Source organism: Pelobates fuscus, chromosome 11, assembly GCF_036172605.1.
Source record: "Pelobates fuscus isolate aPelFus1 chromosome 11, aPelFus1.pri, whole genome shotgun sequence".
Taxonomy (NCBI): Eukaryota; Metazoa; Chordata; class Amphibia; order Anura; family Pelobatidae; genus Pelobates; species Pelobates fuscus.
Window position 1 is genome coordinate 23,141,331 of NC_086327.1, and position 288,358 is coordinate 23,429,688.

The 288,358-nt window shown below is 41.3% G+C and overlaps 3 protein-coding genes across 3 annotated transcripts; 1 reads left to right on the forward strand and 2 right to left on the reverse strand.

The window, feature by feature from the left end:
- Positions 1–5,147: 5,147 nt before the first annotated feature.
- CD79A (CD79a molecule) lies at positions 5,148–28,022 on the reverse strand. Its single transcript, XM_063437108.1, has 5 exons — positions 27,896–28,022; positions 14,514–14,840; positions 13,548–13,666; positions 7,820–7,882; positions 5,148–5,957 (listed from the first exon to the last, which is right to left on the reverse strand). The coding sequence occupies exons 1-5, from the start codon at positions 27,960–27,962 to the stop codon at positions 5,844–5,846; spliced, it is 690 nt and encodes a 229-aa protein (XP_063293178.1). The 5' UTR covers positions 27,963–28,022; the 3' UTR covers positions 5,148–5,843.
- Positions 28,023–80,966: 52,944 nt separating this feature from the next.
- On the forward strand, positions 80,967–160,870 carry ARHGEF1 (Rho guanine nucleotide exchange factor 1). The gene is made up of 31 exons (XM_063436255.1): positions 80,967–81,147; positions 111,450–111,511; positions 121,199–121,270; positions 121,732–121,845; positions 124,041–124,160; positions 124,896–124,938; positions 128,869–128,974; positions 129,501–129,641; positions 134,648–134,677; positions 135,220–135,322; positions 135,562–135,652; positions 136,323–136,358; positions 137,445–137,627; positions 137,810–137,921; positions 141,964–142,142; positions 144,328–144,471; positions 144,581–144,663; positions 145,148–145,273; positions 146,500–146,614; positions 147,601–147,701; positions 147,959–148,033; positions 152,921–152,996; positions 153,196–153,363; positions 154,578–154,665; positions 155,102–155,212; positions 155,480–155,541; positions 155,843–156,001; positions 156,091–156,267; positions 156,805–156,938; positions 157,067–157,146; positions 159,137–160,870. The coding sequence occupies exons 2-30, from the start codon at positions 111,485–111,487 to the stop codon at positions 157,139–157,141; spliced, it is 3,051 nt and encodes a 1,016-aa protein (XP_063292325.1). The 5' UTR covers positions 80,967–81,147; positions 111,450–111,484; the 3' UTR covers positions 157,142–157,146; positions 159,137–160,870.
- A 4,274-nt stretch (positions 160,871–165,144) lies between these two features.
- ERFL (ETS repressor factor like) lies at positions 165,145–222,995 on the reverse strand. Its single transcript, XM_063436114.1, has 6 exons — positions 222,803–222,995; positions 179,490–179,561; positions 175,733–175,967; positions 171,470–171,647; positions 167,348–167,462; positions 165,145–165,680 (listed from the first exon to the last, which is right to left on the reverse strand). The coding sequence occupies exons 2-6, from the start codon at positions 179,551–179,553 to the stop codon at positions 165,145–165,147; spliced, it is 1,128 nt and encodes a 375-aa protein (XP_063292184.1). The 5' UTR covers positions 179,554–179,561; positions 222,803–222,995.
- Between the last annotated feature and the right edge of the window lie 65,363 nt (positions 222,996–288,358).

Sequence of the window (288,358 nt, forward strand, 5' to 3'; positions counted from 1 at the left end):
GCACTGTGTCTCATAAAATCATGATTTTACGTCAAGAATTAATAGAATCTAGTAATTTTATAATAAGACATGGAGGCTCATATTATGCTTGTTTAAAACTGTGAAATGACTGTAAACCCAAAATGAGTTGTTTGACCAAAAAAAAACTGAATGGAAAGTCCAATCAACAGCCTTGAGAAGGTTTTCCAAGTGACATCCTAGTGAGAAAACCTTGGATGCCATCGCACCCCTGGTCAAATATAATTCAAAAACTGAGCTACCAATACCAGCTGGTTCCATAGTCCACTTCACCGACCAAGCTAGAGCGACCTTGGTAACGGTATCACAGGTAGCTCATAATGTTAGAAATAATGCTAGAAATAGTTCAGAAATAAAGATTTTTGAAAGGAAGACGCAATGCGGATATTTTACCTACAGAACATAGTGTAATTGCCAACTGTCAGCATTCTCTTTCATCTGTTTTACTGAGGATATGCTTTGTATTCCTGGAGACCAGACAAAGCCTAACCTTCATCCAGCCATGGGCAGCCTCATTGGGGAAAGAAGGAAGGAAATGGCATAACCTCCTGGGTTGTGGCTCTGGAAGCAGATGAAGCAGAATCTTTGTGTCCCCGGAAGGAATCATTAAAATAACTGCTGACCAGATGGCCCCTTGGTCTTCCAGCCCTACCAAAAAAGTTTGGTACAAAAACTTTATGCATGTTAAGAAATACACAAAAGGAAGGACGGTGTCATAGTTCTGATCAGGTCAGATAAGAGACTTATACCGGGGTTTAGTTTAGGTTCTTTATTAGAAAGCTTTGACATGGTTAGTCTTGAATAATGAGAGTAGCAGGACTTAAAAGGAAGTGGAAATAATAAAGACAAAGTGAGAAAGTAGAACCTAATAATGTAATTACAGGTAAGTAAATTGAGGGCTATAAAATAAAGAGTTTAGACAATAAGCCTCAGACAGATTATAAAGTAACAGGAAAACATACAAGTGAAATTATAGGCAATAGGAAGAAGGAGAACCTATGAACGAAATTATAGGCAACAGTAAGAAGGAGAACCTATAAATGAAATTATAGGTAAGTATAAGGAGAGATAATTGAAAACAATAGTTAGGCAATATGCCCTAGACAGGTTTAAGGTAACAGGGAAACCTATAAGTAAGATTATAGATGAATCAAGATAAGGAAAACCTATAAATGAAACTATAGGTTACAGGTAGACAAAATACAACTAGACAGAACTAAACAGAAATAGAAAGGCAACAATAGTGCTCTAAATAAAATACTCAATAAAATGCATAACATTTTCATAGGATATAATGAAAGCATGCTCACTGCTCTATGATATCAGCATTGGTGGTATGATCCCCACCAAGGATTCTTTGGAGTGGAAGGTGGGAAGTAATTAGATGCAAGGTAGAATTAAATGAGAATGATAATAAAATAAAAGGTAATTTGCACAGTATGCAAGTATCCTTAAAATCCTTAAAATACAATCGCCAAAACCCCTCAATTACTGCACCTTCTAGGGTGCAAAAAAAACTGAAATAAGTATAAACTCCTGCAGCTACACGGGTTCTATTAGTGCCTGATACTGATATCCTTTAGCACCTTCATGGATGCTAATGGTCTAAGTCCCTGTATAAACAGCTGCAATGGAGTCTCCTATCTCCTAGTATACATAGGTGAACCCAGGGGTCAAGTCCTGGGGAAAAAAAGTGTGGGAACTCACCCAAGATCCACGCCCACTGCCCCCCAAAAAATAATAATTATACACTCGTATGCATATATAAAACACGTGCACACACACACTGACAGGTGCACACATACACACTCACAGACACACACATACACTCACTCACAGACACACACATACACTCACACACACTCACAGACACACATACTCAGACACTCACAGACACACATACAAACACACACTCACACCCACAGAGACACACACACACATACTCACACACTCACACACACACCCACACCCACACGCATACAACACTCACAGACACACACATACTCAGACACTCACACATACACTCACTCACACACACTCACTCACAGACACACATACTCACTCACACACAAATATTCAGACACTCACAGACACACACATACAAACACACACTCACACCCACAGAGACACACACACACATACCCAGACACCCACACACACACACACTACACTCACAGACACACACACACATACTCAGAAACTCACACATACACTCACACACACTCACTCACAGGCACACATACTCAGACACTCACAGACATACATATACTCAGACACACACACATACTCAGACACTCACACACAGAGACACACACACACATACTCAGACACACACACACTAACTCACAGACACACATACTCAGACACACTCAGGTTATTTTTTTTTTTTTAAACTGACTGACCAATAACCTCCTGGAGCTCATAGCTGTCCCTGCAGATTGGCCATCCTATGGGCTGTGCTGGGAGCTGGCTGTGCACTGGAGAATCAGTCTGCTCTGCCATGATGCTGCTCATGATGATGCGGCTGATACTGTTGCAGGTACTCTCTAAGGGCACCTCTGCTCAGCCTGGGCGTCCAGCGGGCACTCACTCAGCCTATGCCTTTCTCACTCTGTGTGAGCCTGACACCTGTCCCTGGGGTCCAATGGGGCTTCAGTGAGGCAGGCAGCTGTCTACCAGTCAGACGCGGCGAGGGAGCTGTGTTCTCAGAGCTCTGCTCCCTCGTGCTGCGTGGGCTGTCTACTGATGCCGGGAGCCGGAATATGACGTCATATTCCGTCTCCCAGCATCAGCAAACAGCGTGTGAGGGAGCAGAGCAGGGAGAACACAGGTCCCTTGCCGTGTCTGACGGGTAGACAGCCGCCCGCCGGGGTAGGGGGGGTCCATCAGGTGGCCCCCCATTACAGGGGGAACACAGGGGGGGCATTTGGGGGCGTCATTTTTTGCCACCCCCTGGTTAGTGCCTGCAGGGAGAACGGCGTTCCTGCTGTGAAAAAATACAGGAACGCCGTTCCCACGCGTTCCTGTAGGTCTCGAGCCCTGGGTGAACCCTAATGTATAGCTGTACCGGTGTAGCTGCAGGAGTTTATACTTATTTCTGTTTTTTTGTAATTGGGGGCTTTTGGCAATTGTATTTTAATAGACTTTAAATAAGTGGATTTTTTGCAGGATAAGGAGCAGCATATATGCAAAGAAATAGGCACTTTTAAGCCTCCAGATAATTGCTAACTTTGATTACTGTCTTACCTAAGCTGTGTCTAAAGCTACTTACCTTCTCTCTCCTTCTATCTCTCCAGATCTTCCAATATCATCTCGCTTTGTATACTTATCTTATTATTATTACCCTACTTTTCTACTCTAAAAAATCCCCTGTACTATCATTACAGCCAATTGACAATTTAGGTGATCTCTCCCTATTATTAATACTGTTGTTGTTTTTTTTTTCTCCAATTAAATTCCCCTCTCTTTTTTCAACGATTGTTCCAGATTATTTGGATATTGTAATTAAAGTCTGTTATATCATTGAATAGACGGTTAAGTGGTTATCGTTTGCTATATTGCAGCAATCTTCTCACACATTGTTTACTGTTGAAGACATTTCATTTAATCAATTACTTAGTTTTATGAAATACCAAACCAGGGATTCTCACATGAGGTTTCCCTGATTTATATCTTTACTATAAGGGTTAAGCCCTGGGTGGAATTGGTACCATCCCCACTGACCAACCCCCGTCCGGGATATTCTCGGTATAGTCGTGACTTGGTCTATTAATTTTGAAATGCGAGAAAGATCTGAAACATATGAATCACTCCACCAGCAATCACCAGGTTATATATCATCTCTTCACATCAACCCTGGTGACTCATTCCATTTTTATATTTTGCATCATGAAACCGTTATATAACCCATGTTTCAATTTCTCACATGTTCTTGAGGATTCCATCTTAATGTTGCAGTTAATTACAGAGAAAGTTTAGAAAAGACTACCCATGACTACGTTAAGATTATTATATTTATTTTTGTTAAATTTCAAACAGCAAATTTGAACAAAAACTTGAGAAAGGATAAGCAAACATTTTGAAAAACAGTAATCTGCTAAAATTATTTAACAACGATAGAACTCTGTTTCTCCATTGGCTATGCAGATTCAAATTCAAACTAAATTATAGGGAATGAACGAGGAGAGCAAATTGTACAAGATTGCAGTTTAACCCCTTAAGGACACATGATGGAAATTTTCATTTCAGCACTCTGAGCGTATTTAAAATGGACAATTTTTTTTACAATTTTCTCCTTTCACCCAATAGAACAGCATGGCTTACTTAATAAAGAGCAGGAAAGGGAAAGTTAATTAAATGACACTCCAAGATATAAAAAATCACAGTTTAGTAGACATACCCGATTGAAAATATGCACGCATTTAATTATCCCTTTTAAAATTGGAGGTATTTGTAAAAAGAGCTTGCATAAGCTGCAGAACTCCCGCCAGCAGCCTTTGCAAGACCTCCCCTCCTAACCCCGCCCAGACTTTCTGTGGCGGTCCAATCACAGACATCTTAACCCCTCAAGGACACAACTTCAGAAATAAAAGGGAATCATGTCGGAATATTTCCGTCATGTATCCGTAGGGGGCTAATGCAGCTCAGTGAGAAGTACTTTAAGTAATTGTTGCCTCTTGAGTTTAGCCCGACTGAGCTAATCAATCAATACGTGACAGTTATCTGATTGACAGCAAGGGGGGTGTAACAAGAGATCAATTTATAAAAGTACTGGTTTCTATTTATTTTTGTAAAATGAAAAAAAAGAGGACACAACATTCACACATGAAGTATTTCAACAAGCTAAAGTGCGCTAGAGGTCTGGAGTGTCCCTTTAATCCATCATTTCATTAATAGGATTATTTACTAAAGTGAAAAATCAAACTGAATTTGAAATGTAAAGTAAAAAAAGACAAACTGCAAAAAATCTTCAAGTCAGTAATGCGTCCAGTCCAGGTATTCTGGCCTTCAATTTTAAATTCACTTTGAGTTCACCTTGAATGCTCACTTTGGTCAATAACCCTGTTAATTTTGACTGGGCAAGATGGGTCAACTTAAGTATATCCGGATTCACAAGTGTTTTTTTTAGAGCTGAAGTGCACTATTTAGTTATCTAGAAATGTTTAAATATTATAAAACAGAAAAATAATTCATTATCCCAGATATTCAACGATAGAGAAAACATATTATACAATGTTAATAAAGCATTGTCTAAAGCATATCAGATAATACCAAATGCTACTAAGTAGTCAAAAAAACTTGCTATTATCAATCAAACTGTACAATGTTACTAGACTGGAAGAGTGGTCAAGCATGTGTTGAGTTACATGGTACTGAAAAAGTGTTGATAGGACTAAACAAAGTGTCTGTGGACTTCTGCTTCATGGGCACTGGCTTAACGCAACAAGTGAATGTTGAAAAATCTAGATTGGTTTTACATTTTCATAATTAGCATATTTACAGTCTGATTTGATTTAGCTTACTAACCATACCTTCTTAATGTAAGACAGCTTATTTACCTGAACATATATCAATATTTATCACTACTGCAATATCCATGTTAATAAATGAGACTTCTTGGGACTTTAAGGGTCAGAACTGTGAGGAACACATAATAGAAGCAATGCACACCTGGCTCAGAAATATTTACATTTCATGTCCTACAGAAATACCATTCTTGGTTCCATCTCCCAATCACTAAACTGTGATTTCCCTGTAATCATAAGTGCCCTGATGGCTCTTCTGTTCTTCTAATTTTAGGTTCTATGATCTCCACTCTCAAGAAATCAAGGCTTTTCCAGCTGAATGTCAGAGGCACGCATCATTCCCACATCTTCATAGGTGGCCTGTAGACCACGAGAAATATCTTCATACATTGAACATTCATCGAGATTCAGTCCCTGGAAGTGAGAGAAACATAGCCTCATTATGCAGAACAGTACAAACATCATGCATATGAAGATTCATATTACCTAAACATACAAATACACTTATAGATTTTCACGTATGATCATATTAGCAATAAACAGTGTAACAAACACTTCACAGGCTGTGGACATAATTCTGACAAAATTATTACTGCACTGATCATGATGATGGAAGCTGTCATTTAATAACAGCTGGACGAGAATAATAAGGATTAAAAGATAAGCACCATAACCACTAAAGACTTCTGGAGCTGGCCCACAGTTCTGCATCAAACTTGGACCTGAAATCAGGGCCGGTGCAAGTATTTTTGCCACCCTAGGCAAAAGTAAAGTTTGCCGCCCCCCCATGTGACATCACAATGCCCCACCCATATGATCTGCCATGTTAACTAACGCCACTGCTGCAGTGCCGCCGTGTTTACATTAAAAGGCCTGCAGGGACAGGCTATAGACACCAGAACCACTACATTAAGCTGAAGTAGTTCTGGGGACTATAGTGTTTCTTTAATGTGAGGCAAATTAGAGATTAGTGCCACGAATAATATGCTAGATTGCCTACTTACAACCAGATGAGTATGATGATGGGCTCTAGCTGCAGTCTGGCTCCACTGGTTTGGTGTAGAACAGGCTCTCTGAAGGCTATTTGTAACTGTGGTCACAAAAATCAATGTTCTGGGAGAACGGGAAGCAGCTCCATTTTTTGGAGCCCTTTACACAGCTCAAGGTCTGGGTCCCGGGGTCCACCTTCATGTTCCACTAATGAGTTTGTTCACAGGGGGTGGAGTGTGTAGGGGATGTCCTGATATGTGTGTAAGGAATGCATTGTGTGAATCTGTGTTTGTATGTGTAAGGGCTGCAAGGTGTGTTTCTGTGTATGTACGGGATGCAGTGTGTGCGTCTGTAAGGGGTGCATTGAGTGTGTGTAAGGGGTGCATTGAGTGTGTGTAAGGAATGCATTGTGTGTTTCTGTGTGTGTAAGGGATGCTTTGTGTGTAAGGGTTGCATTGCTTGTGTGTGTGTGTCTGTGTGTGCGTAATGCATTGTGTGTGTAATGCATTGTGTGTTTTTCTGTGTGCAAGGGGTGCATTGTCTTTGTGTGTAAGGGGTGCATTGTGTGTGATTGTGTGTGTGTGTGTGTGATGGATGTCAATCCCTCCCCCCTCCCTAGTCACTCTCTTCTCCCCCCTCTCCCTCCCTTGTCACTCTCTTCCCCCCCCTTGTCCCTCTCTTCTCCCCCCGTGTCACTCTCTTTGCCCCCCTTGTCCCTCTTGCTGTATTGCCACAGCAGAAATTACACTATCACATTGTCAATTGTAACATATGTCAATTTCTTCCATATTTGGACTACATTCATTGACTGAGATGTAGTGACTCTGAGAAGCTGGGGAATGGGATCAGGTAGCAGATATGAAGAGTAGGACCAGAGTAGGATTAATTACGCAATCCTTGGCAGCCACCATGGCCCGGGGCTGAGACTGGAGCCTTGAAACTATGATTTTGTTTGGTTCCAATTGGATAATCTTCCTAGGGCCCTGTGGTATCATAATCCTTCTCAGAAGGAACACATCTTATTTGGTAACCCATTAGAATTAGTCAAAAATATAGATATGAAGGTGAGGTGTGAAGATAAAATCTGCGGGGAAATGACCAATAAGCAACATTGTTTTTTATTTACCCAATCCTGAAGTCGTTTACTTGTTTCGCAATTGGTGAGCCCTTTGCTGCCCTCTAGAGTGTGATATTAATGCGGGGGGGGGAGGCTGTAGTAAATGGTTTTAGATGAACTTTCTCTGTATATACATGGTTTTTGGTCTATGGGCTATTTTATGTCTCACCTCATACAGATTCTCTCCTTCAGGGTTCTTCATATTCAATGTCTTCAGATTTTCCCAACGCTTCTACAGAAAGAAAAGTCAAGAATTTTTTTTATTAAATATGGCTTTTTATCACCCTGTTAAGTCACCTACAGTTACAGAGCTGCCATACTTCACTGGACACACAAATATATGTATATGTATTTTTAATTATGCATATATAACATGAATGTAAATGAATATGTATGAAAATATGTAAAAAGGCTATTCACTAAAGTGTGATGGGAACTTAAATTAAATCTCAAGATTTAGTCCAAATGTTCTAAACTGGAAACATTGACATCGAATAGGAGGAATTATGGAAGTGGAGAAAAAGTCTGTTAGTTAGAAGTGAATATGAATTAGAGTAATCAGGAAAGGAACAAGGGAACAGAGATGAGATGATAGATTACCTTATGGTAGCTGGAACCCAGATGTGGAGATGAGCACACCCGCACTAGTAAATTATTATTTTGGAGACTGAAGTTTGGACTAACTTCTAGAAAATTAATATTGGTACAAGGACTGGACATAGAACCAAAGGCACAGGACTGCAGACATAGTAAACGTAGCCAATAGTCAAGACAGGCAGCATAGGTTCAGGATCGGTAGACATAGCCAAAGGGTCAGGGCCGGCATCACAGGTTCATAGTCGATTATCGTAGCCAAGGGTCATGATGTCAGTAAAAAGTTCCAAAGTAGGTTAACAATCCGAGGGTCAGTAAGCCAGGAATCCAAATATAGATTCATGCACACAGGAACGCTGAGAAATACATAGATCAGAGCTGTGTAACAACTGAGTAGAGAGATGTCCATCTAGTGGTGTTTTATAGGATACCAGAAAAATGCAAGCTGGGGAGTAGTAGTAGGATCAGTAGCAAAGACAAATAACCCGTCCTCGTTAGTAAAGCCATTTTCACTATTATAAATAAGCGTGCACATGTGGGAATGTTGCCAGAAAAACATGCGTGTGCGTAACTCTGGACCAGTTTTCTAAAACAGAAGTATGGCAGACTGACATCATATCCACTGCAGATGCCTACTGTGCCCTGTTTGCCCTGCCCAACCCTGGAGCTCTAATCTAGAATGGGGGTGATTGCCCATCCTCACCATTCTGTAGCAAAGCCATAGCAATTCTGTAACAAGATGTTAAGAAAACACTTTACTTGCAAAATGCCTCTTCCTCCATTATATAAGTAATGTTCATACTTTTTTGTATTGGAAGTTTTCAATAAAAAGCTTCATTGTTTTGTTTTGTTTTTTAATTCACTAAACTGATTTTCTTTAATTTTTTTTAGCTATGGAAAGGGCATTAATTCAGTTAGTGGCTGAGGATGAAGGTAACTAGAATGAAAACTGGGTTTAATGCAATATCACTTATCTAGCTTAAAATTACACTAAATTCACCCAGATCACATCATCTCAATAAAGTGGTCTGGGTGCAAGGGCCCTGTCCTTTTAAACCTGCAATGTAACACTTTGCAGTTGTTCAGAAAACTGTAATATTTACATTGCAGGGTTAAAGGGATCCTATAGTGCCAGGAAAACAAACCTGTTTTTCTGGCACTATAGGTTTAATGGGTTCCCCCCCTTATTTTGGAGCACTTCATGCTTCCTTCCACAGACAAGGTTTATGGGGATGCTGACTTCTTTTTCCAGCAGGACTTGGCACCTGCCCACACTGCCAAAAGCACCAAAGCTTGGTTCAATAACCGTGGAATTGATTGGCCAGCACACTCTCCTGACCTGAACCCCATAGAGCGAGAATCTATGGGGCATTGCCAAGAGAAAGATGAGAGACATGAGACCGAACAATGCAGAAGAGCTGAAGGCTGCTATTGAAGCATCCTGGTCTTCCATAACTCCTCAGCAGTGCCACAGGCTGATAGCTTCCGTGCCACGCCGCATTGAGGCAGTAATTGCTGCAAAAGGGGCCCAAACCAAGTACTGAGTCCATATGCATGCTTTTACTTTTCAGAGGTCCGATATTGTTCTATGTACACTCCTTGTTTTATTGATTGCATGTAATATTCTAATTTACTGAGACTGTGGATTTGGGGTTTTCATGAGCTGTAAGCCATAATCATCGCACTTATGACAAATCACGGCTTCAACTATCTTGCGTCTATCTCATAAATTAGTTTCCCCTTTTACGTTGCATTACTGAAATAAATTAACTTTTGCACGATATTCTAATTTTTCGAGTATCACCTGTAATGTCCTTAATTACTCTAGTGGCTGTCTTCAAGGTAACCATGACAGCCAAAAACAGACTTTGTCGGATCTGGCAGGACAAGGATTGATAAGGATTGATGATGTTGTGAATAACTGCTTAAGAGTATCAAACACTAAATCCTAAACCATTGTTGTATTTTTAGAGATGATGTGATCAGCTGTATTAAATATATGATGATTTTTATTTATATAATACATTGTTTAGAAAAGTTTGCACAGTCATTTTTGGTAGATGTTGGCAAGTACAGAATGTTTTGTGCTTTGCTGTTTATATCTTCTAAGAAGCAATAAATCATACACTTGAAGAACACACTTTCCCTGCTTAGCAAATAGTCTGCGGTTTCTGAGACACGTTAATAAACGTTGCAATAGGTTCTTGGTTTTCATCTAAAGATGGTGAGTTTACTGTAATGGAGGGGTGAGTCAAGGGTCAGTAAAACCTGAGTGCCAGTGTTTTTGGTGTCCCAGGTGGGTCTAGCTATATGGAACACTCCACAGACATACAATGTAGCATTCAGAAACACAAAATACACTCACACGTCTCATGATACACACATTTTAGGCATAACACACTGGATGTCAATCTTTCTAGATCAGCCCAGCACTAGGCTGACATGGAGCAGTTAGACGGAGGTAGACCTATGACTAAGAGCTTATCTTGACCACAAAATGCACGCGGTGGAACACAGAATGTTTTCTGTGGAACAAAGAAGGTTTTCAGAGGTGCAGGTGGAACACAGAATGTTTTCAGAGCTTGTATATATGTTGTTAGTGTCCTACATGGGAGGTTTTGTGTTTATGTATTTAAAACTAAAAAAATAATAGATCAGGGTTGTGCACTAAACATTGCTTACCTAGATTTCAGTAAAGAACCCTCAACTATTTAGGTAGGATAATGTGATTGCATTGAACACCTTTCTCTGGCTCTGCTTCTTCTCCCCAACTCCTCTCTGTTGGTGTCCCACAAGGTTCAGTCCTTGGTCCCCTTCTGTTCTCCATCTATACTGCCTCCCTTGGTAATCTCATTAGCTCCTTTGGCTTCCAATATCATTTCTATGCGGATGACTTACATCTATCTTCTGTCCATATTCCCACCTCTGATGCTCGCCTTCAAGACTTCTCCAGGGCTGCACCGTTCCTGTGAAACTCACTTCCCTCCTCCATTAGATGCTCACACAGTCTCCACTCTTTAAAAAAATCATTAAAAACCCACTTCTTCATAAAAGCGTATCAATTAAACTGTTAATAGCTCCCGACTGATTCCTCTCTTGTCATTAGTCTAATACTATCCTTACCTTTTGTGTCACTTTACCCCACTCCCTCTAGCATGTAAGCTCATTGAGCAGGGCCCTCAATCCCTCTGTGTCCAACTTGCCTGGTTACAACTACATGATTGTTCGTCCTCCCACTGTAAAGCGCTACAGAATTCTTTGGCGCTCTATAAATAATAACATAATAATAATAATAATGTACTTGTTTCATACTCTGTGTTCATTGAGTCCCTGGAGAGAGCATTAGTAGCACATTATTCAGGAGGAGAGATGATAAGACGTAACACAGAAAGGCAATGATATGTCATGATATATACCCATCTCTCTGGTAGAGTACAGGTCATCACATTTTCGTTTGGGCTCAAGCCCCAGGTGTTTCTAGCACCCAGCAAGGGTTCAGTCTCTAGAGTCATGGGGCCAGATCTTAGAGGACTCCCATGAATAATTTGAATGTGGATGGGATTTTTATTGGTAGTGGTTCCAATATATTCTCAATAAAGCAATCAATGACCTGTCAAATATGATAGGAAATTGCCAGGATAACTAGTTCACTCCATGTAAAAAAAGATGTCAGGTAAAAAAGGGAGCTAGTAGCGAGGAGCCACGGAAGAAGAGGAGAGAGTAGTTTGCCTGCAAAATACTTCATTTGATGCCACAGATAAACGCAATGTGCCATCGCATTCCACAGGGTATGCCTTCCTGGATGTAAGGTAATTCAACGGAACTTTATTTCTGCTCTGTCAGAAGACCTAAAGTACTATCTATAGAAACAGAAGTAGCCAAAGGATGTAAGAAAGAGGCAGGAGAGGTATAGACAGGCCTGCTCAACAGAGGACTTTCATTGCTGTCCCCCTCCAAGCATCTCTCTCTCCTACACAACTGGCTAGACAGAAAGATCAAACCCTCCAGCTACATTCCCCAATCTACAAAACAAAGGTTTGCAACATTTTCACAATTGTTTTGCCAGAATGAAGCCTGAGAAAAAGACACTCAATGAAAGTTATCAAATAATGAGTCTGTATCTTGTGAAAATGTATTCCAGTTGAATGTTGGATTATCTGTGTGCAGTAGTTGATGGGCTCAAATCTGAGGTTTCCTCTCTAACAAAGAAAGATAAATCAATAGAGCTTAAAAGTCTGTCTCAAAAATATGCTGGAACATTACAAACATGCAATACTGTGCTCTCCGGATAAATTCTCAGTTTTAGGATGATCATAGTTCCTCAAGAAAAAATAATAACAAGCTCCCAGAGTAGTAGTCACAGAAGTCCATTTTATCTGTTGCTCATGAAAGATCTGTAAACACAGTCTAGGTTTAGGAAGGTAGAAAACTAAAATAAAGACTCAAGAATTCTGAATAGAAAAGGGATGAGATCTCTGGAGCAAATGAGCCGAGATGAGTTTGTCTAGTGGTGTTTTAAAGATAAGGGTTCCAGAGTGATTCATGACCGGGAAAAGGTATTGTGGTTAGCAAGGGCATACAACCCAGGATTACTATTGAAGCATCGTTCACTATCAAGGATCAGCATACACACGTGAGAATATTCCTGAGTGTTTGTGAGTCCTGACAAGGGACACGCAGCAAAGGGATCAGTGTAGAAATGAGAAGGTTATAGAGCAAATGAGAAGATTATAGAGCAAGTGAGAAAGTAAGGGTGAGAGTCAGCGAGTACGTAAAACAAGGAGAGATTGGAGAAACTGGAAGACCAAAAAATATCAGGTGGACACTAAAGACAGAGTGACAAAAAAACACAGGAAAGTGAAAACATGCCAGAGAGAGGGGGAGATCATTGAGGGGTGGGGGATAAATCATAGAGGATGTAAAATGAGGCTCTGAACTGCGTGGGGAAGAAAATTGACAAAGTTAAAAATATAGTGTAAGGCAGGGATTGCAGAAAGAATGAAGGAGACAGAGGAGAGATGATGAAAAGGAGAAAGGCAAACGAGAAAAAACTGAGAAGCAAGAATCAAGAAAAGGGAGACAGTTGATGTTCTGGAATGTGTGTGCGTGTGGTGATGGGCAGTGTATGTGCTTTGGCTGATACATAGATAGAACACAATGATTGAACACATCTAAAGAGATCTAAAGTTCACAATTCTAACAAATTGCCATATATTGTGCCCACTAAATTATACTAAACAGATGCCTTACAGGGGGATCCTTAATATTTTAATATATGGTTAATGTCATACAATATTTAATACCTTGTACAACAGGAAGGTCCCAGGTATGACTGCACAGAGCAGGAGAAGGACGCCTTCAGCTGTAATGAGTCTATTCTTTGTGGCTTCACCGAAATTTAAGAAGAAGTATGGATCAGATTCTGCAATGTAAATATGTTTAGTACACTGCTCAGTGTGAAACATATCTTCGAAAGAAAAAGAAGAATTTGCAGTCTGCCCAGATTAATATTAGCACAATGGTTTTCACAAAGTGTAAATTATAACAACATACAGTGTTCTTATTAATTATTAATTTTCAAATACACCCCGTTTATAGTTTCGGAGCATTTTCCACATTTCATGCTGTACTGTGCTGTTTTCTACTACAATACATGTGACGTTCTTTCAAATTCATTATTACTACACTCTTGCTATCGGGGTTAAGCAGACAATTTTGCCCAAGGACCAATTCAAAAGATATAACCCATGTCTCTTTGTGGACGCATCTGTAATGCCTAATTTAAACTCTCAAATATCTCATCAACACTAAGCCCAAACAATCCCTATCTGAGATGTGCCAATGGAGTGATCCCCATACTTCCCCAAGCATCCCTTTAGATTAATATAATGTTAAATTATAAAAAAAAAATGTGCAGCTGAAATATATGGCCATATTCTTCATCCCTAATGAAATCTGACAGATTTTAAGGCAAAATGCTTGTCGTTTACAGGTTATTTTACAAGATTCTACATAAGGTCTTTTGAAGAATACTAATAAAACATAATATCATGGGTGCATTAAGTTTGCTGGTATAGTTGTCATCTTTATTTATGAGTCAATATCTAATTGAACCATTTCACCATTCTCACTCAAGGCTGATATATGCCAACCTACCTATTTACCTTCTCAACCAACCCATCCTTACTCAGCCACTCACCCATCCTCTGCCATCTCCATCACATCACATAGAGTGCTATTCTCTATCACTCATGCTGCTTGGTACTCACCTCTCACTCTTAGGTACGTCCCGCATGACCTATATGTCTTGTTGTTTGCTGTCACTGTGCACATATACAATGCTTTGTCATTCAGTTCTGTGTGTTTGATGATTAGCGATTGCGTTGTCATTTCTATTTTCATTCTGTCCGTGTAATTCATTTTCTCTTTAACGTTAATACAAGTCGATCCATTCTCACAACGCTTGTAGCGAAACCAGCTGACGTCATGGTTAACATATGGACTTTTTTGAAATTTGCACCAAAGTTCAACATCATCTCCAGCTGTGACTGAAACTGAAGTGGGGACCCACATCATCTTGTGACTCCATACCTGCACTAAAAAAATAGAAACGTAGCAAATAGTAATGTTACCACAAGGACAGCTTGATACATACTTGGCTCATCTCTGATACAAACAATCATTTTAACCACACATGAACAAAAACGAATACTAAACATTATTGTTTATTTATTTATTTATTTTAAATAATAGATCGTTTATTTATAAATCTGGGTTCCATAATATCACATGATAGATCAGGCATTATTCATTATCTCCTGGGGTGCTATAGATCAGTGTAGGTCCACAGTACTGCTTAAAATTACACTATAAAGATAACCGATAGTCCCACAACCCCTCCTCTAAAATGTAAAAAATACCCACAACATTTTTTAAATGATTTCTTTTTTTTTTTATGTATTGCACAGATTTGTAAACTTTGTAAATGTCCTGACTACAAAACCCCTGTCCTGCCCCCCCTTCTACAAACTCCTGTACTGTCCATTTTACAAAACCTCTGCACCCCCTTCCCCAAATCCCCTGTTTAGCCCCTCTTATAGCCCTCCTTTTAGTTTGAGGAAGCAGTAATTCCTTCTTGCTTCCCCTAGATGAGCAGCAGTGACAGCAGTTGGTGGGTGCCATGTTAAGCCCCACCCCCTGCCAAAGTACAAATCCTCTTCCCCGTCTACAAAATCCCTGCACACCCCACACACCGTCACATGCAGACAGTCACACATACATTCACAGGCAGTAACATACACAGTTACAGGTAGACAGTCACACACACACACAGTCACACACAGACAGTTATAGGCAGTCACGCACACAATTACAGGCAGATGGTCACATTTACACACTTACAGGCAGGCAGTCACATATACACAGTAATGGGCAGCATTACACAGTCACAGGCAGACTGTCACAGGCAGACAGTTACAAACACACAAACACAGTTACTGGCAGACCATCACACACACACACAGCCACATGCAGACGTCGCACACACAGTCACAGGCAGTCACACACAGTCACATGCAGCCAGTCACACACACACATAGTCACATGCAGCTAATCACACACACACACAGTCACATGCAGCCAGTCACACAGACACATACATACACACACACTTATTTCTCTCACTTACTGAAATCCCTCGTTTATGGAGATTGTATGTATATTTTGTGAGTTATGAGTATTGTATAAAAACAGAAGGGAGGATTTTGCTGGAAAGAATGGTGTTTTACTGTATTGTACGTGTTTGATTGGCTGTTCTACAAACCCATGTGTGTGGTACTTTGTGTGTAAAACTTGCATAAAAGAAAGCCCTTTGGTGCTGATTAAAAGAGAACTACTTGACCCTCTAACTTGCAGCCTTGACTTGTGTTTGTAGGAGACAGCTATAATCACTACAGGGATTGCTATGCTCTGCATACTCCCTTAGCTACTGAGTTCTTGTAAAAGCTCTTGTTCCTGATCCTGCTTCGCTCTACAGAAGGAAGAGGTTCACCCACTGGAACCTGGAGCCAGGTCATGGGTCCAGTGTGGATAGCAGACGGCGAGATCCCAGCACAGCAGCAGCGGTTCATGGAGTTTGCAGTATTTATGGTGTCTACGGTGCTGATGGTCCTTTGGTGAGCGCTAGGAGCATCCTTTCTACGGTCCAACTTTCAGCTAGCCTGGAGGTAACCATAACACTGTCGTCCTATATCCCTGCTCCCTTTTTCCTCAAAGCTTCTGGAAAGACTTGTCTTTACCCGTGTGTCTCATTTCCTCAATTCCAACTCTCTCCTTGACACTTTCTTTTATGCAGGTTTCCCTTAGATAGGACCATCTACAGGGTTTTACAGAACAACCAATAACACACGTACATTACAGAAAACACTCCTAGCAATTACACACAAAATCCTCCCCCTCTGCCTGTGATATAATTATGGTACACAATGCTTAACATAATTATCACAGGCAGGAAAAATACAGTTTTTATACATACACTGTAACTTTAAAAATATACGTCCAATCTTCATACAAATTACATATTCAGAATCAGCACAATTAGATGAAATATAAACATAACACACACACAAATCCCTCCAGTGGATAAAAAGTTAGACCGACGTCCTTTTATGCAGAAAAATGACTTAGTCTCTGCAGCTGAAAATTCACTGTAGGAGAAGGTAAGGGTCAGCGGTATTCGATGAAATGTGTAGCCGATTTCAGTTCCATGGATTTGGCTACACACACCGCTGACCTCGTTCGAATGAACAAAGATGGCCGCCGCCACGTGTTGGTTTGCACGAACTGCGGCCACCCAGCGGTCGGCAATTTACCTACAGCAGGCTCCCAGCCTGGGAGGTAAATTGCCTGCGCACTTCCACTTCTGGGTGTTCCGCCTGTGTGGTACTTGGTTCAGTAAGCCCCATTTACAAGTTATTTTACAGGTCTGAGGACATAGTCTTAAAGGGGCATTGTTCACCAAAGTCACAATATGTCCCCAGACGGTTCTTAAAGAGCCATACACACCCAATAAAAGTCCACAAGTTTTTAGGGGCACAATCTCCCAGGGGCCATAGTCATGAGGAATAGGCTTCTCCACAACCCAGGGAAGCAGGGCAATTTGTCATTTAAAGGGCCAGTTACAAATGGCAGTTTGTAACACTGATCCTCCTCTTTTGCTCTCCCTTCACGTTTGTGGTACTCATATCAGTCCATCCTTGCAAGCGCACTGTCTTGGCGTCATACTTGACTCTGGCCTCACCTTTGAGCCTCACCATGCCGGCCCCCCTCATGCCGGCCCCCCTCATGCCGGCCCCCCTCAAAAGCTCCCTGTACCCGTGGACCATACAGAGCTTGGCCACGCTACAACAGAGGTAGGGGAGGGGGGGGAGAAATAAATTGACAGGGGGAAAGAAATTGACGGGGGGGGAGAAATTGACAGGGGGGAGAAATAAATTGACAGGGAGGGGGTGAGAAAGAAATTGACAGGGGGGAATAAATTGACAGGGGGGGAGAAATAAATTGACAGGGAGAGGGGGGAGAAAGAAATTGACAGGGAGGGGGGAGAGAAAGAAATTGACAGGGGGTGAGAGTGACAGGGGAGGGAGGGGGAATGAGTGGGGAGGGGGAGGGGAGAAGAGAGTGACAACAGGGGGAGAAGAGAGTGACAAGGGAGGGGGAAAAGAGAGTGACAAGGGAGGGGGGAGAAGAGAGGTACAAAGGGGGGGAGAAGAGAGTGACAAGGCAGGGGGGAGAGATTGACATCCATCATACACACACACACAATCACACACAATGCACCCCTTACACACAAAGACAATGCACCCCTTGCACACAGAAAAGCACACAATGCATTACACACACAATGCATTACACACACACACACAAGCAATGCAACCCTTACACACAATGCATCCCTTACACACACAGAAACACACAATGCATTCCTTACACACCCTCAATGCACCCCTTACACACACTCAATGCACCCCTTACAGACGCACACACTGCATCCCGTACATACACAGAAACACACCTTGCAGCCCTTACACATACAAACACAGATTCACACAATGCATTCCTTACACACATATCAGGACATCCCCTACACACTCCACCCCCTGTGAACAAACTCATTGGTGGAACATGAAGGTGGACCCCGGGACCCAGACCTTGAGCTGTGTAAAGGGCCCCCAAAAAATTGAGCTGCTTCCCGTTCTCCCAGAACATTGATTTTTGTGATCACAGTTACAAACAGCCTCAAGAGAGCCTGTTCTACACCAGACCAGTGGAGCCAGACTGCAGCTAGAGCCCATCACCATCCTCATCTGGTTGTAAGTAGGCAATCTAGTATATTATTCGTGGCACTAATCTCTAATTTACCTCACATTAAAGAAACACTATAGTCCCCAGAACCACTGCAGCATAATGTAGTGGTTCTGGTGTCTATAGCCTGTCCCTGCAGGCCTTTTAATGTAAACACGGCGGCACTGCAGCACTGGCGTTAGTTAACATGGCAGATCATATGGGTGGGGCATTGTGATGTCACATGGGGGGGCGGCAAACTTTACTTTTGCCTAGGGCGGCAAAAATCCTTGCACCGGCCCTGAGCCTCACATCCAGTATTTTGCCAAATCATCTTAAAAACATATCCCGCATCCGCCCCTTTCTTACGCAAGATGCTACCAAGGAGCTTGTCCATGCTCTAGTAATTTCCTGCATGGATTATTGTAACCCTCTCCTAATTGGTCTTCCCAAAAGCCGTAATGCACCGCTACAGTCCATAATGAACGCTGCTGCCAGACTGATTTTCCTCTCTAGTCGGTTCTCTCACACCTCACCCCTCTGCCAGTCCTTACATTGGCTTCCTGTATGCTATAGGAGTCAATTCAAGGTACTAACTCACACCTATAAAGCACCGAACAACTCTAGTCCCTCTTATATCTCTTCACAGATCCATAGGTATGTCCCTTCTCGGTCTCTCCGCTCTGCCCGTGACCACCTCCTGTCCGTTGTCCGCACCCGTATGGCCAACTCGCGCTTGCAGGACTTCTCGCGGGCGGCTCCCTTCCAATGGAATAGCCTGCCTACCGCCATCATACTCTCCGATAGTCTTGCATCTTTTAAGAAGTGCCTTAAAACCCATCTCTTTAGGAAAGCTTATGGACTCCCAGACTAACCTTTACCTCACATACATGTCTCTTGCTCTCTCCTAAAGGGCAGCCCACCTTATTTGATTGCTATTTCCTGTATTAATGTGTTTTATACCCCACCTCCTATAGAATGTAAGCTCGATTGAGCAGGGTCCTCTCCAACCTATCGTTCCTGTAAGTTTTTTGTAATTGTCCTATTTATAGTTAAATCCCCTCTCATAATATTGTAAAGCGCTACGGAATCTGTTGCTAATAATAATAATAATAATAATAAGGCTTAAAATTCCATGTCTGTGCTATTAGCAAGGCCTAAAAGTTACTTGTGAAGTAATAGACTCAAAGCACACCTTGGAATGTTGCAGAGAAAATATTTATTTATTAAATAAGTAAAATTAAATACAAAAAAGCAGGTTATAGGCGCTCACTAAAATAGTTGAAGTATACGGCAGGACTTCCCAATACCTGCTCATAACCAAAAAGTGCGAAAACAGAGTGGTAAACCGCGCCACAGAGGAGTAGAAAATAGTAAATTATAAAAATGATAAATACATACATATAGGGTATTCCAACAGTATGGCAGTGGATATATACCTTGAGGGAATACAAATATAAAACAAATAATAGTGCAATATGTCAATGTAAAATATATATATATATAATATAATGGAAAACCAGTAAAAAGGCTAACTCACACTTTGCAGAGCTACTAAGAGCTCTGCCGTATAGCGCCTGGACGGTATAATCCCCGTCTTGGGATAGAGGGTAGTATCCAAAACTCCACAGCCGTGCATAAAACAGAAACACAGATAAAATCCAATGGTATAGAATGTATAATAAATAATATTAAAACAAGAAGTAAGTATCCTACTTAAGATTTCCAGAGCAATGACTTGCTCTGGTGATGAAAGCTTATGGTGGGATAATCCCCACCAAGGGATATAAACAGGATCCAAAGTGCACCAGGAACAAAAAGTGAACCAGGGAGAGAAATAGGAAAAAAACTGCAACTTTATTTATAAAAATATAATATTTAAATCTAAATAAAAGTCCAGCATTCAGTCTCCCACAGTACTTAACGCGTTTCGCCCGAATAAGGGCTTCTTCAGAAGTTATAATATCGGTAAAAGTCCGTCCAGGTTCTTATAGGGTTTGTTGATAATTCAAATGTAGTCCGATGTGTGCACTCTTCCTGCTTCCGGCAGGTCGCGTATGTCAAACGGAAGTGACACGCGGCCCGCAAGGGATGATGGATAATATAGTCCATATGCTGCTGTTAGCACCGGTAGTCGCGTACGTCGCTAGGAAATGACGTCACGCGGCTCGCGGTGGTTATTGGGAGTGGTAATTTTAGTGGCTAACAGCAGTATAATTCGGCAGATATAAGCGCTCAGTCTCCAAGAAAAAAGAAAGGGTTATAAGAAACCCATATTTATCAGTACACAATAGTAATATATAAATATATAATATAACACATATATATTCTATGAAGAAGAACAAATTAACAAATCATATTTAGTTTAATTTAGTATTGTTCATATACCTTTTGCTCCCTTATATGCAGAGCCAACAATATACATAATAAACTCTTTTTAAGTTGGTCTTCTAAGGGGAATCTCATATACTTATATATGGAGATATGTTTATCCAGAAATACTTAAATTGTTATATAAGGGCAACAATAAATATTGATGACAATATACAGTGGCATAACTTATGAAACCAAAAAGGAGCATATATAATACAGATGTGAAGTGTACATAGGAGAGGTGTGTATTAGAATTTAAAATTATATAGATAAAATATTATTAGCTGTAGAATGAAGTTAGTATAGAAAAAATATTGTATAAAAAATGAACTAATAAAAAATTCTTTATAAAAAGATTAAATACATCCACAGATATAAAGTGCATATATATATATAGGAAATAAATCATGCAAATAGCCACGTTTACCCAGGCACTAAAGTGTTCACTGTCAGGGCCTGAGTTAGAGCTCAGTGGGCCTGGTGCTGACAATTATGATGGGCCTAATTACAGAATCTTATTGACAGAAAACACCGAACCAGTCATACCTCTCAAGCGTCATATACAAAAACAAAAACACAAAAAACTTTTATATTGTGTATTTTACCTATTAAAGATTTTTTGGGGTCACTTTTTATTGTGCCAATTATCTTTATATACACTTTATTCTCTGAATTTTTACCTGGCATTTTCTACTCCTGGACTCCAAGCAATCCTCGGTGGGGATTATTCCACCTACGCTATCATCAAGGAGCAGTTAGCCTGCTCCATCCTGGTGAGTAAAATTTTATTTATTTTATTTCTACACTATTTTATACAGAGAGCACTATTGGTTGTCTCTTTTATTCTCTTTGAGTGACATCTACCCTTGAAGAAAGGAAGCTGCCTTATATCCCATAAGCGGGGATCAAACCGCTGTACGCTTTCCATACTAGAGCTAGCTATAGCTCTATCAAATGTGAGTGCAATATTATCTTTTTTTGTATCATCTGTTATACCCTAGTGAACATATTACACTATTTGGTCATCTGTTTTATCTTTTCATATAATTGGATTTACCTGGGAAAAGACAGCGAGGACATTGTTCCTGATCCAACATTGTACAGACTATTTTACCTAAGGAAGATATATTCAGCTAAGACTTTTTTTTTTACTTTTTTTATTTGGACCTTTTCTTTTATTTGGACTATTTTTATTTATTGGTCTTATCTGGCGCAGTTTTTACTTCTTTCTTTTCTCTTGTTGTATTTTAAGGGTCTTGAGGGATTCCCTTTTAAAGTTGCTGCCTTATCTTGTTATTAAGCGCTAACCCTCTCCTTTTCTTTTTGTATTAGATGACTCTTTACAGGAAGTGTTTATGAAGGCTGTGCAAGTCACATGCAGGGAGGTGTGACTATGGTACATAAACAAAGTGATTTAACTCCTAAACTGCAGCTAATTGAGTAGTGAGACTGCAGGTGTGTGATATATACACCAAAATGGCTTCATTAAGCTAAAGTTGTTTTGGTGACTATAGTGTCCCTTTAAAAGTTAATTACATTGAAGGTATGGGACAATTCCATTATTGATTTCACTGTGAGCAATGCTTATATTGTAGGTGTCCCAGCACAAATAGGATGAGAGAGAACCTCACTTTTGATCTCTCTACCTAAGTTGGTTTGCCATTTGTTACCAATGTCCTTCTCCCTGTGCCTGTGTAAGGTGAGGTCTGGTGGCAGACTGAAGGATACGGCTGTCACACTGTTGTAATAGGCTGTTGCTTTCAAACAACACTGTATATATTTAGAAGCAGTGAGAGGACAAGGGGATTCTGGCCAAAACTTATGACTTGCAGGTGATAACTGGAGAAATTCTGAGCCCTGTATGCAAAGTGGAGAGATTTTTAATGATAAATCCTCTGAATCAGTGGCGGAACTACTGCGGTCACAGTCACTTTCAAGTTAGAAATTGGTCGCATTAGATATTGTAATCATTTGCTGCCATCTAGTGGTCACATTTTATATTACAACATACAAATATTGACATAGTTAATTGGTTATATGCAGTAAATATTTAAGGTTTAAATTGATAAGACTTACACAGGGTTATAAATTCCAAATTGTAGCAATACTTAGTGAGTTGAGAGCTACTAATAATGTTAATGTCCAAATTGTAAAAATAAGGTTAAAATAGCCAATTAGAGCCAATAGTTGAATTAGAGAAGGGGTTAATCTAAGCTCCCTGACATTTCAGCAATTTGAGGTTCTTGTGGTGCCTGGAGGTGCCTGATGTTTCACTGTGAAAAACTGCACTTACAGAGTTTAAAGGGGCAGATCCCCAAAAGCACTCCAGGCTGTGTGACGAGTGTGTCTTCTTTTATTCATTTTACAAAAAGTACTGCTTTTATTTGCAATCTAGATTTCAATTTGCTACAATTCAGAGTTTAATGAATAACCCTGAATATAAATTCAAAGTGAATACTTGGTCATGTTTGCTTAGCTGAAATTAACTTTGGTTGTTTGTTACATTATTTGAATTACTAGGTTGTGATTGCCAGGGTTGTAAGAATTCAGCGAGAATAATTAACTTTTTTCCATAAATTTGATATACACTGGCAAGGATACCAGGAAGGGTCTGGGACGACTATCCAAGACTCACTGTAATTAAAGTGACACTGTCATAAGACATTGCTTGATGCACTAACTAAAACTGCTATGCCTGGTGCTGACAATTTCTTCAACAGTATTGTTTGTTGTTCTCTAGTTTCCTTTAATGGGAATAATAAATTAACATACTTGTAGCTAACTTTTTTTTTTTTTCTGGGGCTCATTGATCACTTATCTATCAGGGAATTGAAATACGATATCTGCCTAACAGAATGCTAAGTTGCTATTACTGTAATATGCTATCTGCTGACCTGTGTCAGTTCATTCCAGGTGAGGGTTTGAAAACTGATGCCTACCCCCACATTAAGAAATTAGACCTCTGTACGTTAGTTACAGTTAAAATGAAATGATTAGTGCCAATTTAAGCACAGGAATGTGTGTGGTGTCTTTAATAATGCTAGCAACTTTGCTACTGTCTACTGTTGATGTAACAACATAACATTTCACCAGAGGAGGAACATGGGAAAGGTAACTCAGGATGGGAATAGGGGCACCCAATTGTCCCTATTTAGGAGAGACAGCGCCTATTTTGGTCCCAAATCCCTCTGTCCCTCTTTTATATCCTAAGGTCCCTCTTTACTAAGAGCTCCATATTGTTAATGTGTCTGAGTGTATCACAGAGCTCCATATTGTTAATGTGTCTGAGTGTATCACAGAGCTCCACAGCATTTGGTGTAATATGTCTATAAACTCCAATAAATGTTTTTAGAAATCAGTCTGTGTAAATACGATGCATTGTTCTTGTTCTAAATGGCATCTTGGTTGCATACATTTTTATTTTTTTTAAGTCATCTATTTTTTTCAGAAGAGCAAACTCCTGGCCACACCTACAGTCACACCCCCAACATTAAAGTGTCCCTCTTTGTCCATTTATAATGTTAAGAGGGGGTGGTGCCTTACCATCATAGCAAGCAGATGGACGCATTTTGTGAGTGCTCCTCCGCTAATGCTATATCCTGCAATTTATTGACCTCAGGCACTCTCATTAATCACCCTTCGGGACTTACCCACATTCTGCAAAACACTGTGTGCCCTGGGCAGGGTCCACAAAGCATAAACTGCCAGTAGTGGTGGGAGAGGTGGCAACAAGGCCTCAGAACGCAACCCTCTTTGCTGCCCCCCCCACCCCCCCGCCTTTGGACCGGCGGGGGTTATTCCGGTTCCCACTAGACTAAGCTACTTACCTTCCCTGCTGCTGCTTCTTTTACCGCTCCTGCTTGTCTCATCGGCGGGGTGAAATTAGCCAAGATGGTGGATGTACTCCTTCCTCGTGGGCAAGACCTGAGCCTTACACAGCATGGACCAACTGAAAGCTCATTGGTGAAGCTGAAACTAATATCTGCACGCTTCTGGGTGACACAGGAAGCAAGATTTATTGCATCGCCCTGCCTGCCTTCAGAGAATAAGCAGAGGGGCGAGAAGCATGGAGAGGGTAGGCCTCTTCAGGTCTTAGTAACATCTTACAAACATCTGCACTCCTAGGCCACAGGTCGCAAGGGGTTGCACCCGGAAGCATAGTTCACACAGGCAGAGAAATTTGAACCCAAATTTCTGTCAGTGCCCTGTCGTGGTTTCGACTAACTGGTTATCCGAGAGTGTGTTCCTGATTGCGTTTTTTTGGTATTTGACTTTGGCTTCGTTTTGACTTCCCTAATTTCTGGTATCCTTGACTTCTGGCTTTCCTCATCATTGTGTCCCTTTCTGTGTCCCTGTCCTCGACAAGTATTTTGACTATTCTCAGGTACGTTAAGTCTGGCCATTCTAAGGTCTCCTTAAACATTATCCTTAGTCCTAGGTATGATACTATTCTGTATGCTGGATCAATTATAATCCTGACATTAAGCCTATTAGTTTGTTTCATCATTTTTATTCTGTTGGTGGCGGTAACCAGGCCCAGACTGGCCATCGGGCAAACCAGGCAAATACTCAGTGGGCCGCAATGGCCATGGGCCGAGGCTGGCCCTATGAGGGACCACTGTCCCTTCACGGTCCACAGGTAACATTTGTGCATCTTGGGCCTACCTGTCTCCCTCTCGCGAGCTCCGATATTATCAAAGCGTTGCCATTGTAACCCGCTGCAATGTTCTGTAATATTGGCGCTTGCGAGAGGGAGTCAGGTAGGCTGGATTCACAAATCTTTCCTCCCTCCAGAGAGGGAGAAGCATGGTCTGTACCCTGCAGAGGTACAGACCAAATAACCTGCCGGCTGGACCACCAGGGATCGTCATCAGCATGCTGCTCTCTTCATACCCCCTATTAACCCACTATACCCCCTGCTTCATATTAAACCACTACACCTCCTGACATCATACCCCCTATTAACCCACTACACCCCCTGTCATCTTACCCCTATTAACTCACTACATCCCCTGCTATCTTACCCCTATAAACCCACTACACCCCCCGGTCCCCATTGTATCCCCTATTAACCCACTACACCCCCCATCTTACCCCAAATTAACACACTACACCTCCTGCCATCCTGTCCACTATTGCCACAACACACTCTCTATCCACCTTATATACACCCTCTGCACTCACATACACACTACACACACTCGATACCCCTTTAAATACACACACTACACCCCCTGCACACTCTATATCCCTTATAGACACCACACCCCCATGCATTCACACACACACACACTCCATACACACACTACTCTACATACGCATACACAATTAACACGCCCCCTTTTTGGCCCCACCCCTCACTGTGGGTTGCTCTGCCATTAACTGCCCGGGTTGATTTTTCGTCCCAGTCCGGCCCTGGCGGTGACGGAATAATTTCCTGAGATCCAGTGGTTCCCTCTTGAGAAGACGTATGGCTAAAAAGTGCTGTACTCAGCATGTTTATATCTAACTTATATCCTATATGTCTGGAAAGCCCCTCTTATTTTACAAGTTTACTTTACACTCTCTGCCTAGCATGACCACCAATGCTTTATCTAGTCACCCTTCATGTCAAAAAAAACGTTTAGCTTACTGAATATTGTGGGATCATACAACAGATCTCTCTAGATTTACCTGCTTAACACGATGTTAATCTCTTTTACATAAAATTGTGCAGTTTTACTGCAGCCATGCAATTGTTGTTTCATGGCTTACGTTGAACTTGCCATAGCTGTTGTGGCTCGGCAAGTTTTATGTAATGTTCAAGCACATCAAAAATAAAGAATACCAAAAAAATGAAAACAAGTGTTAAGAAGTACGCAGATAATTCCAAAAAAATTGAGGTTCACATTTAATTTTAGAAACTAAACTTTATTTTCTCCTACCCACTCCTGCCCACAAAACATGACTATAGTGAAATATAAGGTAGGTATCAAATAAACTGTCACCTGTAACCCAGGGCAGTAAGTACCTACTAAATAAAGCTCCTAAAATGGACCTTCACAATGTAAGTGTCCTACCAGGAAAATAAAATATCTAATAAACAGTGGGAGGGTTCAGATTACCATTCCTGATAATTGGTCTACTTTCTGATGTCTTCGCTGCACAGTCTCCCCGGGGACTTAGTACATTTGCAGAAAATGTCACAGATGGTTCAACTTCCTCTTTATGTTTATCTTAGTGTGGAAAGAACTGCCTGATAATAATAATAATAATTTGATCTCACCTCCTCTTACACTCCCACTTCAGGAAACAGTTCTTTTAAGATATATTATCAAAACATCATGGCTATTGCACATTTCCATTATGTAAAATAAATAACATAGCAAATAAAATCAGTAAAAGATATACAAGAGATAATAATTGAGAGCTGTAATAAAATAGCAGCACAGCTGTCCTGAGACGTAGACTCTAGCACGTAAGGAGTATCCTCTGGAAGCCAACAACACCACAAATGTCCTAATGAGAAGACCATTTGATACTATTTGACACAAGGAACATCCTCTACTAAACTGGACCATAGCTGACCTGACCAGATTGATCACCCTCTACCCACTGGGATCATCATTGTCCTGATAAAATGACATAAAGACTGTTCGCTAAATTTACAAAAATACATTATTTGACGAGGAGCTTGTAGAGCATAATGACCATCCTTTCATAAACTGAGTCCAGAGATATCCTCACAAAAAGGACTCTGGAACATGAGGACAGTCCTTTAAAACCTAGGAAATATTAGTCCTCTGATGAACAGACTCTAGGGTGCAAAATAAATGTCCTACAAAACTATCTTAATTAGAAGGCTGTAGCACACACTGACTTCAAACAAATCTGACTGTGCTAGCAAAACCAGGATACTTGGACCATCGACAATTGGTTTTCCTGAGTACACACTCACCTGGGAGAAGGAGTAGAAGGATTGCAATAGGAGACCACCATACGTAGTTTGCTGGGATGTGCTGCATTGTATATTTGGCCTGTGCTATCACCCAAGAGCTGAAATCTGGCAAAACCTCCTGCACCCTTCAACTTTCTCGACACAGAGCCCACCTGCTGCTATGTTATTTTTGTCTCTATTTGTGTGGCTAGTAGGGAGGGGTTTCAAGCAGGAGTTCCACATCACTGCATCACAGAACACAATGCAGTTCAGAAGAGATTTACGATTTGATAATTTGACCTTAAATACAATATATAAAAATATTGTACAGCAATGCAACACGTACTAATTCTGCACTACTTAATAGTTATTTTTTGTATCTGTTGACCTGGAGAGGTTTATGAACATTCTACAATAACCAGTTACAGTCTGTGGCCACAGGGTGCAAATATTCAGAATCTGAAGATTAGACACAGAGAGTTAGAAGATATGTCAATCAAAGCATTCAGAAGGCCACAAAGCACATCCGGGAATGGTATGGTCATAAACAGTAGACCTGGTTCTTTTTTTATAATATGTATAAGGTGAAGAATTTAAGTTAGTCATTAAGGAATTTACTCACAAAACAGGAAATGTTTCTCATGCAAATTTGCAAAATTAAGGCAAAAACAACAAAGTTTAAACTATGGCTGAGTTTAAGAATTCTTGGCAACTCCTCTGTTTTAGTATAAAGTCCCCACCAAACATACTCATGCGAGATAATTTCACAGATCATCTCCCGTCATAAACAGAGGCGGCTCTCTAATTAGGCGATTTAGGCGGCCGCCTAAGGCCTCGCGCTTATGGGGGCCTCGCGGCCGCCTAAATCACCTTAGGGCAGTGTGACAGGTCGGGTCCTCGGTCAGAGACCGAGGACCCGACACAGGAGGGGGCCCGGCGGCTTGCCCTTAATGCCGCCGGGTGCGAGGCCCCTCCTATGCCTGCCCGGGAGAGAGCCAGCCTGTCTGCAGCTCCGCCGAGCGCAGAGCTGCAGACTGAGTGGCTCTCGCGATCTCAGCCAATCAGAGCGTTGCCGCGGGTTACCACGGCAACGCTCTGACTGGCTGAGATCGCGAGACTAAACTTACCACGTGGTCTGCAGCTCTGCACCCGGCGGAGCTGCAGACCGTAAAGGGAGCCCACCGGACCACCAGGGAAACAGCCTGGCCACCCACTGGACCACCAGGGATCCTAAGGTATGCCTCCGCTCCCCACCCTGCCCTCCTACCACCCTCTGTCCCAGCCCCCACACCACCATTGCCCCAGCCACCCCACCACCACTGCCCCAGCCACCCCACCACCATTGCCCCAGCCACCCTCTGCCCCAGCAAGCCCACCACCACTGCCACCCCACCACCACTGCCCCAGCCACCCACTGCCCCAGCCACCCCACCACCACTGCCCCAGCCACCCTCTGCCCCAGCCACCCCACCACCAATGACCCAGCCAACCCATCACCACTGCCCCAGCCACCCCACCACCACTGTCCCAGCCACCCTCTGCCCCAGCCAGCCCACCACCACTGCCACCCCTCCACCACTGTCCCAGCCACCCTCTGCCCCAGCCACCCCACCACCCTCTGCCCCAGCCACCCCACCACCCTCTGCCCCAGCCACCCCACCACCAATGACCCAGCCAACCCATCACCACTGCCCCAGCCACCCCACCACCACTGTCCCAGCCACCCTCTGCCCCAGCCAGCCCACCACCACTGCCACCCCACCACCACTGTCCCAGCCACCCTCTGCCCCAGCCACCCCACCACCCTCTGCCCCAGCCACCCTACCACCACTGCCCCAGCCACCCCACCACTACCCTGTCACTGTCCTCCTACCACCCCCTGCCCTGTCATAGTCCCACCTACCGCCCCAGCCACCCTCTGCCCTCTGCCCCAGCCACCCTCTGCCCCAGCCACCCTCTGCCCCAGCCACCCACTGCCCCAGCCACCCACTGCCCCAGCCACCCACTGCCCCAGCCACCCCACCACCACTGCCCCAGCCACCCCACCACCACTGCCCCAGCCACCCTACCACCACTGCCCCAGCCACCCTCTGCCCTCCTACTACCCTGTCACTGTCCTCCTAGCACCCCCTGCCCTGTCATAGCCCCCCCTACCATCCCAGCCACCCTCTGTCCTCCTACCAACCCCTGGCCCAGCCACCCTCTGCCCTCTTACCACCCCCTGCCCCAGCCACCCTACCACCCTCTGCCGTCCTACTATCCTATGCCCCCTACCATCCCCTGCCCTGTCACAGCCACCATACCAACCTCTGCTCCCTACTACCTGTACCCTGTCACTGCCCTCCTACCACCCCCTGCCCAAGCCACCCTCTGCCCTCCTACCTCCCCACTACCCTGTTACTGTCCTCCTACCACCCTCTGCCCCAGCCACCCTCTGCCCTCCTACCACCCCACTACCCTGTCACTGTACTCCTACCACCCTCTGCCCTCCTACCATCCTATGCCCCCTACCATCCCCTGCCCTGTCACAGCCACCCTACCACCTTCTGCTCCCTACCACCCTGTACCCTGTCACTGCCCTCCTACCACCCCCTGCCCAAGCCACCCTCTGCCCTCCTACCTCCCCACTACCCTGTCACTGTCCTCCTACCACCCTCTGCCCCAGCCACCCTCTGCCCCCCTACCACCCCACTACACTGTCACTGTACTCCTACCACCCTCTGCCCTCCTACCATCCTATGCCCCCTACCATCCCCTGCCCTGTCACAGCCACCCTACCACCTTCTGCTCCCTACCACCCCGTACCCTGTCACTGCCCTCCTACCACCCCCTGCCCAAGCCACCCTCTGCCCTCCTACCTCCCCACTACCCTGTCACTGTCCTCCTACCACCCTCTGCCCCAGCCACCCTCTGCCCTCCTACCACCCCACTACCCTGTCACTGTACTCCTACCACCCTCTGCCCTCCTACCATCCTATGCCCCCTACCATCCCCTGCCCTGTCACAGCCACCCTACCACCTTCTGCTCCCTACCACCCCGTACCCTGTCACTGCCCTCCTACCACCCCCTGTCCAAGCCACCCTCTGCCCTCCTACCTCCCCACTACCCTGTCACTGTCCTCCTACCACCCTCTGCCCCAGCCACCCTCTGCCCTCCTACCACCCCACTACCCTGTCACTGTACTCCTACCACCCTCTGCCCTCCTACCATCCTATGCCCCCTACCATCCCCTGCCCTGTCACAGCCACCCTACCACCTTCTGCTCCCTACCACCCCGTACCCTGTCACTGCCCTCCTGCAACCCCCTGTCACAGCCACCCTACCACCCCATACCCTGTCACTGCCGTCCTACCACCCCGTGCTTTGTCATAACCCCCCTGCCCCAGGGGAACCCTACCACCCTCTGCCCCAGCCACCCTCTGCCCTCCTACTGTCCTCCTACCACCTCACTACCTTGTCACAGCCCCCCTACCACCACCTGCCCCACCACCCCCTGCTCCAGCCCCCCCACTACCCCTTGTCCTGTCAAAGTCTCCTACCCTCTCACAGCTCCTCTACCCTGTCACCCCACACCCACCCAATCACAGCCTTCCCACACACACGCACTGTCACAACTTTCCACCGCACACCTTGTCATTCCCCAACCGGACCCTATCATTACCACACACACTGACATCCCCTTCACATACACTATCACCATTCCCAAACAGTTCAGACCCCACACACTGCCGCCCCTTACACCCAGCCAAACTTACATAACCCCTCCTAATCCTGTCACTCTCACCCACTGCAACCATACAATACTCCTTGCTTTGCCACACCTACCCTATTGCATTAACCCCCCCCCATCAACCCTGTCAGACTCACCTTCTCTTGCACTGTCACACTCACCCCCCGACCCTGTCACTCATCCTCTATCAGTCTGTCCCATTCACCCCCTTCACCCTGCCACACTCACCCTATTACATAAACCCTTACAATCCTGTACTCCAACTGTGCAACACTCACCCCAAACCCTGTCACACATAGGTAGACAATGCCAGATACACTCATATATACATATTCCGGCACTTATGTATACACGACTGCAAGGCTATGTAGCCATACCCCTCAGTCATGTATAAACGATTGGCATAATTGCTAATTAAATTTGTTTATTGCAAATTAAGTTAGTTTGCATATTATGCCATAACTACAGTCAGAGAGATCATAATGCGGCGGCACAGGGAGCCGCTACACTGCAAGCCTCTGAACGATGAATACAGAGACTAGCTCTCTGTATCCAGCGCTGCAAGCTCGTCCTTAAATACAACAACAGCTCCTTATACACACAATGCAACCCCTATTTTTAACTTTAGGTGTTAGTGGGGGCCTCAAGTTTGAGTTTCGCCTAAGGCCTCACAAAGTCTAGAGCCGCCACTGGTCATAAATGCCCAGACAAAATCACATAATACCGTAGATCACCTTTAAAACAATCTTATGCTTCAATTACTCAAAAAGCTAAGGAAAAACAGGAAGTTTTTTTAGAAAAGGTGCAAGACCAGAAGAAAGACAAGATACACCCATTGTTTTTAACCCAAAACAGATTTCATGGTCTAAAATCTCCCACAAAAAAAGAGACCCCATCCCAAAATAGAGGTGAGTGAAGCCTCCCCGCCATCAATAGTCTCACAAAGAGGGATTTAGAATACCCGGAAGGTATATTTAATATCTCTGGGGAGACACTCACTAAACAAGAACTAACCCTCCTGTCTAAAGGATTCAAATGTGCACCAACAGCAGGCATTACGCCTTTTGAGCTGTTTCTAGATAATTTTTGAGGAAACTGACAATAAATAGGTTTTTTGGAAAGCAAATCGACGAATCTTCAAAAAAACTGGATAGAGAGGACATCTCCCAAATTTCAACTACTCGTCAGATTATACACTCTAGTCTAAAAAATAAATCCAGCTTCTATCCTTATCATGAATTTGATTTAGTACAGGCCGATTTGGATAAAATACCCACTTCTTTTTCAAAATCCAATATCACTAGAGGGGAACAGGAGGCAATAAAGAGATTAATGGAGAATCATAACCTTGTAATAAATGAGGCTGACAAGGGAGGGAGCACAGTAATTATGAGTACAGAGGGAGGCCCACAATATCTTGGATGACTCTAAGACCTACAAAGTCCTTAAAGAGGATGCCACAAAATCTTTTTTTGGGAAAATTGAGGAGTTTACTTCAGACAGGGTTGGATCAGAACATTCTTTCAACAACAGAATTTAATTTTATTTGAATCCCTTTTTGCAAACTGGCTTTATTTTATTTATTTCCGAAGATTCATAAAAATCTGCTGAATCCCCCAGGATGCGCAGTTATCAGTGGGATTAACTCTTTATCATGTAACCTTTCAGCGTATATTGATTTATTTCTCCAGTCCCTTGTTCTATTAGCCCCCGCACATATTAAGGACACGAAAAACATTTTACAGGTCATACAAACAATGGAGTGGAAATCTTCTTACCTTCTGGCTACAATGGATGTTACATCCTTGTATTCCAATATACTCTATTCAAAGGGTCTGATAGCCGTTAGGAAAATTTTGGAAGCACAGAGTGATTTATGTAATATTCAATAAAATTTTTTAGTTAAATGTATTGATTTTGTGTTTACTAAGACTTATTTCTGGCTTGATTAGATTTTTTTTATCTGCAGCTGTGTGGCCTCTCCATGGGGACAAGATTTGCCCCGAGCTTTGCCCATTGGGATTCACTGTACATCAAGCTGGGCCCTTGTCTCAGGGGGACTCTCGTCCTATGGCGATGTTACATAGATGACGTTTTAATAGTATGGGAAAGTTCGCCTGACAGTTTGTCTTCTATTATTGGCTACATAAATCAAAATGACTATAACCTCCATTTTACTTCTTCCATACACGAATCGCAGATTTACTTCTTTGACTTAACCTTATATATGAAGGAGGGTCAATTACACACAAAAACGTTCTTCAAATCTACTGATTGTAACACAGCGATTGACAGTAAGAGCCTGCATCACCCATTATGGTCGGAAAATGTCCCTAAAGGACAAATGACAAGAATTAGGAGAAATAGTTCTGATCTAAAGATGTGTGAAGAACAGTCAAAAATAATAAGAAACGGATTTTTGAATAAAGGTTATGATCGCAAAAAAATGGAAAGAGATGAACTGAGCATAAAGAACTCAGACAGGTCAGAATTTCCCGCAGAGAATAGGAATAAATACAACTATCCATTCAGAAAGAATACATTTGAATATGCCTTTGTGACCCAATGCAATGCCTATGCTGAAAGATTGAAAAGGTGTTCAAAAAACATTTGCACAGTCTTTAAAGGATGATATTTTAGGTCAAATCCTCCCTGACCGTCCAGTCATGATTTATAAAAAAAAGCATACATTCTTAAAGGTAAATTAGCTCCGAGTTTACTCCCAGAAAGAAAAAATACAATTCAAAGAATGGTAACAACAGGCAAAAATAAAAATGAAGGATTCTATAGTTCTATAGACAGCCACTGGGGGCAGACTTAGTGAGGCAATGTAAAAATTGCATTACAGCACTAAATGCAAAAGGGACACTGCACCCAGACCACTGAACTGAAGTGGCCTGAGTGCCTAGAGTGTCCCTTAATCCAAAAGACGGCTAATTTGAAGGTATTTCTAATTTCAAAAACTATTTCATGACTCCAAAGTAGCAATCAAATTTACAACTTTATCTCATCTTAATTTTGCTCATATTAGCTATTATAGTCATGAATATAGTGCTTTGTCTAAAAAAATGCATTCAAACAATTGTTAAGACATCTTCTGAATTTGATCAAGCAAAAAAAAAATCGACATCTTTACTGTTCTTACTGCAAAGAACGCCTCTTGCTAGTGTAGGTAAAATCTCCATTCTTTAAGTCTCAATATAAAATTGATAAGGAACAGGTCATGTAAGAGTTGCTTATACACATATTAACAATATTTGGAGCTACCTTCACACTTCAATACTAAAATGTAATAATATTTGGAGCTACCTTCACACTAAAATACAAAAATTCTCGCAGCCAATTGCAATGGAAGATAGCGTTTCTTCTAAGCAGAAGACTGAGGCCTACCGAGGGAGGCAGCGGAGAAAGGCGGCCGCTTTCCTGCCAGATGCACACATCCAACAGTAAGCTGTGAACACCCCCCCCCCCCCATGGACCGGTGGGGGACATCCCAGTCCCCGCCAGCTGAAGAAACCCGCACCCGGCATTAACTTAATAACCCTGCGGTCTCCTCAAGCAATACAGGGGTGGGGGCCACCAAAATGGCGGAAGCGTGCAACTCAACCCTGCGATCCACAGGGCTTCTGCACTCTAACAACATCCTCACCCGACTAGACAGCCACTTTCAAGCATTTTGGCAGATACTACTAAGCAAAATATGCCCACCCACATCACCACAGCGCCGGGAAGCCCAGCAGCATAGCCGCACAATCAAAGGGCAGACCGGAGAGGTGAGAGCCGAAGGGCACAGAAGACACCCTCGGGCCAAGAAACCTTACAAAAGCTTGTTCCTCCCACTACTGGCCTACCTGGGCCAAAGGCCAACTGGGGCGCAACCCTGAGACATCGCCCACGCTGGAGGAGGGCTTGCCCCCCGCACCCAGCGTCCGACAACCAGGACCCCCCACCATTCCTAAAAAGAGAGAGACACGGCCCCTCGTGCAAGCCGGGTCTGTGGACTCAAGATGTCGGCCTCGCTACTGGCCTGGGGCAGGAGGGTGGCTTACCCTGTTCCCAACGAGCCGCCTGCTCTGATCTCAGCCTTGCTCCCAACGGCACCTACCGTGAACAGAGGCATGCTGCACCAATGCCTAACAGGGCACTGCCCAAGGGACTTACCCGGAAAGCAAAGCCAAACCCAACTGGAATCAAAGGGTCTCAACCTGAGACAGACTGTTAAAATCCGGGACCATTTTCAAGCTGCAATCTTGACACGTTCCCACCGGACAGGCATTATAGTACCTAACTAGCTGGTGGTAACTAACTGAGCTGCCTATAGCCTGCAATAACACATGATGCAAGTCCAGTAAAGTAATTAAATAAGCCTGTATATATTTCTAGCCCAGCAAACTACATTATGCCGCTAGTTTAATGCTATGCTTGTAGACAACGCGATAATATTTTCAGCCAATTAGGCAATGTTCAAACGTCTCTAGTAAATACCATATATGTTGGAACCATAGCATGTTTAGCGTAACAAGCAGGATGACCCTGCCGTGACCCACACACTAGACAAGCAAAACTAGTCTGTACTCAGTATGTTTAAAAACTTTAACATGTTACTAGCCTGTTTTGCCTTTTAGAACAGCTTGTTTCTAACATAAAATATAAAAATGTGCCGATACTCTTATGCCATGAATGTTCATCTAATGTGGTCAATATCTTTCTATTTTGCCGTTGCGGCATTGACCAACGTTTTGATATTCCCTGCACAAAGAAAAATAAAGACCCCCATAACAAACACAACCCATAGTTAATACATTATCAGAATTCTAAATGAAAATCACAGGATGTGGTTGACTTGGTTTTAACTGCTCGCAAAGAGATGCTTAGATGGAACACAGGTTCTGAGTGCAATTAAACATGTAATAATGATAGGCACTGAGCTGTTACCAAGCCTCTGGTGATGAATGGCAAATCTGATAAGAACATATTTATATAAACATATTTTTTCATAGAATATCATTTACAATAAAAAAAAAAGAGGAAATACGGAAGAAAATGACAAGAAAACTATTTGCAAAGTCTTTGCAAACTGCTCTAGTTAAAGGCAAGAAGAAAAGTAATTTCTGAGATTTAATTATATGTTCGAGATTACAGTTTTTTTTAAAAAAATTATTTGTGAAGACAAATTTTTTATTTTAATATTTTACTGCATAATGCTATGTTTTTGCTTTCTGTCACATGTATATATTAGAAAATAAAATTAAAATTATAAAAATAAAAAAAATAAAAAAATATAAAAATACATTTTCAAATTGCATATTTTTGTAAGCGTTTACAAATGATATATTTTTATTTTAAAAAAATTACAAATAATACTCTACATTGAGTCCATGAGGATGTCCCTATTCCATATGAGTCTTTCCCAAAAATTTTCTTTAACCAGGTGGATATGGTAAAAATAAATATGGGTAAGACTGAAAATTTTTATTTATTTATTTATTTATTTATAACATATTTCACCAGGATGGATACATTGAGATTTCTCTCGTTTTCAAGTATGTCCTGGGTCTTTGTCCAAAAAACATTGCATTGTTACAATAGAATACAATATTACAAAAATACAATATACAAACTATATATATACACACATATATAAATTTAATACATAACAGGTAATACATATATTCAACCATGACAGATGCATTCTGTGCTGACTGAGGAATATTGTAATGGGTAGATTATTTAAAAACTTTACAGATACTGAGGCTGTTGATGAGGAGGACCAGCAGTTGCTAATTATGGTTTTAATTACCACTATTTAAACAATCAGTATCCAAAGCTTTTCACACTTTCGAAAAAGCTTCACAGTGAAACGCGTCAAGTCGTGGATTTTACCTTATTTGATTTTGTCTGTATATTTGCAAAAAAAGTGAGTTTTCGTCATGTATACTTATACAGAACCCAGCTAACCTACTGCTTCCTATTGTGTCCAAAGCGGGGACGATTCCACCGCACTTTTTACACTCAGAGAAAATATTTTGTTCTGAAGTTTGTAAGTAGGAATATTTCTACAGGTATTTAATTTATTAAATGTATCATAACATTGGAGTTTTCTCTTTTTACAAATATATTGTTCCACGCTATATCTTCAAAATATTTATCATCACTTGTCAAATACCATCTGCCAATATATCTAGGGACAGGGATTATACCGCCTGTGCTGATGTCTTTGAGCTTTGATTAGCTCTTAAAAAGGTGAGTAGGTTTTAGACATGCTACATATTATTTAATATACTGTATTTACACATTCATTGCCCTGTGCTTCCCATCTGTGTTTTCCTTTCGAGCACACTCCTTATTCAATTTTGAACCACTTCTCGATTGTATGTATGTATTATATATGTTACATTTCACAAAGGTGCTATATAATAATTTTTAGCTATTTTAAGAATGTACGGTATGTTATTGATTATGTCACATCTCACATAGGTGTTGTGTTAGTTAGGGGAGGCTCGACTGTTTTATTTATTTTTTTGTTTTGTGTTGGGACTCGTAAGCTTTGCTATTAGGATTTTCTTGTTACAGTTAAAAACAGATCATAGGATCTGCTGGATCAGTATTTAAAAGGGGAATTACCCATTTATGAGAAAAGATCACTAAAGATTGAGAGCTAGTTTCACAAAGTATTCTTCAAAAGAAAAAGAAAAAAAGTTAATTGAAGGAAATTAAACAGATTGGTATGTTGTTGCTTTTACCTAATCTGAGGGTTTTTTAATAGTGCTCCAGTTTTCTGGACATTTGTTTTTAAATTTGGAGTTGTTTGGTGTTTTTACATACACGTGAGAGACATACACGTGTAGCTGCTTAAAAGGAATCCCACGTGGTATCATAACAAGAGAGCCCCTGTTTCACAGTTTATAATGTTTGTGAATGCTGATTGACCAGAGAATTACAAACAGTGAGAATTCCAAACTGGAAGGAGCATTTGACTTTTTTTGTTCTAGAATGTAGTAATTCCCTGGACAGTAGAAGATATAAATATTTATTGTATCAAAACCTCTTCTGGTTATTCTCCTAATATGACTGTAATAAGGGTCTCTCGAGCGATCCCTCATGCCAGTTCAATGAATATCAGATTCTAGTCTCTGGGGTTTAATCACCAAATGTTAGTGAATTAAATATGAAAATTAAGCTAAGACTAGGTTAAAATAATTTATTTTAACCTCAATCAATTTTAGCATTTAGAGTTTAGAGTGAATAACCTCTGATCCAGAACCAGCACTTAATTCAGTATACCGCAATACAAAAATAAAGTGGCTCAATCCTCAATTTCCAACAGAGCACCGCAATTATGGAATAACCTTACGGACACAATCAAATCTTCATCAAACTAAAATGCTTTAAGAGATGGCAGCATATCTCAATACAGAATGCACATGCAATCATGGTTGACTATATTTCTTACCTGTTCTGCGTTAAATTTATATATGTGCAAATAAATTTTTATTTTTTTTATATTATATTGTACCCTATAGTAACAATGCAGTGTGTGTGGGCTCAGAACATACTTGAAAACAAGAGCAATCTCAATGTGCCCTTCCTGGTAAAATATTTTATAAATAAATAACCCTGTCAGTGTTATTCTGATAATCTAATTTCAAGAAATTACTTTTAATTTGCATAGCTCTTTAGCAGTTCTGAAGTCATACCTAAAGTCAACCACTAGAGGTCACTGTGCTTGCATTTTTGACTAATCGGATAGCGTTCATTGAGGAGCGGCTATCTCCTCCCCTACTAGGAAACTGATGGAGGTGTGAAGCTAAAGTACAGGAAGTTTGTCTTTAATTGTTTTAGGAGGCTGGGTTACAAATCAGCTCTTCTGAAAAGCTATTTGTTACTGATCATGATCAGGAAGATATATAATTGCAGTCTGGCTGCATTGTCAGTTAAAAGCACTTTGTTTAAGGAACACAAAGTATGCGCTGGCCACCTCCCTCCAGACTTTTTTCATAAGGCATTCTGGGTAGATTATATACCGGTATTAAAAAAAAGAACAAAAAAGAAACATAAATAAATATATCAAAAATATAGTAAAAATAACATTTAAATGCCCACATTTTGCTGCAAATCACCAGGACCAGTAGCATTTGTAGTGATTCTGGAGAGACCAGGAACTGGCTGGAATTCACAGCCAATCACGTTCCTTCCTTTGATTTCAATGTCTGATCTTTTGTCTTTAGTGGACAGCAATAATATATAGGGATAAGAGCAGCTTAGTACGGCACCTAAAAGGGTCAAAAAAAGGAGTTTTCTCCATGCAGCTGTATATATCTCTCAAACTGCTGTTACGAAACAGTGGTATGTGCACGCAAAATTTAGAAAAAAGGTCAGAATCCCATCTTTATTCAAAGTGCCCTCAAGTGCTGCAATTTACTGAAGGACATTATCAAAACCAGACATTTTGGGTCAGAGAGCCCCTTTATCAGTGCATCGTGCCCTTGGTGCATTGCAGCCTTAGTAAGGGCCGATATGGCTGTACGAATTCTAAGCAATCCATAAACCACACCAGCTTCTCATTCATAAGAAGCTGAATAGAGAAGCACTTGCACAAGTGAATGAAAACCAGCAGGATCTTCTGTTAACTTGCACAAGAGCTGATCATTTAATTTTTTTTTCAAAAAAGCGGCACTGTCACACGTACTCACCAATCGCTTCCTTTTCTTTTCCCCTTTCCTGCTCTGTCTTACTTTTTAAAAATTTTCCTCTATTTCTAACAGTTCCTACTTTTTCTTATGTATTTTTCCTACGCCTGACTTTCTTAGACGCTGGGCGGCGCTACAGAGTCAATCTCAACAGCCGTCACCAATGATGGCTACAGGGAGTTGGATCTCTCTATGAAGGATCCAGAGGTCTTGCTGGATCCTCCATAGACCTCAATTCAGTACAACAGTGACGTCGGCTCCTGGCACGTATAGGACTTCTTGGAGGAAGATGGCGTTGAAGGACAGGTCCAAGTAAGTAGAACTCACCTTTCCCTGCCTCCCTTCCCACGGCCACCAGACCCCCAGCAGCGATGTCACCATCAGAGTTCTTTGTAAATTCGGCAAAGTCCCTAGACGGTAACAGTACCACTTTAATATAGGAGACACCGCTGGAGTATTAGTGCATGCATGTGTACATAATAGCGTATACTTTCCATTGGAAAAATTGCCTAGAAACTATTGCACATCAGCAGTCACCTATTATATATTTCTAATCCTATTTGAAGGGAAGAACAAACGGGATTTTGCCTCATTTTAACTGGTGTTTGCAGAACCCGGGTATTTTTTTGTTCGCTGGTTTATCTGTCATGTATACATGCATTGTACCTTATATACCTACGCTGTCACTTTAAATTTGACATGAATATTTTTAAACAACCATTAGGCTGAGAAAGGGGAAGTGTATTCAAATAATTTTTATGTTGCCAGGGGTGCAGTTGCTGTAAGCAAGAACTATCCAGTAAGTTTGGGCAGAATTATTTATTCATTCTTTATTAACTAGGTTTAGAATTGTGGGAAATCAATAAAGAATTTATGGCAACACAAACAACCATATTAAAATCCCCAGCTTGCCTATTTTGGCATATGATTTACAATTCTATCTTCAGACAGTTATTGGCAATTTCTAATGAAAGTAAACATTCACATGACGCTAAAGCAAAGGTTTCTTGTCAAGTCCCTAAAATAGGGATACATAAATTAACGGTAGGGGTATAAGATATATATACTGTATATACATTCATAGGAAGACATTGATTTCCAGTATTCCTGTTTAGAAAGGGGTATGGTTGGGGAGTTATACCATATAATAAGTGTTATATTTCTCCGAGTCTCCTCCATATCAGACTACAACTAAAAGGCACACTATACTCACCAGAACAACAACATTTTAATGTAGTTGTTCTGGTGTGTATCGTATGTCCCTGAAGGCTTTTCAATGTGAAAACACCCTCTAAAGGCAGTCACTCAGATGGCCACTAGAGGTGATTCCTTTGTCAGTACTGCACAATGTGCAGCGCTGGCGTTCAGCTTCTCCGCGCTCTGCATGGAGGAGCTGAACGTTCCCCATAGAGATGCATTGATTCAAAGCATCTCTAAGAGGAGATGATGACTGGTGCAGTGTGGCGTCTTTCTGCGCATGCACAATAGCCTTCCACTACTTTCCTAAGGAAAGACATTGGATTGGCTCAGATAATCAAGTTTGGTGATATTAGCCATGGAGGAGGCAGCCACATCGAGACTTGCGCGGTGTGGTGAAAAAGGTGAGTTTGAACTCCTTTTCACTGCTCTGAGAGGGGTGCCAAGGACCTAAATGGTGTTTTTAGAACTATAGTATCAGGAATACATGTTTGTGTTCCTGACTCTATAGTGTTCCTTTAAATGCTGTTTGCTGTAGAGGAGGCTGTGTGTTTGCACAGCTAATGTGTACTTGTATTTTGCCACTGCAAGCACAGACAGAGGTCATAGCTTTGTGATAAGCTTATGTCACTCAGCTGACAGCTAATTTCTCTTATTTTATGGGTATACCATAGACTTGACACAGTGAGGGAAAGGGAACAGTCGAAGTGTCAATTTTCAGATCAGGAATATGGGCCTAAAATAGGGACTGTCCCTGCTAAATAGGGGCACGTGGATGGCATGTGGCCGATTAGCAATTGTAACCTATTTGCATGAATTATATAACCTATCACACAGGTTTCATTAAGTCATGTAGGTAGATAACCTACCTACTACATTTCCATGAGAGTATTTAGTAACAAACACAATGAAACACAGGGACATAACATGACATAATGCTGACATCACAGATTACAATAGCAACATAGTAATTGTAGCTGAGAAAAAAACATAATCTACCAGGTTCAATTTAGCACAAATCCCCCTGCCTTACCATTGATCCAGAGCATATCCAACAAAGCCAATGAATGATGCTTCAATTTTCCATCAAAAGGGGGGAAAAAGAGAATTCTTCCTTATAAAACGAGGATTGGATTCCTTGCTACATCGCCATTATACATTATTTGGTGTGTAACATCGCCGTTATACATTATTTGGTGTGTAATAACGCCATTATACATTATTTGGTGTGTAATAACGCCATTAAACATTATTTGGGGTGTAATATTGACATTATACATTATTTGGTGTGTAAAATCGACATTATACATTATTTGGTGTGTAATATCAACATTATACATTATTTGGTGTGTAATATTGACATTATACATTATTTGGTGTGTAATATTGACATTATACATTATTTGGTGTGTAATAACGCCATTATACATTATTTGGTGTGTAATATCGCCATTAAACATTATTTGGGGTGTAATATTGACATTATACATTATTTGGTGTGTAAAATCGACATTATACATTATTTGGTGTGTAATATCAACATTATACATTATTTGGTGTGTAATATCGACATTATACATTATTTGGGGTGTAATATTGACATTATACATTATTTGGTGTGTAAAATCGACATTATACATTATTTGGTGTGTAATATCAACATTATACATTATTTGGTGTGTAATATCGCCATTATACATTATTTGGGGTGTAATATTGACATTATACATTATTTGGTGTGTAATATCGACATTATACATTATTTGGTGTGTAATATCAACATTATACATTATTTGGTGTGTAATATTGACATTATACATTATTTGGTGTGTAACATCGACATTATACATTATTTGGTGTGTAATATCGCCATTAAACATTATTTGGTGTGTAATATCGACATTATACATTATTTGGTGTGTAATATCGCCATTATACATTATTTGGTGTGTAATATCGACATTATACATTATTTGGTGCGTAATATCGACATTATACATTATTTGGTGTGTAATATTGACATTATACATTATTTGGTGTGTAATATCGCCATTATACATTATTTGGTGTGTAATATTGCCATTATACATTATTTGGTGTGTAATATTGACATTATACATTATTGGGTGTGTAATATTGACATTATACATTATTTGGTGTGTAATATCGACATTATACATTATTTGGTGCGTAATATCGACATTATACATTATTTGGTGTGTAATATTGACATTATACATTATTTGGTGTGTAATATCGCCATTATACATTATTTGGTGTGTAATATTGACATTATACATTATTGGGTGTGTAATATTGACATTATACATTAATTGGTGTGTAATATTGACATTATACATTATTTGGTGTGTAATATCGACATTATACATTATTTGGTGCGTAATATCGACATTATACATTATTTGGTGTGTAATATCGCCATTATACATTATTTGGTGCGTAATATCGACATTATACATTATTTGGTGTGTAAATGAAGGCATTAGCACCGTGTACGTGCTCTTTCATAGCAAGAAGTAGGTCCAGATTTACATGCAAGACATTCGCTAGAATATTAATAATTCAGGCAATATTCCACACAAACACCTCGTTAAAATAGGTAACATTAAATACAAGAGGGACATTTGTCCAAGTCCCATGATATAGATACCTGTGAAAAGTGGTAAAAGTGGTTTAATCACCAATGGAATGTACCTTCTAGCTCTTCTGGTTTCCAAGGTAATTACTTTCGTTTTTGAACTTTTGCATCACTTGCAAAGAATGCCACAATTTAAGGCTTTTAACCTTTGAATGATTGTGATTGTAACTGGACTTATTTCAGAGTTGTGGCAAAGAAGGACCCACCAACAAGCCATAGTTTGGGAATATGTCTAGTGAAGCACAGTAGTCTTCGAGGATTCCTCACTAGGTTCACTCCTAAAAGCAGCCCTATTATGGTTTTATATATATATTCCCTTCCACTTGTATTTATTTATATTTATTTTCTTTAATTCCTTGTGCTGGATCTCAATATCTGGGTGCAACCAGTTTGTTCTATTGTGTTGTTGACGTTTGTTGATTGCCCCTCTGTGGGATTGATTTAATTTATTTTACTGATGGATTGTGGGTAAATTTAATTGCCAACTGAAAGAGATCTTTGCTTTAAGCTCCTCCCATTGTCAAACTTTGCCACCTTGACCTCTATATCTGTGGAAAAGTAGTCTTTACATTTCCTTATTTATTTTGAAAAAACGAGAGCTCAGGTTAAAAAAAGTGAGCAGATTAGATTAAGTGAATTTTTGGTGACAGAGCCCCATTAATGTCTGCAACCAAAATAGACAATCTCTCGTTTCAATTGAAGTGAAATACTCTAATTTGTTGATGGCCATTCCAAACTGACATGTAATGCCTCTTTTCCACTGAGCGGATCGGTTCGGTTCAGTACGATTCGCTATTTTGGGTGTTTCCATTATGAAAGTGGTCCATACAAGCGAACTGTACCAATCCATTCAGGGTCCTGCTTCAGATGTAGGGCCATAAGAAATGGAACGGTTCGGTTAGGGCGGAGCTACTATACAATCCATTGATTGGTGGACAGGAAGAGCATTTTTTCTAAACCCCGCATGGCCCTGAAAGGTCTGACTTGCAGTGGAAACGCTCACCAGAATGGGCTGGTCCGCTCAGTGGAAACGAGGCACAAGTGATCAGAATTGCAAAGCAGTCGTACATTTTTAACCAACAAAACAAAACTTAGAGAAACATCCAGAGACATTTTAACTTACCTGTGATAAAGCAGGACTATTAAGACGTTATAGCCAAGAGGTGAATCTTGAGAACAGGTTCCAGAACACTGGTTTAGGCATGCCTATTATGCCAGCTTGTGTAGTACTCCAATGCTGTGCCCCCTTAAACGCTGGAAGAGCTAAAACCATCCACTTAAAATATTTTAAATGGAATTATGAATCAGGATAAATCTAAATTGTGATCCCCACTCGTTTTCACTGACTGTGTCTCATTCCATGGATCAGAGATGAACTCTAGACTGTAAGTTGATTTGCACAACGCTGCATAATATGTTGGTGCTCTATAAATAATGAGAAGCAGGCTAGTCGTTTTTGATCCTGTACTTTGCACATCGGAGAGATTAAGGTCTGTTTATGCATTATAAAACCGTTATTTACGGGGAGCAATTTTTGTTAATATTTTTTTATAATCGAATCCTTATTGACTCTTTTTACTAACCTCTGTTTCATAAACACAAACTGAAATGAAACCAATTTTGTTTGTACATTGTTGAAGAGGAAGTTAAACAATCGATGAACGTTGTGTGAAGCCCTTGTTTGTGTAATGATTCTCATTCCCATTGTGTTATTGAAAGGTTTCACGGCTGCTAACGACTCAGCTTCAAAGGGTGATCAAAAATCCCAATATATCCCCAATGTACTCAGGATGATAGGCAAGAGAATCTAGATAACACTGGTATTGTACGAGATTGACAAATTAACGAGCAATCAGAAAGCTTGATTTTTAGCAATCTAGGTAATATTAATCTAGATAGGATAGGGGAGGAAAAGAATAAATGTTTTGCTTGGAATGTCTGGATTTTAAGGGCATGCAATATTTAATATTATTATGGTAATAATCTCCTAAATGTAATATGCATGTGTGCATGAGGTATGAAAAATATAGTTAAATGTAGAAATTCACACCATTATAAGTACCTCTGTCCCGGAACTGAGTGCAAAGGACCTGTCAGTCATTACAGAGAAAGCAATGTAGAAAAGAATCCAGGCACTCCAACGAATTTCAAAGAAAAGGCAATTTTATTGGAACCAGGAACCAGAAAGCAACGTTTTGACCCCTTAGGGCCTTTGTCAACGGCCCTAAGGGGTCGAAACGTTGTTTGGAGTGTCTGGAGTGCCTGGATTCTTTTCTGCATTGAAATTCTATATTTTGGTCCTTTTTGGTACTGGGATCCGTTAGAGCACCCTGAATTCCATGACGAAGGGTTGAGTGCACTTCCACCATCTACATTGGCTATTACAGAGACAGAAAAGGAGAAAAAAAAATACAATGTTTCTGTTTATCCTCCTTAAAGGGAAACTATAGGTACCCAGACCACTTCAACTCATTGAAGTGGTCTGAGTGCATATTCCCAGGTTTTCAATGACTGCAATTATTACCTTTATAGGTAAACTCCACTTTGTGGCTGACTACCAGACAGCCAGTAGAGGGATTTACGGGTCGTTAGGCGACTTTTTGATCCAGCGTCATCCGAAACCCCGTAAAAAGAAATTGAATGATGCTCTCCCATGGGGCTGTTCTAATGCAAGTGCAGCCAGGGGAGGAGCGGAGGCATAGTCCGAGTCACCACCTAGGGACATCGGCGCTGGACTCAGTTAAGTGACAGAAGGGGCTTTCAGGGGTAGAGGGGCACCACAGGAAGCTATTGTGTCAGAACAACATTGTTTTCCTGGCACTACAATTTCCCTTTAAAAGCAAAGTGTGTCCTGGATGTGCATGGACTGAACTCGATAGGGAGGTCAATTGCTAAAATTGTAATACAGGTGGCCCTCACTTTATGATCAACCTGTTTTACGACCGTTTGCACCAACAACCTGCTCTCTAGCATGGGGATTGAATGGATTTTCTCCAAACATAGATTTCAGAGATTCCCTGTGCTCGTGAGCTAATCTATGTTCAAGGAATTCCCCTGAATGTAGACCTGCTCTCTTGCGCGAATGCATGCTAGCGCATCCTCACTTACCTACAATTCGTTTTACGACCGAGTTGTAAGAAGGGAACTCGGTCGGTAAGTGAGGACTGCCTGTATTTGTTTTAAAGAAAATAATGCTTCACATGAAGAAAGAGTCAACACATGTTAGAGGGGATTTTTTTTTTTTAATTCAATGGTATAATGGTTCTTTTTTAACATGTGTATTTTAGGCAAAAAATTTAAACTGATTCAAAACCTTAAAGGAACTTTAGCTTGTTGAAGTGCTTCACGTGTAAATAGTATGTCCTCTTTTTTGTTTTTGTTTATTAAAAAGAGCAGTTTTCAATACAAAATTAGAAAAGTTAACCTTCTTACACCCCCCGGTCCTGTTACTTCCTGGTTGCTTGGTTCCGTGGAACTAATCTCAATAGACAGCAATTACCCAGACACCCTGCCTTGCAAAGACTTCTCACTGAGCTGCATTGGGAAGTATGCGATTGGACAGCCACAGAAAGTCTGGGCAGGGTTAGAAGGGGAGGGCTGGCAAAGGCTGCAGACACACACACACTAACAGACACACACACTAACAGAGATCTACAGCGTTTTCAAGCTGTTTATAAATATAAGTCCGTTGATAAAAAATATATAATTAAATGTATGTTTTCTTTGGGGCGGGAGGGGGGTACGAATTAAACGGTGATTTTTTTTTTATTTATTTAAAATGAAACTGGTTTTGTAGTTAGCATATTATATTTTAGTGTAGGCGTCTTCTTATCAGGTGTAAGATGCCACAGTCTATATTTATGTCAATGTCTTCCTCTGTAGATTTGTCAAAGTGTGAGCATGACCCATTAACTGAGCCAAGCGGGGGCTTCATAAAGAAACGCCTAAATCATCTACTTTCATGTCAGAAATAAAACAAGATCCGACCTGCAGAGATTCCAGACAATACAAGGTTTCAGAAATATAAACCTGTCATATATCTAACTCTGAGACTGCATGACCTGCTCTGGGAGATATTTAACCCTTTCTCACAAAACCGTACAGCTTTTGGGTGGCACAAGTGCCTGGCCCTGTGCCCAGCAGATTTCAGGAATGCATACTGACGGCTTAGAAGCATACCATCACAGTAATGGAATTTAGCTTAGGAGGAAATGATAAACTAGGATGGTTCAGGTTTAATTTGTTTCTGCCGGTTCTCCCATACATTTGCCGATGGCTAGATGGTGATCGTTGTTGTACTAGAATGGAAGAAAACACACGGGAACTCTGCATTATTTTTCACTACGATTTATTCACCATTTATAGTCACCAAAATCACTATAGCTTAATGTAGTTGGTCTGGTGAGTCTAGACAGTCCCTGCAAGCATTTCAATGTAAACGCTTTAAATTACTGGCTACGGGCACCTCCAGTGGAAGTCACTCAGATGGCCACTAGAGGTGCTTCCTAGTCCAGTGCTGTACAGTGCACCTACGTTCAGCGTCATCACGCTCTGCATGGATACAGTGAGCATACCCAGAGCACCTGCCTTGCAAAGACTTCTCACAGAGCTGCATCTGGATCTCTGATTGGACAGCCACAGAAAGTCTAGGCGGGGTTAGAATGGGAGGGCTTGCAAAGGCTGCAGACAAGCGATCTGCAGCTTTTTCAAGCTGTTATTAGCTTTACCCCAATGGTATATATCGACTAAAGAATTTATTTATTTTTTTGTTTGTTTATTTATATATTTCAGCAGGGAAGTGCCCCTTTAAGCTTTAGTGCTTCCAAATGATTAAATCTCTAGCTATATAAAGAGTCTATGTTTGTTATAGTAGGGTTCTAGAGTGTTATCTAAGGAATGTAACAATATATTATATAGACTGAGGTCATTTAGCACAACTGCGTATTAAGAAATGCATGTTCTGGGTGTGCCTCATTTTACTTTTTGTAAAAATATGTTAGAAAGGGATTTCAGGGGATAAAGGGCAGACGAGTGTAATTTAGAGTTAATCAGTAAATATTTCCTTTCACAATAGAAGAAAACAGGACTTTCCCACCACATGTGACGCATAGAGGCCCTGTAACCACAGTCCCTGCAGTGTCTATCTGTCTTTGTGTTATTGATGTATGGTTAAAAGACCTGTACTGAAGACACCTATAGTGTCTGATTCAAGGAAATAATGGGAGTGTAATGACGATCGGACCCTGGCAATACACAGTCATTAATTCTGTTCTAGTACCAACAGGCATAGTATATAAAGTTGCCACATTTCCTCTTTAATTATAATGATGGCATTTACCAGTTCACTAATTAACCTAGATAATTATAAACTGAGCTAAGGGCCCAGGGCTTAGACGGGGGTCATGGGTCCCGAGAAGATTCCTCCCAACATTTCTAGTGGACAAAGACGGACGAGAATAATGTATCTTATATCCACAGACTGATTACTAAACACACTTATCATAGTTTAAAGACACATTATTGGCTGTATTATTGTTGTGGAGCTTTGTTAGACACTCAGACACAACAACAATATGGAGCTCCTAGAATGTGGACCCAAAATAGGGACTGTCCCTCTTAAATAGAGACACCTGGGAGGTTTGCTATTCTTGTCCACAAGAAATAAAGAGATATCCCTGCGTGGAGAAAGTGGCAGAGTTTTATATTTTGGGGATGGAGCTGTATACCTCTCTGGGCAAACCCATAGACCCAGGCTGAAACCGGCAGTTTCCAAAGATGAAAGATAGTGCTAGATTATTTGTTGCAAAACCCCTGACAGTTAAATGCCAACTAACCCCAAATAAACCAGACAGGATTAATATACCGTGATAGGTAGGTAGTAATCTATTGCTGCATTTATGGGAAGGGCAGTAAGTCTTTTTAAGCTCACATGTCCGATCATCATCTTTTTTTTTTTTTTTCGGTGATTCTCTAGACGTCCTCTCCAATTTTTATAACGTTACTGTTTTACTTGTCCCTATACACAGCATAACCACCCTTATCTGTTTCCCATTGTGTTATACCACAACTTATCACACTGTTCCTACTTAGTGCTTCCTCCTACATAGCAACAGTTATATTGACAATTACATGGAAAGTCGCTCTATAAACAGACAGCTGTGTAAGTATTCAAACAGGATACAAAGTTTAGACTTAAATAGCCTTTTTGGGAAAAAAAATCGACAAACTTAGCAATTTATGTTTATCTAAATATCAATGCATTGCTTAGTGAATGAACCTCTAGGTCAGGGGTAGGCAACCTTTTAGCAGCACTGTGCCAATATAGGATTATGATGTCCCGTAGCATGCCGGTCCTATTTTTTAAATTGAGGTTTGTATGCTGCTGTATTCTGCTTGTGTTATTTATACTGTAATTGCTTTGTATCGTTGTATTTGTGCGTATATGAGCTATTATATTCTATATGTTCAGGAGTAGTTTGGTATCGTGTATGATACATGTGAATGTGGGCTGTGTATGGGGGCTGCTTGTGGAATTGTGTGTGGGGATGTATATGTCATTTTGTGTGTTTGGTAGTGTGTATGTGTGGGGGCTGTTTGGGTTATTGCATGTGAGAGGCTGCATGTGGGGTTGTGTGTATGTATGTGGATTGTTAGCGGGTTACGTTTGTGCGGATTGTATGTATGTTTGTTTGTGGGCTGTTTGTATTATTTGTATGAGGGGATGGTTATTGTGCATTTCTGTGTATATCTAGCAGTGTGGGTGGCTTCCCTGGGTTCCAGTGGGGACCAGGCTGGCCAGGTACAGGTCAAGGACCGGAGCTGCAACAGCAGCTGCAAGCTGCTCTACTACAGTGTTGATTCCCATTCACGAGTGCTGGGAGGAATTGATCTGAGATCACTTACTCTATGTGCTGCAATGCATAAATTGAGGATTGTCCTTCACCACCTTTTCGTATTAGCAGATATCTGAAGTTTCACTGGGACTCCTGATAGGCCAGAGCCTGTTTGGCTCTAGCAGCCTTGAGTGCCGTGCAAAGACACCTTGAGTGCCGTGCATGGCACTAGTGCCGTAGGTTGCCTACCCCTGCTCTAGGTCATTGAGTAGACTTGCATGGGAAGGATTAAGGTTCCACAGGCTTTAGGCAGCCGCCATCTACTTATGGATGATGCTCCATCACCCCTAAATTGAGTTTTGTTCTAACTTCAACCTGATAGTAAAAGAGGTCCATCTATTTTAGAAGTGTGGTCCGAAAACGGGCATAAGATTATGTATTATTCAGTGTATTTCAAAGGAGAAATTACGATGAACACATTTGTTTTCTGTACACGTTTTAGGTTTTTTTGGCTTTTCTTCAGGAAGCTGAGGTAAATGATGGACAAGATTCCACATTGTGAGGCATTTGAGTAATCCTTTCCAATAACAATTTAGCAACTTTTCTGGATACCTTTCAGCATCAAGGGTAATGTAGTTATTGATCTAGAGCCAAGACGGAATGAAGACTTGCCTGCAGCTAAATAAGTCCCTTTCGTCCTCAGTTGAACAAGGCCTTATTATAGTGAACAATATTTTCTAGAGAGAATTAATAATGTTACGAAGTAAAGGTTAGTTGCATTTAGACATTTATAGAGTGCTTTTAAGCTGTGTTTGAAGCAGTGATACACTGTGTATACACATGGTAGACAAGTGGTACCCCACCAAGCTATGACTGCAGTAGTAGAGAGTTGAGGTTCTAGATGCCTATGGTAGAATGGCGATTATCTTCCCAGATTGCCTGCAGTAGACAGGAGATGTTCTATGTATGTTTGTGGCAGTGCTGATATACTAAAGGGTTATTCACTAACACCAAATTTTATCGAATGTGATATGAATGTCAAAAATGAGACTGAAATAGCCAAGCTGGGACAGTAGACTGAAATAGCCAAGCTGGAGATTGTTTTGTAAACCTGCTATATTAGCTTCATTTTTGTAATTACATTTGTTAGAATAAAGAGTGAATAACCGTGTTGGTGTTCTTGTTGGAAGCACCAGGGATAAAATGGCTGTAACCCGGGGCAGAGAAAACGGCTCTCTGATCAGCTGTGCCTGCAGTAGTAAGGTGGAGCTGTTTAGAATTCCATAAATAGTTATTCCGGCAGTAAAACAACAGTGCTCTTGATATATGTTCTGCACTAGAATGCTGGTGTTATGTGATTAGATATTGTTGGAGTAGAATGCTGGTGTTCTCAATAGATATTTCTGCAGTAGACTGATGGTGTTCTGAATAGATATTTCTGCAGTAGAATGATGGTGTTATGGTTAGATATTTCTGCAGTAGAATGCTGGTGTTATGGTTAGATATTGTGGCAGTAGACTGATGGCATTCTGAGCAGATAAATCTGCAGTAGAATGATGGTGTTCTTCTCAATATATATTTCTGCAGTAGAATGATGGTGTTATGGTTAGATATTGTGGCAGTAGAATCATGGCATTCTGAGTAGATAAATCTGCAGTAGAATGATGGTGTTCTCAATAGATAATTATGCAGTAGAAAGCTGGGGCTCTGGACAGATGAGTCTGCAGCAGAGATTAGGTTCTTTAAGCTTGCAGTTGAGGTGGTTCTTTGAATTAATGTGTTAACCCCTGCACAGTGTATAGAAGCGCCGGCAGTAGACAAGTTGTGCTCTAAACAAATGTAAACACACAACATTAAGTCCTGCGCTCAAACACTCACTACTCCTGGGCAGCAAAATGAGACAGAGGGGGGATGTTTTTCTAAACCCCTGCACACGTGTTAACCCTTTCCCTTTCTGCTGAAAGAAGCAAGGTGAACTGTTAATGTAGGCCTTGACGTGTCAGGTGAGCTTACATCTAACGGCCATTGTTGTTACAAAATAACCTCAATTTATATAAATATGCATTGGGTTTTGGGAAGAGTTTTTTACTGTATGTACTGGGGCTGATGCGTGCTATGATCGTTGCTGCCACCCAGGAGTAGTGAGAGTTTGAGCGCAGGACATTTTTTTGTGTATTTGTATTTACTTTTGTATCACACAGCTATGTTACAATGCTGCTGCTCAGCCTATATGTTCCCTATTAATTGTTAATAAGTATGTAGGAGTTTGGAAAAATACCCCTCTCTGTCTCATTAGAGATTTATTTGTCTGAAGCTAAAGCAAGCAAGGTGAATTGTTAGTGTAAGACCCACCTAAGAGGTTTGCTTTGACGTGGCAGGTCGGAGTTAATAAATAACCTCTAGGTTTTTTTTAAAATAAGTGTAGGGATTTGGGATAGTGTGTAAGTAACTTTTGGTTTTCATTCTAAATAAATGTATCTACACTAGAATGGTGGTATATTGAGACCAATATGCTCTCTTGAAGGTGCTCATACTGGGTAATCTTTGTTATAAACAAACAAGCTTGTGTCTGTGTGAATTGAAATATGCATTATCTCTGGCCTATGACGATATTTTGCTGTCTACAGAAGTTAAAAAGAATAATAGAGGGACGACCGGAAGAGCAAGATGCATTATGGGTTCTTAAGGGGAATGCCAGCACACAGGCTAATATAGCTAAAACAGAACTAGGGCAGGGTCACAGAGCCCAACATGAACATATAATTAGCCAGTGTCAGGATACTAAAAGTTAGTAAAAACATAATAAGTCAGGGCCAGAAATTAGGGTAACGAGGACTAGCCAAGGTCAGAGTCAGCAGAATCAAAATCTAGGCCAAGGACCAAAGCCAGTAACATGATGTTATTCCAAGAGTGTGTTCTCAAGCTAAAAAGAACTACAAAAGTATAGAGAATGATGAAACTGCAATTCCTTTAGCACATCCAGTAACATTTTATTCCATCTCAGTAGCCAATCCAATGTTTCCACCCATTAGGTTCTTTTTCATGCCTGGGTCACAAGAGTAAAAACACGTTTTACAGATAGAAGTGATAGTGCACCAAACAGAAAGGGCCATTATTTGGTATTATAGCCAGGGAAACAATGTGTCACATATTATTGTACCCAGAACATGTGCAGAGTTGTGAATTAATCACGTCTTTAATTATATATTAAAGAAACAGTGTGGGCACCATAACAACTTAATTCAAATGGAGTTGTTATGGTGCCAGGAGGTCCTGGCGCTGGATTACCCTAAGGTATATTCTTCATAACGGATCGGGCAGCATTTGAAGAATTCCAGAAAGCAGAAGAACAGGGGGGGGAAGCGAGCTGGCCCAGACCTTGGGGTTAAACTAGTGTGTCAACTGGTGCCCATACATTCTGCACCTTGTCATCTAGCATAATTCTTGGTGTCAGAGCCAGAGCCTCGGACTGGACACGGGTGATAGGCTGAGAGCTTCAGCTAATGCTTTTAGCATATGACTAGCTTCTCATAGAAAAAAAATGCACAAGAAAGGAAGAGTAAAGGAAAAGCATTACATTCTGTTTGTTCATTTATCAATTAAAGGGACACTCCAGGCACCCAGACCACTTCTGCCCATTGTAGTGGTCTGGGTGCCAACTCTTAACCCTGCAATTGTAATTATTGGAGTTTTTATAAACTGCAATAATTACCTTGCAGTGGTTGTACCTCTAGTGGTTGTCTACCAGACAGCCACTAGAGGGCACTTCCTGGTTTCTAGCACAGGAAACCTGTGCTAGAGCGTCGCTGGACGTCCTCACGCTGTGGGAGGCCCTCCAGCGTCGCTCATTTCCCCATAGGAAAGCATTGAAAAGCATTTTCAATGCTTTCCTATGGGCAGCGCTAATGCGCATGCGCGGAATTTCCGCGCATGCGCATTAGGTCTCCCTGGCCGGTGGGCGGGATCAGTCTCGCCCACCGGCCGACGCAATCGGAGGGAGGAGCGGCGCGGAGGAAGAAGTAGCAACGTGGGACATGTTGCTGCCACTGGTAAGTAACTGAAGGGGTTTTCACCCCTTCAGCAACCGGGGAGTGGGAGGTGGGAGGGAGAGGGGACCTGCAGTGCCAGGAAAACTGATTGTTTTCCTGGCACTGGAGTTTCCCTTTAAATAATGACAGCACTAGACTATTCTAGATCCCATGTAAGAAATACTGACAGGCAGGTCCACTAGAAGAAGACAGTGACAGACAGATTCATGACAAGAAAACAATAACAGGCAGGACCACGACAAGAAGACAGTAACAGACAGGTCCATGACAAGAAGAAAGTAACAGACAGGTTCATGAGAAGAAAACAATAACAGGCAGGACCATGACAAGAAGACAGTGACAGGCAGGTCCACTAGAAGAAGACAGTAACAGGCAGGTCCATGACAAGAAGACAGTAACAGACAGGTCCATGACAAGAAGACAGTGACAGGCAGGTCCATAACAAGAAGACAGTAACAGACAGGTCCATGACAAGAAGACAGTAACAGACAGGTTCATGACAAGAAAACAATAACAGGCAGGACCATGACAAGAAGATAGTGACAGGCAGGTCCAGTAGAAGAAGACAGTAACAGGTAGGTCCATAACAAGATGACAGTAGCAGGCAGGTCCATGACAAGAAGACAGTGACAGGCAGGTCCATGACAAGAAGACAGTAACAGACAGGTTCATGACAAGAAGACAGTGACAGACAGGTCCATGACAAGAAGACTGTGACAGCAGGCAGGTCCATGACAAGAAGGCAGGCATGTCTACTAGAAGAAGACACTGAAAGGCATTTAGTAGCATGAAAAAGGAATGTCTGTGGGTATCAATGGTTTGCCACAACCTGCACACTGCAAGACAGGAGAGTTGTGCGTGGGAGCTGGTTTGTGATGACAAGATGGTGCTTTGAGTTTCCCTGATGACAGTTAAAGGGGCAGTGTCCAGCCCACGTACCACAGTCACTACATTTCCATGCAAATCCACCTTATCAACTGACTGCATTGTTGCTTCAATTCATTGAATCATAAACACTTTACACATGGTCTTCCAGCAGAGTTTCCAACCCATTCCTAAAAAGGCACTGACAGGCCAGGATTTCGGGATACTCATAGATGACTCAATCAATATGACTCAACCACTAATTAATCACCTACGCTCACTCAGGGATAGACACAAATCCATACCATTTGGCACCCTTACTTCTACAAAAGAACTGGAAATAAAAAGCTTCAAACACAACATTCACAAATATTATATATTGGGAGTTAGTTAGTCAGTATGCATGTGTATATTTATATGGTGACACCCCAATACATAGGTCTACAGAGAATGAATTCATTGTTACATAAGCTACATACCTAAAATATAGGGAGATATAAATTGAAGATGAATGATAGGGCAGGCAGACAAGTGCCTATTAGCACAGCCCCATTAAGAGAATGCACATGCAAGGGTGACTGTCACCCGCACTTGCCAGCCTCACCCAAGGAAGCCCATGTGAGGAGCTCTATTAATGTGCTCTTGTGTAGAATAAATGGCTTGTCCAAAGTGTGAAAGTGTCTAATGATGTGCTGACGCACATTCCATTAATGGGGATATTCATTTGATCTCCCCGTTGTGCTGAACGTTCCTGGAGGAAGTCTCGCACCCAATCAGACTTTCTCCATTATAGATTAATATTGTGTTTATACAGTGCAGCCCTTGCCCTTGCCAAACAGTCCTATTTTTCCTCTCTCATTAGTTCATGTTCCCGCAATCCCAGGCGTCTCTTTGCCACCTTTAAGTCTCTTCTTCGCCCTGCTGTGGCGACCCCCCAAACTAACCTTACTGCTGATAACTTTGCATGTTACTTCACTGACAAGATTGAACAACTAAGGAAAGAATTCTCCCTTCCTTGCCTTTCTGTTTCTCAACCACACATAGATCATGCCTTTCCTACCCTTCAGACATTCTCCCCAGCTACTGACCAAGAGGTGGTTGCTCTTCTTTGCTCCTCTCGCCCCACCACTTGCCCACTCGATCCTGTCCCATCTCACCTTATCAGATCTCTCTCCACTTGTCTCGTGCCTTCTTTAACACACATCTTCAACTGCTCGCTCTCTTCTGGCATCGTCCCTGCTGACCTTAAACATGCCACTGTAGTACCTATACTAAAATGGCTTCCTGTATGCTATAGGAGTCAATTCAAGGTACTAACTCACACCTATAAAGCACTGAACAACTCTAGCCCCTCTTATATCTCCTCACAGATCCATAGGTATGTCCCTTCTCGGTCTCTCCGCTCTGCCCATGACCACCTCCTGTCCGTTGTCCGCACCCGTACGGCCAACTCGCGCTTGCAGGACTTCTCGCGGGCGGCTCCCTTCCTATGGAATAGCCTGCCTACCGCCATCAGACTCTCCCCTAGTCTTGCATCTTTTAAGAAGTGTCTAAAACTCATCTCTTTAGGAAAGCTTATGGCCTCCAAGACTAACCCCTACCTCACATACCTGTCTCTTGCCCTCTCCTAAAGGGCAGTCCACCTTATTTGATTGCAAATTCCTGTCCTAATGTGTTTTACACCCTACCTCCTATAGAATGTAAGCTCGATCGAGCAGGGTCCTCTTCAACCTATTGTTCCTGTAAGTTTATTTGTAATTGTCCTATTTATAGTTAAATCCCCCTCTCATAATACTGTAAAGCGCTACGGAATCTGTTGGCGCTATATAAATGGCAATAATAATAATAATAATAATAATCTCTTAAAAATGGACACCAGAGAAAGCAACCGGTGGGGCGTGAGGCCTAATTCAGGATTGCCCCACTCAATCCGGGACTACTGAGAGTTATAGAAGTGGTATTTCACATTCCCATGGATGAAAAAATTAGGAAATGGATCTTTGTACTATAAAAAATGTACTCTTTTTATTGAATGGATATAGACAAGTGTAAAAAGGGATAAGTCCTAAAAAGACTTTTTGATTGAGTGAATTTTGTTAAAATGCCAGGGTTAAGGGGCAGGGCTTGGGCAGGGCTTGGACACCAAGCTGGGCAGTCGCAGCTAGCTCGAGCTCCCGAAATAATCTGTATTACAAGTAATTTAAGGGGTGTAACTACCATGCAATTCGATTCCCAGTCACTGGCACATACGCTTGGTACTGCCTGGGCAATCTGGTACTGGCTCCAGACTTCGCCACTCTAGTTGTTCGGTGGCTAAGGCCTCCAGCTTATTGCGGCCTTGTGTAGCCTCGACGGGAGAAAGGGACGATCTCTCCGTCTGGAGCTGCCCAAATCTACTTGCTGACTATAAGAGTCCCGTACTCAGCCCCCCTCACCCTCCCCAGGCCGGTGGGGGTTATCTGGGTCTTCACCAAGCGCTTCTGGATGAGTCTAAAAGCTGAAGCAGTCATCGAGGTTGGAGTAGCCCTTTAACATTTTATTTACAAAAAAGCAAACGTATTCTGCACTGTACACAGGGAAAATGCTTTCGAAATTCGAGACAAGCTGAAACACATGAAAACAGATGACATGGGGAGCTTTTAGCCGTTTTGTTTTATCTTGCTGAATATTTTTTTTCAAGCATATCCATCTGTGTAATGCACAAATTTTCCATTTTGGTGTAGGCTAAAAATAGCTATGTGAAATTGTTCTTCAACCGAGTGCAACTCCCCAAGGTGACGCAGCCTTTAGAAATGAAATAAGGAATGATTTGCTGCATCTTTTCCTTATAAACTACATTTCTCTCCAAGAATTTCTGTTTCCAGCAGAATATTCACTAAACACAGATTTGTAATGTGTTGTCAACTGATTTGCAGAACCTAGTCCAAAGTAGCATCGTAAGCAAAAAAAAATAAAAAATTGCAAGATCGCCATGTGTCAGCTCATGGCTTAGTAGGTAGACACATTGATATTTTTAACTTTTCAGTGAGAAATGTGGAGAATTTAAAGGAAAAAATTTAATTGAAACTTTCTTCAAAATAGATATTTTCCGGCTTGACTAGTCTAGTCTAAAAAAATAAATCAGTTCCTTTGTTAGTTCTCCAAAATTCCTGGTTTAGTGAAACAATTCTGATGGTTATTTTACTAATCTGTGAACTGTGGGAAATTCACAGGGGATTTCAAATCCTAGGCCAGAATAATTGAACTGACAATTTAGCTGATGAGAAAAATATTTCCTATTCAGCTATTTTGACCTCGATTTTAAATTCACTTTGAATTCCTAAGGATTGACTATTATAACACTGTCAGGTTTATTTACTAAAGTGACAATTCAAATTGTGCCAGAGTAGCTGACCTGAAAGCATAACTGAATTAGAGAATTATTCCAGTTCGGCTATTTATCTTAATGAAGCAGTTTTGGTGTATAGATCATGCCACTGCAGTCTCACCATTCAATTCTCTGCCATTTAGGAGTTAAATCTCTTTCTTGGTGCAGCCCTAGTCACACCTCCCTGCATGTGATTACCCTTTCTTCCTAAACACTTCCTGTAAAGAGTCATCTAATGTTTACACTTCCTGTATTCCAAATTCTGTTTAATTTAGAATTTCTCATATCCTGCTATGTTAAGAGCTTGCTAGACCTTGCTGTAGCCTCCTGTGTGTGATTAAAGTTCAATTTACAGAGTAAGAGATAAAAACTTTTGAAACTTTGTGAAAATGAAAACCATTTTGATTTTCTGCAGGCTGTGTCAGTCACTGCCAGGGGAGGTGCACCTAAGGCTGTATAAATGAAACAAAAATGATTCAACTTCTAAATAGCAGTGAATTTGAGCAGTAAAACTTCAGCGGCATGATCTATACCAGGGGTTCTCAACTCAGTCCTCAGGACCCCCTACCAGTCCAGGATTTGGGGATTACCTGGGTGTGTCTAAAGTGTTTAGAAAAAGGGAAAAAAACACCTTAGACTCTAAAATTTTCCATTCGCGAACGGCGAACGCAAATTTCCGCAAATGTTCACGAACGGGCGAACTGGGCGAACCGCCATAGACTTCATTGGGCAGGCGAATTTTAAAACCCACAGGGACTCTTTCTGGTCACAATAGTGATGGAAAAGTTGTTTCAAGGGGACTAACACCTGGACTGTGGCATGCCGGAGGGGGAACCATGGCAAAACTCCCATGGAAAATTACATAGTTGATGCAGAGTCTGGTTTTAATCCATAAAGGGCATAAATCACCTAACATTCCTAAATTGTTTGGAATAACGTGCTTTAAAACATCAGGTATGATGTTGTATCGATCGGGTAGTGTAATGGCTACGCCCGCTTCACAGTGACAGACCAAACTCCCCGTTTAACGCACCGCAAACAACCGCAAACAGTCCATTTGCACAACCGCAAACTCCCCATTTGCACAAGGTTGGATACCAAGCTAGCCATGTCCCGTTCCTTGTCCTCACTGATGTCATTGAAGGTCTCTTCCTCCACCCAGCCACGTACAACACCAAGGGTCCACGAAAGGTGACAACAAGCCCCTTGGGACGCCTGCTGTGTTTGGTCTTCCACCTCCTCAAAGCCACCTTCCTCCTCTGACTCCTCTTCTTCAGACTCCTCTCTCTGCGTTATTATAAGGTGTGTTAAGTAGTACTATTCCTATCAGTTGGTCCTCCTACTTCAAATTTGTGGCACTGCACGTGTAATCTAATGTGCCACCAGATAGGAGTGGTGTGTTAAGTAGTCCCCCTCATCAGGCCTTTTTTAGTCGAATGTATTGCCCACTGTCAGTCCCTTCGGGATCCATCCCTTATTCATCTTAAAGGGAAACTCCAGTGCCAGAAAAACGATCCGTTTTTCTGGCACTGGAGGGTCCCTCTCCCTCCCACCCACCAATCCCCGGTTACTGAAGGGGTGAAAACCCCTTCAGTCACTTACCTGGGACAGCGGCGATGTCCCTCGCCGCTGTCTCCGCCTCCGCGACGCTCCTCCTAATGATTACGTCGGCCGGTGGGCGAGACTAATCTCGCTCACCGGCCGAGGAGACCTAATGCGCATGCGCGGAAATGCCGCGCATGCGCATTACGTCTCACCATAGGAAAGCATTGAAAAATCATTTCAATGCTTTCCTATGGGGTTTTGAGCGACGCTCTAGCACAGGAAACCTGTGCTAGAACCCAGGAAGTGACCTCTAGTGGCTGTCTAATAGACAGCCACTAGAGGTGGAGTTAACCCTGCAATGTAAATATTGCAGTTTATGAAAAACTGCAATAATTACACTTGCAGGGTTAAGGGTAGTGGGAGTTGGCACCCAGACCACTCCAATGAGCAGAAGTGGTCTGGGTGCCTGGAGTGTCCCTTTAATAAAGGTGAGGTAATCTAGACTTTTTTGACCTAGGCAACTTCTCTTCTCAGTGACAATACCTCCTGCTGCACTGAAGGTCCTTTCTGGCAGGACACTTGAAGCGGGGCAGGCTAGAAGTTCTATCGCAAATTGGGATAGCTCAGGCCACAGGTCAAGCCTGCACACCCAGTAGTCAAGGGGTTCATCGCTCCTCAGAGTGTCGATATCTGCAGTTAAGGCGACGTAGTCTGCTACCTGTCGGTCGAGTCGTTCTCTGAGGGTGGACCCCGAAGGGCTGTGGCGATGCGTAGGACTTAAAAAGCTCTGCATGTCCTCCATCAACAACACGTCTATAAAGCGTCCTGTCCTTGCCGGCGTGGTCGTGGGAGGAGGAGGATTACTTTCACCTCTTCCCCTGTTAGATTCCCGTTGTGCTGTGACATCACCCTTATACGCTGTGTAAAGCATACTTTTTAATTGATTTTGGAACAGCTGCATCCTTTCCTTGCAGTAATTCTGTAACATTTCTGGCACTTTCTGCTTATACCGGGGGTCTAGTAGCGTGGACACCTAGTACAGGTCGTTCTCCTTCAGCTTTTTTATACGAGGGTCCCTCAACAGGCACGACTGCATGCACTTGCACAAGGTTGGATGCCGAGCTACTCATGTCCCGTTCCTCGTTCTCAGTGATCTCACTGAAGGTATGTTCTTCCCACCAGCCATGTACAATACCACGGGTACCAGATAGGTGACAACGAGCACCCTGGGATGCCTGTTGTGGTTGGTCTTCCTCCTCCTCCTCAAAGCCGCATTCCTCCTCTGACTCCTCTTCCTCACAATCCTCTTCCAGCGTTGCCGCAGGTCCAGCAAGCGATGCTGATAAGGCTGTTTCTGGTGGTGATGGTGACCACAACTCTTCCTCTTCACGCTCATCTACGGCCTGATCCAGCACTCTTCGCAGGGCACGCTCCAGGAAGAAAACAAATGGTATGATGTCGCTGATGGTGCCTTCGGTGCGACTGACTAGGTTTGTCACCTCCTCAAAAGGACGCATGAGCCTACAGGCATTGCGCATGAGCGTCCAGTAACGTGGCAAAATAATTCCCAGCTCCGCAGAGGCTGTCCTAGCACCCCGGTCATACAAATACTCGTTAGCGGCTTTTTCTTGTTGGAGCAGGCGGTCGAACATTAGGAGTGTTGAATTCCAACGTGTCGGGCTGTCGCAAATCAAGCGCCTCACTGGCATGTTTTTTCGCCACTGGATATCTGCAAAGTGCGCCATGGCCGTGTAAGAACGCCTGAAATGGCCACACACCTTCCTGGCCTGCTTCAGGACGTCCTGTAAGCCTGGGTACTTATGCACAAAGCGTTGTACGATCAGATTACACACATGTGCCATGCACGGCACATGTGTCAACTTGCCCAAATTCAATGCCGCCAACAAATTTCTTCCATTGTCACAAACCACTTTGCCGATCTCCAGTTGGTGCGGAGTCAGCCACTGATCCACCTGTGCGTTCCGGGTGGACAGGAGTGCTGGTCCGGTGTGACTCTCTGCTTTCAGGCAAGTCAACCCAAAGACGGCGTGTCACTGCCGTATCCGGGATGTGGAATAGTACCTGGGGAGCTGGGGGGGGGGGTGCCGATGATGTGTAGCAAGATGCAGCAGCAGAAGAGGACTCAGCCGAGGAGGTTATGGAAAAGGATTGAGTAGGAGGAGTAGAGGAGGTGGCAGCAGGCCTGCCTGCAAGTCGTGGCGGTGTCACCAACTCCTCTGCAGAGCCACGCATTCCATTCTTGGCAGCCGTCAGCAGGTTTACCCTATGCGCAGTGAAGGTGATATACCTGCCCTGACCATGCTTTGCAGACCAGGTATCAGTGGTCAGATGGACCCTTGCCCCAACACTGTGTGCCAGACATGCCATTACTTCCTTTTGCACAATCGAGTACAGGTTGGGGATTGCCTTTTGTGCAAAGAAATTTCGGCCGGGTACCTTCCACTGCGGTGTCCCAATAGCTACAAATTTTTGGAACACCTCAGACTCCACCAGCTTGTATGGTAAAAGCTGGCGGGCTAAGAGTTCAGACAAGCCAGCTGTCAGACGCTAGGCAAGGGGGTGACTTTGTGACATCGGCTTCTTACGCTCAAACATGTCCTTGACAGACACCTGACTGTGGGCAGATGAGCGGGAACTGCTCAAGGCGAGAGACGGAGTGGCGGATGGTTGAGAGGGGGCAAGGAGGACAGCAGTGGTTGACGTGGCTGAAGATGCTGGACCAGGAGGAGGATGGCGGCTTTGAGTTTGTGTGCTGCTTGTACTCATGTCTTGATCCCATAGGCGTTTGTGATGTGCGATCATGTGCCTTCGCAAAGCAGTTGTACCTAGGTGGGTGTTGGACTTCCCACGACTCAGTTTCTTTTGGCACAGGTTGCAAATGGCATCGCTGTTGTCAGAGGCAGACACACAAAAAAAATGCCACACTGCTGAGCTCTGCAATGACGGCATTCTGGTGGTGGCAACAGCATGCGTTGATTGGCGTGCTGTCTGGCTGACCCCGGGTGCCGATGCATGCTGTCTGACTGTGCCACTAGCTCCTTGCGACGACCTCCCCCTGCTTCCAACTCGTCTCCTCCTCCTCTCTGTCTTCCCATCTGAACTTTCCGCCTGTTCTTCTTCTCTGCTAGCGGGCACCCACGTGACATCCACGGACGCATCGTCATCATCAACCGCTTCACTTGTATCTGACAACTCAGCAAAGGAAGCAGCAGCGGGTACAACATGCACATGCTGGCAGGCAGGCAGGCAACTGCAATTAGATTACACAGGGAAAAAAAAAGCAGACTGATGTTCTAGCCCTAAAAATGGCTTTTTGGGGTGCTCTCCTTACAGCAGAGATCAGATGAGTCCTTCAGGACTGTAGTGGACACTGAATACACTAGTCTAGCTATCAATTTCCCTATTCAATCAGCAGCAGCACACTGTCCCTCATCTCACTAAGAATGCAGCTTCAGAATTAATCTAAAATGGATGCTGTCCAGGAGGTGGGAGGGTCTGCTGCTGATTGGCTGGAATGTGTCTGCTGACTGTGAGGGTTAAAGTTTACTCAATGATGAGGAATAGGGGCGGACCGAACATCGCATATGTTCGCCGCCCGTGGCAAACGCGAACAAGCTATGTTCGCCAGGAACTATTCGCCAGCGAACCGTTCGGGACATCACTACCCCTGATCTATACTCAAAAACTGCTTTGTTAAGCTGAAGTTGTTCTGGTGACTATAGTGTCCCTTTAAATTTTTCATTTGCTTTGAATACACCTTGAATTCTCACTTAGTGAACACCCTTGTGTATATTTCTGTCTTATCCTACTTCTCTTACATTTTCCCTACTCTTAATTAGACTTTTTCAATCTATGGGCTTTTTAGCTACATGTGTTTTCTTTATAAAAATGAAGGAAATTAATTGTAGGAGAAGGGCTACATTTCCCTAAACTGTAACAGGAATATTTTTACAAATCTATTATGAATATGAAAAATTTGGTAAATAGATTCTGGTAAACATAATACATGTAGGTGACAAGATACCCTTCAGATAGGTAAACAAATTCACTCTCTAGATTGTGCACAGAGAGAATTTTAATTCAACTGCTTCCAAGATGGCTGCCGCAATGGACTGGAGCAAAAGACTATTTAGTTTTTTTGTGTTTTTTGGTTATCAGCCTTGTGACGAACCCTGCTGCATAGGCCTGTATTGCGGGTTCATCTGTTCTCCTTGGATTCGTGGATTTCCTGTCCGTACGCTGTTGTTTTTACGTTTTCTAAAGTACCGAGTAAAACTACCGAACATCGGCCACCCAGGAGAGGAGTGTGCGGCTCATTAACACCTTGACCACAAATTAGAACGCTGTGGTTAGCCGCAAACACCTCTCCATTCCATCGTACGGGTGGTCGTCGTTCGTATGCCGACCACGAGGCGGCGGCCATTTTGGACACGAGGCGAATCAGCGGTGTTCGGTGCGAAACCCATGGATCTAAAAACGGACTCTTTATCTACCGAACACCGCTGGAGACGGCCGTCTCCCCTCCTATTCCCTTGGAGGCATACGAACCCTGTTCCGTTCGGGGGTTTCCTTCATCCGTAGGAACTTACCCAGATAGCCGTCCCATGGAGTCATTCGTGTACCGAAGGACTTATGAGAGACTTTGACTCCATGGCGATTGGACTGTGTACTTCGGATCTGAGCGCTATTCGGTAGGAATATGCCCTCAGATTCAGGCTATCTGGGGATACGTGACACGAACACTATGGATTCGGTACTTCGGATTTTATGTATTTTATTGCACTTTTTGTGTTTGTGTTTAAAATGGCGATGGTTCCTATCCTCGGAGTTAATTAGGTTTCTCCCTAATTATCTCCAGGATAGGAAGAGATGTATTATGGGTAAAATGGGGAGGGCTTGTGTTATAGCCACTGCGATTGGCTACTGTTTAATATATTTTACAGTCTTCCACCAGGTCCCCTAGGGGAGTGTCTACCTGGTGGAGACCTGCATAAATACTGGGCAGGTAGCCCCCATTAAACACATTCTGCTTGACCTTCAAAACGGAGCTTTGTCTCGTTTGTGGAGGGATTGACTATTGGGACAGCGTTTTCGTTTATTTATAGCTGTGGAAGGATTTCGAATGGATTGCTGATCGGGAGTTACCGTGTTCGTATGCTCCGGTCGGGAGTTTTATGATCGGTTATGCTGGAATTGCATTTCTGGAGAAAGGGGAATATCGACTAAACGGCGGCTTCACTCTCCAGGCGGTGAGTGTCGTAACAATTGGTGGCAAGCGACGGGATGAATCCCACCGCCCTGAAGGCCAGCTACACACCCCGGATTGGAAATGCAATATGAGGAGTTAAGGCGTGCTACCCTTAAAGACATTTTGGAGCGCAGAGGACGATCAGCGAGCAATCTCAAGAAAAGAGAGATTATTGCTATATTGGTGGAGATGGATACAGCACAGGGAAGGGAGATAGCTAATGTGCCTGGCCTGCTGGATCTAACACCCGAGGAAATAGCGTTTAACCGGGCAGTTCAGATAAGGCTGGCACACTTTGGCCCCAACCCTGCAGCGGATATTGTGGTTCAAGTACAAGCCGCAGTAGCAGCACAACAGGCGCTCCAGAGAAGCGGAGCTGCAGCAGCAGAGGTACCCCATAATAACAATGGGAAGAAAAAGGTACCATTTGCTGCTTTTAAAAACTTTATTGAGACTGAAGGAGAGATAGACGGGTTCCTGGCGGACTTTGAACGACAGTGTGCTTTACACCAGGTGCCCGCAGAAGAATGGGTTCCTATCCTCTCTGGGAAATTATCCGGCCGGGCCAGTGAAGCTTTTCGGGCCATCCCAGAGGAGGAACTCACTAGCTACCGGACAGTAAAAGATGCCCTTTTGACCCGGTACGCTGTTACCCCTGAGGCGTACCGGAGGCGATTCCGAGACAATAATAAGCAGGCTGGTGATTCCTATGTGGAATGGGCATGCCGGGTACACCGCACGGCAACCCACTGGATGGCAGGGTGTCGAGCGGTAACTGGGGAAGAGGTGCTGCAAGTGTTCCTGCTAGAACACTGCTTTGACAAATTACCTGCAGGAGTTCGAGAGTGGGTCAGGGACCGTAAACCCGCTACCTTCCATGAAGCTGCTCGTCTGGCTGACGAATACACTGATGCCCGTAAGCTCGATCAGACAGCAGCCAAGGTCCCTGCCCGAGTGGAATACAAACCGGCAGCACCTCCAACCACCAACCTATATCACCCCCCAGCACAACGTACCCCCGCTATACCGCCAGCAACCAACCATGGGCAGTCAGCCCGATTCAACAAACGGGGTTACTCCAACCAGGTCCAGTGCTTTGGGTGCAAGCAGATGGGACATAAAAGACCAGAATGCCCTTTAAACCACACCAACCAAGCACCATCCTGGAGAAACCCAGCCGGCGGAGCCCAGCAGCCACCTCAGCCTTCTGCTCACTGCCTTGAGCAGGAGGAGTTTTGGGGTTTCCTTCACGAAGCAGACCCAGTTCACGCAGCTCAGCAGGACAACCGCCAACACCACAGGCAGACCGTTAAGTTGAACGGGAAAGAGGTCACTGGTCTAAGAGACACCGGAGCTACTATGACCTTACTTCAAAAGAACCTGGTTTCGGAACACCAACACACCGGGAACACTGTGGCAGTAAGGGTGGCAGGAGGCGCCGTGTTCCGTCTGCCTGTTGCCCGGGTTCATTTGGACTGGGGAGCGGGAGCTGGACATGTGAATGTGGGGGTTATGAAGGACTTGCCTGCCGATGTTTTGCTGGGAAATGATTTGGCCCCTCTGATTTCTGCCTATGCTACTATGGGGCCTGGCGAAGCCAATCCCGTGACTACCCGTGCTCAGACCCGTGCTGCTGGAACCGGCCCACCTGCTGCTGAGACCCAGGTAAGAACCGATTCCCCGACTGACACCCCAGGGCAGACGTTAGCTAGTTGGGATTCCCCGGAGGAGTTCGGGAGGGAAACCCAGACAGACCCATCTCTCCAGAGGTATAGAGGCAGAGCAGACACTGGAGAGGAAGGAGCAGAGGGGGAGCGGTATGAGTGGGTGGGGGACAGGTTATATCGGATCCCTAAGCCGTCCCAGAAAAGTGTTGCCCCTCCGCCGAATCGACAGCTGGTAGTGCCCGCGAAATACCGGCGGGAGATTCTGCGGATAGGGCATGATGTCCCGCTAGCCGGACATCTAGGGTCCCGCCGCACAGGCCATAGGATTATGCAGAACTTTTTTTGGCCAGGGATTAACCAGGCTGTGCGGATATATTGTAGCACGTGTGACACTTGTCAACGGGTAGGGAAGCGGGGGGACCACCCAAAAGGTAGGCTTATGTCGATGCCTATTATTGGGGAGCCCTTTGCCCGCATAGCCGTTGATATTGTGGGTCCACTGGCCAGGGCTAGTCCATCTGGTAAGAAATACATTCTCACCGTGGTGGACTATGCCACTCGCTATCCAGAGGCAGTAGCGCTGTCTAACATAGAGGCAGAGACAGTTGCTGATGCCCTGGTTAGGATTTTTACCAGGGTCGGGTTCCCTCAAGAGATTCTCTCTGACCAGGGAACCCAATTTACCGCTGTGCTCACCCAGCAGCTGTGGAGGGTATGCGGCATTAAACCGATACTTAGTTCCCCATACCATCCACAGACTAACGGTCTCTGCGAGCGATTTAATGGCACCCTCAAACAGATGCTGAGGACCTTTTCTGACACTTGCCGAGACTGGGAGCGATTCCTGCCTCATCTGTTGTTTGCCTACAGAGAGGTGCCCCAGGAATCTACTGGGTTCTCCCCCTTTGAGCTGCTTTATGGGAGAAGGGTCCGCGGACCTTTAGATCTCATTAGAGGCCACTGGGAGGGGGAGACAGAGCAGGAAGGTACCCCCATAGTACCGTATGTTCTGGAACTTCGGGACCGCATGGAGAAACTGTCTCTGATGGTAAGAGAGAACCTCCAGGTGGCCCAGGGGAGACAGAAGGAATGGTACGATCGGGGTGCCCGACAGCGAGTATTCCAGGTTGGGCAGAAGGTACTAGTGCTCAAACCTGTGAAGGCGAACAAGATGCAGGCATCTTGGCAGGGCCCGTATAAAGTATTAGCCCAGGTGTGCGATACTACGTACCTTATAGCCAGCTGTTCAGATGACAGGATCCAGCGATCCTGTCATGTGAACATGCTAAAGGAGTATCAGGAACGACCTGAGGATGTAGCCGCAGTGTGTGCCCCCGCTGCAGACGACACCGAAAGCTTGCCCTTACCCGACCTATTAGCCAGAGGTGCCCAGACGGATTTGACTGAGCTCGTGCAGCTAGGGGACAGGTTAAGCCCCGCGGAGAAGGAACAGGCGAAACAGCTTCTGTGGGAGAAGCAGGCGACGTTCTCCCAAGAACCCGGCTACACTACCCTAGCTGTACATAAGGTAGAGACCCCTGGACAGAACCCCTTACGACAGCCCCCTTACCGTATCCCTGAAGCAGTCCGAGAAGGAATGCGGAAGGAGATAGAGGAGATGACCCAGCTTGGGGTCATCGAGCACTCCGATAGCCCTTGGGCCTCCCCTGTAGTCCTGGTGCCTAAGAAAGATCGGACCACCCGGTTCTGTGTGGACTACAGGAGGCTCAACGAGCGGACCACCACTGACGCCTACCCGATGCCACGGGTAGACGAATTATTAGACCGCATTGCCAGGGGACGCTACCTGACCACCATAGACCTGTGTAAGGGCTACTGGCAGATTCCCCTGGCCAAGGACGCCATCCCCAAGTCGGCCTTCGTCACCCCCTTTGGCTTATACCAATTTAAGGTTATGCCATTTGGGATGAAGAACGCCCCAGCTACCTTCCAACGGATGGTGGATAGGCTCCTTGATGGCTTCCAGGAATTTGCTTGTGCATACCTGGATGATATTGCGATCTACAGTGAGTCCTGGGAGGAACACCTAGTACACGTAGGGGTAGTACTGGATAAAATTCGGGCCGCTGGCCTGACGTTGAAGCCAGAAAAGTGTCATCTAGGTATGGTTGAGGTACAATACTTGGGTCACAGGGTGGGGTGTGGGAGCCAGAGACCAGAGCCGGCCAAGATAGAGGCAGTAGCGAACTGGCCCACACCTATCACTAAGACCCAGGTATTGGCCTTCCTAGGGACTGCAGGGTATTACAGACGCTTTGTCCCCGACTATAGCTCGATAGCTAAACCCCTGACAGACCTGACTAAGAAGAACCTCCCTAAGCAGGTCCTGTGGTCTCCAGCTTGTGAAGCTGCGTTTCAAGCACTTAAGCAGGCCCTCGTGAATGCCCCTGTCCTGGCTGCCCCACTTCCTAACAAACGTTTTCTCGTCCATACAGATGCTTCCATGTATGGACTGGGGGCTGTGCTAAGCCAGGTCGGGGAGGATGGAGGAGAACACCCTGTCGCATATCTCAGTCGAAAGCTGTTACCCCGGGAAGTGAGTTATGCGGCAGTGGAGAAAGAATGTTTGGCCCTGGTCTGGGCATTGAAGAAATTGAGTCCCTATTTGTATGGACAGGAATTTTCCCTTATCACGGACCACAATCCCCTTGTTTGGCTTAACCGGGTCTCGGGAGACAATGGTAGACTGTTGCGGTGGAGTTTAGCATTACAACCATATAACTTCACCATCAGCTACCGACCCGGTAAGCAGAATGGGAATGCAGATGGATTATCCCGGCAAACCGACGTCCTTGCTACTTCCTAGTCCGGTCATCCCCACGTTGACCCGCTAAAGGGCCAAGCCGGGTCTGCCGGAGTGTTCCACAAGGGGGGAGCCGTGTGACGAACCCTGCTGCATAGGCCTGTATTGCGGGTTCATCTGTTCTCCTTGGATTCGTGGATTTCCTGTCCGTACGCTGTTGTTTTTACGTTTTCTAAAGTACCGAGTAAAACTACCGAACATCGGCCACCCAGGAGAGGAGTGTGCGGCTCATTAACACCTTGACCACAAATTAGAACGCTGTGGTTAGCCGCAAACACCTCTCCATTCCATCGTACGGGTGGTCGTCGTTCGTATGCCGACCACGAGGCGGCGGCCATTTTGGACACGAGGCGAATCAGCGGTGTTCGGTGCGAAACCCATGGATCTAAAAACGGACTCTTTATCTACCGAACACCGCTGGAGACGGCCGTCTCCCCTCCTATTCCCTTGGAGGCATACGAACCCTGTTCCGTTCGGGGGTTTCCTTCATCCGTAGGAACTTACCCAGATAGCCGTCCCATGGAGTCATTCGTGTACCGAAGGACTTATGAGAGACTTTGACTCCATGGCGATTGGACTGTGTACTTCGGATCTGAGCGCTATTCGGTAGGAATATGCCCTCAGATTCAGGCTATCTGGGGATACGTGACACGAACACTATGGATTCGGTACTTCGGATTTTATGTATTTTATTGCACTTTTTGTGTTTGTGTTTAAAATGGCGATGGTTCCTATCCTCGGAGTTAATTAGGTTTCTCCCTAATTATCTCCAGGATAGGAAGAGATGTATTATGGGTAAAATGGGGAGGGCTTGTGTTATAGCCACTGCGATTGGCTACTGTTTAATATATTTTACAGTCTTCCACCAGGTCCCCTAGGGGAGTGTCTACCTGGTGGAGACCTGCATAAATACTGGGCAGGTAGCCCCCATTAAACACATTCTGCTTGACCTTCAAAATGGAGCTTTGTCTCGTTTGTGGAGGGATTGACTATTGGGACAGCGTTTTCGTTTATTTATAGCTGTGGAAGGATTTCGAATGGATTGCTGATCGGGAGTTACCGTGTTCGTATGCTCCGGTCGGGAGTTTTATGATCGGTTATGCTGGAATTGCATTTCTGGAGAAAGGGGAATATCAACTAAACGGCGGCTTCACTCTCCATGCGGTGAGTGTCGTAACAAGCCTCATATGCAAATAATGCAGGTTCTCTTTGGAATGGAACAAGTGAGCAAAATCATTTTGAGACCCGACTAACCTAAGGCCAAACTACTGTGTTTCTCTAAGCTTTTCCCTGTTCTTAGAGATCTCATAGTCTCTGTTTTTTGCTATGCATTTGTTTAGGCTCTCCCTAAGCTAAAAGGGTAATCCAGTGGATCCGGTGTTTGCCGGGCCTAGAGGGGTATTATTTATACCTTGTTAACGAGGACAAAGAAAGGTCAAAATAATGGTCTGGGGTTGCTGTATTTCCCGTGCAGAGACAACCTGCCGTCACTTGGGATCTGGACTGAGCTTATGGGTGGGATCAAGTCTGATATGCAAATGGTACAGGTTCTCTTTGTAATGGCACAGGTGAGCAAAAACTATTTCGCGACCTGGTCGGCGACTAACCGAAGTGCAACACTTTTGCTTTTGCCTGTTCTCATATTCTGTTTTTTGTTACACATTTATTAGCTACATGGCTATCAATTTATATAGATACAATTAGGAACACAGTAAAACATCACTGTCCTATTTGGCTAAACAGAGTCCATTTAAATAAGCTACACCTTTCTACCATCAATACATTTCTTTATAAATAAACTCACTGAGGTTTATTCATTAACCCCTTAAGGACACATGACGGAACTATCCGTCATGATTCCCTTTTATTTCACAGGCTGTGTCCTGTGTTCAGCTTAATGAAGTGGTCTGGGTGCCAGGTCCAGCTAGGATTAACCTTTTCTTCTATAAACATAGCAGTTTCAGAGAAACTGCTATGTTTATAATGGGGTTAATCCAGCCTCTAGTGGCTGTCTCATTGACAGCCGCTAGAGGCGCTTCCGCGCTTCTCACTGTGATTTTCACAGTGAGAAGACGCCAGCGTCCATAGGAAAGCATTGAGAATGCTTTCCTATGGACTAGCTGAATGCGCGCACGGCTCATGCCGCGCATGCACATTCAGCCGATGACGACAAGAAGGAGGAGGAGAGTCCCCCGCCCGGCGCTGGAGAAAGAGGTAAATTTAACCCCTTCCACCGCCTAGAGCCCAGCGGGAGGGGGAACCTCAGGGTGGGGGCACCCTCAGGGAACTATAGTGCCAGGAAAACGAGTATGTTTTCCTGGCACTATAGTAGTCCTTTAAGGGGTTAAACAGTTAATTGAGGTGCATTAAAAACGGCATTTTAAAAAGTAGGCCAAATTATTTGAATAGATTTCAATTCACCACAGTCCACTATTTAGGTAATGATCACCATTATATTCTATTTAAAACTTTTCTCCCCCTCTTCCTATGTCTGTCCCCCCACTCCCCCTCTCCCCTCGCTGTCCCTCTTCCTTAGTTCCTAGGGCTGTCCTTTTGTCATTCTGTCACTAATGTGTGTCTTTCCTTCTCAGTGTGTTCTCTCGCAGCCTTCATTTCCGTTTTCTGTTTTCAAAACTGGAGGGATCCCTAGAGAATCCCGAAATAAACCCTTTTATCAGCAGCGCTTGTGACTGTGCCTCAGTCTAATTAACAAGCAGACTTTATACGGCAAAGTAGTAGGCTGTGGCTATTTAACCCCTTAAGGACACATGACGTGTGTGACACGTCATAATTCCCTTTTATTCAAGAAGTTTGGTCCTTAAGGGGTTAAGCAAACTGGCGCATTGAGTTTTTCTAACAATGCTATTGAGGGGGGGGGAAACAAAACAACAAATTGACAGTTTGGTTGTCAGCTTACCATAACTCAATATTAGAGAATACACCCATATAAATGTATTAATGATTCGTCTTTGTACTACCTCGCCTGCTAATTACATTTTCAAATTATTTACCTACAGAAGTCACCATTAAAGTCTATGGGGATATTTGTAGATAAATCAGTTGAAAAGCTTTTCTAACAGATTGTGTTAATTCGAAAAATTTATACAGAAAAATTAAATTGAGGCCTCAGTGTGTCCCTTTTACGTTTCGTGGAAATTGTTGAATAGGTAGGAGACCTGGAATGACTGGATATTAAAAAAGTAAATTAGTGTGAGGTTGTGGAATAAACATCTGCATTCCATAGAATGTTTTCTTTGTGCTAGCAGAACTGGTTGAATTTAAATGTCCTTTTGGACACTCAGCCTGTGCAAGAGGATATGTATTTGGACAGCCATTACTGCCTTATTTTCCTATCAGTTGTCAATAAAATAACAATATATATATTGATAGGTTCCTTTGGCCAAATGGCCGGTGTCCAACTGCTGATATCAGGACATCAAGTGCTCTCCAGATTGAACACCAAGAATTGACAAATGATAGGGTCAGAAATTGTATTTTTTTTCAAACAGGGTAGCTAAATTGGAAGCATAGCAGACTAAGAAAATCTTTGCAGGTCGGCTATTTTGGTCTTAAATTTGAAATTCCCGAACAACCTTGAAAAAGATGAGTACGTGTGGGTACATTTGGATGAAAAATACATTTTACGTTTAGATAGATTCCCTGCACATCACCTTATCTGCTGAGATATGTGACTGTGCATGACATATCTCTTACTTCTTCAAAATTAAAATAGTCACAAAAATCACTGACGCCCTTGACGCACATTTCACAGTTGTAAAAAGTGAATAAAAGTTGTGTATTTCCCATTTACGCTATCCAGCCAACTCTTCACAACAGTGCGCATCAGCTAGGCCAGGGATAGGCAACCTTCGGCTCTCCAGATGTTATGGACTACACCTCCCATGATGCTTTGCCAGCATTATGTGTGTAAGAGCATTATGGGGGATGTAGTCCACAACATCTGGAGAGCCGAAGGTTGCCTATCCCTGAGCTAGGCCAATATTAAACCTATTTTCAACAACATAAACCTTTGCGGCTTTTCCATTCTTACACTATCATGCAGTTTGTTTACTATTTATCTGATGATATTCTGTGTATTTCAAGTCATTATATTTGCTTTTTTTCCCTAAACAAAAATAAAAACAATATTGATTTATTAGAATGTATACAATGTTTACATGCTTAGTTTTGGTTCATCGTATTTATCCGTATAATTAAAAAAACAAATATAAATATTTTTATAGAGTTTGAAAATCAGGCTTTATTTAAATGAATCAATGAAACACTCCATAATTAATTATTATTTTATTATTTATATAGCGCCAACAAATTCCGTAGCGCTGTACAATGGGTGGACTAACAGACATAATGAAATATTTTAGTGATTTTTCTCAATTGTTTGATATAGATCCCATCCTTTATCGGCGACTGCCCCCGACCATGGTTTCATACCCCTGGTAAGTTGCCGGATCCTGCCTTGGAAGTCTGTGGTATGTTGGATGGCTGTGTGTGGGCCTATCATAAAACAATATATAAAATACAGGTGATGGTGGAATGGCAATGTAAGGACGTATACATGATTGAAGCTATTTGGAGAGATTGAGGTGATGAGTTTGCTAAAACTTTGCCCTGTCCATGAAAGGCAAAACACAAACATGACCAGTTACTAGTGTCTGTGTGCTACACTGTCACAATAGAGTCTCAGTTTTGCTACTGAAAAGCAGAATGTGGGAACAGGTCTGAACCAGTCCTCTCTGCTCCATATATTTTGACGCTGTCACGTGACATCTACATTTGAGTATTAAGTACACCAGCAGCACTCCCACTCTTTTTTGAAGGCCTACAGAGCTGCCACAGCTGTGGAATGGCTTTTGATTTTTTTGATTTACAACAGGATGTACCAGTTCTTTTCAGGCACCAACATCTCCCGTCTCAGATATTGACAACTGCCTCTCCTCTCTACACCCCGGCATCCATACCACATGTATCCTGCCATTAAAATATTCCATACATCTATGATATGTATCCTGCATTTTGTGGGGCAGCCTTTAAAAGGTGCACAGAACCCTCGGAACCTTTGATGTACCGGCTTGTCCTCTCTGACTTCAGGTTGTGTTTTGGTTATAACGACATGTGCCCAGCAATTTCTACTGTAGGCAGACAGATATAGACATCTTGTTTTACCTATTTCTGATTCTTTATACTCATTAGTTTCAAGATCCTTTTTTGGGTGGTCTTTACTGCCAACTCCAGATGCTTATGTCTACTGTTTGTACAAAGTGGGCCAAAATTCAGAGTAGGGGTTGAGGAGTCCATAACTTTTTTAATAATGAACTAATTTTGAATGATATTACATACAATGAATGCTGAACATATGAAGATTTGTTTGACTAGGTACAGAAGATGACATATTTTAAATAAAATCCATTTACCTTCTCACAAAGTCAGGTTCTATTGATTCCATTGTTCATAATATAAGTTAATGTTTGAAGCTCTGGAGCTCGAACTTCTGCCTGATAACTTTCTTAGGGGTCATCCCACATCTGGCGGTGCATTTGATGGGGTGCAGTTGGCGCTGATGAATTATCCGTGGATTTCTTGTACCCCAGAAATGACAGTTTTGCTTAATAATGAAGCCATTTATAATGATGGCGGACTATGGCGTTACAGATATCCTTCCTGGACTGGCTAAGCCTTATGGGAAATAGCATCCAAACACCCAAAGTGCCAAAGATAATTCAATATACTCTGTATTTCTCTTCTTGCTTGTACGGATGGGTTAGAAACATTCTTATTTTTTCCAGTTTTTAATGCAGGATGAAAGGATTTTAAAACATGTTTGCAGAGTCTAGTTGCAGATGGGGTCTTTTAGGCCCAAGAGAACAGAAACACAAATACTAATTTTGTAATTGGGTCCAGTCTAATTCTATGCTCCCGAAATATGAACTCTCCATTGAGGCCTCCATCTTAAAAAGAACACTATAGCGTTAGGAAGACAAAATTGTATTCCTAACACTATAGTGTCCCTCAACCATAAACCTGTTGTCTGCACCTCCCTACCACCTGTGTGTTGAAAGGGTTAAAACAAAACATTGAAACACTTACCCATTTCCAGCGCAGAGGTCCCACAGTACTGGCTCTGTCTCCTCTGACGTCAGCAATGGGGAAAAGCTAATGCGCATGTGTGTCGAGTGTGGCTCGCGTTAGACCTTCCCCACAGATAAGCATTCAATTCATTTTTTAAGATGCTGGCCATTCTCATGCACAGCGTCAGGACATCCAGCGTCGCTTTACGGAGTTAAACTCTCTGGAAATGCAGGAAGCGCCTCTCGTGGCTGTCTGGGAGACAGTAGAGGCAGTCTTAACCCTGCAATATAAACACTGCAGCTTATCTAAACCTGGGACACTGCCCCCAGACCAATTCAATGAGCTGAAGTGTTCTGGGTGCCTATAGTGTCCTCCCTGCCAGTCACTGGCAGTCAGCATACAGGAGAGAGGAGAAATGGTACAATGTTTCTATTTCTAGTCTTCATTTGCAATGTTTGTCCTAGTTTTGCCTTGTCTGAACTGGATTATGGTGTCATTTAGTTAACTTTTAAAGCGGCACTGTCACTGTTTGGGTAATTTTCTGAATTTGCAAAGTCCCACGACAGTGACATCGCTGCTGGGGGTCTGGTGGCCGATCAGAGAAGCTAAAGGTATGTTTTTCTTACCTGAACCTGTCCTTCGCAGGCGCCGCCATCTTAGGGCAGCCTGGTCATCCGCAGCACGGACATCACTGCCGTATTCTCGCTCATGCGCAAGGGGAACCATCCTACATAGAAACAGCCAATTCCCTGCAGCCGTCACTGATAACGGCTGCAGGGACTGACACTTAATCTCCTCCTTGTGTCAAAGAAAGTCAGGCGGAGGAGAAATACAGAGACAAAGTAGTCCCAACTTTGTCTCTGTATATCTCTGGGTGGAATTTCGGTGGAATTCTAAGACAGTCATAAAAAGGTATTTCATGAAGATTCTATCTTTATATGAAATTCTAATTGTCAAGGGGGTGTGGGGGGTAGAGGGGATAACAGTGTCACTTTAATACAAAATTCTAAGAAAACAGAGCATCTAAGGGGGAAAAAAAAGGTTAAAACAAGTTACAGGTGATTTTCTATGTTTTCAAAGATGTAAATTCCAGACATGACAGTTCTCCTTTAATGCTTTGGCTGGCTCTCTGAAAATCTGCTACAGAATTCCAGCTTGAGAGACGGATTTCAAGCATCCTAAAGAACATCTGTCTAAGATTCTACATGTCTACAATCCGGATTTGTCTAGCAGTGTCCGTCTGTTAGCGAAGGCGAGATCAGGTCAAAGACTACGGTTCTCCAGAATTAACAGCGTCTACAATCTCAAACCTCAGCCAGTATTTGCATTTGTGTGATTACGACATTTTGCGTTGGAATATTATTTACATTAACACCTACTGGAGACAAAAACCGTGTGCTCAACACTTTAGAAACAGGATCACTGTTGGCAGTGGAAGCTTACAGATAAAGTAAACATCTAAAAGAATTGTATACATTGACAGAACACAGCATGCTGGGTACGTGACCCATGGCTCGATTGGTCCAGGGTGTCCAAATGTGGCCTCCCCAGCTGCTTCGGTTGGTAAACATTTCTATACAACTCTCTACCGACCAAACAACAGTCGTGGGCCATGTTTGGACACTCCAAAGAAAGTGTATTAAACAGGCAAAATAAGTAACATTAATGGTGGTAGATGTGTCTGCACCAATATATGCATGTACATCAGGGGTAGGTAACCGAATATCCACCAGCTGTACGTTGATGAGTTGATTTGTGTTGTGCCACCCACTGTCCGATGCTCAGGGTTATGTATGTGCATTATTAAAAGGGAAATTGTCACTTTTCTAGCAATTACACCACTGAATTGAAAAAACAAACAAACATTCAATATGACCTACTTGGGTCTTACAGACTTCCAAGGTTAATTCACTAAAGTGAGAATTCAAAGTGAATTTCGGATTTTAGGCCACAGTAGATGAATTGGCAACATACCTGACCTAGTTAATTATTCCAGCTATTTTGCCCTTGAATTTAAAATTGACTTTCAATTCTCAATTTAGTAAACAACCCTGTTAGGGTAAAGTGAATTTCAAAATAGCTGAAATATAGCTAAAACTCTGTTCCAACACTGGTTATTTTATTATTTATATAGCGCCATCAAATTCCATAGCGCTGTACGGGAACGGATGTAAGGGAAAGCATGACATGGGTAGCAAGGGTGGTGGTGTGTGTATTTTGTGTGACATAGAGGTGTTTGGAGTGGCGGTGCTGGTGTATTTTGTGTGACTGAGGGGTGTATATGTTTATATATAGCTGACTTCAGACTTCCAATAGGCACAGAATTTACAATAGCCACCGGGAACTTTTGTTCTGGGATGGCTAATGACACCCCAATGATGCTGCCAGAGATGGAGTCTGTATGTACAGTGCTTCAAAGTAAAGCTCTACACATATAGACCCCAAGCACCATAACCACTTAAAAAAAACCTGAAGGTGTTATGGTGCTTGGAGTAACCCTTTAACGCACTGCATGAGGGATGTAATGGTGTTTATAGATTATGGTTATATTATCCACCACACATTAAGAGAAGATGTATGGGGTTCCCATATTACAGCAGGCCCATTTTCTTGGAAAATTATCCCTCAAATTGCCATTCATGTTGGGAGGGAACAGGAGGGGCCATTTTGCAGAGTACCTCCATATTAACAGTAGTTCTATTTGTCTTCATAAAATTAAATAACTCAATAAAAATGTGAGCATTATTTCCTTGAGATGCCAGACTTCTTTTTAGCAGGTGGCTAACTGGACATTCTCCGCACCTGACACCAAATTATCTTTACCTGTCAGAATAATTATTTCTGGTTAAAATAGGGATTTTCCCCGAGTATTGTCATTAGGAGGCGCATTCGCATCTCAGTCCTCTGAATGTTTGCACCATAGTAAAATTGCACTTTTGTATAGTGGTGTTATAAATATTTACAGCATTTATTTACTAAACATCAGACTGTAATAAACTGAAGACTATTGCTAATTTCATGCTAAAATAGTCAGGCTGTGACTAAATGGCGAGTTTACCAAATCAGCCAATTTAAATTACATTTCGCAGTTCGGTTTTCAACTCACCGCAAATCTGTGTCTAATGCATTTTTACCGCTCTTTCTTTTTGTAAGAAAGAAAAAAAAATTGTCCTGTTTCCTATTGTACAGCGCTACATACTTACAAAAGTATTATCTAATAAAAAATAAATATATTTTAAAAAAAGCCCTGGTCGCTATATCTGCTCCATTCTAAAATATAACTCTACATCGGTGACAACACTCCCACTTTGGAATAGTCAGGTGTCCAGTTAGGCAGTTATGGTGCCAAGTGATGGCGTTACAGCAAAGATGTACACTCACCAAATGATATTACTGAGGTAGATATGGCCTAGGTTACTTGGTGGAGGAGTCAACACATGCCATTATTGTAGCTACTGCAAATGATTATTTATAAAGGCACCACCGTATTCCAGAGCGCTGTACAAGGTGTAAATCAGACATATAATCTAATTAAAATTAGTTTATAGTCTAAACGGAGCATAGTAACACATTAAAATTTGGTAAACATACGATTGGGTTATTGTATGTATGTATGTATGTATATATATATAAATAAAAACTAGGTTTGCCAGACCTGCCACATGACTACAATGTAGCTCACCAAAGTTGTGTTTATGGAATTCTGGATAACTGTAAATTCTCAGTATTTAACAAATAAACTCCTTTGAATTCTCGACAGATCAGAATGTAGTGGCTAACCCTTGGGATATAGCAGGTTTTAGCCCCCCAAAAAAGGCAAATCGGGGCCATTTGCTAAGTCAGCCATGTTTCCAGCTCAGCTAGTTAGTCTTGGGAGGGTATTGTCCTACCTGCTTAACAGAGCACGCTGCGGCCATGTGGCACGTTTCGGCCAGCAGCCCTTTCTCTATAGTGGACAGGGAACAAGTACCTTATCAACACCCAACATGGAGCTCACCCAGAATTAACCCTTTCATCGCCATACTGGCCCAAGAGGGAGAAAACAGAGAGAGCTAAAGAGGAAATCGAACCACAGCTATATCCCTCCCTCTGTGCCAGCCCTGTCTAGCTGGTTCTCTCACATTGACTCTCCCCCTCCCTCACCAGACCCCCCCCCTCCCTCACCAGACCCCCCCCCCCTCTCTCTCTCTCTGTTTCCCTCCCTTCCCCCTCCACTGAGTTCTGAGTCTCTTACTCCCTCCCCTGGTCTCTTTCTCACAGTTCTCCTCCCCCTGCTGCAGTCCCACCCTCCAAACACACTCACACTCACACAGCCCTTCCTGTCTCCCCCCCTCCCTCTGTACAAGGCTGGAGTTTGGTGACAACTGGAGACTAGTGTTGGGACTTTCTCACCCAGTTAGAGACCTACATGATCCCCCCAGACTGAGCCCCCCCACCCCATGTGCAGAGGACCTGTGTGATCTTCCGGGGTGCCCTGTGCACAGGCAGGAGGTAAGTGGCTCTGCTTTCAGTGTAATAGACTACTTTTCTATGCAGACTTGAGTGACCACAAGGAAGATCCCTGGCTCTTGTACTAACTACAACTCCCATGATGCATTGCCAGCATTGAAGCTGCAAATCATCGAGGTTATTGTAGTTCTACAACAACTAGGAGATGTAATCTCGCAGCAGATTTCTCTTGCTCAATTTTGGGTTATTGTTTGACCATACAGCCTTAATACATGGATCCCCTGTGTGATCTGCAAGTTTTCCATTTCATTAGCTAAACTAATGTAGGTGCACAATAAGTGTTGTAATCTGAACAGTAAGTGCAAAGTTAATAAAGTATAGCAGTCACCAGTGGACTGTTCCTGCTGGCTATGTTGGTCACCATAGTGATTGCTCTACGTTCTAGAACTCTGCACCACTTTCCAGATGTTGTTATTATGGGGAATCTCCCCTTTTGAGTCCTAACTCTGGATTTTGGGCAAAGATAACCTCCCCGGGACCTACTTCGAAATCAGAGTAATCTGTACCTTTCCTGGTTAAACACTTTGTTATTATTATTATTAGTAGTATTATTATTATTATTAACTGGCTGAGATTGATGGGTCTGGCAATAAATCAGGAGGCTCAGTAGGAAGTATTGCCTCACCGGAGGTGTGGTGTCTGTTTTGTACAAGGCTGTGTGTATAGTCCTCCCTGTTTACGTTTAGGCTATATAAAGAGATTGTTGTCTTTTTTCCCCAGGTATAGACCTCCTCCCAGTCTGTAACTTATTAATGTGTAATCAATAAGTAAACTACTTGGTCTTCTATGGAGTGGATGAGATTAGGGTTTGCTCACTTTCTCTTTGTACGTTCTCACATTGCCTATGTTTACCTTATGCTGATACTGACATGCTGTCCCAGCACTGCACCCAATCTTATAATCTCTTGGTACTGCCTCTTCCTTAAATTAAACAAAGTTTTACCCTCCCGACACTGGGCATCAAACTTCTGTCTTCTACCAGCTGTGGCACAGACCATCAAACCCAACTTCCTATTCAACCCTGCTTTTTTTTGAGAGGGTATCTAATCTTAGGGCAGCGCAATTCCTATTACGCTTGTGTTAAGCAGCTGCTCTCCTTAATTCAGCCATTCTCCCATCACTGATATGCTGGGAGAACAGCTGGTAAGGCAGAGACGGTGTAATTTTTTCCAGCTAATAACCCATGTAATGTTTGTACCAGGGCGGCATTAAGACTCGGACTTCCAGATTACTTTGTGTCATTCGAGACATGTTGAGGTTTTTTTAATGCGCATTGGATGGCACAGTGTGACATCATCCGATGTGAGGGATTTTGAGGCCCGATCTCCAGCACAACTCCCTCAATACATGGTTTATTGATATTTGTCTTAGTGATACCTAGTAGTTGTGGTTTGATCAGAAACCTCAAATATATCTGGGATATATCTTGACTGAATGAAAACATTACAACGCAGCTTCTCAGGAAATACAGAATATGTACTTTTCGCAAATGCGTTCGGAAAGAAGACAATATCAGTTTATCATATATTCAAAATGAAAAGCAATGTTTTGGACAGACAGGGTCAGGGTCTGATGCATTTAAAAAAAACTTTATGCCACAAATTGTGTAATTTCTGTATGTAAACCTGAAAAATGAACTTTGCTTTAAAGCAGTGTTTCCCAGTTAGTGTTGTGCGGAACCCTAGGGTTCAGCGAGAACAAAATTGGGGTTCTCCTGCGATTTGCCTGTCGGATGCCCCAAGCATTTTTATGGCGACCCAATGGGTATCACTACACAGGGGTTCGGTTAGGCGCCGTGGGTGTCTAAGACCGCGACTGGACCCCTGCTGTATGGGATGCTGGGAGGAAGTGACAGCGCTTCCCCCCGAGACAGAACGCAATGGCTGGAGGAAGAGCGGGTACGCAGCGGGAAATGAGTAGCTGCCGACCTGGTACACCTTCCTTAGCCAGCAGCACCGAAGGAAGAAAAAAGGTAAGTTAAACATATGTGTGTATGTGTACCTGTGTCAGTTTGTGTATCTGTGTGTCAAGGTGTGTGTATATGTCTGTGTGTCAGTGTATCTGTCAGTGTATATGTGCCAGTGTGTGTGTCAAGGTGTGTGTATCTATCAGTGTGTGTATCTGTGTGCCACTATTTGCCAGTGTATGTGTGTATCTGTGTGTCAGATAAATACACACACACAGATACACACTGACACACAGATACACACACTGGCACATACAAACACACACACACACACACCTTAACACACACAGAAAAATTTATTTGGAACCCCTACTGTAAAGGATTCTGCACCCGGAATGATTGGCAACACTGCTATGCTGGCACTAGGGCTAAATATGCTAAATGGCTGACTAGGCAGCAGCCTATCTACAAGGGGTGTCTGCCCTAAGTACACCTGTGCATTTTTTTTCCTTTTTAAGATATAGTTATTTTCCTTTTTCACTTTCTATTTAGTTATTTGCACATCGATGGAGTGAGAGCCTTTTTCCCCCCTGATTTTGTGTGTGCCCTTCAAATCAATGAGCAAGCAGCTGAGAACAAGATTTTTTGGGGTATCCACTGGCTCCTGACAATTCTGTACCTCTACTTCAGGTATAAGTCCAGCCCCGACTGGCCCTGACCCTTTTTACCCTCATTGGTATTGCCTCTAAAGCTGTCCATTCTTTGTAGATGTTGTGACATAGCCAGTTATACAGTATCTTCTTTGAGCTACCCCTAACACGCTTACTGATCTCTAGATTCCATTGGCACTCTGCCTGACACTCTCTCTTTACTGCTTTCTTTGCACAGATTCCAAATCTACCCCAACATTCCTCTCCACCTGGCAGCACCTCTAATTCTCTCTCTTCATTCCTACCCACTTGGCAGCGTCTCCAACTCTTTCCATTCGTTTCTCTAATACTATCCCTTCATTCTGGCCCATTTGGCATGACGTCTAACACTTCATTCCTCTCGACTTGACACTGTTTTTAACTCTTTCATTTCTTTTCCACTCTCTTGGTCCTGCCCTCTAACTCTGTCACTTTACTATTACTCTTAATGCTGTCAAAGTTGGTCCACACTGGTGGTATCATGTTCCACGTACCTCACTTCCTGATTAGGATTATAGAAACACTCTTAACACTATAACTGCCTTCTGTAGTTCTTATGGTGCCATGAGTTCCCTAGTGCTGTCCCACTGTCCTATAAAAAAAACAAAATTTTAGTTTTAACAACCTACCTGGGATCCCTCAGGTGCCATGAGACACACACCCTACATCCGTGATCCTCATGTAGGAGAATCCAGTTAACTATACTTGCCTAAGCTTCATTACGCAGGACTGAGCGCATTGGCCATACTGAACAGTACAGATAGCTGGCTTCTCCTGGTGGAGAAAACATGATGCAGTGGACCCAGATAAGTTGTCAAAACAATACTAAATTGGTTTGATAGTTTGCAATGAGAGTACTCCTGGCCCTGTAACCGTAGTGGTTATGGTGCTTGAGGTTTGTTATTTTACCTGTTGCCAAGACTGGCCCTGCTTGTGTCTCTTGCTAGCTGTACTTATCACTTTGAATCTGCAGCTTTTCCCTTGTCATCAGCAAGGCACCTACCTACCTGTGTACTTGTGTCCTTTTAACTTGTTGCTAATGCTGCACTCCCCTGTGATCTGTCACTCAGCTCCATTGGTCCACTTGTACCGCCTGTATCACTCACATCCTCTGTTAATGCCCTGGCACTTTAACTTTTCTCATGCCTTCCATTCCTACCCTTACATATGTCTCCTCTCACCTCCTCCCCTCTCTCCTCTGTGTCTCCCGTCTCAGTCCTTGCAAGTCTGTGAACCCTGTGCCTGCCCCGGTTTCTTCCGGTTCCTTCAATGTCCCTTGGAACCCAGAGTGTTCCCAGCTGGTTTCCATTGTCCTAAATAACTAGACAATCACATTAACCCTTTTATGTAGCTATCTCTGAATTGGTGTATTACAGTTAGCTGTGAACTTATCAGCCTGGTTAGTTATGTCATAAATAACTCTTGATAATTAAAACATCAAGTTAATCTTCAATGCTGACACCAAGAGCTAGCAATCCTATTTGTAATTTTATGGGAATGTTTCAGCACTTTACATGAGTGTATTGCATGAGGGTATTAAAATAAAACTGTTTTAATTCCAGTTTCAATATCTCACACCCTTTGTGGTGAATATACACAGCGTGCAAACAGGCTGACGGGCTTCGTAAAGGCTCTGTTTGTATTTCAGCTGCTAGACAGCATGTGTCGGTGATGGCCTTGTCAACTTAGATGTGTCATACTACATTTCCCATGATTCTCCTCTAGCCTACATTTTTTTTTTTTTTTTTTTTATTCTTTATTTTGGTCACTCAGCATGTGAATAAGAATCAATACAATATGTGGGCTATCGCCCTTAAAGTTCACATACAATAATAATAGTGTTGTTAATGGCTGGAACATGGCGCCACGCTGAGTGAGTTTTTTTTTTTTTAAAACATGTTAGTCAACGAAATAATATAGCAAAAGTACATTCCCCTGGACACATGTATAAGGTATACTCAGAAGTTGGGCTATCTAGTGTTAGCTTAGGTGCTCCAGGGAGCGGGGGTGGCCCCCTCCGGGGATTCACATTAGTAGGTAAACTGAACCATCTTGGTTGGGGGGGGGGGGGGAGATACCGGAGCCGGCGTTATATTGCATTTCTCTGTCTGATATCCGTGCTTAGTGCGGGCCCTTTTGCGTGTGGCTCAACTATGAAAGAGGGAGCCTGTAAATGGGGTGGTACAGTGACCCATTCTAGCTGGGCTGGGTACGGCAGGTTAACCCCTTAAGGACACATGACATGTCTGACACGTCATTATTCCATTTTATTCCAGAAGTTTGGTCCTTAAGGGGTTAAATAAAAATTGTGAAAACATAAACAATGTGCTAGCATAGTAACCAACAAGCAAAATAACGAATATAACATAGTATGTATAGTCACTGAGTGTGGTGGCGGGATCTATGGCATTCTACGGGATGGAGAATCGTCCTAGGTAGGCATAAATTAGCTTTTCAATAAAAATCTGTATTTAGTCAGTTTGACATTAACTGTTAACACTTCAGAAAGAGATGCCAATAGCCTGATTTTGCTAATTGAGCCTTGAACTGGCTGTAAGTAGGCCTTGTTTTTCGGTTCTGCTCTGGCGGTATTTGCGAAATACAGATATGACTTGGCCCTGTTTTATGCATGTCTTTTATGTTTATAGTCTTCACCTTGGATGCTTACACCAGCAGTTTGAAGCATCTAAAGCCCTCCTGAAACTCAAGTGTTTTTCTGCTTGGAAAAATAGCATATTGTGTCTTGCACTCTATAAAAAGAGCTGTGGGGCTACTTCCTATTCTTACTGAAAAGGTTTGCCGTTTCCTGGGCATTATAACCAGCAGCTTGACAGTGAGACATTGTGAAATCTGTGACTCTTTTTTTGGGGTTAGTTTCTTCAAAAGTCTGCTTGCTTAACCCATTTTTAACAAGAGGTTTAGATGCCTTGCCTAGACCGTGGCTTTGAAAGAGTTACAGCATAAGAGCAGTCGTTAAGCTCCGTTTTAGAGACTGTCTGGTCTGTCTGAGCCCAGAGAAGTAAATTATTTGCGTTATAAAACATATACAATGTTAATGCTATGAGTACATTTATACAGTGAATTTGTTCCGTTAACCATGTACGTTAGTGTGGCTGTGTGCGATTTAGACCAGCGTTTGTAAATATAAAGCTCTCATTCTGAACAGGATTTCAAATCCCATTATCCACAGCCAGAGATTTCTGTTATGCTTTAGTGCTGGCATGTATGCAGGATGTTCATTATTTGGGGATATCAAGGCCAGTGACGCGATGCAGACAAGATGGCGTTATGAGAGATCTGTGCCTTCTATGTGGAATGAGGTTTCGGTTACATTTTCTGTTGGACAGAGAGACCTTATGTGGGAAAGCATCATGGGAGAAGTAGTCCCACCGCAAACGCAGAGCTACCTGATATTTAACCCTCTATTAGATTGTCGTTATAAGGACTCCTGTATGACCTGGATACTAACACACCATGAATATTTTTTAACGGGTTTGTAGATCTATACCTGGAAAGAAAACACAAATTTAACTTGTGTTTGCGTGTTTTTTTTTTTTTTTTTTTACTTGTATATTAAATAATGATTTGCAATAGATGCAGATCTAGTATGCGCAGCTATTGCAAGCCCTCTCTATCGTTCCTGGCACAGAATTTCTCATCGATGCCAGGAAATAACCAACCAGAGACTTCTCAATGAGGTCTATTAAAATTAATTAACAAAAGGTGCTCTGCGCATGCTCCTGCCTTCGGATTTTAAAGCAGGTTGCTTAAGGGTGGAGCTTTAGAATAAGATACAATTCTTACGTCCTTCCAACGCTACGACACTTCTGGCAGTTTTGCGTCATCAGCTGTCTGTGTGGAATCTCGTTGTTCTGGGCATGTTCGTGATTTCACAGGCAAACCCTTGGAAGGACGGAGGCTACGGTTTCCCACGGTTGCCATCATGGATACCCAAAGAGCACGTCCCCAGGAAAGAAGACCATTAATTGTGTTTAATGGTTCTACTTAATAAATGGAGGAAGATATTGTATAATATGCCAGCGTCTCTTATATCTTTTCCTTTATATTCAATCAGCCAGTTTGTGTAGGTGTTTTTTTTTTTCCATTTGGCTTCGACCGTGCTTTAGTGTTCTTTTTGCAGAAGCCGTCCTCATTTCTTCTATATGACATCTCGAATACACTGTTACAATACAATGATACAAACTGTATACATCCTGACTGCCCTGGGGAAGATCAGGTTTTATTGAAATGTTTGTCAAACAAATTCAACCACATCATTTGTTGTTTTTAGCTGTACCCAATGGCACAACTACCTAAACAGTTATTTGTTAATTGGAGATTAATCAGAGAGCTGCAAATTTTAGACATAAATAGCACAGTTTACTAGCTCGCTTGTTGTGGCCTAAACTTAAAATTGTTTTGTGTGTAGCCAGTTTTCAGAATATACCTGCAATTTGCAGACGTTACACAGTTTTGTCTAATGGAACTGGAAGCCAGTTCGATGTGTTTGTTTCGGTAATGGCTTAGGGTGCCCAGGGTTTTAACTATGACAAAGCTCCGTGTATCGGACAGAATCATCCAGTGGTCGTAGGTGCTTATTCAAACTCTGCTTTGAAATATATTAACAGTGAGGCAAATCGCCCTCCAGGCATACAGACAAAACTGGCTGCCGTCATTTTGGCGTGTCAAGATGTCTGACCCCACAGTCAGACAGTGGTGTCAATAGTGTGCCTTTAATGTTTGGTTAAGATCCTTGATGCTGGCTATATGCTCTACTGCTGTATTTTAGCTGTGCTGTACACTGTCAGTTGTGTGCCATTCGTGTCCTGAGTATACCCAGGCTGTGTAAGGCTTTCAGTGGAACATCAGTACTCCACTCAACATCTGTGGGGCACTGTTGGTGCCCATTGAGGACCTGTCTCTCAGGAACCAATGCATTTGTTGAGATGACAATATGTTGGCGTAGGGGCCAAGCTGTTGACCTGTCTTTTAGCTAATCCCTGTGTAATTTAATATATTGGGGGGCCCATGGGTTCGTAGGACCCTGACCTTTTCTGAATCAGTAATTCTCTGTTCCTTTTGCAGTGTAGTCACAACATGATATTTAAACACTGCCTCCCATTCACAGGTGGTCATATTTTCCGTACAGAGGGTAATTATTTTCCCAACATTGAGAGCAGAGGAAGCAGCATGTAATGCGGTGCGGTGGGAGAATGTTAGCCTTTTCTATGTGCAACACATGCCTGCCTTTACAGTCCTGCAAGTCTACACTACTGTTGTCATGTGTGTGTGCTGCACACCTGTGTCTGACATGAACAGGCCCGCGTTCATTAGCTGTAGACTGACAGTCTCTCACATCCGCTTGACTTTTCTCGTCTTAACCCCTTGGTTTTCTTATTGCCTGTGTGCGCCTGGAAACATTTGGCTGTGCTGTTTGGAGTTAAAGCATGCTGTCATGCAGCATTTCTACTCTGTGCATTAATTTACGGCACATCTCTCATTAACCCACTGAGTGCTGCTTAGAGCCTTAAAGAGGCGCTCTTTGAAAAAAGTCTCAATGCATCATGGGAATTGTAGTCCCATAACATCTTGGACACCACCGAATGACAATATTGGTCAATATGTAGCATTCCACTTAAAAAACAAAAACAAACAAACAAAAAAACTTTTTTTTTTAGTAACTTAGAACATTTAAACTTTTTTTGTAACTTTTTCTTAAATTTTTTTTCACATTTCCTGTTTCCTGTGCTGAGTGCATATTTTTTTCCCAGCATGCTTCAAATTGGAAATCTCGTTTTTAATCTTTTTATTTATTTACTTTTGTAAAATACTTTCTGTACTAGAAGATGGTCAAACTGAGTTTTATAATAGAGAATTGGGTGTGGGGGATGCACTCCATAATAATGGAATAATACAGAAATATTTTTTTAAAAATCCAACTTTTTTTTAACCATTTTATTTGTTGTTTTTTTTTTTACCATTTTTTTTTTTTTTTTTTGCATTATATTTTCTCAGCAAAATAGTTTTCCCTATTTAATCACATACAGTTATGCATCATACAAAGAATATTGTTTTGTTTCTTAACTTTCTTGTGTTTGGAGTGAATGTGTGAGCATTTGTATGGTATGCACATTTCTAAGCTCGCAACGAGAAGGCTGGTCTGAAAAGCCCATATCCTCGAATGTTGCACAGACGTATGAAATGCAGTTCAACAAACGAGAAATTCAGGAAGTGAACAAACTCATCAAGTAGTTAATTTAAACAATTCTTGTACATTTTTACGAGATATCTAAAACTCCTCCGCACATACCGAAATATTCCTGTTTAAACTCACAAGGGGTTATTCACTACACAGTGAGTTGGAAAAAAAACAACCTCTATTTCAGCTAAATTTCCAACTTTTTTCTCTTTTTTCTTCGGAATATGATAGTGATGCTGCTAATGCTTTTTTTCAAAAAAAAGTTTAAAAGGACGCAAAGTACCATAACTACAACGTATTTTCACACTGGCATTTATAACGCGCCAACATATCCTACAGTGCTGTAAAAGTGGTTTAAAAAGACAGTATGATATAAACAGACTAATTCAAAAGGTAAAGAGTGGTTATGGTGCAAAAAGTTTTTGTTAAACTAGACCTATGGCTTTTTATAGATCCCAAAATCCACACTGATGCTGCCGAGCGATAATGCTGAATTTTCTCTTCCTTATTAACCGTGCAAATTTGGGGAATGATTGTCTGGAAGCGCTTATCAGGGTTATGTTGGCAGGAGCAGAGGTAGCAGACTTTGTATACAAAAAGAGCCCCATTTTTGTCAAGCCACTTGAAAACAGTTTGACTACAGCTTAAAGGAAGGCACCCAAAGACTGTTTGCACCACAACCACTGCAATAAACTGTAGAAGTTATGGTGCATAGATTGTCCCTTTAAGATAAAATGTTCGCATGACACTCTGAACTGGATTTGCGATTCTATAGTACTTCTTAAAGGGGAAGTTTCACAGGATTGCAGGATAAAGATATGTGGGTTTGTTCTTTTCATTTTATGTTTCACACTTCACATATTCATATTTGTTAAACATAGTGATAAGTAACCTCATACTAACAATCCTGGGAAGTGACTTGCCCCTTTACATTTAGAACTAAATATGGAGATTTAAATCCAAATTAAACTACTATAATATTCTGTTATTCATTTTATCCAAATAAAAGTTGTAATTTTGTTTAAAGGGACATTACGGACACCTGTAGTACTTTAGCTTGTTAAATAACTTTATGTATGAAGTGTCTGTCCTCTTTTCATTTTGCAAAACTTCATGGTTAGGACAGTTCGATGGAACTAAACTCAAGAGGCAGCAATTGCCCAGAGAACCTGCCTTGCAAAGACTTCTCATTGAGCTGCATTAGGAAGTCTGTGATTGGACAGCCACATAAAGTATGGGCGGGGCTAGAAGGGGAGGGATTGTAAAGGCAACAGACCAGAGATCTGCAGGTTTTGCAAGCCTTTTTAGATGAAAAATTACATAATTAAATGCACGCATGATTTAATTTGGGCTATATCTGCTAAACAGTGATTTGTATTTATTCTGTATTGGGGTAGTGGAATGTTCCTTTATTTGTGTTTTGTGAATACATCTCTTAATTAAAGTTGTTATAGCGATTATTATTTCACCTGCTTCTAGTGCAATTTTCCCATTAGAAATGGAAGCTGAATGGGACATTTGTTGCAGTAGGTTTTTTGTCTTGCTTGAATAGATTTGCTTTTGGTGTTTGTGTTTTGCTTTTGTTTGGTTTTTTTTTGCTACAATGTATTAAGCTAATGACAGACCGGATTCAATAGAAAGCTGAAACACTTTGAAACAAAATAAGTGTGCATAATGTTCCCATTTACAAAATATAGGTGGGCCAGGATTGGCTGAGCTTTTTTCAGCATTTCCTGGTCTGATAGGCGTTCACTGCAGGAAAGCAGACACAAGTAAAATGTCAGTATCTTATTTGTCTTTATGTGATTTTTAATTGTTGATGTGTTTTCAATAGAATCGACTAAATAAGTGATTAACATGTTACAGACCACACTCTAGCCTGCAGTGTCCTTGTAATAAGTTTATGTCTTTCCACGATATGCATTTATCGATTTGTATAAACAGGGCTAAAGCGAATTCTTGTAATGGAAAAGCTAACAGGAAATAAACTAATGGTTTAACATTACATGATTTACTTTTTATGAGAGAGCTCTTAATTGATGGAGTTCAAGGGGCAGGAAAACGAAAGAAAGAAATGTAAATTTTTATTAACTTTAATCTGGGCATGATTCACACAGCTAGTCTTAGTCGATTTACAGAGCATTTTTACCAAGGGAGACAATATTCTCTCAAAGCTTGTTTTTCACCTGGCTTTTGAAAATATATTTACGAGTACAGCCTGTAAACCTGTCGGTAGAACTTTATTGCAATATCTTTTTCCCTTCGTTGGACAGATAACTTGCATTGATCATTTTTGTTTTCTATTCTTGTTTGTTGTATAACCTGTTGGGTTTTGCCTTGAGTGCTAACACATGGCATAAGGTTGTGCTCCCTGTAAAGTTCAGACACTAAATAAAATTATGTTCTATGGCAATCCATCATAGACTTTTTTTCCACTTTGGGATTTTGCTTGCTATGAACATTCTTGTTTGAATAGGGTTACTATGGCTCCTTCATCCTCCATAGTAACCTTGAGTTTACGTAGCAACGGGTACCCAAATACCAGGGGACCATCTTGGATGCCTTCTGTCAAATTTCCTTCAAGTCCAACCTAAAACCTTATTTTTTTATTTTATGTTTGTGTGCATGATCCGTTTTATAGCATTTTTTCTGAAATCCTTGTGGTTCATGAAATTGCAGGAAAGCTTTGCACTAATATATCATTTAATTTTTAGCATCAGCATTTTTAGCTTTTGTAGACTTTTTTCACCTGTAAAGTATTTATGAGCATATTCATTGGTGATTTAACAGAATTGCAAGGCATCTTTTGGAGGTAATGATATATGCTGCCATAATATTATGATAAAGGACTAATGGGGAATTAGCACTTTTTTTTTTTTTTGCTGCTATGTTAAATGGACACTTTAGGCATCCAGACAACTTCAGCTCAGCCACTAGGCTCGCTTCCTGCTTGCTAGGCAACTTAAGGTCTCCTAACTGACGCTGGACATCCTCATGCTCTGCATGAGGACATTCAGCGTCCGTGAAATCCCCGTAGGAAAGCATTGATTCACAGCTTTCCTATGGGAAGGGCTTTATGCGTTTGCCGCGCATGCACGTTAGGGGACCATCGAAAGAGGTGGTAGGAGGCGGAGTGCTGACCCAGTGCTGAGGGACAGCGAGGCTGGGATCTGGTAAGTACATAAAGGGTGTTTCACCCATTGTTGGCCGGGGGGGCAAGAGGGAGGGGGATGCATGAGGGAGCTATAGTGTTAGGAATACAGATTTATGTAACACTATAGTATCCTTTTAACTTTTGGAAATAAAATTAAAATTCAACAACTTAACTAAAGCAGATCAATTAATTCTTTAGTTCATTCACTAGTCCACTTCACAGCAACAGATGACCTGTGGCTGTACCTTCTGATATCTGACAATAGCGGTTGCTTACGTGGCACTCCAGAGGGTTACGTTCGGTTGACTGCGAGCATTATAACTGCAGGCTAGGTTTAAAATCCGCAGGACAATTGTCTCCTCCATTCTGGATTACTATCCAAAAGAAACATGATGTTAAACAGATAAAGCCTATTTGAGAATCTAAGAAGTGAAGTGATTATTTTTTAATTCATTTAAAAAGGAAACATAAGCAGCGAAACCATTTTCCCAAGTTAAATTACACTTGTTAAGTGCTTTTGAGTAATGCAATAAAATATGAAAGATTTGTGATGTTTGGGTAATTGCAGAAATGGTCACCGTGCAAATGTTATCGAGGAATTGTTGAAAGGATTACAACGAAAAAACTCCCAAAGCATAGTCCGGCTGCCAGACAGCCTGCTTGATTTAAAGAACTGCTAGGCAGTTGGCATTTAATCATGCTGTCTTTGCAGGTAAGTGCTAGTAGGGAGGACCAGGTTAAAGGGAACCTCTGGGCACCATAACAACTTAATCTTTAACAAGTGGTTTAACCCTAAAAAGCTGAATTTAGCATTGTTTAGTTTTGCCTCTCTCCTTCCGCTTTGTTCGAAGCTTGAATCGGGAAGCTTTGGGCAGGACCTCAACTGATGCTCTAAGCCAATCAGGAGCTCTGTATTTACAAAATGGCTGGAGAACAATATGTGAGCTATTCAAGCTGTTTTTGTAGATGTGGAGCTACTGGATTGTCTTGGCGCGTTAGCTGAAGCTCTAAGCTAAGACTTCCTGATTCAAGTCTTGGGCAAAAGCAGAAGGGGAGGGGCAGAGCTACACGGGGCTAAAGGTAAGCCAGCACCAGGGACCTCTTAACACCATAACTATTTCATTCTTATGAAGTTGTTATAGTGCCCAGATTTTTATTTTTTTTTAAATAAATATTACTACTGTTCTTGGGTGGCGGGGATGTTCAGTGGACCAGTAATTGTAAATAGTTATTGACTAAGTCTGAAGGGAAGGAGAAAGGGAAAGACCAACATATATAGATTCATGGGTAGCAGAACAATCAAAGCAACGTGGTTATAAAGAGCATACTACTATTAGAAATACATATTTAGAGCAAATGTATTAAATGTAGTTAAATTCTCATGACATTCAGTATAAAACGGCATTATGACATGTAACACTGATTACATGCTTACTACTTAAATTTTTATACACGGTTCTTTACCCACTCAATGTAAACGGATGCTGATCACATCTCGCGTGCATATCTCATCCAATGACAACAATACACTGCCAAAGACATTGAATAACACTGCTGCAAACACAACCCCGCTCCTACATGGTATGTTAAATACATTACTTTCTACAGTTATTGGTTTTCTGTTATTGTTCTTATTTAACTATAAAAAACAAAAGTACAGCCTAGTGATAACTTCACTGGCCACTCCTCAGATAGCTGTTCGAGATCCTTCCTGGGTCATGGCTGCTTAAAATGCATCCAAACATTCAGTATCTCCACCCTCTGCATGCAGACATTGAACTTTCCTCATAGAGATTCATTGTTTCAATTCATCTCTATGAGGAGATGCTGATTGGCCAGGGCTGTGTTTGAATCATGCTGGCTCTGCCCCTGATCTGCCTCCTTGACAGTCTCAGCCAATCCTATGGGGACGCATTGTGATTGGATCAGGCTACCACTTCTGATGATGTCAGCAGACTGCTTGTTTTTTTTGAGGCAAACAGCATGCAAATCCACAGCTTCTGGCTTGAATGCAGTAAGATTTTGCTATATTTATGGAGGCATGAGGGGCTCAGGGGGGGCTAGATGGTGGTTTTAACTCTATAGGGTCAGGAATACATGTTTGTGTTCCTGACCCTATAGTGATCCTTTAATATTTCACCTTTTCTTGAAACTGTAGCTTTTCGATGTACAATTAGGGATATAAAGTTTTGTCATTGCCATATTGCTGACTGCTACGAGGAAGCTTAGTCATAAACAGATACCACGCGGCAAACCATTTTGATCAGTGTGAACATAGATACATGTCTCATGACAAAGCAAGAAAGTAAACAAGAACATTGTATAAAACATATAGTATGGTAATACTGCTCTGCTCTCATCTCTTTGTGAAAGCTATTTATATTTTTGTTATTTGCTCAATTTTTTTTTTTTTAATGCATTATGCAGAGTGTATATTAAAAAAGCACTAAATTAAAAGTAATAAAATAGACACATTTGAAATTCCTGCCCAGGATTTGCAATGAGCTCTTTCCAAAAGTGACTGATGTTTATTTTCTATAGCAGTGCTGTGCTTATCCTGTAAGCAGTGGTCTGTGGGCACAGCAAAGGATTCTGGGAGCGGTAGTGTAATTCTGTTGTAGAACCCGTCATGACGTGTGCTGCAGTATATTCGGAGCAAAGATTAAAGTATGACCGGAAAGGGGAATGGATGATAGGCACATAAAGCAAAAATGAAATAAAAAAAAAAAAAAGCACTCATGGGAGGAGCTGGCAAACAGGGCGAATTACCCTCGGTTCTGTAATATGGGCAGACTGGCAAAAGGGGGTTGCATGCTGCATCCTCAAACTATTCTTCTGAAAATGAAAATAGTGGGAGATGTTGAAAAGCCCGTTTGCACAGTTCTGCAGAAGTCAGACAGCAGGTAGGAATCGTTCGAGGCTGGCACTGTGTGGGTTTGTGAATGGCTGGTGTCCTGTACATTCAGTGCTCTCCAGACCTGGGTGGACCCGTTGGGTTATTTCCCAGTAGACTGTATTATCTAAGGCTGACCAACCTGCCAGAATACAGTAAGTGTTTATGACATCCCCGAGGTGTTTGTCATTGACCACAGGGTGAAATGAGACATTTATTATGTCAGTGGTTGGAACAGTCCGTGAAAACAGAGTCTGCGTCTCTCAAACACGCACAGCACAGATCTCTGAATGCTTCTTCATACTGTTGAGGGGACATATGATGGCACACCTTGCAACACCAGCAGCCCCATCTGTCCAACCTAAGTATATAGCAAGCTCCGTGTGAGTTGTATCATCCATACGGACACCTGTGACTTTCATGTGCAAAAAAAAAGTCCTTTTGTTTGTATGTGCCCCTCATGCAAAAAGTTGCCTATTCTCCCCTGGACACCACGTTGATCTCATTGTAACCGACACATTGTCTGAACTGGCCCTTTAGACTTTTTCATCAGATATCATTTGCAAAACGAGCGGACATGTTCGCCACATTGCATACCTTGCTTCATGTGATTCCACAAACGATGCTATGAGGACTTGCTGTTGAATTCACCAATCCACTGGAGTTGCTGTGCCTATATTTCGGCATTGAGATCCACAGCAAAGCCTGCTAGTGGTTTGCTAAATAAAATTACTATACATTAAACTAAAATCTTGAAATTGGGAATGTAAACAATCTATGCATGCGCTTGCAGTTTTGAGAAACGCAATCTAAACACCATGGTATAAATCACAGATCGGAATGTTGGCAATTGAATTCCGAATGGCAAAATCTAGTCTAAAATAGCTGATCTGGCAAAATTCTCCAGTGCCTATATAGTCACAACTCAGCTTTTTTTTTAGCTCCGGTTGTGGCATTTGAAATTTAGTTTGCGATCATAAATAATTTAGTGAAAAGTCATGAACAGATTTGTTTGACAGATGCATTGACAAAAGAATATTAAACCCTTTAATTGTTCTGTGTAAATTACTCTGCTGTGAACTGGTACTATCAGAAAGTGTGTGTGTGTGTGTGTGTGTGTACACATATATCACACATATGGTGATTGGTTACATTCAGTTTTTGCCTAAAAACTGCGCTTGGCTTATCATTTTTCTCCAATTCGTTTTAGTGAATAGAGACCCCAGTAGGGATACTTGCTGTATTATTATTTACATTATTTGTCTTTAAAGATCTTATTTCTGCTAAATAACCCCAACCCGACATTCTTCCTGCGTTTTAGCAGGCGATAGAATGTATAGAGAAAAGCCTTTATATATTTATGTAGGAAGCCTTTTTCCTTGGGTGTACGTATTGATTTTTTGCTCTCCAGTAGGTAATGGGAAACCTCTACAATACAGTATTATACTTGTACACCAAAGAGAAAATGAAACATTAACAAGATGCTCTGGGCACTTGAACTACAATGTAGAACATTATTGTATATAGAACACACGCAAAATGGTTAAACAGATGCCTCAAGCAATTGAAATGCAACCATGCCAATCACTTTGATATATATATATATATATATATATATATTTTTTTTTTTTTGCCTAATGCCAGATGCCTGGTAGCTGAAAAATATCAAAAGGATAAAAAAAAGCAGATGGCGCCCAAAACACATAATATAGTGCTGTTATTATTGCTATTAAAAGCCATTAGTCACTGAAACAATGCTCGTGCCAGTGGCAGTTTTTAATAAAAAAAAATGTTGCTCCCTGGGTGAACGAGGGATGATGGTGCCACAAATATTTTAGTAGTGGCATTGTATTTCACTTCTGTTGGAGATCAATGCGGAGTGTCCAAGTATTTGTTTTTACAGTGAAAGGAGAGGGACACCATGGACTGGCTGAAATATTGTAGCCAGCTCCTGGTTTAAGAGGATACCCTTAAAGGAACACTCCAAGCAATATATAAATAATACATAAATCAATTTTTGCAGCATAGAACTTCGTTCGATTTTGTTTTAACCAGATAGATTAGCTTTGAAGCAACTTGAAAAGTGTTCTACGCTGGACAGATCAATTTGTCGTCAAACATAATGATTTATATATGATTATATTGTATATAATTGTATAATACCTGGAACAAAATATTGGTCCGCTTAGACATCGATGTCATTTTATTTATCTAAAAGAATGAATGTCTGAGTTGACTCCGCTAGGAACGAGCCAATGACACTAAAGTCTGAATAGGCTCTAATGGTGGTGCATTAATCAAATGAGCTGATCACATACATAAAATGCCTATTCTTACTTTAAAGCTTTTATTTTATTAATGTCTTTGAGACAAGTAGGGGGTTTGTCTTAGCCTTAAGGTATGCATATTGGAGGAATTCACTAAACAGTGAATTATGGAGAGTTGGAAACCCAATTTTCTAAATAAAAGCCAAAATACAAATATTTAAAACATTTCTAGAAGGCTTATTATCAAATATTGGAATTGTCACTTCGACAAGTGAATTTAAAATTTCAGGCCAAACTAGTTGAATCGGAACAAATTCTGCTGTATTTTGACTTCAGCTTTTTTATGACTTTGTATTCGCTAATGTGACAGATGCACTGTACTAAGTACCTTTCCGTTTACTTTACAGCAATGTAGTCCGATAAAATCTGAATGGCCTTTCTAACCAAAGGAGACACAGATTTAAGCACCAGACATTTAAAAAAAAAAAAAAAAAAAGAAATACATTCAGATCATTATAATTCTGTGAAATTCGCTCTCAACATGAATCTAAAAGCTTCTACAGTAATTTAATTTGTGGTCAACGTTTGATACACTAATGTTTTTCAATATAATGGCCTTTAAAAAAAAAATAAAAAATATTAAATAAAAAAATAATAATAATATTTTAATAGTTCATTCTCTCCCTAAGTGCATTAGCTATAAAGTAACTATGAGGTTTTCTTTTTTCTTTTTTCAGCTAATTGTGAAGTATAGCTGTGTCTTTGTCAGTCTCGTACATCCATTGGCGTCCCCCGAATAATGTGGTCGTTGCCGCTGTAACAGTGTCAGTCTGTTACGAGGCATGCAGCCTCCGTGGGCCATAGAATGGTAGTTTTGTGAGCTGGCTGTAATGTAGGGCCTGGGTGTTCCAGCAGCCTCTGGGTGGATTGGCAACCTGGCCATCTTAAATTACCTTTTTCCCTTTCCTCTTTAGTCTCTGAGAGGGTTTTGTGCTCTTACAGACTGTGTATTCATGATGGGGGTCAGACCAGGAGGGGCACGGGACACTGAAATAACACACACATAGTGTGGACATTGCTCGGTGACTCACTGTGCTCTTGTGTTTGTGTGTCACATAGTGTCTGTAAGGCAGCCTGTGTGTTCCACGTACATACAATGGTTAGCGTGTCAGTCTGTCAATTTACTTTATGCATAAATTGTGAAAATTCTCTGGGTATTTTATCTGCGCCTGTCCCATAAGTATAGCTCATTGGTTTCTGTTAAATTCACCGCATGTCCATTTGTATTGTTGATATGGTGTGCATTCATTGGTGTTATGTCGTCATATGGAAATAAAATGTAATCTATAATAATTTGAAAATAGTTAAAAGTACGTTTATCGCGGTGCAAGTTCCCAGCTCAATGTTTTTTTATTATTATTATTAGTTTTATTTATAATTCTATCAGCCAGAAAGGCTGAGATGACCTTGTTGGGAAACGGACCTGTGCTTTTGAGATACTGCTGTTGGTGCACTAACCACTCAGCCATTTTACTGGCTTAAATTGTTACCACCACAAGCAAATATTCGACCAAATATTTAGTCTGTGAATCCTAGGTTGGCAGCACACACAGCCACTACACCCCAAATGATATGACTCCATTCAGCCACTATAAATATATTTGATGCTGCACGTATGATTCGGAGGATGTTGGGTACCAACATCGACAATCTGGACATTTGCAATTCCCTTGTTTGTTTGTCTGCAGTTTTAAATTCATGTTCCACGTTGTATAGAATATGTCAATCTGTCTCGTTGATTTGTCTCGTTCACATGCTCTTTGTGTTTCAGCAGTTTCTATTTCGGGTTCGAGTTAAATCCCTGTGTGTATGCATGAGCTCTTTGTTTATACATTTCATATACTGTATAGACATTTTTTTCCTACTGAATCTGGCTGAGTGCATATCTTTGTATACCCACTTTGTCTAATGATCCAAAAAATAAAAAAACACAAATGAAATGAAATTACAAACAAACAAACAAGAAGCATGACTTGAAAGTATAAATTGAAAAAGGCTGTCCATATCAGCCTAACGGTGGTCATGTTCGGCTTATTCCAATAAAACGTCTGCAGTAAGATGCAATCTCTGTGCCTGGACTCTCTCTGCATTTGTAACAGAAGACGAGCGGAATTGTCCCAAATGGATACCTGCTGTTTGTGATAATGTGATAATCTCATTGCTGCAGCGAGATCTATTTTAAAATATCTCCATGAAATTGCAATTCTAACTGAATTTCCCAGCTACAGGGAACAAACTGTTTTAAAAAAACTACCCTTAATGTAATAGCCAGGTGTGGGAATTATTTAAGAGTGGGGTATATCCGTCGAGTGATAAGTGAGATTTAGGGTAGCATTAGATTGATTTAAAAGTGTGGGACTTTGGGTTTAAGTTGTATTTCTTTGGTCCGTATCGGGAGAATTGAAACAATGGAGTGATATATTGCAGTTTGGCTGTCTTATGTTGCATGGACATTTTCCTGATTTCAACAGACAGACAAAAAAAAAGCTAAATTTGACTGTATTCTCTGTCGGGTACTGTATGTTGTCTTTAGTAAGTAGTTTTTGGTTTTAATTTATTGATTGTATAGTGCTTGCCATTCGGCGTTTAGACCCCTCACTGTTGGAAATAAAATACACAAAATAAAATGAACTAACCTAAGTAACAAGGATAGTTTTTCAATGCATACATTTTGGCCTTTGAGTTGAAATTTACTTGAAATTCCTGACAATTAAACACTGTGAATTACTCTGAGTTATTCTCTTAGGTAAGTTCAAAGTCAATTCAAATGGAATTTGAATTTTTAAGGCTGATATAACTGAACTGGAAAACGTAGTGAGCAGGCCTGTCTTTCTTGTCACTAAAAATTTGTATTACTATAACGAGTATTTTCATGTTAGAACTCAAACGTAGTTTTAAATGTACTGGTTTAACAATTAATTTACTGTCTGTGTTTAGCCACCAAAACTGACATTGTAGAAAATTCAAGAGGAAATTTTGACCGAGTTGTAAAACTTTTCCAAATTCGTAGTTTTTGCCTAAAATTTTCAATTTTCCACAATTCCTAGTTTAGTAAGACTGAATGACTGATCTGCAGCTTTTTAGTTACTTAAAAATAATCATTCAAAAAAGACCTTCCATAAAGAAAGACAAATAATCACTAGACGATGTCCGTAAATGCGAAGGGCATGAAGTCTCCTAAGAACATTTTATTGGTTTTAATTTGGGTTTTATGGGCAGAGTCATAATATTACCGGTTACCTTAATTTAGTCAACAGATTCCATAAATCTCTCTGGAAGGAAGCAACGCCTAGAAAGTGTCTAAATTAAAAAGAGGAATTCAGACGGAATGAATTAGCTTCTACTAGCCTGTTAGCTGGTCGTTGCTTAAATTAGTAAGCCTTTCCATTTTGGATCAAAAACTTTAAAGATGTAAGTTTTTAAAATGCTGTAGAGTAGATCATCATTGGAAATATGAAAAGTACTTAAAGGGACATTATAGTCACCTGAACAACTTTAGCTTAATGAAGCAGTTTTGGTGTATAGAACATGCCCCTGCAGCCTCACTGCTCAATCCTCTGCCATTTAGGAGTTAAATCCCTTTGTTTATGAACCCTAGTCACACCTCCCTGCATGTGACTTGCACAGCCTTCCATAAACACTTCCTGTAAAGAGAGCCCTATTTAGGCTTTCTTTATTGCAAGTTCTTTTTAATTAAGATTTTCTTATCCCCTGCTATGTTAATAGCTTGCTAGACCCTGCAAGAGCCTCCTGTATGTGATTAAAGTTCAATTTAGAGATTGAGATACAATTATTTAAGGTAAATTACATCTGTTTGAAAGTGAAACCAGTTTTTTTTTTTCATGCAGGCTCTGTCAATCATAGCCAGGGGAGGTGTGGCTAGGGCTGCACAAACAGAAACAAAGTGATTTAACTCCTAAATGACAGTGAAGAGCAGTGAAATTGCAGGGGAATGATCTATACACTAAAACTGCTTTATTAAGCAGTTACCTAAAAGTAATTTAGGTGACTATAGTGTTCCTTTAAACCAAATGAAGCACACACTGTGTATAGGGACCCCTATAGACCTAACAAAATGAAATGGCATCAAAAGATGCAGGAAAACAGGTTGTGAAAGATAAAACAAGAAAGTATAAGGAACAGATAAACCAGAATAAAATATAATGTATATAAACTATAGTAAATCATGGGGTTTATCTATCTGTCTTATAAAAATAAATGGTGTTGATCGATCCTGGTTATTATGAGTAAGTCTTCTAATTTAGTGTCACTCTTTTTGTCCGCATTGAGTAAAATGGGGGCTCGTTTTGATCAGTAGTTGTTTTGACCACATTGGCTTGATCGGAGACTCATTTTGGAGGTTTGTTTGGGAAGTTTTCTTTTTGTTTGTAGTTTGTATTTCATGCATTATTTATTACGTGGTATTTCTGTTCTGTAACAGGCTGATCCTGTTTTCATATCTAGTTTTTCATTTACGTAGGACATCTCTGTAAAAAACAAGACTTACAATCCCTCAATCCACGAACCTTTGATTGCATGTTTGTCAGACTCCTGTCTCCTTTCTTGTCTGCCCAGGTTGCTATTCTGATGTGGGCTATGGTACTGCACTTATGAAAGAATGACCACTGGGATGCTCTGTTGGAGAATGTGCTAAAAGTAGTCTGTGCTTAGCGGATAAAAAAAAGCAAGGAATAGTGTGTGTCTTCCCTCATACTGAATCAGAGAGCTGGGACCCATTCATTACTGCCGTTGACGCAATGTGGAAAGTGGCAGACCCTGGCGTATCAGGGCAGAGAGAGTTAGTGTCTATGTATGTGAATACAAACATCACATGCATATACATTGTAAAAGTACAATATTGCAGGGCTACATCAAGTCCTACATAGCAGGCTTTAAAAGCAACTCGGCAATGCAAGCCAGGAGCATCCATGTTACACTAAACAAGGGCTAAATGTCTACTTGCCTGGACTAATGAGAGGGTAAATCCCTGATCTTGTCACTGTACGGTACAGTGTATTTTGGGAGGAGCGCATTGAAAAATATATATATTTTTTAATATTTGTATTTTATTAGCATTAATACATATAGCTTTTCCATTATTTGAATATCACAGAATAGACATAAATCAAAATACTGGGTATGGGTGTAGTTCACCAAGTAACGCGCTCAACTCGCTCAGAACGGTGTTTGATAACTCATCAGATGCCTTACCTATGTCAACGGGTAACTAGAGAGATTAAATGGTTCTGATGCCGAGGTCCCTTTAAGGCCTGGAGGACAGCCTACGGATTGTTCCCTCAGACAGTCTTATGTTAGGTCTCAAGTTGCCCTCTCTGTGGTCAGTGGCTGTTTTTGGACTGCTGTTTTTCCGCTCCGGACAGGGTTTGCAGGTCTAAAGCCCTGAAGAATGGTTCTGTATCTTTGCTGGATGTAGGGGTAAGCGTCTCCTTCCCACGGGGAACTATTAGGTATCCATCCGCTCCCAAGCGTTATCTAATGGACAGGTCATGGAGTCTCTTGGCTTCTCCAGGAGAACTGAGAATGAGAGATCACTGTATTGCACTGTGCCTATGTCTCTGGAATGGTTTAGAATGGCAGACCCCTACTGATTCTGTAGCCGACTTGCGGACATGGAATGTCGAGATGACATGCAGTGTCTGAGCTCCCTGTGAGGCCCATTGAGGCAATCAGCCTCTGTACAAATGGGAGCAATTCCACCCCTCCAACCTCTTTGGGTATGTCCCTTATGCGTATATTCCGTCAGTGGTGCCTAGCTTCCAAGGAGACCACCGTTTGTCTCAGCTGCTGGATCTGGCTTGAAAGCTCTGCCAGCTGTCCCTTGGTCTCCCCTAGCTGGGCATCATTCAGGGTCTCCCTCTCCTGTAATGGCTGTACCCTCCTCTGTACCTTCCCTATCTACTTAAGCCTGCTGAAGATCTGCCTTCCACACCTGCCACAAATCCGTTAGGTGCCTCTTGATGTCACCCTTTGTGGACGGTGAGGAGTCATCATCTGATTCGGAGGATTGGTAAACTCCGCCTGGGCGAGGTTAGTCAGGGAGCTCCTCATCCTTATTTAAGTCCTCCGAGGCCTCTGGCCTGCACTGGGCCTCAGGCGCCATCTTGGTGAGTGTCAGCTGTGCAGGCCTTTTGAATGAGAGCCTGATATCAGGCAGTTTGTGTGTCTCCGGGAGCTGGTTCCGCTTATTTTTTTGCCCCATAGCGTCGGCTGGTGGAGGGGTGCTAAGTAGCCTTCAAAAAGGTGAGTTTACTCGGTTTTAGTGTCTTTTTATCAGGGCTTTATCGGAGCCCCACAGCATTGTGTCTGTGTGGTGTCTCAGCCGGCCACGCCTGGCATTGTAAACTTTTTAAGATTTATGGAGACATCAAGAACTGCTCAACCTTTAATTGGATGAATACTTGCAAAAACAAAACATACCGGGATATAATTTCTAATTGGTGGGGTAATAGCTGCTTGATCCAAGGAGACATCTGACTGCTATTTTGGGTCAAGAAGAATTTTTTTCCTACTTTGTTGCAAAATTGGAAGCGCTTCAGACTAGGTTTTTTGCCTTCTTTTGGATCAACAGCAAAAACATATGTGAAGAAGGCTGAACTTGATGGACGGAAGTCTCTTTTCAGCTATGTAACTATGTAACCTTCAAGCTCATGGGTAATGCACAGAGAACGACCCAGGGACGTTATGCATGTGTTTGGGTTTGCTGTCTAAGCTCTCCTTTTGGGAAGCAGCACACAGGGCCGCCATCAGAAATTTTGGGGCCCCTCACACAGCTCAAGGTCTGGGCCCCCGGGTGCCCACCTCCAAATCCCGCCCACAGGAATACACACACAGACACACACAGAAAGATACACACATACTTACAGATACAAATACTGCAACAGACATACACACATACAGGCATACTGGCACACACATACAGACACACACACATGCATAAGGAGATAGAGATACTCACATACACACATACTGACACACATACTGGCATACATACATACATACTGACACATACATATGTACTGGCATACATACACATGCTGGCATACACACAGACATACATAGACATACTGACACATACATACTGACATACATACATACACACATACATACTGGCAGGCATACATACATACACATACTGGTTGACATACAGACAGACATACATGCATACATACACATATACACACACACAATTAACTTTTCAGCCACACTCCTCTTCCTTACCTTTGCATTGCAGGAAGGTGGCTGGGGATGATGGGCAACGGCTGCCTCGCCTCTCTGCCTTCAGGCTGTCTCTCCTCCTTCCCGCGTGGAGTAAGCTGGGAGGAAGTGACCGGCCGTCACTTCCTCCCAGCAGCAATTGCGTTACGGCTGCTTTTTTTTTTTTAAAGGGGCGAGGTCGCGCTATTACAGCACTGACCGGGCCCCTGAAGATAATAGGACACATTGGGTGGCCCTAAATGCTTTCTCACTTCCTATGTATGCTGTCTGCCAGATACAATCATTTCAATTAAATTTTCATGGTACCCAGGGTGTTTCTTGCAACATAGAGGATACGTAAAAATAATATTAAAAATTCCCAAAAATGACAATATTCCTTTTGTTTTAAATGTGTTTACAAAAAATAAAGACATCCTTATGTTTACTCTCTTCTAGTTCTGATTAAATTTGGCATATTGAATATAAATTCACCACAACTTACTGCGTAAATCATTAAAGACAATTATTCCCTAACCGTTGAATTGTGTAAAAAATAATTTGGGAATTGAACGTTTTGGACCAAAATATATGTGCTGGAAAACCTGTATGAAATGCAGACTATTCAGTTAGTCTGCACTAAATAGGAAAATTCTCCTTTAATTTTTTTTTTGTCCTATTTCTCAGTTCAATAAATAAACCCCAATGTGTTTCTTCTTAGCCAGTTTACCAAGGCCATTTACTGGAAGGGGCTGGGTCACATTACTGACGAGCAACGCAGAGGTAGACATGTTCTGCATTTGAACAGATACCACAAATGTAGCTTCGAGGATGTGTTTGTGGTAAAGATAGCTTCTCCATGTAACACAGATGCCAGAAAATAAATATTGCTGCATTGTTATCTGTTTCATGCACCACTATATCTTCTTGTGTTTCCACAATTCCTAGCAAATGGATATTCATTTTCAGAAGAGGAGGAAAAAAAAAAATCTAATTTTTGAATGTAGTGAAATCTATCCCATCCCTACGCTACGCACAGTACAGAAGATACGCGGTATTGTTGCCCACAGCTATCTGTGTTAGATATGCTTGTAGGACCTGTTTTATCACAGATTTCACAACAGCACAGGATTCTGGGAAGACTCATGCAAATGATTTTCTTGAAGAGAAACTGTCACTTCTCTGATAGTGACAGTGTGTCAATCCCTCGCCCCAGGAAACACTATTGAAACATTTACACGGATGAGGAGTGAAGCGGAGGTAAGTACAGAATATCTGCACAGCACCTCTAGATGTGGGTGATGCCATTATTCATTGTTCCGTGATTGTGCGGACATTCTCTCATTAGCGCGCTGGGATTTGACACCATTCACGTTTCAGGACGACTGTGTGTACCCATGCAGCAGACAGACAAAGTATGGAACACCTGTTGCCATATATTCCCACTACACACACGCCCTGCCATCTTGAACAAAAAACATCATTTTGGAGCCCCAGTTTTAGAAATACAAAGCTGTATTCTTAAAACTAGTGCCCCTCTGTGCCCCCCCTTTATCCCATGGCAATGAAAGGGTACAAAAAAAACAAAAAAAACATTTAAAACATTGACCTGATTCCTGCACCTCTGCGCCACTCTATCTCAGCCTCTTCCAACGAAGAGGAACCTGATGCACATGCGCGTCAAACACAGTGCGTGCATTAGTCCTTCCCCATAAGAAATCATTGCCTTAATGCTTTCCTATGGAATTTTGCAAGAGGCTGGATGTCTTCATGCAGAGCATGAGGACGTCCAGAGTTGTTCCACGGCGTTAAACTTAGAAGCGCCTCTGCTATTAGCGGTAAATGTAAACATTGCAGATTCTCTAGGACTGTAATGTATTACATTTCAAGGTTTAACGGTATAGAGACTCCGCACGCAGATAACTTGAATGAGATGAAGTGGTCTGGGTGCCTGTAGTGACCCTTCAAAGCAGCACCATCACTTTCTTTGCAAAACCCGAAAAAGATGCTTATATGGTAGTGGCTGGGAGGGAAGTAGTGATTATTATTATTGGCGTTTCTATAGCGCCAACATGTTCCGCAGCGTTTTACGGTTTTTAAATGGGGATTTTTGAAAAACAAGTAATTAATACAAAATTAATTAACACAGACAGCAGTGGAAGAAGGCTCTGCTCAAAAAAGCTTACAATCAATGAACGGGCTTAGTTAGAGAAATAAACTTAGAAACTTAGTTCCTCCGTCTTGCCATCAAGACTTATTCACTATAGAGTGATTTAAAAAAACAAAAAATTATAATTTCTTTTTTTAATACAGAGTGAATTCGAAGCGAGAAAGACATTTTAGGGTGGAAAAAACTGTGTAACAGTGTAACTCAAAACATAGCCTTGGATGTGCTTTCTAATCTAGCTATTTTGAGCTAAATTTTTTAATTCACAGAAACAAAACTTTAGTAAACAAACAGACAGAGGTTAACTCTGATTATAAACTTGCTCATGTTTCCTGCATTTCCAAAATAAAGTTTGTTGGGGCGTTTTTGTTATTTTGTTTCTATTGCATTGTACAGTGTTGGCTCTTGGGCCTAGTAGTGGTACTTTATAAATCCCTGCTTGTATCCCTTCCCCCGACGCCTCCTAAGGCCTTAATATCACACTTGTGTATGTATTGTTGCCACGGCTGGCTGTGTTTGTGCGGACCGAGTGTGTGAGTAACTCTGGCTGTCTGCCAATGGGAAGGGGAGGCATGGAAGGCGCAGACAGAGGGGTTTACAATTGAGAGACTGGCGGGGGCTGGGCAAATACCTGCTTATTACAGCTTTTATCTGCACCTAGTGCACTGCATAACTCCCATACTTGTCCTCTCTCAGCAGGAAATTCATGGTGTCAAGTACACAAAATGTGCAAATGTTTGTATGTGCAAACAATGTGTGGATGTGCCTGTGCTTACTTACCAGAACACACTTTTTAGTTACAATTTGGTTTCTGTTCCTGTGCACTCCCCTTCCCCCCATATTTTTTTCTTACACTGCTGAATAAATACTGTACAGTCTAAAATATCCGTGGTATGCACATAATATAAACTCTATAATTGTGAAATTTTAGATTTTTTTTTTGTAATCTGTTGCTATAGAAAAACACCCATCAAGTGTCATTACTGATGATAAAAAAAAAAAATATATATATATATATAAATGGAGCAAAACACTTTATTTCAGATCCATCTTCAGATTTATGTCTAAAATATCAAATCGTTTAGAGGTTCTGCATCACTACTTAAGGCACTTCAATACAGAATGTGCTTATTTCTGTGTGAGAGGTGCACCTGTGGATACTTTCTACGCAAGTCACATCAAGCGTGAAAAAAATAAAACCTTTTCTGCTTTTCGTTTAGAAAAATAGCCGATCTTTGAAGCTAGAAGACAAAATATAGGGCAATGGATTTAAACTAAAAACAAACAAACAAACAAACAAAAAAAGGAGATGATGTATAAAGGGATTTAAAAAAGTCTGAATATTTGTTTTTCTTTAAAGTGGTACTCAAGCAAGCAGGTACTACTTATAGTTTTTGCAGAGTAAATGTGGAGGGATAATTTGAAGAACATTCAAGCCGTTTCTGTTTGTTTTTGATTCTCCCTATAATTAAAGGGATACTCCAACTCGTAGTCCGACTGGCACATTTTTACAGCATCAAACATTTTCTTCTGGGGGCGAAACAGGAAATTTCTAAAAAATGCCAATTTCAACACAAAATACAGAGGTAGCGGCAAGGCATTAATACCTCCTTAGTCTTCCTACGAATTATTAGACTTGATCTGTTTTAAATAGAAATTTGGACTTTGCATTATTTGTTAATGCAATGCTATTTCTTGCTGACAGCTGCTTCAATAGCTAGGACCGTTGATGTATTTCATTCGTAGAAATGCGTAGAAAATCCGTCTACATCTGCCAAGCCAACTGTTTAATGTGCGCTACTATTTTAAATAATTAAATATTGCATTTCCCTGCTGTTTAGGCACAGCGCACAAAATAGCTTTTTGCCCCATGATTTTTCCTGTTCCTAAATATTTACCATGATAATATTTTGTCATGTAGTTGTGATCGGTGGCTAGGGGTTAATTGGAGGTTTAGACCTGTGATATTTTAGGCTTAAACGTTTTAAAATTATAGAATGAAAATTATTTTAAACAAAAATAAAATACGGTCATTGCTGAAGTTATAAATGTCGCATTGAGAACCTTCTGTTTGAATCTGTTTGAAGTTATCATTGTGGAGTCCTGCATCCTATACATTATACATACTGCAGAGCAGCACTTTTAATGTAAACATGGTAGTTGTGGCATTTTATATGCTTTTATGGTTTAGCCTGCTCAGTTTAAAGCATAGATTGGAAATCTGTCAGAAAACGCTGTGTTTTACACTGCAACTCCCATTATCTTCAGCGGGATGTGGCCTGTTGGGACTTATACACCAAATGATCAGATCAGATTTCGGGACAGTTGTTTTCAATAACTAATTTACAGCCAGGGCTGTATGTTCAGTTCACGAATGTTAACCCAGCACCAAAACAGTTACCACAGCCTTGGCATGCGAGGGCATGAAACGGGCAGCATGTAACTGAGCCAAGATCAGACGGCACATTCCAATTCTACCCTCCTACTCGGACACAACAGCTGGTATTTAGCTGTGTGTCTGAGGGAGAATGGGAAGGGGGGGGGGGGGGGGATATTGTCCCAAGAGTTCGCACCCTGAGGCTTTGCTGCCTCCCCTTATCCAGAGGAGGTGGAAGAAAGGTGGCAGTAGGGGTGGGGGCCTGCTTGCATACCTGACATTCCTTTCCACCCTTTGCTCTATTCTCCCATGTCATTAACTTGTTGGCTATTTTACTCAGTCATCCCTTCTATCGCACTTATCACATCTCCCCCTCTGCTGCCTAATCTCCAGCATGTGATACTATGACTACCAGGGGCGTAGTTTGGGCCTCTAGTGTTTAATGACCCCTGCTTTGGTCAGAAATAATCTTCTCTGACTTAGAGCCCTTTAAAGCCCTGGTTACACCACCCGTAAAAGTTAGTCCTCTACAGTTTTGCGTTTCTGCATGCTCCTTGGTACTGCGCTGTGTCAGACGCAATTAATTGAGGACCAGTTTAGACACATCTGAGCAAAATGAGATGAAGGCTTGCGCTTCAAAGGGCCCGTCACAATGAAGCAGACAGCTATGTAACAAAATATTGGCCAATTCAATCTGTGTAACAAAATGGCAGTGCAGACACAAAGCCACACTTTGAACGCTCCTAGCAGGCTGTTAGCAGAATTACTCACCAAAGTGTGAATCCAAAGTTAAATTAACATTTTAGGTCTAAATATCTTGAATGTCACATTCTCCAAGTCAGGAGTGTTTTCAGTTTTCCCATTTTGCCCTAAAATTCGAAAGTCCCTTAAAATTCCTGAAAAATTCAGGTTTCAATCAATAACTGTGAAATTTTAACACTCCGTACATTTTGCATGTGCCGTGAGGTGCCGCTTCCCTCTGTACTGTCAGGGTAATTCGTTAATGTGTGAATTGTCGGATATTCAGGGAGTTTAAATTTTACGCTAAAATATCTGAATCGGAAAAGTCATCTTTGTTTCCAGTTAAGCTATTTGTACTTAAAATGTAAAATTTACGTTGGGCTCCTGACGATCTACAGTTTAGTGAATCCTCTGCAGGGGTAGGCAATCGATCTGGCACTCCAAATGCTGGAGACAACAACTCCCAGAATGCTGACAAAGCATCAAGGAAGACGTGGTCTACAACATCTGGAGTGCCGAAGGTTGCCTTCCACTGCACCTAGTCAATGTATAGCTTTTTTAAATTCTATTCTTGATATATTTCATGATATAATTTAACATATTCTAATTCTCTCTTCAGGTCTCTGAAAGGTTAACCTCTGCCAGACAGACAACATGGACCCAGAAGATGGTCATTCTGGGGTGAGTTATGTCTTACACAAAGAGTAATAGACAGACAATTACATGAATTGACCCATCCATTAGGAATCCCTTCCACTTGATGCACTCAGTGGCACAAGCACGTCAATTATTTATAGAACATTCCATTCAGAATTCAGGCTTAATCTTTATTTATCAAGTTCAGATTTCCCAAAGAGAGTGGATAGTTCTCTCTACTAGCTTTAAAAAAAAAAAGTTATTAAATGTTCATGCAGTAAATTGGACACTGTTACATACGGCAATACACAGTTTGCTTGATTTGTGTTTTTATATGTAATTATGTAATATCGGAGTGTTATTTATGAAAATATTCCATGGAGCTATAAAAGAAGAGTTGCAGTCTAGAGATGACAGTTTAGCCTGGATCTTGCAAAAAGCTACGTTTCAGTATTCCTGATGAGTTCCAAGATTCTGGTAAATGGCTTGTTGGTTCACCATGAAAAGCTACAAAGAAGTCCTTTGTGACTAATCAGTGAGGTAATCTTTGCTTATTCTACCAAAGGGGGCTGTGCGACCACATTTAGACAAACACTACATTTATATGTTCCTGGTGTATAGTTAGGCCTAACTTTGTGGCTTGGGCCCCAATCCAGAAACACAAAAAAGGGAGTAGCAGATATTTATGACCGTTCCAGAGAATATACTTAGACTAAATCTAAACGAAAGCTCTGAAATGTTCAACTTTATATATCCAACTTATCGTCATTGCTGTCCTAAGTAAGATGGAAAACCTTAGGGACAAATAGTCCATTCTGAGCAGGCAAACTCACCCAAGGAATTGCAGATGTTATTACAATGTTGACCTGTTGACGAAAGAACAGATTAACCGTCTTGGATCCTACAGTGTAGCATGATATTTGAGGTTCTTCAACTTTTGTGGTTGCCTTGAGACCATGACCTCTATACAGGGATGTATTATATTGCTTCTCACTACAGCTTCTATATCTTTACTACCATAGTCTGCAAACATGGAAACCTTGAACAAGCTTTTGAAATAAGTCATTATCTTAACCTGGTAGTTTTGTTCATCATGAATTGTCCATCAGGTCAATTGGAATAAAATTGTTCCCTTATCTGCTGTTGGCACAGAATCCTTGATAATCACAAAAGAGCAAAGTAATTTTGGGATTTCCAGTGATCTGCATCATATTTATTTGCCTCGGATCGGCGATACAAACTTCAGTTGGAGATGAGGGAGAAAGTACTGATGGATTTATCAGGAATGATCTACAACAGGAGACAACGGTCAGATGTTTAGTTTATCAAAGACTGGAGATCAACCGGCCTACTTGGATGGATTACCCTGGTCTACAAGAACACTCAAATTGAGTGTTTTCTTGTTTGTTTGACTTTTTAAATGCCTTGGATATTTTGGGCAAGTTCATAATGAGATAAGTGCAGAAGATTGGGATATTATTATCTTATGAAAAATCTTTGTAACCCAAATCCTTCTAAAGGCCCCGGGACTAGTGTTTTTTTTTTTTTATGGCCACCAATACAGCACTGCAAGTCATCTGCTAATCGAAATAATCAACAATAGGATTATAATCTCAATAGAATCATCTCAATAAAAGTATCAATTACTGCTTGTGAGTTAGCTGACTTTGGGCTATTGTTCCCGTCACCCACTAGCTTGAAATAATGAGCGCGTGAGCACTCTGCAGCTTGGCAGACTGAACTTCTCCAGATTTCAAGTACGGTATACATGAAAGTTTGCTGTGTTTATCTGAAAGATTGGAATGAAACCGGAAGTTCTAAAGGTAATTAGATAAAGTTGCAGAGTTGAGGCGTTATTAACATAGAACTCAACTTCATGTGGTATTAAGGAAAAAGAAGAACAAAGCTACTTTGGGCCTCGTAATGTTTAAAACGTGCAATGAGAAATATAATGGTAATGCAGGTCCTGTAGTATAGGTGGTCTTTGCTTTGGGTTAGGATAGGGTGGAGGTGCCTTTTCAGAGCCTTGTAGAGCTATGAGTATTTGTTTAGTTATAGAGTTCTCTTCCTTTAAAGTTTTGTGTTCAAGAAATATGAACCTGGTGGAGCAAAGGAAGCCTACAGTGTCTTTTACATGTCTTGCATCTTCAAAAATTCGATAAAGAACAAGGCTGACAAAGTTTTTCCTGAATACAGCAAAAAATATTGGACTGTGTAGTACACTCCAAAAACACTGTCCTCTGATAAATATTTTTTAAAAATGTAATGATCGAGTTACAGGATTCAAGGCAGTGCAAGGGGACACGGCCAGGACTAATTTTTAAAAACAAAAACTTCCAGGTCCTTCATTATAGGCCTCTCCTACAGAGCGCTGTGTTTGCTCTTTCAGACAGTCTAGTAATACAATCTTTGCTGAAAATTTTTTGTAAAACGTTCCATGCCTTTTAAGAAATGCATTTTATAGTTCGCTTCCAAATTCTAAATGATGTTCTATATAAACGCAAGAATACGGAATTGGATGAAGCTCTTCCACGTTATGCGTTGTTTTGTGTTTTTTTGCCTTTTGTTTTTTAATTTTGACAATTCCGAGGGCAGTGCCCAGTGATTCACTTTGTATCAAGCTGCTCAAGCGAAAGTACACTTTAATTCCATCTGCGAAATTGTAAGAAAAACCTAATTTGGGAAAGAGGTGACATGCAAGGGTTACGTTTTAAGATTTGCTGTCTACAAGAAATATTAGCTAAAAAATATTATTTTGGTCAATCCCAGCAGAATAGCTTAATAGGAAAAATAAGCACTCAAAGCAGAATCTTTCTGACCAAATGGTATAATTACAAATAAGGTGTGTACTTGCACATTCTTTAAAGATCTGTATTTCCCTGTTGCATACACAGAAGTACAATAAACAAAATGTATCCAGAAATTGAGAAAAAAAAAAATGCCAGAAATGCAAAAATAGTCTGGGGGTATTTGTAACCTTTAAATAAAGAGTAATCTAGTGGCAGATCCTCCAAGGGAGACGATTTATGTCAAGTACTGAGAACTTGATGAGAAAATGAAGATTTATTAGTTGTTTTATTTGCAACTTCAGCCACCCCATTTAAAGGGACACGTCAGCTGAAAGTAGACATCCACCCCCCTTTTTTAATTCATTATGTAAATAATATGTTAAAAATCCCTCCAAATTAAAAATGAAAGAAAAAAATATATTTATTATTCATTTGCTGCAAATATAAAATATCTTCAGGAAACAAGAAATGTCAATGTTCTCTGATTTTTTTTTTAAGAGTTTCCTCAATCTAATTTGTTCCCCTCCAAACACAGCTTGGATTAATATGAAGTGTATTTGTATTTCGGAAAATATGAAAATACTAAAATGAAGATACTATGCAAGCTAGGAGGAATTTGTGATGAGACTTAGGCAAATTAACTTAAATTCAAAACTATATTTTTTGGTCATTCAGAGTGCCCTATGGGGCATTACTAATATGCCATCTCCCCCCCCCCCCCCCCCCCCCTTAAAACCTGTAATGAGCTTTAAAACCTACCTGACATCCAGCGCCAGGCGAAGCTACCATTGCTGATCTCCAATCCCTGTCTGACAACATCTCTGCACTTGCGCAGTCCAATCGCCGGCCTTTCTTAGAGAAGTCTGTAATTGGACTGTTTCACCGGCTCAGAGTGTATGCATGCACACTGAGCCGGCAAGGAGAGGGGGGTATGATGGAAATTTTAAATAAAAGAAAACTACAATAAAAAAAAAACATACCTTAATGGGGAAAGCTGGAGGGACCACACAGTGGGAGGGAAGGAAGGAAGGAGGGGATAACAAGCTTCTCCATGGAGGGGCAGAAGATTATTATTGCCAGAATTGACATTTTGCAGTCCGGAACAGCGTTTCAGGCTGCCAAAGTCACGTGTGCCTAAGTGCAAATATTTTTGGATATGCACTGCAGTATTTCATGCAAAAACACTCCACATCCAGTCTCCTACCACCATGACAACCTCAAATCACTGAAGTGGTCATAGTGGTTGAAGTAATACTTTAATAAGGATGTATGCACCATGCACATGCTGTCCATACATATAGTACAAGTGCATGTATGGTCAGAGGGAGGAAGTGATATTCTGATGTTCAAAAAGGGAGTATGTTGGATTTTAGCATCAGCGAGACCAGGTAAGGTCGCTAGAAAAAGTATAGATGAATTATGGCACTTGGAAGGTACATTTAAATGTGTGTACACTAGTTGATATAATTTGTGCCTTCCTATACTATATATTTGAAGAAGATATGTGTATCCTAATAAGCTGTATACAAAATTCACAGCAAGTGTCAGAAATGTTACATTTTAATATTGTAACCAGAAGGTCCATATATTGAGGCTTTCACAATTTCCATGCTTGGTAGAAAAAGTCTCATTGCAGTTAGTGCTTAGCATTTCCAATGTCCGGGCTAAGAGAAGGAATACAAATGTATCAGGCTTGCAGCTATTGCATTATATTAGATTGTCCACTTCCAATAACCTTGTTAATGAAGTAGCTCTGTAGCTGCATGCTCTGACTGAGGCACCTTTTAAAACCCTAGAGACTGGTCTGAATCGCAGCAAAGCCAATTCAGCCATTAATCTTTCCATGGCGATGGAATAAGTACCATTAAATTAGGTAATGGTAAGCACCGTCCTTGGCTATGAGAAACAATTTGTTGTCCTTTTTTATCATGTGAGAAGACAGTAGTATCAGATTAAAGTGAAGTGCGATTACAGATCAGTTATATCGCACCCTTTCTGTTCCATTAAAACGTGTCCAGAATCAGGCTGAATTTCTTTCAATTCAGTAAAAAAAAATAAACTTCAATTTTAATCACAGCTTATAGTTGTGTTTTAGTGTATGTGCTTATCAGTGTTTGGTCCTATCCGCTAAGCTCAGCAAACGTACATATAGCGTGAATATGATCTAAAAAATTATGGCTCCAATTTCCCCCCCATTTATGCGCATGCATTGGAACGTAGCCCTATTGTAATCCATTTTGTTCCAAATGTTATAATGTACCTGTATTCATTTTATTATTGTTGTTATTATTAATAGGCTGCTGGATATGAAGTACCATTTATTTTATTTATATATCGTTTAATAGAAAAACTCTGTGGTAAAAAAAAACAACCCCCAAAGAAGGAAATTGCCTTAATAACCTACCAAAATGTGATGCAAAATGTTGAGTTTGAACAAATATTACTTGAATTGCATGTTATTTTTGTACATACATCACATTTCCTAGATTTATTATTTATGTATTTATTTTTTGTGAATGCATCTTTGAGCATTTTATTACATTTCTGGTGTACTTTTTTTGTTGTTGAAATTTGGAAAGCAGGAAGTGGGAAACAATTTAAACGACTGCCCAGAATTCCCCTGACTTAATGAGTTTTCCAGCAGTCTGTCAAAAATCTATTAAAAGTATCTCAAACTGTCCACTTACACAATGCCCGATACAGCATAAAGACAGGGAGGATTTATTTATTTATATTTATTTTAGGACATGTGCATATGCCAAAAGCAACTTTTGTTCAAACTCAAGATCACTATCGCATTTTTCAAGACTTGAAGCAAATAAATGTCAACATCTCACTCTTCCGTTTTATGAAATACCCTACTTCCTTCTACCCATACAAAATGCTGTGTATGCATGCATGGCCTGTACTTGTTGTATACGTTCTAAGTGAATGTATAGGCTCTCCTGTAGAGTTGTCTGCATCTATTAACTTGAAAAAAAAAAAAAAAAAAAAAAACAACTAAAGGTTGTTTCATTCATGTCTTTTCATGAATTAAGTTTCTTGTGACAGCCAATGAGTCACACATCCCATCAGTGGCGGATCCAGAGCCTGATCTCGGGAGGGGCACTTGTAGATTATTTAAAAAAAATAATCCTAGCACAATAACCACTACAGCTCAGTGTAGTAGTTATGGTGCCAGTAGTGCCAGGACCCCACCCCAGAGTAAGTAGTCATATCGTTTAAGAACAGTTTGACAACTTACCTGGGGTCTGCTGGGATATAGGGCATAGGAGAAGTGGTGTGTGTTGGGGGTGAAGTGTGTGTGTGAAAGGTGCAGTGTGTGTGTGAGCGGTGAAGTGAGTGTGAGTGCGTAAGGGTGGCAGTGTGTGTGTTAGGGGGCAGTGTGTGTATGGGGGCACTGTATGTCTGTGTGGGGCAGTGTGTGTATGGGGGGGCACTGTATGTATGTGTGGGGCAGTGTGTGTATGGGGGGCACTGTGTGTGTGTTTGGGGCAATGTGTGTATGGGGGGGCAGCAGTGTGTGTAGGGCACTGTGTGTGTGTATAGGTGTGCAGTGTGTGCGGGGCAGTATGTGTATGGGGACAGTGTTTGTGGGACAGTGTTGTATGGGGACAGTGTTGTATGGGGACAGTGTTTGTGGGGCAGTGTGTGTATGGGGGCAGTGTTTGTGGGGCAGTGTGTGTATGGGGGGCAGTGTGTGTATGGGGTCAGTGTGTGTAGTGTTTGTATGTGGGGCAGTGTTTGTGGGTCAGTGTGTGTATGGGGTCAGTGTGTGTAAGGGGGAAGTGTGTGTATGGGGCAGTGTTTGTGGGTCAGTGTGTGTAAGGGGGAAGTGTGTGTATGGGACAGTGTTTGTGGGGCAGTGTGTGTATGGGGACAGTGTTTATATGGGGACAGTGTGTATATGGGGACAGTGTGTGTATGGGGACAGTGTGTGTATGGGGGAAGTGTGTGTATGGGGGCAGTGTTTGTGTGTATGGGGTCAGTGTGTGTATGGGGTCAGTGTGTGTATGGGGGTCAGTGTGTGTATGGGGGTCAGTGTGTGTATGGGGTCAGTGTGTGTATGGGGTCAGTGTGTGTATGGGGTCAGTGTGTGTATGGGGTCAGTGTGTGTAGTGTGTGTATGGGGTCAGTGTGTGTATGGGGTCAGTGTGTGTATGGGGTCAGTGTGTGTAGTGTGTGTATGGGGTCAGTGTGTGTATGGGGGCAGTGTATGTTGGGCAGTGTGTATGGGGGGCAGTGTATGGGGGCAGTGTGTATGGGGGCAGTGTGTATGGGGGCAGTGTGTATGGGGGCAGTGTATGGGGGGCAGTGGGTATGGGGGGCAGTGGGTATGGGGGGCAGTGGGTATGGGGGCAGTGGGTATGGGGGGGAGGGGAGGAGGGCTTTTTAATAAAAATAAACAAAAAATGTATTTAATAAAATATATTTATGTCCCCCCTCCCTTCTTACCTTTATTGAGGAGGAGGGGGGACATTTCTGGATCCCTGGTGGTCCCAGTGGGGAATCCCTGGTGGTCCAGTGGTTCCAGTGAACTCTAGCCCGCGCTCCAGGGCTAGAGTTCACTCTCGCGAGATTTGGAGCGTTGCCGTGGTAACCGCGGCAACGCTCCAAATCTCGCGAGAGGAGGACCCGGAGGAGCTGCTGGTAACAGCTCCCGGGTCCTCTCTCCCTCCCCTTCCGGTCGGCTGTCAGTAATGTGCCTGCAGACCGGGGAGGGAGATCAGTGATCTCCCTCCCCGGTCCGCAGGCACATTGCAGGGCTGGCGCTTGGGCAATGCCAGCCCTGCACTAGCCGGCAGGGGAGAATCTCGGGGGGGGCAATTGCCCCGTTGCCCCCCCCCCTGGATCCGCCAATGCATCCCATATAACTACAGGGCAGAGTTTTACAGGTTAACAGCGTATATGACACTCCGTCCCCCTCCAAATACGCAGATACAGTAGCATTTTATTTATTTATTCGCATTTATTGAAAAAGAATATCAGTCCCAACTGTGTGTGTGCGTGTGTATATATATATATATATTTATATATAATGAAGAAAATTGAAGGTGCACTCATAGTTCATGTATCAAGGTGACTCTTTTATTTTCGTAACATACAAATGAAACCTGTCCCGATCAACGTTTCAACCCCTGTAGGGTCTTTTTCAAGATCTTTTCATCTTGAAAAAGACCCTACAGGGGTCGGAACATTGATCGGGACAGATTTGATTTGTATGTTAAGAAAATAAAAGAATCACCTTGATACAAGACCTATGAGTGCACCTGCAATTTTCTTCATTATATATTTGCATGCTCAGGTTGCACCAAGGCAAGAAAACTGATAAATATTGGTAAATATATATTCAGGAGACTTTTAGGTGAGGTGGATGAAAAGTAAAAGTCCTAAAGTAATCTCCTGTCATTTTTTTTGCATATACTATTTGCCAAGATAAACATTTTGTTTGTTACCAAATCATTTCACCCTTACTCTGATTTTCTGCTATGAAACAGCCTGCAAAACCAATTACCGTATTTATCGGCGTATAACACGCACCTCATTTTAAGAAGGAAATTTACCCCCCTCCCATAGTATTCTCCCCCCTTCCCATAGTGTTCCCCCCACCCTCATCCCATAGTGTTCCCCCCCTTTCCATAGTGTTCCCCCCCCCTTTCCATAGTATTCTCCCCCCCCTCCCATAGTGTTCCCCCCCTCATCCCATAGTCTCCCCCCCCTCCCCTTGTCCCATAGTGCACGTTCCCTCCCCTTGTCCCATAATTACTTACCTGTCTTGAAGCGTGGGCCGGCTTCACAGCGCACACCGCGGTACAGGAACTTATATTTCAGGTTCTGGTTTCCGGCGGGACTGAAAGGAAGTGTGCACACAGAGTGCGCACTTCCTTTCAGTCCCGCCGGAAACCGGAACCTGAAATTAAAGTTCCAGTACCACGGTGCGCGCTGAACTCCGGCCCACGCTTCAAGACAGGTAAGTAAACCTTCACATTCACTCCATAAGACGCACAGACCTTTCCCCTCACTTTTGAGGGGAAAAAAAGTGCGTCTTATGGAGCGAAAAATATGTATATCGGCGTATAACACGCACACATCATTTGCCCCCTATTTTCAGGGAGAAAAAATGCGTGTTATACGCCAATAAATACGGTAGTTTCTTCATCACGAGCTTGACATTTTTCTTAAGAAGGGCGTCCGTAATACACTGCAGAAAGAATCAAGTAGAACACAGCGCCACAATAATTGTAGATTCGTTGAATACAAATTCAGTGAGAGAAATGATTACGATTTCACACTGGAGAACAAATCCGTATTGTGTCCATAATACACAGCTGTCTGCCTGAGAGAGCCAGGCCTGTTCCAACCTAGTAGGCCCCAGGCCTTTCTCGATCTGGCTGGGAAGTCCATTTTTAAAGGTATTTTGAGGAAATTTAAATTTGGATCAAGTTATTTTTTCTATTTTGCTGCCATTACGAACTTTATTTGAACACTGTTCGTCATGTGTGTTAATATTTGTAGCATAGAGCATATTCCTGATGTTTGGAACTGAAAGTCCTATAATTCACAGCCAACCAAAAGACGGCAACATCCTGTCCTGACGTGAATTTGTTGTTTTTCTAAACCTCGCCCACACCTGGTTTTCAGCATAATTTAAGCAGGATTATTCCGTAAAAGGTGAATTATTGGATTTCAAAGTAAATTTTGAGTTTTAGGCTAATGGGAAGTGAAAACATAGCCGACATAAAGATAACGTTTCAATTTGCTGTTTTTCACCTAAAATATTACATTTACTATGAACTCAGTTAACATTTCAGAGAATAAACTTGTAAGTCGGACTCTCCCTCTAATTTGTATTTTCTCGGAAGAGAATAAACACATTGTTTTTTTTTTGTTTTTTTTTTGTTTTTTTTTATGCCAAATATATTTTTATGTTTTCACCACACAGGGTTTCCATTCTATGGGCGCCACCTCAATCATCGGAGCAGAAGATGAAGACTTTGAGAATGAAATTGAAGCGGTCAGTGGTTCTGATGGTTGGGGTAATTGTGGGGGAGAGGGGTTGTTCTAGGGGTTCATGCTAAATAGTAATTGTGATGGATGAACAAGAATTACCTTGTGTTCTGATATGCTAGACGGTTTAATCCACTTGAGGGGTCTGGGTGCCAGGGAGACCCCAGTTTATATCAAACTGTCCCCCTGTGATTTGGCATTAAAACAGTAGAAAGAGCCACTTCAGCAGCTGTGTTGGATATGTATTGTATACCTCTCCATACCCTACCCTTTTACCAAAATAAATATATTACTTTTTAATATAACCAATGTAATGATTTTTGCTGATCTAAAAAGCAAAGTATGTTAATTAGAGTCTCACTGAATCAGTATGATTTTTGAGAGTAGCCATGATGATGCCTCTCCATGCAGTTTCCTTACACTCGGTCTCTCTTCACCCCTGGTAACGGTTTCTTTCTCCCCATATAGAATGTGGAAGACCACAACAGCCCTTTCCAGAACATCGAACTTGTAAAAGATCATCCGGCGTACATCATGGTTTTTCTCCATCATGTGGTGCTGCAGTTGGACCCATGCCCATTGGTAAGAGCAGCCAGGGGGTACATTGCCAAAATACCCATCCTGCTTTCCCCTGCGGCCTGCCTGTTTGGAATACTCCTTGTTGCATTTTGCCGGGTGGGAGTCCGTGGTTTGCACAGAATAGCCGTTACTGCACCGTGCATGGCCGGAGTAATTGTTAGCAGGGCTGGGTATTTGTTGCTTCAGCCAATCCTTGGTACCGTATGAAATGTTGTTTTGCATGAAATGTCTCATGTGGCACCCTGTAGTGCAGGGCCCAGTTTTAAAAGACCTTGGCAAATGGTCTCCCAGCTTATCTTCCATTAACACTCACTACTGTATGATCATTATATCCCAGCATGCACCTGGTACGATGAGCCACTTTAGGCCTTTGCGGTTTCGCAGAAATTACTGTAAGAGGTTTATATCCCAGCATGCACCTGGTAGGATAAGCCATTCTAGACTCTTGCTGTTTGGCTAAAATTACTGTGAGAGGTTTAGATCCCAGCATGCACCTGGTAGGATGAGCCACTGTAGGGCCCTTGCTGTTTGGCAAAAATTACCGTAAGAGGTTTAGATCCCAGCATGCACCTGGTAGGATGAGCCACTTTTTGGCCCTTACTGTTTGGCTAAAATTCCAAATCATAAAGCAGTACTAGCCAGCCGTACCATGAAAATATAATTTGATGTGCTTTTATTTAATGCTGCACTTGGACAATCCACTGGTGGCTCCGAGGCTCTCCTACACGCAGGAGTCTCTAAACAGTACTGGCATGACTTCCTCAGTTACATTTTGTTTTCTCTCTTTTTCATGCTGCTTTCAGATGCCCAGCTCCTTGAAAACAGGTGTGTGTGTGGGGATGTACTGGTCAGATGTAAATCATTACCTAGATCATTCATTAGGTCATGGGTAGACAACCTTTACCATATTGGAAGCGTTTTGGACTACATCTCCCATAATGCTTTGCTAGTCTCCTGGCTGACAGAGCATTGTTTACAACCTTGCTGCCGTAGATGATTGTCAGTATTGTTTGTATGACAGACAGTGTGGGTCGTGCAATATGCTGAGCCTCTTTTTTTCCATATAAATGTGTTGCATGCTGTCTAGCGGCGCTACCCTTCATAAATCTATTTAGAATAGGAAAATATTGCAATATGTTAAAGAAGTTTCCCTGCAAATTTTCCTTTTGAACATAAGAAGATTCTGTAATGTTGTTGGGACCGTTTGCTGTACTGAGGGGTGGCAGAGGTTGTGTGCTGTGTTTATAGTGTGAGCTGTCATGCATATTTGGGGTGCTACATCAGTATTTAAGGTAAAGCAGATACTCTGCAGGCACAGGGGGTATCTGAGGAACACTGTGCTGAAAGGGGAATAAAATGCATGTGCACTTCCTGTGGGTAATACATGGATTGCAGCTTTCCTCTTTGTGGTACGCACATTAGCAGATTGTGATATATTTTGACATGAGGTGTAGGTTTCCTGTCAGCAAAATATACACATCTAGGTGTTCTGTCATGGGGTTCAGGTGACCTGTCAGCGGTTAATAGACATGGGAAGCAGATTTTCTGGGTGCTGTAAATAGACTTGGGATGAAGGGTCCTGTACGCGGTTATTAGACTTGGGGTGCAGGTGTCCTGTCAGGTTAATAGACATGGGGTGAAGATGTCCTGTCTGCGGTGGTTAGACTTGGGGTGCAGGTGTCCTGTCAGAGGTTAATAGATATGGGGTGAAGATGTCCTGTCTGCAGTTAAAAGACTTGTGGGTAGCTGCTGTTTCTCTGGGAGGATTGCAGAATGCAGGTGCCCTATCTATGGGAAGGGTGTGAGGCACTCTCTGTGGGAAGGGATTTCAGATGGATGTGCCCTTGACTGTGAGGTGACATCAGATGGAGGGACATTGTCTATAGGAAAGGGTGGGTTGGAGATCCACTATGTCTCTGAGGACCTATAGGAAGCACAGCTACCTTGCTTTAGTGGTGTAAGGTGCAGGGGCCCTGTCCGTAGCAGGGTGGCATGATATGCAGGTTGCCTGTCAGTATGAGGCTGGTGGGGCATACAGTGCAGATGTCCTAAATGGAGGAATGAGTTGCATGTGGAGATTTAGCATGAGATGCATGTGATCCGGACACACGCTTTTCACACTTTATAATCTATATTTTACTGAATATGTTGTTGCTGTTTGCGTCGGACTAATTCTCTTTCCTGACGTCACTTCCTAGCTCTGTTACCTCCATGCCGATATCATAAAGAACCTTTCGGTCAAAGAGGGGAAGAAATTGTCTACGGAGGGGAAGAAATTGTTTACGGAATTCTGCTATACCTTCATGATGAAAGGAGCGGTGAGTATTCAACGCACAGATTTTATTATCTATATAACCTGTTTAAATAAAAGTCCATCCGATATGTGAGAACCAATTCAGACTCCTAGAGCAGCATTTAATTGACGCTGTGTTTTGCCGCGCATGTGCACTAGCCTCCTAATGCTTCCTCTTGGAAAGCATTGGATTGGCTGAGATCATCATTCTTAATGATCTCAGCCATGGAGGCGGAGTGGCCGTGGGGAGACCAATGTGGCGAGGGCTGAAAGGTAAGTAATACTCACCTTTCAAACCCTCTCAGAGAGGTGGGGCCAAAAATGACAGGGGAACACTGTAGCATTTGAAATATATGTTTGTATTCTTAACACTATGGTATTCTCTTAACTTACAAGTAAGATTGAAATATTCACTCTGCTCTGGACTATGGACTGTCATGCAGCACTAAACTGGATTACTGTGTTCCAAAAAATAGCCCTGGAGCTAGCTGATCATCATGGTTATGCAATCTGCTGTTTAGCCATCACTGCCCTACAGTCTGTCCTTTGATTTTTGGTTATTTATTAAGTATTGTTTATGTCTCTTGTTCCTCATTCTGCTTTGCCTCTTGGGTACACTGTGGCTAGTGATGTAGCAACTTCTGTTTTAGTATTTGCTCAGTATTACATTTTAATGTGAAATAAATACAAGGTTTCATAGTAACCTTACGTCCTGTACAGGGCTGTGATCAGAGCTGTAACTTTAAAATCTTGTTTCCAGGTCCTACGCACCACGGTGCCACCCATCGTTTCCTTCGAACTCGGTGAGTTTATTCTTTTATGTTCTCAATACAGGTATTGTCTAGAATTGTGTGTGTCGCCCATTTAAATGCAGTGATAATTTTGAGTAATCTTTCCTGAATATATGCTTTTACTACAGTCAAAAGGTTTCTTAAAGAGTAAATGACTTTTTACCCAACATCATCTTACCCCCTCATTCTCACCAAACACAGTTTTTTCCCCCTCTACCGCATTCCAACCAGAAACACATCTCCTAATTTCCACCACACACCCTCTCTACATTCTCCACCTCATTCTCACCATCACCCTCCCTACCACCTTCACCTCATCCCTCCTACCACACCCTCTCTATACTTTCCAACTCATTATCTTCACACACCCTCCCTACCTCCTGCAACACATGCCCTTTCTACCCACTAGACCACACACCCTCTCTACCCCTACACCTCATTCCCACCACACACCCTCTTTACCTTATTTCCCCCCCCCACACACACACACTCTACCCCTCACCTCATTCCCACCACACATCCTCTCTACCCCTGCACATCATTCCCACCACACACACTCTCTACCTCATTATTAACACACCCTCTCTACACGCTCCACCTCATTCTTAACACACACCCTCTCTACACGCTCCACCTCATTCCCACCACACTCTTTCTACCCCCTACACCTCATTCCCACCACACACCCTCTTTACCTTATTCCCCCCCCCACACACACACACTCTACCCCTCACCTCATTCCCACCACACATCCTCTCTACCCCTACACATCATTCCCACCACACACACTCTCTACCTCATTCTTAAAACACCCTCTCTACACCCTCCACCTCACTCTTAGCACACACCCTCTCTACCCCTCCACCTCATTCACACCACACTCTTTCTACCCCCTCCACCTCATTCCCACCACACTCTTTCTACCCTCTTCAACTCATTCCCTCTGCACACCCTCTCTATCCCCTCCACCTCATTCCCATAACACCCTCTACCCCCTTCACCTCATTCCCATAACACCCTCTACCCCCTTCACCTCATTCCCATAACACCCTCTACCCCCTCTACCCCCTTCACCTCATTCCCACAACACCCTCTACCCCCTCCACCTCATTCCCATAACACCCTCTACCCCCTCCACCTCATTCCCATAACACCCTCTACCCCCTCCACCTCATTCCCATAACACCCTCTACCCCCTCCACCTCATTCCCATAACACCCTCTACCCCCTTCACCTCATTCCCACAACACCCTCTACCCCCTCCACCTCATTCCCATAACACCCTCTACCCCCTCCACCTCATTCCCACCACACACCCTCTTTACCTTATTCCCCCCCCACACACACACACACACACTCTACCCCTCACCTCATTCCCACCACACATCCTCTCTACCCCTACACCTCATTCCCACCACACACTCTCTACCTCATTCTTAAAACACCCTCTCTACACCCTCCACCTCACTCTTAACACACACCCTCTCTACCCCTCCACCTCATTCACACCACACTCTTTCTACCCCCTCCACCTCATTCCCACCACACTCTTTCTACCCTCTTCAACTCATTCCCTCTGCACACCCTCTCTATCCCCTCCACCTCATTCCCATAACACCCTCTACTCCCTCCACCTCATTCCCACAACACCCACAACACCCTCTACCCCCTCTACCCCCTCCACCTCATTCCCATAACACCCTCTACCCCCTCCACCTCATTCCCACAACACCCTCTACCCCCTCTACCCCCTCCACCTCATTCCCATAACACCCTCTACCCCCTCCACCTCATTCCCACAACACCCTCTACCCCCTCCACCTCATTCCCATAACACCCTCTATCCCCTCCACCTCATTCCCATAACACCCTCTACCCCCTCCACCTCATTCCCACAACACCCTCTACCCCCTCCACCTCATTCCCATAACACCCTCTACCCCCTCCACCTCATTCCCATAACACCCTCTACCCCCTCCACCTCATTCCCACAACACCCTCTACCCCCTCCACCTCATTCCCACAACACCCTCTACCCCCTCCACCTCATTCCCACAACACCCTCTACCCCCTCCACCTCATTCCCATAACACCCTCTACCCCCTCCACCTCATTCCCATAACACCCTCTACCCCCTCCACCTCATTCCCACAACACCCTCTAACCCCTCCACCTCATTCCCATCTCACACCTTTCACCTTATTCCCATATAGTTCGACAGATTGAGATTATAAGCTATGCCTATTGTTATTACAGAGCTATAAAGTAAAACCGCATACATGACAGATCTATAATGTAAAATGAATAAAAGTCACTGAACTGGGACAATGAGTAGGTCAAAATGCATTTAAATCATTGCATCCAAACAGTCAGGTTTATTGATGAGATTGCCCCTGCTTTGGCGTTTAGTTATAGGGTTTATAGGATGTAAACAGGCAGTGGGACTGCGGCAGCAATGTTTCGTTTTTGAAGCTGCAGTCTGTGTGCTCTATCTGACTGTACAAACTCGGATAACTTCCGGAAGAAATGTTATGAAACTGATTAGCAAGTAGCCGGAACGTTCATGTAGCCTGTCTCCAACCTTACACATTCTCTGAGTGTCTGGAGCCCTCTCCTGGTCACTAGCAGCAATGCAGCCCGTATGTGCCACATGTTCATTTAAATACCCATGATGCCTATCTCACTGAAAGGGGAGGGGGGGGAAATGTTTAGTTCACGGCATTTGCAGAATGCCTTGCCGCCCTTTCATTAAAAAAAAGCCATAATAAGCAGTAATTTCCACACAACTTAATTCTATGATCATGTTAGAAACTGACTTCTAAAATGCAGACTCAAGATGCGTATGATTATAATGTATCAGCCATTCAAAAGAAAATCTCAAAAAATCTTGCAACACTAACAGCGTTATTTGCTAAAGTGAGAATTCAAAGCAACTTTCAAATTTAAGGTCAAAGTAGCCAAACTGGGAAAATGAATTTGTGCTTTCCATTCCGATACTCAAATTTAAAATCCAGTTTGAATTCACCTTGAATTTTGACTTTAGTAAAAAAAAAAAAAAAAACACTGCAAATAAAATCCAACATATCATCAACCAGATTTTTTTAAAAAATATTTTTCCTCCTTTCTTTCACTCTGCCCGACCCCACGTTGCAAACGGAGTCTCTCTGCCATTCTATTATTCTTCCCTGCCATGGAAGACTTCCTGAAATTGTTCTGATTGAAAGTGTGTTAAAGGCCAGTCAGATGCTTGATGAGAGATTTGTTTTGTAATTCCCAGCTCACCAGGCTAGTAGCCAAATCCTTCTCCTCTATGAATAAAACGGGAAAAAATTCAGGTGTCAATGGCACTTACTTATATATTATTATTTTATTATTTATATAGCGCCATCAGATTCCGTAGCGCTGTACAATGGGTGGACTAACAGACATGTAATTGTAACCAGACAACTGGACGTACAGGAACAGAGGGGGTGGAGGACCTTGCTCAATGAGCTTACATTCTAGAGTGTGTGTATATATATATATATATATATATATATATATATATATATATATATAAAAACTAAAAAATATCAATAGTAGCAGCACCTATCAAAGTGCAATAGCTCAATACATACACCATAATACCACAATACTATAATACTAAGGTGCCTTATATTTTGTATAAATATAAAGCCCCTTTTCAGTAACGTGAACGAAGTGATTCCTACACCAAAATGTTTGCTTTCATCCCCTTACTCATTGAAGTGAGCATGTGATGAGCTGCTCGTTATTGTTACGTCCTTAGCAGTTAAACGATAGCTAGAATGCTTCGTCGATACTCGGCATTATTGAGAAGACATCAGTAGTGCAGGATCCTGCAGAGTTTACATGTGAGGCACTAGACACAGTTATAGAGAAGTTTAAATGAAGTGGCTGTCTTGTCCATCTCTCCCGTCACAGATCGCACTAGGCCAGAGCTTTTCACTGAAGACACACAGAAGAAATTCCTCCGTGAAGTTCAGAGCTACCAGATTCCGGAGATCAGCAGGCAGCTCGAGGACTTCAGGTGCATATCGGACCATCACAGAACATAGCAAGGGCTATTTACTAAAGTGTGAACTATTGGCAATTCTCAGTGAATTGCAAATTTGAGCCAAAGTAGACAAAATATGAAAACTTTTCAGTCTATAATTTGTTTACTTTGAAGTCTTGACAGCTCGCACTTCTGCGAGAACCGTTACAATGCAGATTTTATGTATTTATTTATTGGTCATATTTCAACTTTTGTTTTTCTTCTTTTTTCTATAAAGTCTTCTATAGCAATGTAATATAAATAGCATCAAAGCTCTATAATAATTGGTTACTTACTCTGCATGTAATGCTGTTAAAGTTTAAGGAGATACAAATTCTCTCAAAGCATTTCAACATCTTATATGGAGCAAACTCTGCCCATTAGGTTTAAAAAAAAAATTCATTTTAGTTTAGAATGTTTGCGATCCGCTCATATCAGATATCAACCCGGTGATGTGATGGGCATCTGTCATCTAATCTTGTTTGTGCTTCGTTTTTTTTTTGGCTGTTTTTCTGGGCAGGTCAAAGCGGGTATTGGGTATGACCCCTGGGGAACTAGAACTCAATGAGCTGGAGTCTTATCGAACAAGCGATCGACATATCCTAGAATCCAAAGAAAAGCAACTGGCAGAACAGCTACTCGCACGGCTGGATGAGGTCCAGTGAGTATCTCCAAATCTTTTTGGCTAATTCCGTTGATTGTATCCAAAATGCTTTTTTTTTTTTTACTGGGGAAAAAAAAGGTAGAAAGGGCTCAAAAAAGGGTGTTTTTAACAATTTCTTGAAGGAATAAATACTAGAAGCCATTTTAACTTAATTCGCATATTTGCTAGTCCTTATTAATTTATTTCATCTGTTTGACTAAATCTGATGTATTCTGAAAGCTTCAGAAGACGGTTAGCTGGGAGGTCAGAATAGAACAGTTAATGTTATAACCATGCAGAACTTGCAAGAAAGCGCAAAGTTGAGTTTTGATGAGAGATATAATAATCCGAAGACCAAAACTGTTCTATATACACAAAACTATTGTGCTGGAAAATAAAAATGCTATTATAAAAACTATTGTCGGTAAAGCTGCTCTTGTAATATACATAAACTCCGGTATGTGAAAGCCTCATTTTTTAATTAAACAATAGAAATCACAGTGCAGTGACAAGAGAGGGAAAACAAGCTTAGAGGCTCAGTAGAGTAGTAGGCATCATGTAATCATAAGCTAGGCTGACATGTTTGAGCATATAATAGTGCAACTTTAGACAAAGATAAATCAGGGATAACACTGAGCCAAGTTATATGTCTATGTCGCGGTAAGTGTCTCCATCGTAATAAGCCACTGGGACTCGGAACATTGAGTATCAGATAGCGTCTCTTTCCGGTAGAGCCGATCTGTAGTAGAGAGGCATCTGTTAAGTGCAGACCAGGAGTCCCACTTTCCATGCCCAGTGTGGGAAGTGGATGAGAGTATTGAGAGAAGAAGGTGACCAAGGGCAGTGGCATTGCAGAGGCGAGGAGAGGTTTCCCCCGCAGCACTAGGCCAGTGTGAAGGCCAACATCCATGTGCCACGAGCTCGGGTCCTCTGTGAGTCCGAGACCTTCCCATATCGGGCGTGACGGAATGCCCAGGTGTTCTGCCGCCGCAGCCAGCTGCGGGTGGTCTTCCAGCGATGTGGCCGATGCTTCTAGAATCAAACCCATGGGGGCCTTCGGCCTAGGTAGGCGTGCAGCAAGTGCTGTGCCTGAGAGAGACCCCCTCAACTCCCAACCTTCATCCTTCTTCACCTCTCTCCGAGGTAAGTATGTTGTAGGAGCTGTGCATACCTGGATCTCATGCCGCAATATTGACCAAAATCTAAAAAAAGGCCCTGTCCAGGTGCTCTTCCCATGTTGCCCATGAAGCAGTAGTCTGGCTCGTCGAATGGCGCCATAGGAGTACTCCACGGGAACCATAGGTGAGAGACATAGGAGTACCTCACCGGAACCCTCCTCTCTGTATGAAGGAAGTGAGCCATGACCCCAGTAGGCACCTGGACAACCCCCACCAGGGGCATGCTGGGTACCCGACACTGACCAGGGAGCATGGAGAGCTGCCCCAGTCGCCCACAGGCCGCAGCTTCGGTCCACCATAGATCTGCCGACTGCCATCATTAATATTACGTATTAATAGTTCTCAAGGTACTCAGGAGGGTATAGTCCGTGTTTAAGCATGAGATGAGCAATGATTTTGCAGAGAAATTGGATAAAAACAGGCTTCTGTACACGGTGCTCAGCTTAGGCACGTCTTCCTGGCTCGGCAGTCGGGCTCTGCCCCCCCGGGATTATATATTTTTATTTTTATATATATTCCCAAGAACCGAGCACACCGTTTAGTTAATCCGTGCTTAGCTGGTGCAGGAACGAGCCGTAGTTATACCAAAAAAGAAGCTGCACACTTTCTGAAAATTTTAAATTAAAATTTTTGCTACTTTTTATTAACTCCAAAAGCAAAAAAAATCTCAATATTGTGATTATACATAGATATATTGATGATATCTGATTATCTGCTTTTGGATTTCATAATGCAGTAAAAAGTTTGATTTAAAATTTCCAGCGAATGCGCGTTTACTTTTTTGAGAGAGATGTTACCATGCACACGTTGAAGGGAAAATCAACATTGCATTTATTGCCATTTATTTATTATTAATATTATTATAATAATATTTTTTTTATTTTATTTTTTTTTACTCATAAAAGATAATATAATATTTAAAAATAAAACGATTCACTCACTCTGAGTGTCCCAGTATTGCGGCAATCCTCCAGTTTCTATTTTTCAATAGGAACCATTTATGTGTGATTATAAACGTGCCTTTATTACCCTTGTGTAAACGTCTAACCCACAAGAACAGGAAGACTCTATGCGTGGATTTACGGGAAGTGGATAAATGTTTCCTTTACTCTTGGATGCGCCAGGCTCATGGGTTGGGCTCTGTGTGGTAATAAACTTTTTTTAAAAACGTATTTTTGCAAAAATGATTCATTTAGTATAAACTAAAATGTGTGTGTGTTTTCTTTTGGGGTGGTCGGGCAGGGTTTGCATAGTCCACATGTATTTTTCAACTTTTGGTTCACGTAGTGTCTATTTTTGATGCAAGTTGTCACTAAACTGCCGTGAATAAAACGTAACTCTGTTGGACTGTACACGGAAACTGTGCCGTGATCTACCGTATTTTACCAGCTTAGGCTGGTAAATGAAACCAGTAAAAAGTGGGGGCTTCTCAGACAGGAAGGGGAACTAGCTTGAAAGGGATTCAGAACGGAAGGGTGGTGTCCGGGTCGAGCAGCAAGTTCACTTGAGTGAGAGATATGGGGAGGGAGTGATCTGCCAAAATGGAAATGCTGTGTGTACAGATTCCTACAGACTCAGTCTACTTTTATTATCTGTGTCCTGTTCAAAGGCTCTGCTAAAAACAAGGGTTTGAGTGGGTGGGTGTGTGAGGGAGGGGGGGGGGATTTTGTTAATTATACTCCCATCAGCCAGCATAAAGGTTATAAACTTAAATCCCTGACTCGCGTTGCAATTGAAGTCGTTCACCATCTAAAAGAATTTCACCTCCTTAATTTTCACTCTCATTATATTTTGGTGTTGCAGCCAGGACCTTGTCATTCTGCTGATTTGTGGTATTCAATCTAACATGCTTGGTGCAATGTTTTATTATTCAGCACTGTATCAAGGCTACTTTCCATCACAAGGCTTTGTGTGCCCTTTCTCTCAATGAGATAACAATTATGTATTTTTTTTACATCTACCATAGATCGCATTTAACGTTTTAGCAGCAAGCTGTACGTTTGCTGGCATTGAAAGTCCTCTTGAATATTCAGGGCAGCACTGTTATTGCCCCCTATCTGCAGTCTTATATTATCACATCTATTGCTCGTTGGTCGTCTGTCTTTAAGAAAATCACAGGCTTACTCCTATTATGGAAAATCTCTCTTAGTAAATAGCTCGTACTGGTGTCTGGCTCTAAAGCTTTCTCTGTGCAGCACTCAACGCCATGTAATGAAAGCAGACCGCTTGTTTTATTGTTTAGCAGGGATTCCCATTTTTCCCACCGCCCCCCTATTGAAAAGCCCCAGAGTGAATCAGTTTCCAGATGTGCAGCTATTTTTTATCTCAGCCTGTCTAATATCTAATATGAGCCAGTGGTGGGAATCGTGGCTCCCCATGAGCCTACCCGCCTTCAGAAATTCATTCTACATCGGTAATGGGAGTATCCCTGAAACCATTTATTGCCAACTTTAACTGCTGCAAGGTCTAAATAATACTTTGACTTATACTGGAGTGACGTCGCCTGTGATCACCAAGGAGTTAATGCTCAGGAAGTGGTCTTGGACCCTATAAAGACTCAACGTCTGTTCTTAATACAAAACATATGTGCTGTCCCCCTCCCCAACCGCCCCTCGGTCCTGTCTTTCGCGGAGTTGCATCATCCTGCTCGTGGCGGGGTATATAATGTCTGCGTTGCAGCTCTTGCCCTCACTCATTGTCCCGGGACTTCGAGATATTTGCAGCTTCTCATATACCATGATCTGCAGGATAAACCGCGCCTCACTCACTCACTGCAAACATGATGTTCTGCCGGTGAGTGATTAACGGCCATGTCGAAACATTTCTCTCTATTTATATAATGTGTTGCAGGCGTACAATATGCATGTTTAAAAGTGTATCAATTCTAAATATAGGTATGTATATATTGCTAGTTAGACATATTGAGTGTGTAATACAGAGAGCAGGAAGGATGCAGATATAAAGAGTCAATATAAGGAATATAGGTCCGGGTGCACGTGCAGACATGGCTGTGTTTGGGGATTACAGTGTAGATAAAATGGTGTACACAAGGTGGTGTCCATGCAAAAATGTGTGAAGGTAAAAGGGTGTAAATGTGAAAAAGGTCATGCTTGCGAGATTTACATTTTTCGAGTTATAAGAGTGCAGATGTGCGCAGGATAGTAATATAAAGGGCAGGTAGATGTGGGGTTTGTCTTTTGAGGGTAAAAGATGTGAAGTGGCTGCTTTTTAGTGCTGCAGATGAGGAGATAGGTGATAGGTGTGTGTGTTTTCAGGCGTTTAAGAGTTGAGATGCAGGTGCATCATGCATGATGTGGAGGTGTGTGTGTGTGTGTGTGTATATTTTTTGTATTTTTGGGGGCGTTCGCTAGCAGAGATGCAGGTATATTCTGTGTGACATAGAGGTGTTCGGAGTGGAGGTGCTGGTGTATTTTGTATGACTGAAGGTTGTATATGTTTTATTCTTGTGTTGGTCTGGAGGAATCCGTTATTGATGTTGTGTATGTGGGAAGGGTGTTTTACAAGTTTGTGTACTTGTTTATTTTGTTTAAAGTATGCAAGTATCAAGTATCATTGATTACCTCAAAGCCACATAACAAAATAACTCTTTAATAAATCAAATCTAGTGAATAATTGTGTGTTTGTACATTATATTGAAGGATATAATTGCTCTTGCACCTCTAGTTGGATCACTGCTCCCATGATCCTTTGCCAGACTGAAAGCTGCAAGTGACCGGCACAGCTTAATGGCAGCTGTAACCCAAAAAAGGGTTAATTAATTTCAAAGTTGTCTGCTGCAATGGCTGTTCCATTTTCTTGTCTTACATTGTTTATTTTTCTTTACAGCCCCACCATCAGTACCGACGAGGACAAAAGGTAACAACCTCTGTTTTGATTGTGTGCTTGCGTGCGTGTAACTGTCCCACCCTTTACCAGGGAATTGGTTGTTTACCGTGTTCTGTATTCTAAAGCAGTACTTTAACTCCATATCTGAGAACTTCTGCTCTAAATGTGGTAGGTTTTCTGAAGCTGTAAATATCCAATGACACTTGGCATGAAATGGAGATAAGGTTAACCTTTGGTCTCTAAATAATTCTCTATTAGACTTTGTTTTTTTGTTTTTTTAACATGTATGTGACCAGCCAATAAACAGGTTAGACATCTTATGTGAATAGGTGGTACAATATCAACTATCGATAGAACTTTCACTTCATCCCTTCGGCTGTGCAGAGTTCGGATTAGGAGATATGACATTCGCATTGAGACACTCTCAGTTCTGCCGCATCGTAGAGAATATTGTAATCCTGCTACTTGTTGATGTGTTTATGGGAAGTTGTCTTGTGTGAATAGCAGAAAGCAGTGATTCCACCTTTGAGATTATTTGTCAAACTTTATAAAATTGCCCTTTTTATCTCCAGTTCTGCAGTTTTTTGTGCCATCGTCGCCTATATGAAGCATCTTGGGGTGAAGACCAAGGTGGCGGATAGCAAGAAATCAAAGGGTATCTTCTTTAGGAAAAAGGTAAGGACCATTACTTTAGCAAAACTTTAAAGGACAGGAAGTCCTTAACATTCGATGTTCCACAAACCTAGCAAAATATAGCTTTGGATTTTGGGAGTTGTGGTCCAGATTTCCAGGAGGTCATGAGTTTCCAACTCTGAAGCCATCACTTCTTGTTGCATTGTCTGTCACCATATTACATCCTGTGTCTTCCAAGTCTTTGAGTTTGAACAATGGTCTTCTTGTCCATTTTCTCATAGGTTTCTTCCAAGAAACCAGATGAAACTGTAAAAACCAAGAAAACCTTCAGCATCTTGGATCCTACACGCTGGAAATCAGGAGAATCTCATAGTGAGTAGTTGGAGCTTTGCAGTGTATTGAGTTGATGTTGAGGTCATTAGTTGCAGGTCTCTGACACCCACTTAATTCTCTCTATCCTACTCACCAGTCTCTTCTTTATTTAACACAATAAGAGTCAACATTTCCTCCATATAGTTCTTGATTAACTCGGGTGATTCATTTCATCGACTGTTATTTACAAGGCTTCCTTGCTCAATTTCTCCTTTTATTTTCCTTTTGTTCGGTGATGCTCAATCACATTCACCCTATTGTTTTGTCCTCCGCAAGAACACTTTGTCTTGCATGGTTGTATTTTCCAAGACATTGTTTCATGAGTGGTCCTCTTCTCAAACACTACCAATTGCCTGGATCTCCACTGTCACACTCCTCCTTTCTGAGATCCCTTTTTTCACACTCCTCCTTCTTGCTCAGTTCCTTTTTGCCTGGACCTCCTCTATCACACATTCCTCAGTTGTTTTTTCCTCCTGTCCTGCGTTCCCTCTCTTTTGCAATAGTTCTCTTGCTCTTTGTTCCTGTCACATGGAGGATCCCTGCATGCCATCTTTCAAGCTACCCTGGTGTCCGGGGATCTGCAGGGTGTACGGGTGGCCTCTTTCTACCCTGGCTTGTCTTCATTCCAATTTTTTTCTTCCCCTCTCCGCTTCCCCCATGTTTTTCACAGGTGTTGACAACAGACCGTCAAAGTCTGAGCCCGAAGGTACCTTCCACATCCGACCTACTAGTCTTCATCCAACCTGTTCTCACGTTACTAATATTTCTTCAGTCAGTCAAGCAGCATGATGGAATGTATTAATGACCCCACACCTTTATGGGGATGAGGGCAGCATGGGGGACTTTTTGAAGTTTTATAACTAATCAGTTATTCTCTTGGCTGCTGAAGAAACCTACTTTATTGTGGGAGCTTCTGTACCAGCCAAGATATGAAAGCCTCAATCCCAACAGACTACTCAATTTGTAACAAGGGGAAAATAGTTGATAAATTGAAGCTTTCTGAGTTGATAACAGTCGGGGCAACATTTAGTAACGTACAGGCAGTATCATTGCTGTGCTGAGATGAGTTTGAATTCTGTGGAAAAGGCCAAAATGTGAGATATCTATTGCATCTACGTTGATTTTGGAAATTGAGGAACACACTATGCCACTTCTCAAAGTTCCTATCTGGGACAGCATGAGGTCATCAGGCCAGCAAACATTCGTACTGGTACTGAAGCACACCTTGTCCATCAGGAAGCCCATTCAAAGACCCTTATAGAAGGTTCTGGGAGTGTTTAGCACATTTTAAGGACATCGTGAGTGCGGTCATGTTCCTAGTTGGCATTTCAGGGCATGTCCTCTGCTGTTTTTGTTTGGAATGGGAACTCTGAGATTTAATTTACAACCTATAAACACCTTTTACCTTGGGACTGAGGCTTTCTGCTTCTAACACTTCAAACTATCCTCATACTTTGAGTGTATTATACTTTGAATTCTGCTCTAAATCCAGAGATCATAGTGATTGCTTCTTTTATCGACTAACCATTAATGGAACTTTTGATTCATTTTAATATTCACTCTATCTAAAGTAAGACCACTAAAGATGTTAAATTGTATTTGTGAGCTCATCAGGATAAGATGGGGTAGGTCCAAGTTGTGAATTAAAGACATTTCATTAACAGAGGGGGAGATTTGTTAGCTGCATCACTCTATGTGACTGGTTGCGTTCATTTACCATAGTCAGAAGAAAAAGATCTAGTAAATTATTTTTGTATTTTGATTTATTAATTCTGTTTTTTCACTTTTCCAGCAGTTGACAAGCCAGTTGTCCATGAAAGAAGAATCAGCCATGGGCAGAAGACTTTTGACAGAAGTGATAGCAGCAACTTGGTTAAACCTAAAATAAGTGTCGGAGCACCCCCAGATATGACAGAGTCCGGGGTCTCTGTAACAATACATGCTCCACCTAGCGAGCCCAGTGACAGTGACACAGGTACGTCCGAGAGAAGGACATTCGTTGCACGTTCCCCGGTTATAAGATTATTCATAGATTTGGTATTACCTAAGACAGAACCAGCTGCAATGGTCGTACTGATTGCTTAAAACACCCTTAGAAAATAGTACGGTAGTGAAATGAATCTCTAAAAATCAAATCTTTTGTTCTCTTCCCCAAAGCAACACTCGATGGGTCAACCTCGTTGGATATCTCGGACGCCTCAAAAGGATCTCCCACCATGGAACTGTGCCCGGGTGAACCAATGCAAGAGGACAACGCTGAGAATGAAAGGCAAGAGAGAATCAAGGATTATGGGGATTCCCTTAAACACTGCCGTGATACCAACCCTGTGCCAGACCTTTTGCAGAGCCCTTTCCGTCTCACCAAGTCTTGCAGCAACCAACCCTCTCCATATTGCCAGGTTGCTATAGGCTTTTCCAGCGCTTCCTAGTAACCGTCAACTTGCCACTTGCGTCTTGTTGCTACAGAACCTCTCCATGCCAAGCTTGCCAGCCTTATTTTTATGTGATTTTTGCCAGGCTGCCCAACAGCATAAATTGCAACCAAACTCTTAGAATTGCTGTAGTGTTCTTGTAATTTTGGGTTTGCTCAGTAAATGAGAATTGTTGGAAGAATTGTAAGGGAAGTTAAACTTTTAGGATCAAGTAGCAGAACTGGAAAAAGGGTGGAAGAATTTGAAAGTTTTGTTATTTTGGCCTAAAATTAGCTTTCCCTTGTCAGTCTTCCGCAATTCCCGGTTTAGTGAACAGACCAATTCATATTGTAAAACCTCTATTTTTCCCATTGCTGCAGCAGTGTGTATTGGTTTTTCTATGCAGGAGCCTGGCAAAATCTGGCAACTGACATGTCTGTACAAGAAGGAGCTTTAACCTCCCTTAAACTTGTGTCCTCTACCCACTGAGACCCATTGCCCTCTTTGTGCTTAGTGTATAGGTTTGTCTGCGCTGCGTCTTGTGCAGGAAATGTTTGCAGATCTACGTGTGCTCAGCGTTACAGACCAGGTCTCATGAAGTCAATGCCACCCCCTCCCCCCTATACTTCCTATTCTTCTCCAATCTACAGATTAAACCTCCCTTTTACTCTTTCTTTCTTTTAACATCTGTCTGGCTAAGTCTACTTCCTCTGCTTATTTATTTATTTATTTTAACCGTTTGCATTGTTTACTTACCTGTGTGTTGACTTACGCCACTTGTCTGTAGTGTTCGGTGTATAACGCTGCCCCCTAGTGCTCATCTTGCGCTTGTACCAGTTTCCTGTAAATGCTTTTTATTCCATTCTCAATAACCTTGTTTTAACCACAGACTCACTTTTGTTTACAACAGAAGTAAATATGCTTGTCGCTTACATATGCTTTGCAATGCAGTGTGAGCCTGCGCGGCCTCCGACTGTGTCAGTGGCATGTTCTGTGTTGCGTTTCTGCCTGTGTTGGTACCGGCAGAGTCTAACCATGAAGTGATCAGGTGCCCCAGTCCAGCAAACTTGCAATCTTTGGGGATTAGGATGCAATATACAAATTATTAACCCTTCCCTGCTCTGTTTGCAGACGAAAGAAAAGGTCAGTGCATGCTTGTCAGACTGCATCCTGGGAGATTTCTGTATTCTGATAGTGGCTCTCTATAGAGCCTGGATAAGTATTAATCTTGAACTTGCCTTGCTCTGTCACCCTGCATATCCAAACTATCCCCCGCCGACTGTTTGAATACTTTTATTGGCTGTATTCATGCATATGAGGAGACGTTTCATGCAGAAGAAAAATCTATAAAATATTGCTTGTTTTTGTTTCTTGTTGGTATGGTGGATATTTTTTTGGTCTACTGACATAGGTTTTGAACATTTACGTAGGGATACTGAGCTATACAGTACAGCTTGAAATGTATTATTTACATCTACAGACAGTGTAGGTGAATCTAGTTGAACGTGTTGCACTGTTTGCTGGAGTGCAGCAAGATCGAGACGTGCTAGTTTTATCTAATAAATAATAACTGGTGGACATGTTTGGAAATATCTGATCTGCATACATTAAATCTGATGCTCGATGTGGGAGCCTCTGGGGCCTTTACCTTTGGGAAACATATGACCTGCTTGCCATAGTACCTATTTTTTCTGCCCACAAAGAGCATATCAAAGGACATCTCAAACCACAGGAATCTGAGATCCCCAAAATACTACCGTACAGTAGAAAATTAACCTCTTTCCCAGCTGCTAAAGTGAAAGAGGTCAAGAAAATATCTTGCACCTGTCTATATAGAATCTGTTTGTTTGTTTATTTATCGGTGCTCATAAAAGAAATGTAAGTAAGCCCAATCAGTCCTAGTCCTATTTATCGTTCGTATTGTACATTATATTTACTAGAGAGTAGAAAATGAAGAAAACATCATAGGTTTCTTTAAATGGAATTGCCAACACTTACTTTACTGAGTATTACTTTACTGAGAGGGTAGTAGATGCATGGAATAGGCTTCCAGCTGAAGTGGTAGAGGTTAACACAGTAAAGAGGAGTTTAAGCATGCGTGGGATATGCATAAGGCTATCCTAACTATAAGATAAGGCCAGGGACTAATGAAAGTATTTAGAAAATTGGGCAGACTAGATGGTCCGAATGGTTCTTATCTGCCGTCACATTCTATGTTTCTTACCCATCTCGATCAGGGTGTTATGGCGCCATCTTCAGGCAGCCTTGTAGTACTGCAGCTGCTCTACGTAGGTTTTTTTTTTTGTTTGCTTTGTTAAAGCTTTTATAATCCAGGAAAACCTTTTGTAGTCCTCCGTTCTGTTTGCTCCTGTTAGCATGTTTGTAATTTTTTTCAGTGCGTTTGTTTTATTGTGGTCTTTACCACCATTTTGCCTCCTTTTGGTAGCAAGTTTGAACAGTACTGGTATTTGTTAATGATATAGGAGTAAATCTCATTCTGGCAGTGAAAGGTTTGGTATAATCTTTGAGGAAGACATTGGTTTTGAGAACCTGAGCTAATCCTTATTATATATTATGGAGATTTCCTATGGTGACCAGACATTTCTGATACCTTGAGCTGCTTGTGACCTTGACTGGGTACAACTTTTACATGACCTAGACTGTTACTGTGTCTTTTTGGGATTTTTGTTGCATCTCTTATTCTTATCGCATGCTTTTAGCCACCTCTAAGTGACACCTTTCGTAACAATGGAATATTTCAAGATCAGTCGGTATATTTCTTACTTTTGCATGCTTTTCATCTCTGTTCATTAATCTGTTCTTCTTTTCGATCATTTTATGTGTTCATTTTGTTCCTCTTCTGCTTCTCCTTGCATGCCGATACTTACCACCCCATTATCTTATCTCCCTCTCATCGTGGTCATTGCCCTTATCTTCTACCATTACCCCTCGTCTGGGGTGACCTGGACAGGCTGTCTGGTAAATTGGGCCGCTCGGAGAGCCTGCGAGTTTACGAGCGCAAGCGATCCCAGCGCGGCTCTGCCAAAGCCAAGCAGGGACGTTCCCGCAGTGACGTGGATCTGGAGGCAGCAGCCCGCGCCAACGACTTGCAGGTCAAACCGAGTCTGAAACACGGCAGTCTCACGTAGGTTGAGTGGGATGGAAAACACTGCATTCAATGTTATTGTCAATGTTTTAATGTGCAAAACAAACACTGTGAAATTAAATAATTATTATATCCCATTTTGGGAAAGGGCCTAATTTAAATTGCACTTCTCCCTGCAGGAATAACTGTCTCTGACCAGATCTCTATTTTACTTTCAGATTGAGATGGGTGGAGGGAAACTACTTACTCTTTATAAAATAAGCATACATTTTACAATTTTAATTTACCTGATTCCAACTATAAATGTGTCAGCTGATGGGGGGGGGGGGGGGGGGCAGAATACATGTCTGAATGTTACCTGGAATTACTGGAAATCACAGTCCTGGGTATTTCAGCTTCTGTTATGCAAATGATGGCAGTTACCACTCAGGAGTGTAAATTCCATGTGTATATATATCCCCTCTGTCCGAGATTATTGCCCCCCAGACTGCACAGAGAGGGGATCTGTGCATTATTGCCCTTATATCAAATGTTGGAGCTCTTCTTTGTTCTATAAAAGCATATTTTTGTGCCGTATGTTTTAATGAACATTTTTGTTTCAGGTGACTAACTCCCTGTAACGTTTATGGTACAGATTTCACTCCGCGATATATAAACCCCTATTGACTTTTTTCTTTTTTTTTTTATTTCTTTTCTTTCTCTCTTTCTTTCTTTTATTTGTTTTTTTTCTTCATCTTTTTCTTTTTTTTTTGGTGAAAATGTGTCTTAATGTGACCTCATTTCTTTTACTGTAGCCCCGAGCCTGGGGGGAGTACGGAGGGTCCACTGTCCTTTCTGCTTCCCCAGTCTGAGGAGAATGAGCCGCGCGTTCCAGAGGCAGAGAGTGACCCTCCAAACTGGAGGGAGCTCGTCCCCCCTGAAACACTCCTCAGGCTGAAGAAAAGCGAAATAAAGCGGCAGGAGGTCATCAATGGTACGGGGTAACATGTGTCCTTCCATCTGCCCTTATTTCCTCTGCTGTCATAGAATTTATTACAATTTGTAAATTCTTCTACCACTTCCTATTTTCTCTTAAAGTGGGCCTGTGCTCTGTTGGATTATTTGCTCGGTGAGACAGAGGTATCTCCCTTTTAGAATGTAGGAAAATCGTTTATGTAGTATTATTTCTGACCTAGCAGTAGATGGAGGAAGCAACATTCTATTTGCAGTTCTCTGCAGCCCTGGTTTACTGTAAAACTTTCATAGAAACATAGAAACCTAGAATGTGACGGCAGATAAGAACCATTCGGCCCATCTAGTCTGCCCAGTTTTCTAAATACTTTCATTAGTCCCTGGCCTTATCTTATAGCTAGGATAGCCTTATGCCTATCCCACGCATGATTAAACTCCTTTACTGTGTTAACCTCTACCACTTCAGCTGGAAGGCTATTCCATGCATCCACTACCCTCTCAGTAAAGTAATACTTCCTGGTATTATTTTTAAACCTTTGTCCCTCTAATTTAGGACTATGTCCTCTTGTTGTGGTAGTTTTTATTCTTTTAAATATAGTCTCCTCCTTTACTGTGTTGATTCCCTCTATGTATTTAAATGTTTCTATCATATCCCCCCTGTCTCGTCTTTCCTCCAAGCTATACATGTTAAGATCCTTTAACCTTTCCTGGTAAGTTTTATCCTGCAATCCATGAACCAGTTTAGTAGCCCTTCTTTGAACTCTCTCTAAGGTATCAATATCCTTCTGAAGATAGGGTCTCCAGTACTGTGTACAATACTCCAAGTGAGGTCTCACCAGTGTTCTGTACAATGGCATGAGCATCACAGGCCTATCCGTGCCCATACATCAGATTACTGCGCAGTACCTATTGAGGATCGTATGACAAAACCGACCTTCCCACACGTGTTCATTTATTTTACGGGGCCAGAAGATGCAAATGACACGGACTATCAATCAGTGACAACTGATGAGAAATGGGATGGCTTAGGAACTGCGGGATAATTCATATTGTAACTACAGCTCTCGGATGATTATTTTATTTCGACTTTGTTCTAAGAATTAATTTGAAAGCAAAACAAATTTCAGAAATAAATATTGCTGTAACCATGAAACCCCACAAGTGACAGGGATGTTTTAAAAAACAAAACAAAAAAAAAAACAAAAAAACCTCCCGACACGTAAAGCACTTTAATTAGCTCTGCAGAGCTTTATGTGTCTGAAGTGTCATTGTTTTTATTTTTGCAGTTTATAAAAGTATTAATTTCAATATGAAGCAGCAGTTTTAAAACATTGCTGCAACACCTCTCAGCCTGTCAATCAGACAACCAAGAAGGTCTTCTTCCTCTTTTCTTAGCTCCACAGAGCTAATTGAAGTGACAGGTACGCTGGGCTAGTGTGCTCCTGCTTTCGACACTTCTCAGTAACCAATAATGCAACTCATTGAGTAGCATCGGAAATTTGTGATTACCAGCACTAACGGCTCCAGTACAGGGGAATCTTAATGAGAAGCCTCTGATTGGTCAATTTCCTGGCACAAACTAAAATACTTTGATAGAGGTGGGGGAGTTGTGGGGGGGCAAGCTTTGGCAGGCTATTTTTTCATATTCCCAAAGAAACCATGCAAAAAATAATACCTATTGAGTATTCCACATGTACATGTGCACTGGAGTATCCCTTTAATATCTGTAGCCTCCCCTCTGACTTTCTCGTGGTCCTCTTTTACCAGGAAACGTTAAAGGATTTTAACATGTATAGCTAGAGGAAAGATATGATAGAAACATCTAAATACATAAAGGGTATCAACACAGTAAATGAGGAGACTAAATTTAAAAGAAGAAAAACTACCACAACAAGAGGACATAGTCTTAAATTAGAGGGGCAAAGGTTTAAAAATAATATCAGGAAGTATTACTTTACTGAGAGGGTAGTGGATGCATGGAATAGCCTTCCAGCTGAAGTGGTAGCGGTTAACACAGTGAAGGAGTTTAAGCATGCGTGGGATAGGCATAAGGCTATCCTGGCTATAAGAATGGTTCTTCTCTGTCGTTGAATGGTTCTTATCTGCTGTCACATTCTTTCTCTCTGTGGTCCATCCTGTTTGCTGGTCATGTAGTGATTCCACAGGTTTTTTTTTTTTTTTTCCTGATTGTCTTTTTCTCTTCACAGAGCTCATCTTCACTGAACACGCACATGTGCGGATGCTTCACGTGTTGCATGACATCTTTTACCTCCCAATGCAGGATGTCTGGATTCCCCAAATGGAGTTGCAAAACATCTTTCCTAGTCTTGATGATCTCATCGAGGCACATGGTAAACCTTTTCAAAATCCCTTTCCTGCTTAAGTGTGCCTCTGCATAGGTCATGGTCCCCTTGATTCCCTTTGATGTCTGACATTTTGTACCTCTACTTGCCTTTCTAGTTGTGTTCCTGGAAACCTTGAAGAGACTACGGCTGGAGAATAACTATGTAATCCAGGAGATTGGTACCACACTGTTAAACCGGGTGAGAAGCTATGGCTTTCTTTGGTTGTAAAACTTGGAACGTAGTGGAGAGTTGGGATAACAGGACAAGTGCAGGAGACCATCCTTAGGAGATGGTGGGCCGCTTTATCATCTCTACTTCCAATTACTGTTTAGTTGATAGACCCCAATGAAAACATGCATGTGTTTAATTATGCATTTTTTTTAATTGGGGTATATATAAAAACATCTCTTGTCTGCAGCCTTTGCAAGCCCTCCTTTGACCGGGGGTCACACCAAGATCTCACAACAACGTTTAGAACAAAGTTACATGAACTTAAATCCTAAGGAAGTGTAACTTTGTCAGATTGTGTAATTTGTGGACTATTGTTTCTGCACAATGAATGCACACTTATTCGCATTCATTAATACGCACCTTGAGTGTGCAGCAAAAGTTACTTTGTAACTGTCTGTTACTTTGTCTTTGTTATGTTGATATCCCTGTCTGTGTCCTCCCCTCGTTCTAGTTTGATGGCACAGAAGGAAGCTGGTTCCAGAAGATTTCTTCTCGATTCTGCAGTCGCCAACCATTTGCTCTGGAACAACTGAAACAGAAGCAGAAGAAAGATCCTCGTTTCACCCAATTTATTCAGGTATTGGAGAAAAGGGTAGAACTACATGATGGGCAGGCGATGCAATATAGTTTACTGCTAATTGTGAATGTACCTTTTGCAGATATCATAATACGGTGTTTATTCTTCGCCTTTATTTAAGGTAGTGATTCTGGTTGAAAACACCAACCTGAGCATAGCCGTAGACACGCCATTAATTGCAAGCAGGTCACATTTCTAAAGCAAAACCCATTGTGACTACCTTGTGAGCTGGTAGCCAGGTACTTCATCTGGGTCACGGGTAGGCAGCCTCTGGCACTTCAGATGATGTGGACTAGATCTCCCATAATGCCTTTGCAGCTACAGTGCTGGCAATGCATCATGGAAGATGTAGTCCACAACATCTGGAGTGCTGGAGGCTGCCTACCCTTGATCTAGGTCGTTGATTACTGTTATTGGCAAAAAAGATATTTGTGAGCTTCATTTTCTTTGCTGCACATCACGTCAAACCTCACCCCATCCACTGTGTATTTTATTGACCCCGAGGCTGTTGTGGAAATTCCCAAAGTTACCAAGCATTTGTGTTATAGATGCCTGTATGACAAAAGGTTAAAAAGGTTACATTTTTCTCAAGCTACAACCAATACAGACAGGCCCAGTAGTCTACAGTGACAAAGGTTTGCAATATATAAGGAAAATTGATCACAGGAACTGCACTCACTCCCAGCAGCCACAAGTGCTCTGGAACAGGACCAGCAATCCCAACACGTTAAGGCAGCGTGAACCGCAAGGTTTCGACCCACCAAGAGGTCTTTTTCAAGCTTGAAAAAGACCTCTTGGTGGGTCAAAACGTTGCGGCCTGTTTTGTTTCAATAAATCTGCCTGCGGCTTTCACACTTTGAGTGCCTGGGAATCTTTCATGCTGCAATATATCCGGGCCTAGCAGAAAAATGTTTTATTCTTTTTTTTTTAATGTTGTTTGTATATGCCATGTTTGTGTGCAGGTAAAGTGCCCGTAAATTATAGCCCCTACAATTATATAACAAAAACACTGTAATGTTGCATAATAAAAAATAAAAAAATCTGAGCCAAAAGAATCATCGTGTTAAAAAAAAATAAAAAATTAAAAATTAAAAACAGTCGCAACAATGCAAAATGTGATCATTCTTTTCTGCTATAATCTGTCTGCTGCCTGGCCTCTCGTGGTTCCATCGTTCTTTGCTTTTCTTACCATAATTTTTATACCATTCTCCTTCTTTCTCTGGTAGGAAGCAGAGAGCAACCCACAATGCAGAAGGCTGCAGTTAAAGGATATTATCCCATTTGAGATGCAAAGATTAACCAAGTATCCGTTACTGCTCCAGAATATTGCAAATCTCACCGGTAAGGACCTCCATCCTTTGTTAATGTAGATGAAGATTGGCGATGCCCTATACTGCTCGTAGCATAGCAAAGGGAGTGAGATCTCAGTATGTGTGAGGAGACCAGATGGAATTTTTAGTTTCACTTTGCCAGTTAACTGCTCGAGAAAAACAACAATCCTCGAAGTGGATGTCACACTCTTTGTTTTTGCTTCTTGTGTGTGTTAACCTTCAGCTTTGTTGTTTTATATTTTTATTTATATTTGTTTGGGACTGAGCCACAAATCTTATATGTACTTTCTCCAAAGAGTCTGTAAGACTAGTTTAAGGGACCTTCTGGGTGGAATTTGTAAACACCCCCCCAACACACACACACACACACACAAACACACACACAATTTAGTAGACAATGCATTGAAACCTGCTTTTGTTTTTTTGCATTGACTCCATTTCTGTCTTATCCAGGAACTGGCTGAAATATCTCAGCCATCCTTGGCCTTAGATTCAAACAAGTAGTTGAGTTATGGAGCTTGTATATAAGTGTCACAATTTCATTATTACTCAGTCAGGTCAATACGACTCAATTGAGAGTGTGCCGTGAAGCCACAAGCAGCTCTCTGTTCTCTCAAATAAATGAGAGCCGTCTTTCGAAACTGTGTGGCTTCCATTCATATTCTCCTCATCCCAGAGGGGAAACTGCTGATGTTTGGGGAAGTGAGGGTTGCACTGGAATTTGGATGGCAAGTGGACACAAACATCTGGGTCACAGGGAAGGTTGGCATTTCTGTAATTTAGTTCCAAAATTGTATGTTTTTTTTTTTACATAGCTTAACATCTGAATAATCAATCAACCTGCACAGCGAGGTAATGGTGGGGTTAGATGGTGGGTAGGGCTGGGGCCAGCTAAATGTACGGTAAGTTCGATGACAGGTGAGGGAAGTGGGGAGCTCCTGAACATGGCTGTATTAGAAAGCTTAAATGCCTAACCTCGATTCTTAACTTTCCCAGATGATGAGGAAGAAAAGCAGAAAGTGCAGAAGGCTGCCGAGTGCTGCCGTCAGATTCTCAATCATGTCAACCAGGAAGTTCGAGAAATGGAGAACCATATGGTTAGAACCAGCTGTGCATGAACATCTCATACTGCACTCTCCTGGCCTTCTATCTTATCAATGCATTGCCTGCCCCTATGGCACTCAAAATGTAAATTTCCAGTGTCGCTAGTGCTGTTTGACCAACCTGTGACAATATGAGTGCTCGTAGCTTTCTGTCACTTTGTAATATTCACCTGTCATGGCTTATTTTCCCTGTCTCATCCATTCTCTTCTTCTCTGATTTGTGTCTGATCTCTGCTCTGTACCCCCTGCAGAAGCTCAACGATTACCAAAGACGCCTGGATGTTTCCAACCTGAGGGTGAATGATCTTGTGTTTAATGAGTTTAAGGTAAATGACCTTCTATTATAGCGAATTTGAATTGATCGTTCCAAATTTATCCTATCATAAGTGTAGTTCTAGTTAGTCGTATTATTATTTATAAAGCACCAACGATTTCTGTAGCGCTGTACAATAACGTAAGTAACAGACAAGTACTTGTAACAAGACGAGTTGGACGCACAGGAACAGAGTGTGGAGAGGGCCCTGTTCAAACAAGCTTACATTCTAGAGGGAGTGGGGTAACGTGGCACCAGAGGTAAGTGTAGGATGTATTTCATGTATTGGAAAACATAGGTTCCTAGAATAGTTGACAATAAAGTTTTTTTTTTTTTTTTTTTTTAAGACACTGGAGTGGAAGTGGGGTCTATTAGCAAGAAGCAGGGAGGGGAAGCTATTAACAGCTTAATAGATATTCCTTCCTAAAGAAGTGTGTTTTTAATGATCTTTTTTTTTTAAGGAAAATCAGACTGGGTGAAAGTCTAATGGGGCAGGGAAGGGAGTTCCATAGAAACGGTGTAGTCTAGAGAAGCTTTGAAGGTGAGCGTCAAAGGTGCAAACACGAACAGAGAATAGACACAGGTCACCGACAGAGCCTAGGGGCCAGGACGGACGAACTTGTGTATCCGTGAGGATAGGTAGTTTAGAGCAGTGTTATGTAGAGATTTGTAAGCAAGCTGCAGAATTTGAAATTGAGCCCAAAACCCAATTAAGCCAGTGTAAGGACTGACCGAGGGGCGAGGCATGGATGTGCGGGCAGACTGCATTCATTATAGACCCCAATGGGGCAAGCTGGAAATGCGTAAGGACCACTGAGAAAAAGATTGCCGTGTTCAGGGCAAGAAATGGTAGCAGCATGGACTGGCACTTTAGCCATTCTGTTCAGGTCTGAGACAGGAAACTTGTAACTCGGGCTGTAGAAGAGAGATATTGGGGTCAGATAAGCCTGCAGTAATGCTTTGGAATGGGGAGATGCATCTGGGTTGGTCAAGCAAAACAAACATTTAGTTAGCTATCAACAAAAGATGGGGCGAGAGGGCAGAAATCACAGATAAGCCTTAGTTATGCATATCGATGAATAAAACAATTAAGTAAACAAGCTAAATGTATAGAGTAGGGCTGGTAAAATTAACTTTAACATACAGGACAAGACATAAAGGAAAAAGAAATTACACACACACACAAAATATAAAAAAGACAGGCAAAATACAATGACATAATAATAATAATAATGTGCAGAATAAAGTCTTGATATGGTCCTCCAGAAGGCTACCTTTTGCTTATGGCAATGGATCAGCTGTTGGAGCTCTGATCAGATCTGAGGCAGGACACTTGTATGTCCCCTGTTTGTCTACTCCCTAGTAGTGAGCCCACTTTACTTGTTGGTTCTGGGTACTAGGCCCTCCTGTCAACCTGGTTCTAGGTAATGGGCTCCCTTCTCGAACTAGTTTCCAAGTAATGAGCCAATCTTTCTAGCTGGTTTCATGTAATGAACCCTCCTGTTTAGTTTCTGTTAAAGACCTTGCTGTCTCGCTAGTTCCTGGTAAAAAGACCTTGCTGTCTCACCAGTTCCTGTTAAAAAGACCTTGCTGTCTCACCAGTTCCTGTTAAAAAGACCTTGCTGTCTCACCGGTTCCTGGTAAAAAGACCTTCCTGTCTCGCTAGTTCCTGGTAAGAGACCTTCCTTTCTCGCTAGTTCCTGGCAAGAGACCTTCCTGTCTCGCTAGTTCCTGGTAATAGACCTTGCTGTCTCGCCAGTTCCTGGTAAAAAGACCTTGCTGTCTCGCCAGTTCCTGGTAAAAGACCTTGCTGTCTCGCCAGTTCCTGGTAAAAAGACCTTGCTGTCTCACCAGTTCCTGGTAAAAGACCTTGCTGTCTCGCCAGTTCCTGGTAAAAAGACGTTGCTGTCTCACCAGTTCCTGGTAAAAAGACCTTGCTGTCTCGCTAGTTCCTGGTAAAAGACCTTCCTGTCTCGCTAGTTCCTGGTAAGAGACCTTGCTGTCTCAATAGTTCCTGGTGAAAGACCTTGCTGTCTCGCCAGTTCCTGGTAAAAATACCTTGCTGTCTCACCAGTTCCTGGTAAAAGACCTTGCTGTCTCGCCAGTTCCTTGCTGTCTCGCCAGTTCCTGGTAAAAGACCTTGCTGTCTCGCCAGTTCCTGGTAAAAGACCTTGCTGTCTCACCAGTTCCTGGTAAAAGACCTTGCTGTCTCGCCAGTTCCTGGTAAAAGACCTTGCTGTCTCGCCAGTTCCTGGTAAAAGACCTTGCTGTCTCGCCAGTTCCTGGAAATAGACCTTGCTGTCTCGCCAGTTCCTGGTAAAAGACCTTGCTGTCTCGCCAGTTCCTGGTAAAAGACCTTGCTGTCTCGCCAGTTCCTGGTAAAAGATCTTCCTGTCTCACTAGTTCCTGGTAAAAGACCTTCCTGTCTCACTAGTTCCTGGTAAAAGACCTTCATGTCTCACTAGTTCCTGGTAAAAGACCTTCCTGTCTCACTAGTTCCTGGTAAAAGACCTTCCTGTCTCACTAGTTCCTGGTAAAAGGCCTTGCTGTCTCACCAGTTCCTGGTAAAAGACCTTGCTGTCTCTCACCAGTTCCTGGTAAAAGACCTTCCTGTCTCACCAGTTCCTGGTAAAAGACCTTGCTGTCTCACCAGTTCCTGGTAAAAGACCTTCCTGTCTCACCAGTTCCTGGTAAAAGACCTTCCTGTCTCACTAGTTCCTGGTAAAATACCTTGCTGTCTCACCAGTTCCTGGTAAAAGACCTTCCTGTCTCACCAGTTCCTGGTAAAAGACCTTCCTGTCTCACTAGTTCCTGGTAAAAGACCTTCCTGTCTCACCAGTTCCTGGTAAAATACCTTCCTGTCTCACTAGTTCCTGGTAAAAGACCTTCCTGTCTCGCCAGTTCCTGGTAAAATACCTTCCTGTCTCACTAGTTCCTGGTAAAAGACCTTCCTGTCTCGCCAGTTCCTGGTAAAAGACCTTGCTGTCTCGCCAGTTCCTGGTAAAAGATCTTCCTGTCTCACTAGTTCCTGGTAAAAGACCTTCCTGTCTCACTAGTTCCTGGTAAAAGACCTTCCTGTCTCACTAGTTCCTGGTAAAAGACCTTCCTGTCTCACTAGTTCCTGGTAAAAGACCTTCCTGTCTCACTTGTTCCTGGTAAAAGACCGTCCTGTCTCACTAGTTCCTGGTAAAAAACCTTCCTGTCTTACTAGTTCCTGGTAAAAGACCTTCCTGTCTCACTAGTTCCTAGTAAAAGACCTTCCTGTCTCACTAGTTCCTGGTAAAAGACCTTCCTGTCTCACCAGTTCCTGGTAAAAGACCTTGCTGTCTCGCCAGTTCCTTGCTGTCTCGCCAGTTCCTGGTAAAAGACCTTGCTGTCTCGCCAGTTCCTGGTAAAAGACCTTGCTGTCTCACCAGTTCCTGGTAAAAGACCTTGCTGTCTCGCCAGTTCCTGGTAAAAGACCTTGCTGTCTCGCCAGTTCCTGGTAAAAGACCTTGCTGTCTCGCCAGTTCCTGGAAATAGACCTTGCTGTCTCGCCAGTTCCTGGTAAAAGACCTTGCTGTCTCGCCAGTTCCTGGTAAAAGACCTTGCTGTCTCGCCAGTTCCTGGTAAAAGATCTTCCTGTCTCACTAGTTCCTGGTAAAAGACCTTCCTGTCTCACTAGTTCCTGGTAAAAGACCTTCATGTCTCACTAGTTCCTGGTAAAAGACCTTCCTGTCTCACTAGTTCCTGGTAAAAGACCTTCCTGTCTCACTAGTTCCTGGTAAAAGGCCTTGCTGTCTCACCAGTTCCTGGTAAAAGACCTTGCTGTCTCTCACCAGTTCCTGGTAAAAGACCTTCCTGTCTCACCAGTTCCTGGTAAAAGACCTTGCTGTCTCACCAGTTCCTGGTAAAAGACCTTCCTGTCTCACCAGTTCCTGGTAAAAGACCTTCCTGTCTCACTAGTTCCTGGTAAAATACCTTGCTGTCTCACCAGTTCCTGGTAAAAGACCTTCCTGTCTCACCAGTTCCTGGTAAAAGACCTTCCTGTCTCACTAGTTCCTGGTAAAAGACCTTCCTGTCTCACCAGTTCCTGGTAAAATACCTTCCTGTCTCACTAGTTCCTGGTAAAAGACCTTCCTGTCTCGCCAGTTCCTGGTAAAATACCTTCCTGTCTCACTAGTTCCTGGTAAAAGACCTTCCTGTCTCGCCAGTTCCTGGTAAAAGACCTTGCTGTCTCGCCAGTTCCTGGTAAAAGATCTTCCTGTCTCACTAGTTCCTGGTAAAAGACCTTCCTGTCTCACTAGTTCCTGGTAAAAGACCTTCCTGTCTCACTAGTTCCTGGTAAAAGACCTTCCTGTCTCACTAGTTCCTGGTAAAAGACCTTCCTGTCTCACTTGTTCCTGGTAAAAGACCGTCCTGTCTCACTAGTTCCTGGTAAAAAACCTTCCTGTCTTACTAGTTCCTGGTAAAAGACCTTCCTGTCTCACTAGTTCCTAGTAAAAGACCTTCCTGTCTCACTAGTTCCTGGTAAAAGACCTTCCTGTCTCACTAGTTCCTGGTAAAAGACCTTCCTGTCTCACTAGTTCCTGGTAAAAGACCTTCCTGTCTCACTAGTTCCTGGTAAAAGACCTTCCTGTCTCACTAGTTCCTGGTAAAAGACCTTCCTGTCTCACTAGTTCCTGGTAAAAGACCTTCCTGTCTCACTAGTTCCTGGTAAAAGACCTTCCTGTCTCACTAGTTCCTGGTAAAAGACCTTGCTGTCTAATTTATTCCAGTTAAACATTGCTCCAGTTTAGCTGGTTCTAGGTAATTAACCCTACTGTTGAATATTCCAGTTGATGACCCTCCTGCATTTGCTTTAAACACTTTTCTTTATTAAGAGTCTCTCATTGACAAAACATATTTGTTTTTTTTCCAGAATATTGATATCAGTAAAAAGAATCTTATATACGAGGGTTCTTTGCTATGGAGAGTAAGCAGAGACAAGGCCATTGGTGAGGGTCCAATTTCATGTGAATTACTCATATCTGTCTCCTATACTTTCAATATTATGCTAGTTTTTATTATTTTAAAAAGTATCTCATCACATGTCCTTTTTTTCCTACAATGACCTGTTCTTTTCCTTAACCTTTCCTGTCTTGTTTGCCCCTCTCTCCCTTTTTCCATCCTGATCAATAACGTCCTGTCTTGCAGATGTCCATGTCCTCCTCCTAGATGACATGTTGATGCTGCTGCAGAAACAGGATGAGCGACTGGTGCTGAAATGCCAAAGTCGGACCATTATGCCTACCCCAGATGGAAAGTTAATGCTGATTCCCATTATTAAGTTAGATTCTGCAATGGCTCGCGAAGTGGCTACAGGTCAGTAATCTCCATGGCTGTATGTTAAAAGATGACGCCAAACACGTAAAGAACATGCAAACTCCAGCTTGGTTGCTACAGAGCTCCTGTGCTCATGTATATGGTTTTAACACACAGGCACAGAGTGTGCAGAAAAGCTGAAGGCAGGCTTGCAGATTGAACACAAAGGCTTCTCAAGGAGAAACCTTTGATCGGTCAATCTGCCGTCTGGAAGTCTTTGCCTGGAAATAAAAGGGAGGGCTTGCAGTAGCTGCAGACACTTGATCTGCAGCTTTTGGAAGCTAATTTCCATAAACCAACTTAGAAAACATGCAAAATAAATTATATTTAATGGGGATCATCTACGTAATTGGTAAAAACATTGTAAAAGAGTGTTCCTTCCAAGCATCAATAACCACTGAAGCTATGTCTATAGTCTTTTAAGACCACTTTATGCAGTTTTATGACATTTCTCTCAAGGTAGCTGGGCTTTAAGGTAATGTGATACTATAGCAGATCAACATCTCAGCAGTGTTGGCCTTTGTCTTTTAGCTTTTTGTAACCTTAACGAGCGCATTACAGAATTATTCCGCCATGGTATTCGTTCCCATTAGGGCTATTCCACCATGTGGTATTTTACCGGCAGGGACCATTTCCTTGCTGGTAACTGGGTATAATTTGATATATGGGTCTCCCACTTTTCAGTTGGCGCCAGAATTAGTGGATGAAGAATAACTGATGTTCTGTTCGCAGTGCTCAAATTGAGCGCTGTGCCGTAAAAAGTGTCAAAATACGCTTAGATAAATGGCCTGTGATGTGAGCAAATACTTGTGTGGGGCAATTTTGTTTTCTGTGATGGATATCAAGCTTACAGGATAAACATACCAAATTCAAAAATCCCTCCACATTCAAACATTTTTTTTATTTCTTGTATTTTGTGACTTACCTATCAAAAAAAAACCTGAAATCCTAGAGATATTTTGTACTAAATGAATAACTTCATTTATTTTTAATTGATGGAAACAGGAACTGTGGTTGAACACACACATCGCAAAAATGTCAAAATAGTTTTCTGTCCTGACGTGCAGGACATGCTTCTGCAGCTGTGTCACTGAGGGATTAAGATCTTTAGTTTTAAAAGCTCACATCATCGCTGAACAATTTATACACTCGTGAATTTTTAACCTGAACTGTGTATCTTTGTCCTCATCCTATCTCGTTGGTCTTTCTTGCAGACAACAAAGCCTTTTTTGTGATATTTAAGTGGGACGGCAAAGGGCAAATCTATGAATTGGTGGCACCTACTGTATCCGAGAAGAAAATGTGAGTCTTTATGGGATAATGGTTAAGGGGGTACAGAACGTATCGAACTGAGACATGACAAGTTCAAAGAGTACAAGCAGGGATAGTACAATGACTGTCCTCCCGTCATTTTGTTGTTGTAAATGAGAATATACTGAGGGATATGTTTACTCAAAGGGAAACATATCAGAGTGTAAGGTCATGGAGGGAGGGGGGTGAGATTGAGATAATTTTGTGGGAGCTCTGGTACAATACCACATTTGTGAGTGAAGGCCAGGGGGTTTGTGTGCATAATAAGCGGCATGGGATTTTGCGAGTGTAATTCTGGTAAATGGTGCAGCGTAGGACACAAATGGATAGTAGAAGTTAAAGTCTTGGTTTTAAATGAACATGTCTAGTGGGAGGGTATTAGGAGTGCTTCTGTGATTGCTCAAACATCCATTCTGTTTCCTTTTAGTTGGTTTTCATTGATCAAAGAAACTGCAGGCTCCTTAGACTTTTGTGCTCCATCCAGATCTGGACTTCGATCTGGAGATTCTAGTAGAATGATCCCGCAGAGTCCGTCATAGTAAGTGAATAGTGGTAGCGATTTATTCAACATGTGCACTGCTGAAATATACTCTACATGCAGATTCTTGAAGTAAGGCTATCTTACTACGTAGGCTTTTGTTCCAGGCCCATTGCAGTGTCCTGTATGTCATAGTAGTAGCGGTGTACTTCCTGAACTGCCGCAGTTGTATTGCCTTGAATTTCTTTTTTCGCTTTAGTTTCCTTTTGCACATCCCTTATCTACAACACCCCATCGTCCAGTTGACCATATTTTTGTGTTTTGCAGTTTTAACGAGCCAGTACTAAGGGAGAACGGAGATTCCCTTAAAGATTCTGTGAACAAAGATGGTAAGAGAGCCAACTCTCCATGATGACATCGGCCAAATGCACGCAAACATGTTTCCAAAAATCACATAAAACTACATACCATATACCAGAAATAAAGTCTACACCTTCAACACATCAAGCAACCTTCACAAACATCTGCTATGTCTTCTACCTTATACTCCTTCTATTGTTGTCCTGAAATAATATTTAATATGCCTAGATAATATTTCATGATGTTCTTCAGGCAGGTGAAACAAGACAGTTTTGTTCTTCTAAATTTTGTTTCATGATGCCCTGTTTAATTATATTCCCTCTCTGACAGACAAGAAAAAGTCTCCTGTGGAATCCGGGCAGGAAGAGACTGTTGGCGACACACCAAATCTAATGGAGCATCTTCTAGCTCATAATATTGCTGTGTGTAAAATGAGCCAGGAATCCACGAATACTGGTGGGAACTTAGCCAGTGAGGCTTTAGAAGAAGGTGAGGAATTCTGTATAGTTCTTACATGTGAACTTTGGCGTTCCAGGAAAAGAAGGATTAACGGTACTTTTTTTTTTTCTCGCCGTCAGTTTTGGTGCTAAAACGGTTACTAGTGAAGAATATACGCCTTAGTTTGGATGCAGATTCACTGTCATTTATAGAGTTAAACTCGGCCAGAGATGAGGCCAAAGGGGAGGAGCTTGCACCGGCGGAAACGACCACCAATGGTGATGATGAGGACTCTTCAAGAGACACTGGAGAGAATGGTGAGTTTTTACAAATTCAGCCTGAAAATTATCGGACAGATTGTCCACAGTGCGTTAAATAGGTACAACTCATAATTATTTATAGAGATATTCCATGTACCTAAACAACCATACTAACCTGTACAGTTTGTTTCATATTCCTTAACTCCAACCCCACCATGAATAAACACAACTCATGTTACATGTACATAGAATTTGGAGTTATCTTACGTTTATTATTGAGTGGCTTAATGTCTTTTTCTTTATGCAAGATTAGCAAAGTTTTTTTGTGCTCATTAATTATCCATTAGAAAGAAATTATAGACCATGATTTGGCTTGAAGATCTCAGGTGGGTCCCTCGTTTTAAGGAGAAAATGAGTTTTGGAAAAGAGAGGACTATTCAGAACTTTGAATTTTGATGAGTCTAATGAATTTTTAAGTAGAAAGTCACATTTACATCTGCAGTTCTGAGTTTGATTTGTAGAGGGCAGTAAGTGTATATGTAATTTAACATGGAATTTTATGGTTATGTCTTTTTGTGTTTTTCCCATGGATAGGTGCTGAATTGAGCGGAGAAAGTCAACTAGACGGTGGGGACTCTTTATGTGCACCCATTGTACTGTCTCAGGAACAATCTGAGGAAGTTAGAAGACACATCCAAGTGCTAGAGCAAAGGGTCCAACAGCTCAAGGTTAGTGAGTAAAGAATGGCCCTGTGATCGCCCCCCACCATGTTCCTCCAGTTTGTATGAAATCATGGAATTGTTTTTCATTATTGCTTCTGCTATCTCCCATTATATGTATTTCTTCCACTTTCTAGATGATAGAAGAGGACTATAACCATCTGCAGAGGACAATCGCCAAATTTACTGTGTCTCAGAGCAGTTTCACATGAGACAGGTAATGTACATGGTGGGTGAACAGTGTGACCTGGTGCTTGCTGTGTATGTGAGAAAATCTCATTGAGAATGTCACAATGTGAGCTGGCCCAGGTGTGGAGTGTCACAGCGCGTGCTGACCCAGGTGGAGAATGTCGCAGCGCGTGCTGACCCAGGTGGAGAATGTCACAGCGCCTGCTGACCCGGGTGGAGAATGTCACAGCGCATGCTGACCCGGGTGGATAGTGTCACTGCGCGTGCTGACCCGGGTGGATAGTGTCACTGCGCGTGCTGACCCGGGTGGATAGTGTCACTGCGCGTGCTGACCCGGGTGGATAGTGTCACTGCGCGTGCTGACCCGGGTGGATAGTGTCACTGCGCGTGCTGACCCGGGTGGATAGTGTCACTGCGCGTGCTGACCCGGGTGGATAGTGTCACTGCGCGTGCTGACCCGGGTGGATAGTGTCACTGCGCGTGCTGACCCGGGTGGATAGTGTCACTGCGCGTGCTGACCCGGGTGGATAGTGTCACTGCGCGTGCTGACCCGGGTGGATAGTGTCACTGCGCGTGCTGACCCGGGTGGATAGTGTCACTGCGCGTGCTGACCCGGGTGGATAGTGTCACTGCGCGTGCTGACCCGGGTGGATAGTGTCACTGCGCGTGCTGACCCGGGTGGATAGTGTCACTGCGCGTGCTGACCCGGGTGGATAGTGTCACTGCGCGTGCTGACCCGGGTGGATAGTGTCACTGCGCGTGCTGACCCGGGTGGATAGTGTCACTGCGCGTGCTGACCCGGGTGGATAGTGTCACTGCGCGTGCTGACCCGGGTGGATAGTGTCACTGCGCGTGCTGACCCGGGTGGATAGTGTCACTGCGCGTGCTGACCCGGGTGGATAGTGTCACTGCGCGTGCTGACCCGGGTGGATAGTGTCACTGCGCGTGCTGACCCGGGTGGATAGTGTCACTGCGCGTGCTGACCCGGGTGGATAGTGTCACTGCGCGTGCTGACCCGGGTGGATAGTGTCACTGCGCGTGCTGACCCGGGTGGATAGTGTCACTGCGCGTGCTGACCCGGGTGGATAGTGTCACTGCGCGTGCTGACCCGGGTGGATAGTGTCACTGCGCGTGCTGACCCGGGTGGATAGTGTCACTGCGCGTGCTGACCCGGGTGGATAGTGTCACTGCGCGTGCTGACCCGGGTGGATAGTGTCACTGCGCGTGCTGACCCGGGTGGATAGTGTCACTGCGCGTGCTGACCCGGGTGGATAGTGTCACTGCGCGTGCTGACCCGGGTGGATAGTGTCACTGCGCGTGCTGACCCGGGTGGATAGTGTCACTGCGCGTGCTGACCCGGGTGGATAGTGTCACTGCGCGTGCTGACCCGGGTGGATAGTGTCACTGCGCGTGCTGACCCGGGTGGATAGTGTCACTGCGCGTGCTGACCCGGGTGGATAGTGTCACTGCGCGTGCTGACCCGGGCGGATAGTGTCACTGCGCGTGCTGGCCCGGGCGGATAGTGTCACAGCACGTGCTGACCCAGGTGGAGAGTGTCACAGCGCTGGTCTGGATGTAACATTGCACTGGGAATGCTGTGGGAATGGATTGGGATAGCACTGGCCAGATAGTGTTTTAGTACATGCTGTGCTGAGTGTGGAACGTCACTGTGTGATTGATCCACAAAGGTTTAAGTTTCAGATGCCTTGGAAGGAAAACAAATGGTGAAAGCATAAGGTTTAAGTATTCATCTATTTCGGAACATAGACATGAGCCAGTGAAAATGAAAGTGCAGTCGACACCATCCGTATTATTTCAACATACTTTGTCCCATTTTCATTTGTTTCTGTTGTATTTTCGTGTGTGTGTGTGTGTGTGTGTTGTGCTGTTGTGTATTTGCTCACATAGAATTCAGCTTCTTGCTGCTTTGTAACTGTTACTGAGCTCAGTCTGCAGAGAGTGCCCATGGCACCTTGATATTGGTAGCTTACAGGATATTCGTTTTGCTTGTTCCACAGGTTTTCTCCATCTCCTCGATGTGCCAATCCCTCACGCATCCATCCGCGGGTTGCCCTTCTCATCAACTAAAACCTTTCTGACTGTATCCTACTACCTAACAAATAGGCATCCCACAGGGTGCTGTAACAGGGGATTAAGCGGAGAATGGTGGTATTACCTACCCAATGAACTGCCAGCTGTTTTATTATAGGATGGGTGACCATTCACTGTTTATTACAGGAGAAAACTCCATTCTAGATATCAAATGCCACCAAAGTGCCTTATTGCTTTTTTTTTTTTTTTATATATATATATATTGTTTTTTTCAGGGACTGTTGGGGGAGGGGGGCTGCTGAATTCTCTATATATTATGTAATCTGTTTTTAAATATATATATATATATAATTATAAGATATAGAGATTCTTATCCTAGCTGTACAGTAAAGTGATGACAAGCTTGTATGAATGAATAAATATGTGCTTCTTTCTAGGCCCCTTTATCAGTTGGGTTAATGAATAATCCCCATATCCTCACCTTATTTAAGGCTCTGATTTTTTTATTTTATTTTTCTATCCCTCCTGGGTTTCAAGAGGGAGTGCGGTACCTACAAAGAGACTGGCACCTGGATCAGGTTGGGATGTGGAAAATTAAGGGATTCAGAAAAGAGTGATGAGATGAGGCTAAGCTGATAACTTAGATTTAAGTTGGTGTCTTCACATGCTGGAGTCTGTGGGAAGAAGGTTAATAGTGCATGAGACCCACGTCAAAATACTTTTGTATTATTGTTAGCTAGGGATATTCCGCAGGATGTGTCCTGATTGCCTCTGTATTAGGAATGAGTTTTGTATCTGTCTGTCTGTGTCTGAGTGAGCTTTGAATATTAAGAGTTAATATTCCAGCTATCTGTGCACAAGTTACGAGTGAGGGGTAGGATTAAGGATGAGAGATATGTCCGTGTGTGAGTAGAGGATCGAGTGTTTTTGATCCACTGTCTATATACTAGCAGCGAAGTTGAGCTGTTTCCCCACAGTTGTGTTGTGGGATCTAAGTTGATGGACCCGATTCGTTTCGAATTAAAAAAGTAAAAGTAACGTGTTTGCTACTGGCATAAGATATAAGGTCACAGTATGTTTATCATGAAGAGATCTGCAGGGATCATGCATCTACGGATCCCACCTGATCCAGGAAACCATTCATTGCCATCTCATTGCTTCCAAAAGACCCACCACATCTACTCAGAGTCAAACCGACAACTTATGGTGGAGGTAAAAAAAAGTATAGAATATCTGTACTGTCACTGTATAGAGAGCTGCAGAGAGGGAGATTTATTGTATGTGCATATTGTGCACCCACATACATACATACAGGGCTGGAATGCTTTTAAGTGTTAGAAAATAAAGAACATCTCTATTGTATTCAAAGATGTGGGGATTTCGTGTCCTGGATCTATGTATTTTTCTTAGTCCTAATTTGTTTAAAAGTCATCCTTTATGTTATTTAAACAAACAAAAAATATATATATATATATATAAATTGAAGCTTTCTTTTTTTATTGGATGGGTGGTTTTGAAAAAAGGTCAGTGTATTATGTCAACAGGGGGGTTTGAAAAGGAAAGGGGGGGCGTATTTGTATTCCATATTTTGTTTCTCAATGTATGCCAAAGACTTTCATTGTCTAGAACCTAAAAACTGTAAAAGCAACAAAGAAATAAAGTGTTTAAAGAATTACTATGGTGGGATGGTAATCCCGTTACATGCTGTGATGAGCTCGCTGTGTTGATACTACAGATGTTTATTATACGCAACCGTGTGGTCATCTTTCACAAAGTGGCTGAAGCCGTCTGCACTGGACAACCATTGCCAACTCAGAAATGTTTGTGGGACATAAAAGGAATTCTAGTTTAACTAGAATGTTTGTTTGCGGTAGAACAAACAATCTAAAGCCTGCATGTAACATACAATCTTGAGAGTAGTTAAATTGCATGGTAATTGAAAATATGTTAATAATATACAAGCAGACTTTACATCGGTGAATTGGAAGAATAGATGCATAATCGCATGCAGATCAACAAAGAAAAAAGAACAAACAGAGGGATGAGGAGTGTGACAGAAAGAGGACAACCCAGACAGGACAGAGAGCTAAACAGAAGAGAAGTGGGGAAAACATATCCTGTATATAACCCAGTAGAGGGCGATTTGGGACAGAGGAATATTAATCGAAAGATACTTTAGGCAATACTGTCCAACTCCTGAAGACAGGAGATGATGAGATGGTGGCAAAGATGGTGTGGACTTTGGTAGCTTCAGTTCAGGTGAACCAAGTAACGTGTTGATGTCCCACAGACTGTTACGGAATGACACATGGAACCACTGGTGAAACATCGGTGGTTACAATCATTTCAGTTTGGTGGAATGAAATGTTTTGCAGTATCTAGAAGGTATGCAATTAATAACTTCTTATCCCCCAAAGAACTCACAACTATTAAGTTCATTTTTTTAATGTATTTCTTTATTGCTCTGGAATATTTTGTGCCCTGTCCTTTTGAACTTGGGTACAAAAAATATCACCTGGATTTTTCCCCCCGGCCCCCAAAATCACAACAGACATTTTGACATTACGGCAAAGGTTAGTGGGATTGCGCGATGTTCAAACACACAGAAACCAGAAATTTGTGGTACACCGTCAATGCTCCAGAGGGCTTAAAATAGATATATGTGCAATTTGGACTATACATCCCTTTAAAGGAAATTAACATTAAGGTCCATAGAAATAGTAGTTCATCTCTCGAGTGTCAAAAAAGTGTGTGAAATGTGTACTTTCTCCATCCTTTTCTAAAACAAGAAAAAATTACGAATTCAAAAATTACAATAGTCTGACAAGCAGGAGCAACAAATCATCTTGCAAATTAGGTAGCTTATCTAAAAGACAACAGACAAGAACTGCAGTTATGCTAAGCCACTGGCTGCCTATTCACATAGATGGCATTACCTTGGCATTTCTTGTTTAGAATCTACAAGAATATTACCGAACCAAACCACTCTTCTCAAGTTTATCATGGGGGATTTTTAGTGGCCAAATCAATATGATGGAACTCTTCCAAATAACGAGGACCATCTGAAATGTCATCGGGTCCCTACCCAGGGCTTAAAACATATACTATTTTTTTTTAATGTGATATCACCATTTATATTATTGCTTAAAATATGATCTAGAAGGCAGTGTGATTTTTTTTTTTTTTTTTTTATGCTTTTATGGTATAAAACATGGAGTTTGCTGCTCCATAAGTCTCATTTTGGAAATATTTCTAAACTGTTTAGGAGAGGTGTGGATTAAGAAATAGCATTTTTAATTTTTCGCGAATGTTCAGTTTTATTCTTTGTGTAGTGCCACAATGTTGTATGTGATTGCATTTAGCCTAGATGTTGTTATAGCTATCTCAGTACTGGTCTCAGATACAGGAACCTTCGAGGAAGTCAGATCAGATCATGTACATCACTGTGAAGGATTAACAGCCAAACAATATTGTAACTTGCGAAATCTATGTAAAAAAAACTAAAAAAAAGAAATATGTGTAATATAAAGGTCTTTTGGTTTGCTCACAGTGAATTGCAATGATTTGAAAAACTAAATTGCTTAATTCTTGGTAAAATAGCCCAAAATGTGACAATAATTAACTTGAAGAGTTTTTCCAGAACTTCCAATTTGGCGCACGTTTTGCAATGTTAATCGAGTGTTATATCCACTGTTTTAGAACAGACCAATTGTTTCAGAATTTAAAGCGGTGCTTCTTCAACTCCTATTTATAAAGTTGATCCGTTTCATGGGAAGGGCTGATAATACACAAAATCATTATTTACAGAGGAAATTAACATCCGAATATGTTTAGTTAGAGGGGGAAAAAAAATAAGTCTCTATATGAAACAGCATAAACTCCAATTATATCCAAAAATCTGGCAAAATCAATTCTCTGAAATGTACACCCAACATTTAAGCTGTATTTAAAGGCAAATAAGTATGTATGAATGTGTATATTAATATTTAAGGGTTTATTCACTAATCTGATTAGAGTAATCAAAATTTGCTATTTGGAAATAGGCAAGATTAATTTTGCTCCACAAATCCGTGGAGTTCATGCAGTTAGTTAATATTGCCACTGGGGAGCGCTAGTCTCAACTTTAAACTTTTCTCCTCACCCCCCCCATTTCCTTTTAGAGAAAAGAGTGTGTGCAGTCAAATTTGTTTTTAAACACAGCCTTTTGTTTGGTGTAGATGTACATTTCCTTGTAATTGTTTGACGGTATTTCCATATGTTCCAGATGGCAAAACCTGTACAATTCTTATCTCACCAGCCACGAACATGTTGATTGAATTTCACTTTACATAGTGTCACAAACAGTAGGAGAAACACGAAGCGGTAGATTGGGGGGGAATACATTATTACATAGATGACAGGCCAATTGATCCATGTACGCAACTGAGCAAGGTGTATCCTCAGACAGCATTTATGGGTGCAGTTGATCCAGGTAAGGATTACATCTCAATAAAAAAAAAAAAAAAAATGTATAACATAGTGCTTGAACTTGCTCAACACTCAACCACACGGCACAAACGCATATATAAAGGTACAAAACACATTATTATTTTTATGATAGATTCCTCTTAAAGTTTAGATCAAGCTGGCTTAAGTGAAACAATGCACTGATTTACTATCACAGTGATATCTGATTCATTATACAATAGGCTACTCAATTTGTCAGCGAAAATGGAGACCTGCAGCTGTCTGACAACAACTCCCATTATGACATCCAACAGCAGCCTGCTTGCAGAACCACACTATCTGCTACCTGACTATATGAGAGGGCTTGTTAAACATGTAGCCTTTCATTTTCACTGGAGTTCCCATTAATCGCATGTCTAAGGATGATAGGTATTGTAGTTTAGAAGTCGGTGGAGCAGAGGAGGACCATGTGTCCTGTTGTCCTAGATGGTTAAGAGTAGTCAGACATCAGGAGTATTGACCAGAACCCTTTTATGGTTATATTTTTAGGACGGTACTTAGTCCAACTCTATAAATGTGCTCCTGCAAGTGGCGTTGTGTGCCAGGTGGATTGTGAGCCTTGTTGTGTGCCTAAAACAGGATCGCAATAGAAAAATAAACACCAAATGACCTTTTTGTTTCCCCATTTCCTGCAAGAGGGAGGCTGGTCCACAGGACTACAGCAGGAAAGATGGGGGACACCCCTTCATCCTTTCACAAGCCACATTCATGGTTAATGGCCATGGCAGCAATGTATAGACTGGCTACAAGCTACTCTCTGCTGAAGGGGAATTCTTATTTCCATCATGGCAATTAATCGTGTTTAACCAGTGGTACCCTGTTGGTGACTTGAGTATGATGCTAGGTTCACCCAGGAGATGGAGCACTCAATCTAGCGCAGGAAGTGCCTGCACGTGAGAGATCCATCCATTACTAGCCAGGCCACAAATGCTGGTAAGTGTCATCTCCCTCTTTTTAAATTGGAAGTCATACTCCCATAACATTAGGAAGAGTAATATGGTTTACTCAGGCCTGGTGGAGGGAGTTTTTGCCTGTACTGGATATGGCTGTGTTTTTATTTTTATAAAGAAACTTCATATTAAAGGGACAGTGTATGCACCATAATCACTTAATCTCATTGAAGCAGTATGGTACCTGGAGTCCTCTGTCACCATGCCACTATTCAGTGTCAAATCGTTCTCACCTAGTGTCCGTGGGGGCCCATGGTGGTATTACCCGCTGGAGGGAATAGCTAATTACCTTGCCAGTGATAGGCAGTGTGCATGGAAGCATTGCCAATGCAGCAGAGAGCCGCTGGGCTGCAAGTGCAAGAAATTGGTAAATACATTTAATAATTTGCATAACGAGTGGCTTGTGGGATGAAGGGGTTAATGAAACACTGTTTATTCCATATATATCCATAGAGCTATATATATATTTATATCCATATATTTATACATTTATATATAGTTTTCACGTGTGCCCATCTCTAGCTGGACACGGTAGCTGCTTTTTCCGCCGTCTTGCCCTCCTCTTTGGGGAGTTCAGCTTCTGCTTGTGGTCTGACCAGTGCTGGTCCTGGGCACGGGGGGCTGTACCCGCACCCCTCTGCCTCTGAGCTGCAGTCGCTCACGTCCGTAATTTCCAGATCTGAATCAGACTCTGGTTCCTGTTTCCCTTCTGGTTCTGCTCTCTCTCTCCTGGCTGCTGGTGCCCCCACTAATTCTCCGCTTCCTCTGGGGGGCACTAGGTGGGGGTTTAAGTTGCTGCAAAGCCTCTGCGGGATGCCTTGCAATAGAGAGACAGATCTGTCTATAGAGTCTCCGGGGAGTAAGGAAACTGGAGGAGGCAGTTGGGAGAGGGAGCTGGGGTAAAACTGCGGGGGGTAGAGAGAAGTGGGCAGCTTAGAGCCGGCGAGTGGGAAGTTGCTGGAAAGGTATGGGTTAAATCCCCAGGAGTAGTCTGGAAATGGGGAGTTGCGGTTATAGGGGGGCAGTAAGGATGGTGGTTTTGTGTAACCGGTGCCTAAGAAAAACAAAAAGAGAAAGAGGTAATTTGACAAATGTTATAATATATATACCTGGACTACAATTCCCTTGATGCCCAGGAAGCCACAGTCTCTCTGGACATGATGGGAAATCTAGTCAACAAAACCTCTTCAGTACCAACATAAACCGTCACAGAAACTATAGATACCAAAAACGACAGAAATAACCATCTTCTCTGGGGATTTGTTTGTGCTCTTTAAAAACATAGGGTTGATCTACTGGTAGGCGTAGAAAGTAGCACGAATTGGAAACGAGGAAATTCATTACAATTAGAAATCATTTGGCAAGTTCTGTGCTGTTTATTAATGTATCTTGATGACTTCTGAGCGTAAGTCATCACTTCCAGCATTTGTTTGTTTTTTTCCACCATAACCGCTGAGTATACATGACAAAAGGAGGTAACATCATTGAAGAAGCTAAATGAAGCAGCACATGAACAAACTTTGTCACTTTCCGTCAGCATAATCCCCCCCCCCCCCCGTCCTACGATAAAAATAAAACCTGAAGAAGTCACTACTGGGGTCATAGCAAAGCCTGAAAAGTCCCTAGGCGATGACCGAGCCACTTTAAGCAGTTTGTATTGCAGTTAGCATGTTTATCTCCCATGTTAAAATTAGTGTAGTACCCACCGATATTGGGTTACTGTGAGAATGTGGCCATATGGTGTAACTGAATTGTTTACCGACGTGATTTTAAGTATCCTTGTAAGATGTAAAAACTATATTTTTTGTGTGTGCTCTGTTTCTGAATCTCTATTTTGGTCTTAACAGCAGCACCATTGCAGAAAAATGCGTGTTCTGAAAGTGTAATCCAAATTCACTTTTTTTTTTCCTGCAATTTGATGTCAGAACTAAATTAACCTGAAAAGGTTCGAAATCCATGCAGAATTTGGAATGCACACTTAATATACAACAATTTAACTGTGAAATTGCACACTTTGGATATTTCTGTGTTAGCCGAATGGCTGCTAATCATTCCTAAACTAATCCTGGGCCTCAATCTATAGTATTTCAGATTAACTCAGATTTGCACGTTGACAATTCAGAGTTGGGTTTTCAAATATTATTAGGAAATAATACATTGAGTGGTCTTTGAAATGTTATTCCCAAATTTTGAAAAAAGTTTGGAGCTTAGAGCAAAACTATATCGTTATGAATACAAAACTGCTCAAGCTTCCCTCGGTCTAATTTAATTTAGCTCCCTCACTGCCATCCAGTGATTGAAGCGTTAAAAACCCTTTATACGGTTACCAGCACCAAAGTCCCTCATCACTGGATCGATGATATCCTCCCACAACGACGCGGCAATGCAAGAACATAATGCGCATGCATGGCGAATGCCACACGCATTAGAGCTTCCCCAATTGAGATCATTGAATCTATGCTTTACTACAGGGATTTTCAAGACATTGGACGTCCCCAAATTTTGCATGAGGACATCTAACGTCGCTTCACGAAGTTGAACTTTAACTTGTCCTAGTATTTTAAAGGCCAAGAGAACAGGACCACTGCACCCAGACCACTTCATGTGGTAAAGTGGTCTGGGTGCCTATAGTGTCCCTTTAACAAATAACCCATTAAGGAGTTTTTGTTTAGTTTTTTCCATTTTTATTTTATTTAAAAAAAGATTTTCACTCGGTCTTACCAGAATTCAGAAAAGGAAAAGCCGCTTCAAGACGAAGTTTGTCTGCATCTGGAACAGTGAGGGGGCGGTCCAGGAGTGGGGCACGACCAGTTGGAGAGAAGAGAGACTGCAAAGCCTGTAACAAAATATTCCTGTCATCCGTCTAGTCAGGTTCCAATTAGTTTATGCATACATACATGTCTGCTTTAAATACATATATTACTTTATCTGTTAACTCTCACACATCATTAAACTGGCATTTTAAATCGTGAAAAGAATTGCACATTTAAGGGCAGGGGTAAGTTTGGATTATAATTATTTTATTATTTATATAGCGCCATCAGATTCCGTAGCGCTGTACAATGAGTGGACCAACGTTGTAACCAGACAACTGGACTTACAGGAACAGAGAGGTGGAGGGTCCTGCTCAATGAGCTTACATTCTAGAGGTGAACTGATGTAATTAACACTTCCTTCTGTCTTCTAAAAAGGAGATATTGGAGGAGATATTCTTTGCTCACTTCACTGGGAGCATATGTCATGCTTTGACTTGTTTTAAGATTCCTCTGTAATCACTATATTCTTGTTGTTTCTCAGGGGACGATACAGGGAAGTTGTGGCAATATTAGAGGTTGGACTTAGGGAGAAGTGAAATTAGTAGATGATATAATAATTAAATAAGAAGGCACATTAAAGAGTATTGCAGAGACAAAAAATATAGTAATAATTTTAATATACCAAAACTACTGCAAGGGTATGGGACTGCATCTGAAATTAAATGTAATGGGCTAAAAATATCAAAGATTGGACCTTGTGCAAGCTCGATTTATTAATGTCCATCTATAGTGATGTCGCGAACATGAAATTTTCCGTTCGCGAACGGCGAACGTGAACTTCCGCAAACGGGAGAACCTGGCGAACCGCCATAGACTTCAATAGCAGGCAAATTTTAAAACCCACAGGGATTCTTTCTGGCCACAATAGTGATAGGCCCCCACCCACCTGAGCAGTGGGTGGGGGCCCTAAACAAGAATAAGGGGGGGACCTAATGTCCTCCCCCATGGCCCCCACCCCTGAGCGGCGGGTGGGGGCCCTAAATACCAATAGGGGAGGGGGACCTATTGTCCTCCCCCCCCCAGCCCCCACCCCTGAGCGGCGGGGGGGGCCCTAAATACCAATAGGGGGGGACCTATTGTCCTCCCCCCGGCCCCCACCCCTGAGCGGTGGGTGGGGGCCCTAAATATCAATAGGGGAGGGGGACTTATTGTCCTCCCCCCGGCCCCCACCCCTGAGCGGCAGGTGGGGGCCCTAAATACCAATAGGGGGGGAACCTAATGTCCTCCCCCTGGCCCCCACCCCTGAGCGGCGGGTGGGGGCCCTAAATACCAATAGGGGGGACCTATTGTCCTCCCCCCGGCCCCCACCCCTGAGCGGCGGGTGGGGGCCCTAAATACCAATAGGGGGGGACCTAATGTCCTCCCCCCCAGCCACCACCCCTGAGCGGCGGGTGGGGGAGGGAACCTATTATCCTCCCCCCCGGCCCCCACCCCTGAGTGGCGGGTGAGGGCCCTAAAAAAAAATGTTCCCCCCCAGGTGACTAGGGGTCCCCAAACCCCTAGTCACCCCCTCCCCGCCCAAAAAAATGATCCCCCTACCTACCCCCTCACCCTAAAAATAATGAGGGGGGACATTTAACTAAGAACCTGTAAAAAAAAAAAAAAAAAAAAAACATTCGATGTTTTCTTTCTTCTAAAATCTTCTTTTTTCAGCCCCAAAAAAGGCCAAATAAATATCCATAATAACCGACGCAATAAAAAAAAAACGAGCGCAAAAAAAAATAGTCCATCTTCACCTGGCGAGGGCTCCACGCAGACTGAGTTTTGCAGGGCGGGGGAAGGCTTATAAAGCCTTGCCCCGCCCTGCAATTAGGCTCAGAGCACTCTGATTGGTGGGTTTAAGCCATCCAATCAGAATGCTCTGACAGGTAAATGAAGAGACTTTATAAGCCTTCCCCCACCCTGCAGAGCTCAGTCTGCGCGGAGCCCTCGCCGGGTGAAGATGAAGAAAACATCGAATGGTAAGTTATTTTTTTTTTAACAGGTTCTAAGTTAAATGTTAAAACCCCCCTCATTATTTTTAGGGTGAGGGGGGTAGGTAGGGGGATCATTTTTTTTGGGGGGGGTGACTAGGGGTTTGGGGACCCCTAGTCACCTGGGGGGGGACAGACTTTTTTTTAGGGCCCCCACCTGCCGCTCAGGGCCGGGGGCTGGGGGGAGGACAATAGGTCCCCCCATTGGTATTTAGGGCCCCTACCCGCCACTCAGGGGTGGGGGCCAGGGGGAGGACAATAGGTCCTCCCCCCTTCTTTTACTTTAGGGCCCCCACCCGCTCAGGGAGGGGGGACCCTTTTTTTTTTTAACAGTGAGCAGCCACAGGCTGCTCACTGTTTAATAGACATTCCCCTACTCGCGGTATTGCGAGTAGGGGCACAATTTACTACTACTACGGAATTTTTACTTAGTATTAGTAAATTTGGCTGAAAGACCACAAAAAAAAAATGAATGCAGCTTCAGAATTAATTTAAATTGTATTCTGTCTAGGAGGTGGGAGGGGTCTGGGAGGGAGGGTCTGCTGCTGATTGGCTGGAATGTGTCTGCTGACTGTGAGGTACAGGGTCAAAGTTTACTCAATGTTGACGAATAGGAGGCGGACCGAACATCGCATATGTTCGCCATCCATGGTGAACGCGAACACGCGATGTTCGCCAGGAACTATTCGCCTGCGAACCGTTCGGGACATCACTACCCAGCTACGAACGGAATATTTCAAATTCTGATCCTGTCCTATGGCACATAGAATGTGGAGTAATACGGCTTCACCCTGGAGAATTGCATTGACGTGAAGAGGCTTGTCTAATGAAGTGGCTCTCTTTGTTGAAATAAACACACTGGCCAGGCTTTGCACATACAACCCAGCTCATAAGTGTCAAGAATTCCCATCAAGATTAACTATTCCACTTGACGTATCCAAGGCATCCTCAAACATCCATTAATTACTGCTATTAGTTTGAAGATTACCGAATACAGAGTTTACGAAGCTAAACAATGAGATCTAATAAACTGACTACCAGTTTCCAGACATAGAGGACAAAATAAAATTCTCCTATCGTGCTATTTTGCAGCTGAATTATTTTTGCCTGAATTTTGCTGCACACTGTTTAGTAAATAATCCTACATTTTACACAATACATGAAGTTGTGTTATGTGTGAACAAGTTGACATAATGCCACAGGGTAGTGGGGGGGACTATAAATACTTAAAGGAACACTGTGAGCACCATAACAACTACAAGCCTCTCTAGTTTGACAACACATCCAGGGTCCGCCAGACGCCATTTGAGCTAAGTTGAGTGCGCCAGCTGTGAATTCTCACTGCCTGGCTTAGAGGCTTCAGCTGTACAGAGGAGGGACGTGATGGGCCCCATGTTAGTTGTTAAACTGATCTACTACTTACCCTTTAAAGGAGCCAGGACACTCCAGTAACCATAATTACTACAGTGGCCTGTAGTGGTTATAGTACTTTGAGTATTCTTTTAACTCAACATATTTTAAAAGATTTTGATTCAATTCTCAGTCTGAAAAGTAATTTATATATACATATATATAATACTGATAGATACAATGCTTGCATTGCGCAATACAAAATAAACTGTCTACTCAATGTGGGACACCAAGTAAGGATCACCCTTTTATTAAGCCAAGGTTTCTTCTACCAAGTTGGTAAGAGATGACCCGTAGCTTGCCAGTAGCGGGCACACTCAATGAGATAAGCTATGTGATGTCTTCAGTGCACATCAGCTCCATCGAAGAGCTGACAATACATTTTTCCTGCAAATGCAAATTGTAAAAATATTCTGCAGTTGATCTATTTTTTCATGTTGTTATCTTGACCTGAATCTTGAAATTCTCATGTTTATGTTACCAATTCTTAATTTAGGGAATTAAGCGCAGACCATGTACTTCTCGCAGTGGCCGCCATATTGTCACGGCTCAGAATGATCAGTAATTAATCTGTCTCTGACAGCAGCTTAGGGTCTGTTTATGTCTGACCTTGTCTTATAACCCTGTGACATTGGCCCACTTACCTCTGGAGTGAACGGATCATGTGAGTGGGCTCCAGGAAATGCGCTTTGCCCAAGCAGGAGAGAAGAATTGGCCATATCCAACAGAGGGTAGTTCACCAACACGACTTTACTGAAGTTAAATTTGTAGGTAAAACGCTTTCCTTTAGTTTTGTGTAGAATCCGCTTGTTGTAATAATACCTTCAAGGGAGAAAAAAGGATTTAGGGGAATTGCATCAAGCAAAAGAATGGCTCAGTGATACATTCATACACATTACTGGAAGATGTGTTGCTCTTTAATACATTCAGACACACCACGTATTAATGACATAGTCAATATGATTGCACTTTTGTGACATTCTTGCAAAGATAGTACATCGTGAGTTTGTGTTTTATAGAGCGGGGTTAGGCAACCTTCGGCACTTCAGATGTTGTGGACTACATCTCCCCTGATGCTTTGCAAGTATGGTGGCTGTAAGAACTCAATGTAGAGAAATAAAGGAACAGTGATTAGCTGTCAGGCGTTTAGCTATTGCTATAATGTATGAAGAGGGTCTCCCTGCTAAGGGGGGAGAGGCAGGCTATGGTTGTTCTGAGTGACATTAGGCAGGATTTGAAGCTATTAAATAGGGGGTGTATGGGCATTAGGTTGTGTTGTGTTATGGGTGGAGCAAAAGAAGGTTTACATATGAGACTAGATTATAGGTGTAGCAGAATACATAAAAATAAGCGTTTACAAGAGGAATTAGCTCAGTAGGGGATTTAAACGGAGCATTAGATGGCAATATTGGGAGGGATAGAATGAAGCTTAAATTAGAAGTTACATTGGGCATTAAGTGGTGGTATAATTATATGCCAAGCAGTACAAGGGTTTTAAACAAAGAGCTATATGGGGCATTGTCTTTAAGTGGATCAAAAGTAGGGGTTAAATTGGGCATTTCATAGGGCATTAGGGGGCAATATAGGTGGATCAATGGAAGGGGTTAAATCAGGCATTTCATAGAGATTAGATAGCATTAGAGGCAACAACGGGTAAAATGGACGATTGGGGGGGTATTAAATCACATTGCAGACAGAACAATAAAAGGGGATTGAATAGTGGCTTATTCAGTGCATTAGGTGGTGTTCTCAGCCAAGCATTAGAAGGGGTTAATCAGTAAGGCCATATAGTGCTTGCATATCATTGAAGGTGGAGCAACAGAAAGGGTTAAAAGTGGTTGGTTACACAGTGAATTAGGTGGTAATATTGGTCAATCAATAGAAGGAATAATATGGAGAGTTTATATAGTGCAGTATGAGACATTATTATAGAAAGTAGTATATGGAGAAATACAACGCTTTGTACTGCATAAAACAGCAAGACAAATTATCAGACAAATTCAGCCTGACTAAAATATATGTTATATGTTTTATATAATATATTAGACAGATCTTTTATTCTCCTAAGTAAATAAACTCCCCAACACACAATACACACGGTAACGTATGTAAAATTATATAATAGATAGCTACAAACCCATGAACGTGCTTTATTTTTTGTAAAGATAGATATATTACATAAACCCACACACCACCCTCTCCTCCTCTCTTGAGATCCCGTGCCGTGTTACAGGGCAAACATATCACCCACGTGTTAGGCAAGAAAAGATTTTTGAAATTAAATGTCAAAAGTGATTTTTCGGTAGAGGAATGAGGGCCCCCCCTACCTATATACCCACCAGCCCCTTGGGGACCGCCTGGACTTAAACTAGCTGCTCCATGCACATGGAAGGATTGTGGATGCCCATACATTTCTAATTTGTGGCCTGTGTGACCCCTGCCTCCGTTTCGATTATTCTGTCTCATTCTTTATATTACTCACACCACTCTCAGGCAGCCATAGTTACCACTGGCCTCTGTCATTTCTAGTGCTGCAGACCACAAATCCCAATAGTCTCGGATAGCCTATTGGCATTTATAAACCATTGCGGCTGGATTTTATTTTCCTTTTTTATTCCGTCTATGCATGATGGGAACTGTAGTCAGTGGAATCTGAAATCCCAAAGAATGGCCAACTCTGGCTGCCTTGGGCATGACGCTTGGTTGGCTTGGCAGGGTGGGGGTTGAATTTCACAGAAGCTGGAGTGCCAGAGGTTTTCCATATTTTTGGCCGAGTTATAGATTACAGCAGCCGGGGAACCAGAGGTCATCTGCACCTGGGAGTCCATTCAAAGTTCTGCTATCTTCTGCATGCCTACTGGCTTCTATACAATACACACAGAGCTTGCTAAATTGGCTGGTAACTATGTGTTCAGTGCATCCAAGTGACTAAAAGATAATCCATAATCATTTGCTAATCTGAAGCTCTGGTTTCACTCCTATGTAAATTTATTTGTGTATTTCCCCTTGGGGCTGGCTCAAAGCTTGTTTGATCAAAGAACAGATGAATACTACTGGCTCAACTATTCTTCACCAAGAACTCCTCAAACTTTTACTATAGACATATTCTAAACATCACGGTGTCTAAGGGCTCATTAAACAAAACTTTCACATGATTCTCAGTCTGCCAATTTCACCTCAAAATGTAAAAAAGAGGGAGCAAACTCTACAGCTTTATTGTATCATCAATAAAACAAATGGCAATGTTTCAGTTGAATAACCTTCATCAGGTGTAGTAAATTGGATTACTTTATACAGGAGAGTAGAACTAAGGAGCACCCAGATTATAAACTACAGTAGAAAGTCTGGCAGAGAATTATAGATGTTCTGGTCAAACAATTTCTGAAGGACCTTAGTTTCACACTCCGCTGTACAAGCTAAGGCACAGATCTTCTTCTAACTTCCATTGAATTTGGAGCAGGGGTATTCTATATATGTAATCCATATGCTTTTCCAAAAATGTAGATATTATTGCCCTGATGTCTAAATGATCATACATGCTCCTCGGAATCATACATTTCCATGTGGTGGTTTCCACTAACTCAAAAATCTACTGATGACCACACAAACACACCCTTAAATTGACACTATAAGAACAAAACTAACTGTTAGCTTTATAAAGTAGTTTTGATGTATATATCATGCTTGACGGCCTGACTGGTCAATTCTCTGCCATTTAGATGTTAAATCACTTTGTTTATATATCCCAAACCACACCTCCTCTCACTAAGACTCACACAACTTCCATATGCACTTCCTGAAAGTGAATCAAAATGTTTAGCTTCTTTTATTGCAGTGTATTTAATTTGTTATGTTGTATCTCCTGATCTGTTAAATGTTGTAGAGCCTACAACAGCCCATTATAAAACTTAAAAAATTAAAGTTCAATTAACAGAGCAGGAGATAAGAACATCTAAAGCAAACACACTCTGCTGTAAGATATGATTGAAAATTAAACCATTTTTCATGGAGGCTGCATGAGTCAGAATCTGGGGAGGTGTGGCTAGGGCTGCATAAACAGAAACAAAAGTGACTTAACTCCTAAATGGCAAAGAATTGAGCAATGAGACTGCATGGGCATGATCTATACATCAAAACTGCATTAGTATCCCCTCACATTAACCTGTAGTTAATAAGCTGCATTAATGACTGCCCTTGTTTAAGTGCAGTGATAGACAACTGTGCTCATCTCCAGTGACTGCTGTACTACGAGTCTCATTATCCAGAGATTGAAAGTACGAGCTTGGGACTCCTTTGTAATATGAAAGTAAGATTTACAATTATCTTATTCATTGAGCCCTGGTTTTTACTGATATACTTTTGGCAAAAGTGAATTATCTTGGGTGTCTGTAACATCCAAGAGCATGGATTTTTTTTTAACATAATAATGTTTTTCTCTTACTACTGACTATATGTTTTTATTAATGTACCATATCTTCAATCTACTGTTATTTTCCTTTTGGGCGAGACTATTAAAAAATAAATGGCTTTTTCTACTGTCTAACTTGATTGTTGGCTGAGGCTAGTGTGAGGTCATCTAACATCTTATGATTGGTTGTGTGAAAAAGAAGGCTTTGCCCACCATCGGACAATTACATTTTGTTTGTGCCTTTGTATGCCTTAACGAAGAGGGCCCATGCTGTTAAATAGCTGCTAGTACATTTATTCAAAAATAACTTTAAAAAGTGACACATTAGAAAGACCAAAAATAAAAACAACATTTAAACAGAATCAAAAAAATAATTTTATTTTGCGTAAATGAAAGCGACATGGTGGATCTACTCACTCAAATGTTATTATGGCAATTAATTGCAATGTATCTGGACATTTATTTATTTTTATCAAAATGATTCTCCCCTCACACGTACCTGAGTGCTCGGCTCAGCTTGTCATAGTTCATATGTGGTTTGCATTTGCGGATTCCCCACAGGCGCGCCACCTCGTCTGGGTCCTTGATGACAAACTCTCCGTAGTCCCCTTGCCAAGCGATGACGTCATGATATTCCTCTTTTTGGAGCAGCTCCAGAATGAAGTGCCAGAGCTGAATCTGTCTGGATCCTGGGCTGGACTCCGGCTTGTAAGCCCAATCAGGAAACGCAAAACCTGGAGTAAAGATGGCTAGGTGAAACTTTACACAAAGAAAGGACAAATAAAAGGCCAAAATAGCCGAGCTAAGAACACAACTGAATTGGAGAATTTTTCCGATTTGGTTGTTTTTGCCTTAAAATTGCAGTTCACTTTGAATTCACCTAATTTTTCAGTTTAGTATAAGCCCCTGTGTATTGAACGAGATTGATACATTATGTGTAAATGTGGAGATATATTAACAGATCTATACTTGAGGATGTGTGACTCCAGGTCACATGGCTGTATTTTGAGTTGACAATTTAAAAAAAAAAAAAAAACATTTGAGAAGAGAAATGCCAGGTCCCCCAGGTTTTAACCCTTAAGATGTAAACATAGCAGTTTCAGAGAAACATTGCAGGGTTAATCCAGCCTCTAGTGGTTGTCTTCCTGACAGCCACTAGAGGCGCTTCTGCGGCGCTGGATGCGAAATTCGCATCCAGCGTGCAGAACGTCCATGAGAAATGCTTTCCTATGGACTGTTTGAATGCGCGCGCGGCTCTTGCCGCGCATGCGCATTCCGCTCCACTCGGGAGCTGACGTCGGCGGGGGAGGAGAGGATTAAAGTAAGTAACTGAAGGGGTTCTAACCCCTTCAGCGCCAAGGGAGGGGGGCCCTGAGGGTGGGGTGCTCCTAAGGAGTATATATTGTCAGGAAAATAAGTTTGTTCTCCTGACACTATAGTGATCCTTTAACTCAGGGAATTCCAGCTTCTGATTGGCTACTGGGTCACTTTTATTAACCAATCATATTTACTAATGTTCTCAGCACAGAAAATTAAAATCTAGAGTAAATTTTTAAATTGTGTTATGATACAAGATGGCTGCCTTTATGTTGAAATAAAATACACTATACTGTTTTATGTAGAGATTGGAATAAATTCTTAGATTACGTAGCTGCTTTATAGGGCCAGAGATATTTCAATTAAACCGAAGAAGTCACCAATAACTTTTTCTTTCATGTGTTGCTCTGTTTCATTTAAATCGTTTGTTTGTTTGTTTGTTTTTTGTGTGTTTTGATTTTTTTTTTTTTTTTATATTTTGCTCTTGACATCACTACGCAGTCCGGTCCTGCACAGCCTTTGCATTCCTTACATTGACGTAAGGGTAATTAGTCAACTTGGATAAAAATCCAAGAAAGCTACACCTCTAGTTTAGCTATTCTGTCCTTACATTTGAATTTCAGACAATTATCACTTTAGTAAGCGACCATTTACTATGATCAGTGACAGAAGGACAGAGCTACTAAGAATGATTGACAGGGAGCCTCAGTTCCCCACCGAGCTAAATAGAGCAGTATGGGTTTGCCCACTTCATTTTATAAGAAGTAATAAAATATGTATTACAAATTCTACTGATAGTCCCCTTTTAAGCATAGCTTAGTAATTGACAGATATAAATCAAAAAGGTATAGAGGGGTTGAAAAAAATAAACCATACAAATTCAACATATTTTGTATGAAAAATAAAAATAATGATCAACTGTTATTCACATTTATTCTCAGATAAAGTGCTTTCCCTTGCCTATTCCTGCAAGTCTTATTACCTGTGTTCATGTAAAATTCTGAGTTTGAAGAAGTTAAAGGAACACAATACCACTGAGAATGCAAATCTGTCCCAAATTATAGGTCCCCCCATGCACCCATCCGAAGTTTCCCATAGAAAAGATAGAGAAGACAGCCCCTAGAGGTGGATTTAGCCCCACAATGTAAACATTGACGTTTCTAAAAACTGGTTATAAGGACAGGGCCACTGCACCCAAACCACTTCATTGAGATTAGTGTCCCTTTAAATTTAATTCAAACATAGTTATTCACTAACAACTATTAAAACAAAACAACTCGTAACTACAAATTCTAGTTAATATAAATCCTGATGGCAAAATTCAGGCCATACTGTGGCTAATTCAGTTTGAGAATTCTTCCAGAGCAGTGATTTTTGCCTACATTTTGCCATTTGAATTTCAATAGTCTTCAAGTTTAGTGAATTGTAGACCAAATTAGCCTGAATTAAAAAATGAAGTTTCAGTAAGGCTGTTTTGGAATAAAAATGTCACCAAATTCCTTAACACCGGTGAATAACCCAGTAGAACCCAAACAGGGGACACATATATCTAAATTTAACTTAATGTAACAGAAATGTATAACAAGTCAAGGCTTAAGGGTTAACACAGTGGTTCCCAAGCCAGTCCTCAAGGCACCCCTATCAGTCCAGGATTTAGGGATTACCCAGTTGTATCTAAGATTTTTTTTTTTAAATCTTAAACACAACTGGGTAATCCCTAAATCCTGGACTGATAGGGGTGCCTTGAGGACTGATTGTGGAACCACTGGGTTAACATGAATTTGTTTTTCGTAAATGGCTTTTTGAAAAATAGTTTATATGATGTGTTCTTACAGTTAGAGGAATCAGACAAAACTTTAAATATTGTTAAATGTATAATATGATTATTATGTCCTAAACAGACAACAAGCGGCTTGCTGTATTTTAGACTATTTAATGGTTATATAGGTAAAATGTAGATAGATAGATAGATAGATAGATAGATAGATAGATAGATAGATAGATAGAAAAATAGACTGATAGATAGATAGATAGATAGAAAAATAGACTGATAGATAGATAGATAGATAGATAGAAAAATAGACCGATAGATAGATAGATAGATAGATAGATAGATAGATAGATAGATAGAAAAATAGACTGATAGATAGATAGATAGATAGAAAAATAGACCGATAGATAGATAGATAGATAGATAGATAGATAGATAGATAGATAGATAGAAAAATAGACCGATAGATAGATAGATAGATAGATAGATAGATAGATAGATAGATAGATAGATAGAAAAATAGACCGATAGATAGAAAAATAGACCGATAGATAGAAAAATAGATAGATAGATAGAAAAATAGATAGATAGATAGATAGATAGATAGATCGATAGATAGATAGATCGATAGATAGATCGATAGATAGATAGATAGATAGATAGATAGATAGATAGATCGATCGATAGATAAATAGATAGATAGATAGATAGATAGATAAATAGATAAATAGATAGATAGATAGATAGACAGACAGATAGACAGACAGACAGACAAATAGATAGATAGATAGATAGATAGACAGACAGACAGACAGACAGACAGACAGACAGATAGATAGATAGATAGATAGAAAAATAGACAGACAGACAGACAGACAGACAGATAGATAGATAGATAATTATTGCTGCTTCTGTCTGCAATTTGAAATTCCTTTTTCTATTTTCTACCATTTTTTAATACATTTTAACACTTTATGAATTAGTATTTAAAGGGTTATTCTATATAGCTGATCTGATATTCTAATTTCCTTATATGGTTATTTTGTTCTAAACTTTGCAAATCGATTCCCAGCTCTCCCTACATCTCAGTGTAGTGCCTCTGTCCCCAAGTCGTTATACCTGGAACAGGTGGGACAGTCTGTGTATTAGGAAGAAAGGAATAATTTACCTGGAGTCCAGAGAGCTGGCATTGATGGTGTGAGGAGAATGTCAGATACACAGCTACAATCCATGGCTGAGTCTGCAGACAGGTAGGTGGGCGAGGGAAGAGTGAGGGGGTGGGGGGGCAGGGCATGGGGGAATGTCAGTGAGTAAAGGTGAGATAATGATGGAGGGCATGTGTGAAGTGATTACAAGAGGTGAGAGTTTGAGAATAGGGACACAAGGAGAACACGAAATGGTTAAAAGTGCCAAGAAGTATAAAGGGTGCACAGGATTATAGAGGAATTTTCAGGAGAAGGAATGGATTTGGGAGATGCAGAAAGTGATGGAATTAAAATGAGGAATCAACAAGTTAGGCAAACAAAAATTATTCAAATGACCAATTATACCAGGGAATTATTAATGGAGCAGGTGATTGAATGAACAGTGCAAGGGAGGGAATGTATAGGTCAAATGCAGGAATGAAAATAGATAATACATGGATAAGGGAAAAAAAACACAATAAATCACGGAATGGGCACAGACCGACACAGATACAAAATGTCATTTTTAGTGTTTGTGTGTGTGTGTGGGGGGGGGGGGGGGGGAGGGGGGAATGAATAGTGCAAGAGGTCCAATTTATAAAAATTGGTGATGGAATGTACAGGTGTAGGATTAAATGACAGATAAGGGGGGGGGAGATAAAACAGAGGAAGAAAAAACAAAAGATCAGTTTGAATAAAAGCAGAAAAAAAACACAATAATATCCAGAGACACGTAACACGCACACACACACACACAAAAGATTCAGAGACACGTAGTGCAAGGTCTCCCTCTCCGATCACCTGTACACACACACACACATACACATACACACACACACACACACACACACATACACATACACACACACACACACACACACACACACACACACACACACATACACATGCACACATATACCCACCCTTAGCACTCACAGCCAAGTTTATCACGAGAAGGGGGCAACCTGAGATATCTCCATAATAATTAACTTATACATAACCTTTAAGCAACAGCAAACTTTAAAGTTGCCACCAGTATACACCCAAACCACCTCGAACACATCAGCTCCCGACTGGCTGAGGGTAATGAACATTGCAGTCTAACAGCTTCTGACAAGAGTGCAATAAGCACTAGCCAAATGGCAAGCTGTATATGGTGCCAGAGGGTCATCAGGTCAATAAGTGGTTAATAAAAATAAATAAAAAAAATAAACATTTCTGGGACAAAGTTCTAAAAGTGACGCGGTCAGCTGGGACATTCCATTGTTACCATGGAGATTGCTTCACTGGTAGAACTCTGCCTATAGCAGAACTCACTGCATGTCAGTGCATCCTTAATATACAAAGCAGACTGATCCCAATACCTCTGGGTCATCATTGGATGGCTGAAGGTGATAGTATTTGGAGATCACAATACCTGGAGTTGCAGTTTGCTTGTATCGGGTAAACCAGGCCCTGCACTTACTTTACTCAATGTATCAGATTCCTGATAAGACACCCCCTCCTCCCTCCTCACCCCCACTTATTCCTTGTACAAACAACTTGATAACATGGCCGGGAAACGAAATATCCTGCTCTCTCTGAGCCACTAGCAAAAATCGGCCCCCTCCTCTTCTCACACCCCCCTCCTGTGCTTGATCTTTTCCACCAAGTCTTCTGAGCTGCTCTCCCCTCCCCAGCAGCCCCCCGGCAGTCTAAGACAAGCCAAATCCAGATAATGATCAACCAGACAGCAGATGGGGTGCAGCGGAAAAGTGGGGCCCTAGGCTGGGTTTTTGTTGTTTTTCACGCCTCCTGTGTGACATGCAGGTTGGGGGGTGTAGAGAGATGAGAGGGAGTTTGTCTAAGGCCTTTCTTCTCTTTCTTAGAGGTAACTACAGGAAACATCACAGATATCACCCCAGATCCTGTTACAGTCTTGTTACAGTGTCTGATGATCACTCTGCGGCACCTTCCTGTACAATCTCAGGGTTTCTATCTCATCTCTAGTTCAGTGCTAGTTACTGTCTCCGCAGTGCAAGTTACTGCCCTCCCCCCCCCCCCCCCCCCTTCCAAACTTGTGCTGTCACTGTGTCCCCAGCCCAGCAGCCCAGGGTCTGGGTTGGGATGAGCAGTCACAGCAGCCAGACCCCATGTGTTTGACCAGTCGGTTTATCTTCATTAAGTGACTGTTTGTTTATCTCTGTTCTCTGCCCTCCCAGCTCCAATTTGCAACAGGAGAAACAAGGAGAAGGGGACAGGGGAGAATAAACCTAGCAAGGAGATAAATGGGAAAAGGCAGAGAGAATAAATAACCGGGGGGGTGGGGGAGAGAGAGAGAGAGAGAGAGAGAGAGAGAGAGAGAGAGAGAGAGAGAGAGAGAGAGAGAGAGAGAGTTTGAGAGAGGAGTGGAATGTAAGTGAGACAGACAGACTGGGAAAGAGAGAGAGATGGAGGGAGAGAGAGAGAGAGAGAGAGAGAGACTGGGAGAGAGAGGGGGGTAGAAATGGAGAGAGAGGGGGGAGGGAGAGAGAGAAGAAGAGTTTGAAAGAGAGAGAGAGAAAGATATATTGAGAAAGAGGTAGATAGAGGAAGAGAGAGAGACTGGGAGAGATAGATGGGAAAAGAGAGATTGAGAGAAATAGGAAAAGAGGGAGAGAGAGACTGAGAGAGACTTGTAGGGAGAGAGAAAGACAGAGAGATATGGAGTTGGAGGGAGAGATTGAGAGAGAGAGTTGGAGAGAGAGAGTGCATAACAGAGAGAGAGAGAGAGAGAGAGAGAGAGATGATGTGAGAGAGAAAGAGGAATTGAAAGAGAGAGTTTGAGAGAGGAGTGAAATGTAAGTGAGACAGTGCTGAGAGAGAGGAGATGTGTGAGAGAGAGAGAGAGAGAGAGCACTCCCAAAGAGACAGTGTAAAGGAGAAGAGATACAGAGTTCACTTGGTATGGAGGTGATAGAAATCATTTCCTCAGGTGTAATTTTACTGTAAATTGCTACAGATGGGACTTGCTGACATGCTGAGACTTTGCTAAGTTTTTACGTTGTCATGACAATGACATACTTCTGAAAAAAATATGATAATCATAGTGAATGCATTTCCACACACGAGCCCTGATTAATCTCAATGATATGCTTTCCGATCAGCACTTCGGACAGCGAAATCCATCCCCCGATTAACGTTTCCAGCAGCAGGACCCATGGTTCGGTTAGTGAAAGGGCGAGCCGTCAGCTGGTCGGTACCTTAGGAAAAGGAATACCTGCTCTGCTCCATCATCAGTGAACGCAATGTGTCTGACAGAGCAATACATTCACTGGCCAGTACCTCCATCAGACCAGCTTGCCCCCCTGGCCATCAGACCAGCACAATCATACAATCCGGCCGGGTCAGTACTCTGTGCCCACTGTCTGTACCAGAGACACCGAAATGTAAAACTTTTACTAGCTGTTCTTTAGTGTAACCATACGGCTTAGAGCCAAGACTGAACTTCTAGCCAAGTGAATACGTCACTAGTTATACAGAAAATGGTGTACCTTATATTAAACATGCCCTCTGTCTGAGCAATGTATTCCCTGATCAGCATCTTCAATTGGAACTCACTGGTCAGACACCTAAACCTCAGATTGATCATTACCCCCAACACTGCAATGGACTCACTGTCAGAACATTTCAGTGCAATGAGGGCCCCTGGCCAGGACCATAGACAGAGCAATGGATTGCCTCATTGGCAAACCTGGACAGTGTAATGGCTTCCTTTATATGTACAGCAATACATTTGAGGCTCTTGTCCTGTCAGCGGTAGGTGGGGGGGGGGGGGGGTGAGGGGCGGAGGGGGTCATTGCCACTGCAGTAAAAGATTTACTCTGGGATAAATACATAGGACCACCAGCAGTGACCCCCTGAAAACAGCACGTGGCAAACTTGTGGGTCCTGAATCTGGAGTTACAGTGGGAAGTGATTTCAGTTCAGGACCTCGGACAGGGATTAATAGAGTCTATGCTGCAGTAATGAGCTGTGTGTTAAGCACCTTGGCCAGCTCCAGAGAAGCTCTGTATACTCTGTACGCTATATCGAAGTTATTGCAATACACACTGTCACCCCAAAGGCGTACACAGATTATGTTCAGTGAAACAGGTAGTAACCTAAATCATTGCAGAACTGCAAGTCCCATGATCCTTTGCTATCGGCTAGTAGAGGATCGTGGGGCCTGCAGTTCTGCGGCTGATGGAAGGCTACCTGTTACATATCACTGATTTTAACTTCACATTTTGTAAAGTACAATAATGCACGTTTAATGCGAATATAGATAGGTTTATCAAACTGGTAAGACAGACAGACAAAGATGGATTTAGAAAGAGAGAGAGAGAGGGGGATGAGAGAGAGAAAGAGAGATAGATGCACGTTGAGACAGACAGATAGACAGATAGATAGACAGATAGATAGATAGATAGATAGATAGATAGATAGATAGATAGATAGATAGATAGACAGAGATAAATGATACATAGGAGAAATTGTCAGTATATCCTTAAATTAAATGTAATAGCAGCTTCAGGTAACTTTGCAGTTCGATTGCAACTCCAAGCAATTCTGGGTCAACATTCTAAAAGTGAAGCAATCACCATGGAAACCAATGGAATGTTTCTGCTGATTGTTCCACTTTTAGAACGTTGTCGCCGAATTGTTTTTTTGGTTTTTTTTTTTTATGTATATAAATATAAACCATGTGTGCTCTGATTGGGCTCCAGCAATACCAGCCACATTATAGGCTATCTGAAAGCAGACCTGTGATTTTTACTGTGAAACAGACACATTCCCTGAAAGGCATGGCCCACTCAGTAGTGAAAAAGGGTCACTCAACAGGGAGCTTTAACACTCCTTCCAGGTTTTCATTAATTAAAACACCCTGTAACTCATTTAATTATCAGTAGACAATCACACAATAAGAGGCAGCCACGCTCTCCCCGAGCCCATTCACTCAGCTCCAAATCTCTCAGATTAAGCAATGATGTAATTAGTCACATTATCTGATTCAAATTCACTTAAAGAACATTTCTTTTTAGATAAGGCTGGTTAATGGTGCAGGATCCCTCAGCACAAATTGGGCAAATAAATTCTCCTCCTCTAGTACAGAACTTTATTTCTTTTTTAGTCTCTTGCCCTCTTTGCCCCCCTTATGCCCCCCACCACCAACGCCACTTCACTTACACATTTTTTTATTTTTTTTTTGCATTGATAGATGTTCTTTCCCTCCCCATGCCTCAGACTTCTATTTCTCTTCTAAGTAATTTTCCGTTTGATTTCGGAGGTAATGCATTTTTTAGAAATCAAAGCGGTTGCCAGAGATCCCCTCTCGGGCCCCAGGATGCTCTGACCAGATGAGAGACACCAATCATTTCCTTGTTAGTTTTGATTTTAGTTACAAGAGCTTTCAACTTGCTTAAATCTCCTGGAGAAATGTTATAACAAGCAGCTCAGGGAATTCCCTCCACACCCCTCAAACCCAACACCTCTCCCCCTCCCTCCTCTCCCCCCCCCTCATTTTTGCATTTATTTAAACAGAGAATACATCATGAACAAACACAGAAAACCAACAAGATAAACTAACAGACACTGGCCCCAGCATTCATGTCTCTGTCTTTTCATTTCTACACACATACTTATGTCCTAATTTCACACACATGTATGTGTGTATGTATGTATGTATGTATGTATGTGTGTGTGTGTGTGTGTGTGTATGTATGTATGTATGTATGTGTGTGTGTGTGTGTGTGTGTATGTATGTGTGTGTGTGTGTGTGTGTGTATTGCAAGTTAAATCGATAGTTTAAATTATTCATAGTCATTAATTATCGATTTATTTATCCTAGAGCAACGTTTTGGTGAGTTGAAAGCAGAAAAGTGTTCTTTTTTTTCATAGTTTTTTTTTTTCTTGTTTTGTCTTGTTTTATAGTTACTTGTAACCTCATTGTTTTATAACCCCCGGCAACAGTTACAAATCCACAGATACCCAGTCTGTTGACGAGCCCCCAGCACCCTCTATCCCCCCCTCCCCAATCCAGCCCCCAGCATGTTAGGGTAAACCCAGTTTGATCAATGGGGATCAATAGCAAATCTTAACTAATAGCTACAGAAGCCTTTCATGTGAAATTCAAGCTCAGGTCTCATACACAGAGAGAGATAAATAGGGAGAACATGAGAGAGGCTGGGATGCGATACAAGAGAGAGAATGGCGTTAACATGGCGTTAAATAGCGCTGGATTTATTATGGTCAATTTCCAAATTATAACAAAGCACACCCGGTATATCTGCATATATGTGTGTGTGTCATATTTTATCATATGTATCTTACTTGTTTTTTTCTTTTTACAATAGTTGCTTTGCAAAATAGATAGAAGCAGTCCAGTGGTTATTTTGTTTGCGATTTTTTTTAATTTCTTCCTCAGTTAATTGTTACAAAAAAAATACACACACGTTCATATCATCTCAAACTCTATTGTTTGTATTACTAAAATATTGTCAGATTATAGAAAGAATAGATAAAGAGAGAGATATAGATATTATGCAGATCATAGGAGAGAAATATGTAGATATATAGATAGATAATAGATAGATAGATCGATAGATAGATCGATAGATAGATAGATAGAATATAGATAGATAGATAGATAGATAGATAGATAGATAGAATATAGATAGACAGACAGATATAGATAGATAGATAGATAGATAGATAGATAGATAGATAGATAGAATATAGATAGACAGACAGATATAGATAGATAGATAGAATATAGATAGATAGATAGATAGATAGATAGAATATAGATAGATAGATAGAATATAGATAGACAGACAGATATAGATAGATAGATAGATAGATAGATAGAATATAGATAGATAGACAGATATAGATAGATAGATAGACAGACAGACAAATATAATGTAGATAGAAATATGGATAGATAGACAGACAGAGATTGTATATAGAGATAGATAGATAGATAGATAGATAGACAGATAGATAGACAAATAGAATATAGATAGAATATAGATAGACAGAGAGAGAGAGAGAGAGAGAGATAGATAGATAGATAGATAGATAGATAGACTATGATTTTAGAACCATTAACCCATGACTGTAATGTGCGCTAAACCCAGTTTAAACCCTTTAGTTCCAGGGAGGGAAGAGTTAATTCCAGGTCAGTGTTAGAAGCGGTTTATTTTTTGTGGGTTGGAATGCAGCGCAAAGTGTTTGAAAACTCGATATTTTACCGAAACTCTTTGAAGGCGGACATAAAACGGTTGGAGCTCTCACCGATCTGATGGGATCAATACATCTGTTGGTTGGACAGTTTGAAGATCTGTTGATTTTCTGAGAAGATGATGAAAATATTTGGAACAAGCAGAAGGAATGCACTTATTTATTTATTAAGAAAACTGGTTCTCAGATTGGGATCTTGTACCTTAATCTCTAGAAACCAAAATGTATCCTAAAGGCTTTTCCCCCCTTCTTCCTATGAATGTAACCTTTTCAGTTAACCCTTCACATGTTCTCATTCTAGATCTTAAACTGACCTCCCTCAAGTTTCCTCTTATTTGAAATCTGACATTAATCTCCCATCTCGCATCATTTTGTACTGCGCTGTAGAACACGTTGGCGCTCTGTACAAAATTACAATTTCATTGAAATGCAACAAGTATATACCTGAGAGATCACAACAACTTAAATAGAATTCTTAATGCAAGACAGGAGCTTGTTAATATTGCTTATTTTGCTTCTATACGTGAAGGCTTAAGCAAATGAAACAAATAATTTAAGAATACATTGGGGAAGCGAAAGAAGGATATATATATATCCACCATTATGGGGTTAAAAGATTTTTTATTTTTTACATTTTAAAACCAGAAGTTTATTTTTTTCCCCCCTTTTTAAACATATCACAGCTGTCCTGTCTCTCTGTGGAAGTCTTATATTTATACATTATTATATGAGTGATTTGTAATTAAAATCTAACCCCCCTTCTTACACAGACATTTTGAACCCCCCCCCCCCCCCCTTTAAATTCCTCAGCAGGTCCCATTGTGAAGCAATTTATTAGGACAAAGCCGGTGACATCTGAATAATGGCTCCACTAACCGCTTTATAAACCTGCAGGCTGCACTGACAGACCAATCAAATCGCTTTTTAATAGACAAATTACTTCGAAATCACTCCTGTCTGCATTAACCCATTCACTGCCAAGTGAACAACAACAACAACAACAACAACAAAATCTTTACCAGAGGGTCGTCCCACCAAGGGTTAAATACTTGTATTTATTTTTTTACTAAACTGCAAGAGTTAAAGAGCTGAAATCTCACTTTTTATAAATTGCTTTTTTTTTGTTTGTTTGTTTGTTTGTTTGTTTTTCCTAGTTGAGACGAAAAGGAATAATTTTTATAAAACATGATTTTCCCAATTTCCCCACTTTAACACATCATGTAATTGTATATTTAATACTCTGTAGGGGAGGGGGGGGGGGGTCTCCTGTATATTGTCTCAGTCTGACCCCCCATCACTCATCACACACAATGTTATAGAAATGTGTTTTATGGACAAGGAGATTACTCACTAACAGGACAATTTATTACACAATCATTCACACTATCTGCGGTTATTCGTTTTTCTTATCTTCCAAAAACTTCCATTGTACAGCGCTACAGAATTTGTTGTCGCTATATAAATAATAAAATAATAATAATTATAATAATAATAATAATAACTTTGCGTCTCTCTCTTTCCCGTTTTCTCTATCTGTTTCTCTGTCTCTCTAAATCTCTATTTACATCTCTCTCTCTCTCTCTCTCTCTCTCTCTCTCTCTCTCTCTATCTTCCCTCGCTGGAACTGAAGGGTTTAAACTTGTCTTAGCGCACATTATAGTCATGGGTTAATGGTTTTTATATTATAGTCTCTCTCTCTCTCTCTCTCTCTCTCTCTCTCTCTCTCTCTATATATATATATGTATATATATACCCCCCATTATAGTCTCTCTCTCTCTCTCTCTCTCTCTCTATATATATATATATATATCTATCTATATACCCCCTATTATAGTCTCTCTATCTATCTCTCACTCTCTCTCTCTGTCTATACACCTCTCTCTCACTCTCTCTCTCTCTCTCACTCTCTCTCACTCTCTCTATCTCTCACTCTCTCTCTCACTCTCTCTGTCTATACACCTCTCTCTCACTTTCTCTGTCTATACACCTCTCTCTCACTCTCTGTCTATACACCTCTCTCTCTCTCTCTCTCTCTCTCTCTCTGTCTATACACCTCTCTCTCTCTCTGTCTATACACCTCTCTCTGTCTATACACCTCTCTCTGTCTATACACCTCTCTCTGTCTATACACCTCTCTCTCTCTCGGGTTTATTCATCGCTGGAATCTAATTTGAGAAATTCTCCAAACTCCTGAATTTTTCAATCTGGTTTAGTTTCACTGATTCGCTCTCTCTTTTCTATCCCGAGTTTTTATTTTAGTTTCTGCTTTTTATCACCATCTCTCCTTCCGGGATCTCCTTTAACATTCATCTTTTCCAAACACACTCAATTTCCCTTTCTTCTCTTGTCTTTCTCTCTCTCTCTCTCTCTTGCCATCTCTCTCTCTCATTCTCTTTCTCCGAATCTCTCACACTCTTTCCATCTCTCACTTTCATTTCTACCCTCTCTCTCTCTCTCTCTCTCTCTCTCATCATCTCTCATCATCTCTCTCTCCCCCTCGTTCCCTCTCTATTTCATTCTCTCCCCTTCTTCTCCAAGTTTTTCTCACCCGTTCCCCTCTTCCCCCCAAGTCTCCCCCTCACTCCTTCCCCCTTTGATTATTGCTCTTCCTTCTGACAATGTAAAGTAGAGTAGAGTTTGCGTTTGATGTATAAAGATCTGCGCAGTTTAGCTTTCTTTCCATCTCACGATAAATTTCTAGGAAAAGCCAACAATACAATAAACCTCTATCCATCTCACATCTTTTCATCTTCCTCCCCAATTCCTCTGCTCCTTGCCTCTCACCCACACTCCTTTCTTTTTTTTTTCCAATAGTCAGTATTTTCACTTCTCCCAAAGCTTTAGGATGAGTTTCTATCGAGCTGGGAATTTTATTAACATCCACAAACACTTTGCAAACACTCGCAAGGCTCCTGGCATCGATTTCTAATTAGACTTCTGTAATATGCAGCAGATTATAGCAAGGACAGTAACAGGGGCTCCAAGACTTCAAAGCTTTCAGCTGGCCAGGGGGACACAGCTCCAGGCAACAAATCAGAGAGTCAGCCTGCAAATCAAAGGGGACTCTGAACAGGAGGGGGGGATGGGGGGTACAGCAACCCCCCCCTCCCCAAAAGAATCAACTCCTACACAATCCAGGGTCTTTTATCAATATCCCAAGAGCTGCTAAAATGGTGCAATTTTGTGTTTGTGTAACTAACTTGTTTCAGCTTTTAAGAAACACTGTGTTATAGGTATGTAGTTGCAATTAACTGTTTTCTTGCTGTTTGGAAAGTTACAGATAACAAAACAGTGTATAAAATCCTCAGTATGTCTCAGGCTGGCCCATAAAACAGAGAATTCCAACAGCTGGCTAAAAGCCCACCTGCTAGCCGTGTATATTGGCTCATGTTAACTTGATACATAACCCCACTGCCATATATCATTTCTGAAAAGTATCGTCTAATTTGTTCCCCTTTATTATTAGTTGCACTGGTTTATCTGCCATTGAAAGAAATTAGGGACAATGAGAAAAAGAGAGAAAGTGAAAGAGGTAGACAGACAGACAGACAAACAGAAAGATAGATATTCTATAATTTTAAAATCATTAACCTGATAGAAAGATAGATAGATACAATCGGTGATGAATGCTTCCACCAGGCTGATCTTTCTCACCCGTCGCTCCTGCTATACCTCGCCCCTCTGTCTATCCTTACACTGGCTTCCTGTGTCCTATAGGTATCAATTCAAAATACTAACCCTTACCTATAAAGCTCTAGCCAACTCTAGCTCCTGTTACATTTTGTAACAAACCACGGGTAACCCGACTGGTTACCTCCGCTATTACCTTCCTTCAGCCACTCTGGAACCATCAGCACAAGTAAATACCCATTCCCCCAGTAACCAGACAAAACATAGTCCTGGTGGTCAACTAAGGTTTATTTGGTCACACACGGCTTTTATGCACAGACCCCTACATTGGGTCTCCCATACAGTAATACATGGATTTTCCTCCCAGGATCCTCTACAGAAAAATATACAATATTCTAAAACACTCCAAACATACATTTTCAAAAGGGGCTAATTGGATTGCATGGGAGGCCAGAGCTTTCAACCCAAATTCCTATTTGAAGCTGGGACCCCAACAGAGCCACTCTGCAAGGTGTGAGAAGTCATACACAAGTGACCTGGAAGTCTGGTTTCAGTATAAACTTGTCACGATTGGTAGGGAACACACAGACAGGAAACAACAGACAGAATTGCAATTCCGGTCCTTAGAATGGTCGGGCTATGCAAAAGAATAGTTAAAGCAAGCCAAGGTCAAATGGAAATAGAGAGACGGAATGCGAAGAGACAAGCTGAGGTCAGGGAGCAGAGAAAACAAAGTAAACGTAAGACAAGCCAAAGTTCTGCAACCAAAGTATAACGCGCTATTGGGCTAAACAAAGACCACAACAGGGCACTGAGGCAAGGGGGGAGGTTAGCTTATATACACACAGGGTGTGTCTGATTGACTAACCTCCAATTAGTGTTAACCACAACACGTGGGAGGAGTTTCTTCCTTCCCCTGTGGTCTCGGAGGTCATCACTGTGTGCCGGGTCACATGACCAGATCTGGCACACATATAAGGATGCTGCTCTGGAGCGTGCAGCGTCAGAAACACTATCAGTCTGGAGCACGGTGGCGGGGACCAGATGGTGCCGTTCGTGGTGATGGGGTAAGCAAGGCCACCGGGCGCAGAGGCAGGGGACCTGACAAAACTAACTCTCTCACTTGCCATATGTCCTGATTCCCTCCTAGATAAGGAGTCCTTTGATATGGACAAGCCCTGTGTTCCAATATCATATCCAAAAAGAGACACCAATATCCACCCACAGATCAATACTCAAGCCTAATTTTTTATCATATTTAGAATGGGACAAGCACAACCTTCTACTGAAGCTCAACATGAATTACGAACAAAGGGAATAAAAGTACAGTTAGGTCCTCTATCCCGCTACACAAATAGACGAATGAGTAGTAGCTCTGCCACACATTTCTTTCCTGATTCATATATTAGCCCCTTTTTGGTCTCTCTGCTCTGCCGGTGACCTTCTCCTGTCCGCTGCTCACACCCTTACTGCTTACTCACGCTTGCAGGACTTCTCGCGGGCGGCTCCCTTCCTTTGGAACGGCCTGCCTACCCCGTCAAACTCTTCAATTGTTTAAAATGTCCCTCAAAACACATCCATTCAGAAATGCTTATGGACTCCCAGAGTAACTTATCTATACTTACCCAAGTCTGTCTCTTGCTCTCCTAAAGAGCCACACTCCACTCATCTCCAGCTCTGCTACTTTTCCACCTTGTTTGGTGGCTGTCACCCTTGCTGCCCTGTTGTGTATTTGTACCGAAACTCCTCTAGACTGTAAGCTCGTTTGAGCAAAGCCCTCATCTACCTATTGTTCCTGTGTCACTGTGTAATTGTCTTAATTATTGAAAATATACCCCCTTCATAATAGTGTAAAGCGCTGCAAAATGAGTTGGCGCTATATACATACCAATAATAATAATAATAATAATAATAATAATAATAACAGACAGACAGACAGATAGATAGATACATAGATCGATAGATAAATAGACAGACAGTTAGATAGATATACTATGATTTTTAGATCCATTAACCCATGACTGTAATGTGCGCTACTACAAGTTTAAATCCTCCGATTCCAGCGAGGGAGGAGGTGATTCCAGGTCAGTGTTAGAAGCGGTTTATTTTTTGTGGGTTGGAATGCAGCGCAAAGTGTTTGAAAACTCGATATTTTACCGAGACTCTTAGAAGACGGACATAAAACGGTTGGATAGATTTCTAATACACAATTGCATACTCTCACAACTGCACGTAAGCTCATTGAGCAGGGAACTCAACCCCTCTGCTCCTGTGCGTCCAACTTGTCTGGTTACAATTACATGTTTGTTAGTCCACCCATTGTAAGCGCTGCAGAATTTGTTGGCGCTATATAAATATTAATAATATCTCACCATATTACCACATTATTACTATTTTTATACTCTGTACTACTGCATATAGCCCCTCTCTGCTCCTTATAACCTCTCCGTATAGCGCCATCTATTGTTCTATATGTGTACAGCCTGTAGGGCCAGTTATACCTCTATATGGCCCTTTACTTGGTCTACATATCGAAAGACATTTCTCATATTATGGGACAACATAATCTCCCCATTATAACCCGGCTCTATATATCTATTCTTTAATCACTGGATTATAGTGAATCTGAACTCAAACTGAAAATCGAACTTAAAATAGTCAGAGCAGCTATAGAAGAGTTAGATATATATATATATATTTTAAATTTGCTATTTGACCAAAGTTTTCCCAATTTGATTTTAGTTCACTAACATTGTCTGTTTTGTTAATAAACTCTAATGTGAATATAAGGACACTGAATGGGTTTTCCACTAACATGCAAATTCAAAGTGAATTTCGATATCCAAACCAGCTAAAAGCATAGCAGACTTAGATCATTTTTCCAATGTGGCTATTTTGACCTTACATTTGAAATCTACTTGGATTCTGACATTAGCCAGTAACCCTGTGATTGTTAACTAAACTGAGAATTGTGGAGCTTTGGAAAAATCTTTTTTTTCCAGTTTGGCAACTTCGGTCTAAAATGTCGTTTCCTGTCTTCCACAATCCCAAGTTTAACGAATAATTCTATAAGGAGAGCGTAAGGAGTACATTTAATATCCTACATCATGTCCGCTCTGTCACTGAGATTTTGTCCTTATATGGTTAATTATGTTCATTCTAAAAGGGATACTCCAGGCACCCAGACCACTTCTGCCCATTGGCGTGGTCTGGGTGCCAACTCCCACCACCCTTAACCCTGCAAGTGTAATTATTGCAGTTTTTAAAAACTGCAATAATTACCTTGCAGGGTTAAGTCCGCCTCTAATGGCTGTCTATCAGACAGCCACTAGAGGGACTTCCATGTTTTTAGAATACGAAAAGTGTTTTAAACGACGCTGGACGTCTTCAGGCTATGCATCCCCATGGGGAAATCTGATGCACGTGAGTGGCCATTGCCGCGCATGCGCATCAGATCTCCCCCGCTGGCTTACGTCGGCAGGGGAGGAGCATGGGCGGAGCCTGACCCAGCGCCGATTGACATCAGCGCTGGATTCATGGGATGGGGGGTGGGAGGGACAGAGGCACTGCAGGGTCCTGCAGTGCCAGGAAAACAGATATGTTTTCCTGGCATTGGAGAGTCCCTTTAATAGTTTTTTCTTTGCACCAAACTGATCCTTGACTATGGTCTGTATGGGGCTTGCCTAACAGATGGACTTAAAGTCTTAATTATGAGACTTTGCTACCTGCCCTGTCCATCTCCTTCTGACCCTACTAATGGGATATTCGTTTGTATAGTGCCACCCTGTGGTTGGTTCAATAAGAGCAACAGGATACTGGTGGGGATTGTTGGTTGTCTGATGCCTAGCGTGTAGGCAACCTTCAGGCACTCCAGATGTTGTGGACTTCATGTCCTCTGATGCTTTGCCATAGGAGCATTATGGGAGATGTAGTCCACAATACCTGTAGTACAGAAGACTGCCTTCCCCTGATTCCTAGGCTATTGTTGCAGTGGTTATAGTCCACATCTACAAAGAAAGATACAACCCCGATGTGTATCAGCCTCCATAATATGTAAACGTTGGTAATAAACAGGATTTTCTTTGTTGAGAAAATGCTTCTCGTAAAGTGTGAAATCAGAAAGACTAAGAAATGCCAGTAATTACTCACCTATGAAAGCAAGTTATATTTGTTTATGTAAAAATTTTCAAAATATGCCACTTTCTTAGGGGATATAATAATATTAACCCGATCATTTCAATTAAAAAAAGAGGGGGGGAAAAGTTACAAAATGAGTATAACAAAATATATATAAATCCAAACAAAGTAGAAATTTGCTCACATGGAAAAAATTCACCCGATCTTCCTGACAAATTCATTTAATTATTACATTAAAGACAGAAAAAGGTATAAGGGGGGATGCAAAGAGAATATACACAAATGTTGTATACTTATCCTGATTTTCCTACAATAAAAACACATACATAGTGTGATACGGTTTTGAAAGGAACATAAATCAGTAAAGGGTAATGGGTCACTCACAGTATGCAGAGCCACATAGCTGGCTCTGGCTTCAGTAGCAGGTGAATAATAAGCTTATTCAAGCTTTCAGATTCCCTACCAGGATAACTTCTTTCCAGACTCTCAATAATTTCCAGGATATCCAATTTAGTAAAGATAAATAAAAACTTTACTGGATAAAACACAGGAAGCTAAAATAAGCTAAAATAACAAATGAAATAAAATGTCCACAGCTCTAACGCGTTTCAACCTCCAGGTCTTTGTCAAAGTTCCTATGTTATTTTAGCTTCCTGTATTTTATCCAGTAAAGTTTTTATTTTGGAAGAAATGAGTGATGCGCAACCATTATTGCCAGAGGATGTAGATAACAGGGATATGTCTCAGTCAGGCAGCATTACACACAAGGACGTACGGTGTGATGATGATGATGTTGTACCCGCTGCTGCTTCCTTTGCTGAGTTGTCAGATACAAGTGAAGTGGTTGATGATGACGATGCATCCGTGGATGTCACGTGGGTGCCCGCTAGAAGAGAAGAAGAACAGGGGGAAAGTTCAGATGGGGAGACAGAGAGGAGGAGGAGACGAGTTGGAATCAGGGGGAGGTCGTCGCAAGGAGCTAGTGGCACAGTCAGACAGCATGCATTGGCACCCGGGGTCAGCCAGACAGCACGCCAATCAACGCATGCTGTTGCCACCACCAGAATACCATCATTGCAGAGCTCAGCAGTGTGGCATTTTTTTGGTGTGTCTGCCTCTGACAACAGCGATGCCATTTGCAACCTGTGCCAAAAGAAACTGAGTCGTGGGAAGTCCAACACCCACCTAGGTACAACTGCTTTGCGAAGGCACATGATCGCACATCACAAACACCTATGGGATCAACACATGAGTACAAGCAGCACACAAACTCAAAGCCACCATCCTCCTCCTGGTCCAGCATCTTCAGCCACGTCAACCACTTCTGTCCTCCTTGCCCCCTCTCAACCATCCGCCACTCCGTCTCTCGCCTTGAGCAGTTCCTGCTCATCTGCCCACAGTCAGGTGTCTGTCAAGGACATGTCTGAGCGTAAGAAGCCAATGTCACAAAGTAACCCCCTTGCCTGGCATCTGACAGCTGGCTTGTCTGAACTCTTAGCCCGCCAGCTTTTACCATACAAGCTGGTGGAGTCTGAGGCATTCCAAAAATTTGTAGCTATTGGGACATCGCAGTGCAAGGTACCTCGCCGAAATTTCTTTGCACAAAAGGCAATCCCCAACCTGTACTCGATTGTGCAAAAGGAAGTAATGGAATGTCTGGCACACAGTGTTGGGGCAAGGGTCTATCTGGCCACTGATACCTGGTCTGCAAAGCATGGTGAGGGCAGGTATATCACCTACACTGCGCATTGGGTAAACCTGCTGACAGAACGGAATGGAATGCGTGGCTCTGCAGAGGAGTTGGTGACACGGCCACGACTTGCAGGCAGGCCTGCTGCCACCTCCTCTACTCCTCCTACTCCATCCTCTTCCATAACCTCCTCGGCTGAGTCCTCTTCTGCTGCTGCGTCTTGCTCCACATCAACGGCACCCCCCCAGCTCCCCAGGTACTATTCCACATCCCGGATACGGCAGTGTCACGCCATCTTGGGGTTGACTTGCCTGAAAGCAGAGACTCACACCGGACCAGCACTCCTGTCCGCCCTGAACGCACAGGTGGATCAGTGGCTGACTCCGCACCAACTGGCGATCGGCAAAGTAGTTTGTGACAATGGAAGAAATTTGTTGGCGGCATTGAATTTGGGCAAGTTGACACATGTGCCGTGCATGGCACATGTGTGTAATCTGATCATACAACGCTTTGTGCATAAGTACCCAGGCTTACAGGACGTCCTGAAGCAAGCAAGGAAGGTGTGTGGCCATTTCAGGCGTTCCTACACGGCCATGGCGCACTTTACAGATATCCAGCGGCGAAACAACATGCCAGTGAGGCGTTTGATTTGCGACAGCCCAACACGTTGGAATTCAACACTCCTAATGTTCGACCGTCTGCTCCAACAAGAAAAAGCTGTTAATGAATATTTGTATGACCGGGGTGCTAGGACAGCCTCTGCGGAGCTGGGATTTTTTTGCCACGTTACTGGACGCTCATGCGCAATGCCTGTAGGCTCATGCGTCCTTTTGAGGAGGTGACAAACCTAGTCAGTCGCACCGAAGGCACCATCAGTGACATCATACCATTTGTTTTCTTCCTGGAGCGAGCCCTGCGAAGAGTGCTGGATCAGGCTGTAGATGAGCGTGAAGAGGAAGAGTTGTTGTCACCATCACCACCAGAAACAGCCTTATCAGCATCGCTTGCTGGACCTGCGGCAATGCTGGAAGAGGATTGTGAGGAAGAGGAGTCAGAGGAGGAATGTGGCTTTGAGGAGGAGGAGGAAGACCAACCACAACAGGCACCCCAGGGTGCTCGTTGTCACCTATCTGGTACCCGTGGTGTTGTACGTGGCTGGGGGGAAAAACATACCTTCAGTGAGATCACTGAGGACGAGGAACGGGACATGAGTAGCTCGGCATCCAACCTTGTGCAAATGGGGTCTTTCATGCTGTTGTGAAAATAGAAAAAAGATCCAGACTCTAGGTTATGAAAAAAGATTCTACAGTAGAAAAGCTGCCACTCATAATAGGCACACCCCAGAAAAGCCTATAAACAAAGAACTGAAAAGTGGAGGAGGGGAGAGTATCAGTCTCCCCTATTGAGGGCGCTAATCACTATAGTAAAAGCGAGTGTAAAGTATAAAAAATACAAATTTATTATGCAATTCATATAAAAATCATAATATTCAAGCAGTGCAATTCCAAGACCAATTAGTTAAAAAACCAGCTACTGGCACACAAGAAAAAAGGTGTTTCCAAATAGCCCTGGGTCGCGACTCCAAGGGCTAAATATACTTGCGGCTTTGGTAATGGTAAAATGAACGGTCTCTGGACTGCTGTTTTTACACTACCTTGCCTTAACTGCAGATATAGACACTCTGAGGAGCGATGAACCCCTTGACAACTGGGTGTGCAGGCTTGACCTGTGGCTTGAGCTATCCCAATTTGCGATAGAACTTCTGGCCTGCCCCGCTTCAAGTGTCCTGTCAGAAAGGACCTTCAGTGCAGCAGGAGGTATTGTCACTGAGAAGAGAAGTCACCTAGGTCAAAAAAGTCTAGATTACCTCACCTTTATTAAGATGAATGAGGGATGGATCCTGAAGGGACTGACCGTGGGCGATACATTCGACAAAACAAGGCCTGATGAGGGGGTCGTAACATGGATTAAACTGATAGGAATAGTACTACTTAACACACCTTATAATAACACAGAGAGATGCAACACAGAGAGAGGAGTCTGAAGAAGAGGAGTCAGAGGAGGAAGGTGGCATTGAGGAGGTGGAAGACCAAACACAGCAGGCGTCCCAGGGGGCTTGTTGTCACCTTTCGGGGACCCTTGGTGTTGTACGTGGCTGGGTGGAGGAAGAGACCTTCAATGACATCAGTGAGGACAAGGAACAGGACATGGCTAGCTTGGTATCGAACCTTGTGCAAATGGGGAGTTTGCGGTTGTGCAAATGGACTGTTTGCGGTTGTCTGCGGTGCGTTAAACGGGGAGTTTGGTCTGTCACTGTGAAGCGGGCGTAACCCTTACACTACCTGATTGATACAACATCATACCTGATGTTTTAAAGGACGTTATTCCAAACGATTTAGGAATGTTAGGTGATTTATGCCCTTTATGGATTAAAACCAGACAAAAGCATCAACTATGTAATTTTCCATGGGAGTTTTGCCATCCCCCTCCGGCATGCCACAGTCCAGGTGTTAGTCCCCTTGAAACAACTTTTCCATCACTATTGTGGCCAGAAAGAGTCCCTGTGGGTTTTAAAATTCGCCTGCCTATTGAAGTTTATGGCGGTTCGCCCGGTTCGCCTGTTCGCGAACATTTGCAGAAATTCGCGTTCGCCATTCGCGAACGGAAAATTTTATGTTCGCGACATCTCTAATGTACATTGTTACCTGCTTTTACTTGGGCTTGTAACAAAGGGTCAGCAATTGAGATATCCTGGGGATGGGGGGAGCAGGGCCCTATAACTGCAAATGCTGGGTGGGCAAAAATTCAGAGTAGGATTTGACAGGTTAATAACTTCTTTGTTAGTAGTTATTTGTTTGTTGTTGCAGGTACATATTATAACTGGGTCTTGGAAGATTCCTCATGTGTAGTTTCACAAAGGAACAACTAAATAGTGGAATGTTGTCTTCAAAATGGCAGGTCTTTTATTTTGACGCAACGAGTTTACATGAAATTCCTAGAATAATTGGGCGCCATGTTTGCCCGACCTTTCAGCTCCCGTTTTCTTCCTGGGGGCATATCTGATCGAGTGGGTGTACGTGAACAAAGCAGCTCAAGTAGAATATCTGTGCAGATATTAACTAACATTAACGTTATGAACAATGTAATTGAAAGAGCCCGATTTTAAGAGGTGGCAAATTAAACTATGTCATCTTCATATCTTAAGCATTCATTGTATGCAATATCATTGAAATGAATTCATTAATAAAATAAGTTATTGTCTCCTCAAGCCCTACTCTGAATTTTGGCCCACCATGTATTTGTTGTCTGGAAATTGTCAATGTCTAGATGCCCCGGGGGGTCCTGCAGCTCATAATGAAAGAGAAGCAAATGTATATTTAATGGGACTATCTGCGCCTAAAGACTCCATGCACCATAACCACTACAATGCCACTTTGGAGTGATACCCAAATTCCTACCCGTCTGCTGCTTCTTTACAAATGTGGACGGCTCACTTTTGTAATATCCATGTAGAAATCTGTCCACATTTGAATGGCAATGGCTGTGGGCACTAGGACTGCTGAACTATTTGTTGCCATTTAGATTTGCACATCTATGTTAGTATAATGTGGTTAATTGATTGTGGATTTGTGTTAATGGAACACAATAAAGAAAATAAAAACTGGTACTGGAGTCAAAATAATAAAGCGAATGTGTCCACAAATCCGAGATGGAATTATTTTCCCCAAATACACACTTTGACATCTTGGGATGTTTAAACGATTACAGCCAGGATCAGGGCCAGGGTACTTTTATTCTTAAGGCACCACCAGTACATGCACATTCTGATATGCCTGAGAATGGTGGGAGTTGCTCTCCTGTGCAGCTGTTACTATTTGTAACTGCCATCATTAATTCAGCCTTTCTCCTGATAAAGGTATGCTGGAAGAGGAACTGAGAAGACAGGATCTGGCTGTTTGTGTCTCCTCAGCAACTTGTGTTAGTCAAACCACATTCTGGAGAATAATACACAGCTGGCATTGCTCACCATGCAGTAAGGTGGTCGGCCAATTGAAAACAGTATGCAGTATGTGTGTGAATTCTTCGTTCTTGAGTCCTCTACCAGAGGCCTGGGAGTTTGAGGGTTCTGCGCAGTATGTTAGCTGTTTCTAGAACTGAAACCTTCTGGACAAATGTCTCAGATTTCCCACCTGGAATCTGCGTCAGTCACCCTTCCAGTTCTGGGGTAAGAGCGCTGTGTGCTCCTATCACACTGGGACTATGATATATATATATTTACACAGCAAGAGACTAAAGAAATAGAAAGTGCTGAGCAAGTGAGGAATTGAACACAAGCTCCTGAGTTTAGGAGTTGCAGATAATTTGTTAATTTATCAAAGTGACGGAAGTTTGATTCCCATCTTTCATAATGATAGGATGTTAATTAAACGTGTAAGGTCACTTACAGGAACGACTCACTCAGTGTGTTCACTAATTGAACTCTCGCCTTCTCAGCCTCAGCATCATTTGTCCATCCTGTCAGGGCAGCCCTCTGCGCGAACACACACTGCGTGCAGCATGTCTTACTGAAAGCACTGACACACTACATCTAAAAACTCCACGCACTGCCTGCCATTGGCCACACACTGCACATAGCACCTCTTACTAAATACACTGCGTCTAACATCAAACATTGTGCCACTTAACATACTCTGCGCAATATCACCTTACTGAACACACTGTGTCTAACATCAAACACTGTGTCACTGGCCACACACTGCACAATATCACCTTACTGAATACACTGCATCTAACATCAAACACTGTGCCACTGGCCACACACTGCACATAGCACCTCTTACTAAATACACTGCGTCTAACATCAAACATTGTGCCACTTAACATACTCTGCGCAATATCACCTTACTGAATACACTGCGTCTAACATCAAACATTGTGCCACTAAACACACACTGCGCAATATCACCTTACCGGATACACTGCGTCTAACATCAAACATTGTGTCACTGAACACATACTGCGCAATATCACCTTACCGGATACACTGCGTCTAACATCAAACATTGTGCCACTTAACATACTCTGCGCAATATCACCTTACTGAATACACTGCGTCTAACATCAAACATTGTGCCACTTAACATACTCTGCGCAATATCGCCTTACTGAATACACTGCGTCTAACATCAAACATTGTGCCACTTAACATACTCTGCGCAATATCGCCTTACTGAATACACTGCGTCTAACATCAAACATTGTGTCACTGAACACATACTGCGCACAGCACTTATTACTGAATACACTGCATCTAACATCACACATTGTGTCACTGACCGTATACTACACACAACAAATCTTACCGTCTAACATCAAACATTGTGTCACTGAACACGCACTGCGCAAAGCACCTCTTACTGAATACACTGCGTCTAACGCCACACGATGGCCTCGATCTAATATTTTTGATACGCTTTTCAAGTGATCTAACATTTTTAGATTGATTTTCAAAAAGTATTTTTTTTTTTCAAAATATTCAATTGTAAAAAAAAATGATCTTGTGTAAAAAAATATATTAGTAAAAATACTAAAATATTCTAAAATTCAAATAATGATATTCAGAATATTAAATCATTTTAAAAGTTAATCCAAAATTAAGAAATAATTTGAAATGTTTATCCAACAATATTAAATGGCGGCCTATATTGCTACCTTTTACAAGCCAGCCGCTACTCTTTAAAATGCCTTTCACTACTTTTAGAGTGCAATGGTTGCTCACTAAATGCTAAAATTTACAAGTAGTGTCAGGGCATTATTAGCTGCTGTTACTGAAAGCCAATCTCTAATAAATGGCTGTGGGATTCTATGTCACTCACTACACTCTACTTAGCGACTGGTTTTGAACTGGTTTACAACCCTTTCGCTACTCATTACTGGCTGCCTGGTGACTGGTTTTGAACTGGTTTACAACCCTTTCGCTACTCATTACTGGCTGCCTGGTGACTGGTTTTGAACTGGTTTACAACCCTTTCGCTACTCATTACTGGCTGCCGCTAACCATAAATGTAAAAACAGCCTCTGGCCTTGTGTAAAGAGGATAACGGCAGCTAAATCCTTATACAACCTACAGAATCAAACAAGTCTTGTTCTGACCCTGTTGCTACTTTTTACCGGCCACTTAAAGCCACAAACAGAAAAGTGTGTATTCTGTGTTTTACCAGCAAGCTGCTAACATGCAAGTGATTTTTATCTGCCATGGTGACTCATACTATGCCAAAGTGTTCTTGGCCAATCAGTTTGCGAGAGGGCTACATTGCCACGGTAAATAAAACACTCCTGGCAATTTTAATGCGTAAATTGTGGTCAAGCCTTTCTATGGATTTCTCACTGTAAAGGAACAGACAATGCACTACTAAAAAAGAAAAATGAACCTAGAGTAAATTACTATACAGAATCTACTCAATGTACACTCCACCTCTTACTAAGTACACTTCACTTCCTCTACTATAGGGAGCCTAAAATCTCTTGCTCCTTTACCTAATACACTATTAATTCTTATTAACACATACAAATGAGGCCCATAAATATACACCAAATATGGGTGGAAATAAAAATGAGGTTTACATATTACATCATGGGCACCGAATCATTAAAGAACGCAGTGGAAAAAGCAAATAGAAGAAGAAAGCCAGGAATTCACACTGTTAAAACTGACATATGTTTAATTAATTTGACAGTAAATGTCAGACATAGGATGACTGTATCTATGGTCCTGTGATAACTACAAAGGTCCGGGGGAGTATAGGTCCCACAGTATTATCATGAACATGTTATGGATGCTCTAAACGCCCTTGATAAAGGCAGCCAGGAGGTGCCGAAACGTTGGGGGGTTATTTTTGATGCTTGTTGCTGCCCTGTTAGGCGTGAGAACTTTGGTAAATTGTATTGTTAATAATTTTTTGCCTATTTTGTATCGCTCTATACATTTTTGTATTTCAACCTGTTAATGGTTTATTAAACCTGGTTAGGTATTTATTGTGTATTCTGGTGTGCATTCTCTTACTTATTTTCATGGATGTCAATGGAAACGTAAATACAATATTTAACTATATTAATAATAATTTTTAAAAAGGGTATTCAATAATGAGTACTCTGACTCAAAGTAAGATTGGTATGCGATTACCATATGATTATTGGCACACGTATAATGCAAGGAAAATTATATGGGCCCTCTAATAGTTCTACTGTCTACATAATAAGGCAAAGGTAAGTGCTCTTTTGCCTGCCAAGTGACTGTGAGGTATGTACATTGCTGCCAGTTCAGTAAGTGAGAAGTATTTGTTGCTTTCTCGGTGAATGAGAGGTAAGTGTCCAGCTGCCTTCCAAATTAGTGAGCGGTAAGTATTCTGCTACCTACCCAATGAGTGAGAGGTACGTACCTTGCCTCCTGCCCATTTAGTGAGAGCTATGTGTTCTGGCACCTGCCAATAAATGAGAGGTAAGTGTTCTGCTACCTACCAAATGAGTGAGAGGTAAGTAGTTTGTGCTGCCTGCTAAATTAGTGAGAGGTAAGTTTTCTGCTTGCTACCCAATGAGCGAGAGATATGTATTTTGTTGCCTGCTCAATGAGTGAGAGATATGTATTTTGTTGCCTGCCCAATGAGTGAGGGGTAAGTGTTCTGCTGCCTCCTCAATGATTAAGAGTGCTCGGCTGCCTGTCCAATGCCCGATAGGTAATTGCTCAGCCGCTTGCCCAGTGAGTAAGAGGTATTTATTTTTCTGCCTCTCGAATAACCAAGTTTTAGGTAAGGGCTTATTTGTCCTGCTGTCAGACTGTACAGACAATAGGTGAGGGGGCATTTGTCCTACTGTCTGTCTGTCTGTACAGGTGATAGGTGAGGGGGGTATTTATCCTTCTGTCTGTCTGTCTGTCTGTACAGGCAATAGGTGAGGGGGTATTTGTCCTACGGTCTGTCTGTCTGTCTGTACAGGCAATAGGTGAGGGGGTATTTGTCCTGCTGTCAGACTGAACAGGCAATAGGTGAGGGGGGTATTTATCCTACTGTCTGTCTGTCTGTACAGGCAATAGGAGAGGGGGTATTTGTCCTACTGTCTGTCTGTCTGTACAGGCAATAGGTGACGGGGTGTTTGTCCTGCTGTCTGTCTGTACAGACAATAGGTGAGGGGGTATTTGTCCTGCTGTCAGACTGAACAGGCAATAGGTGAGGGTGTATTTGTCCTGCTGTCTGTACAGACAATAAGTGAGGGGGTATGTGTCCTGCTGTCTGTCTGTACAGACAGTAGGTGAGAAGTATTTTTCCTGCTGTGTGTCTGTACAGACAATAGGTGAGGGGGTATTTGTCCTGCTGTCTGTCTGTACCATTAATAGGTTAGGGGTTATTTGTCCTACTGTCTGCCTGTACCGTCAGTAGGTGAGGGGGTATTTAAACTGCTGTCAGACTGTACAGACAATAGGTATTTGTCCTGTTGTCTGTCTGTACAGGCAATAGGTGGGCGATATTTGTCCTCTTGCCATGAATTAGGCTGGGGGTATTTCTCTTGCTTTTAGTACAATTACTAGGTGAGGGTAATTCTCTTCTTGTCTGCATACAGACTTATTGAGGGGCATTTCTCTACTTGTTTGTATACGGATTAGGCGAGGGGTATAAATGATCCCATTGTTCATTTGACCTCGTCACACAATAAGACAGGCTGAGTGGTGACTAGTGAGTGTATTTTGCTTGGAGGTAATTTCGTGCTGTATAGATCTGTGTTTAGATAAAGGTTTGGAACACATCACCGAGACACTTTCAAAAAGAATTTGTCATTAGAGATATAAACAGCAGCTCGATCCCAATCATACACCTGGATAATTTCAGGCATCTAAATGGCAGACACACACTTTCCTCCCCTTTTTCCACCCTCAATTGGCACCCGTATTGCTCAGCCTTTCTTTCTTTTAATACAATATGTATGTCCACATCGAGGCCGAGCTTCTTAACCTCTTCCAGTCAAGAAGGACCAGTATTGTGGAGTCAGTTATGTGTATTATTTTACATCCGACACATTAGTGTAAGTGAAACGGCCAGGATATCACAAGCCACAAAAAATAATTGAAGGCATCATAATGAATCAGAGAAACAGAGATTGGCAGATTTTAGACGTGGGGCTGGGAGCACCACAAAAAGGTTACTGGCCATTAAACAAGCAGATCTTGCTGTCTTACTTTGTAATTCTAGAGCTTTTACAGTAATGACAGAATATATTCTAATCTCAGGGTTACATATTGCTCCAGCACGTTACTCAAGGTTAGATGGTCAACTCTACGACGTATATTTCTGTCTTCTAAAATGTTTTGAGAACACTTTTGCTGGTTTACGCTCTGACTGATTGCCAGATATTTCATGGTATGAATTTCTCGATCTTGGGTCTCATACCTGCAGGAATGCTCAATTTGCAGGGTCTGGGGCTAGCATCCCAACTTATCCCACCCAAACAGCGGTTCTGGTCCACATCTAACTTTTCTAGCCCAGTTTTCAAGGCTCATCAACAGTCCAGGTTTCCTCAGTACCACCACTGGAAAAGAACTGGAATTGCTTAGCTCTTGTTCTGTCATTGTGACTTGGAGACGTAGTGGGCTTTACTACCTTAAAAAAAGCTAACCCTGATGACCCCCGTTCTGTATGTAGGAACACAACACTTGGGAATTTGATACGTCATGTATCTATCAGCAGGGCGGGTATTGTAGAATGGCATTTTGTAAGTGTCTGATAGACCATACATCATGGCCATATCATCATTGTCCTAAAATAGGATCTTATTATTCAGGCAAATTTGGTTAAGAATGCATGGGGAAAAAATTATTAGATAGTCGTTACACCAATTAGATTTTTTTAAAATGTATTTATTAGAAGTCACGTGCCATCCATTGCTGGTATAACCTTGTAGATTGCATGGTGGCAGGAATGAAAATAGCCAATGTTAAAAGTATGGTGCTATGTAAGGCTAGGGTTACGGGGCTTTATGGTTGGGGTAGTCGAGTTTGATTACTGCTATAAGAGACAGGGTTAAGGTCAGGGAAGGACTTGGGGTTAGGGGTGGTTATTAAAACCATGCACACAATGCCAAATAAAACGTATTCAAAATATTTTCATAGTGTTTTCCCTAAACTGCAAAATGTATATTTTACACCCATGTTACCAAAGTATTTATCATCATGGAACATCTTTCGACTCAAATACATGATCTACTGAAGAGAAGTTACTATTTGGAACTAGCGCACAGGTCATTGATACAATATAAAATTCAGCTTAAATCTTGAGTATTAGAGACACTTTTGAAACACAATCATTCATTATCAGAGAGATATCCTACAATCAACGGACGTCTATCTACTAAACTGATAAAGTGGCAAATACAGTTATTGGTTGATGCTGGTTACTGGTTAAATTAATGGGAGTGCCTTGACTTTCATCTTAAATAAATCTGGCAAATCTGTGAAAAGTGTGATTTTTCACTTCTTCTGCACAACCCAAAATAAAGTCGAATGTAGCTGTAGGTTGTATTTTTTTAAATTGCATAATTTATCTAAGTTGTTACTGATAGATTTGGACGACCATAGTCATCCTTGAAAGTGAGAGGTCGCATATCACACCCCAGCAGACACCCAGGCCAAACTACACAACAAAGACATCTTTAAAAAGGTGGAAAAATTGGGTCCTGCCGAATCACTTTGTCCGAAAATAAAATTTTGTTCAGGTATTCTGATTTTTGTCCATGTGGTGGCTTGGCTCGTCTGAATATTGTCATTGTAAAAATATTAGTGAAAATGATTTAGAGGAACTAAAATGTCATGAAAATGGACCAATGGGTGTATGGCAAAATATATATGTGCTATATATATTCCTGCCATTTGGTACACCGATCAAACAAGAAAAAGTAACCGATAGAGGGAAAAATAATTCATTATTTTTATATCATATAGTTATTAAAAATATAATATATAAATATAGGTTTTTTTTTTTTAACTGCTCCTCCTTTTCCCTCTGTTGGTCACTTCTCGCTTGATTTGTGAATAAAATCAACATTTAGTGGCTGTCCCCTTTACATCAATCTCTTATTTGGCACCACGAACAGAACTCCAAATAAAAAATCAAAGCAGCATGCTTGTCCTTTGTGCGATACGACTTGTGCGAGATGGCTATACGTTCATATGGAGTTTAAGAGTTAGTGAATTCGGACGACCTGTCGATCGATCTAAAGACGACGACGAATTGCAGTCCGAAGTCTAATCTTTATTGAACACCTAAATATAAAGAGGTAGCATTTATTACACTTTATGGAATAGATCATAAAAGCCTGACCAGAAACATGTTTATATTGACTACTGCCTGTTAAAGGGAATCTGAATTAATAGTATAGACCGGCCGAGTTTGATTTTAATAGTGCTGTGACTTCACACGACTTGCTAAAAAAATATTAACGCAACGTTATATTATTTATCTGCAGACTGCTACTCTCAATCAAAGACAATTAACCTCCTTGTGTGAAATGGGGTTTATTAGCACCCTCATTTGTTGGGTTAGTCACTAAAGAGTGAATTGTTAGAATTTAGATTTCAGACCAAGAAACGCTGTGTCAATAACAATTCTTACATAATCATGTCATAGGTGAGATATTTAACAACCTTTTTACTTTTAAAACACTCTTATCTGGCACACAATAGCACACAAAGCAAGGTATTATATGCAATACCAACTCCAAAACAGACTGGTAGAAAATGATACTAGTATACCATGTATACATAAAAGCTGTATATGTATTGAATATTGTAAATAGAGGTGAATTGTACTTGGTTTAGACTTTGTAATGCAGCAAAGTTTAGAACAGACACACTACGGCCCTTGAGAAAAAGCAAATTCAAGAATAAAGTCTGTGCTTTAAATAAGATAAGGGCAGACTAGACGGACCAATTGGCTATTATCTGTCATCAAAATCTATGTTTCTATGCAATATTTAAACATAAGAATACATCATAAAGAAGACTGCTATTCAAGGGCCTTTGAAAAAAAAAATTTGCTTGTTTATTTGAAAAAACATAATGTTGCAATTGTGGTTTTCTACCAATAAACAACGGTGTATTGATTTATTTATTTTTGTGTTTTTGTATACATTTTTAGAAAGGGAAAAAGTTATTCTCCCTTTGGAATTATATATATATATATATATATATATATAATAAAATGTATTGCATTATATAAATCATGCACTCTTCTTCAAATATTACAATCTTTTTCATTAATGTTTGTACAATGGCACATCACATCGCAATGTACTGTCGGAGAATGATACGTTTTGGTGTCTCAACACTTATCAGGTTCTACAATTTGATTTTAATTCTAGCTGGATTCTGATTGGCTGACTGTACCAAATATCACGAAAAGGCGGTCAGTGAGGTTTTTATTTCCTGTTATCTCCCCTGTAACTCACATTACCCACTTCCTGCAGCAACACCAGTAAGAGAACGATTGCTAAAGGTTTAAAATTCTCAGAATGTATGAACAATGGAACATGCATCGACTATTAGACTTCATAGTCTTCTTCAGTGATTATGGTTAAGCATTTGCATATCCTGATCTGTTTAACCATTATTTGTGATGGTCTGTAGATCAAATACACATAAAAGCTGATACCGCCATATCCTCTTAAAGAATAATACAACATAATAATATAAAAGCATTTGAAAACCACAATAACTTGTGGATCTCTAGTTGTAGAACTGTTGATGAGGAAAGAGGTCAATCTGAACAAGTCTCCTCCTAACCAGGAGCTACCAAGAGCTGGAAACGGAAGTAGATCCTATCCTACAATGTATCAATAAAACCCTTCCAAGTATCAGAGCAGAAGGAGATGCAGTTCTTCTTGTTGAAACCATTTGGCTGTTTTTATACTGACAGTACAAAAAAATTCCATGGACCCAATGGGTTAGTGGTTGTAACATCTATTACCTTTTTATAGAGTTTTTTTTTTTTTTTTTTATAGAATTTAGACTTTTGTGGTTTAATTTTTTCATGAGGCCAGAAGCCGAGGAAACCTAGTAGTATTGTAGTTTTCTACTGCCGACCTTTACTTTTGGTCCTGCAGGCTTCAACTTACTGCTCAGAATACTACAATACAGGACATATGACCATAGTTTTATTTCAAGATGCAGGGAATTCTTATCTAAACCAGAAACTGTGGTGTATTGACATGGAAACGCTAATGTTTGGCCTTAATATGTGAATTAGAAAATTAGTTGAGTTGGGAAATGTATCGAATCTGGCTGTTATGTTCTAACATCTGAAACTCACTTGCTATTCTCCCTAGTTCCACACTTAGTACATAAACCCAACAGTATCTCTTTTATTTCCTGTCTTCAGCATTTCAATTACAAGTATTTTCTCTCTTTTCTTTTTCTGTTGCCGAGAACGGAACAACCGCGTCCTCAAAATATTAATGCATTGACACATCCATTAATGCAACTGTATTGAATCGTCTCTCTTTTCCTATTTGTGGTTCTGCGTACACTATTAAACCTCTATAAATAAATTCAGACAAGTGTACGTGCATGTTGCTGTCATTTAACAAAGGGCAGTGGCGTTCAATGTATGGCAATTTGACATAAGCGAAGCCATTGTTGCATATTGAAAGCTAATGTCAGTTATCGAAAGGAATTATTGCACATTGATGGCAGCTGCGCCCTCATTGGCCGGTTCTATCGTACACTGAAAGGCAGAGCCAATCTGCTGCTGCCTTTATAATAAGCTGAAAACGTGCACGCACTTATTGGTTTGTTTTTATCACTTAGTAAAAACCAGACAATTTGGATTGCAGCGTCGAGCAACAACGTGGCAGCGTCACCCAGTGAGGAGAGCGTCACCCAGTGGACGCTAGTGCCATTCATTCATTTAGTCTTAGGGCAATCTTGCTCATTTCAAGTCACCTCCCATTCAAAACCTATGTTTCTCATCCGTAGCACTTCATCGCACTCCCTCGCACTCTACCCTCTGGCCTCCGGCCTCCTTTATTCCGGTCCTTCCATCCTCAATCCTCTGTCTCTCTCCCAACCTGGTGGTGTCGAAATCAATTAAAATTTAGATTGGAAGTGTTGCGCGGAGGTAAATATTAAGGCTGCAGCTCTGCTAATTCAGAGCATCGATCAGCCGGGATGAGGGTAATACATTATTTTGACAAGATACATTCCTTCTCAGCAGCTCCTATCCACATATTGATTTTCTCTCCACTTGCTGCAGTTTAAGCTAGAGGCACCTAACCCCGTCTCGTCTCTCTGAGCCCAATCACCTATCCTCCCTCACCTGCCCCTTTCACATAGCTCTCCCTCCGCTTGCTCTCGTGTCTCTCCGTATTCACGCATTCTTCATATTTTTTTTACTTGCGTTTCCACTAAAACATGTCTCCACAGCTGTTTGGCTTTTTTTTTTTTTAATCTTCATCTACATCTATCCATTGCTCCCCTTCCCACTCTCTTTCTCTTTTCACAGCATTACTCCATTCCCCCTATTTTCTACTTGCTACCCACAATACCATTCATGACTTGTTTTAACATTATTGAACCAGAGCGGGCTATTGACCCCATCATCACAAAACTATGAAGCCCCCCCACTGATGTTCTTACATAAACACCTATAATCTTCCTGGTCTGGCTGAGATTAATAGGTGTTGCATTCTCTTAGTATGAATGGCCCACTGCCAGTTTTGTTTTAACTCTTTATATGCTAATGGTTTGAAAAACACTGTTTGAGTTTAACAAAAAAATTCCAAGTTGGTATGTAAGTGCGCATGTGCATGATACAGATTTTTATCATTTTTGTTTTTCCATTTTATGAACTTCTACTCTTTTTTTCCCTTATGATTCTTATAATTTTTCTATAATAATACTCCCTTTAGGTATTGTGAGATAAGTTCTACATTTTTAGCCTAAAAAAAAAAAGTGCACCGTACATAAATCCTTTTTGGTTGGGACATAACAAGAATTTTACTGCAGTTGATGCAGATCACTTCTTAAATAAGAATATATATACACATATAATTTGTTCTTATTATTGTTTTAGAAGTGATTATTGGTTTTCAAGTTGCCTCTAACTCTAATGTAAGCAAATGGCAGTAGTGGATTCTCTAGTTAATTACATGCTAACACTTATATTAGACAAATCTTATATCCCAGGGCTCAAAATCTCACGCTCTGTTTTATCCTGGCCCAAAAGTTACTTACCACTGGGCTTGGAGACTAATGGCTAGTAGCAAGTGGACATTTTGAGCCCTGAATTGTACCCAAATCACCTCTGACATGAACATTAAACAAGTGCCAGTTATATGACCTCAATATCAATTTCTCAATTTATATTTAAAGGCTTAGAGTGGGCTAATTTGTAAAATGAAATTCTTTGCTGTTCTTGTTTATATACTGTTAGAATATCTCAAGTTTAGTTCAGTTCAGAAATTCAGTAAAAAATTGAAATCACACTTGAAGAAAACGACTCCACAATTGTGATACAATTATACTAACGTAGAAAGTGATTTAACTAATATTATTATTATGGTAATGAATAAAACAAATTCTCATAATAAAAAAAAACACACACACACTACAAAGCATTTTTAGATAATTTTTAAAGTCCACTACAGTATTCTACCACTGTGTTTTGACATTGCAAAAAAAGAATTACAAGATGAAAATGTAATCATTTAAAATATGTGATTATATCTTCGATGGCTGAGGGACAAACGCTCAAGCACTGGAAGATGAATCGTACCAGAATAAATTACGAGTATTGTTTATCAGAAAGCGTTTCACTCATATTCAGGGAATGCTAACATAATTATGAGTAAATGATAAAAGATCCTAATAGGAAAAAGGATTTACCACCACATTGAAGGGCGCTTAAAACTGTCCTAGGCCCTTATAAAAAAACAAGGTACTACACAATTTACTCCTCTACATTGAAGATGTTGTCTCCAAAAAGGATGACTTGTAGATGTAGCACATGTCTGGTACGTGCGTGAATCATATATGTAAACTAACTCCCATAACTTCCACAACTAATAATCTCTCATTCTAGCCCGCACATACACTTTATGTCTCACCAGTACAGAGTTCCAATATAACAGCAGATTTAGTAGTAAGGTAAGATCACATGTGTAAGATACCAGGATTTAGCAAAACTCTGTTTACTGTATGTGGCATTGTGAAATTACGGTTTTACATTCTGCTGGCATTTTTGGGAATCTGCATTGCCAAAAAATACCAGCACATGCTTTACTAGTACCCAGGACATTTGACCGTTTTTATTTGTATTACAGTGTCACACACTGTGTTGTACACAATTAATATTTATCTTCTAAACCGTTTTTCTAAGAAAGATCTGCAACAAGAGGCAATAGATACACGGCCTTCTATTATACCCCCAATGTTTCTGCAAAGGATTATAGGTACTTATACGGAGCCAACAATTTCTGGTTATGTTTAATTATGGGGATATTATAGCATCTAAGAGACTGACTGTCACAAATGTTATCAGTAACAAAGTGCTATTTAGGACCTTGCTAAATTAACTTCAAAATTTTACAAAAAATCTGCATGCATACACAGATTTTTATTTTTTTTAAATCGGAGTCCCTGTACAATAATCTATATACAAAAACTGCTATTTCGTTCTATTATTAAGTGCTAGCTATGCACTGTAAATACATAGCAGAGCATTTCTTTGCTCCATTTTGGAAAGCATTTTGTAACTGTAGGGAAGACATCTCTTATCATAAAGTGCCAGTAAGTTCTACAAGATTATACATTTTTCAGACATGATGTTCTATAAAAAAAAAAAATGCATGAAGTGCAAAAACTAATTAAATTGGCTACCCAAACAGAATTCATAGATCACCACTGCTCTGGGAATAATAGATTATCCAACATAAAATCTAAAATTTTATTGGGTCCCATGATACACCGACCTACAAGATGCCAAGCATCTCCCCTATTTTTCATAGATTCAAGAAAAAAAGAAAAAAAGGAGAATTTGGAGAATCAATAGTTGGCCTTCAAAAAAACAAGCAGAAGGTCGGATCATGAATTCTGTTTGAATCTCTTTAGCCTTGCGTGGTGATTAAGTCGGTGACCATCAAAACTTATAGTTTCATTTGGGATGTTAAGTATTTTACAAATGGCAGCTAGCCATCAGCAGGAACAAGGAAAGTGTATCAAGAAAAGAAACTTCTCTCTCCGAGTCCATAGATTTCGATGTCTGCATCGCTGGCCGTCTATATCTTAAAGTGGTGTATATGTGGTGTAATGCCAGAGGATAAAACAGAAATAAATTGTTCATCATATATTTAAAATACTTGACATCCTGGGTATTTGAGATTAGTGCTGTACAAATCAAATTTCACAGTGGAGAGGGCAGTGAAGTCCACTGTATGATCTTTGAAGGTGAAGAAGACCTTTGGCCAGATTTGTCAAGGTAAACTAGCTAAATTTATAGCAATTGGCAGAACCATTCAACTGGTCTCTATTATGATTGCCCTAGTACTGCTAAGTGTTTTTTGTGATACATATATATGAAGCAAAGATCTGTTCAATGTATTGTGTTCCTTTCATCTTTAGAAAATAAATGTTTAATAAAAGAAAATGTAGATATAAGTTCACCAGATGTATATTTCACTCTGTCTGTATCCTTTTCTTAATCTGTAGATTTAATCGGCCTGTACACAGTATCTCTCATTCTTTATCTTCTACCAAGCTCCGCTATGTATCAGTCTCATCATATTAATGTATATTTATTTTCAATGTGTGTATATCTTTATATCCCTGGATGTGACAGACTCGAGTAAATCGGTTACTGTGAAAAGGAGCGTAGCCAATGAGTGTTTGGGTGTCGGGATTATGTTGACACTAATGGACCTTTTGCTATAATCATTTGTATCTCTTTATCAATTTCCCTACATCCAACCATCCATCATCTTTCCAATTAGCTTTTCTTTCAAGTGCTCTCTTCAATCTCTGTAGATCGCAAGCTCTAGTGAACACAGACGCTCATTTCATTCAACATTTGTTTTAAATAATAAACAAACACACACGGATGGATGGAGTGTTACCCTTGGGCGGAGGTAAAGAAAAAGACATTACTGATAGAACGCAATGTGGTATATTATAACATGTGGGCTTATGATACTAAGCATGCTTATATATTTTCTTTGGATTCTCAAGATCATATATAAAATAAAGGACAACGTTTATTCTATTTATTGAAATTGTGCTATGTTTGGCTTTTTTTTTTTAAATATATATTTCATAATTTATTAACCTGCTTAAACCAATATCAGTAGTCGAAGTGTATGTAGGTATTGGATGGAATGGAGATCCAATCTCCACTGAACAGTCAAATTCAGCCCGTTCAGAAGATAAAAAGAGTTATTCACTAAAGGGCAATTGTTGAGAATTCAAGGTGAATTTAAAATTTTACACGAACATGGCAGAAATTAAATTAAATTAAATTAAATTCTAGTTCAACTATATTGGGCAAAATTTTAAAATGCACGTTAAATTTATGATAATGCCACTTTAGGGAATTATCTTGTAAGAGAAAGTAGATGATACAGGACTATTGCAATGAATTTAGTGTGGTGACTGGCGGTGAACTGGTATACATACACGTATGCAGCGATTCAGAGAGATTTTATTAATATGATAACAGATATTTTATTTTGCTTATTTAGACACCAATTCTAGGCCATGCTCAGTAGGCTGATTAGCATTTCTTCCTTTTGAAAAATAGAGCATTAGACACACATGATTAATCTTAGTAAAGGGAAATTGTGACAACTTAAGTGCCATCCGAATTAAACTACCTTTTCACAGTAGGCATAATTTGCCAAATTTGGCTCATTTACAACATATTCCAAAGACTCAAACAGGCAATTCTACAGTGGTCTCGATTCTCATTAAATTAGTCAACAATATGACATTGCCTTGTATTTCGGATCAACTATGAACAGTGACCAACAGAGTTATTCGATTGTTAGTGAAAATGCCACTCAAGAAATCTTTGTCTCTCATTGTCGCGTAGGTCTACTGAACTGAATGCGTCTCCATTTCTTTCTTAGATTTTTTTTTCAAATTAACTATGATATCCACAGATCATTTTGGGTTGGATGGTACTTTGCCACTTGGTTGTATGCAAACGTCTACTGTAGAGAGATGTGCTTCACCAGAAACAAGGACATCCCTCCCCAATCTAAAGATCGCTATATATTATGTCCCATGTCTACAAGTTCCCAAAATCCTAATCAGGCTCTCAACTATTATATACCAGAGCAACATCACAAAAACTTAAAAAATCTACAGAGACATTATGTTAACCAGTCGTTATTCTTGGTTTGGTACAAATAATGAACAAGACATGGGTATGAAAACCTATTTCAGTTCACTGGATCTACTCTTACTAAGTCCACAGGCAGAGCAAAAGACATAGTCCTTTAGTCCCCACAACTGTGGAGTTATCTCTTACGTACGTGTGAAACCATTACATACATATAATTATCACATGTACAATCTTGAAAATATCATCAATTTACTAAGTTATATCTTATTGGACAACTCGTCAAGATGTCTACCACCTATTGGAAGAGTCTAGCTTGCTGTTATAATAACTTGGAAACAAGTCAAATTGTCTAACTGTTCAGTAAATCTAGGCCATCGTCTAAGATTCACGGAGCTGGTTAAAGAAAACCAAGCACTGAATGAAATCCCTGATGTGCATGTTCAAACAAACTCTGGCGTATTTGCGCTAGCCTTGTTACAAACCCTCCATGACTCAAAACAGGTCCTGCAGTGATCAGGAACACAAGTGAAGGCTGACACTTCAGCGTCCTACACCGCACACCTGCTCTTTGTAGACAGCCCTGAGTGTGAAGAGGATGCTGTGCTCTCATGGGGTCTCTCTACTAACCATATATTTACTGTCTACACACTAAAACTAGATATGTCATTTTGCATCAAGACTGTTGGCTGTAAAGAATAACCAGCCTTAATAAAATGTCCACAGGTTGGTTTGCTGCACGGCACATTGGATGGACGTCATGGAGCAAAATTCTTCTGAATCCCCCCCACCCCACCACCAATAACACACCATCGGCACAATGTAAAGCAGACATTGCAATTTTATTAATCTTTAAGACATTTGTTGCTCTTCGAAATGTTCAAGACTTGATCATATTGTAAATTTGAATTTGAATTCAAAAAGAATACTAATAGCTGGTGATTACTTTTATTCATTTTATTAACATAACCAATATTTACAGAGGCGTTTTATACTCCCAAATGTTAGCTGAAAATATATACATGATAAATATTAAAAATGACAATTATTCTGATTCGCACTAAAAAAAAACCTAACATAATACAATGATTTTTCTTTATAATCGGTTCTGTTTAGAATTGTCTTTCGAAAGGCCATAGTTATTTTAATTTTTTTTCTCAAATACAGCTATAAAGGGGACTACAAGAATTTGGTAAAACTGCACTGCCAAAATTGTCACTCTACACCATTACATGTAACCCTAAAAATTATTTTACTTTCAATGCAGTCTAAAAAGATGTTTTTTTAAGCCAATGCAAATCATTTCATTTTAGATTTCTTACATCATTTTAACTCGCACATATATTTTACCACATTTTCCTTACAATGTTTATTTCACATATGTATTGGCCTTTTATAACTCTTGCAGTGAAATGAATCAGGAAAGCATTGTAAATAGCGTGGGCTAGTTTTCAAACAAATCATAAAAATATGATTTGAAATTATTTTACAAGTTTTTTTTCCTACATATATTTTTCCATTTCTCCAATTGAAATTATTATTATTTTTACCTTTTTGCACTACTATTACAATAAAAAAAAACAAAAAAAACCAGTATAATAAAATAAATAAAAATTAATCGCTTGATTTTACAGGTTTTTTTTGGGGGGGGGGAGGGGGGAGGGGGGCTTTACCTTTCCTTTACTTCACTTTTATTTTTTATTTATTTTTTCTCATTTTTAAATTTCTACAATTGCATAGCGTGATTCCATCATATTGTTTTAGATATATTTTTTTTGTTCTACAATCAACATTTTTTTACATTTCTTATGTTTTCCTTCGGCCATTTGCTCTTTTTATGCGTTTTTTTTTTCTATTCGACATTTTCATCATCACAAGAAAAAAAAAATTATATATAGTTTGAGCCAGTGTACAAAACAGAGGATCTTTTATGAATACTCTTAACCCCTGCACTGCGGTAAAGACCAGCAATCCATTGGGGAGAAAAAAACTTCTACATCACATCGTATTTACAGATCGAAATGCAATATATTAAGATTGTCGCTCGTTGAAAGTCTGACTTTTATAAAACAAATGATGCTGAGAAAGACTACTTATAGCTATTTATCAAATGTTTTTACTCATTACATGTGAGATAAATGAAACATCTCTCATTGCTGCTTAAGAGGGCTTGTTCATCATGTTGAGATATTTAAAAAAAACATGTGATTAATAAACACTGTATTTATCTCACATGCTGTAAATAAGAACATTTTTTTTTAAGAACGTACCCCAAAGGTTTAAAGGTTCTTCGTGACACAGGTGCCAAAACTGTTGTTTTCTGTAAAGATATTTCTCGGGGGTAAAACACTGTTACCTGGTATTGCAAATTAACACTTTTATTAAACAGCCTTAGTGCTACCTAGAACTGAGATTGATTGAGGTTGTCACGCTCATTATAGACAATATCACTGATTCCGTCTCATTATAGAATGCACGTATTCAGTACTAGAGCTTACACTCTAACCGTCTTAAAGGGACTGTTCAAATCTGGGATACAGTAAATGTTCTCTGCACTAAGCTGATTAGTCGAAACTATGTCTTGTCCACCAATTATAGTCCTAAATGAAGTCGAACTGTTTCACTTTGCAGAACGAGAGTGACAGAGAGAAATAAAGAAGGCAGCATCTAATGGTAAATCTGTTAGTATGGCATTGTATCAGTGAATCGTGCCATGCTCTCAACCTGCAAGACGGATACTCCAATAAGCCTCCAAGATGACAAGCTTGGATTGTGAGCTCTTTGGAACAGAAATATTCTACGACATTAATAATATGCCTACCGAGGCCTGCAAACACAAGCTAAACATAAATATTGTGTCCGTGGAATTTGACAGAACTTTATGTTAAATTACCCCTCAATAAAGAAACTCTTTCACCTTCTGCATGCCAGAGGCCAATTTTTAACGTATCGGACCCCAACTCTTTGCATGCACGTCATTGGTCAATACTGCCAACAGATGCTGGCCAAACAGAAAAATCCCATTCTTGCCGTTTGTCAGAACTTTATATAAAATTGACGGTCAATATAAATAAACTCCTTAACTTCTCTCAGAATTTCATACACTTTAGTTGAAGCTCACAAGCTATTTTTTTTATAAAAAAAAAAAAAAGAGTGAGCCAGGCTATGGAGATACAGTCAATAAATGATATCGGAATCCTGGCAAAATTCCTCAACTACTCTTGAGTGCATTTTTTTTAACACTGCAAGTTTGGATTTTTGTTATATCTAAATACTGATTTTAAATATTGTTGTTTTTCAATGTTTACCGTTGCTGTTGATGTCTCAGAGGGAATATCCATTCTGTATATTTTTGTCTTTTGCATATATAGAGTTAAAGTTTTTTTTTCACATCTACAACCTGGGGGTCTACCTAACATATGATGCTGGAATTGTGTAACTGCTAGGGACTGACAAAGATCTATAGAAGCAGTAGTCCAACTGCACTTGAAAGGCATTAGTTTGATACACTGATCTAAAAGATTCATTACAAGCGAAATATATTATTCATAGGATGCCAACATATTCCGTAGCCTTGTACAATGATAGGAAATACGTTTAGCCATTCTAACCTGTTATAAGGGTGTCTTAGTGAATAAAAAATTGAATTAAGTAGTTAAAGCATTGCTTTGGAAAACAACAGATAAATGTCAACTCTCATACCTAAATATTTATTTTAAAATAAACACCTGAAGGAGACGTGTGTTGGATTCCATTGGATAATGAATTGCAATGATTAGGCTGACTGGTTAAGGATGTGGGGATTTTAAGGCAAGCTTTGAATTGCATTCAATTTATGAGACTCTTGTCACTTGTCATTGACCTGAGTTTTAGTTTTTAAATTGAATTAAGTGATCCTCAATCAAGATATCATTATGTAAATCTCGTTTTAGACCAGATAATATCTTCTCCGAAGGTGTCGCAGCAGGTCAGTATAGAAAATAATTTTGCAAAAACAAATATGTTCTCTCGCGCGCTAAATTGCTTTTAACCCCTCACTTTCCAGATAAGAGTTTATCAATGATGCACTGAGAATTTTTGAAAGATTATCCTTAAAAAAATAAAAACAACACACACACACACACTAACAGACACACACACAAACAAACAGACACACACACACACACTAACAGACAAACACACACACACACACTAACAGACAAACACACACACACACACTAACAGACAAACACACAAACAAACACACACACACACACAAATATATTTTTTAATTTATTTTTGTGGCAGGGGGTTGAACAGAAATCTTGACTCTTATTGACCCTTTCCTATAATATTGGGCTTCAACATTTGGCCAAGTTCAATATTTTGGTTTTATGTAAAATTTAAGCCACAATACTACAGTATTTCGAGGATTTCGACCTGCAGGTGGGTTGTATATACCACTGCAAGAAAAGTCTAAATGAATTTCACCTGGTATCAAAAATTCAATTTGTTCCTAATGTCTATTACCAAGGACAGAGGTTAAAAAAAATGAAGAATTTTTGGTAAGTCAAGATTTTGGGGCACAAGGTTCTAAATAAGGGATTTGACTAGTTTGGACAGTTTGGAAAGCAGTGAAAATTTTCAGCATTTGAATAACTTTATTAAAAGAGTTAATATTATTATCAACGCATATCTATGAAGCCTCAACAAAAATATTATAAACACATTGGCAGGAAGTAAAAAAAAAAAAAACATGTACACTGCCATTATATAATTTAACTCAACACTAGGAGTTTATTCAGAGGGTTAGGGGTGTGAAACATTTACAAATGAATTGCTAATTATATACCAAAGTAACAAAGAAGGGAAAATAGCAAAGTTTTGAGAATTTTTAAAGTTCAAGTGTTTTTGGTCTAAAATGTTAAAGTCCCTCGACAAGTCGCCATTGAACCCCCAACCATAAACCATCGCTTACTGGTGACACCAAACACCAGTTTATGGATTAGCAATTCACATAACATTTCTGCAAAGTGTGTGGGTGATAAAAACATTGGCTGTTTTGCATATAACCAAAACATATAAGTAATCCTATAATATATATAATATAAGCAGTATATAAGTAATATGTAATATATGTACGTTTTCTTTTTGGGGTGGGGGGCGCATATTAAGACAGCTGGGTTTTTCACTGGGCAACAAATTATTATGAATTGAAAGCTGAATTTCAAACCATAGGCTGAAAGGTTTAGCTGGGATTATAGACGAATTGAGGTATTTTTCCTAATACCCACTTTTTTTGTTTTTAAATTTTACAATTCGATATCCAGATTACTGCAATTTGGTGTTTAGCGAATAAACCCAAAACACTTACAGCATCAACAGAGATATGTTCATAGAAAACAGAGACCATCTTAAATTGAGATGAAACATCAGCGCTACCCTGCAACTTTCCCCAGAAGACGTATTGACATATTCTTTCCCATATGAAACGCAAGAAATCTTCAGGTAAGCAATGAAAAATGAGAGTACTTTTAGGTAAGTAACAAACGGGGAAGAGGGTTGATAAAACTAACATGAACCAGATAAGCTCATTAAGTAATCCATGCACACAGCATCGTATACTTTCTGCGGTGGGTCAAATTACCTTCAGAGGGACAATATTTTGGGGACCCCAGCAACATTCCCAAACCTGTTGTTAAAGCTTACGATCATTTTTTTAAAATTATTATTATTATTATTCATCGTCAGGGTTAACTACACTGAAGGGAAGCTACGGACAATAGAGGACGTAGCCTATGTGTAGGAGCATTTAAAGGGCTGAGGTCCCAAGACAAGGCCCAATGAGCTCCTGGGAGAGTGCGTGGAGGGTTAAAGTGAAGTGGTAGTTTGGCATGCAGCAGGCGTCCGCAGGCAGCCCCACAGAGGGCAGAGAGAGGCAGTTTAGCTCTGATGGATACACACACTTGTCTCTTAATCTCCGGAGCTGCTGATCAATACGCTATTTCCCTTTGTTGCCAGAAAATTCGATCCCTGCCCTGGAATTAGGTTCCTTGGCTTAATCTAAACGGAAACTGGCCCCAGTTAGCTGCAGAGAGGGGAAGAGACGTGAGACTGAGGGGAGAGGATAAAAAGAGACAGTGACACTGATGTGATGGGGAAATGTAGGGTGAGGATAGAAGGGGGAATGGGGTGACACAAGAATGCAAAAAAAAAAAAAACTAAAACAAAATAAAACACACAGAAATAGAGACCGAATTTAAGAAATTGATGGAATGTGTAATATATACTAAACAAAGTGATATAACATGCAGGGGAAGACATGGCAAATACTGGGACAGAAAGAATGAAAGGTATTGGGGTATAGACATCTGGGGATACAGCAAAAAAACAAATCATGTGAAGGGGCATAGATATTTTCTAACAGAGAAGGAAGGTAAAATAAGGATCTCTGCTCTGTGAAGAAATAACTACAGAGGAGAACATAGCAGGATGATGGACAAGTGTAGAGACACAGCTCTGTTTGAAAATAACTAACTTTTCCACCAGGTGGGAGGGAAGTGCAGGAACCTCTGCTGTACAAACACACTGTTGTGCACCTGGAACAGTGGTTGGGTTGCCTTTCCAGACCAGAGATCTTAGCACTGTGGTTATCCAGCAGTAGTTGTGGTACATCTTAATTAAAATAAATCAGGTCTATGTTTGCATTTTGGAGCTCTCCTCCCAATATCCAGAGATTACATAGGTTAACCACAGTGTTCTCCATAACAGTGGACTTGTCTTCCACAGTTGCCCAGAAAGAACCAGTTCTGACTTTATACAACATTCATTTTACTCTGTTACACCCCCTCCATGAAGAAACACAATAAAGTCACAAACAATACAATATTTTACTACATCTTTCATTGTGACCCCCTGCCATACATAACCAGGAAGCTAAACCAGTAAATCTGTCCAGAACCAGTTCTAGATTACAATCCAGAAGTTGGGTTTTACACCAAGAATTCAGCTCCCTGAAAACCACATGCTGCACTAGATAAGATATGCTATCATCTTCACAGCAAGGGTGGAATGGACCTCTTACACTGTGTCCTACAACCTTGCAAATACCTGCAAAGTGATAATGTCCTCCCATTCAAACACACGTCATGTAAAGTCCAACACACAAACAGAAGTGATCAGTAACCAAACAGATAGACTCCCCAACCCATGGCCATGTCCACAGACCCCTTCAAAAAAAGTAACTCACGTTTTTCTTGGCATTCAGTAAGTGGTGCTGGTGGCTGGCTTTTCTTCAGGAAGAGTTGAGCAAATAGGTGAAACCAGGATAGGTTAAGCAAAAAAGAGAGAGGTCATACTAAAGAACCCTCCAAAAGTATTTGATGGACCTTCAGAAACTCTTCCTCCAAGACAAAAAAGTCTTGGTCAAGAGATAGGAGGGCAGAGACCTGTGGGTGGGTGTGAGAGAGTGAAAGAAAAGAAAAAAAAACTAAAAAAAAAAAAACTACAGAAAGTAAGAGAAAGGGAAAATAAATATAGTGCTTTAATAACAGGGGATGGATGAGTAGACAGAGAGAAGGGAGAGAGTGGAAATGAAGAAGTAAAGTAGGAGAGAAGAAGAGAGAGAAGAAAGGTGGAGAGAAGGATGGAGGAGAGAGGGGGAGAGAAGGAGGAGAGAGGGATAGATAGAAGAAGGAAGGAGGAGAGAGGGATAGAGAGAAGAAGGAAGGAGGAGAGAGGGATAGAGAGAAGCAGGAAAAAGAAGAGAGGTATAGAAATAAGGAAGAAAAGAGAGATAGAGAAGGAAGAAAAAAGAGTAGAGGTGGATGGAGAGAAGGAATAAAGAAAGATAGAGAGATTGAGAAATTGAATAAAGGAGGTCTATTGAATAAAGAAGGGATAGAGAGATTGAATAAAGGAAGGATAGAGGGACAGACAGATAAAATAAAGGAGTGATAGAAACATTGAATAAAGGAGGAATAGAGGGACAGACAGATAAAATAAAGGAGGGATAGAAATATTGAATAAAGAAGGGATAGAGAGATTGAATAAAGGAAGGATAGAGGGACAGACAGATAAAATAAAGGAGTGATAGAAAGATTGAATAAAGGAGGGATAGAAAGACTGAATAAATGAGGGATAGAAAGATTGAATAAAGGAGGGATAGAGGGACAGACAGATATAATAAAGGAGGGATAGAAAGATTGAATAAAGGAGGGATAGAAAGATTGAATAAAGGAGGATAGAGAGGAAGTGTGTGTGTGTGGATGTGTAAGCTGCAGTCTGAATAAAACCCCTTTCCTTAGCACTTCTCTCTTCACCAGCAGCAGAAAATATATGTACAGGCAGGCAATGTCTGGGATCGATAGAATATAATTTTCCCCAAACTCGGAAAATAAAGTTCATAGATGATCAAATTTGAAAACAGATGTCGAATCGCGATTCTAAATAGGATTCGATCTCTCTCAATGCACTGTAGATAATATTTGGTCTGCCACTTGATGAAAATGAGTGATTTCATTTACAGAGGGTTGTTAGGGAGTGCTAGATAAAAAAAAAATAATAAAAATAAAAAAACTTGTTTTGCAGCAAATGGCTTTTTTTAAACACCCCCACCCTTCCTGTCTCTCTCCCCCCACCCCTCAGTCTCCCTATATTTTGTTTGCTGTGTGTATTTTGAGAGAGACCCCTAAAGTGAGATGGATGGATGGATGTCACCCACTGGGTCTGTTCTCTGGCAGGATCAGTGGAGGGGAGACGGGGGAGGGGGGAGGGGGGGATAGGGCAGGTGCCCCCCACCAATAAAAAAAAAAAAAAAAAAACCTTGCCAAATAAATGAGAATTGTTCTAGCTGGACCCTCTCTCTGCATTCCCTGCTCGCAATAACAATTGCTTATCGACCGTTTCTCACTCTAGAGGTGGGGACTGAGGCAGCCAAAAAGCACCCAAGGTATCCTTCCTGCAGCCTTTATTTATTATAAAGCAGGGGCTGCATGGGATGGAGGGAGGGAGGGGGCACCTGGGGGCTCAGTACACACAGGGAAGATGCACAGGCTCTGGGACACAGATTCATCATTACAAAGTACCTTCTAGTGTGTGAAGTGAGATCTCTGGAGGGAAAACACGGGGTGTGAGTGGGACGTGGGGGAGTGTGTGTGTGTGTGGGGGGGGGGGGGGGGGAATAAAAAGTTTACTAGTCTAGTATGGAGTAAAATATAACACTCTCTGTATAACACAATATCTCCCTATAACAAACTCTGTATAACACATCATCTCCGTATAACACACTATCTCCCTATAACACACTCTGTATAACACACTATCTCCCTATAACACTATCTGTATAACACACTATCTCCCTATAACACTATCTGTATAACACACTATCTCCCTATAACACTATCTGTATAACACATCATCTCCGTATAACACACTATCTCCCTATAACACACTCTGTATAACACACTATCTCCCTATAACACACTCTGTATAACACACTATCTCCCTATAACACACTCTGTATAACACATCATCTCCGTATAACACACTATCTCCCTATAACACACTCTGTATAACACACTATCTCCCTACAACACTATCTGTATAACACATCATCTCCGTATAACACACTCTGTATAACACACTATCTCCCTATAACACACTCTGTATAACACATTATCTCCCTATAACATTCTCTGTATAACACATCATCTCCCTATAACACACCCTGTATAACACACTATCTCCCTATAACATGTTCTGTATAACACAATATCTCCCTATAACATTCTCTGTATAACACATTATCTCCCTATAACACACTATCTCCCTATAACACTCTCTGTATAACACATCATCTCCCTATAACACTCTCTGTATAACACACTATCTCTCTATAACACACTCTGTATAACACATTATCTTCCTATAACACTCTCTGTATAACACACTATATCCCTATAACATGTTCTGTATAACACACTCCCTATAACATTCTCTGTATAACAAAATCTTCATAGAACGCAATCTGTATAACACAGTATCAACACCCTCTGCTTTAACACTGTCACTCTATAACAACAATCTCCCTGTATGATACTCTCTGTATTACACTCGCTATACATTATATTCTGTCTCTGTTATATTCTTTGTATTACACATTCGCTCTATGGTACTCTCTCTATTACACACTCTCTCTCTCTCTCTCTGTGTCTCTGATACTCTCTGTATTACACGCTCCCTCTAGAACACTCTCACTCTATGATACTCTCTGTATTACACTCTCTCTATATAACACTCTCACTCTATGATACTCTCTGTATTACACTCTCTCTATAGAACACTCTCACTCTATGATACTCTCTGTATTACACTCTCTCTATATAACACTCACTCTATGATACTCTCTGTATTACACTATCTCTATATAACACTCTCACTCTATGATACTCTCTGTATTACACTCTCTCTATATAACACTCTCACTCTATGATACTCTCTGTATTACACTCTCTCTATATAACACTCTCACTCTATGATACTCTCTGTATTACACTCTCTCTATATAACACTCTCACTCTATGATACTCTCTGTATTACACTCTCTCTATATAACACTCACTATATGATACTCTCTGTATTACACTATCTCTATATAACTCTCACTCTATGATACTCTCTGTATTACACTCTCTCTATATAACACTCTCACTCTATGATACTCTCTGTATTACACTCTCTCTATATAACACTCTCACTCTATGATACTCTCTGTATTACACTCTCTCTATATAACACTCTCACTCTATGATACTCTCTGTATTACACTCTCTCTATATCACACTCTCACTCTATGATACTCTCTGTATTACACTCTCTCTATATCACACTCTCACTCTATGATACTCTCTGTATTACACTCTCTCTATATAACACTCTCACTCTATGATACTCTCTGTATTACACTCTCTCTATATAACACTCTCACTCTATGATACTCTCTGTATTACACTCTCTCTATATAACACTCTCACTCTATGATACTCTCTGTATTACACTCTCTCTATATAACACTCTCACTCTATGATACTCTCTGTATTACACTCTCTCTATATAACACTCTCACTCTATGATACTCCCTGTATTACACTATCTCTATATAACACTCACTCTATGATACTCTCTGTATTACACTCTCTCTATATAACACTCTCACTCTATGATACTCTCTGTATTACACTCTCTCTATATAACACTCTCACTCTATGATACTCTCTGTATTACACTCTCTCTATATAACACTCTCACTCTATGATACTCTCTGTTATACACTCTCTCTATATAACACTCTCACTCTATGATACCCTCTGTATTACACTCTCTCTATATAACACTCACTCTATGATACTCTCTGTATTACACTATCTCTATATAACACTCACTCTATGATACTCTCTGTATTACACTATCTCTATATAACACTCACTCTATGATACTCTCTGTAGTACACTATCTCTATATAACACTCTCACTCTATGATACTCTCTGTAGTACACTATCTCTATATAACACTCTCACTCTATGATACTCTCTGTATTACACTCTCTCTATATAACACTCTCACTCTATGATACTCTCTGTATTACACTCTCTCTATATAACACTCTCACTCTATGATACTCTCTGTATTACACTATCTCTATATAACACTCTCACTCTATGATACTCTCTGTATTACACTCTCTCTATATAACACTCTCACTCTATGATACTCTCTGTATTACACTCTCTCTATATAACACTCTCACTCTATGATACTCTCTGTATTACACTCTCTATATAACACTCTCACTCTATGATACTCTCTGTATTACACTCTCTCTCTATAACACTCTCACTCTATGATACTCTCTGTATTACACTCTCTCTCTATAACACTCTCACTCTATGATACTCTCTGTATTACACTCTCTCTCTATAACACTCTCACTCTATGATACTCTCTGTATTACACACTCTCTCTATAACACTCTCACTCTATGATACTCTCTGTATTACACTCTCTCTATATAACACTCACTCTATGATACTCTCTGTATTACACTATCTCTATATAACACCCTCACTCTATGATACTCTCTGTATTACACTCTCTCTATATAACACCCTCACTCTATGATACTCTCTGTATTACACTCTCTCTATATAACACTCTCACTCTATGATACTCTCTGTATTACACTCTCTCTATATAACACTCTCACTCTATGATACTCTCTGTATTACACTCTCTCTATATAACACTCTCACTCTATGATACTCTCTGTATTACACTCTCTCTATATAACACTCTCACTCTATGATACTCTCTGTATTACACTATCTCTATATAACACTCTCACTCTATGATACTCTCTGTATTACACTATCTCTATATAACACTCTCACTCTATGATACTCTCTGTATTACACTCTCTCTATATAACACTCTCACTCTATGATACTCTCTGTATTACACTCTCTCTCTATAACACTCACTCTATGATACTCTCTGTATTACACTCTCTCTCTATAACACTCTCACTCTATGATACTCTCTGTATTACACTCTCTCTCTATAACACTCTCACTCTATGATACTCTCTGTATTACACTCTCTCTATATAACACTCACTCTATGATACTCTCTGTATTACACTCTCTCTATATAACACTCACTCTATGATACTCTCTGTATTACACTATCTCTATATAACACCCTCACTCTATGATACTCTCAGTATTACACTCTCTCTATATAACACCCTCACTCTATGATACTCTCTGTATTACACTCTCTCTATATAACACTCTCACTCTATGATACTCTCTGTATTACACTATCTCTATATAACACTCTCACTCTATGATACTCTCTGTATTACACTCTCTCTATATAACACTCTCACTCTATGATACTCTCTGTATTACACTCTCTCTATATAACACTCTCACTCTATGATACTCTCTGTATTACACTCTCTCTATATAACACTCTCACTCTATGATACTCTCTGTATTACACTCTCTCGATATAACACTCTCACTCTATGATACTCTCTGTATTACACTCTCTCTATATAACACTCTCACTCTATGATACTCTCTGTATTACACTCTCTCTATATAACACTCTCACTCTATGATACTCTCTGTATTACACTCTCTCTATATAACACTCTCACTCTATGATACTCTCTGTATTACACTCTCTCTATATAACACTCTCACTCTATGATACTCTCTGTATTACACTCTCTCTATATAACACTCTCACTCTATGATACTCTCTGTATTACACTCTCTCTCTATAACACTCACTCTATGATACTCTCTGTATTACACTCTCTCTCTATAACACTCTCACTCTATGATACTCTCTGTATTACACTCTCTCTCTATAACACTCTCACTCTATGATACTCTCTGTATTACACTCTCTCTATATAACACTCACTCTATGATACTCTCTGTATTACACTATCTCTATAAAACACCCTCACTCTATGATACTCTCAGTATTACACTCTCTCTATATAACACCCTCACTCTATGATACTCTCTGTATTACACTCTCTCTATATAACACTCTCACTCTATGATACTCTCTGTATTACACTCTCTCTATATAACACTCTCACTCTATGATACTCTCTGTATTACACTATCTCTATATAACACTCTCACTCTATGATACTCTCTGTATTACACTCTCTCTATATAACACTCTCACTCTATAATACTCTCTGTATTACACTCTCTCTATATAACACTCTCACTCTATGATACTCTCTGTATTACACTCTCTCTATATAACACTCTCACTCTATGATACTCTCTGTATTACACTCTCTCTATATAACACTCTCACTCTATGATACTCTCTGTATTACACTCTCTCTATATAACACTCTCACTCTATGATACTCTCTGTATTACACTCTCTCTATATAACACTCTCACTCTATGATACTCTCTGTATTACACTCTCTCTATATAACACTCTCACTCTATGATACTCTCTGTATTACACTCTCTCTATATAACACTCTCACTCTATGATACTCTCTGTATTACACTCTCTCTATATAACACTCTCACTCTATGATACTCTCTGTATTACACTCTCTCTATATAACACTCTCACTCTATGATACTCTCTGTATTACACTATCTCTATATAACACTCTCACTCTATGATACTCTCTGTATTACACTCTCTCTATATAACACTCTCACTCTATGATACTCTCTGTATTACACTCTCTCTATATAACACTCTCACTCTATGATACTCTCTGTATTACACTCTCTCTATATAACACCCTCACTCTATGATACTCTCTGTATTACACTCTCTCTATATAACACCCTCACTCTATGATACTCTCTGTATTACACTCTCTCTATATAACACTCTCACTCTATGATACTCTCTGTATTACACTCTCTCTATATAACACTCTCACTCTATGATACTCTCTGTATTACACTCTCTCTATATAACACTCTCACTCTATGATACTCTCTGTATTACACTCTCTCTATATAACACTCTCACTCTATGATACTCTCTGTATTACACTCTCTCTATATAACACTCTCACTCTATGATACTCTCTGTATTACACTCTCTCTATATAACACTCTCACTCTATGATACTCTCTGTATTACACTCTCTCTATATAACACTCTCACTCTATGATACTCTCTGTATTACACTCTCTCTATATAACACTCTCACTCTATGATACTCTCTGTATTACACTCTCTCTATATAACACTCTCACTCTATGATACTCTCTGTATTACACTCTCTCTATATAACACTCTCACTCTATGATACTCTCTGTATTACACTCTCTCTATATAACACTCTCACTCTATGATACTCTCTGTATTACACTCTCTCTATATAACACTCTCACTCTATGATACTCTCTGTATTACACTCTCTCTATATAACACTCTCACTCTATGATACTCTCTGTATTACACTCTCTCTATATAACACTCTCACTCTATGATACTCTCTGTATTACACTCTCTCTATATAACACTCTCACTCTATGATACTCTCTGTATTACACTCTCTCTATATAACACTCTCACTCTATGATACTCTCTGTATTACACTATCTCTATATAACACTCTCACTCTATGATACTCTCTGTATTACACTCTCTCTATATAACACTCTCACTCTATGATACTCTCTGTATTACACTCTCTCTATATAACACTCTCACTCTATGATACTCTCTGTATTACACTCTCTCTATATAACACCCTCACTCTATGATACTCTCTGTATTACACTCTCTCTATATAACACTCTCACTCTATGATACTCTCTGTATTACACTCTCTCTATATAACACTCTCACTCTATGATACTCTCTGTATTACACTCTCTCTATATAACACTCTCACTCTATGATACTCTCTGTATTACACTCTCTCTATATAACACTCTCACTCTATGATACTCTCTGTATTACACTCTCTCTATATAACACTCTCACTCTATGATACTCTCTGTATTACACTCTCTCTATATAACACTCTCACTCTATGATACTCTCTGTATTACACTCTCTCTATATAACACTCTCACTCTATGATACTCTCTGTATTACACTCTCTCTATATAACACTCTCACTCTATGATACTCTCTGTATTACACTCTCTCTATATAACACTCTCACTCTATGATACTCTCTGTATTACACTCTCTCTATATAACACTCTCACTCTATGATACTCTCTGTATTACACTATCTCTATATAACACTCTCACTCTATGATACTCTCTGTATTACACTCTCTCTATATAACACTCTCACTCTATGATACTCTCTGTATTACACTCTCTCTATATAACACTCTCACTCTATGATACTCTCTGTATTGCACTCTCTCTATATAACACTCTCACTCTATGATACTCTCTGTATTACACTCTCTCTATATAACACTCTCACTCTATGATACTCTCTGTATTACACTCTCTCTATATAACACTCTCACTCTATGATACTCTCTGTATTACACTCTCTCTATATAACACTCTCACTCTATGATACTCTCTGTATTACACTCTCTCTATATAACACTCTCACTCTATGATACTCTCTGTATTACACTCTCTCTATATAACACTCACTCTATGATACTCTCTGTATTACACTCTCTCTATATAACACTCACTCTATGATACTCTCTGTATTACACTCTCTCTATATAACACTCTCACTCTATGATACTCTCTGTATTACACTCTCTCTATATAACACTCTCACTCTATGATACTCTCTGTATTACACTCTCTCTATATAACACTCTCACTCTATGATACTCTCTGTATTACACTCTCTCTATATAACACTCTCACTCTATGATACTCTCTGTATTACACTCTCTCTATATAACACTCTCACTCTATGATACTCTCTGTATTACAATCTCTCTATATAACACTCTCACTCTATGATACTCTCTGTATTACACTCTCTCTATATAACACTCTCACTCTATGATACTCTCTGTATTACACTCTCTCTATATAACACTCTCACTCTATGATACTCTCTGTATTACACTCTCTCTATATAACACTCTCACTCTATGATACTCTCTGTATTACACTCTCTCTATATAACACTCTCACTCTATGATACTCTCTGTTATACACGCTCCCTCTAAAAACGTTATTAATTGTTTTAAGACCTTTCTTCTCCCCCTCAAAAGCAGATTTTAGGCACCAAAAACTCTGATGTGCCCCAAAAAATACAAATTACGCGCATTGATTCCCCTGTGAAGAGTTTAGGGGATGGTTGACAATTTGGGTCTTTCGGGGCCTCCGAGCTGACCTCTTTGATCTATTGAAAGATACATTGTTATAACTGTGTTTGGAGAAGTACTGGGTGGGCTATTGAGATCCTGACAGTCAGAATTTAGGGATAGATATATTTTGGAGATTGTTCAGGGGGTCTGCTCAGTACTGGGAGGTACTAGCATCCTTCTTCTTAATTGGAGCTACTTAATTTGGGGGTGTTATGATCCAGACTTTCAGAAATGGGAGGGGGGAGTGATTTTGAAAGGCAGGGGGCATTATTATTCAGTCAGTACTAGGGGTACAGAAATGTTTGACGTTTTAGGGGAGTATGTTTAATGTTGGGGGCTTAGTGGACGGTCTGTTCTGCTCGGCATTGAGCAGAACTGGGGTTACAGAAATGTTTTTTTTTGGGGGGGGGCTCTGTTTAATATTGGGGGGCTATTGGGATCTTGACTTTCAGAGCTGGGGAGAGATCTTGAAAAGGGGGATGATTAGTGGACGGTCTGTTCTGCTCAGCATTGAGTAGAGCTGGGGTTACAGCTTTTTTTGGGGGGGGGGGGGTGGTCTGTTTAATATTGGGGGGCTAATGGGATCTTGACTTTCAGAGCTGGAGGAGAGATCTTGAAAAGGGGGTTCTGTTCAGCTCAATACTGAGGATGATGTAGTGATTGTGTCAGTACAGGGGTTACAGACATGTTTGGCGTTTTAGGGTGTTTGTTTAATATTGGGGGGCTATGAGGATCCTGACTTTCAGAACTGGGGGGGCAGAGGTATTTGGGGGGGGGGGGGGGGGGCTGCTGTGCCTGCTGTGGAGGGTGGGGGTCCATGGAGGGGGATGTGTCTGTTTTTGTGTCAGTCTGCACTCCTGGAATTATGAAAAATACCAGCATCGACATTGGACTTCAGCTTCGATTAAGGGAGATGGGACATGACAAGATGCGATCAATACCCAGCCCGGCCTATAAAGTGTCAAGTAATGAATCAATTTCGACTAAATTTTCCATTTTTCAGAAGCCGTTCGGAGAGAGAAGAATATCCTCTTTTGTAAAGATATTATTATCGATTTCGGCGGCAATTTGACATCAGGGGTAGTTAATTCCACTCAGAATAAAATTGAAAACACTTGAGAGAGGAGAGAGAGAGGGAGAGGAGCTGGGGAAAGACAAAGGGGAGGGCGAGGGGGGGCCGGGGGGATACAGGGAGATTGGGTGAGACAAAGGGATAAAGGGGAGAGGGACACACACTCCTGGTATGGAGGGAACAGGGACACAAAGTCACACAGGAGGAAGAGAGGACAGGGACAGGACAAAAAGAAAGGAAAAATGAGGGGAAAAGTCAGGAAAGGAGAAATAATGACAGAGACAGATTATGGGGGGATTGGGGAAAGTGGCATAATATTATATAAACTAGTATTAAAATTAATAATGTGTGTGTGTGTGTGTGTGTGTGTGTGTGTGACTGCACAGGCAAATAAATAGTATATAGACATTTTAATATGTATGGATCATATTTTACAGAAGAATCTGCACTTTAAAAAATGGTTAGATTAGAATTAAATTTTAAAAAATACACATCTATCTAATCTATCCACATAAATTCACAAGATTTAGATCACTAACGTACTAGCAGGGATATTAAATAAATTGTGATTTCATGGGAAATCACCAAGGATATTAAAATTTTGGGGGCAATATAGCTTTGGATATAGTATAGAGTTGGTGGATTTTTCCAATTTATCTAATGTAGCTCGGATTCGAAATTCCACTAGTGAATAACTGACAGTTCTCAATTCAGTGAATGACTCTGTGTTTTTATAACATTATGTGTGAGAATATGTATTAAGATCGTTCTATGCAATGCCTTTAAAAAAAAAACACAACACCGTAACGCCACATTAGAAACTATTACGGTAAATAAGGGTATAAATTAGCAAGACCAGTACTAGGAATAAATGTTTTATTTTATAAATGACGCCCAAATCACCTCAAATATATATGTATAGCACTGAATGAATATAGTCACTTGTTAGTTAATAGAGTTGCTGTTGGGCACTGGTATGGGTCTATATTTTAAGGCCTTTCCTAAAGCAGTGGTTGATTTTAAAGGTATCCCTAGGGATATAATTAATGACCACTCACTACAGACGTTAGCAAGCATGGAGGGCCTGTTTAGTAGATGACTCTGAATGTTAGTCATTCAAGAAGGTTGGATGGAATTGGATGGATAAAACAAAGCTGTAACTTCCCCAAGTGCCTGTTGATGGGACAGGCTGTGAGAGCCAAAAATAGTTTTTTTTTTTGTTTTTTTTTTATCAAACCTCTTAAATTGGTTAGACAGAAAATCGAGAAAAAAAAAAGCACTCACACCATAACCACTGCAATGAGCTGCATTGGTTAACGTGCTTAGAGTGGTCCTTAAAGGAACAGTACAGGCACCATAACCACAACAGCACCCCCTAGGCCATGCTCTGTGCCTTCACCACTTCATCTAGGGAGCCAGAAGTTCTTTGTGTGAGCTAAGCCCTGCAGTGCCGGGCTTAGCTCATTGACTGAAAGTGAACTGATGTTGTCAGCCAAGGAGCTAGGCCTGCACTGGGGGACTAGGTTCAGGATAGCTAAACGAAGCCCGACACCCGCCATGTAAGATGTTAAAACATTCTAAAATTGTTTAACTACTTAAAGTGGGGGAGAAGGGGCATGCCAGGGAACTTCTATCATAATATCCACTACAGCACACGGTAGTTGTTATGGTGTTGAAAGTGTTTCTTTAAATTTACTAAATAAAGAGATGTGATGAGGTCATAAACACATTTTAAAAAATTGAGACCAAAATAGCATGGTTAAGGAAAAAAACTAAACTTTATAGAGCAAGAATTTCTTCATTTTTTTTTTTTTCAACTTTGCTATTTTGGCCTGTTTCTTTTTTCGATTTGGCAGTCAGTTTACCAAAAAACAATTTCTAAGGCGTTCCTTTGTACATTAGAATATTTTCAAGCCTGCTTTTAACTGGTGAGGATGTCATTTGTATAAACTCGACAGTGCTGTCAACAATTGCGCAACTACCAAATGCTCAGAGCGAAGTTTCCTTTATTCATCTCAAACAGTACAATCTTGTTAAAAGGTTAACCATTTAACTTAACACAGGGCATAGATAACTATTGCCAGTTGTTACAGGATTGGTTTGGCTGCCGCTATAAATAGACCGTTCTATTCCGAGATTGCAGGCTTGAAAAAGATTTAATGTTTCTGGAAGGTTATTCCACAGTTGCCGAGCTGCGTATAATAAGGTTGCATTGCCTATAATGGAAGGTAAGACGCTGTGGGTTATAGAGGTTGGAAAAAATGGTCTGGTTATCAATTAGGTAGGATAAATGAAAGATATCTCTGGATTCAACGATTATACATATTGCTTCTTATTACAGTGACGTGAAGTGCAATCACATTGTAGGACGAAGCAAAAAATAAATAAAAAATAGTTACACAGATTTTTGAGTTTACAAATATGAATTTGAAGTGCAGGTGCATTTAACTAATTCCTGTAGTCCGTCAGGACCAAAGTAAGAATTCAATGGAAATTAAAAATAAATTTAAAATTTAAGGTCAAAGAAGCTCACCAGGAAACATAGATGACGTAGAGAGACATTCCAATTTTGGCTGATTTTGGTCTAAATTTGAAATTTTCTTTCAATTTTCACTTTATTGAGTAACTCTGAATGACCATGACCCGCATTAGAATTTGTTGAACTATAAACTTTCTTTAAAACATGATTTAAACAGGACCGGTCTTGTCTCTGCGTACAATGCCAATTTTAGAGAAGAGCTTCTTCTATAGCTTATCAATGTGATGTCCAAATGATAGTTCAGGGTCTGACATTTTTCTAAGATATCGGAGTTAACTGGGACAAAAATATAATTTGATAATATTTTGATGTGTTATTGGGGATTAATTCGATCAGACATTTTGTTCCTTGTTCTCAACACAACTATGACACTTTTTCCAAAATTTAGGTGCAGTTATTGTTTTGAGAACCACTTGTCAACCTCAATATAAAGGTCAAACAATGTCCGAGAAAGTGGGAAAATGGCAGCAAAATGGACATATAGTGGGTAGAATAGTACTGTGGTGGGAGCTCTGTGGTTCTCATATCAACTGCTTGAAGGTTTCCAAGTGTTTTTCAGAAACAAATAATAGAGGCCAGAATGTTTTGAAGTGACAAAGACCTGTAGGAGTCGAAACGTTGCGAGATCATTTTTGGTGACTGAAATAAGGCTCTTGAAACATTTTGTAAGCAAATCAGAAATCAGTTTTGGTTGCACTGAGACATGTAAGTGGAGGCTGCTACTGACACGTTCTGGACTGTTTTCTAGACGTAATCAAGCAGCGGTTGTACTTTCTTGAGTTTAGTCAATATGTGGTCATGTTCCTATTCCCATGTTATCCAGTCGAAGCCAATGGGTGAATCAAAAACCGAATGTGAAAATTTAGTGTCGTTTCAAAAGGGGACAAGGGAGAGCACTTTACTTCGACATATCTCGACTCCAGTCCTCAAGCCTGAGGGTGTTCCTGCTTAACTACAGGTGGTACTCTCATTAGCACATGTGAATCTGTGAAAAATTACCGAGATAATGATAAGTCCACCTGCTCATGTACACCCTCAAGTAAACAGATGGTTTGTATTAGTGAGTGAGGAGGAGATTTAACTGCAGTGGAACCTCTAGACTGCAGCTTCAATCATGCTCACACAAATACTGCTTAAAATTGAGGGACTCCTTAGTCTACTGGAACTGGAATTCAACTATTTACTGACCTACAGAGCTGTAACATTGGCTGAAATCAGTGATCTGATACTGTAATGGAATAAGGAATGTTAGCTCTACAAACTCAACTCACAGACTGCTTGAATGGTGAACCTCTTCATCAATAATAAAGAGAATAATTACACTTAATACACAAAACAGTTAATGAACTGAGTGACAATCATTAGTTATCTCAGTTCCAGTCCAGATAATGGGCACAAACTGTTCAATTAGAACCTATACTTGTCAAATGCATTCTTTACGCCATTCCATTTAAAACTTGCCATCTCTCATCACACTTAGCCATCCCATCTGTAGAGAGCATTGATAAGGGAAAAAAAGGGTCTGCTGGCAGCACTGAGCTATCAGTTTGCAAATATTAAAAACAAAAAAATCTAAAACACTCTTCCTCCACAAATTTGCCATTTAATCTCAGCCTGAACTGCAAAGGCATTTGTCTGACATGAAACTTATTCAGTTATAGCTTTGAGAAATACTAAATCGTCACAATATCTGTATGTATCGTAATACGTTAGAGTGAAGTTTATGTGTGTATTTTCCAGTTGTGCTAGTAACGAGTCAGAGTATTGCAATCTCCCAGAACTCTGAAACCAACGAACGCACAATGGGTACAATCGACTCGGAATTCTCCCTTTCATCTCAGCTTTGATTTGAAATTGCATGATAGGCTTTTCTAATTAGTTTTTTTTTTTTTTTTAAACTCAATAAACATAAACAGATATTTAAACATAAAATCTAAAATTAAATAATCTAGCAGCTTAAAGGAACACTATAGGCACCCAGACCTCATGGCAGTAGTCTGGGTGCACTGCCCCTGTTCCCTTAACCCTGCAATGTAAAACATTGCCATTTTAGAGAAACATTGCGGGGTAAGACTGCCTCTAGTGGAGTTTTACTCTTGTGTTCCATGAGTACATCCGGCGTGTTGAAAAATCCCATAGGAAAGCATTGAGTGTCTAATAGCAAACCCCATAGGAAAGCCTAATGTGCAGGTGGTACTCACCTGGTCCAGCAACAAGGGACATCGGTGCTGGAACCAGGTAAGTGAAAAAAATATTTTTTAACCCTTTACATCATCGGGGTGGAGGACAGAAGGTTCCTATAGTGTTAGGAATACCTCTTTGTACTCCTAACACTACAGTGTTCTGTTAACCGTAAGGAAGGCCACCTATAGGGAGTGGTTTTAGGGGTTTTAGTCCTAGACCCCTTCAGGTAGCAGGACTGTAGTAGCCAAGAACATAAAGTGAGATTGGGATATACCTGACTATGTGATGGGATCTATACAGTCTTTAGAGATAAAGGGCACAGCAGGCATACAGCACATTCTCCTGGACCATAGTACTCAAGTTATGAGTAACAGGACTTCGGGGCCAAGAGATAGAAGGGAAGTTATGGGAGATGCGGAGAGAAATAAGGGATGTTATAGGAGAAAGGAAGAGACACTCAAGATTAGGGTTATGAGTGATTGGGCCAAATACATAATAGTGTATATGGGAGATGGGGAGAGAGACACAAAGGGAGTTAGGGAAGATCCGGATAAATATAAGGGATTTTATTGATGGAGAAATCGATGAATGGATGCTATGGAGCTGAGGAGAGACTGGAGAAACACAAGTTGGTTAAGGAGATAAAGGGACATAGAAACAAATGGCAGTGAAGGGAGATAGGGGATAGACAGACAGGACAGGGGGCTAGGGATTTAGGAGTACAGCAGTTAAAGAGGATTGTCCTCGACTCAACTCCCACTTTAAAGTCTATGGAAAGGGGCTAGGGAAGACACACATCATGGTCAATTAGACTCCATTTAACAATGTGCAGAAGGAAGTGGTGTTATAGCAATGTAAAGCAGGGTCACGGAGTGCCAAGAGGCTCTGAGGCCATAGGCGTGGTACCCCTTCACCAATTTTCCCCTCATCCTCCAGCCCCAGTCACTTACCCTTGCTCCAATCTAAAGAATAGTACACTCATTGTATGTGCAGATAGGAGGGCCAAGGGCATAATTACTGCCAGATAAACTGCAAAAACTGCCGCTAACACATTAAAAGGACCAGGAAATTGCAGAACCCTCTATTAAACAGGGAGACGGGGGAAGGTGCAAGGGCACAAATGACTGTCCTGCTCCATATTGTAATGCCAAACCATGCCCCACTTGATATGTGAATAGAGGAGACCACTGATCAGGGTCCCTCCTGGTTAGTACAAATTGTGAGGGGTATCTGCATATATTGTTATTTCCCAGGATAAATAAATTAGGGATGGTTTTATGCAACACATTTTCCATGTAGTCGATATTGTTAACTATTCGCTTAAAATCAAGAGGTTTCCTAGTTCCACAAGAAAATAGCAACATTGATTCGGGATTCAGTTTCACCGGTAATTCCAATACCATGAAACCTTATAATGAAGATATAGCTGTCTGTATATAATAATGTAAACTAGGAAAGCATATTGTGTGCTGGATTCATGAAGTTCATTTTTGATCTCTGAAAATTAGCTATGCAATTTAAACTCAAGAGTTTTCCTTTGTGACCCCTAATGCATGGACCACAATTTTATGTTTGGTGGGATCAGATGGTATAATTTCCATAGGTCACTCGGTAAATATGGTGGGTTATCGTAGACTTTAAACATGGAAAATCTTATTCAATACGGATCAAAAGGTCCACATCAACTGTGGAATCAAATTGATACGCTAGAATTCTACCCATTTTCACATGCAAATAATTAGTGTGAACACAGCTTTTGTCCACTCTATTGACAAACCTATCTACAAGCCTTCCTTATGGAATTGTTTGAATATGTAAAGAATATGCTAAGCGTTTTATAGTGAGTTGTGGTGAAGAGTCAACATTGCCATAAATTCTCTAAACCAGCTGATTCTCAAATAAGCTCTGAGTCCACGTGTATTTATATTTAGTGGTGCAAAAATGGGTTAGGAAGTTAGGAACCCAAGAAAGATGATCAAAAACACTTACTGAAGTTTGAATTGCCTGGAATTAAAAGGAAATTAAAATTTTGGGCCAAAAAAAATAAGACTTGATAAAATGTTGAGCTTTGTGTTCAGTTTTGCTATTTCGTCCTATATTTCTAAGCCGATTGGGCTAAAAACTGGAGTTTTAAGATCAACTATACAGCAAACAGCAACTGGGATCAACTAATATACAACAAATGGGATCAACTGTGTCTACATTTTGATCAAGGCAATGAGTGATCCTTGAACTATATTGCAGAAGCTCACATAAACCATCTTGGCTATACAGCAGTGATCTCCAAACGAGGTCTTGTGCAGTCCCAATGACTCAAAATTCACTGAGTTCCCTGGTGTTCCAAAGTGAACTGGACCTTTTTTTGGAACCAGAGAAGAGGTGGAGAATTAGAGGATTGTCCTTTGACTTTCAAATGATTCCAGCAACTTTATACAACATTGTTTATAGATTAGAGCTGTTTAATAAATTCTCAAAAGAATTAAGAGCACAGGTTTGATCCACAATGTATTTCAAACAAACAAAAATAATTGTCAGGAAACAAAGATACATTTACCATTTGTAACGGAGCTCTCTCGTATGGTGAGTAGGTTGTCTCTTGTACACTCTCCCTAAAATGGGAGAACTATCTCTAGACAGCATTGCATCTCAGCTTAAAACATGATATCCACGTCTCTAGATATAGAATCACACTACTGACATTTATAAAAAAAAACAAAAAAAACCAATAACTTTATTTCAAATATATTAATACAACAACTACATTGTGCATATACACAGAGAGTGGTGGTCAAGTTCAACAATTCTCATGTGGCTCTCTCAGACTTGAAAAATCATATGTCTGACTTGGCATTATCAGAGCTGTAGGTCCATAACCATTAGGGGCTTTTTAATGGCACACTAAATTGTAGTGAATTGCAAAATGCATTATTGAAAATCATTATGGTGCCTGGATGTCCTGGGCACCTTCTTACCTTATAGGGTAAACCGTTTTAAATGGTTTAACTCCAAAAACCTCTTGATGGCAACTGTTCACTCATATGCCTCCTTTTCCAGCCAAAAGCCCTTCCCTTTGGCGCTAGTGATGGACTGATTGTGTCGCTGGTGGTCTCAGCATAACACTGGCCCCTCATTAGAGAAATGCTTCTGAAAGGTAACTAACTTTAAAAAGAATTTCTCTCAATGGTCAGACAGTGATAGGCTGAGACCATCAGCTGACACGCTCAGATTGTCACTGGCACTCAAGAGAAGGCGCGTCCACATTGAGGTTAGGGCCAGCAGAAGGACCGACCGGATGGGTGTTGTCAAGAGGACCTTGGTATTAAAACTTTAAAAAACAGTTTAACGCCATCAGGTAAAATGGTGCTCTGGACCTCCAGACACCATAATGACTTCATTGAGATGAAGTCGTTATGATGCCCAGAGTGTTTTTTTTATCTTTAGGTGTAAATAGTTTGGGTAATTGTAAAAATGTATCCAAATCAGTTATAGTCACAGCTTGGCAAAATGAGACTGAATGGTGCAATTATATATGTCATGTCAATCACCTAGTACAATACCAAAAAAATAATACATTGACATACATGGTAATGTCGCAAAGAGTAAAGACCATATCATTATGAACATCCACGTTTAATTTGATCTATACACATGCTTGCAGTTCTGTGAGTTCAACATACAGACTTTTTACACTCCACATTTACAGCGTTAATACGGTATAGGTAATTGCACTTTTAGTAGTATAAAGATGTTGGTTATTTTAAGACGTCTGTGAAATGTAGCTTGTAAATAGTGAGCCGAGCGTTGGTTTCAAGATAAAGACTTATTGGATTGGATTACACTCGAGACGCTGATATTTAGCCTCCCATTAGTTTAGCACCAAAAACCTACTTCTCCACTCTCTATGTACAGGAATGGTGATTTCTAATTTAGCATGTGAAAGAATAATTAAAACATCTTAAACAGACCCAGTGAAATTTTTCTCAGACCTACAGAAAGAAAACTGAACACTACCTCTCGAGGGACAGGAGGACTCTGTCCATTAAACAGTGACAGGGCTATTCACAAAGTATGACTTGCTGGGATTTCACAGTTAATTCCAAATTAATTTTACATTTTTATATCAAAATACCTGAAATGGAAATATAAGTAGATTTTTTTTCCAATTTGGCTATTTTATTCTAAAATGTGAAATTTAATTTGATTTCAATATGGGTTTCTGATCAGTGGACAAATTAAAGAGTTAAAGGGTTATTTTTATATTTAGTCATTTTGGTTTAATTTCAGTGGTTAGTGAATTAACACAGAAATCTTGGATAAGTAACAAAACCATAGTTTGCATAGTTTTTTTTTTTTTTGGCAACAATTGATTTTTTTCCTTTCCTAGGGTATAATACTCCTACTAGTGGGATGACAAGTGGGCCCAGTTAGAGCAGGAAGGAACGGATGGTAAAATCTGCTCTCCATTAGTTCTGTCTGTCAAGGATGCTATCAGACAAAATAACGAGCCTGCATTTCCAATATTAAACTCCTCTCTGCCTCCCACAAGGTACAATAACTGGTGCCCCCTAGACAGTGGAGGGCCTTGCAAAATGGCTGCCTCCATATAATGAATGACTGCGCTGGGTTCTCTATTAAAGGACATCTCTGGGCACCATGTGAGATCATTGTGGCAAGATTGTTATGGTACCTGGCCTGTCCCATTAAAGAGAGGCACTATGATGGGTAACACCCATGTTTCCCCCCCCCTTTCCCCCCTATGTATATGTGGAGGGTAATGATCACCTGGTAGAGTCTGTTAAATGCCCCGGACCCTCTCTCCACTCGATGTGTGTTGGGGTGGAATGTAATACATATAACCACCTGGGCCACATATGGAAGAACCATGTGATGCCTGGCCCCCTGGTCCACTATACACCAATGAGGGGCCAAATGCCAGGTCTAATACTATAACCCCCACTCCCTTGAGTTATTCACTGTATCTGATTAAAGGTGGGGGCTTATGAACATACTGCAAACAAAGTGAAAGGAAACATCACTTTACTACTTGTCATTCTCCTTCATTTTTTCAATAAAAGGAAATTGTTAGTACCATGCATTGGATTAATTACTGTGGGCTTTCTCCATGGTGTGTGCCAGCCAGCATGGCAGTGAACCCTGATATCATGGTGTCAACAACAGCCACCTAGATTTCAGCGTCAGAACTTGACCCCGATGCTGGGGTCAATCTGGTGACAAGGCTTGAAAAGGAGCACAGAACGTACCGGCATCATTACCCCATTCATGTGCAAGCCTTGGTCACTTTCGGTTGTCAAATCTGCGTTACCTAGACGACAAGAATGTGCCTTAACTGGCCCTGACCCTGCCTATAAAACCCCAGAGCACATCTCATTCAGTACTCAGATATTCAGATCCCACTACTCCTGAGACCCAGCATCCTGCTCTACCCTGAACTTCATTAGTGAGTTCCATAATAGAGTCTCTGCATCTCATCACACTTTCTAGAAAAGCGGTCTCAAGCTCAGGCCTCTCTGCAAGTGGTGAACTGCGACTCTGGAAGAGTGTGCCACATTCTGTCACAGGGATCCGGTGCTTAGCCCCTTAAGGACCAAACTTCTGGAATAAAAGGGAATCATGACATGTCACACATGTCATGTGTCCTTAAGGGGTTAAACTAGCAGGTACATTCCATTGGGCCTGGCTGCTATCCATGTCAATCTATCACATAATTTTTTGCTTTCGGAGTTAATATACATAATCAGCGTTCCTATGTTAATGATTTATTAATTCTTGTCACTGCTGTCACTAATAGGGACACAATTGGTGAATGGTAAGCGGGGAGACAATGCATGTGGATTTATAATTTAGTAACTGAACAAAAGTTGTAAACCTCTATGTTAGAGAAATTTGTAAACACACATACATCGCTCAAGTATGAGAAAGAAGAAATATGGGATTCTACAACAAGTGCACATATAACAAGTGTCCTATATAATACCCAGAAATGGAAACAGTGCATATAGCCATGACTCTTACTAAAACTAAATCTTACAATAAAAATTGTAAAAAAAAAAAAAAAAAAAATTAGGTGAATTGAATAGAGATTTTTTTTTAATAAAAACCCTTAAAGGGATGCTAGTGTTAGGAATACAGACCGGTATTCCTAACATTATAATGCCCTCTGGGTCCCCCTTCCTTGCGTCCTCCCCCCTTCGGCATTTAATGGGTTAAAGAAAAACCTTAATTTACTCACCAAATTCCTGCACTAATCTCCCTCAGCCCTGCGTCGACGCTCTACCTCCTCCAACTGGGGGGCCTAATGCGCATGCACGGTGAGCTTTGCGAGTGCGTTAGTTCCTCCCTATCAAAGTCAATGCTTTCCGGTGGATTTTTCCCTGATGCGAGATGTCCTCATTCAGAGTGTGAGAACGTCCAGAATCTATTAGGCGATCTAGAGTCTGGTAACCTCTAGTGACTGTCTGGAAGAAACATTGAAACTGCAATGTTTTACACTGCAGGACCAAGGGAGACAGGACACTGCACCCAGACCACTTCGCCTATAGTGTCGTTTTCAATCATGGCTTTCTATGCATCCTCATTGGTCCTGAATCATCTTCTATGCAATCATAGCACATTATTCTGTAGAAAAGCAATTTGTAGTTCTAATATGAGAAACCTTACACTAGTGTAGTGGTAATGGTGCTGTCACGGTGCTCCAGCCCTGGCACTCTCACCCCAATCATCGCCAGCCCGGTTAGACAAATCCTTCACATCACATATGCATGTGACACGAATGCATGTTATGATGCTATTTCTTTTTTTCTTTCACATGGACACAAGTAGCCCTAGATGTTTTCCCCTTTATTTTGTCAACAATCCCATACTGACCTCACTTTTTGCAAGATGCTTTTTTTTCACAGATTTGTCCACAAAGACCCCTGTTAATTCTCCATCAGTTCATTACTGCTTGCCCATCTGAGCTAAATGGAACCAACTGTGCACGATCGCATGAGTCCCACCAACAAGGCTGCACGGCTGAAATGCACAGCGGTGATTTTACACATCTCACAATCTCAGAGAATTGGGAAATTTTAAATAGGATTGACATCTCACCTCCTAAATAACTATAGGCTCAGTGTATCGACTTGAAAATTTAATTTATATAAAAAAAAACAGTAATTCATGTTAAAAAAAATTAGAAAAAAATAAATAAATCACATCACATTTCAACTGTCACGTTCCATATCAACATTTGATTACCCCTGTATCTTCTATAAACCAGTAGATCTGTGCGTTTGTTTTTGGGCAAATTGCAATTTGTCAGAATTTAGGCTGATCGGTGGATTGTCTGAAACTTGTGCCTCTGAAACACGATATGGACATATAACTGAATAAATGACTTGCACAATGAATATGTATGTTTGCTTCGTGATTGAGGGGGGAGGACAAATGTTATTTAGGGAACAGCCACTATATCCCACTAAATGTGGATTTTATTCACAACTCATGTGACAGAGGAGCAATAAAGGAATTAGGAGCAGTAAAAATGTATGTTTATATTTGATGCATTTAATAAAAATATGAATATAGATTTTTTTTTTTTTAAAGCCTCTGTTGGATAGGTTTTCTCACTTGCGCTGTGAACCAAATGGTGAGAAATGTTTGTATCAGTATACTGGAAAAAAATATTAATATTTATATTATGTATATATTTAGCAGTACATTGATAAACAGAAAAAAAGTGATTTAACTCTTAAATGATTTAACTGCAGAGGAATGATCTATACAGCAAATTAAACTGCTTAATTAAAGGAACACACAAATCTGTATTCCTAACGCTATAGTCTCCCTGTCCCTATTCTTATTCCAGTGTAATAAAAAAATAAAAAAAATAACAGATTTACTTAGTCTCAAAGAAGAGACATGACCTCCTCCACCCAAGTCTAACCTATTGCTTTGCATAGAAGAGCACTGAGGACCTGATGCACATGAAAACATCCCCAAATGAAAGTATGGAATCAATGTTTTACTATGGGATTTCCGTGTTGTTTAACCAAGTTTTACTCCGTCAGTGTCACGCAAGCGCTTCTAGTAGCTGACAACCTTAAAGGTGGACTTAACCCTCAAAAAGTGCAATGTTTTAAATTGCAGAGTTGAACTGAAGTGGTCTGAGTTACTCTAATGTCCCTATAAACTCAAGTTATTTTAATACTAATTACTATTTTAATTTAATATTTTACATTTCCTGGTCAGTTCAGGGATAGTAAATTGCTCTGTTGCAGTTCTGTTTAGTTTTTTTGGTTGCCTTCTGGACAAATAAATACTCAGTGAATGTTTTAGCAAGTGAAGAAGCCCACTTAGTTTTGACACAGACGATTATAACCATACAAACCTTGGAAACACACATACAATTCATCATTCTTCTGAGGTCAATAAAATGGCTTTCGATGAGTTGGGTAATGCTTTTAATCAGCTGCTAATTCAATTCAGTAAGGAGCATGGGCAAAGTGTGTTAAATTCCCCCTGAATCTCTACATTTATAGAAATGCAGATCTAGTTAATGTCACGGACGGCACGTGCCTTAAGGTTTATTTTTTATAGCGACAACATATTCAACAGAGCTGTACAACGGCCCTTTTTAAATTAGTGAGCATACAGGCCAACTGAAAGACTGCTTCAGCAGCCGTAATGAACAGCACGTCCAATGTTTTTGCGCTATTGCTGAAAACATTTAAAGATATATGTGACAAATACATTATTTGTATTGCTTGTTTGGCAAACCACTCTATTGAACGTGTCTGAGATCAATGTCCACATCGCTACACTGTACCTCCTCCTGACGCCCACTCTTTTACGGTCTCTCCTCTGCTCGAAACATGCTCTCCACACTCCCTCACTATATAAATATATTTATGCAGCAGGAGTTGTGATAAATTTGTTCAGATAAAGCCACTTATCAGAAGAGCTGCATGTAGAAATGTGATTTATACCTGCAGCTGATATGCCTACGTGTAGGTTGGGATTAGTGCCAGGGATCTGAATACACAACCAGCATCTTGTATCTATGAACCTGTTCACAGAGTAATATTGCTGGACTCTGACAATCTCTAAATAGAATGTAGAACATGTTCAGTGGTGGGCAATTAGATAATCTGCTAGAGTGTGAATGGCAGAACAAAATATATATGTTGTCTGACCATCTTGTGTGTAATCACAGTGCACTGTTTTGTATAACTTGAAGACTATGGCAAAAAAAAATTCTTATTTTTTAAACACCAGCTTTTGTCCATTTAGACAAATTTGGGTGAAAATGTCCGAATTCTGACCGGAATTGCAATTCTTGTATTATCTTAAGCCAATTCTGGTTAGGGTTTGATTAGCCTGACCAAATTGTCAACAGTTTAGAGTCTGGTTTAAAATCCGTGCTTTTCATATCCGAACTCTTTTGAAATCCGAATATATATCAAAGATATAAAGTATATTTTTTTTACTTTGTTGCCTATAGTGATTTTTGTCTATTTTGGTTTATTATCTAAAGTATAGGATCTGCAATAATTACAAAGCACGGATTTAAAACTTAAATGGAACTGAAGGCATTCTGCAGGGTGCACAATCACAAATTATCGTTCACTACTTTTGTGCACAATAATTTGAAGTGCTATTTACCTACTGGCTGCAGGTAAGTAGTTAAAAAAAAACAAAAAAAAACCTTTGGTGGTATGAGAGTTGACAATGTGGCAGATGGCCGGTGCTTGCAACATTTAAAAGTAAATGTTAAAAAAAAAGATTTATAGAAAAGGTGGGGACATGTCTACTAAAGAGTGAGCAGTCACTGGCATGGTGGGTTAAACCTTCCTTATAATAATATGGGGTCATACCAACCCCCAGGGGCTTTTTTACATTTTTAATTTTAACGTGAACCTTTGCACCACTGAGGATTTAAAAAAATATTTGCTTGCAGGCTGCTAGCACTGACAGTAGCCAAAAATGTTTGTATTTTTTAATTCTAGACCCTGATTTTCAAGATCAGGACCTGGATTTTAACCTTCGGAGCACTGACCTTCAGCTGTCTGGCAGCTTTCGGTCAGGCTGATTTCCAGACCAAATTCAGGCTCCACTGGAGCCTGGTATGAAAAATACGGAGGTTGTTACATACGGTAAACAATATCCGGATTCTAAATGCCCTGTACTACAGCAAATGGTTTTGCCCCATTTAGTACAGAGACAAATAACATTTAGTAAATAACCCTGTTAGTGTTGACGAGTTTCTAATCCAATTTAAACGTATCTTCAGGGTTCAGCAATTTGTGTTTCATCCCATTGTACAGCGCTACGGAATTTGCTGGCACTATATAAAGAATAAAATAATAATAATTTTGGTATGTATGACTTTAAAAAAAATGTGTACCACTTCCCAAGTGTGGAAATAAGTGAACCTCTGTTTTTAATCTTTCTGGATTATTTACATTCAGGAATTGTACTGAAGGATTGGAGGAAGGCAGATGTAGTTACTATATTCAAAAAGGGTTCAAAATTCTTTGCCTGGAAATTATAGACCCGTGAGCTTAACTTCTGTGGCTGGAAAAATATTTGAAGGGCTATTAAGGGATAATATTCAGGAATTAATTGTGAAGAACATTGTTATTAGCAATAATCAGCATGGTTTCATGAAACACAGGTCATGTCAAACTAACATTCTACGAAGTATCAAGTGAGAGAATAGATCAGGGTGTTGCAATGGATGTGATCTATTTTGCCAAGGCATTTGATAAGGTTCCACACAATAGTGTTCAAACTAAAAGAAAATTGGTCTAAATTAAAAATTTTCATGACTACTAATGTGATCCAACACGCAAAACTATGTAAGATCTACATAGAATAGACAAATAGACAGAACGTAAACCGGTCCTTAGAATGGCCGAATTAATACGTTGAAAGACAGAGAATGGTCAAGGAAGCCAGAAATACACAAGATCGATCAGGGAAACCAGAGATCAGAATAGTCAGGATTAGCCAAAGTCAGAATACCGGGAATATCAATAACAAGGACAAGAAAAACGCACTCTCAGGAACCAGGAGCAGAAACCACGACAGGGCAATGAACTAAGGAAATTCAGGGGTTTAAATATCCCTCCCTGGGCTGTGACTGGTCAGGGCTTGGCCTCTGACCCCAGAACATGCTTGTGCGTCATGATGTCACACGCACGTTTGCATGTCCTTTGGAGGTGGAGCTACAAATGCCTGCGACTTCGTGGTCAGCGCCATTTTGGATCCCGCGTGTGAAGGGGACGGACGCTCCAGCGGGTTGGCTCCTGACTCACTGCTGCACAGGTAAGCTCTATTGGATACAATTATCAAATTTGTATTCAGTCTGATTCCCTATTGCTACAAGCACTCTATTTCTCTCTATATATTTTTTGGCAGATTGTTTTATTAGCCTATCCTATTCCATTTCCACTTCAGTCCTGAATCCACTATTGATTAGGTTCATTAGTAACGTACATATATTTTCCAGTGACAGCCTCAGGTGGTGGCTATTTTTTCAGTGAGATGGTGGTTATGGTTGTCTAATTTAGGTCTCTCTATCTAACTTTAGAAGGGTATTTCATCAGTGGTATAGGTGTGCTATCCCGTTAAAACGTTGTTTCACTTCTTTAAGCTCTTAAACCTGTATGTGTGGTTGCACCGATCGGGTGCGACCACGTGCTGCCGCGAGCCGGGAGCATAGAAACATAGAAACATAGAATGCGATGGCAGATAAGAACCATTCGGCCCATCTAGTCTGCCCAGTTTTTTAAATACTTTCATTAGTCTCTGGCCTTATCTTATAGTTAGGATAGCCTTATGCCTATCCCACGCATGCTTAAACTCCTTTACTGTGTTAACCTCTACCACTTCAGCTGGAAGGCTATTCCATGCATCCACTACCCTCTCAGTAAAGTAATACTTCCTGATATTATTTTTAAACCTTTGTCCCTCTAATTTAAGACTATGTCCTCTTGTTGTGGTAGTTTTTCTTCTTTTAAATATAGTCTCCTCCTTTACTGTGTTGATTCCCTTTATGTATTTAAATGTTTCTATCATATCCCCCCTGTCTCGTCTTTCCTCCAAGCTATACATGTTAAGATCCTTTAACCTTTCCTGGTAAGTTTTATCCTGCAATCCATGAACCAGTTTAGTAGCCCTTCTCTGAACTCTTTCTAAGGTATCAATATCTTTCTGAAGATACGGTCTCCAGTACTGCGTACAATACTCCAAGTGAGGTCTCACCAGTGTTCTGTACAATGGCATGAGCACTTCCCTCTTTCTACTGCTAATGCCTCTCCCTATACAACCAAGCATTCTGCTAGCATTTCCTGCTGCTCTATTACATTGTCTGCCGACCTTTAAGTCATCAGAAATAATCACCCCTAAATCCCTTTCCTCAGATGTTGAGGTTAGGAGTCTATCAAATATTCTGTACTCTGCCCTTGGGTTTTTACGTCCAAGATGCATTATCTTGCACTTATCCACATTAAATGTCAGTTGCCACAACTCTGACCATTTTTCTAGTTTACCTAAATCATTAGCCATTTGGCTTATCCCTCCTGGAACATCAACCCTGTTACATATCTTAGTATCATCAGCAAAAAACATACCTTACCATCAAGACCTTCTGCAATATCACTAATAAAAATATTAAAGAGAATAGGTCCAAGTACAGATCCCTGAGGTACCCCACTGGTGAAAAGTCCGAGCTTCGAATATACTCCATTGACTACAACCCTCTGTTGCCTGTCACTCAGCCACTGCCTCACCCATTCAACAATATTGGAATCCAAACTTAAAGATTGCAGTTTATTGATAAGCCTTCTATGTGCAACAGTGTCAAAAGCCTTACTGAAATCTAGGTAAGCAATGTCTACTGCACCACCCTGATCTATAATTTTAGTTACCCAATCAAAAAAATCAATGAGATTAGTTTGGCATGATCTCCCTGAAGTAAACCCATGTTGTCTCTGATCTTGAAATCCATGTGTTTTTAGATGTTCAACAATCCTATCCTTTAACATGGTTTCCATCACTTTCCCCACTACTGAAGTAAGGCTTACTGGCCTATAGTTGCCCGACTCCTCCCTATTACCTTTCTTGTGAATGGGCACAACATTCGCCAACTTCCAATCTTCTGGGACTACTCCTGTTATCAATGATTGGTTAAATAAATCTGTTAATGGTTTTGCTAGTACACCACTAAGCTCTTTTAATAGCTTTGGGTGTATTCCATCAGGTCCCATTGACTTATTTGTCTTTACTTTTGACAGTTGAAATAGAACCTCTTCCTCTGTAAACTTACGTGTAATAAATAACTCATTTATCCTTTTTCTTAACTGAGGTCCCTCTTCTTCATTTTCATCTGTAAATACCGAACAAAAATATTCATTGAGGCAATCAGCTAGACCTTTATCCTCTTCTACATACCTTCCTTCTTTTGTTTTTAATCTAGCTAATCCTTGTTTTACTTTTCTTTTCTCATTTATGTATTTAAAAAAAGTTTTGTCCCCCTTTTTTACTGACTGTGCTATTTTCTCTTCTGTGTGTGATTTGGAAGCTCTTATAACTTGCTTAGCCTCTTTCTGCCTAATCTTATAGATCCTTCTGTCTTCCTCACTCTGTTTTTTTTATAATTACTAAATGCAACTTTTTGTTTTTTACTATTTTGGCCACATCTGCGGAGTGCCACAGTGGTTTCTTGAATTTTTTGCTTTTACTGACAAGCCTAATGCAATTTTCTGTTGCCTTCAGTAGTGCAACTTTTAAATAATCCCATTTCTCTTGGACTCCATTTAAATTGCTCCAGTCTGATAATGACTCCTTTACACATATTCTAATTTTAGAAAAGTCTGTTTTTCTAAAGTCTAAAACTTTTGTTTTTGTGTGGTGTGACTCAGTCACTGTTCTTATATTAAACCACACTGATTGATGATCACTGGATCCTAAACTTTCACCTACAGTAATATCGGATACCAAATCTCCATTTGTTAACACTAAATCTAGTATGGCCTCTTTACGAGTTGGCTCCTCAATGACTTGTTTTAGAGACAATCCCAGTAGGGAGTTTAGAATATGTGTGCTCCTGGCACAAGCAGGTATTTTGGTTTTCCAATTCACATCAGGAAGATTAAAGTCACCCATGATGATAACTTCCCCCTTCATTGTCATTTTAGCTATTTTCTCAACTAGTAGATTATCTAACTCTTCAATTTGTCCTGGGGGCCTATAAATCACACCTACACGAATTACTGTGTGATTACCAAATTCTAACGTAACCCAAACGGACTCTATGTTCACCTCACTAACTTTTATTAGGCTAGATTTTATGCTATCCTTCACATACAGGGCCACCCCTCCCCCTTTTCTGCCTTCCCTGTCTTTTCTATATAAAGAGTACCCTGGTATTGCTATGTTCCAGTAATTTTTCTCATTATACCATGTCTCAGTAACAGCGACTAAATCTACACTATCAGTTGCCATTATTGCCACAAGTTCATGGATCTTATTCCCTAAACTGCGAGCATTTGTAGACATGACTCTAAGCTTATCATTTTTTTAACACACTTGCTACAGGCACCTTCTGTCCTTGTTTTGGGGTACAATTGGATTGATGTTTTATCACCCTTTTGCCCACCCTCCTAGTTTAAATACATCCTAGCAAAACCTCTGAACTGCTCACTGAGAACATTTGTTCCCTTTTGAGAAAGTTGCAAACCATCTTTTTTGTACAGTTTATTTCCATTCCAAACAGAGCTACCATGAGAAATAAAGCCAAATCCTTGCTCCCGACACCATTCACCAAGCCACAAGATAAAGTCCCTAATACGCATCCGCCTGTCGTTCTGAGTGTTATGCACAGGCAGAACTTCAGAGAATGACAGTGTGGAAGCAACCTGCCGTATATCATTGGCAAAAACACTAAAAACTTCCTTAACCTCTGAAACCTCATTGCAAGCCAAGTAATTTGTCCCTAGATGGACAAGTACATCCAATTCCCCTTCTTGCTTTGCTCGCTTAACAATATTACAGATACGTCTCCTGTCTCTGTGAGCAGTAGCTCCGGGAAGACACCTCACAAGACCACCATTGTCCATCTCCACACCTCTAATGATGGAATCCCCCAACAACTGCTTTCTATTGGGCCTCACCATAGTCTCCAAGCCTCTCTCCACAACACTACTAGCCTCAGTGCCTCTCTCCACAACACCACTAGCCTCAGTGCCTCTCTCCACAACACCACTAGCCTCAGTTCCTCTCTCCACAACACCACTAGCCTCAGTTCCTCTCTCCACAACACCACTAGCCTCAGTTTCTCTCTCCACAACACCACTAGCCTCAGTGCCTCTCTCCACAACACTAGCCTCAGTGCCTGTCTCCATAACACCATTACACTCTGAAAGTGCAGAAAATGAATTATGTAGAGCAACAGACTGTGCAATATGCCTTTTATCCACAACTCTAAGTCTACCAGATCCTACAGTGATCCATCTGCCATTCCTATTATGTCTCTGCGGCAGTGGCTTTGCAGCAGTTCCAGTCTGAGTTTGTTTACCAGATAAAGGAGCTATGACAAAATTCTTTTTCTTGGGTAGAACATTGGCTTAAAGATAGAGTACAAAGAGTTGTCATTAATGGTAAATTTTCAAGCTGGACAAAAGTGGTAAGTGGTATCCCTCAAGGATCTGTCCTGGGACCGTTTCTATTTAACATATTTATAAATTATCTTGAAACAGGCATTGCAATTCATGTTTCAGTGTTTGCAGATGACACAAAACTCTGTAAAGTAATACAATGTGAGCAAGATATTACTTTGCTGCAGAAGGATTTAGATAGACTGGGGGACTGGGCACTAAAATGGCAGATGAAATTTAATGTAGAAAAATGCACTTCAGGGTAATTGGTAGTGAATTTGGGATAACAACACATGAGAAGGATTTGGGAATTGTTATAGACAACAAACTAGGCAACAATGTGCAATGTCAATCAGCAGTGACTAAGGCCAGTAAGTATTGTCTTACATAAAACGGGGCAGTAACCCTCTAATCCTTCACTACTATCCTTCTTTTTCCTCTTTCTCTATTTTTTTTTCATTCTTTTTTGCTGAAACCCTTTTATTCAGTTTTTTTCTTTTCTCTCTCTTCCTAAAAATGTAAAACCCTCAGGATCCGGGACAGAGTATCACATCTAACCGATGCACTGCATTTTATCTCCATATAAACCAGTTTATCATCAAATGGCGAGAGGAGAGTATTACTGATATTGCTGTTTCTAAATACTCGGTTGACTTGTCACATATTTTAGAATGACATAGCCCTAACCTCAACTCTGTATTTTGTAACCCTTTTGTCATGAACAATTGTAAATGTTATATACCTCTAAATGCCATAATCCTAACCTCATCTATAATATTTTGTTCACTCCCCCCTACTATGCGGCTTATTGTGGAAGTCTTTTGTGTGATATTATTATTTCTGTAGACTATTGTATGTGCCAATTTGTACAATGTATGTCTCCTGTTATTCTGAGCAAAATAAAGAATGTTAAAAAAAAGGGGGGGAGGGGAGGGTGCATTAATTCTCGGGAAGACAATATAATTTTGTCTCTTTATAAATCAATGGTAAGACCACAACTTGAATATGCTGTGCAATTTTGGGCACCTGTTATAAAGAACGATATTATAGCACTAGAAAAAGTGCAGAGGAGTGCTACTAATTAAAGGAATTAAACATTGTAGTTATGAAGAAAGGGTAACAAAATTAAATCTCTTTAGTTTAGAAAAAAAGCACCTCAGAGTGATAGCATTATACGGATATTTTCGGGGTCCAGTACAAACTATTGTTTGGACATCTATTCATAAACAGAACTATACATAGGACACAAGGCCACACATTTAGACTGGAAGAAAGGAGATTTAGTCCAAGGCAAAGGAAAGGGTTTATTTCAGTAAGAGGAATAAGGATGTGGAATTCTCTGCCTATATAGATGTTTAAACAGCAACTGGATGAATACTTGCAAAAATATAATATTCAAGGATATAATTTTTAAAAAGTGACTGCCATTCTGAGGGCAAGACCCTAGTTTGTTGCAAAATTGGAAAGAGCTTCAAACTGGTTTTCTTTTGCTTTCTTTTGGATCAACAACAAAAACAGATGTGAGAAAGACTGAACTTGATGGACGCAAGTCTCATTTCAACCTATGTAACTATGCATTGCAACAAAAATATATTGCTGTGCAAATGTAGTGAGTATTTAGTAATTGTAGTGAGTATTTAGTAATTGTAATGTGAGAATTTTACTTGACTATCTCTGCTGTGTAAATGATTACTGAGGCAGATAATAGTCAAGTTATATGAAATGAAAGAAGGAAGACTTAAAAATTACAAGATATTTGAGCAAATATAGCCAACATCTTATGACTTAAACCATAGAGAAGGGAACAAATATTCATAAAGTCTTTTGTGTGGAATTATAAATTAGTATTTATGTTCACCTTAAAGTTTAACATACTGGGATGATAAATAACAGCACAGTCTTGAGAGATGATCGTTGGAGCACAGGAAGGTATGGTAAACCCAAAAAAACCCAAACCATACAACAAGAGGAACTTATAGTGTAGTATCTGTGACAAACTCCCCTTTTCAAGTGAGTTTGCCACGAGTTCCTGGAGGAGCCTACATAGTAACAATTTCCACCTCAGTGTTCTAAGTGTTCGTCTGGGTGGCCGCAATTCCTAGGGACGACCACGAGGTGGCGGCCATCTTATTCGCATGAACGCAGGCAGCGGTGTTTGGGCATGAATCTCATGGAACTAAAATCGGACACAGAAACTCCCAAACACCGCTGGACTTCCAAAATCACCTGCGTTCAGTTCTACATAAGTTAGAAGGGCACTGTTCGGTGGAATAGTCGTCTGAACAAGGGGAAAAAGCTCCAGGATAAGACCATCAACTATGTTCGGTAGTTTGTTCATTTTTAAACTACTGAACTAGACCGTCCTTGGTGGAGGTACCCAGCCAGGGGTGCAGAGAGCTCCGTTACAGTGTTCTTAGATCACATGAAATATAATAAGAGAAGCTTTCTGAAGCAATAGCAATTCATTGTTGAGCTGTATAATCTCCATTCCAGGATATGTGCACAACAGATATCCCCAAGATGGACATGGTATAAGAAACACAGAGATATATAGTGCTTTCTGTACATGTGAGGCAATAAGCGTACTTACAATTTTTGGAGCACCAAGTACTCTATTTTTCAATTGTAAGGGATTTGTTCCCTACCAAGCAGTCAATAAAATAAAAAAAACAGATGACCAAGAACTTTTTAAAATCCAAGAATTAATTCAAAAAAAGCAAAAAAGCTTTAAAAAAAATAATTTTAAAATAAACACGATGCGTTCCAACAATTTTTTTTTTAAAGTAGTCACTTGGTGCAACTTTTATAACCACCTTGTTAAATTTTCTCATTCTCTGTATTTCGGAGAGGATAGCGGGCCCCTCGCCCATTAAGGTTGTCTTCTGCCCACGTTATACCACCTTTCTATCTAGCCACCCTCTATTCCTCGTGTATTTTATTGGGACTTTATTCAGAAAAGAGGCCATAATTTTCAATTGTCCCTATTAATTTTAAAACAACAAATGTAGGTGTGTGTGTAGGTGTGCTTTTAAATGACCACTTCCGCACTTATAACCCCCCTGTAACACTAGTGAAGAAACATTAAAGAATTGTTTGCTTGGGTTGAATTAGGAAAAGGTCATTAAAACTGCTTCCAAGATATGCAGAATAAATAAAGGTTTAGGCACTCCGGGATAACAAAAATAGCAGCTTTATTGGGGCAAAAGCAGCAATGTTTCCTACCGGGCCTAAGGGGTTATTTGGGGAGTGCGGTAACCAGTACGTCTCGATTAATACTGCTTTAGCTTGCCATAGTGAATAAACAGAACCATCACCTGCAAAATTCCTTAACCCCTTAAGGACCAAACTTCTGGAATAAAAGGGAATCATGACATGTCACACATGTCATGTGTCCTTAAGGTGTTAAAGAACGTGTTTCCCTTTAAGTCATTTTTGCCAGGTGAGTTACCTTAATTATGAGAATGCAAGTTGTTCAGACTCCCTATCATTTTTTTTTTAAAAGAATTATGGATGCTATTCTTAAAGTAGACCATCACTTCTCTTGACATTTCTTTTTTTTTTTTTTTTATTCTTTATTTTTGCACACGATAGGTAAGGCATTAACAGTACAACTTGTAGGCTTGCGCAGAAGCCGGCATACAAAAAATCTGTCGGGTAGATACAATAATTGACATTAGCCATCATCACATTCCTCAGCTTGAATTCTACATAACTCGCCCCCCACCGTGGATTATGTGTTCCTTTAAAATTCTAAGCTTAAACACACGAGAGGCACAGCGAGAGCAAGACAGCTGTGAGGCTTACGCAGAAGCCAAATTGCAAGAGTCCAGTTTCGTAAGCCCAACATTTAACATTGGCCTACTTGTCAAGCCTCGCTAGAAATTCTACATCACTTGCCTCCCACCTAGGATTTTTATTCCATATAGTTGCACATGATAAGTAAGGCAGGAAAAATACAACTGTGAGGCTTGCGCATAAGTCCACATACCGAGAAACAATGGTGCATACATAATACATGCCAACAGCCCCTATGACAAGCTACTTCCTAGAATCTGGAATATATGCCTCCTATCGAGGATTTTGTTTTTTATGACCAGGCTGTGTGACCTAAGAGGGGGCCCAAACTCTTACGCCATAAGCTTTTAATTAAGGCTCCCCCAATTCTCCTCCAATATGATCAGGCCTGATTGAGTAAAATTAGAGAGAAAATAAAGAAAACCAAGGAAAAAATAAGAAAGAAGAACCGGAGACCTCCAATTCACCTGAATGTCAGTGCATAAGCTCCCCGGACACCGGGGTCATAGCAAGTATGGCTGAAAAGAAGATAGACAATGCAGGGAAAGGAGGGAGGGGGGGAAAGACAGACGGGATGCAAGAAGATAGGCAAGATAAGCAGGTGAGAAGGGGAAGGTAGGGGGGGGGGCAGGCGAGGTGAACTTAAAACCACCAGGCTGAGGAGCCGGGTATACACTGACCAGATCCTATACCCGGCTCCTCAGCCTCTACCGGAACCCACTACGCTCAAATCCCATGGTTCCCAGACCTTCTGGAAATTAGCCATTGTTCCCCTTATTCTTTCTGTCAGATCTTCCATGATTCTTCCCTCCCTCACTCTAAAGAGCACTCCCCTGAACTCCGGGCCCTCAGGAGAGAGCCACGCCGCTGCTACCATCCTGCGTGCGCTTAAGGTGATCACCCGTACTAGTTTCTGCTCCCTCCTCGTCCATCCTTCAATAGTTCTGTTTAACAGGTAGATCCATGGGTCTAATGCCAGGGATCTCCCGAATGTCCGCGTCAGAAGGCCTTCAACAGATTTCCAAAATCCTCGGATTTTCGGGCAATCCCACCACATATGGAGGTAAGTGCCTCGCGATCCACAGCCCCTCCAGCAATCGTCTGAATCTATCTTACGCATGTGATATAAGGTTACTGGAGTAGTATACCACCTGAGTAAGGTTTTCCATGCCTGTTCCTGTTGTGTGACACATATGGAAGCACTCTTGGTCGCCTCCCATATTTCCTGCCACTCAATCCCTTCCAGTTCCTCTCCCAAATCCGATTCCCATCTATCTGTATACTGCAACTTACCCCATTCCTTGGTTTCGGTGCTGATATGGGCATAAAGGAGTGTTATCATACCTTTAGGGGCAGAAACATCCCTACACAACCTCTCAAAGAAAGTGAACCGTCCCTGCGCCGCTGCTTTAATACTGGGCTTCCTGGCGAAGTCCCTGATCTCAATGTATCTGAAAAAATCTGCAGGAGTCATATGGTTATGTTGCTGAAGGTCCTCAAACGGTAAGATCTCCCCATTTCTACACAGTTGGTAAATACGCTGCAGCCCCGCCCGTTCAATGTTACTGAAGTCCCTAGGAGCCATGCCCGGTGGAAACTCTCTGTTTCGAAGGATCGGAGCCATAGGGGATGGAGATGAAGCCAGACCAAATTTGACACAATTCGCATCCCATACTCGCAGGGAGTTAAGGATAGCCGGGCAAATCGCCCTTGAGATGGGCCTGTGTGCTTTCGGCACCCATAATGCGAACTGAGGGGCGTCGAGGCCCGCCAGCAGAGATTCAAGTTCGACCCATCTCCTATCCCGGACCGGGGAATGCCACATAGCCACCTGTGACAGTTGGGCCGCTAAATAGTAATAATACAGGTGCGGTAGGCCCAGCCCCCCTCTATCCTTGCGTCTATATAGGATTTGTCTGGCTATTCTATGTCTCTTGTTGTGCCACACAAAGTTGCATATCGCTCTCTGTAGTGGCATCAATTGAGATTTCGTGACCCTGGCCGGGAGAGCCTGGAAAAGAAACAGTATGCGAGGGAGAATATTCATTTTCACCGAGTGAATGCGTCCGAGCCAAGAGATAGGTTTGTCTAACCATTTTTCCATATCACCGGTCAGGGTCCTTATCATAGGCTCGTAATTGCTCGAGAACAAGCGACCCAAATATTTCAAGGAGTCTAATTCCATACGCATACTGTACGTATCCCTTAACCGGGATACTTCATCCGCCTGTAAACCCACAGGCATCGCGCTAGATTTCTGGATATTCGCCTTATAGCCGGACAGGCCCCCGTACTCTCGGATAACTTCTTGTAACGCGGCCATCGATTCCATCGGGTTTGTGACAGTAAGGAGGACATCGTCCGCATAGGCAGAGACTGTGAATTCCTCCCCACCAACCTTCACCCCCCGTATGTCCGGATGCTTACGGATCGCCTGTAGAAGAGGTTCCATGGCCATTACGAAGAGGAGTGGGGAGAGAGGGCATCCCTGTCTGGTTCCATTGTGTAGACCGAAGGGAGTCATCGGAGCCCCTGCAATCCGTATCTGCGCCTTCACATCGTGATACATCGCCCTCGTGACTTGGATGAAGCTTTCCGGAATGCCGAGGTGTTTTAGCACTGAGAACAAAAATTGCCACCGAACCCTATCGAAAGCCTTCTCTGCGTCGATGGAGATCACTAAGGATGGAATTCCAGTCGTAGCTTGTTTCCATATGAGATCCACATTCCATCTGGTGTTCTCGAATAGTTGTCGCCCCTGTATGAACCCGACTTGGTCCGCGTGGATAAGCGAGGGCAGAATAGGGTTCAGCCGAGCCGCCAGTATCTTAGCCAGAATCTTCAGGTCATGGTTAATTAACGATATGGGCCTGTAGTTCTCAGGGCAGAGCTGGTCCTTATCCGGCTTAGGCAACAGTACGATTGTAGCTAAGGCCATCTCTGGGCCCAGGCGTCCCCCTTGCCTCAAATAGTTGAAGAGTGCCACCAGGTGGGGTGTGAGCTCCTCTCTGAAAGTCTTATAGTACATCCCGTCAAATCCGTCTGGGCCTGGTGCTTTGTTACCCTTCAGATTAGAGATGGCCCTACCGACCTCTTCTTCACTGATCTCCGCGGCCAGGCTTTCTGCTGTTTCCCCCGTCAGTTTGTTCAAGCCCAAACCATCTAAGTATCGCAAAACGTCGTTCTCCTCTTGTCCCTCCCGGCCTGTCCGTCCGGTGTGTGGTTGTACAGGTTTTTATAGAAATCTTCAAAGACTTGCGCGATATCCGTCGGCCTAGTTTTTATCGAGCCATCAGGGTGTCTGATTGCCGTGATGTGAGGCCTATTCGGCCTGGGACGTAACGCCCTGGCCAACAGCGTATCCATTTTGTTGGCCTTATCAAAATACATACGTTTGGACCACGTCATGGCCCGGGCCGTGTCATCCAACATAAGGGTGCGGACCTCCCTCCGAACGGCCTGTAGGCGGTCGAGTAATTCATTGTCCGGGGCTGCTTGGTGTTTCTGCTCCAGATTCCGCAATCGTTTCATTAACATTTCCAATTGGCGGTGTTTCAGTTTCTTCTTCCGCGAAGCCAATTTAATCAGGTCCCCACGTATCACAGCTTTATGAGCAGCCCATACTGTGCTAATGGTCACGTCCAGGGTGGCATTTTCGGCAAAGTAAGCAGTTATAGCCTCCCTAATGTTATCAGTTATCGTCGTATCCCGTAACAGCGATGCGTTCAGTCTCCATGTCCACGGACTCGCCAAACATAAATTACCCAAAACAATAGAGACGTCCGCATGGTCTGACCAGGATATACTACCAACCGCCGAGCTGACAATCCTGGACAATCCTATTGCATTGACCAGGAAGAAATCTATCCTGGAGTAAGTTCCATGAGGGGCAGAGTAAAACGTATAGTTGTGTTCCGTCGGATGGTGGGCCCTCCAGATATCGACCAAACCCGTGTCTGCTATAAAAATTTTTAGTAATCGGTCCTGCCCCCCCCCTCCCTGCGACCTCGGGCCCCCATCCCTCGAGCCCCTGTCTACCGTCGGGCACGGAGCTGCATTAAAGTCTCCCCCCATAAGGATCATGCCATGCGGCAATGCCGCGATCCTGTCTCGCAACGCATTCCAGAATCCGGCGTCCGGTTGATTCGGGGCGTAAACATTAATTAAATGGATGGTATGCGAATGTAGCGTTCCCGATACTATGATGTATCGACCCTCCGGGTCGGCATCTTGGGCATACATCTGAAAAGGGCAGGCACGTCCAATAACTATAGCCACCCCATTCCGTTTACGGTAAGCTCTAGCTTCATATGAGGTTGGGTAAGCATGGTCCCGTAGTAGGAACTTGGCCTGCTTGGGAAGGTGAGTTTCTTGTAGGTAAGCTATTTTGGCTTTCATCCTTTTCAAGGCCCTAAACATAAGACGTCTCTTCTTAGGAGCGTTAAGGCCCTTAACATTCAAAGTGGTAAGTTTAATCACCGTATCTAAGCCTGTCGGATACTGCGAAGACTAACCCGCCCCGGGGTGAAATGCAATGAGACAATTGGGGGATGCGACTGTCCCCTAGCGTCGACCACTCGGCCGCCCCCTCCGCCGCCCCCGAAGGAAAAAGAACAAAAGGGTAAAGTGGGGAGAAACGGAAAGAAAAGCAAGAAAAGAAATACATAGACGGCATGAATATACCGTCCAGCACAGCGAAGATTCTGGTCTTACGAATCGCCAGAAGGTAGTGGGTGGCGTGCGCCCACTTCCCGACCACGATCAACGTGCGGAGGGAACTGAGAAAACCCAAAGCCACACCTCCCACACGCCCTCTACAATATAATGTGACCCTGAGAATCATTTAGCTATAATCCCCACGGCCCTCCCAGACCCTAACTACTCTACTCATAACTGCGGTGGTCACTGCAGGATGACCCGAGAACGGATGCCCAGGGATCCTGTAGGTGCAGGTAGCAGCCTCCCAGGCACAGGTAAGCTGCATAAACAACCACAGTCCCAAGCTGTAAACCATCGGAACCTGCACTGCGCAGCCCCTGACTACTCAAAACACCCACTAAAGAATAGAGGCCGATAGGCAGGGTAGAAAATCCATCTGAACATCAAATCAACATACGAAACTATAACATGTGCTCCGCCCCCTCCCATTACCAAACAATTGAGATAGAAAGACCCCAGCTAACATACGGAACCCACCCCTACCAGAAACCGTCTACCCACCCGATGCGACCCTCCCGTTGTAGAACGGCCCCCACCACCCACAGGTTTAAAAGCGTATTACAATGAAAACAACCGCATAGGTACATAATAGGGAGCATACGGGCCTGGGAGCATCAGAGGTGCCAAGGCCCCAGGCAAGGAGGCTAGGAGGCTATGAGGGCTGCTGAGGCAACGGGTGGAGTGAAAATTCAAATAACCGCAACATCAGCAGCCCGAGTAATTTAATTGAAAAACCATAACCATGTGCAAAGTGTCACGTAGTCCGGCCCCCAAATTGAACTAAGCCGTCCCCGGGTCCCGCTCCTAACAGAAATGGCCTTACGGCTCGGGTAGGCCACGTCAGTTGAGCAGTGGCCATCCTCCGATACTCCCAGGGGGGGGAACAAGACAGTGACATCAACCATGGCACCTAAGTTCGTGAAGTGAAACAGCCCATGCATCATTGTAACCAGTAAGCTGTAACCCACTCTGACCCCCCCACCAGTTAAAGGTAGCTTCCTGGGCTGGGCGAGGCCGCCAACTATCGGCTGATCCCCCTGACGCACAGGGAAAAGTGGACCCTACTCGGTGCAAATAGCGTGGAATTATAAGATCCGGAATTCTCCCCCTTGCTTAACGTCCCTACTTTCCGATTATGAAGTACATGCCTGTCAGACACGTCGTGGTTCCCCACTTATCACACTACTTCCCCTTAATCAATAGTTTGATTTCAACTTCGCCAATGCCTCTTCCAAGTGGAACCCCCCCCCCCCCCGGAGATAAATACCGCAATATGTTCCTCCCTCCACTCCACCGGAGTAACCTTGTTATATACCAAACCCCTATTGGTGTTGTACAGCTAACCTGCTACTGAGCTGTTAGCTATTGAGGCAAAAACAATAATATTATCAGGGCAGTGAACTCCCCCCCACAGTTAGCGAGCCATTGTGATAGTACATTCCCTAATATAATCTATGTTTGCTATTTCTCTGTTATCCTTTATCAAAAAAGTTTGCGTTTTTCGTTCAAGGATTAAATTATGTGGTTCTTTGGTTTTTAACATTTTCCCATTGAAGGTAATGCTTTTTTAGAGTAACGCTTTTTTTTTCTTTTTCTTTTTTTCTTTTCTCCCCCCCCCCCTTCTATGTTGTTAAAGTGATGCCCCCCTTTTTTATTATTCTATTTTAGTTTATTTTCAGTAATAATAATATATATATTTTTTTATATATATATACAAATTGAGGAAAGAAACTGCAACTATGCACATTGGCATTACCGGCCCCCGTCCCCCTCCCTCCACTTAGGAGCAAGTAAGGACCCCATTACCACAGCTCAAGTACAAAAAACAACCCCCCCAGGGTATCAAAAAACCTGCGATACGGGGAGCAAATAAATACAGAACCAACAGAACAGTATAGTCATTGAGACCTGTGAAAGCGTCCCGGAGTAGTCCCTCGCATCCATCCCGTGCTTGTGGTCCGACTTCCAGGCCAGGACGCTCCATCAGCTTGCACCGCAGAGAGGTGGTAGGTTAGTACAGCAAAACCCTAACCCACCCAATCCAACAAGAGAGCGGCCCAAGCGGCACCCATGCGGCCTGTGGTAAGCTACCAACAGCGGTTGCCCGATGCAGGTGACCCCCACCGCCCTCACTCCCCGGGAGAGGGGGGGGCTTGGCCCCGATCTCAATGGCAGGCCCCCCCCTCAGGGGCCCACAGGAAAGGGCCATCGGGTGGAGACAAGGGGGGGGGACAGGGAAAAAAAACACTACCCATGCCGGGAAAAGGGGCCCCAAACCGAATCCCCCCACCCAAAATGAGGGACAGGACACCCACCCTCAGGGCCAGGACCCACCGGGCAAGAGAGGAAGGGCAAGAAAGACCCCAGATGGAACACTATACCCAGCCGCAGCAGCTAACGGTGCGCTCTCGATCCCGCTCCTCTCCACTCCGATTGCAGCTGGGGAAGGTCATCCGGGAACATCGCCACACTGGGAAGATCTGGAGGTGGTTGTACGCCAAGGCCACTCAGCAGTTGGTGAGGATCCCCTCCTGGAGTCAGGATGTGCGCCCGGTCTCCCCGAAACACCATCAATTTAAAGGGGAAACCCCACGCATACTTAATGCCGGCACCCCGCAGGGCTTCCGTGATGGGACGCCAGTCCCTCCTCCTCTGCAGCGTAGACGGGGCCAGGTCATGATAGAGGGATATAATTTTCCCGGCAAACGTGATGGGACCCTCCCGGCTCTTTTTCATGAGAGCCTCTTTGGTGCTATAATGGAGGAAGCGGAGGATGACGTCCCGTGGGGAGCGGGCGTCGGGCCTCGGACCCCTCAGGGCCCTGTGAGCTCTCTCCATGTGCCAGCGTTCCTCCGGGACTTGCGGAAGCAGGGGCTTCAAAATGGTGAGTAGAGTCCCTTGCAGATCCTCGTCTGAACCCTCCGGCAGGCCCCGCACACAGAGATTGTTTCTCCTGGACCGGTTAGCCATGTCCTCGAGGGCAAGGTCCATTTCCACCATGTGGTCCGACACTCGGTTCACCCGGTCGACCACAGCGTTATGGGCCTGTGTTGAGGCCTCTACGCGGTCCTCCAGTTTCGCGGTACGCTCCACTAGGGCCCCGATCTTGGCCTGGAGCACCGCGGTAGATTTAGCAATTTCCCCCGCCAGGAAGGACCGCACCTCCGCCAACTTAGCCAGGACAGCCTCCCGGTCATCAGGTGAAGTCTCTCTCTCCGCACGGGGGGAAGCCTGCGGGGACGCCCCAGCGCCATCTTGGGTTCCCTGATGGGTCGGTCTTTGCGCCGACATAAGGTCCAGGACGGTGCCTCCGGGGTCCGCACCCCGCTTAGGTTGCTTTTTGGAGAGTCTCTTCTCCAAACTAGGGACCTCCGTGGGGCAAATAATTACCAAAAAAGGTCGCTTTTGTAGGCTTCCAGGGCGCGTTAGTCGGGAGCCTCAGTGAGACACGTCCAGTCTCATCGACGGTCAGACCACGCCCCCTTCTCTTGACATTTCATCGTTAAAAAAAGCATTGTAATCACCTATAACTTATGTTAACTTTTTTTTTCATATGATGCTTGGTTTTCTGTTAAAATTATACATTACAATTAGGATATGCTTTCACAATCCAGTTCAGACAAGGCACAGCCAGGGCATACATTGCAAATGAGGAAAAGAAATAGAAACATTGTTGCATTTCTCTTCTTCTCTCTCTCTGTTTGTCTATGCTGAATGGCAGGTGCAAAGGACAAAGCTTAGAGTTATATATTATCATACAATGAACGATAGATAGATATATATATATATATATATATATATATATTTACTTTTTTTTTTGCAATGCATTTACTTAGGCTCAAATACTACTAACTAAATAAATAAGTTACTAAGCTTTCCATAAGTTAAAAGGGTAATCCAGACATGGACCCTGTGCTCACTGGGGTATCAGTTACAATTCGCTGCCGAAGCCTGAAGAAGGCCAAAACAATTGTCTGGGGTTGCGGTACCTCTTGTGCAGAGGTAACTTGCCGGCATTTCGTTTCTGGACTGTCCTTATGGCTGTGATAATTCTGATATGCAAACCGTATAGGTTCTATCTATAATGGCACAAATGAACAAAAACTAATTTGTGATCTGAGCAGGCACTCCACAAAGTGCGAGCTACTGAGTTTCTATGAGCCTTTGCCCGATCTCAGAGTTCTCATAATCTATTTTAATCTTGACAAATATACAGAATATGCACAATATAAGCAATCGGCTTCAATCGTTGTATGCACATAAATCTGATGGCTTTTTATTAGTCTGCTTGTTCATCGTATCTGTGTAAACAACCTTTTCATGTCTGGATCAGCTATGTGTCCCGGATAACGGCTAAGAGGCATGTTTGTATAAAGTATCACTTCTTCCACTATTGCAGTGCCACCTAGTGCCTGCAAAAGGTACTGGCATCCATGTACTGAGATCAAGGAGGAGAAACGTTATGGGTCGTAGGTCACGGAAGGACATGGGGTCAGGTCTCAGGTCACAGACAGAGCAGATATGACTCTATTCATGCAGTCATTCTGTCCATGTCCCCAATCTATCTCACTCTATCCTGTCTCTGTCTGGTTGGTTTAACCTTTACCACTTCCTATTTATCTTTATTGGCTCTCTCCTTTCTTCTTCTCTCCCACGCTATTTTCCTATAAGTGTCATCCTCTCTAGCAGCTGAATTTGGTGTATCTCTCTCAATACGTATCCCGTTTTGGTTTTCTTTCATATTTTGCTCCTTTCAAAAAAAATAAAAAATCGGGAGATGCTTCCTTTCCATGTCCTTTATGGAGTTATTCATAAATGTGTGAATTGTTGTGAATTCAAAGAAAATTGAAAGTGAGGTTTACATTTTTGGCTAAAACAGACCCTTACATAGCTGCCTGGGACAAATCCAGTTCAACTATTTGTGTCCTAAGTTTGGGATTGACAGTACATGCGATTTAAATTCATGAGAGTTTACTCTTTAGTTAAAAAAAAAAAGTCCTGTTAGTGGAACCCTCTCTCCAAAAAGACAAATGATTTTCCATAATTGTCCTACTCCTGACATTACAGCTATGTTGACTTAAAAACATTGAAGTCCCCGCACTTTACCAAATATATATCTGTAGGAATAAAGCTAATTTGTCCCTAAAATAATTAAACAAAAGTCTCCTTGTTGCTTTCTACGGTATTTTAAAATGTAATTCTCACTCGCACTGTAAACGAATACGAGCAATGGCTAATAAAACAAGCTTACATTTTAAATATAAACATTACCTAAATAATAAAAAAATCAAAACAACTTTAGCGTAACAAAGCAGTTGTGATGTATAGACCATGCCCCTGCAGTCTCAGCTCTTAACTTTAAGAGTTAATAATTAAAATAATGGTTTCATCTTCAATCACATGTTAACTTACATTAGAAGTTTTTATCGCCTGCTCTGTAAATAGAATTTTAATCACACACAGGAGGCTCCTGCATGGTCTGGTCTATTACATAAAAATGATGTGATAATAAATTCTAAATTAAACAGAATTTGTAATAAAGGAAGTGTAAACATTAGATGACTCTTTTCAGGAAGTGTTTAGAATGGCTGTGTAAGTAACATGCAGGAATGTGTGACTAGAGCTGCATAAAGTGATTTAACTCCTAACTGGAAAAAGCATGATCTATACACCAAAACTGCTTCATTAAGCTAACATTGTTTTGGTGACTATAGTGTCCCTTTAAATCTAGACCTTAGTCAGGTGTGTGTCATGCTTAACAGACAGATCTGATATTGAAAAGGCGAATTTAGTACTGTTTACTGTTTTTTTTCTATGTCAGCTCCAGAGATGTTTTTTTATTTGGTAATTAAGGGTAAGGAATCCACAGGATCTACCTAGAATCCAGTCCACATAAGAGTTTAGTTGATGGATAGCAGGAGCAAAACAACAATTTTCAGAACAAATTACACATTTCAATGTACAATGTACAATGTACAAATTGTTTAGCCACTGTAAATATTCATGACTTATACATAGTTAAGAACGCTCTTCAGAGAATATGCCTTAATAAACTACTCCCTCCCCTCTAGGTGCCAATTCTTATCATCATCATGTCAACAAATGTATAGGAGAACAACATGCTTTCTTCAGATTATCGAAATCAAGGTGCACTCCACCTGATTAGTTTTATGGTTTCAAAAAAGGTACTCTTTAATGCAGATTTTCCTCTAGGTGGCGTTCAGAATATTTCTTCTCTGTCACCAGAAGTAATGGACCTGTCAGCATTGGCTAGCATTGACTGCATGGCCTGGACAAACACAAATAAAAGCCATTGGATAAAGACAACATGCATTTAGGTTGTCGGTGTTTGAACTTGTTCCAAGTAATGCAACATAGCCAAGGTATGGGCGCCAAGTAATGTAAGGAAAGTGAGCTTTAAGGAACCCATTAAGGTCAACGTTTCAATGTTGATAGGTCAAATTATCATGGACAAGGAACGCTTCTGCTACAGCCTAATATAATTGGAAGTGTTAGAATACTTGTGCTGATTATTTCTTGATATTAACGTTGGACCGGTCATTTTTCTGAAATCTTTTATTTAGCAGATCAGAAGACATAAAGTGGCACAGTTCCGTGTATAATCATGTATAACCACATACAGGACTCAAACCTTCAAGTCCTATGCTACTAGCTAGTCCATAAACAGTTACCTGCAACTACTAGCCTGGAGGGTCCATGGTCCACTCACAAGGGGTACATTTCTACTCACCATTCTCTAGTGGGTAAGTGGATATTTTGAGCTCGGATCACATAGAAATTCAACATCAGTCTGGATGTCATATTGATCAATATTAAACCAGTTCAGTAATTTCAGGTTAATAAACCCATGCTCACACTGTATGAATCTGTAGTATCTGTATGGGAGAGCAGCCATCTGAAGTGACTCGTTAAATGCTGTACCACCTCCTTACCCCTTGCAGAGCATTGTACACTGCAGAGCCTTATATAACGCCATCCTCTACTGCAGAGCCATGTGCAGTCTCCTTTCACTTTGCAGAACCTTATTCCAACTCAATTGAAGAGCTTTGTGCTGAGAGAGTTATGCTTGCCTTTTCCCTATTGGTTAGCTACCTCCTTCTCCATTGTGAAACCCTAGGATATCTCCTTTCCTACTTTAAAGGGACACTGAAGCCACTATAAACCATTTCATCTCCTTGATTTGGTTATAGTGCCTGGAGTCCCCTGGCACTGTCCCTCCAATCAGTGTTTTTAGAGCAGTTTAACACCAAATCAGGGTCCTTGGCCACCCACAGTCCGGCCCTTTCTCGAGATGTGGCTAAGGTAGAGATTACACACTTCATTGCTGTCATACCCATTCATACCATCAGCCGGAGCTCTGATGGGCTAAAAGCAGTCAGCTGACATCCTCAGCCAATCACAGCTACCTGTTGCTGATCAGGCTAATACTTCCTCATTAGTCAAAGCAGCACAGATAGGATGGATTGCTGGAGGCTCTCAGTTAGCATTAAAACTTAGCAACATTAAAAACTGTTTAACACTGAATTAAATGAAGGGACCTGGGGACTCCATACACTATAACCAGTTTAACAAGATGCATGCACTGTGATTGTCTCTACCTGCAGTATTGTGCTCTAAATCTTCCTATAGAGTCTTAAACTCTGGACTTCTACCCTCACAGAGCCTAGTATTGTGAATTTCCTTCCCCTGCATTGTGCTACTCATTCTCCACTTGCAGAGCCTTGTGCTGAGCTTCTTTTCCCTACAGAGCCTTTGTGCTGTGTTTCTTTTCCCTGCAGAGCCTTGTGCTGTGTTTCCTTTCCCCGCAGAGCCTTGTGCTGAGTTTCTGTCCTTTGCAGAGCCTTGTGCTGAGTTTCTGTCCCCTGCAGACCCTTGTGCTGTGTTTCCTTTCCCCACAGAGCCTTGTGCTGAGTTCCTTTCCCCTGCAGAGCCTTGTGCTGAGCTTCTTTCCCCTGCAGTGCCTTGTGCTGAGTTTCCATCCCCTACAGAGCCTTATTTTTCAAGTGACCCCTTTTTCCAAGCAGGCCGATGTAGAAATTCTACAAATGAATTGTTGGCTTTAAAAACCACAATTGATTATTACTAGAAAAATAAAAATAAAAATAAATTAAACGGTTCATCACATGTAATTTATTTAAATAAAACAACAGACATTCCAGAGTGTGTATTTTGTCCATTAATGATTATATTTATAATAGATTTCCTTCAGGGTCCACGTTCAATTTTTGTTTTAGTTCTATGGTAAAAACAGAGTCACTCATGTGATTTATATAAACCCCAGCACAGTACATGTAAACACAGAACACAAGAAAATGTCACATGTATCCACTTCACCCCGAAGTTCACATACATCAGGACTGAACCCCCACCGTCTGTCTGATTTGATCGAATATTATGTTATCTCATTTCTTCCCCAGCTCTAATGATTCCATCATTCCTTCCTCCCTCCTACTCACTTTCTCTGTCGAGAGCAATCAGATAAATCTCTGTCATGATTCCTATTACTTCTGTTAGGTAACTAATTAACTCTTATCCTTATTTGTAAAATAAAAATGAATATTGATAGTTGAAAGCAAAAACCTCCAGTAACAGCAAAAGAATAGGGGGTGGGGGTAGTCAGATCTACGGCTTTATAAATATATTAGATTTGTGCAGGGAAAACATTGTACCGTCAAAGGAATTAAAAACCACTTCAGACAAACCAAACTTGATCATTAAATCAATTCAGTTCGTGCAGATTTCATAAAGTTATTCCATTCATAAAAAAAAAAAAATACGGAAACACTGAATAGATTTTTAATGCATTCCCCCATTGTTGGGGGTAAGTGGGGCCGGTGGTGGTGGTGGGAGTGTTACAAATGGAAGTAGAGATCCTGGGTACTTTCTACACCCATCATCTGGGCTGCTAAATTGATTTAGGTTAAAACAGAGTAATGCTCACTTACTCCTAGGGCCTATCCTGGTGAATGAAGGCAATTACTATTTCAAGGGTCACAAAAGGCACCCAGACAACTTAATCTCAATGAAGTGGTCCTTTAGTTTTAGCCCCTCAGTCTATAACATTGCAGTTTAGAAGATACTGTAATGTTTTTATTGTAATGTTTAAAAATGCCTCTAGTAGATGTCTTCCTGACAGCCACTAGAGGCACACTCTGTCATGAAAGTGTATCACTCAGTCATGTGATGTTTGACTTCCGTGAGGATGTCGAATGTCAACAAATTCAGCTCACAGAGAAGCATTGGATTCGGTGATTCCTTATAAGAAGCATTTGGTCGGAGGCGTATATGGTCTCCAATGCTACTTTATGAGGAGCATCGGATTGGATGATCATCGCCAGAAGCGATGTCTCCAGGATGACTTTGTGATGGGAAAAAAGTAGGTAAAATATTTTATTCTCTATTTTTTTTTTTTTTTTACAGAACAAAATGAGCAGTACCTGAATCTAAATATGGACTAGGACATGTTCGTGTTCCTAATGCTATAGTGTTTCTTTAAATAAAAAGAGCAGCAGCTCTCCTCCCCCTCTCCCCAAAACCAAAAATGTTTACTCTTCATTCAAAAGAACCGGTGGTACAACATGTGGCCCTCTCACTCCTAATGTTTAATAAGGTCACTCCCAATTTAACTTAAACTCTGTTCGTACAGCATGAATATGAGTTCAGTGGCAATGAAGCTGCCATGACGTGGAGTCTGTGGGTGATATAAAATCCACTCTCAGTCTCACCTATGTCCATTTCTCTCCTACATGAGTGGCCTTGGTTGGGAGTTGCTATGACAGTGACAGTGAATTTGTAGGTACTAAAACATTCTTGTCAGCCTTAAAGTGGTTCTGTCACCTTCAAAGGGTACTTGCCTCAAGACCCCTAGATGTATTGGACTGAGGGTAAAGTGGAGTGAATATGTGCTTACCTAGCGCACTCCCTTGTGAGCATGCCATTTTCCTTCTTCAGCTCCTGAGCTGCTGTACTCTGCTGTACTCATGCGAATGTACAATACAGAGATCTCTGGAGTATCTTAAAAGACCACAGAATTCTCCATTGACCAACTCTAGTGATTCATGAAAGGATACCTGTTCTCCACAACCGTCTGCTTCTGACAGCTGTGGAAATTGACAAAACCTGACTTAGAAACCTCTGCCATTTGTCAACGGCTGTATGTCCCATAAAAATGGTCTCCAACCGAGTCCTCATAGACCACCAACAGTCCAGGTTTTGTCAGTAACTCCATTGGAATAAAACAGGAACATTTATAAATCGTGGACTGTTGGTGGTCCATAAGTACTGGGTTGGAGACCACTGTCCGATAAGACAATGTAGTCCCTACTTTGTATTAGGATATCTTTTGATTGGGAATGAAATTCAGTGAAGCTCCAAAGCAAGCAATGTGGGCATTTCATAAAGATTTTAACAACAGAGAGCAACTCATTTTAAGTTATACAACATCTGGGTAGGTATCTACCTTTGGACACCACACTCTTAAACCATGCCATCTATCTACCTGGCAACATCTGAAAACACACCTCTTTTACGGCTTTGATACAGTATTAAAATTAGGGAGTAAATAAATTCACAAACTCAATGGACAGAGAATGCGGATGATTGTGATGGGCAGAACGTAGCTTGTTTGGAGCTTAACCCACCTCCCATCAATGCTTTGCAGGCATGGAATAGATACGTAGCAGAATAATGCAATTGTCAGAGGGTCTCACTGCATCGCTGAAGAGTCCTGAGGGCGAACGCGGCAAGAGGTACGGAGGTGAGAGCAAAGGTGCCGACTTGTCACACACCGATCAATGCAAAGAGTGCAGAAGAACATATGGGGAGGAAGAGAGTAAAAGGGAGGGAGAGGGCGATCAACACAGGAAAGGACACGGCAAGAAGCAGTCAATGAAGACGGGAAGCATGGAAAGTAAATCACAGTATGGGTTCAATCTGCATAATAAAGCTCATTACCAAGGAGAGTGAGAAGAATCCTATTGCGCTATGTGATAATGAGATCAATTTAGACGCATTCCGTACATAGATAGACAGATATGCACTGTCAGTGATGGCACGGACACATATATAAACAACACCGTGTCTCTATAGGGTCCATTCATCTATGAGTGTGAAATACAGGGAAATACTCATAGATTGTAAGCTCATATGAGCAAGGCCTTCTTCACCTCTCAAATATCCACTTTCTATAATTGTATATCGCTGTTGGCCCAATATAAATGCTAATAATAATAATAATAGACAGAGAGAAGCAGATTGACACAGAGACAGTGACAGAGAAAGAGAGAGAATGAGACAAGGGTAGAGACAGACACAGGAGAAAGAACTTTGGAGAGAGAGAAAGAGACAGGGAAAGAGACAAAGATGAAGAGAGACAGAGAGAGGCCAGGATTAAGGACGAGACATCGTGAGAGACAGACATGGAGGCCGACAGAGGCCAGAGCGAGAATGAGATAAGGAGAGAGACAGAGAAAGTGAGAGAGACAGAAACTAAAAGATAGAATGAGACAGGGAAAGTGACATGAGCAGGAAGTAAGAGACTGTGGAAAAAAACAAAGTAGGAGAGAGACAGAGACCAGACAAAGACACATATTACAGAAATAGAAAGAGGGAGACAAATATTAGCGAGAGAGAGGGAGAGAGCAGTGAGAGACTGGGGGAGAAAATGAGACAGGGAGAATAGACATTGATAGATAAACAGACAGACAAATAGATAAATACATAGAGAGATAGACAGATATTTGTACAAAAACCATGAAGTGTAAAACTCTGTCTCACGGCTGGAAGTCCTGGTAATAGATTTATGATAGTAAACTCTGTGGGCAAGTTTGAGTTGAACTCTGCTGTCATTAAATGATAGAAGGCTTCATTATATGGTTAACCCCCAGAGTGCCACAAAGGTAAGGAAAAATGTTTTCCCCAAAGCTTTAAACGGTCCATCTGCTCTGATGGAGTGCTAGCTGCTGGCAAAACAAAGCATTAAACTACAGAGCGGACAATGTGAGTTTTCAGAAGGAAGAAAGGGGACTTGGGGAGTCTAGTTGGGCATTTAGCACACCACTCCTGTTGGGGCCCCTCTCGGAGTGTCTTAACTGTCTCCACTAACTCCAGAACATTACCACCAATAGAATTTCCAGTTACAACACTTTATGAATTTGCCTCATCCTATATTGAGGTCTTTAAATGATTACTTATTATACTTCTATAAATCCACTTACTGTCTGTACACCCAGTACTTATAACAGCTCTTACTTGCACGTATTGCAAATCCACATATCTCTTATCATTTCTCCTACAGCTAACACACATATTCACTGTGCCTACATCCCATACTCGGACTCCTTATAGGAAGTGAATGTATTGGCTGTAGGAATAATCATAACTATTTTTACAGTCCACACGCTCACTCCTTATAACTGCTCCTACTCCCCTGTTGCAGTCTCGGTGCCTGCATGCAGTCTCTTTACTCTGTCAATGTAACGCAATGCTGTTTTCGACAAATGGCAGTGTTTACATTTTGCCTCCAGAAACCTTTAGCGGCCGTCAATCTGACACTTTCTCCTCCACAGACTTCACTTTTCGAACTCAGTCACATTCACCGATATCAGGCCCAGCGTAATGACACTAAACTCAACTAAACCTTATCATAAAACGCTTCTCAATGAATAGGGTCGACTGGTCCCCAATGCTTTTGTATGAGGAAGCATTAGATTGTAGTTATAATCTCACAGTAGGTGGGATGGCTGCTGGCAGGAGACCATCATGGTGATGGAACATGGTGAGTTAAACTTATCATTTTTCACTGCTCTTACAGCACATACACCATGTAACTGTTTCTACACATAAACTGATCAGCCACAGCATTAAAACCACTAACTGGTGAAGTGAATAACATTGATTATACCACTACAATGGCTCCTGTCAAGGGGTGGGTTATATTAGACAGCAAGTAAACAGCCAGTTCTTAAATTGAATTTGTCAATAGCAGGAAAAATGGTGAAAAGATCCAAATAGATAGAGAAAGGTCAAATAGTGATGGCTAGACGGCTGGGTCAGAGCGTCTCCAAAAGGGCAAGTATTGTGGGGTGTTCCTGGTATGCAGTGGTTAGTACCTACCAAAAGTGGTGCAAGGGAGGACAACTGGAAAACTGGTGTCAGGGTCATGAGCGCCTAATTCATTGATGCACCAGGGGAGCGCAGGCTAGCCCATCTGGTCCGATCACACAGAAGAGCTAGTATAACTCAAACGGCTGAAAAACGTAATGCTGACCATGATAGAATGGTGTTAGATCACAGTTTGCTGTGTATGGGGCTGCATAGCTACAGACCGGTCAGCGTGCCCATGATAACTCCTGTCCACCACCGAAAATGCCTTCAATGAAGACATGGGTGTCACAACTGGACAATGGAGCAGTGGAAGAAGGTTGCCTGGTCTGACCAATCACATTTTCTTTTAGATTAGGTGGATGGTCAGGTGTGTGTGCGTTGTTTACCTGGGATAGAGATGGCCGCAGGAGTCAATATGGGAAGAAAGTAGGCTGGCAAAGGCAGTGTTATTATCTGGAAAACCTTGCTACTTTGACACATACCACCTACCTAAACATTGATGCAGACCACATGCACCCCTTATAGCAGTGGTGTTCCATGATGGCAGTGACCTCTTTCAGTAGGATAATGCACCCTACCATACTACAAAAATTGTTCAGGAATGGTTTGAAGAGCATGACAGGAGTTCAAGGTTTTGCATTGGCTTCCTAATTCCCCAGATCTCAATATGATTGAATACCTGTGGGGTGTGCTGGAACAACAAAACCGATCCATGGAGGCCCCATCTTGCAACTCAAAGGGTCCGTTGCTAATGTCTCGGTGCCAAATACCACAGGACACGTTCAGAGGTCTTGTGGAGACCAGGTCTCAAGACATCAGAGCTGTTTTGGCAGCACAAGATTAGGCAGGTGGTTTTAATGTTGTGGCTGATCAATGTACACTCACTACCTATAACTATTTGTATAGCGCACTCACCCACTTTCTGTAACGGCTCCTATAACCTATACATGCATCCCCTATAATTGTTCCTACAATTCATACACTCAGTCCCTATAACCGTTTGTACAGCCCATACTCCACTAGCCCAATGCAATAACCTCCTATAACACCCATTACACCCACTATTAATAATTTGCATCAGCAGCTATATTATTATTATTATTATTATTATTATTTTATTATTTAGGCCTGCATTCAATAAAGGAGTAAGACATTTCATGTCAGAGTGAGGTCTTTAAGGACAGCATCATTATAACGACATAAACCATCTTTGGTGCGTAGGGGGTTAAAAATCAGTGACATCATTTTACATAAAATGGCTGCTGTAAAAAGTGTCACAAAATAAAACCTCACAGCACAGCAAGGCTTGATCCACATTCTTCAGGTTACAGGTAACACAATAATATACCAGGTCCAGGTTGAGTGCTGCTATTGGCACACTGTGCTATGTGGGCATTTTCCCCTTACATTTACAGAGTGATGAGCCATGCACGGTTTCCTGCTCTGGCCCTCATTGGGTTAACTATTTACTACTAAGGGTCACGTTGTGGCTCTTTTCTGCTGATAAACCACATGTTCCTTAGGTGTTACCTTTATAGCTCGTTACAGGGAATGTAATGGTTACAACTCATCCTTGGGCAATGAAAGTGTTAAAAATTTTAACGTAACCATTCTGCTACCACAGTGAGGACTACAACATGTCACACCAGAAGGTGCTGATAGGTGACACCAGTTTTCCTCTTAATTCTTTACCGGATGACTGATCACATATGTAATCCTGATACCTGCAAGGGTTAAGGTGGACACTGGTCCTGCAAGGGTTAAGGTGGACAGTAGTAAAAAGAATACAACTCTCAGGAAACAAACGTTCCCATTAGAACCTACAATTTACATTTTCTTTGGTGCCCCCATTTAAAGGGGCCATCTGGTCACCCTATAATTGAGACTTCGGTAAGGAAGGGGTTAAAGGCTCCCGATGATAGTTCAGCTCTCCCTCCTCCTCGTTCACACACTCAGGGTTCGGCTGACGCGTCCCTAACGCATCCCGTTCAGCCAAGCGCTTGACTGATCAATAACCGATTTAGTTGCTAATCTGCGGCTTTTCTGTAGCTGTCAGTGGGTGATATATGGGCTCTCACCCTACGGGTCACACAGAATACGGCTTCCAAGACACCCAATCAGCAGCCCCCCCATGTACCTTGGGCTATATATGGCACCCAATTTGGTGTGGATAAAGGGGAGGGAAGGTTAACCCTGAAGAGATAGTAAAATGATGAATATATTTTTCTTTTGTCTATCAGATTAGAATGCACTGCACTGGGATAAAGGCTTGGTACCAAAGGGGTTAACAGTATTGACAAGTTTAGCTAGATTGTAAGTTCTTTGGACAAGGTACATAGAGTTTGGGATGTAAGCTGCTGGGCATGGTCAGCTTTTTATTAACATAGTGCAGATCTGATTGTATTTTCCTGATCTGCACTGAGATTTTCAAATTAACTCATTGTGGTTGAAATTATTCTCATGTGTTAATACCAGAAAACCCCCCACACTATTTGATTCTTAAACCCAACAGTTGAATTGCCTGTAGGCCATTCAATGCTGCCAATGAATACAACAAATAAAACCAAGCTTTAACTACTGGAGGAATACACAATTTATCTATCCATGCAATGGCATATGGCATATAATGAATGAGTGTCAAACTGATATTAGCTCGGTCCAGATCAATGGTTTCTAATCCAAAGTTGAAGACCCATAGCTGGTCCTCATGCTATTTCAGGTGGATTTTAATTTGCTGGAACCCCCACAGCATTATACATCCCAACAATATTCAGCAAGGAAGTCCTGATTAAGGACTCCTGTCCCATTGCCACAGGTTTGCTCTCTATTATTCTGTTTTGGGAAACCAGAGATAAGTCCCCAATAGGCACAGTATGAATGCATCATGAGATGTGCTTACAACAAACAAAGTTAATCTAAAGTATTTATCCCAATTCAAGTGTATGGGCCACCATGAGTGGGGTTGGCAAGAATGACTGAATGTCTGTTTGGCAAGCATGCACGCCAGGCTGACATACACAGCTTCAATGATACTTATCTTCACTTTCCAACCTCTTCCCCCATCAGAAGACAAAAGTTATCTTACATTTATTTTTATTCAAGTTAACGGTCAATGGATTTCCTATGTTTGTGTCCCAAGAAGAACTAAAACAGAAGTCTACTTCACCTAGATTTTACTTTGTAAACTAAATTCTATTATCTTTTCAGTTGGTTACCTTAGAGGAGGTATTTCTGCAATCCATTTAAGGTCCAGTACGAGGTCAAGCAAGCCATCTAAAAGCCTGGAGACGACTCACTCAAAGCTCCACATCCAAATTCAATTGACTGAATTCTATCATTGGTTGAGATATTTCTCATTTGTGGTTCTAAGCTGTAGTTAGTAGAACACCTCTAAGCTTTGTTTATTACTGTTTAAGTGTCAATATATCCCGCAGCTCTGTAGGACTGGGTAGAAAATTACAAACAGGATGATATATACACTGATCAAATGGTAAGCTGGGCAGGGAGCTGACAAAATAGAGAACAGATACATTCAAGGCAAAATGAGATCAAATAGAAGAGACCTCACCAGTTAGAACATGAGAGATAGATTGTGCGCAGTATGAAAGGCAAGGTAACTTCGTGTCAATGGGTCTCATGCAAGGTTGTTTCGAGCAGAAATCTAGTTACTTTAGCTTAGATGAGGTTAGGTTTCAATAAAGATATCAGTTTTGAGGGAACACTTGGAAATTGAAAATGATACATACTGGAAACCAGCGGCCCTGGATAACAAGCCTTGCACAATTGCCCAAAAGATGCCCCTACACACTTGCCCAATGTACCAGCAATGACTAATATAAAAAAAAGCCTACACCCAAAAATGGGAGGTCCTTGGTGCACTATGGACACTTTACGAATATGCTGAGAAGCATACTCTGTGATCATTTACTTGGCACTCAACCCATCGTTTAAAACTAGGGCCAACTCATTGTGCAACAATATTTGTCATTTAAGAATTGGGTGACAATATTATTATTATTAACAAAATTGTTATCTCAGGACAGATTAATAATAATAATATTGTCACCCAATTCTTAAATGACAAATATTGTTGCATAATGAGTTGGCCCTAAATTTAAACGATGGATTGAGTGCCAAGTAAATGATCACAGTTCACTCAGAACTTTGACTGCCCGTGCTGCGTACGCATTGAGTGTGGCATAGGTATGGTACGGTAAAGTTGGCATTTCTGTCTGGTGCCGTTGTTACATTGAATACAGTTACTGGTGGAGAGGCTGGCACAGGCACATGTGCTACTGCCTGTATGTAACATACTTATAGTGGGCAAGATTGGCACAGCTGCTACCCGCCTGCTCTGTGTATATATATACTACACCTCTGCCATGCCCAATATATATATATATACTGGGCATGGCAGAGGTGTAGTAGGGGAGCCTGGCACTGATACTATTTGTGATCTGTGTATACTAGGTGTGGAACAGTTTTCTGTGGGAAAACTGGCACAACCTCCGCTTGCCCTGCCAGTCTAGTATGTGAGACACAGAGTGGGGGAGGCTGGCACAGCGGCTGCCTGCCCGCTCTACCCTCCTCCTCCTCCTCCTCCTCCTCATCTTTATAATGATAATTTGACTTCAATCAGGGAAGTGTCTAACCAGAACAAGAGATTTTGCTTATCAACAGCCGGTCTCGGCGGTAATTTGTTTTAATTAGTTTAAAGGCTGCTGTAATAATCCTGTACAGTTATATATCTATTCACTTAACTCCCGACGCCTTGCAGCGGCAGCTCCCATCAATCCCAGGCAATCAGTTAACTCCTCAGTGCCTGAGCATAGTGGTATACTGCCTTAACAGGCAATCGTAGTGATACATATACATTATTTTAAGGAGATAGACAGACAGACAGACAGACAGACAGACAGACAGACAGACAGACAGACAGACAGACAGACAGACAGACAGACAGACAGACAGACAGACAGACAGACAGACAGACAGACAGACAGACAGAAAGAAAGAAAGAAAGAAAGAAAGAAAGAAAGAAAGAAAGAAAGAAAGAAAGAAAGAAAGAAAGAAAGAAAGAAAGAAACAAACAAACAAACATGTACACCATTTGGGTACATATCAAAGAGGCCAGAGGGTATTTTAGACATTAATTCTATTTGATAGAGGATAATTAGTCGTAGTTGTTATATAATTTGATTAGGGATAATCTGTTTAGTTGCTCAGTAATAACTTGTTCTTTTGATGGTACTTTCATGGAAAATAGAAATTGGATAGATAGAAAATGCTTGGGAAGCGCTCTGCTAAAGGAATATTCTATATTTAGTGCAAGTTCATAGGTAAACATAACAGAGTAGGATTACAGCAATGGCATTAAAGGGACATCCTGAGTACCATAACCACAACTGCTTATGGTCATTTTTATAGTGTTACGGGTGCAGTCCCTCCAGTTTTTGCCAAACAATTTGCAAAGTACGTCGCAGAGACCAGAGGGCAAGTCCACCCTCCTCTGCCCCCCTCAATGAGCATGTCTCAATTTGGCAGCGCTGACTGGGTTACTAGCAATTCGGCACAGCGGAATCTTGCTAACCTGCACAAATATTTTGTCCAGATGATGACAAAGTGAGCTTTCCGCATTGTTATGTTGACAGCAGAGTGCTTGGCTTTAGCTGATCGTGCGACCCAAAATATCTCCAAATCAACTGCACATTACTTGACATAAAATGAGTGGACTCATAGCTGCCTAGGACCATAGCCACTGTAACAAACTGAAGTGGTTACGGCGCTTGAAGTGTAAATAAAACAATAATACAATTGCTATGTTTATCGTGCAACATGCAATCCATTTTTAGAATGAGATATAAACCACAGTCTGTTAAAACTTGGGTCACGCACCTTGACTCATCAGTTTTAAAGTATTTCACCGAACATCTGTCATGGATGATAAAAGGTTTTATTCCTTCAGTATAAACAGAATGAGATTTACCTTTAACCAGTGTATGTAGCAGCCCTCGGACATTAGATTTTTTGACACTTTGAGAAGTACACCTTTTGATTCCGCCCTCTGTCCTTAATAATTTTAATGTCAAACTTTCTTTCGGTTTTTGTTCTGTAATTCCCTCCTCTTCCTCACTTTAGCCCTTACGGATCTTCTTCTGCCCAGAGAGATGGGATAAAGATCGCAATAGACCCTAGGAAGGCCACCGGTTTGAGGCCTACTTCTACCTTCTTTACATAAGGATGGTGAATAGCGCCAATCAAGTCCATGTTACCGGGGCCCTGTGTCACACCACGTATCCATTAACCTCTTTATTTTCTCCCCTCCTTTTCCTGTCCATGTGTCCAGTTCCCTCATTACTATATGCTATTATTTTGATTGAATTTACTTATATTATAAAATTTAAAATGGTGGAACATTTATGATTAATGAGATATACCACGGCACATCGACAAAGGACCAGCACCTTCGGTAGCTGCCAGATATATCTTCATTTCTCAATATTTCATCCAATAATTCTAAACTTTTATTTACTGTTACATTTTTCCACTGTTACTTTGCCAGGTAAACATTACCTGACACAATTCTGTAGCATTTTGACTGAATTTAGCCAGCATTTAATTCAAAAATGCTCTAGGCCTCCAAACATCGCTGACCTCCATACCTATTTAAACTGTACCTCTGTTTTTATTGCTTTATAAGCACTTTTCGGGAACTTTCGTAGATTTACCTGACTAAGCCATTTACTTCCTGACCCCACTAGCAGTTACGATGAAGTCCACAAAGTTTTGAGAAGCCATATCAATCCCAGATGTTGACATCACTACTTCATCTTACTTCTCACCCAATATTTCCTTAATTTCCTTACTGTTACAATCTTTAACATCCCCTTTGCTAGCTCTCCCTCTTCATATTTTGCCAGTCCCTCGATGTCTATCTGTGACTGTTCCCTTCCTTCTTACCATCTCCTTCTCCCTCCCAACCCTGGTTTGAACGGATGTTATCAATAACTGGTAGATGGATAAGGCGTGACGAGGCTGAGAACAATCCCCTGTCTGCTGAACTTTAATTAACAGTTACTTAATTAGTTCGAGACCATTTAGAGTCAAATGTTTTGATTATGAATCTGCATGTGCCCCCCCTCTTTGATGAATGGGTGCGGGTGGCCGCTTTTCTCGCTGTTCCTAATAGATAATAAACCCAAATCCATCAGACGCTCGTAGAGACGCGTCGAGGGACAAATTCCCTGCGATACCCCATCAATCCCAACTGACGGCATTAAACAAACAGCCCCCCCCCACCATGTGAGCACCAAACAAACACAATACATTGTTCAGAGACACATGTCTAAAAAGCAAAATGATTTGCAATAGTATGTCCCATAGTTAGGAGGGGTAGGATGTTTTTTTTTTTGTGTAAGGTGAGGTGGTCTGACTGTTTATAAGGCCACGCAGTGCATTATCAGGACAGGCTCAGACAGTGCTACGCATTGTAAGGACTGGTTCAGACAATACTGTGCTTTATCAGGATAGGCTGAGACAATGCCGTACATTATAAGGTCTTGCGGAGACATAGCTGTGCATTATCAGGACTAGCTCAGATTATGCTCACTATTATCAGGACTGGCTCAGATCATTTTAAAGGGATTTGAATTTACATTTTTAGAATTGGCTCAAATAATGTAGAGTCATCTGACTGCACATTATCAGGACAGGCTCAGTTGGTATTTCATGTGCAGGAGTGGGACTATCAGGACAGGCTCTGGTAGGAAGTGTTTTTAACGTGGAGAATATCATTCAGCTCGTTGTCATCACCCAGGACAATGCATTCCAGTCAAAGTATGTCACAAATTAATACTCACTATTATACTATAATATGAAAATATTATATAGGAGATCAGAGTGCACATTATCAGGACAGGCTCAGAAAGTCCTGGATTTGTAATAAATATGAAGAGATCTGACTGAATGAGTATATTAACATAGAGCAGGGGTTACCAACCCAGTCCTCAAGTAACCCCTAACAGTCCAGGATTTAGGGTTTACCCAGTTGTGTTTTTAGAAAAAAAAACACTTTAGACACAACAGGGTAATCCCTAAATCCTGGACTGGAAGGGGGTACTTGAGGACATAGAGGATCTGACTATCGTTGGTTTACTACTGGCTGCAGCACAGTAGGACAGGTTCTGGCAAAGAGGTTCACAACTCTTGGTGGTATGCGAAGAGTTTTGGTTGTAATACATTCTCCTATATCAGAGGGTATCTTATTGCCAATGTTCTCCAGGATCACACATATAGACTACACAGCTCACAATGTACATTTACACCAGCAATTAAAATCATGTTATAAGTTATCGGACAAGGAGCCCCTTCCATTAGTAAGTGCACAATGGGTCTACAACAGAATGACTAACTCATTAGTCGAGTCTTTTCAAGCAGCACAGTAGAGGCTATTGAAAGCTCTATTATGGGTCTTTTCAGGCAGCAGAGTAAGCGCTATTGAAAGCCCTATTATGGGTCTTTTCAGGCAGCAGAGTAAGGGCGATTGAAAGCCCTATTATGGGTCTACATGAGTGATATGCAAATTAAAATCACTTTACCATGGTTCCTAGCTGTCTGGGGACACACTGTTCTGCATTCCATGGTTAGACATTTTCTTTAAACATTAAAGGTGCAGTTTAAACATCATAATCACTACAGTTCAGTGTAGTGGTTATGGTGCTATAAATCCATAGCAGGTGTCCCCCACAGCTTTGTTGTCAAACCATTTTGCAGTAGCTTGACAAAACAGGGTCAGATGTAGTAAAGCCCACCTACAGAAAGTACGCTTCCACATATTCTAGTGCAATTCAGTCCAACTTGGACAACAGTGATGGGCCAGGTGTGCTAGAGGTGGGTTATCAGGGCGGGTGTGGGTGTCAGAGAGAGCACAGGTTTTTTATCAAAACATAATGTTCAAAACAATTGAAAAACAAATAAAGGAACACTAACCATACACTGAAACCTCCATGATTACTACAATGGACTGTAGCGGTTATTGTGCTTAAAGTCTCTTTAACTTCTTTCATATGGAGAGGACTTGCTTCAATGTATGGCTGATGTATTCAGCAATCAAAGAGTTAAAAGGAATGTCTCTAACCAGAGACAAAGTAACTCTTGCCAGATAATAGCTTTATGACCTAGCACGTCTTAAGGTATTTTTTAGGAAGCATGCAGAGATTAATCTTACAAAATTTCAATATTGCAGGATTTAGCTATATAACCATAAAAGATATTGTAATAAGACTATAGGAAGCAGCCATCATGCTTTTGTAGAACACCTCGCTTTATATTCTCTATTTATTTATTTTTGTCAATCTTTGTTTATTGGTTCGTTTTTGTTTTTTCCCCAAGATTAGTTAGAGATAACGAAATAATAAATAGGCGAGCATTTGAATAACATTGGCAACATTATTAAAGGTGGATTTAATAATGTTGCTTTCTATGTCAGCTCCAGAGGGCAGGCTTAAAACTGCAGTTATAGACTAGCCTTAAAAAGAGACACAGATAAAGGTGCTTTCTGCACCATAACCTTTGCAATGATGCAAAGTTGTTATGGTGCTTAGAGTGACTTTCATAATAAATTGTGGAAAATACAAATTGTCTTAATCGGTTAGTTTTACACACGCTTTAATGGGCAAACCACTTTATAAGTATATAATAGATATTGATCTATAGCTAACAAAAGGCACAAATTAGGAGGCAAGCATGGGGTCATGGCATGAAATAAAGTTCAGTAAATAGCAGAGCAATTAAAGATTTAGTGACTACGCCCTAGTGATTGTATTTACAATTTTGGCTCACACGCTAAGCCAACAACTGTACATATTTGACAGAAGAATTGAACATATTAGACCAAAATGTGATATTAGGGAAAAAAACTAAATATCCCGCTTTTTCTGGGGAGGCATACAATTAGAAAGCTCCTTGTCTGCTACACACACTTGGATCATTAGATTAACACCAGCTAGGTTATTGTAAAATATCTGAAAACTGATTAACAGAATAGCACATGTAGACAGTGATTTAATGTATTTTTTCCCCCACTATTTTTGTTTTTAGTTTACAGGTTAAAAAGAGTTGTTCCAAGCACCTCAACCACAGTGATTTGTAGTGGTCATGGTGCCTGGAGCCTATATGTGCAATATTTACGTATGGAACGTTGCACATACGGAGTTTAACCCCTTTGCTGCAAAATTGTGGCATCATTAGCCAACCTGGAACACAAGTTCCGGGCTAGCGAATGTCAGTTCTGTGCGAATGTTCATGCACAGCGTCCCATTTATTTGAGTGGTCAGCTGGTGCGCTCAGCCAAAAATTGGCAACTTGTTTGACTTCCAGCTTCTGCAGAAACCAGAAGAGTGTCACTGGAGGCACAAGGAGCTTTAGAGCCTGGCAGGGACCCAAGTAAGAGGGCAAATCATTGCTAAACAGTTTGCCCCATTACCGGGAATGCAGACCAGGGTACTACTGGCACCATAACCACTGCAGCGGGCTGTGGTAGTTATGATGCTTGGAGTAACCCTTTAATTTGGGTGTTACAATGTTGTGCTTACCATACATTTGCATAATCTTATTGGGGAATGTACAAGGACAATATTAACCTACCTTTTAATGCATCATGGAGATGATGCATTAAAACATAAAAAAAAAAAAATATTTCATATAAAATACATTTTTAAAAACCATGCGCACAAGAAAACAATATAAGCAGAAGCAGCAGGCAAACACTTCCATACCCCGAAAAGGTATCACCAATCTGCAGCCTCTCATTGTCTCATGTCTATGGCATCTGATCTCATTCCATAAACTCCTGCCTAGGAGAGATTGATTGGATAAGTAGTTTATACATAGAATTCGGGTCCCACAAGGTCCTAGGCAGGTTACAGCTTTGTGGCCCCTTCAATTCTTTACACTGGAAAATTCAGGTTTGGGTGGCCGCCCAAGGTCACCTATGGTTAATCCGGTTCTGGCTGCAGTTCCACAGGATCACTTGACATAACTCCCGACATTGAGAGGTATGCACCGGGACAGGGGGGTGGGCCCTAAGGTGACACCCATAATGGGTGGGTCCACTTGAAAAAGATTAGGGTCCACTCACTGAAGGTGCATGTCAGCTTGGCCTCAAGCACACCAGGTTGACTGACAGCTTGTCTGGCTGGCGCTTATTGACAGGACCATACAGGGAACGCTGATGAAACACTATTTGCATGGTTCTAGTGCCCTCTGTACTGCGTGAGCATGTCAACTGATCTGCTGCTGGCCAGGAACAGTGCCTTGATGTCTCTGGATGAGAGAAACCAGGGAACTAGAATGGGCCAGCGGGACAGGACTCACAAATTGGGATTACTGTTGTGAGACATGTCATGATGATTACAGCCATAATGCAGCTGCTATCATTTTAAACAAAGCCCAGTTCACAGTTTTTCAATGTTATTACAGTGCTTGAAGTGAACCTTTAAGTGATGCTCTATTTGTACAGAGACTGATCGAACAAGGTCAAGAAATATATTTTCAGAAATAGTCAAATTACAAGTAATTTACTCCATTTACAGAGAGGGAAAAAAGTATTTGGTCCCCTGCTGATTTTGAACGTTTGCCCACTGACAAAGAAATGATCAGTCTATAATTTTAATGGTAGGTGTATTTTAACAGTGAGAGACAGAATAACAGAAAACAAATCCAGAAAAAGTTCTACATTGATTTGCATGTCAATGAGTGAAATAAGTATTTTACCCCTTAGACTTAGTACTTGGTGGCAACACCCTATATGGCAATCACAGAGGTCAGAGGTTTCTTGTAGTTGGCCATCAGGTTTGTCAGGTTTGATCACACATCTCAGGAGGGATTTTGTCCCACTCCTCTTCGAAGAACCTCTCTAAGCCATTAAGGTTTCGAGGCTGAGGTTTGTCAACTCAAACCTTCAGCTCCCTCCACAGATTTTCTATGGGATTAAGTTCTGGAGACTGGCTAGGCCACTCCAGGACCTTAACGTGCTTTTTCTTGAGCCATTCCTTTGTTGCCTTGCCTGTGTGTTTTGGGTCATTGTCATGCTGGAATACCCATCCACGACCCATTTTCAATGCCCTGTCTGAGGGAAGGAGGCCCATTCCAGCCTTGTGTAGGTCTACAATCTTGTCCCTGACATCCTTGGACAGCTCTTTGGTCTTGGCCATGGTGGAGAGTTTAGAATCTGATGAATTGCTTCTGTGGACAGGTGTCTTTTATACAGGTAATGAGGTACCTGCATAAAAGACACCTGGGAGCCAGAAATCTTCATACTAGAGCAGTTCCTTGCTCTAGGTTACGTAAGTAGGATAATATCCTTTTTATATAGCTATTTCCATATACATATCATACCATTGGAAATCTTTCTGTTTCTTTGCATATGATGTCCATATCCACTTATATCCAAGTTATATTCACAGACGGGGGTTATTCCGTCCAGGCCTTCTAAATATAGCCGATATAGTTCTATACTGTGTGAGTGCTCCTTTGACCTACATCCACCCAATTTGTATTTACCCACTGTATTGCACCATTATTTGTCTCCTTTTCTTTAAGATATATGAATTAGAAGTAGGTCCTTCCTTCGTATGTATATTATATTCATTTTTAGCGCTGCTTACCTCTTTTATTCATTCATTCTGTTTTATATGTCACGGTGAGGGAGCCCCTTGTTGGCGAATTGCTGCTATATTTATTGATAGTGAGCGTCTATCTCGACTTTATCCTGTATTTACATGCACTTGTTTGAAAAATGTTTTGGAAACACCCAACTCTAGTTCT

Coding starts and splice junctions, on each gene's coding strand:
- ERFL (XM_063436114.1), bottom strand. CDS start 179,553: ATGGATTGTAGCTGTGTATCTGACATTCTCCTCACACCATCAATGCCA. Junction 167,463..171,469: donor ATGATCCGTTCACTCCAGAG/GTAAGTGGGCCA, acceptor ATTTTGTTACAG/GCTTTGCAGTCTCTCTTCTC. Junction 165,681..167,347: donor TTTTCCTTTTCTGAATTCTG/GTAAGACCGAGT, acceptor TGTTTTTCTTAG/GCACCGGTTACACAAAACCA.
- CD79A (XM_063437108.1), bottom strand. CDS start 27,962: ATGCAGCACATCCCAGCAAACTACGTATGGTGGTCTCCTATTGCAATC. Junction 13,667..14,513: donor GACGTACCTAAGAGTGAGAG/GTGAGTACCAAG, acceptor TTTACATTGCAG/AATCTGATCCATACTTCTTC. Junction 7,883..13,547: donor GGACCTTCCTGTTGTACAAG/GTATTAAATATT, acceptor TTCTTTCTGTAG/AAGCGTTGGGAAAATCTGAA.
- ARHGEF1 (XM_063436255.1), top strand. CDS start 111,485: ATGGACCCAGAAGATGGTCATTCTGGG. Junction 124,161..124,895: donor CCTTCATGATGAAAGGAGCG/GTGAGTATTCAA, acceptor TCTTGTTTCCAG/GTCCTACGCACCACGGTGCC. Junction 153,364..154,577: donor GGCTCGCGAAGTGGCTACAG/GTCAGTAATCTC, acceptor TCTTTCTTGCAG/ACAACAAAGCCTTTTTTGTG.